The sequence below is a fragment of the Anomaloglossus baeobatrachus genome, chromosome 4, assembly GCF_048569485.1.
Source record: "Anomaloglossus baeobatrachus isolate aAnoBae1 chromosome 4, aAnoBae1.hap1, whole genome shotgun sequence".
In the NCBI taxonomy this organism is placed as follows: Eukaryota; Metazoa; Chordata; class Amphibia; order Anura; family Aromobatidae; genus Anomaloglossus; species Anomaloglossus baeobatrachus.
The window spans coordinates 93812667-94101024 of record NC_134356.1 but is presented as its reverse complement, the minus strand read 5'-3'; the positions used below and the strand labels follow the sequence as shown (position 1 = coordinate 94101024).

Below are 288358 nucleotides of genomic sequence, written 5' to 3'. Positions count from 1 at the left end.
TGTTAACCAATGTATACTGTTTTTTGACGTACATGCTGATTATTACCGTTCTGACCGGTCAAAGGTGTTATGTATCATCATGTTATTAACCTCACGAGCACTGGCTTGGGCTAATCCTATGATAGAGAATCGGGATATCCGTTTAAATCACCTGGATAACTTTCTGACCGCAATGGCGCAAATGTTTGATGATCCGAATCGCCGTGCTACCGCTGAATCGGCTCTCCTTTCCTTACGTCAGGGAAAGCGTTCTGTCGTTGAATACGCCACTGAGTTCCAGAGGTTAGTGGTAGACACCGACTGGGGAAACAATGCATTATTGTCTGTTTTCAGAAAAGGTTTGTCCGGTACCATCAAGGACGAGTTAGCTCGTTCCGAATCTCCAGGGGATTTTGAACTGTTTCTCCAGCACTGTGTGCGCATTGATACCCGCTTGACGGAACGTAGACAGGAAAAATGGGCAGCTGTAAACCGTATAAACAATTTTGCGTTTCCTTCCAGAGAACCCGCTCTCAGGACGCCACGGGAGGCCGAGGACGTTCCTATGCAAGTGGACTCTCTGCAAAAACGAGAGACCAACGAACGTCGTGAACACCGGCTCCGTGAGCGTTTGTGTTTCTATTGCGGTCAATCGGACCATTTCTTGATCGACTGCCCAAAACGTCCAAATCGCCCAAATAAGGTATTGGCAGCCATGGCAGAGTGTGACCACACGGACGCAGAGTCCGATATCTCCGAGGCAAGTGGACACTTGGATGCGGTATTTCCCTTGACTGTAATGTCAACCTCACCGAAGGACTCAGAAGGGAAATATACCCATTGCTCACTTCCTATTCAGATCCGGTGGCAGGGACAGCTAATACCTACCTCTGCAATGATAGACTCTGGGGCAGGGGGAAATTTCATGGACTCTTCTTTTGCCAGGAAACACGGTATCCGGACTCAGCAAAGATCCTCACCGGTTACCATGGAGACGGTAGACGAGTCTCCGTTAATCTCTGGACCAGTTGATCGGGAAACAGTTCCACTAGAATGCGTGATGAAGCCAGGTCAGCAGGAGACCCTTGTTTTCATGATAATTTATTCTCCTCATTTTCCGATTATTTTAGGTATTCCGTGGCTACGGTCTACTAATCCTGTCATCGATTGGGAGACTAAGGAAATATCCTTCCCACCGCAGAGTGGTCCGACCATTAGTCCAACTGTTCCGGTTCCAGTAACACCAAATGCGGAGGACACTGTACAGGTACCTGTTTTACCCCCGGTTTATCGTGACTTCGCTGATATATGCGACAAGAGAAAAGCCGATCGGCTTCCCCCGCATAGACCGTATGATTGCCCCATAGACTTACTCCCAGGGGCGGAGATTCCGTTTGGTCATGTCTACCCGTTGGCGGCACCTGAGCTGGAAGCACTAAAAGAGTACATTGATGAAAGTCTAGCCAAGGGATTTATTCGCCCGTCTACCTCACCAGCAGGGGCACCCATCTTTTTCGTGAAAAAGAAAGAGGGGACTCTGAGACCCTGTATTGACTACCGGGAACTGAATAAAATAACCATCCGAAACCGGTATCCGTTACCGTTGATTCCTGAGCTATTGGAGAGGGTCCAACAAGCAAAAATATTCACCAAATTGGATCTCCGTGGGGCATATAATCTACTTCGTATACGTCCCGGAGACGAGTGGAAGACCGCGTTCCGATGTCGGTATGGACATTTTGAGTACCTAGTGATGCCTTTTGGACTTTGTAACGCTCCCGCGGCTTTCCAACATCTAGTTAATGACATTTTTAGGGATATCATGGACCAATTCATGGTGATTTATCTGGACGATATCCTAATCTTTTCTGATTCCCTACAGGAACACCAGGAGCACGTCAAGACCGTACTTACCCGGCTGAGGGAAAACCACCTGTACATCAAACTGGAGAAATGCGAATTCCATTCCTCACAAATACAATTCTTAGGTTATGTCATCTCTCCCCAGGGATTGAACATGGAGTCTGGCAAGATACAAGCCATTCTAGACTGGCCAGAACCGGGAAACATCAAAGAGGTACAACGCTTTGTCGGTTTTGCCAACTTTTACCGACGCTTTATCCGTAATTTTTCAGAGATCGTTCGTCCCATCACTCTGTTAACCAAGAAAGGACAGAAGTTTGTGTGGTCCGCCCAGGCCCAGGAAGCATTCCATCGTCTCAAGGTTTGTTTTACCTCAGCGCCAATATTGGTACATCCGAATCCCGCACTTCCCTTTATCGTGGAAGTCGACGCTTCCGACTACGCATTAGGGGCCATCCTTTCTCAAAGGACTGGGGACAAGAGTCTCTTGCATCCGTGTGCTTTCTTTTCCCGCCGGTTGTCCCCTGCAGAAAGGAACTATGACATTGCGGACAAGGAATTGTTGGCGATTATTTCCGCTTTCAAGGAATGGAGACACCACTTACAGGGAGCCGCACAGCAAGTGATAGTACTCACAGATCATCGTAACCTGGAATTTCTTAAGTCTGCCAGGTGCCTGTCTCCACGGCAAGCCTGTTGGAGCCTATACCTTAACCAATTCAATTTTATTGTTACATACCGTCCAGGTTCACGTAATGGGAAAGCCGATGCCTTGTCCCGAATCCACGCCGTGGACTCCGTGCCTGGAACCCCGTCTCAGACCGTGTTATCGGATGCCAATTTCATTGGAGTAATCCAGGACCAGGACTTGTGGAAGGACATCAAGCTGGCCTATGATGGTGACGTATTCCTTGCTGCCCCCCCGAATGATGTAACTCTTGTTCTTCGGAATGGTGTGTGGTTGAGAGAGCGACGCATTTATGTCCCGGAGGCCGTAAGACTTCGGGTTCTCAAGTTGGTCCATGACTCCGTGTTGGCTGGTCATAGGGGGGTACAGAAGACACAGGAATTTCTGAGCCGTTTTTTCTGGTGGCCTACCTGCTTAAAGGATGTAAAGGACTATGTCCACTCATGTGTGGTTTGTGCCCGGTGCAAGGTCCCTCGTGTGGCTCCTACGGGACTCCTTCAACCGTTACCCGTGCCATCTCGCCCTTGGGGGTCTATATCAATGGATTTTATTGTGGAGTTGCCGGTCTCAGGCGGTCACAATACCATTTTAGTGGTGGTGGATCGGTTGACCAAAGCTGCTCACTTTATTCCGTGTACCGGTCTTCCCTCAGCCGCAGAGACAGTGAATTTGGTTATCCAGAATGTATTTCGATTGCATGGGGTACCAGACGAGATCATCTCTGACCGGGGCGTGCAGTTCACGTCTAGGTTCTGGAAGGGGTTTTGTACGGCACTCCAGATTGATGTCTGTTTGTCTTCTGCATACCATCCTTAGACAAATGGGCAAACCGAACGGACTAATCAAACCCTGGAACAATACCTTCGATGTTATGTCAGCCATCTGCAGGATGATTGGTTGAAGATGCTTCCGTTGGCGGAGTTCTCGTATAACAACACTCAGAGCAGCTCCACTAAGGTAACGCCCTTTTTCGCTAACTTGGGTTACCATCCGAATGTCTTGCCTAGGTCACCGGTTGCGGTTTCAGTGCCAGCGGTGGAGGACAGAGTGACAGAGCTACGACAAAATCTGGAGGTTCTAAAGGACACTGTGGCTACGGCTCAGGAGCGTTACAAGAGGTCGGCAGACACTCACAGGAAACCGGCCCCCATGTATAAGGTAGGGGACTCTGTATGGTTATCCACCAAAAACCTGAGATTGGGTGTTCCTTCGCAGAAGCTGGGACAAAAATTCATCGGTCCGTTTAAGATCACCGGGATCGTGAGCCCTGTGGCCTGTCGGCTGCGGTTACCGCACCATCTAAAGGTACACCCGGTTTTTCATGTTTCTCTCCTCAAACCCGTTTCTCCCAATACATTTCATGGTCGTGTCGTGCCTCCTCCTCCGCCTGTGATGGTCGACGGCGAGGAGCAGTTCGTGGTTGAGGACATTATTGACTCCCGGCTCCATCGTCGTCGGCTTCAGTATCTGGTACGTTGGCAGGGGTACGCCCCCGAGGACGATTCCTGGGAACCGGTAGGTAACATTCGGGCACCCCGGAAGATTGCTCAGTTTCATCGACGGTACCCGGACAAGCCAGGCCCTGATCCGTCCTGAGGCCGTCTCTGGGGGGGGGGAGTAATGTCAGGTTTCCGGGTTTTCCAGTTCTCTTTTGAATGAGCTTGCCCTCAGTTAACATGGAGTTTACTGTTCTGTTGCCCTACTTCCTGTCCAGCTGCTTAAAAGGCCGCCTCTAAGCTTAGTCCAGTGCCTGAGTATACTGCTTGCTGTGTGCTCCTGCTTTGCTGCTTCCAAATCCTGATTGCCTTTGGATCCTCCTGAAAGACTACCGACCGACTTTGGACCATACCCGGTTTCTTCAAGCTGTGCCCGGATTCCGTCTGCCATCTTCGGTCAGCACTCTGCCCGGTTTCCCTCCGGTTCGTAACCACTCTGGACTATCATCCCGTACGGACACTTCTGGACTTTACCACTTGCCCCTTGTGTCCCGGCTGCTGCGCATTTAGGCCTTCCGGGGTGATTGCTGGACAGTCCCTGTATAGGGGTTCGCTCTGGTGGTCTCCCTGGGGGAGTCCGGTGCGTGGCCCCGGGAATTCCCTTCGCTCCGTTTCGGGAAGGTATTTTGTGTGTTTGTTCTACTGTGTTTGTTCCGTTGTGTATCTACCGTGGTTACATATTATAAACATCTTGTACCCAGAACTCGTCTCTGGTTGTCATTGCCCTAACGCTATCGAAATCCTCAGAACATACAATAAGTATTACACATATGATCTAAAGTGTATATTTGTAATTTTCCCCCTTTTTTCTTATTTCTTATATATATATGGCATATGTTATTTCTTATGGTTTTCTGTTATGTGTGGTGGATTTGGATGTGCGCATGCTCAGTCGCGTCACCCCCTCCTGCCCCCTCGCGGCGTCTATACGATTTCTGTGTGCGTTGTGGTTCCCATGGTTACCTGTGGGCATCCGGGGCACACGTGGTCTCTGACGCCGCTCGGGGTGTATGTGATGTGGTGACGCGCCTGCACATGCGCCGCGGTTGTCCAATTCCATTGGATATGGTGACGGTCATGTGACCGTCACCATAGATACAAAAAGGTCCTGCAAACACATGTGAACTTACCCATGAATAAGCGACCATAATCCTTTGCGAAACGTACGTCGGGTCCTCCACGTGGAGCACTTCCATCTGCAGGCTGTGTGTACTGGCACCCCAGGTATTACCGCTGATTCCTTGTTAGCCGCTCACCCGGCGATTACTCTCAGGCTAGGTACAGGGCGTATCTCCGGTCACTACCGCTTGCTTTTCCATCGCTCCCACCCGCGGGCTTCTGTACACCAGGCGTCCTATGTACTATTTTTGACTTTCATTGGTAGCCGTACATTCGGCGATTACTAATAGATTATCTGACATTGGGCGCAATTTAGGTTACTTTTGCCCTGCTTACCCACTGTACTTCCTCTTTGTATTGCTTTCATTTTTATAACTATATATTGTTGTGTCACATGGAAATGTAAAAATTCCCTTTTTAACATTTTGTCTCAAGAAAACATACTTTTTAACTTTTTCACCTTTAAAACTCCTTTGTCCTCCATTTTTTCCATGATTATTGGAGTGGTATGGGTTCAACACCTTTCATTGTACTGAGGTTGACCCTTTTTTTGCTATTTAATGTGCCGCAGGTTTCTTTGCTTAATGCAAATATATACATGGCCCGATGGGAAGAAATATTCCTGTACTCAGATGACAATATATTTGCCAGTAGCATTTGTTGGATGGGGAGGTACATAGACGATTTGCTATTTATATGGAAAGGAACAGAAGAAAATGTGTGAATTCATTAAGACCTTAAATAATAATAACTATAATTTGAAATTCCCAAGTTATACAAGTCAATATGAGGTAAACTTCGTAGATATTACATTGACAGCAAATAATGAAGGAGGAAAAGTGAATATCCATCCATACAAAAAACAAAGCAGTATGAACAGTATCCTAGCTGCAATCTCATGTCATCCAAAACATGTTACTAAATATATACCAGTTGGAGAATTGATGAGTAAAAAGGAATAGTTCAAAAATAGAAACTTATACAGAAGAAAAATTGAAAACGTGATAGATTACACTGGGGAACGCAATTTTTTAGGAGTTAGGTCAGACAACTGTTCTTAATTAATTTTTGGATGCTGAATCCAGAAATTATCTCAGTTTTTCTCTATCACATCAAGTTTTTGAACTATAGGATTTTTGTCTTCTCAAAAATATGTAAACTACTGTACCTAAAAAGTGTTGTTTTTTTTTTTAAATAGTACAAATATGAACAAAAAATGAAATATATAAGAAATAGGCATGACAAATATGTTTTTTAACACTATCATGTTTTTTACAAAGGATATATATATATATAGTGTTTAACTTGAGGACAATCACGTTTGATGCTCCAGCAATAGTCAGCCATCATATGTACATCCCATCTACCCTGGTAACGGTCTTCCATAACCTGAAAATCTTGGTGAAATCGTTCACCTTGCTCATCGCTAACAGCACCAAGATTTTCCGGAAAGTTGGCAAGATGGCAATGTAGAAAATGTAGTTTAATACTCATGTTGCAACCAAGCGCTTTGTAGCTCTCCAATAGTTTCTGAACAATTTCTTTGTAATTACTTGCACGTGTATTTCCAAGAAAGTTCTTGACGATGTCTTTGAATGATAACCAAGCATTCTTCTCAAGATCTGACATAGTCCCGGTGAAATGTTCATCTTTGATGAGCTGTCGAATTTGTGGACCATCAAACACACCAGCCTTGATTTTTTCAATGGACAGTCCAGGAAGTGCCAACATGATGTACTTAAAACTGTCGCCGTCAGTTGTCAATGTTTTTACAAATTGCTTCATGAGACCTTATGTTTTATGTGCAGAGGTGGGAATAGTATATTCTTCCTGTCAACAAGTGGCTGATGCAGAATGTTAGGATCGCCAGGTTTAAGACCAGATCTTGGAGGCCAATTCGACTCAACCCAATGCTTTTCTCGAGCTTTGCTATCCCACATACAGAGAAAGCAGGGATACTTTGTGTACCCACGTTGCTGACCAAGAAGGAAGCAAACCATTTTAAAGTCAACACAGATGATCCAATTGTGTGTGTTATATTTCAATAACTCAATAACTCTCTTTACATCTCCATGTTCTTCACGAAGAGACAGAATGCCCAATAGGGACTGCACCAAATAAATTGCCATTGTGTAGAAAGACACACTTAAGACTCCGCTTTGAGCTATCAATAAACAGTCGCCATTCATTTGGATTGTACATTGAAAGCCCTAATTCTTGTAGTAAACCAGGAATATTATGGCAAAACACAAAACCGCTGTCACACCGAAAGTACTGCAAAAATGTACTTTCTCTAGTACGAAAGTATGATACCTTCGCTCCTTGTTCAAGTAACTGTTTCTCATTCAGCCTTGATGCTAGTAATTCTGAAGCTTTTGTTGATAAGCCCAATTCACGTGCTAAATCATTTAACTCGTGCTGATCAAATCCCTTACGAACTGATTCCTTGTGAATTTCAAATTCTGCATCATTGCTGTCACTGTGTTCGTCAACATCACTCAGAACTTCTAGAGATGGGTAGCTGTTCGAAAACTGCCACTGGAATTTCAGCTGAATGAGGCATTGGTCTGATAGCTGACGGTAGATTTGGATATTCTATTTTACTTTTATTTTTCCTGTTAAATCCTGATGTTTTCACTAAACAGAAGTAACAGTCTGTGGAATTACTTTTTTGCTCTCTCCACACCATGGGGATACCAAATGCCAACTTTTCACGTGTTCCTTTGGTCCACATCCGTAAACTCTCGACACACTGCTTGCACACTATGTGAGGGGCCCATGGCTTATCTTGATCACCGAGTTTTACTTTAAAATATGCAAAATATGCTTGTTTGACAAATGCATTGATGTTTGCCCTTTGAACTGGAATGGTGAAAACACCACAAATATAGCAGAAGGAGTCAGGGTTGTTTAGGCATTTACGACGAGAGGAAGAAGGAGCAGACATGATCTGAAACAAAGGAAATATGTACATAAGTAAATAAAACACTGAGATGGAAAGTTACAAGCTTTGAAAACTAACAAAGAAAAAAATCATAAAAGATATATAAATTACAACTAAGCGCCCAATGTAAAGAGAAAAGCTATCACAAATCCTATTTATTCCTACTGTGATACATTTTTTGTGTAAAGATATTGATAATTATGACGTATTGGGAGCTGCACACACCTCTCACCACACTGTCTCAGTTGTGACTACTCTTACAAGTTGCCACGTAGCTCTATATGAGTCGAATTGTACTCAGATAACAAGTCTTATTACAGAAATCAGTGCAATTGTGCTTCTATGGCAGGTAAGTTGAGGAAGAAAAACTTGACGTGATAGAAAAAAACTGACTACATTTTTGGAATCAGCATGCCAATTTTAGTATAAATCAGCTCAAAAACCTAACTCAACAGAAATTTTTTTTTTGTTCCCCAATGTTATCGGAAAGAGGATACTCAAACTGGAAACTTGAATGTGCTAAAAAATATTGTGAACGAAATAAATAGAGCAGAATTGCTTAAAGACAAGAACAAAAAAGGAATGAAAAATTCTGAACGACAAAAAATAGAATTTTCAACGGACTATAGTTTACAGTACAAGGAAATAATAATTTACCAGTCTTTAATGAGGATCCAAATCTGAAAAAAAATAATATAAGAAAATGAAATTCAATTTGTAGAAAAAGGTCTCCCACACTTCAAATTATGCTAGCTCCAAGTCTATTTAAGGAAAAAAAGAGCAGAAAAATCTAGAACGTGGCTAGACCTGAAAGGCTTTTTCAAGTGTGGAGCAAACAAGTGCAAAAGCGGCGGTTTTGCTGAAAAATTCGGGTACTTTTTTTTCTAGCCACAACAAAAATGAATATAAGATACAAGAAATAATAAACTGTAATATGACATATCCGTGCCGCCGGTACGTGTTTCGTACGTTTTTGGTACGTACCAGCGGCACGGAGACACGTACACCAATGTTATCCTATGGTAACAGGCACACACACGTAAAACCACACGGAACATGTGACCGTGTCGTTTGTACGTGTGTGCGTTTTTCCACACGCTCAACATGTCCGTTTTTCTCTGGCATCACGCCTGCACGGACCCGCTAAAGTCAATGGGTCCGTGTCTGCATGTATGTGACATGTAGCATGTCCGTCTTCTACCCGTACCGTCCGTGTGCGTATTTTTGGTGAATTCTGGATGCGATGTCGGTCAATCTCCCTCTGTCGGTCGGTCAGTATCATTCTCTGTCAGATGGTCGCTCTGTCTGTCTGTCTCTCTCTCTGCCTGTCCCTCTCTCTGTCCGTTTGTCAGTCTCTCCCCCTCTCGCATACTCACCGATCCCGATCACCGGCGCGGTGCTGCATAGCTGTCAAAAACCTCCGGCGCTTTTACTTTTTTGAAAATGACGGCCGCTCATTATTCAATCTCGTATTCACTGCTTCCTCCACCCACCGGTGCCTATGATTGGTTGTAGTCAGACACGCCCCCACGCTGAGTGACAGCTGTCTCACTGCAACCAATCACAGCCGCCGGCGGGCGGGTCTATATCATGCAGTAAAATAAATAAATAAATAAACAAAAACGACGTGCGGCCCCCCAAATTTGATACCAGCCAGGGTAAAGCCACACGGCTGAAGGCTGGTATTCTCAGGATGGGGGGTGCCACGTTATGGGGAGCCACCCAGCCTAACAATATCAGCCAACAGCCACCCATAATTGCCGCATCCATTAGATGCAACATTTCTGGGACTCTACCCAGCTCATCCCCAATTGCCCTGGTGCGGTGGCAATCAAGGTAATAAGGGGTTAATCATGACAGGCGTCTCCCCGAGATACCTTCCATGATTAACCTTTAAGTTAAAGAAAATAAACACACACAACGAAAAATCCTTTATTTGGCATAATACACAAAAACAAACACCCTCTTTCACCACTTTATTAAGCCACAAATAACCATCCAGGTCTGGCGTAAACCACGGAGGTCCCACGACGCACTCAGCTCTGCTACATGAAGGTGACAGGAGCGGCCACATACCATGACCGCTCTCTGTCAGCTCCACGCAGCAACTGAGGTGAGCCGCGCAATCAGCGATGACATCACTTAGGTTACTCGCAACCACCGCTGGATCCTCCAACTGTAACAGCAAGTCACCCAAATGACTGAAGTGAGCTGCGCGATCTGCAAAAAAGTCACAGGTGTGTTGTGGTCTCAGGTGGAGGACTCCAGCTAGCCACGGGTAGCCTGAGTGACGGCAGCGATAATCACGCCGCTAACTTCAGTTACTCAGGGGATTATCGGTCACCGGTGAGTCCTTCACGGGTGACCGCTAATCAGGACGCCACACACAGACAGAGCTGTGGTATGACAATGAAGTCGGGTGAAGTTCATTCGAGTTCATTCTCATCGCGCGTATCTGTCTGTGTCTGCTGTCAGCGGGTATGTAGCAATGACATTTTGCCACACACACGGATCATTTCAAACGGACACCACACGGACATTACACGTACGTATCTCATGCATACACAGACATTCCACACGCACACACAGCAAGCATACGCCATCACACGAATGTCACACGTACCGGAGAAATGCCCATAAAAAACGGAACACGGACCCGAAAAACGGAACGTGAGACACGTACATGTTTTTTGCGGAAGTGTGGTAGAGGCCTTATAAACTGCTCTATAAGTCAACTCCAATATGTGGGCTGTACCACAGGCCCCCTGAAGAGAAGAATCTACCAGCACCTCTCTGATGTCCAGACTCCAGCAGTGGGACAAGTCTCAGTGGCATTTAGACACTTTATAAATAAACACAAAGGAGATGTCTCTGGATTCAAATTTAAGAGAATAGAAAAAGTCGAGCAGCAACACAGAGGAGGTGATCACTGGAGCAAGTTTTTAAATCGTGAAAGCAAATGGATATTTACTTTGGAGAGTCGGATCCCAACAGGTGTGAATCAAAGAAAAGATCTGATAATGTGCTATAGGTGAAATTTTGGCATGAACTGTACTGTTTAACTGTGGAGATTCCCATACATTTATTATTATTAAGATTTTTTTTCCTCTCTTTTTTCTCTTGTATTGGTAAATTTTAGAGATGAGCGATGTTCGAGTCAAACGGTTCGCCAATTTCATGTTTGCGTGATTTTGGGGGGTGTTCAAGTCGTTCAACGAACTCGAACGATTTGCTAAAAATTCGGTAGTTCGAGTTACGTTCGAGAACGGTTCGATCACCAAAAAGTGTAGCTAGTTACTAGCTGGCTTTTCACTGTAATAGTGTGAGTTACTGTGAATCATGATATTATCAAAATTCAGCATATAGTGTGCGGGGGAGGACGGGGTTTAGATCAATGCTGCTGCTGAGCGCTGAAAGAATGGCGATCGCTCTATATTTTTTTTTTCCTAACTGCACGTACAGTGGGGCAGGCCAGGCTGTCAGCAAATCACAGACACACACAGCAAAGTGGATTTTTGTCAGACAAGAAAGGGCATGTGTCATAGGCTGTGCATGTCACATGTCCTTGCCTTATAAGACACGGCCATTTTCCCCATCACCGCCATTATCTGTCTGCTGCGGGTGGGTGACAGTCACCACTCCCGCTGCTGCTGCTCCTGTGCGCTAAATACATACAGTGCAATCTACACAGCGCTTTAGGGATTAGGGATTACTTGTAATTTCAGCCTTTTTCAGGGCTGCATTACAGCCGTTCATAGCCATTGTTGCTAGGCAGGTCTGTGCCAACGCTGTGCAGGGGTTTATATCTAGAGATGAACCACCACCCACAGCGTCTGGCTGCATCAGCTCAGGCAATTCTTTGGTGCATTGTTTCATTGGCAGGGATAGAAAGTGAGGCTTTTTTTGTGACCAGCTAGCTACAGCACCTGTGCATTCTACACACCTGCCCATTTTTGCTACGCAATTTTAATTGCCAAAAGTGCTGACACTTTTAGGGGCATACTTTCATTGTCTGGGATACTACATTAGGGTTCCCCTGCTGACAATTTAGCTATACAACCTCTGCATTGTACAGCTCCTGTCCATTTGTGCTACTCCATTTTAATTGCCAAAAGTGCTGCCATTTTTAGGGGCATACTTTCATTGTCTGGGATACTACATTAGGGTTCCTCTGCTGACAATTTAGCTATACCACCTCTGCATTGTACAGCACCTGTCCATTTGTGCTACGCAATTTTAATTGCCAAAAGTGCTGCCAGTTTTAGGGCCAAAGTTTCATTGTCAGGGATAGTCAGTGTTGGTTCTTCAGCTGTCAATAAAACTAGAAAACCTCTGCATTATACACCACCTGTCCATCTTTGCTACAAGATTTTAAGTATCCAATCTGGTCACAAACAAAATGAGTGGCAAAAGGACAGATGCTGGTGGAAAGGGGAACAGGCGTGTTGGAAAGGGGAAAAAAGTTTGTGTACGTGGGGTAAGTGGTAAAGCTACAGTAACATCTGCTGAAGAAAGGCCATCTTCCAGGAAAAGTAAGATGTCTACTACTTTCCGTGGACAATCTGATGTGCTCCCTTTTTTCCTTTTTTAAAGAACTGAACAACTCTAACAAAGGTAGATGATGCACAAAAAAGAACATGCTTGAATGGATCTCAAGTGCTCCAACAAGTGGCCTCTCCTCCACCTCAACTTCAACATCCAAAAAACAACAGTCCTCTGAGTTGTCACCCCAATCGCACTTGCTTTCTACCAGCTCTCAAGTCTCCACCCGCCCTGCAGAGTATGTTGTAACAGAGATGGGTGAGTCTGCAGAGCTGTTCAGTCACACTATAGCCTGGGAATCAGAGGTCTGCTCCCAAGCTACAGTGAGTACAGACCAGGAAATGACCTGCAGTGATGCCCAGAAGCTTTGTGAGTCAGATTCAGGCCCTGATGACCAAGTTTCTGAGCATAATGTAGACCCTCATTCCCAAACTGTAACACCTCTTGGTGGAGACAATGAGGAACATTATGATGATGATGAGACTAAGATACCTGATTGGAATGACAACTTAACTATTCAGTCAGGGCAGGAAGAGGGCGAGGGGAGTGCAAACACACAGGTTGATGATGAGGTTGTAGATCCCACTTACTGTCAACCCACAGTCAGGCACTCGAGGAGGTCAGCAGAGGCGGTGGAGGATGCGACTGATGATGAGGTTAGCTTGCGCCTTCCTGGACAAAGACGGAGTACTGGAAGCACGTCAACAACTGCATCCTCAGCCACAACTCTGCCTCTGAGCACAAGTCAGGGTGGTTCTGCAGGTCGCATTGGCTCTAATAGTTGCCTAGCCTGGTCCTTTTTGGACATCGCAAAGGATCACCCAACTCATGTGATCTGTAAGATTTGTCCCCAATCTGTAAGTAGAGGCCAAAAACTCACTAGTTTGACTACTTCGTCCATGAACAGTCACATGAATAACAAGCATAAGTCCCAGTGGGAAGCTCACTGTGCTACAATGCGGTCTAGCGGAGCGGGCCAACCACATCTGCCCCTTCAAGTGCATCCGCTCTTCATCCTCTATGACTGTGGGGACAGCTGTCACACGTTTTTCGAAGCAGACCTTCCACCTCTTTAACTTCAACAGGCATTGATTGGCAGGTCGTCAGTTGTTTTGGAAGGGGAAACAGGTGCTGGTGTAGAGCTCTCTCAGACATCGAGAGCACCAACTTTGGATGAAGGCAACATCATGTCTCCGCCTGCACTTTCCTCACAGACCAGCAGTTTTCCAGGGACACCATACTCAACGCCATCTCTGCACAGCAGCCAGCTCTCGGTCCCTCAGATGTGGACAATTAAAAGACCATTTACTCCTAGCCATGACAAAGCTAAGAGGTTGACTTTCACCCTCTGCAAGCTGTTGGCTACAGAAATGCTGCCTTTCCGCTTGGTGGACACAGAGGATTTTCAAGACCTTATGTCCGTCGCTGTGCCCCAGTACCAGATGCCCAGTCACCACTACTTCTCCAAGAAAGGCGTACCTGCGCTACACCATCATGTCGCACACAACATCACCGCTTCCTTGAGAAACTCTGTGTGTAACAGGGTGCATTTCACCACCGATACTTAAACCAGTAAGCATGGACAGGGGCGTTACATGTCGCTGACTGGGCACTGGGTAACTATAGTGAGAGATGGAGAAGGGTCTGCTGTACAAGTCTTGCCGTCCCCACGAGTTGTGCGTCAGTCCTCTGTATGTCAAAGTTCCTCCACTGCTTCTGCCTCCTCAACCTCGTCTGGGTCCTCAACCTCCGCCCAAAGCCTGTCTGGTCAGGCCACTCGCGTTGTAACTGCGCACAAGGAATCCCGCACACCTCCTTACTATGCTGGCAGCAGAGCTCAATGGCATCAGATAGTCTTTACGTTGAAATGTCTGGGAAATAAGAGTCACACAGCTGAGGAGTTGTGCTCAGCTCTGGAGGGCGAGTTTAGTAAATGGTTGTCTCCACTCAACCTGCAGCCAAGGAAGGCCGTGTGCGACAATGCTGCAAACCTGGGTGCGGTCCTTCGCCGGGCAAGGTGACACACGTGCCTTGTATGGCTCCCGTGTTGAACCTTGTTAAACAGCAATTTTTAACCCACTATCCCGGCCTAGATGGGCTTCTGCACAGGGCACGGTCACTCTCTGCTCACTTCCGCTGTTCAACCGGCGCAGCTGACCGAATTGCATTGCTCCAGAAGTCTTTTGGCCTGCCGGTTCACCGCCTGAAATGCGTTGTGGCGACACGCTGGAATTCAACTCTCCACATGTTGCAGCGACTGTGGCAGCACCGCCGAGCCCTGGTGCAATACGTTATGACGTATAGCCTGTGCGAACGAGATGCAGAGGTAGGGCAGATCACACTGCTGGAATGGTCTCAGATCAAGGACCTATGCACCCTTCTGCACAGTTTCGACATGGCGACGAATATGTTTAGCGCTGACAATGCCATTATCAGCATGACAACTCCAATCATTTACATGCTGGAGCACACTCTAAACGCTATTCGGAGTCAGGGGGTGGGACAAGAGGAAGGGGAGGAAGTACAGGAGGATTCATATGCGGAAGGGATACCAAGATCTACAGGCTCTAGACGTTCAGCATCACCAAGGCAGCAGGCATGGGACGGTGGGGGAGAGGGATTAACAAGGGCGCATGGTAGCAGCCAAACTGTTGAGGAAGGTGCAGGAGCCCAGGAAGAAATGAAGGACGAACTGGTGATGGGCATGGAAGACTCAGCAGATGAGGGAGACCTTGGTCAAATTTAGGTTGTTCGAGGTTGGGGGGAGATGTCAGAGGAAGGAGGCACGGTTATCACCTCGCCGCCACAAACACAGCAAGGACTTGGTCCGCATGGATGTGCAAGACACATGAGCGCCCTTCTTGCTGCACTACCTAAAACATGACCCTCAGATTGTCCGAATTAGAAGTAATGATGACTACTGGGTTGCCACACTCTTAGATCCCTGGTACAAGTCCAAATTTGTCGAAATAATTCCAGCCATAGAAAGGGACGCACGTATGCAGGAGTATCAGCAGAAGCTGTTATGCAATCTTAGCTCGGCTTTTCCACCAAACACCAGTGGTGCACAGAGTGAATCTCCCTGTTGTAACTTGCCAAGCATGGGACTGTCTCGTCATCATCAGTCAAACCGTACCAGCAACACCGTATCTGGTGGTAACAGCAATTTTATGGAATCGTTTCATAATTTTTTTAGACCATCCTTTGCAAGGCCACAAGAGACAAGAAGTCTGACACATAGTCAACGGCTGGAGAGGATGATACAGGAGTATCTCCAAATGAACATCGATGCTATGACTGTCCAACTGGAGCCTTGCTCATTTTGGGCTTCTAATCTTGAAAAATGGCCTGAGCTTGCCACTTACGCCTTGGAGATCTTGTCGTGTCCCGCAGCCAGCGTTGTCTCTGAACGTGTCTTCAGTGCTGCTGGGTGTGTGCTGACAGCGCACGCGTCTGTACAGTGACAATGCGGACAGACTAACATTCATCAAGAGGAACAAGTCATGGATCAGCAAGGACTTTGCTACCTCGGTGTCATCCTAGGGAGAGTAAAGGCTGGCGTATTTTTGAATGTGCTTGATGCAAATCAACATGTCAAGTTTGCAACTGGGGCACAAGTGATGCCACTGAAGTGGTGTGTGTGGCCCAATTTTTGGAAAAAAAGGGAGACTGCTTGGAGTCCCCTTGCTGTGTTTTTAGAAATGATCCAAGATGAACAAGTCATGGTTCAGCAAAGACTTTGCTACCCCGGTGTCATCCTGGGGACAGTTAAGGCTGGCATATTTTTGAATGGGCTTGATGCAAATCAACATGTCAAGTTTGCAACTGGGGCACAAGTGATGCCACTGAAGTGATGTGTGTGGCCCAATTTTTGGAAAAAAAGGGAGACTGCTTGGAGTCCCCTTGCTGTGTTTTTAGAAATGATCCAAGATGAACAAGTCATGGTTCAGCAAAGACTTTGCTACCCCGGTGTCATCCTGGGGACAGTTAAGGCTGGCATATTTTTGAATGGGCTTGATGCAAATCAACATGTCAAGTTTGCAACTGGGGCACAAGTGATGCCACTGAAGTGATGTGTGTGGCCCAATTTTTGGAAAAAAGGGAGACTGCTTTGAGTCCCCTTGCTGTGTTTTTAAAAATGATCCAAGATGAACAAGTCTTGGTTTAGCAAGGACATTGCTACCCCGGTGTCATCCTGGGGACAGTTAAGGCTGCCGTATTTTTGAATGGGCTTGATGCAAATATACATGTCAAGTTTGCAACTGGGGCACAAGTGATGCCACTGAAGTGGTGTGTGTGGCCCAATTTTTGGAAAAAAGGGAGACTCTGCTTGGAGTCCCCTTGCTGTGTATTACATGATTTTAGAAGGGCATGACATGCCTATATCTGTGTCTCCTCCTCTTTTTACTCATCCAGCACTTTTGTTTTCGCATGAGTATATGTCCTTGTCCCTTTCCCATGTGTTTGTGGTGTCTTGTGAGTTGTTTGTCACCTTTTGGACACCTTAGGCCGGCTTCTCACTTGCGATTTTCTCGCAGTAGTGCACTCGGACACATGTTAATCAATGAGGCAGCTCCCATCTGCTATTTTTTTCTCAGTCCAAATCGGACTGAGAAAAAAATCGCAGCATGCTGCGTTTTGGAGAGTTTCTCGCTCAAGTCTCTCCAATGCAACTCTATGGGAGCGAGTAAATAAACGGATGTCACACGGACCGGCACTCACACCATCCTAGTGATATTCGTTTTTCTAAATACATTTATCGCATTTTTCACAAAACACTGGAAATGAGTGAGGTCTCACAATGTCGGTCAATCTCTATCTCTGTCAGTCGGTGTCTCCCTCTCAGTCTCTATTCTCTCTCTGTCGGTCTCTCTCTCTGTCGGTCTCTCTCTGTCAATGTCGGTCTATTCCTTTCCATCCCTTTCTCATACTCACCGATCACCAGCGCGGCGCTGCACGGCGTTCACACTGCTCCGACGGTTTCTCCTCTTTAGAAAAAGCCGGCAGCTCATTATTCAATCTCATATTCCCTGCTTTACCCACCCACCGGTGCCTATGATTGGTTGCAGTAAGACACGCCCCCACGATGAGTGACAGCTGTCTCACTGCAACCAATCACAGCTGCCGGTGGGCGGGTCTATATCCTGCAGTAAAATAAATAATTAAAAAAAAACGGCGTGCAGTTCCCCCCAATTTTAATACCAGCCAGTGTAAAGCCACACGGCTGAAGGCTAGTATTGTCAGAATGGGGAGTCCCACGTTATGGGGAGCCAACCACCCTAACAATATCAGCCAGCAGCCGCCCGGAATAGCCGCATCCATTAGATGCGACAGTCCCGGGACTGTACCCGGCCATCCCGAATTGCCCTGGTGCGGTGGCAATCGAGGTAATAAGGAGTTAATGGCAGCAGCCCATAGCTGACACCAAGTCCTAGATTAATCATGGCAGGTGTCTCCCCGAGATACCTTCCATGATTAACCTGTAAGTTTAAGAAAATGAAGACATACACCAAAAAATCCTTTATTTTTGTTATAAATAACAAAAAAAACCAACCCTCTTTCACCACTTTATTCAAGTCCCCAAATACCCTTCGATGACCGACGTAATCCACAGAGGTACCTCGACGCTGTCAGCTCTGCTACATCGGAAGCTAACAGAGAGCGGTCACAGACCACAACCGCTCTCTGGGAGCTCCTCGCAGCGACTGAACTGAGTCGCGCTATCAGCGATGACGTCACTCAGGTTACCCGCGGCCACAGATCTCAGTGGGAGGACTTCAGCTGTGGCCGTGGGTAGCCTCAGTGACGGCACCGCTGATCGTGCGGCTCACTGCGGTCACTCAGGGGATTTGCGGTCACCGACGAGACCTTCACCGGTGACCGAAAATCAGGGGCCATGTCACACAGACAGAGCCGCAGGATGACAATGAAGTCGGGTGACATTCATCCGACTTCATTCTGATTGTGCGGCTCTATCTGTGTCTGCTGTCAGCGGCCATTCAGCTCTGTTACATGGCTCTGTCTGTGTCTGCTGTCAGCGGCCATGTAGTAGAGCTGAATGGCAGATGACATAGTAAAAACGGATCCCATACGCATCAAACACGCATTGCACACGCACTGCAATCATGAGAAAAATCCCAGGATCGCAGTGCAGTTGCATAGCTCACTGATCATAAAGTGAACTGAAATCGTCCGACTTTTTATCATGCAACTCGGACCGATTTTACACGCATAAGTGTGTTTCCAGTCTTAGAAGGTGTTTTCTTATGTGTTTGCATGTGTTTGTGTTTGCCTGCCATTGTTTTCAATGGGGTTCGAGTTGGTTCGTCGAACGTTCGACGAACTTGTCCTCCGTTCGACAAAACGAACTGAACTCGAACTCTAGGGGGGTGGCTCATCTCTAGTAAACTTATGTAATAGAGAAAACCAAACAACAGGCAAAAAGGTTGCATCTTTTGGGAATAATGTCCTTAATATGAGCTATAATTCAACAGCATGTGCAACCATTATTGACCACGTCTATGTTAATTACTGGACAAGTTGCAAAGAGGACAATCATTATTACAAAAAAAACCACTATGAGTAAGGCTGCTTTCACATTACGTTTTTTTAACATCCGTCATGAACGTTTTTTTAACGCAAAAACGGATCCAGTGCAAATGCGCTTTCATTTCAATGCATTTGCAATGGACTCGTGTCAAAATGCGTTCACCTGCGTTTGCGTGCGTTATAGTGAGGATCCAGCGAGTTGCAGTTTTTTAACATTTTTCAAAAACGCTACTTGTAGCGTTTTTGAGCTGCGTCCAAATACTGCAAATTGCTGGATCCTGACTATACTGCATGCAAACGCATGTGAACGCTGGCATGCTGATAGACAGGATCCTGCTTGCTCTACTGAGCATGCCCAGAAACCAGCCTCGGGTGATCAGTCCCTCTCTCCCCATCCCTCTCTGTCTCTCTACGCCTCCCAATCGCCCCCTCCCTCTCTGTCTCTCGCCCCCTCATCCAGGAATCCAGCATCCAAGTTCCAATTGAATTAAAAAAATTTCTTAGATAAAAGGGTTTTTCCATGATAATAAAATCCAGTTTACATGGCAGGGTAGAAAAAAACGTAAGAAAAATGCTTGAGTTTCCCACTGACATCCATTATGCTTGTTACTAGAGATGAGCACTCGTGCATTAGAAATTGCTTGACTCGAGTAGCGAGCACTCAGGCCCTGTGCCCACGTTGCGTTTTTTCATGCGTTTCTGCAGCGTTTTGAACTGCACCTTTTTAGTGCCAAAATGCATGCGTTTTGATTTCCCAGCAAAGTCAATGAGAAATAGTGAATTCCTGTGCCCACGATGCAGTTTAAAACGCTGCAGAAAATTTGCATATTTTGTGGCAAAAACCATGCGTTTAGAAAAGCAGCATGTCAATTGTTTTTGCCATTTGAGGTGCGTTTCGATAACATAGAAGTCAATGAGAAACAGGGAGTGCCCAGTCTTTTCAGAATTTCTGCGTTTTGCTTGCCTTTCATGTGCGTTCAAAACGCGTTTTGAAACGCAAAACGCAGTAATTTAAACATGGAAGTGACATCAATAGGCATTACCAATGATATCACATCCTTTTAAAAAAACAGGGAAAGCATGTGTTTTGGATTTCTTGTGATTTTCAGACAGAAGATCCTTTCCCCAATTTTGCAATTTCCCAGGAATCTACACAATGGCTTGGTAAAAAAGACTGAAACTGGATGGTACAAAACTGATACATCTGGTATGTATAATCATGTTTGTATTTTAAACCTCCATAAAAAAAATCTTTAATTCACGGTAGCCTTTCTGATCAAAATTTAAAAATGCTTGCCATGTATATATATGGGAATATAGCAATTACCTTCAAAAAGTCCCCCTAAATGGAGAGCAGTAAATAGCAACTGGGGGCAAATAGCAAGAGAACAAAAAACTCCTAAAACATAACCTTTAATAGGTATACATTAAAAGTGGACTGCCACTATAAAAGAATAAAAAGTGTTCATTTGGGCTACACAAAGGATGACAACAGCCTCAAAAATGAACACCAGGCACAAAATGCAGAAAGTATGAAACCAAGTCACACAGAGTAACTGCATTAAGAAACACAGCAAAAACAATGGTTGCCACGTCGGACCTGCTGCAACAGTAAATCCCTCAGATCGACTGCAACCATGAATAAGGAAAAGGAAAACGGTCTTACCGTGCTTCCAAGGGCATGTCAATATAGAGCTCAACCTGAGGTGACCCTACACAGGTCCTACATAAATACCATTCGTTGGTTCAAGTGGAAAAGCGGTAGTATGTACCTCCCGACGCGTTTCATATAATAATCTTCAGGGGAGTCTTCATAGGGTACTTAGCATCATATCAGTAATCACATCAGGACTGACAGACAACAGAATTGCCCCAAGGACGGACTGTAAAACAAAAGTCATAGATTACAGCCCATACACGTGAAAATGAATAAACAGCATCCAAAGACAAGTCTGCTTACCCGATAACGTCCAGCATGGATGAACGCCAAGCTGTGTGTGCCGCGCCGGCTAATTGAAAAATGCGCTTCTTTATAGAGACCGTGCGTGCGCAGTGAGTCCACCACACGTCATGACGTGTTGGCCCAGCATGCACCATGCCGGAAACTACAACGTCACGACGGTAACATCGGCCGCATCAACAAGGATGCGCCGCCGACGTCATCAACAAAAGCCTGGAACGCAAGCTAGTGTACAACATACAGAACCGGAAATGCCCGGTAATGAACAGCTTTAACCAGGCTATAACCGCGTCTGATGGCAGCCTCAAGGTACAGAACCCTTGACGCCAGTATAGGTAAAATAGGCCTACACTATCGCAGGAACATCCCAAATAATTAGATACTAATCTAACAGTCCAGCCAGGCATCATCTTGAACCGGACTCAAACCTAAAAAGTAGAAAAAACACCCAAAAACAATAATGCGGCATGAGCGAAAGGGCAAACAACACCAAAGGAGGGGGACATTGGGAGAAAAATGCCCAACTGAGCCTCGGACTACAGAGTAAGTCCCACCAAAGAGGACAACAAAAACAGAAACAGAGCCTCACTGTAGCTTAACAGCCATAAAAACAGATGGACAGAAAGAATAAGAAGACTAAGTGCACACTACAAACAACCCTAGTCTAGCAGGCTGACCCTACCTAGCCTGTGGAGGTCGGCACCCTAAACAGCCCACGCCAGTGGCGCCCCCACTCAACGTAGTCTATCCCTCCTAGGATGCACCTAAGGTACATCTAAGAAAGGAAGGAAGGACAGTTGTTCATTAAGCCCGTTTGGCACTGCAGTATTCAATATATAAATCCAAAAACACTCTTTCTGCAGCAGTAGTTTATCCCAGTTTCCTCCTCTGACTGGGGGCCTGATATGGTCGATGCCCATAACCCTGATGGCATCCTCCCTACTGCCATGATAGCTGTTAACATGTCTAGCTATGGGTGTGTCGTTTTTCCTCCTTATATCATTTTTGTGTTCACCCACCCTTCTGCGTAACTCACGGATTGTTTTGCCTATATATTCCTTGCCGCAACAGCACAAGATCCTGTAGATTACCCCCTTGGTTTTGCAGGTTATAAAGGACCTAATTTCAAAGGTCCTTTCGTTCCCCACACTGCTAAAAACCTTTCCTTCCTCAATAACCTTACAATTAACACAGTTCTGACATTTAAAGCATCCCTTGACATTACTGTTGAGCCAAGCAGATTGATTATCACAGAAATGACTGTGCACCAGTCTGTCTTTAAGTGATCTCGCTTTTCGGAAGGTAACAGATGGATAGTCAGAAAGCTGCTTATCAAGCACAGGATCCATTTTCAAAATAGGCCAAAACTTAGTCAAGGTCTGCCTCAGCTCAGTTGCACCGTTAGAAAAAGTCGTAATAAACCTCAGGGTGCCTGTTTTGTCCTCCCGCTCATGCCTGGGGTTCAGCACAGTAGCACGATCAATCTTCACCACAGAGTCATAAGCGTTCTTAATCACCTTCTTGGGGTAGCCTCTCTCATTCAGTCTTTCCATGAGGTCAAGGGACTGTGTTACAGTTGCTGCGAGCACTGGAGTCTATGTCCAGATTTCTTGCTACTGCACATGTGCGAGCGCTGGAGACTAAGTCCAGATTTCTTTCTACTGCACATGTGCGAGCGCTGGAGACTAAGTCCAGATTTCTTGCTACTGCACATGTGCGAGCGCTGGAGACTAAGTCCTATCTTGGAGCCATTGCACATGTGCGGGTGACATCATCGCTGACACGAGGTCACATGTCTCTGACACCTTCTATGCCGATTGGTCGCTGGTCATGTGCTTGTGACGCCTTGCTCGGTGATAGGCCAGCATGATGTCACTCTTGTCGTTCTGGCAGCGGATTGGCTCTGGTGTCCTCCATCTTGGATGAGGCACAGAGTCTATATAAGACCCTGACACACGCCGCATGGCGCTCAGTCCTCTTGGTTCATGCATGAGGGTAGACGCCCTGTGCACGTTCCTCTAGGCATCTCTCTGTCTATGCTAGGTGAGCGCTACCGGCAGGGTAGCGTTCTTATACCTTACAGCTTCGGCTGCTGTCCGTATCCTTACCTCTTAGTGGAGTGGACATAGGCAGGTGCCTGAGGCACATGGTCTGGCTGGGCCTTGTGATTCGACTCGTAGGTGGACGTTGCCGCTAGGGTAACGTTCCTTATACTGCGTCTGGCAGTTGTTCGTATCCTCGCACACTAGGGGAGCGAACAGAGGTAGGAGCTTTGTGCGGCTTACGCTGCTGTTCATCTCTTTTGCACCACTAGAAGAGCGGACCTAGGTAGGTGCCATTTCGCACACATTGCCTTTGTCTCTGTGATTATTAACAGAGATCATTCCACACACCCTCCAAGTAAGGGAGGAATTGCTTTTTCTTACTTATTATATCCTTCTGTGAGTTAACAGAGGTATTGCACTCTGCCATAGTCTGCAGCAAAGTCTTTGCACGGTGGACCCTGACTGTCTGATACTCCTTTAGGTCATTATCAGACAGCCCCCCGTAACATTAGGACTGAGCCAAGGGTCTGGCAGTTATGGCAGAATATCAGCAGTTACACCATTACATACAAGTACTTGAGTCACGGCTCAAGAGTATAGAGGATAAACCTCAGACCATGGTGACAGCTGCACATGATCCTCGACTTGCTCTGCCAAACAGATATTCTGGCGATGCCAGATCATGTCGTGGTTTCATTAGTCAGTGTCAGATACACCTAGAGGTCAACTCTTCTCGCTTCTCTACGGAGAGGTCCAGAGTAGGCTTTATCATCTCCTTACTTCAGGACAAAGCCTTAGAATGGGCGACTCCCCTATGGGAGCGCTCTGATGTGGTTACTCTGAGACATCAAGACTTTCTTGATGCTCTTAAGGCGGTATTCATGGGTCCGCAGGTTACCCATGATGCGGCCCTGAGACTGTTAGATCTATCTCAGGGTTCGTTATCCACTAGTTCTTATGCCATTGCTTTTAGAACTCTGGTGGCAGAACTAGATTGGCCAGAGAAGGTGTTGATTCCTATCTTCTGGAGAGGGTTGGCAGGCTATGTCAAGGATGCTCTTGCTACTCGTGAGGTTCCTGCTTCTCTGGAGGACTTGATCACAGTAGCAACGAGGATCGATGTACGCCATAAGGAACGTAGACTCGAGGTCTCTTCCTCACGCCCTAAGCCTCAGGCTATTCCAGTTGTTGAGGGTCCACTACCATCTTCCTCAGCATCTGAAACATCTCCCACTCCTATGGAGTTAGGTCATACGTCCTCCAGACTACGCAAGTCTGGTCCTCCTATATGTTACGTATGTCGTCAGGCTGGGCACTATGCCAACAAGTGTCCTAGTCGTCAGGGAAACTCCCTGGCCTAGTAACCATTAGAGGGGGGTTACTAGAGACGTCTTCTGCACCCTCTAAGTGTTGTATCCCAGGTCAGCTCTCGTTATCTGAGAATACATGGCCTATTATGGCTTTTGTGGATTCCGGAGCTGACGGGACTTTTGTGTCCTCAGGATTTGTAAAGGGACACAATATTCCCTCTATCATGTTAGAGGCGCCTATTCCTGTCCGTGTTGTTAATGGAACTATGTTGTCTGACTCCATTACATTGAGGACAGTTCCCTTGCGTCTTTCCCTGTCTCAGGGTCACATAGAGGAGATTTCTTTTCTTGTTTTGCCTGAGGGTATAGACGACGTCCTTCTGGGTCTTCCATGGCTTCGGACTCATGCTCCTCACATTGACTGGGAGTCTGACAGCATTATTAGTTGGGGTTCGAAATGTCAGTCCCGATGTCTTCCCTTACCACCTAAGGTCATTGCGGTTGCATCTACTGATCTCTCTCCCATACCTACACCCTATCTGGATTTCGCTGACGTGTTCTCCAAACAGGGTGCTGAGGTTCTTCCACCCCATAGGCCGTATGACTGTGCCATAGACCTTATCCCAGGTTCGGTTCCACCTAAAGGCAGGGTTTACCCCCTGTCGATACCTGAGTCGGAGGCCATGTCAACCTATATAAGAGAGAGTTTAGAGAAGGGGTTCATTCGTAAGTCTGTCTCTCCCGCGGGAGCTGGGTTTTTCTTTGTTCGGAAGAAAGAGGGTGATTTGTGTCCCTGCATAGATTACAGGGGTCTCAACGCAATCACAATAAAGAACAAATACCCATTACCTTTAATTTCGGAGCTCTTTGACAGACTGAGAGGAGCTCAAGTTTTTACGAAGTTGGATCTGCGGGGTGCGTATAACTTGGTACGAATTCGAAAGGGTGACGAATGGAAGACCGCTTTTAACACCCGAGACGGTCACTATGAATACCTCGTCATGCCTTTTGGGTTATGTAATGCACCCGCAGTATTTCAGGACTTCGTAAACGATGTGTTCAGGGATTTACTGTTATCCTCAGTAGTGGTGTATCTGGACGACATCCTGATTTTTTCTCCTGATCTGGAGACTCATCGTCAGGATGTCGTTCGTGTCCTTTCCCGTTTAAGGGAGCACTCATTGTTTGCTAAACTCGAGAAATGTGTATTCGAGCAGTCCTCATTGCCTTTTTTGGGTTACATTATCTCACAAGAGGGCCTGGCTATGGATCCTGCGAAGCTCTCTGCTGTTCTGCAATGGTCCGAACCTCATTCCTTGAAGGCGGTGCAACGCTTCTTAGGATTCATAAATTATTACAGGCAGTTCATACCCCATTTTTCTACTTTGGTGGCCCCTTTGGTGGCCTTGACTAAGAAAGGTGCTAATCCCAAAGCCTGGTCTACTGAGACATCTCAGGCTTTTGAGGCAGTAAAAAGACACTTTTCAACTGCTCCCGTTCTTCAAAGACCCGATGAGAGTAAGCCCTTCCTTTTAGAGGTTGATGCCTCTTCAGTGGGTGCTGGTGCGGTCTTGTATCAAAAGAACGGTGCAGGTAGAAAAAGGCCGTGTTTCTTCTTTGCTAAAACCTTTTCACCGGCAGAGAGAAACTATACCATTGGGGATAGGGAACTGCTCGCCTTGAGATTAGCCTTGGAGGAGTGGAGTCACTTGCTGGAAGGAGCGAAACATCCTTTCCAGGTCTATACAGACCATAAGAATCTGACGTACTTACAAACCGCTCAGCGTCTGAATCCTCGCCAAGCCCGCTGGTCCTTGTTTTTCTCCCGCTTTCACTTCTCCATCAACTATCTGTCTGGGAGTAAGAATAACAAGGCAGACGCCCTGTCTCGCTCTATGCTTTCTACCCAGGAAGAGATTGACGAACCTCGTCTTATCCTTCCCTCCAGGGTTTTTCATACGCTCTCCCCTGTGACGTTAGACCAAATCCCACCAGGCAAGACCTTTGTTCCGCCTGATCGACAGAATGATATACTGTCATGGGCCCACACCTCAAAGGTGGGTGGGCATTTTGGTATTAGGCGGACACGAGAGTTACTGGAGAGGTGGTATTGGTGGCCACACTTAGCCAGCCACGTCAAGAGATATGTCGGTTCCTGCTACTCGTGTGCTCGCAACCGTCCATTACGGCAGAGACCGGCTGGGCTCTTGCATCCTTTACCAGTCCCAGATAGACCATGGGAGGTGGTAGGCATGGACTTTGTGGGTGATCTTCCATGTTCACAGGGACATAGATTTGTGTGGGTCATTACGGACCATTTCTCCCGGATGGTTCATCTCGTACCGTTATCGAGAATCCCATCTTCCAGGGTACTAGCCAAACTATTCCTCAAGCATGTCTTTAGGCTTCACGGGATGCCAGATCGTATCATTTGTGATAGAGGCCCGCAATTTGCTTCCCGTTTCTGGCGAGATCTTTGTAGCCTTCTGCAAATTGAGTTGAATCTATCTTCGGCATACCATCCGGAGACCAATGGTTTGGTTGAGCGTACCAATCAATCCATGATTATATACCTTCGACACTTTGTTGCTGAGAACCACGATAACTGGTCCTCCCTCCTACCCTGGGCAGAATTTGCCCTTAACAATTCGCTGGCTGAGGCCACTGGGCAGACACCGTTCGTACTCAATAATGGGCAACACCCTAGGGTACCGGTACCGTTTCCCGCTGCTGCACCTCCTCCTCTTGTGGCCGACTGGGCAACTAATGCCAGAGAGGTTTGGGATCGGACTCAAGAGTCAATCCAAGCAGCTAAGGACCGTATGAAGACGGTGTCCGATCGGTTTCGTCGCCCGGCTCCTGTCTTTTCTCCAGGGGACTTTGTGTGGCTCTCTGCAAAAAACGTGAAACTTAGAGTGAGCTCTGTCAAATTTGCTCCTCGCTTCCTGGGTCCTTATGAGGTTCTTCGACAGGTAAATCCTGTAGTCTACCAATTGAAGTTACCCGTCCATCTTAGGATCCATGACAAATTCCATGTTTCACTGCTAAAGCCGGCAATTTTACCTCACGCTCGTGAAGTACACTCTCCTGCTTCTGATTCCTCTCGCTCTAGCTATGAGGTACGAGCCATAGTTGGTTCTAAGATGGTTAGAGGGCGCAGGTTCTTCTTGATAGATTGGGAGGGTTACGGCCCGGAACATCGCTCTTGGGAGCCTGAGGAGGCTGTCCATGCTCCCGACTTAGTTGCCGATTACCTGCGTCGCCGGGAGGGGGGCCCTTGAGGGGGAGGTACTGTTACAGTTGCTGCGAGCACTGGAGTCTATGTCCAGATTTCTTGCTACTGCACATGTGCGAGCGCTGGAGACTAAGTCCAGATTTCTTTCTACTGCACATGTGCGAGCGCTGGAGACTAAGTCCAGATTTCTTGCTACTGCACATGTGCGAGCGCTGGAGACTAAGTCCTATCTTGGAGCCATTGCACATGTGCGGGTGACATCATCGCTGACACGAGGTCACATGTCTCTGACACCTTCTATGCCGATTGGTCGCTGGTCATGTGCTTGTGACGCCTTGCTCGGTGATAGGCCAGCATGATGTCACTCTTGTCGTTCTGGCAGCGGATTGGCTCTGGTGTCCTCCATCTTGGATGAGGCACAGAGTCTATATAAGACCCTGACACACGCCGCATGGCGCTCAGTCCTCTTGGTTCATGCATGAGGGTAGACGCCCTGTGCACGTTCCTCTAGGCATCTCTCTGTCTATGCTAGGTGAGCGCTACCGGCAGGGTAGCGTTCTTATACCTTACAGCTTCGGCTGCTGTCCGTATCCTTACCTCTTAGTGGAGTGGACATAGGCAGGTGCCTGAGGCACATGGTCTGGCTGGGCCTTGTGATTCGACTCGTAGGTGGACGTTGCCGCTAGGGTAACGTTCCTTATACTGCGTCTGGCAGTTGTTCGTATCCTCGCACACTAGGGGAGCGAACAGAGGTAGGAGCTTTGTACGGCTTACGCTGCTGTTCGTCTCTTTTGCACCACTAGAAGAGCGGACCTAGGCAGGTGCCATATCTAGTGGTTCGTGTCCTCGCACACTAGTGGAGCGAACGCAGGTAGGAGCTTTGTGCGGCTTACGCTGCTGTTCGTCTCTTTTGCACCACTAGAAGAGCGGACCTAGGTAGGTGCCATTTCGCACACATTGCCTTTGTCTCTGTGATTATTAACAGAGATCATTCCACACACCCTCCAAGTAAGGGAGGAATTGCTTTTTCTTACTTATTATATCCTTCTGTGAGTTAACAGAGGTATTGCACTCTGCCATAGTCTGCAGCAAAGTCTTTGCACGGTGGACCCTGACTGTCTGATACTCCTTTAGGTCATTATCAGACAGCCCCCCGTAACAGACTGTGTCCTAAAGCCAGATTCCTCCGAACAATTGCGTCGCATTCTAACAAACTGACTCTTGGGAATACCCCTTTTCTGAGATTTGGGATGGGCACTTTTCCACCTCAAAAGAGAATTTGAGGCAGTTTGCTTTCTAAAAGTGCTTGTCATAAGACGACCATCATCACCCTTCTCGACCATGATATCCAAAAAGGCCAATCTCTCACTACTAGTCTCATAGGTGAAATGAAGGCCGATCTCATTGTGGTTGAGGACATCGATGAATTCCAGGAAGCCAGCCTCAGGTCCCTTCCAGATGACAAAAATAGCTCTGAATAATGGTACTATTGATAAAAACGAGTATGATTATCTTTTTCCCTCTTTTCCTGTAATGGCGACGTTTTATACTTTGCCCAAAATACACAAGGGGCTGTCCCCTTTGAAGGGTCCCCCATTGTGTCAGGGGTGGGTAGCCTTACCGAGAAATTAAGTATTTATGTGGATAAGATCTTACGTCCGTTTGTCATCTCTTTGAATTCATATCTGGGTGACACAACGGATTTTCTGAAAAAAATTGTCATTTTTTTGGAGGAGGGTATGCTTTTGTGCAGTGTGGATGTCGAGGCCCTTTATTCATCAATCCCACATGCTGCTTGCCTAGAGGCTACCAAATATTATCTTAACTCTAGGGGCAGCCACCTTTCTGGACATAGCGATTTTGTACTCAGGGCATTACGTTTTTGTCTTACAAAAAATGTTTTTGTATTCGACGGTAAGTACTTCCACCAGCGCAGGGGCACTGCGATGGGGAGTTGCTGTGCCCCATTGTACGCTAATTTGCTCCTGGGCTGGTGGGAGGAAACCGTCGTTTTTGGAGGTAATCTGGATACTGAGGATGTTGTGGTTGAGGTACATCGATGATATTTTTGTCATCTGGAAGGGACCCGAGTCTGGCTTCCTGGAATTCATCGATGTCCTCAACCACAATGAGATCGGCCTTCATTTCACCTATGAGACTAGTAGTGAGAGATTGGCCTTTTTGGATATCATGGTCGAGAAGGGTGATGATGGTCGTCTTATGACAAGCACTTTTAGAAAGCAAACTGCCTCAAATTCTCTTTTGAGGTGGGAAAGTGCTCATCCCAAATCTCAGAAAAGGGGTATTCCCAAGAGTCAGTTTGTTAGAATGCGACGCAATTGTTCGGAGGAATCTGGCTTTAGGACACAGTCCCTTGACCTCATGGATAGACTGAATGAGAGAGGCTACCCCAAGAAGGTGATTAAGAACGCTTATGACTCTGTGGTGAAGATTGATCGTGCTACTGTGCTGAACCCCAGGCATGAGCGGGAGGACAAAACAGGCACCCTGAGGTTTATTACGACTTTTTCTAACGGTGCAACTGAGCTGAGGCAGACCTTGACTAAGTTTTGGCCTATTTTGAAAATGGATCCTGTGCTTGATAAGCAGCTTTCTGACTATCCATCTGTTACCTTCCGAAAAGCGAGATCACTTAAAGACAGACTGGTGCACAGTCATTTCTGTGATAATCAATCTGCTTGGCTGAACAGTAATGTCAAGGGATGCTTTAAATGTCAGAACTGTGTTAATTGTAAGGTTATTGAGGAAGGAAAGGTTTTTAGCAGTGTGGGGAACGAAAGGACCTTTGAAATTAGGTCCTTTATAACCTGCAAAACCAAGGGGGTAATCTACAGGATCTTGTGCTGTTGCGGCAAGGAATATATAGGCAAAACAATCCGTGAGTTACGCAGAAGGGTGGGTGAACACAAAAATGATATAAGGAGGAAAAACGACACACCCATAGCTAGACATGTTAACAGCTATCATGGCGGTAGGGAGGATGCCATCAGGGTTATGGGCATCGACCATATCAGGCCCCCAGTCAGAGGAGGAAACTGGGATAAACTACTGCTGCAGAAAGAGTGTTTTTGGATTTATATATTGAATAGTGCAGTGCCGAATGGGCTTAATGAACAACTGTCCTTCCTTCCTTTCTTAGATGCACCTTAGTGTAGGGTGCATCCTAGGAGGGATAGACTACGTTGAGTGGGGGCGCCACTGGCGTGGGCTGTTTAGGGTGCCGACCTCCACAGGCTAGGTAGGGTCAGCCTGCTAGACTAGGGTTGTTTGTAGTGTGTACTTAGTCGTCTTATTCTTTCTGTCCATCTGTTTTTATGGCTGTTAAGCTACAGTGAGGCTCTGTTTCTGTTTTTGTTGTCCTCTTTGGTGGGACTTACTCTGTAGTCCGAGGCTCAGTTGGGCATTTTTTCTCCCAATGTCCCCCTCCTTTGGTGTTGTTTGCCCTTTCGCTCATGCCGCATTATTGTTTTTGGGTGTTTTTTTCTACTTTTTAGGTTTGAGTCCGGTTCAAGATGATGCCTGGCTGGACTGTTAGATTAGTATCTAATTATTTGGGATGTTCCTGCGATAGTGTAGGCCTATTTTACCTATACTGGCGTCAAGGGTTCTGTACCTTGAGGCTGCCATCAGACGCGGTTATAGCCTGGTTAAAGCTGTTCATTACCGGGCATTTCCGGTTCTGTATGTTGTACACTAGCTTGCATTCCAGGCTTTTGTTGATGACGTCGGCGGCGCATCCTTGTTGATGCGGCCGATGTTACCGTCGTGACGTTGTAGTTTCCGGCATGGTGCATGCTGGGCCAACACGTCATGACGTGTGGTGGACTCACTGCGCACGCGCGGTCTCTATAAAGAAGCGCGTTTTTTCAATTAGCCGGCGCGGCACACACAGCTTGGCGTTCATCCATGCTGGACGTTATCGGGTAAGCAGACTGGTCTTTGGATGCGGTTTATTCATTTTCACGTGTATGGGCTGTAATCTATGACTTTTGTTTTACAGTCCGTCCTTGGGGCAATTCTGTTGTCTGTCAGTCCTGATGTGATTACTGATATGATGCTAAGTACCCTATGAAAACTCCCCTGAAGATTATTATATGAAACGCGTCGGGAGGTACATACTACCGCTTTTCCACTTGAGCCAACGAATGGTATTTATGTAGGACCTGTGTAGGGTCACCTCAGGTTGAGCTCTATATTGACATGCCCTTGGAAGCACGGTAAGACCGTTTTCCTTTTCCTTATTCATGGTTGCAGTCGATCTGAGGGATTTACTGTTGCAGCAGGTCCGACGTGGCAACCATTGTTTTTGCTGTGTTTCTTAATGCAGTTACTCTGTGTGACTTGGTTTCATACTTTCTGCATTTTGTGCCTGGTGTTCATTTTTGAGGCTGTTGTCATCCTTTGTGTAGCCCAAATGAACACTTTTTATTCTTTTATAGTGGCAGTCCACTTTTAATGTATACCTATTAAAGGTTATGTTTTAGGAGTTTTTTGTTCTCTGGCTATTTGCCCCCAGTTACCATGTATATATATATTACAGCAACCTCGCTAAAATAATCTATTGCTATATCTGACATCCAAAAAAACATATTAAGTTATTTGCCTAAAGAAAATATTAATATTAGAACTTAAACGTTAGTTATGGAGTTGTCACTGCCGAAAATGTTTGAAAAAAGTAAAAATACATTATTTATATGATATAATAAAGTTAACGATCACATACAAAAATCATAAAATATTTGAAATGCCACGGATCTTTAAAATTGGCATTGTGATAATTTCACATCTATATAGGTGGAATCAATGCCCTGTATTTGGGACCCCACATGCCCCGAATATAAGGAGAAAATTCGTCGGTCAGATAGTTGGTTAACTATTTTTAGAGAGCTATATCCTCAGTGGGACGAGGCAGATAAAGCTCTACAGAATCGGATTGGTAATGTATTTTTTTTGGTTATTATAAATTAGTTTAAATGTTACGTTTAATTTATCTATAAAGTACAAATTTAAACAAATAAAAAACATTTTTATAGACCAAGATGTCCGTAAAAGGTGGCGGTCGGTAAAAGACCGATATAATAAAATTTGCATAAAGGCCACCAAAAGTGGCATGTCTCCGGAACGCCCCAATTTCGTGTATTATGACGATTTGAAATTTCTGACCACTGGACGTTATTTGAGACCGTAAGTTCTTTAATATTTGTAAAGATAGAAATTTTTGTAACAGCCATCAACGCATAATATTTTAAATAATCTAAAAATATACTAAAAGATAAATCATCATGTAATTTCAGATAAGCAAAATGACTTTGATTGTGTAAATAAATTAACTAAAATATATTTATAATAACACGGCATACACATAAACATTACATTAAATGATTCTAGGACACAGGGGAATCTCTCAGGTGAAACTGAACAAAATCAAGACCAACCAGGTGAAACTTCAGAACCAACAGCGATCGAAAATGAAGAAGATTCTTCTCTGCAAACACAACTGTATGATGAACACAATGATGTAGAAATTCAAAACACCAGTGAGGCTACAGCAGCACCAAGTATCAATGATTTGCCAAAAAAAACAACCTATCAAAAGCCAAAAAATTTAAAAAAAATCCAAGTAATAAAAATAATTATGATTCTGATGAATTAACCTCCAAACATTAAAATTAATACAAACATCATCAACCGCTGATGAATATGATAGTTTTGGAACGAGCATAGCATTAAGGATCAGAAGACTGAAGGATGGAAAAGCAAAATCAACATGCATGACTGTAATGTGTGCGTTGCTAGGATGCTTTGAAAATCAGGATACCGGTCCATCCTCTGGTGATTTAGTGAAACTTATAGAAACATCTTTTAATACAGTTAACAAACACAATGAGCAAATAACCCAGCCACCATCCATATCACAAAATAATAACAGAGAACAAACCCAATCACAAAATCCAACATCATATGCACCACCAGCAATGAAACATGTATATATGCCCCAAATTAGACAACATTATGACACACATAGTAATGTGCACATCCAACCTCATGGTAATATTCCTACACGCACAAATGAACAAATTAAGGGATACTATACACAAGAATTGTATTCTCAGCCATGATGTTGTGATGGATTGTATTATCATTACTGAAGGATTTATTTTTTCTGATTTTTTTTTTTTTGTGAGATATTTATGTTTTATGTTTTGGTTCTTTGGATATGCATGGTTTCTTTGTAGACGCAACTGTATTTGATAATTAAATATTGTTGTTTGTTATTAGCGTTTATTTAATAAGTTCTTTTTACAAATACAAACTTTACAAATATTGTATGCAGAATATAGTATGACTAGAATCAGAATTTATGATCTTGTCATGTGCCTTTTTTCGGTAATATTAAATAAATGTTAATTAAAAAATATACTATGGAGTTTATGATAAAAATGCATATTTGATAGTAAGAAATTGTGACATTCGAACAAATTTCTTTGTAACGTTCTGAATAAATTTCATTTAAAATATTATCAAAATAAAATATGACTCAAAATGGAAGAGGGTGGATTATAATGTTTATTGTGTAAAATGTCAGAAAAAATTATTTGTGCTGTGTGCTAAACATGTTTCGTTAAAAAAGACAAGTCTTTACATGAAAAAGGATATGACATCAGCAGAAACCATCACTTTTTTATTTAAATAACCACGGACATTGAATATCTTTATTTACCACACACAAGCTGTGGAAACATACAACCAAATGATGCCAACGAAACGCAACGTTTCGACATAGATTCCGCTATTGAAACGCTATGGAAACGCAGCTAATACGCACATAAAATTGATGCGTTTCGAAGATTTAAGAAAGAAAGTGCACATTCTTGGCTACAACCAATTATGCAAATGGGTGCGTTTTGAACTGCAAGAGGCTCGACGCTACGTGGACACATAGCCTCAAGCATATTAGTGCTCCCCCAACACAAGTCTAAACAATTAGGCTATGTGCACACGGTGCGTTTTTCTCGGCGTTTTTGCGCGTTTTTCGGGTACGTTTTTGGCCTCAAAACTGCATGACTTTGCTTCCCCAGCAAAGTCTATGAGTTTTCATTTTTGCTGTCCCCACACAGCGTTTTTTTTTCAGCTGCGTTTTTGTGGTGACCACAAAAACGCAGCATGTCAATTATTCCCGCGTTTTTCACTGCGCTTTTCATCCATTGAGTTCAATGGGATGTTGAAAGACGCAATGAGAAACGCAAATAGCTGCGTTTTGGTGCGTTTCTAAGACCAAAAACGCAGCTATAAGCGCAGGAGGTGGGTAGTAAAGTGACGTGTACAGGAAGAGGATTCCTTCTGTCAGTATAGACAGAAGCGTGAATCCTCCCGGTACCGTCACCGCCGCTTCCACCTCCCGTCCTGTGCATGTATGCTGCCGTGCGGCGCCATGTACAGGCAGGAGGTGGAAGCGGCTGCGAAAACAAAAGTTAACAGTAGAATAAAAAAAAAAAAAGTTATACTCACCTGTCTGCAGCCTCGCGGTGTCATGCCCGCTCCCAGCTCCTGTCACGGTATCGCCGCTCCCGCTCCGGCTGTGCGCAGTCTCCCCGGGGCAGGACCTTGCTTGCAGGACCTGGCGATGGATCACCTGATGCAGTCACCTGACGCATCAGCTGATCGAGTCTCGGGCTGACGCGGGCGCCCGGCCGGTATCAGCGGATGCGTCAGGAGACTTCATCCCTGATTACCGGCAGCTGCTGCAGCGATCGGACAGGATCAGACTCCCGCCCCATCGCTCCGGGAGCTGCCGGTAATTCAGCACATAAGTGAGTATTATTTTTTTTTTTTCTACTGATGCATCTGCTGATTGTATAATCGGCTTTTATACAATCAGCTGATGTGTGATGGGATTCACATCCTTTAACCTGACACATCATCTGATCGCTCTGCCTTCCAGCAAACCGATCAGATGATATTGGATCCTGATTGGACGGCGCGGGACCCTGACCCAGGATTACTGCGGAGGGGGGTTTATTTCAATAAAGATGGAGTCACTAATTGTGTTGTGTTTTATTTCTAATAAAAATATTTTTCTGTGTTGTGTTTTTTTTTTATCTTTACTAGAAATTCATGGTGGCCATGTCTAATATTGGCGTGACACCATGAATTTCGGGCTTAGGGCTAGCTGATAATATACAGCTAGCCCTAACTCCATTATTACCTGGCTAGCCACCCGGCATCAGGGCAGCCGGAAGAGTTGGATACAGCGCCAGAAGATGGCGCTTCTATGAAAGCGCCATTTTCTGGGGTGGCTGCGGGACTGCAATTCACAGCGGGGGTGCCCAGAAAGCATGGGCACCCTGCACTGTGGATTCCAATCCCCAGCTGCCTAGTTGTACCCGGCTGGACTCAAAAATGGGGCGAAGCTCACGTCATTTTTTTTTTTAAATTATTTCATGAAATTCATGAAATAATTTAAAAAAAAAGGGCTTCCCTATATTTTTGGTTCCCATCCGGGTACAAATAGGCAGCTGGGGGTTGGGGGCAGCCCGTACCTGCCTGCTGTACCCGGCTAGCATACAAAAATATGGCGAAGCCCACGTCATTTTTTTTTTTTGGGGGGGGCAAAGAAATCCTGCATACAGTCCTGGAAGGAGGATGCTGAGCCTTGTAGTTCGACAGCTGCTGTCTGCTCTCCTGCATACACTATTGGATGGAGGATGCTGAGCCTTGTAGTTCGACAGCTGCTGTCTGCTGTCCTGCATACACTATTGGATCGAGGATGCTGAGCCTTGTAGTTCTGCAGCTGTCTGCTCTTCTGCATACACTAGTGGAGAATGAAGAACACATTGAAGAAGGAAATGACATCAGACCTTTTTTTTTTTGTTCACTGATAAAAAACGCATAAGGACGCAGTGAGCAAAAACGCAGCAAAACGCAGCAAAAAAACGCACCAAATCGCGGCAAAACGCGTGCGTTTTTTGCCGCGTTTTTTCGACGCAGGTGCGTTTTTGTGCGTTTTTAGCGGCCAAAAACGCACAAAAACGCAGCGTCAAAAAAACGCAGCGTGTGCACATAGCCTAAAATGTACTATCCTTTGGTGAAAATTTTGTTCCTGATAAAAACTTTGACCTGTTTTATGCACGTTATCAGATAACAGATTTAGCAGAAATCTTACCATCAAATGCCATTTTCCGACACTGGAACGATCTGATGGTTTTGCCCATGTGAACTGTGCAGTTGAGAATTAATATAGAAATATGGATTTTCAAGAACAACAATCAACAATCTGGTTGCAGGAACTCTATGGTGCTACATATCCAACAAATCATTTCACTACCAAGCTTTGAATATTAAAACAAAAAACTATTTTTTCTAACCCCATACAGTCTAGGGTGGATTGCATGGGCCGACATCAAGAAGTAATTGAAAGAGTACTAAAGGTGCTTTATGGACAAACAAAATTAAAGACATGGCAATTTTTCTCACTCAGAATATATAGCGCTACAAAAACTGAGAAATATGAAAAATATTACTATAAAAATGTCTTATAAAGGGTGAGTGGTGGTTAATGATTCTGAAACTTAAAAATCACAAATATTGGAATTGTTAGGATACCTCTATTTACACTACATTATGGGGTAATCCTACTTTATCATTTCCAACCAACTTATAAAAGATGGTTTTACTTTAGGGCTTCTCACTAAAAATCAAGTTGATTGTCTTTCTGTAGTAAATCCCACTTTGCCCACTTTACAAGCGTTAACTAAAATCCTCAAAGCCATTAATCCACCCCCCATGAGACCGATTATCTCAGGAATCGTCTCCATTACAGAACACTTAAGTGAATAGTTAGATTCACTTTTGCAATCACTTGCACAACAAACTCCAGGCTTCCTTAAAGAACTTACAGACATTTTAGTATGTTTTTTAAAAACTTTGGTCCAAACATTATAACTAGTTAAGTTGCAATGGATGTTCAGTATGTAAGTCGATACCGCACCATGTTCCTGTGATGAAGGTATCCCTTTTGGAATAAGACATCTGCATCCATTTTGTCTTCTGCATGCTGTTTTCAAACACACAATAGGTTTCTGTTGGTGATTTAAGCGCAATGGGTCTATGTTCAAATTTTTAAGAAAATACATTTTTTACAGGCACTGACCTTCGAGATAACACACGATCCAAATTTTCCCTTGAGAAGGAATGCAATGCTCATTATTTTTTATTTATATATAGATAACAGATGTGCACACATAAACCCCCCTGCTATGGTAGTATGCCCACACTATTTTAATCAAAGGTATAAAAATACCTATAAGAACGTTAGTTGAAATTAATATCCAATGATATAGCAAATTGAAATACAACCAATCAGTGGTAAAATGGTAATGCAACCAATAAGATGCTTATATTTTGTATATTATCTTTTTGTTACATCCGAAATTGGAACTGTATAAAAATGCAATAAGTTCCTGTAATAAATGGGAAATTTTGTTATACTTAAACTGCCAGTGTGTGTCATTCCTGTGTTGTCTTTTTTCCATGCAACATGCTCGGCCGCCTTTGAGACCCTCTAATCTTCCGGAGCTGCCGTCTGCCTACTGGGCCTATGTGGACATCATCAAAAAGAAGGCTGTATGACTGCCTTATCGACCTCCTTCCCGGTTCTACTTCTCCCCAAAGTCGTATTTACCCTCTGCCTCAGGCCAAGACCCAAGCTACAGTACAGACCAAAAGTTTGGACACACCTTCTCATTCAAAGAGTTTTCTTTATTTTCATGACTCTGAAAATTGTAGATTCACATTGAAGGCATCAAAACTATGAATTAACACATGTGGAATGAAATACTTAACAAAAAAGTGTGAAACAACTGAAAATATGTCTTATATTCTAGGTTCTTCAAAGTAGCCACATTTTGCTTTGATAACTACTTTGCACACTCTTGGCATTCTCTTGATGAGCTTCAAGAGGTAGTCACCGGAAATGGTTTTCACTTCACAGGTGTGCCCTGTCAGGTTTAATAAGTGGGATTTCTTGCCTTATAAATGGGGTTGGGACCATCAGTTGTGTTGTGCAGAAGTCTGGTGGATACACAGGTTATAGTCCTACTGAATAGCCTGTTAAGAATTTGTATTATGGCAAGAAAAAAGCAGCTAAGTAAAGAAAAACGATTGGCCATCATCATTTTTCCTGCCAAGAGATGCAGTTGTAGGTGCAGAAAATCTGCACCTAAATCTGCACATACCGTAAAAATGGGTTTTTTTTTTTACAAAAGAAAGGTTTTTGCATCACCATATTTTGAAGGCTATAGTTTTTTTATTGATCTGCCAACAGAGTGTGAGGACTTGTTTTTTTGCAGGATGAGTTGGGAGTTTTTATTAGTACCATTTTAGGCACCATAATATTTTGTTTATCGCTTCCTAGTTTGCTTTTTGTGAGGCAGAATCAATACGAAACAGCTATTCAGGATTTTTTTGACGGTATTCACCGTGTGATCAAAGTGATAAGACAGCTTTATTCTTTGGGTAAGTATGATTATAGTGATACCACCGTTATATAGTTTGGTTTTTTTAAGTTTTGCTGCTGTTACACCATAAAAACTATTTTATAGAAAAAAAAAAATGTTTTTGCATTGCTGTATTCAGAAAGCTATAGCTTTTTTATTTTTTCACTGACGGAGCTGTAAGGCGGCTTGTTTTTTTGCGGGACAAGATGACGTTTTCAGCAGTACCATTTTTATTTATATATGACTTTTTTATTTCTTTTTATTCCACTTTTCTGTCAGCTGAACGTTTTTTATTTTTTACAGTGTTCACTGAAGGGGTTAACTAGCATGACAGTTCTATAGAGCTGGTTGTTACGGACGCGACACCAAATATGTGCACTTTTTTACATAAACATATATTCTTATTGAAATATTTTTTTTTATTCTTTTGTTCTTTATTTTCAATTTTCTTTTTACAATTTTTTTTTACTTATTCCTTACATGGGACATTACTTTTTATTCCCCTGATCACTGGTATAGTGTATTGCAATACTCCAATACTCCAGCATTGCAATACACTATACTATCAGTTTCACATGCTCCAGGCATATTCCTCGGCGCTTTCCGTAGCTTGGTGACCTTCAGGTCATCATGACACTTTTGAGTGACCATGGCAACCATCGGTCCCTCACAATCACATTGCAGGGGCACCGACTGACACAATTGATCATGGCATTTAGGGGGTTAAACAGCCACGGCTGGCGCAGTAACTGTGAGAGCTAAGCGTCGGCTATCAAAAAAGCAGAGTTCTTTGCTCCTGTGTCCGCACGATTGCCAGGTACGTCCAAGGCTGGGAAGTCTCTGACATGCAACATATATCAGTACGTCCAGGGTCGTGAAGGGGTTAACCTCTGCAGCAATGCTGGCAGCACTCATACATCAATTTTGAAAAGACAACCTCTGGATAGGACGCTGAGAATGTGAACTCAATTTCTTTGGTCGATGACAGTGAGGCCTGTTCTGAGTGGAACCTGTCATGTTAAACCACTGTATGGTCTTGGCCACCGTGCTGCAGTTCAGTTTCAGAGTGTTGGCAATCTTCCTATTACCTAGGCCAGGGGTGGGGAACCTCCGGCCCGTGGGCCGTATGCGGCCTGTGACGACTTTTTATGCGGCCCCTGGGCACATTTCTGGGGACTGCAGTGCTCTGGCGGCAGCTGCGCTTTTCCCGGCTGCCAGCCCTTTAAATCCCACTGCCTGATGCCCTGTGGGTAGATGCTAGAATGTATGGGCTCCATCCAGATCCTGACTTCAGCCCGTACATTCTAAACAGACTCACTGCTAAACGCTAGAATGTATAGGCTCCTTCCAGGACTTGACTGAAGCCCATACATTCTAGGCTTAACCCAGGCCTGACCAAGCATGCGCTGGTGGGCATGGTAAGCAGCATGCTGCGATAGTCACAGAAGAGCTGCAGCAGATTTACTGGCCTCCCGGACCTGTGCTGTGTGTGACTCCTTCTCCCCCACCCCAGTACTGTAAGTACTCAATTCATCGCTGCCCCCCCTCTCAGTGCTGTGTACCCCCTAGTACTGTGTGTACCCCCCTCGTGCTGTGTGTACCCCTTGTACTGTGTACCCCTCAGTGCCGTGTACCCCCTAATGCTGTGTATACCTCTAGTATTGGGTACTCACCAGTGCTGTGTACCCCAAGTACTGGGTACCCCCCAGTGCTGTGTACCCCCCTAGTACAGTGTGTACTCCTAATGCTGTATGTACCCCCCAGTGCTGTGTACCCCCTAATGCTGTGTAACCCTAGTACTGTGTACTCCCCAGTGCTGTGTGTACCCCCTCAGCACTGTGTAACCTCCCACTACTGTCCGTGCCCCCCAGTGCTGTCTGTACCCCCCTGGGTGATATCTATGCTCCCCCAGTGCTGTCCGCACCACCTAATGCTGTCCATGCTGCCACCAGTGCTGTCCATGCCATGGTCAGTGCTGTCCGTGCCCTCCTTATGCTGTCTGTGCTCCCCAGTTCTGTGTACCCCCCAGTGCTCTGTACTCTCAACTGCTGTCTGTACCCTCCCACTGCTGTCTATGCCCCCAGTGCAGTCTGTGCCATCCTGATGATGTCTATGCACCCCCAGTCCTGTCTGTGCCTCCCTAGTGCTGCCATCTAATGCTGTCTGTGCTGCCTCCTAGTGCTGTCCATGCTGCCTCCTAGTGCTGTCCGTGCTGCCACCTAGTGCTATCCGTGCCTCCGCCAGTGCTGTCCTTGTCCCCAGTCATGTCTGTGCCACTGCCAGGGCTGTCCATGCATTCCTAGTGATATGCCCCAGCATCTCCTGTGATGTATACGCCCCCAGCCCCTCCTGTGATGTACATGCCTCAGCCCCTCCTGTGATGTGTACTCCCAGTGTCTCCTGTAATTTATGCACCCCAGTGTCTCCTGTGATGTGAATGCCCCCAGCATCTCCAGACCGAGACAAACCTGGAAAAGCAGTTGTGAGAAACAAGATGATCAATATCACCGAACATCACAGCCGCACCAAAGAGAAGCTCCAGCCACCACAGTAGGAGTGAGTTAATTAATTGTTTGACCAAATGTAGCCGTGTAATTTTCAAGTTGATAATTTGGTGCGGCCCCCGATGGTAGATAGAAAATTCCAAATGGCCCACAGCAGTAAAAAGGTTCTCCACCCCTGGCCCAGGCCATATTTATCTAAAGAAACATTTTTTTCAGATCCTCAGAGAATTATTTGCCAAGAGAAGCCTTGGTGAACTTCCAGTGACCAGTATAAGAGTGTGTGAGCAATAACACAAAATTTAACACACCTGTTTTATATTTACACTATTTGGCCATTTTTACTTAGTTGTGTACTCACTATTGTTGCCAGCGGTTTAAACATTAATGGCTGTGTTTTGAGTTAGAGTACACACGAAATGTACATTGTAAAGGCCACTTTACACACAGCGACATCGCTAGCGATGTCGCTGGTGAAAGCACCCGCCCCCGTCGGTTGTGCGTCAAGGGCAAATCGCTGCCCGTACAGCACAACATCGCTAGGACCCATCACATGTACTTACCTGCCTTGCGACGTCGCTGTGGCCGGCAAACCGCCTCCTTTCTAAGGGGGAGGTTTGTTCGGCGTCACAGCGGTGTCACTAAGCGGCCGCCCAATAGAAGCGGAGGGGCGGAGATGAGCGGCCGGAACATCCCGTCCACCTCCTTTCTTCCTCATTGCCGGCGGCAGCAGGTACGATGTTGTTCCTCGTTCCTGCGGTATCACACATAGCGATGTGTGCTGCTGCAGGTACGACGAACAACCTGCGTCCTGCAACAACAACGATATTTGAGATTAGAACGACCGGACAACGATCAACGATTTGGTGAGTATTTTTGATCGTTAGCGGTCGTTCGTACGTTTCACACGCAACGACATCGCTAACGAGGCCGGATGTGCGTCATGAATTCCGTGACCCCCAACGACATCTTGTTAGCGATGTCGTTGCGTGTAAAGCGGCCCTTATACAAGCTGTACACTGACTGCTTTACATTATAGCAAAGTCTCCTATCTTCAGTGATGTCCCATAAAAAAATTTAAAAATATTTACAAAAATGTGAGGCGTGTATTCACTTTTGTTATATACGGTATGCTAATGTAAACCTGTCCAATTACATTGTGCCCCAAAAATGAGAAGGCTTTGTAGAAAAAATGTTGCAATTCCTAAACATTTCACATTATATTTTTGTTCAACACTTTAAATTGGATCTAAAAGTCTACACTTCAATTTCCTCTCAGTTGTTTCAGTTTAAATACAAAAATAGTGGCATGCAGAGGCCAAATCAGGATGATTCAATCACGGTCCACATATTTCTGGACTAAACTGTAATATATTTACCGTGTTTCCCCGAAAATAAGCCCTACCATGATTCTACAGGATTTTTGGAGTATGCTTGAATATAAGCCCGATTCCAAAAATAAGCCCTAGTTACAGTCATTGATGGTGTTAGGGGGGAGTCAAACTTCACAATCTCTTAAGGGCCACAGCAGTTGTATCCCAAAGTTCAGATTGTTCAAGGACCTTTAACTTCACAGTCATGTGACCATAGGTCTCTTAATTGCAGGAGTCTAAAAGAACTGAACAGAAGACAGGCTGGTATGCAGGACTAGCATTAGGGGAATGGAAGAGAAAAGGGGGGAATTCACCGGGCCCCCATTCTCCTGGGGGCCCCAGGCTTTATATCCTGATGATAACACTGCAAGAGGACCCGTGTGACATCGTATCATGTGACCAAAGGTCATTGCAGGAAACTAAAGCTGAAGAGGAGACAGGCTGGTGAGTGTGTGTGTAGATGGATGGATGGCTGAATAAGAGATAGATACATAATAGATGGATAGATACAGTTGAAACCAAAAGTTTACATACACTATCTAAAAAGACACATCTGCATGTTTTTCTCACTATCTGACATGAAATCAGAATAAAACTTTCCCGTTTTAGGTCAATTAAGAACCAAAATTATTTCTATTTGCCAAATGCCAGAAAAATGAGAGAGAAAATGTATTTGGTACCATTGCTCTTAATCTGTATGACTTGGGTCAAACGTTTTAGCTATCCTTCCACAAGCTTCTCACAATAGTTGGAAGGAATTTGGGCCGATTCCTCCCGACAGAACTAGTGTAACTGAGCCATGTTTGTAGGTCGCCTTGCTCCCACATGCCTTTTCAGCTTTGCCCTACATTTTTAACAGTATTGATATCAGGGCTTTGTGATGACCACTCCAAAACATTGACTTTGTTATCCTTAGCCCCTCAACGACCGCAGGCAGTAATATTACGTCCTAGCGGTCATAGTGTTACTGCCTGTAGTCTGCTGCCGGCAGCTTGCTGCGATCGGCGCACATCTCAGCTGATTTTCACAGCTGAGATGAATCGTTATCTGCTCGTGCCGTTTAACCTCTTAAATGGCACTGTCAGTATGTGACAGCGCCATTATAACGGCATCGGCGGTAAACATTTACTTACCGGCCGATACAGGACGTCACGTAACGTGATCACGTGACTTCCGCTGGTTGTCATGGTAGCACAGGGTCATGTGATGACTCCTGCAGCTGACATGAATTACTTTCGGTTTCACTCGGCCCGGAGCCGAGTGAAGCAGAAAATTAGCATATCTGCTGTTTACAGCTGTATAGCTGTGGTCAGCAGATGTGGCAGAGTGATCGGATTGTTGATCCAAATAGCGCCCTAGGGGGACTAGTAAAATAAAAAAAAAAGTAAAAAAAAAAAGTTTTAAAAAATTAAAAAAAAAAACCTAAAATTTCAAATCACCCCCCTTTCGCCCCATTGAAAATTAAAGGTTTAAAAAAATAAAAAATATACATACATTTGGTATCGCCGCGTTCAGAAATGCCCGATCTATCAAAATATAAAATCATTTAATCTGATCAGTAAACGGCGTAGCGGCAAAAAAATTCCAAAAGACAAAATTAAGTTTTTTGGTCACCACAAATTTTGCGCAAAATGCAATAACAGGCGATCAAAACGTAGCATCTGCGCAAAAATGGTACTGTTAAAAACGTCAGCTCGAGACACAAAAAATAAGCAGTCCCTGAGCCAGAGATCCCAAAAAATGAGAACGCTACGGGTCACGGAATATGGCGTAAAACAGGCGCCACTTTTTTCGGACAAACTTCCGATTTTTTTTAGCCCCTTATATAAAAGTAAACCTATACATGTTTGGTGTCTACGAACCCACACTGACCTGAGGCATCACACCCACACATTAGTTTTACCATATAGTGAACACAGTGAATAAAATATCTCAAAAACAATAGTGCTATCGCACTTTTTTTGCAATTTTTCTGCATTTGGAATTTTTTTGCCGTTTTCCAGTACATTATATGGTAAAACGTATGTTTTGTTATGTATGTTAAAAGTACAGCTCGTTCCACAAAAATTGAGCCCTCACATGACCATATTGACTGAAAAATAAAAAAGTTACATCTCTCAGAAAAAGAATGGCAAAAAAAAACGGAAAGCGAAAAAATCGGCCGGTTGTGAAGGAGTTAAGCCACTTTGTAACCAGTTTAGCAGTATCCTTCTGGTCACTAACTATTTGGAAGACCCATTTCCGCCCTAGCTTTAAGTTTCTGCTGGCTGATGTCTTGAGATGTTGCTCCAGTTTTGTCACATAATCTTCTTTCCATGTATTTGTAAAGTGCATAAGTCCCTCCTGCAGCAAAACAACCCCCCAACATGAAGTTTCCACCTCGTGTCACTGTTGGGATGTTGTTCTTAGGCTTCAAAGCTTCTCCTTTTTTCCTCCAACATAACGATGGTCATTTTGGCCAAACTGTTACATTTTAGTTTCGTCAGACCACAAGACATTCCTCGAAAAATTAAGGTCTTTGTTTTTGTGTGCATTTGCTAATATTAATGTGGCTTTTTTATGTTTCTTTTGGAGTAATAGCTTTTTCCTGGCAGAGTGGCCTTTCAGTCCATGTTGATACAGTACTCGTTTCACTGTAGAAAATGACAATCTTACCAGCTTCCGCCAGCATCTTCACAAGATCTTTTGCTCTTGGGTTGATATGCATGTCTGACGAAAGAACGTTCATCTCCGTTACACAGCACCCGTCTCCTTACTGAGCGGGTGTGATGGCTGGACATTCCCATCTTGTTTGTACTTGCATATAATTCTTTGTACAGATGAATGAGGCACCCTCAGGTATTTGGAAATTTCACCCAAGGATGAACCAGACTTTTGTAAGTCCACAATTCTCTTCCTGAGATCTTGGCTGATTTCTTTTGATATTCATACATCGCTAAACAAAGAAGCAGTGTGTTTCAGGTGTGCATTAAAATACGTCCACAGGTGTGTCTCTAATTAACTCAGATATTGCCAATAACCTATCAGTACCTTCCAAAAACATAACATCATCATATGGGCTGTCCCATATTGTTTAAAGGCATAGTACTCTTAGTGCATGTAAACGATTGACTTTGCAGAAAGGAATAAAAATTGCCTTAACCCATTCACGACTGAGGTCGTACCAGTACGTCCCAAATCATGAAGGGGTAATCACCGCTGCTTCTGCAGTGAGTCGATGGCAATCCCTGCAGGGATTGCCTGCACATGTCTGTTGACATGTTAGACATGTGCGTCTAACAGGTGCGGGAGGATCCGCCTTCCACCCGTGCCTGTTAGCCCTTTAGATCACGCTGTCAAAATTTGACAGCGTGATTTAAATAGCCGCAGTGGAAAAATTGTCTCTCTTAGCTGCCATCGGACGCCCAGTCATGTGATTACTCCTGACGCTATCATGACGTAGTTCCTGTTACAGCCGACAGCGGCTCTAACAGGAGCGCTGCATTTCTGCTGATCAGAGCTTTGCAACTCTGATCAACAGAAATGAATGAGCGATCAGAGTGCTGATCCTGATAGCCTCCAAGGTGGACTAGTAAAATAAAAAAAAAGTAAAAAAAACCCCTAAAAGTTCAAATCACCCCCCATTTGCCCCATTGAAAATTAAATGGTTAAAAAAAATAAAAAAATATACATGTTGTCACAATTCCTTTGTGCAGAGCATTTTGCCTTTGGAGAGGCTATGCTGCACTTTCCTGAGTTACTGAGCTAGCAGCTTGATTGACAGATTCCATGTTGGTGCTGATTTCTTAGGTGTTCCACCTTCCTGATAAAGAAGCGCAGGCTTCTTTGCTGAGCATGCTCGCCCAGAACCTTACCAGTTGTATTCTCAGGTTCTACAGGTGTGCTGTTGGCTTGGGTCTCTGTTAGTGTTCTGATCTTGGTTTTCTGACCCCCGACTGTTATTTAACTTCTCTCTGCCCGTTCCCTGTTCCTGTCATGACTTCCTGCCTTCTGACCTAGGACCATTACCTGATTTTGTGTCTGTTTTCTCCCTGAACCTATTACGTGCACTCCCAGATTTCTGACCCCCAGATTGTGACCTGACTACGCCTTTGCTTACTACTTGTGTTCACACGTGTTCTCCTGTTACCAGACCCCGGCTTTCCTGACTACTCTTCCTTTCATACTAACCGTAAGTAATGACTAACATCACACACATATTTCGTATTTCAGAAATGACAGATCAAAATATAAAATCAAGTAATCTGATCGGTAAACGGCGTAGCGGCAAAAAAATGCCAAATGCCAAAATTATGTTTTATGGCCGTTGCAATTTTGCGCAAAATGCAATAACAGGCGATCAAAACGTAGCATGTGCACAAAACTGCTACCATTAAAAATGTCAGCTCGAGACATAAGAATAAAGCCGTCACTGAGCCCCATATACCGAAAAATGTGAACACTTGGGGTCAAAGAAAATGGCGCAAAAAGTGCACCACTTTTTTGGACAACTGTCTGATTTTTTTTTAACCCCTTTAGATAAAAGTAAACCTATACATGTTTGGGATCTACGAACTTGTACCAAACTGAGTAATCACACGGACACATCAGTTTTACCATATAGTGAACACAATCAATAAAATACTCCCAAAACAATCGTGGAATTGCACTTTCTTTTGCAATTTTTCTACACTTCCAATTTTTTTGCCGATTTCCAGTACACTATTTGGTAAAACGCATAACTCATAGTTTCATCTAAAAGTACAACTCGTCCCGCAAAAAACAAGCCCTCATATGGCAAGATTGACAGAAAAATAAAAAAGTTATGGCTCGCGGAAGAAGGGGAGCAAAAAACAAAAATGAAAAATAGAAAATCGTCCGGGTTGAAGGGGTTAAACATTCAATTATTCTGGCATGTGGCAAATGGACGCGACAATCCTGGGCGGCTGCAAGCTGCTGTTTTTAGTCTGGGGGTGACCAATAGACTAATAAGCATGGATTTCCCCAGCCTGAGAATATCAGCCTCCAGCTGTCGAGAGTTATCTTGGGTGGGTGTCAAAATTGAGGGGACCGCACGTTTTTTTTTTTAATTCAAATAATTTTAAAAAAGGCTGCATGCGGTTCCTCTTATATTAATACACAGCCAAGATAAGCGCACGGCTGGGGGCTGCAGCCCGTAGCTGAATGCTTTATATGTGCTAGATATCATAATATGGGGGGACTTTACACCAACTTATTATTTATTTATTTTTGCACCACGATAGACCTGCAGACAGGGTCTGTGATTGGAAGCAGTCAGACACGCTGACCCTCAGGGTGGGGGCACAGTCTGACAGCAACCAATCACAGATGCCGGTGGGCGGAAGTAGAATGAGCTGCCTGAGTGCAGTTACAGCTGTGCTTGAGACTCGGTAAGTATAAGGCTATGTGCCCACGCTAGAATGTCCCTGCGGATTTTTTTGCCTGAAAATCCGCGACTTTCGCGGCAAATCCGCACCCGCGGATTTACCGCGGATTTTGATGCGGATTTTTTTTTTTTTTTTCCCCATTCAAAGCCAAAAATCCGCACCAAATCTGCACCAAACAATTGACATGCTGCAGATTTTTCCTGATCAAAATCCGCGGCAAATCCGCCGCGGAAAAATCCGCAGCATGGGCACAGCATTTCCAAAATGCCATTGAAATGGCTTGGAAGTGCTGCTGCTGCAGATTTTCGGCAAATCCGCGGTAAATCCGCGGTAAATCCTGTAGCGTGGGCACATAGCCTTACGCGCTCGCTCCTTCTACCACTATTTTTAAGCACCAGATTCTGGTCGGGTGAACTGATTTTCATCAATTGTTAATAAAAAAAAAAAAATGCATCAAAAACACATGGAACACATATTTTTGGGACACAGAGTGCAGTTTTGTGATGAACACAAAACTGCAGCATGCAGACGTACCCTTATAGACATTTATACACAAGTATGTGTTTGGGCACTGTCTTATAGCAATTTAAACATTAATATAGTGCTATACACATTAGTATGTGACCAGGCACTGTCTTATAGACATTTATACATTAATATAGTGTTATATACATTAGTATGTGACTAGGCACTGTCTTATAGACATTTATACATTAATATAGTGTTATATACATTAGTATGTGACTAGGCACTGTCTTATAGACATTTATACATTAATATAGTGTTATACACATTAGTATGTGACCGGGCACTGTCTAAAGGCCGCTTTACACGCTGCGACATCGCTCAAGCGATCTCGTTGGGGGTCACGGATTTTGTGACGCACATCCGGCCGCTTTAGCGACGTCGTTGCGTGTGACACCTATGAGCGAATTTGCATCGTTGCAAAAACGTGCAAAATCGCTCATCGGTGACATGGGGGTCCATTCTCTAATATCGTTGCTGCAGCAGTAACGAAGTTGTTCCTCGTTCCTGCGGCAGCACATATCGCTCCGTGTGACACCGCAGGAACCTCTCCTTACCTGCCTCCCGCCCGCAATGCGGAAGGAAGGAGGTGGGCGGGATGTTCGTCCCGCTCATCTCCGCCCCTCCGCTTCTATTGGGCGGCGGTTCAGTGACGCAGTTGTGACGCTGAACGAACAGCCCCCTTAGAAAGGAGGCGTTTCGCCGGTACAGCGACGTCGCAGGGCAGGTAAGTAGTGTGACGGGTTTGGGCGATGTTGTGCGCCACGGGCAGCGATTTGCCCATGTCGCACAACCAATGGGGGCGGGTACCCACGCTAGCGATATCGGTACCGATATCGCAGCGTGTGAAGTGGCCTTTAGGCTATGTGCCCACGTTGCGTTGTGTCCCTGCAGAAATTTCTGCAGCGATTTGAACAGCACATGTGCGCTTCAAATCGCCGCAGAAACAGTCCGTAATGAATGCAGTGGAAAGCCGATTTCATACGCTCTGAATGCAGCCCGCACCATAGACAGAACGGGACCTGCATCCAAAGCGCACGGAATAAGTGACGTGTTGCTTTTTAGAACGCAGCGATTTGGCAGCATGCAAATCGCTGCGCTCTAAAACGCAACGTGCGCATGGATTATGCACAATCTTCATAGATTGTGCAGGGGACGCAGGCAGATACGCTGCGGTGCAGAACGCAGCATAACTGCATGCAATACGCGCACGTGGGCACAGAGCCTTATAGACATTTATACATTAATACAGTGTTATATACATTAGTATGTGACCAGGCAATGTCTTATAGACATTAATACAGTACATTAGTATGTGACTGGGCATTGTCCTATAGACATTTAGGCCTAAGCCGCACGGCGAGAAAATCGGTGCGAGTGGAGTGCGATAAAACACTGCATTCCACTCGGACCAATATTATCCTATGTGTCAGCACACATGAGCGATTATTTTCTCAGCCCTAATCGGACCGAGAAAACAATCGCAGCATGCTGCTACTGTAATGCGAGACTCTTTCTCTCGCACCCATTCAAGTGAATGGGGCGAGAGAAAAATCGCACTGCACTCGCGGTACACCAGTGTACTGTGCGTGCAGAGCGAGAATCGCAATAGCCGGCTATGGAGGAGAGAGGGAGAGAAATCCCTCCTTCCCCTCCTCAGTGCCAACCCGCCCCTCTGCACAGCCAGCCCGCCCCCCGCAGCTGAGGTCCGCACGCACAGTCGGACCTCAGTCGCAAGGATACTAGCATGACACTCGGCTCCAGTAGTGCCCCGTGTGGCCCCGGCCTTATACATTAACTAGCTGTACTACCCGGCTTCGCCCGGGTTAATAGCTGTTAACAAAATAGAATGTATTAACAAAAATGTATTCTGCACACAAAAATCACAAAACAAATAGATAGAAATGTAATTATTAAAAGGCAAAAACTAAGCTAATAGAAGCATTTCACAACATATATTTCAACACCTCAGATATTCCACACAGATTTAACTAACTTGGCCAAGTAATGTGCTCCGTCTGTCTCTTTCCCCATCTGTCTCTTTCTTTGTCTGTCTCTCTCTGTTTCTTTCCCCATCTGTCTCTTTCTAGGTCTGTCTCCCCGTCTCTTTGTCTGCGTCCTTTCCTGTCTGTCTCTTTCCCTGTCTGCCTGTCTCAGTCTGTCTCTTTCCTTGTCTGTCTCTATTTCTCTGTCTCTTTCCAGGTCTGTCTCTTTCACCGTCTGTCTCTATCCGTCTCCCCACTGACATCTTATTACCCCACATATAAGCTTCTTATACTATGAATGTCCTTTGTTCCTATAGCAACCACTCACAGCTCCTACTAATAAGCTGTAGTTCCAGGCTCCATTTACTTTAAGGGAGGCATGTTTTTTGGAGAGTAACTGTAAAGTGCGGGGTTAAATTTTCCTGTTAAAACATAGTCTACGACGTTCCCTGGGTCACATGAGGCGTCTGTGCAAAATTTCGTGATTGTAAATGTGACTGTTCCGATACACTTTTCATTTCACTTTTTCCCCATTATGTAGATAGGGGCAAAATTGATTGGTAAATTGGAACTCGCGGGGTTAAAATTTCGCCTCACAACATAGCCTATGACGCTCTCGGGGTTCAGATGTCTGAGTGTGCAAAATTTTGTGGCTGTAGCTGCGACGGTGCAGATGCCAATCCCGGACACACACACATTCAGCTTTATATATTAGTTAAAGGAGTTGTCCGACATTAGCTTAACAAAAATGTTGATCTGTGCTGTATTGTCATATTAATCACACCTACATTGTTATTTTCTGTTTTCTAACTTTTGTTCCTCTTGAATTATCCCTTTATTCTCTGCAGCTTCTTGTTTACATTCAGATCCAGCAAACTGACCACTTCCTGTGCTGAACCTCCCAGTCACAGCTGGCACCGCCCCAGTGTCCAGCCTCACCCCAGTGTCCAGCCCCACCCCAGTGTCCAGCCTCACCCCAGTGTCCAGCCCCACCCCAGTGTCCAGCCTCACCCCAGTGTCCAGCCCCACCCCAGTGTCCAGCCTCACCCCAGTGTCCAGCCCCACCCCAGTGTCCAGCCCCACCCCAGTGTCCAGCCCCACCCTCTGCCCGCCCCCTGCACACACAGTCCCTGTCAGTATATTCTTCCCCAGCACCTGAGCTGGTATCACTACAGCATTGCAAATAACAGCCCCACATCGGGCTCTGTACCGCACACGCACACATATGGCTCTGCACACGCACACACATGGCTCTGCACCGTACACGCACACACATGGCTCTGCACCGTACACGCACACACATGGCTCTGCACCGTAAACGCACACACATGGCTCTGCACACGCACACATATGGCTCTGTACTGCACACGCACACATATGGCTCTGCACCGTACACGCACACACATGGCTCTGCACCGTACACGCACACACATGGCTCTGCACCGTAAACGCACACACATGGCTCTGCACACGCACACATATGGCTCTGTACTGCACACGCACACATATGGCTCTGCACCGTACACGCACACACATGGCTCTGCACCGTACACGCACACACATGGCTCTGCACCGTACACGCACACACATGGCTGTGCACCGTAAACGCACACACATGGCTCTGCACACGCACACATATGGCTCTGTACCGCACACGCACACATATGGCTCTGCACACGCACACATATGGCTCTGTACCGCACACGCACACATATGGCTCTGCACCGTAAACGCACACACATGGCTCTGCACACGCACACATATGGCTCTGTACCGCACACGCACACATATGGCTCTGCACCGTACACATATGGCTCTGTACCGCACACGCACACATATGGCTCTGCACACGCACACACATGGCTCTGCACCGTACACGCACACACATGGCTCTGCACACGCACATATATGGCTCTGTACCGCACACGTACACATATGGCTCTGCACCGTACACGCACACACATGGCTCTGCACACGCACACATATGGCTCTGTACCGCACACGCACACATATGGCTCTGCACCGTACACGCACACACATGGCTCTGCACACGCACACATATGGCTCTGTACCGTACACGCACACACATGGCTCTGCACCGTACACATATGGCTCTGTACCGCACACGCACACATATGGCTCTGCACACACATGGCTCTGCACCGTACACGCACACACATGGCTCTGCACACGCACACATATGGCTCTGTACCGCACACGCACACATATGGCTCTGCACACGCACACACATGGCTCTGCACCGTAAACGCAAACACATGGCTCTGCACACGCACACATATGGCTCTGCCAGCCCCCCCATCCCCATCCCCATAGGGAACACATGTGGAGTACATACTCACCTGTCCTCGGTCCCCGCCGCTCCTGCACGTTCGCGCGCTGTCTGTGCTCTGACGTCATCTTTGTGCTGAAGAGAGCTCAGACAGCGGGAGGGACAGTGATGAGAAGCTGCGCTGCTTCTCATCAGCACTTTCAAATGTACCGGCATCGGTGATCTGTGATGCCGGTACATTTGAATGTGCGATCCTGGGCAGGGGGCCTGGTGCTGGAGCTGACACCACGGCAGCTGCCGCCAGGCCCCGCCCCCAGGTCACGGACCCCACAGCAGTGCAGGGGGAGGTTACTGGAGGTGCGGGGGAATGTGTGGGAGGGTGCAGGGAAGGGGGCGGTGACTCCTCGCACTGTAGACACCCAGCAGGGAGGTGACATGCTGCTCCACATTTGCATGTCAACATGGCCCTGCCCATGTAGACGTGCAAAGACCGGAAGCAGCAAAATCGCGGCAGGAGCGGTCACATGACCGCTCTGAGCCGGGGGAGAGGGGCTGACAGCAGGGCAGGTAAGTGGTCTCTATCTACTTACCTGCCCCTATGTAGCCCAATAGGGAAATGAAAAAAAAAAGTCAAAGAAGCCGGATAACCCCTTTAAGTGTTATATACATTAGTAAGTGACCAGGCACTGTCCTACAGATATGTATACATAATTATAGTGCCATATACATTAGTATGTGACCGGGAACTGTCCTACAGATATGTATACATAATTATAGTGCCATATACATTAGTATGTGACCGGGCACTGTGCTACAGATATGTATACATAATTATAGTGCCATATACATTAGTATGTGACAGGGCACTGTGCTACAGATATGTATACATAATTATAGTGCCATATACATTAGTATGTGACCGGGCACTGTGCTACAGATATGTATACATAATTATAGTGCCATATACATTAGTATGTGAGCGGGCACTGTGCTACAGATATGTATACATAATTATAGTGCCATCTACATTAGTATGTGACCGGGCACTGTGCTACAGATATGTATACATAATTATAGTGCCATATACATTAGTATGTGACCGGGCACTGTGCTACAGATATGTATACATAATTATAGTGCCATATACATTAGTATGTGACCGGGCACTGTGCTACAGATATGTATACATAATGATAGTGCCATATACATTGGTATGTGACCGGGCACTGTCTTATAGACGCTTACACATAAGCACAGCACCATAATGGTCACCACAGTGCCATATACTGCATATCAGACGATGCTGAAGTTGGTTTCTTATTCGTCCAGTTTCTTATTCGGGGCTGAAGTTGGTTTCTTATTCGTCAGTTTCTTATTCGGCAATTTAGTTTTTTCAGTTTTTTATGCATTTATCAACAAAAATGACACATGACAATAATAAAATACAATGCACTGATGAGCCCTAATATACATACACTCAAAACCAGCTGCAAAAATTAAAAAACTGGCAAAAAAATGGGCATCAAAGTGGGCACCGAAGTATGTTAGTGAAAGGGTTAAATGGCTTTGGGCCACTGATCTAACACCAAAATTGCATATCTAGTGATGCCTCTAATCAAACTCAAGTGTCTTCAGCCTGGCCCAAAGGGGTTCTGGGCATCAAAACTGGCATCAAAGTGGGCACACGGCCAATTTTCACAGATTTGAATAAGTAACTGGTGTTTTTGAGGGGTTAAATGGCTTTGGGCCACTGATCTCACACCACATTTACATATCTAGTGATGCCACACATCAAATTCAGATCACTACAGCCTGGCCCAAACAGGTTCTGGGCATCAGAACTGGCATCAAAGTGGGCAAAACCCCAGTTTTCACAGATTTGAATAAGTAACCAGTGTTTTTGAGGGGTTAAATGGCTTTGGGCCACTGATCTCACACCACATTTACATACCTAGTGATGCCACACATCAAATTCAGATCACTACAGCCTGGCCCAAACAGGTTCTGGGCATCAGAACTGGCATCAAAGTGGGCAAAACCCCAGTTTTCACAGATTTGAATAAGTAACCAGTGTTTTTGAGGGGTTAAATGGCTTTGGGCCACTGATCTCACACCACATTTACATACCTAGTGATGCCACACATCAAACTCAGATCACTTCAGCCTGGCCCAAACAGGTTCTGGGCATCAGAACTGGCATCAAAGTGGTAAAAATCCCAGTTTTCACAGATTTGAATAAGTAACTGGTGTTTTTGAAGGGTTAAATGGCTTTGGGCCACTGATCTCACACCACATTTACATACCTAGTGATGCCACACATCAAATTCAGATCACTCCAGCCTGGCCCAAACAGGTTCTGGGCATCAGAACTGGCATCAAAGTGGGCAAAAACCCAGTTTTCACAGATTTGAATAAGTAACCAGTGTTTTTGAGGGGTTAAATGGCTTTGGGCCACTGATCTCACACCACATTTACATACCTAGTGATGCCACACATCAAATTCAGATCACTTTAGCCTGGCCCAAACAGGTTCTGGGCATCAGAACTGGCATCAAAGTGGGCAAAACCCCAGTTTTCACAGATTTGAATAAGTAACTGGAGTTTTTGGGGGGTTAAATGGCTTTGGGCCACTAATCTCACACCACATTTACATACCTAGTGATGCCACACATCAAATTCAGATCACTTTAGCCTGGCCCAAACAGGTTCTGGGTATCAGAACTGGCATCAAAGTGGGCAAAACCCCAGTTTTCACAGATTTGAATAAGTAACCAGTGTTTTTGAGGGGTTAAATGGCTTTGGGCCACTGATCTGACACCACATTTACATACCTAGTGATGCTACACATCAAATTCAGATCTCTCCAGCCTGGCCCAAACAGGTTCTGGGCATCAGAACTGGCATCAAAGTGGTAAAAATCCCAGTTTTCACAGATTTGAATAAGTAACCAGTGTTTTTGAGGGGTTAAATGGCTTTGGGCCACTGATCTCACACCACATTTACATATCTAGTGATGCCACACATCAAATTCAGATCACTACAGCCTGGCCCAAACAGGTTCTGGGCATCAGAACTGGCATCAAAGTGGGCAAAACCCCAGTTTTCACAGATTTGAATAAGTAACCAGTGTTTTTGAGGGGTTAAATGGCTTTGGGCCACTGATCTCACACCACATTTACATACCTAGTGATGCCACACATCAAATTCAGATCACTACAGCCTGGCCCAAACAGGTTCTGGGCATCAGAACTGGCATCAAAGTGGGCAAAACCCCAGTTTTCACAGATTTGAATAAGTAACCAGTGTTTTTGAGGGGTTAAATGGCTTTGGGCCACTGATCTCACACCACATTTACATACCTAGTGATGCCACACATCAAATTCAGATCACTTCAGCCTGGCCCAAACAGGTTCTGGGCATCAGAACTGGCATCAAAGTGGTAAAAATCCCAGTTTTCACAGATTTGAATAAGTAACTGGTGTTTTTGAAGGGTTAAATGGCTTTGGGCCACTGATCTCACACCACATTTACATACCTAGTGATGCCACACATCAAATTCAGATCACTCCAGCCTGGCCCAAACAGGTTCTGGGCATCAGAACTGGCATCAAAGTGGGCAAAAACCCAGTTTTCACAGATTTGAATAAGTAACCAGTGTTTTTGAGGGGTTAAATGGCTTTGGGCCACTGATCTCACACCACATTTACATACCTAGTGATGCCACACATCAAATTCAGATCACTACAGCCTGGCCCAAACAGGTTCTGGGCATCAGAACTGGCATCAAAGTGGGCAAAACCCCAGTTTTCACAGATTTGAATAAGTAACTGGAGTTTTTGGGGGGTTAAATGGCTTTGGGCCACTAATCTCACACCACATTTACATACCTAGTGATACCACACATCAAATTCAGATCACTTTAGCCTGGCCCAAACAGGTTCTGGGTATCAGAACTGGCATCAAAGTGGGCAAAACCCCAGTTTTCACAGATTTGAATAAGTAACCAGTGTTTTTGAGGGGTTAAATGGCTTTGGGCCACTGATCTGACACCACATTTACATACCTAGTGATGCCACACATCAAATTCAGATCACTCCAGCCTGGCCCAAACAGGTTCTGGGCATCAGAACTGGCATCAAAGTGGGCAAAACCCACTTTTCACAGATTTGAATAAGTAACCAGTGTTTTTGAGGGGTTAAATGGCTTTGGGCCACTGATCTCACACCACATTTACATACCTAGTGATGCCACACATCAAATTCAGATCACTCCAGCCTGGCCCAAACAGGCTCTGGGCATCAGAACTGGCATCAAAGTGGGCAAAACCCCAGTTTTCACAGATTTGAATAAGTAACCAGTGTTTTTGAGGGGTTAAATGGCTTTGGGCCACTGATCTCACACCACATTTACATATCTAGTGATGCCACACATCAAATTCAGATCACTACAGCCTGGCCCAAACAGGTTCTGGGCATCAGAACTGGCATCAAAGTGGGCAAAACCCCAGTTTTCACAGATTTGAATAAGTAACCAGTGTTTTTGAGGGGTTAAATGGCTTTGGGCCACTGATCTCACACCACATTTACATACCTAGTGATGCCACACATCAAATTCAGATCACTACAGCCTGGCCCAAACAGGTTCTGGGCATCAGAACTGGCATCAAAGTGGGCAAAACCCCAGTTTTCACAGATTTAAATAAGTAACCAGTGTTTTTGAGGGGTTAAATGGCTTTGGGCCACTGATCTCACACCACATTTACATACCTAGTGATGCCACACATCAAATTCAGATCACTTCAGCCTGGCCCAAACAGGTTCTGGGCATCAGAACTGGCATCAAAGTGGTAAAAATCCCAGTTTTCACAGATTTGAATAAGTAACTGGTGTTTTTGAAGGGTTAAATGGCTTTGGGCCACTGATCTCACACCACATTTACATACCTAGTGATGCAACACATCAAATTCAGATCACTCCAGCCTGGCCCAAACAGGTTCTGGGCATCAGAACTGGCATCAAAGTGGGCAAAAACCCAGTTTTCACAGATTTGAATAAGTAACCAGTGTTTTTGAGGGGTTAAATGGCTTTGGGCCACTGATCTCACACCACATTTACATACCTAGTGATGCCACACATCAAATTCAGATCACTTTAGCCTGGCCCAAACAGGTTCTGGGCATCAGAACTGGCATCAAAGTGGGCAAAACCCCAGTTTTCACAGATTTGAATAAGTAACTGGAGTTTTTGGGGGGTTAAATGGCTTTGGGCCACTAATCTCACACCACATTTACATACCTAGTGATGCCACACATCAAATTCAGATCACTTTAGCCTGGCCCAAACAGGTTCTGGGTATCAGAACTGGCATCAATGTGGGCAAAACCCCAGTTTTCACAGATTTGAATAAGTAACCAGTGTTTTTGAGGGGTTAAATGGCTTTGGGCCACTGATCTGACACCACATTTACATACCTAGTGATGCCACACATCAAATTCAGATCACTCCAGCCTGGCCCAAACAGGTTCTGGGCATCAGAACTGGCATCAAAGTGGGCAAAACCCACTTTTCACAGATTTGAATAAGTAACCAGTGTTTTTGAGGGGTTAAATGGCTTTGGGCCACTGATCTGACACCACATTTACATACCTAGTGATGACACACATCAAATTCAGATCACTCCAGCCTGGCCCAAACAGGTTCAGGGCATCAGAACTGGCATCAAAGTGGTAAAAATCCCAGTTTTCACAGATTTGAATAAGTAACCAGTGTTTTTGAGGGGTTAAATGGCTTTGGGCCACTGATCTCACACCACATTTACATACCTAGTGATGCCACACATCAAATTCAGATCACTCCAGCCTGGCCCAAACAGGTTCTGGGCATCAGAACTGGCATCAAAGTGGGCAAAACCCACTTTTCACAGATTTGAATAAGTAACCAGTGTTTTTGAGGGGTTAAATGGCTTTGGGCCACTGATCTCACACCACATTTACATACCTAGTGATGCCACACATCAAATTCAGATCACTTCAGCCTGGCCCAAACAGGTTCTGGGCATCAGAACTGGCATCAAAGTGGGCAAAACCCACTTTTCACAGATTTGAATAAGTAACCAGTGTTTTTGAGGGGTTAAATGGCTTTGGGCCACTGATCTCACACCACATTTACATACCTAGGGATGCCACACATCAAATTCAGATCACTCCAGCCTGGCCCAAACAGGTTCTGGGCATCAGAACTGGCATCAAAGTGGGCAAAACCCACTTTTCACAGATTTGAATAAGTAACCAGTGTTTTTGAGGGGTTAAATGGCTTTGGGCCACTGATCTCACACCACATTTACATACCTAGTGATGCCACACATCAAATTCAGATCACTCCAGCCTGGCCCAAACAGGCTCTGGGCATCAGAACTGGCATCAAAGTGGGCAAAACCCCAGTTTTCACAGATTTGAATAAGTAACCAGTGTTTTTGAGGGGTTAAATGGCTTTGGGCCACTGACCTCACACCACATTTACATACCTAGTGATGACACACATCAAATTCAGATCACTCCAGCCTGGCCCAAACAGGTTCTGGGCACCAGAACTGGCATCAAAGTGGGCAAAACCCACTTTTCACAGATTTGAATAAGTAACCAGTGTTTTTGAGGGGTTAAATGGCTTTGGGCCACTGACCTCACACCACATTTACATACCTAGTGATGCCACACATCAAATTCAGATCACTCCAGCCTGGCTCAAACAGGTTCTGGGCATCAGAACTGGCATCAAAGTGGTAAAAATCCCAGTTTTCACAGATTTGAATAAGTAACCAGTGTTTTTGAGGGGTTAAATGGCTTTGGGCCACTGATCTCACACCACATTTACATACCTAGTGATGCCACACATCAAATTCAGATCACTCCAGCCTGGCCCAAACAGGTTCTGGGCATCAGAACTGGCATCAAAGTGGGCAAAACCCACTTTTCACAGATTTGAATAAGTAACCAGTGTTTTTGAGGGGTTAAATGGCTTTGGGCCACTGATCTCACACCACATTTACATACCTAGTGATGCCACACATCAAATTCAGATCACTCCAGCCTGTTTGGGCCAGGCTGAAGTGATCTGAATTTGATGTGTGGCATCACTAGGTATGTATATGTGGTGTCAGATCAGTGGCCCAAAGCCATTTAACCCCTCAAAAACACTGGTTACTTATTCAAATCTGTGAAAATTGGCTGTGTGCCCACTTTGATGCCAGTTCTGATGCCCAGAACCTGTTTGGGCCAGGCTGGAGTGATCTGAATTTGATGTGTGGCATCACTAGGTATGTAAATGTGGTGTGAGATCAGTGGCCCAAAGCCATTTAACCCCTCAAAAACACTGGTTACTTATTCAAATCTGTGAAAATTGGCTGTGTGCCCACTTTGATGCCAGTTCTGATGCCCAGAACCTGTTTGGGCCAGGCTGGAGTGATCTGAATTTGATGTGTGGCATCACTAGGTATGTAAATGTGGTGTGAGATCAGTGGCCCAAAGCCATTTAACCCCTCAAAAACACTGGTTACTTATTCAAATCTGTGAAAAGTGGGTTTTGCCCACTTTGATGCCAGTTCTGATGCCCAGAACCTGTTTGGGCCAGGCTAAAGTGATCTGAATTTGATGTGTGGCATCACTAGGTATGTAAATGTGGTGTCAGATCAGTGACCCAAAGCCATTTAACCCTTCAAAAACACCAGTTACTTATTCAAATCTGTGAAACCTGGGATTTTTACCACGTTGATGCCAGTTCTGATGCCCAGAACCTGTTTGGGCCAGGCTGGAGTGATCTGAATTTGATGTGTGGCATCACTAGGTATGTAAATGTGGTGTGAGATCAGTGGCCCAAAGCCATTTAACCCCTCAAAAACACTGGTTACTTATTCAAATCTGTGAAAACTGGCCATTTGCCCACTTTGATGCCAGTTCTGATGCCCAGAACCTGTTTGGGCCAGGCTGGAGTGATCTGATTTTGATGTGGGACATCCCTAGGTATGTAAATGTGGTGTGAAATCAGTGGCCCAAAGCCATTTAACCCCTCAAAAACACTGGTTACTTATTCAAATCTGTGAAAACTGGGGTTTTGCCCACTTTGATGCCAGTTCTGATGCCCAGAACCTGTTTGGGCCAGGCTGGAGTGATCTGAATTTGATGTGTGGCATCACTAGGTATGTAAATGTGGTGTCAGATCAGTGGCCCAAAGCCATTTAACCCCTCAAAAACACTGGTTACTTATTCAAATCTGTGAAAAGTGGGTTTTGCCCACTTTGATGCCAGTTCTGATGCCCAGAACCTGTTTGGGCCAGGCTGGAGTGATCTGAATTTGATGTGTGGCATCACTAGGTATGTAAATGTGGTGTGAGATCAGTGGCCCAAAGCCATTTAACCCCTCAAAAACACTGGTTACTTTTTCAAATCTGTGAAAACTGGGGTTTTGCCCACTTTGATGCCAGTTCTGATGCCCAGAACCTGTTTGGGCCAGGCTGGAGTGATCTGAATTTGATGTGGGGCATCCCTAGGTATGTAAATGTGGTGTGAGATCAGTGGCCCAAAGCCATTTAACCCCTTAAAAACACTGGTTACTTATTCAAATCTGTGAAAATTGGCTGTGTGCCCACTTTGATGCCAGTTCTGATGCCCAGAACCTGTTTGGGCCAGGCTGGAGTGATCTGAATTTGATGTGTGGCATCACTAGGTATGTAAATGTGGTGTGAGGTCAGTGGCCCAAAGCCATTTAACCCCTCAAAAACACTGGTTACTTATTGAAATCTGTGAAAAGTGGGTTTTTCCCACTTTGATGCCAGTTCTGATGCCCAGAACCTGTTTGGGCCAGGCTAAAGTGATCTGAATTTGATGTGTGGCATCACTAGGTATGTAAATGTGGTGTCAGATCAGTGGCCCAAAGCTATTTAACCCCTCAAAAACACTGGTTACTTATTCAAATCTGTGAAAAGTGAGTTTTGCCCACTTTGATGCCAGTTCTGATGCCCAGAACCTGTTTGGGCCAGGCTGGAGTGATCTGAATTTGATGTGTGGCATCACTAGGTATGTAAATGTGGTGTGAGATCAGTGGCCCAAAGCCATTTAACCCCTCAAAAACACTGGTTACTTATTCAAATCTGTGAAAACTGGCTGTGTGCCCACTTTGATGCCAGTTCTGATGCCCAGAACCTGTTTGGGCCAGGCTGGAGTGATCTGAGTTTGATGTGGGGCTTCCCTAGGTATGTAAATGTGGTGTGAGATCAGTGGCCCAAAGCCATTTAACCCCTCAAAAACACTGGTTACTTATTCAAATCTGTGAAAATTGGCTGTGTGCCCACTTTGATGCCAGTTCTGATGCCCAGAACCCCTTTGGGCCAGGCTGGAGACACTTGAGTTTGATTAGGGGCATCACTAGATAGGTAATTGTGGTGTTAGATCAGTGGCCCAAAGCCATTTAACCCTTTCACTAACATACTTTGGTGCCCACTTTGATGCCCATTTTTTTGCCAGTTTTATAATTTTCGCAGCTGGTTTTGAGTGTATGTATATTAGGGCTCATCAGTGCATTGTATTTTATTATTGTCATGTGTCATTTTTGTTGATAAATGCATAAAAAACTGAAAAAACGAAATTGCCGAATAAGAAACTGACGAATAAGAAACCAACTTCAGCCCCGAATAAGAAACTGGACGAATAAGAAACCAACTTCAGCATCGTGCATATCAGACCATGACTGGGCACCGTGCTATAAACGTCTGTACATTAGCACAGTATCACACACCCGCCCAGTCATTGCATAGCCCTCCACTCATTAGCATATTGTCCCTGTCGCCACCTCAGCGCATGGAAGCCTACAGAGAAGCGCCCGGACGTGGACATTGCGCCGCCTACGTCACTACACCGCTGGCACCGAAGTGTCCTGTGCACGGCAAGAGCAACACGTACAGGAAGTGCCACGTGTACTAAGCGCGCATGCGCGGGGCCGCCCCGGGGCTGGGACTGTGCACTTCCTGCTACCTAATACCCAGTGCTAAATTCTTCTATTATCGCCAATAGTCTCGGGCCTGCTTCATCCGGACCCCGGCACGGAGGGAGCGCCGCGATGAGCGGATAAGTTGTGTGCCCGGCCGTCACCTCACCAGTATCTCGGGTGTATTCCTTCTACCCTCCCTCCCACCTTCACAGGACTCCGCCACCATGTCCAACGCCGGGTACAACTCCCAAAATGGGGGATCAGGGCCGCCCTACTCCAACGGTAAGCACGGACATGTTGTGTGTGGTCACTGGCCCGGTGTGTGGCTCCTGGAGGTCACAGTCACACGAGTCGTGATGCCCTGTGTTGTGTAAGAGGTGACCCTAGGAATCCAGGAGGGGGGAGAATGGCAGACGGCAGGGAAGGGGTTACTATAGCTACAATATACGAGATACAACCAGATATATATATGACGGCGCTGGCAGGGGTCACTTATAGATACAGTATATAGTGTATAGAGCTGGGCTGGCAGGGGTCACTTATATAGGTACAGTATATAGTGTATAGAGCTGGGCTGGCAGGGGTCACTTATATAGGTACAGTATATAGTGTATAGAGCTGGGCTGGCAGGGGTCACTTATATAGGTACAGTATATAGTGTATAGAGCTGGGCTGGCAGGGGTCACTTATATAGGTACAGTATATAGTGTATAGAGCTGGGCTGGCAGGGGTCACTTATATAGGTACAGTATATAGTGTATAGAGCTGGGCTGGCAGGGGTCACTTATATAGGTACAGTATATAGTGTATAGAGCTGGGCTGGCAGGGGTCACTTATAGGTACAGTATATAGTGTATAGAACTGGGCTGGCAGGGGTCACTTATAGGTACAGTATATAGTGTATAGAGCTGGGCTGGCAGGGGTCACTTATAGGTACAGTATATAGTGTATAGAGCTGGGCTGGCAGGGGTCACTTATAGGTACAGTATATAGTGTATAGAGCTGGGCTGGCAGGGGTCACTTATAGGTACAGTATATAGTGTATAGAGCTGGGCTGGCAGGGGTCACTTATAGGTACAGTATATAGTGTATAGAGCTGGGCTGGCAGGGGTCACTTATAGGTACAGTATATAGTGTATAGAGCTGGGCTGGCAGGGGTCACTTATAGGTACAGTATATAGTGTATGGAGCTGGGCTGGCAGGGGTCACTTATAGGTACAGTATATAGTGTATGGAGCTGGGCTGGCACGGGTCACTTTTATAGGTACAGTATATAGTGTATGGAGCTGGGCTGGCAGGGGTCACTTATAGGTACAGTATATAGTGTATAGAGCTGGGCTGACAGGGGTCCCTTGTAGCGACACTATATGATACATATTTGGGCTGGTAGTGCTCTCCCACAGATATAGTATATGGTATGTGTATATATAAATATATATGTCTGTGCTGACTTGCATTAGTTGCTCTGATCAAAGGTCACCGTGCGTCTTGTGCAGCAGCTGTCACCTTTGAGCTCTGCTCACTGAGCTGCCCCCCCCCTCCCACCAGTGTACATAGCGGTGATCTGACCCCCGTGTGCCCCCAGGACTTGTCACCTGGCCAGTTTATAGCCCCTGGTAATGGTTGTGGAGCTCGGTGTTGTTTTGGATACACATATGGTGTATGGGGAGCGGTGATCTGTAGAGTAACACTGCCCGTGTCTTGTGATGTGATAGTATCAGTCTTGTGTGGAGCCGCTGTCAGTCTCTTAGCCTCTGACTGTGATGACACGTGGTGGGTGTCCGGGGGGGGGGGGCTGCTTAGGATTGAGGGGCTCGTTACGAGTTACCACTGCCATTGACACGTGTTTGGCAGGTTGAGGTTTCTGTATTTGTGGATTATTATGACGGATACTGTAGCTATGGCATGGAATACCTGCGGAGGCTGGAGACATGGCGCTCACGGTCAGGTAGCTGCTTAGTCATTGACATTACTAACATTTCTGTGTGTCAGAGCAGTGCTGTCTGATTTTTGTTTCCCAGAATGAAATGTCTTGTATGTGGCGGTGCAGCAACACGGTTCTGACAATGTCGGGGCCTTTAGCTTCTTCAGGTTCTCTCTCTGGATAAATACCCTATGACAACTCTGCTGTGTACGTGCCGTAGGTACAGTCAGGAGCCAAGTGTTTGCGTTCTGTCACGTTTTGGCTGGGACTACATGGAGTTAGGCTATGTGCGGGTACATGTCTCAGGGCACATGCACACGGGACTATCTTCATTCTAGAATGCTACAGCAAAATCTACAGTGGTAAATATCCAACATGGTGAAGTTAAAGGGAACCTGTCAGGTGCGATGTGCACCTAGAACCACGAGCAGTTCTGAGTGTATATTGCTAATCCCTGCCTAACCGTCCCTGTATACACTAGCGTAGATAAAGAGATCTTTAGAAAAAGCATTTCTAAAGATCTTTCTTGATATGCTAATGAGGCCAGGGTCACATGGGTGTTACTTCCCTTGACTAGTCGGCCCCCTGAGCATTTAAGCACGCCAACAAGGGGCATGCTAATGAATGTGCAGCGTCAGAGGCATGGTCATTCTCACCTCTGCTGCCTTTTGGCTCAATACGCATGATCAGAACATCCCTGGCACTTCCGGTCATGCGCACTACACCAGTTTGAACCTGGGACGTTTACATTAGGCTTCATAGTATGCATGAATGGAAGTCCGGGACTTGTGATTATGCGTATTGAGCCGAAATCCAGCTTCTGATACACTGGCAGCAGTGAGTGGTGAGAGCAACCATGACTCTGATGCTGTGCATTCATTAGCATGTCTCTGTGGTCGTGCTGACATGCTAAGGGGGCCGACTAGCCAAGGAAACTAACGCCTTTGCGACTAGTCGCTAGCCTCATTAGCATATCATAAAAGATCTTTAGAAATACTTTTTCTAAAGATCCCTATATGTTTGCTACTAGATGCAGGGATTAGTAATATGCACCTAGAACTGTTCCTGGTTTTGGGTGCATATTGCACCTGACCGGTTCCCTTTAAGGCTGCTTTCACACATCCGGTTTGTGCTGAGCGGCACAATCCGGCTCAAAAACCTCTGCAACGGATGCGGCGAAAAAAACGGATCCATTGCATAAGTTTTTCCCATGCGGCCCGTCCGGTTTTTGACGGCTGCGGCTTGATACTGAGCATGCGCAGTACAAAAAAACGCATCCGGCGTCCATAGGCTTGCATTGTGAATTGCGCCAGATCCGGCGCGATAAGTTTTTTTCGCCCCCCGCTATACACAAACCACCTGCCCCTCTGACACCAGCTGACAATGTTGATTGGCTCTAATTTCCAGTTTTCATACAGTAGCACCGAGCTTGGTTTGTATGGACTCTAAGGGTACCGTCACACTTTAGCGACACAGTAGCGATCCCACCAGCGATCTGACCTGGTCAGGATCGCTGCTGCGTCGCTACATGGTCGCTGGTGAGCTGTCAAACAGGCAGATCTCACCAGTGACCAGCCCCCAGCCAGCAGCGACGTGCAAGCGACGCTGCGCTTGCACGGAGTCGTCGTCTGGAGGCTGCGGACACTGGTAACTAAGGTAAACATCGGCTATGGTTACCCGATGTTTACCTTAGTTACCAGCGCACACCGCTTAGCTTAGCGTGTGCAGGGAGCAGGAGCCGGCACTGGCAGCGTGAGAGCTGCGGAGGCTGGTAATGAAGGTAAATATCGGGTAACCACCTTGGACACACCTTCTCATTCAATGAGTTTTCTTTATTTTCATGACTCTGAAAATTGTAGATTCACATCGAAGGCATCAAAACTATGAATTAAAACTTGTGGAATGAAATATTTAAAGTGTGAAACAACTGAAAATATGTCTTATATTCTAGGTTCTTCAAAGTAGCCACCTTTTGCTTTCATTACTGCTTTGCACACTCTTGGCATTCTCTTGATGAGCTTCAAGAGGTAGTCACCGGAAAAGGTCTTCTAACAGTCTTGAAGGAGTTCCCAGAGATGCTTAGCACTTGTTGGCGCTTTTGCCTGCACTCTGCGGTCCAGCTCACCTCAAACCATCTCGATTGGGTTCAGGTCTGGTGACTGTGGAGACGAGGCCATCTGGCGTAGCACCCAATCACTCTCCTCCTTGGTCAAATAGCCCTTACACAGCCTGGAGGTGTGTTTGGGGTCATTGTCCTGTTGAAAAATAAATGATGGTCCAATTAAATGCAGACCGGATGGAATAGCACACCGCTGCAAGATGCTGTGATAGCCATGCTGGTTCTGTATGCCTTCAATTTTGAATAAATCCCCAACAGTGTCACCAGCAAGGCACTCCCACACCATCACACCTCCTCCTCCATGCTTCACGGTGGGAACCGGGCATGTAGAGTCCATCCGTTCACCTTTTCTACAAAGACACGGTGGTTGGATCCAAAGATCTCAAATTTGGACTCATCAGACCAAAACACAGATTTCCACTGGTCCAATGTCCATTCCCTGTGTTCTTTAGCCCAAAAAAAGGTCTCTTCTGCTTGTTGTCTGTCCTTAGCAGTGGTTTCCTAGCAGCTATTTTACCATGAAGGCCTGCTGCACAAAGTCTCCTCTTAACAGCTGTTCTAGAGATGAGGTGTGTCCAAACATTTGGTGTATGTATGTATGTATGTATGTATGTGTAAGTTCATGGTTCTATACTTGAAAACATCAATTCACCTTTTAAGAAGGAAAAAAGTAAAAGGCACATTGATAGTCTAGCAAGACAACTTTCCGTAAATTAACGGTGCTGATATCATTATATCTCTGAAAGCAACATGACTATATAAACAGTTTGAGGGGGTGTATTAATTTCCCCTTAAAGGGACTCTGTCAGCTCAAGATGACTATACAAACCAATCACAGGTGCTCTGGCATCATGGCGGGGCTAATCATTCAAATGCATTTTGCCACTTGCTTGTTTTCCATCTATGACTGCTCTTCTGTGGATCAGAGCTGTCAATCAAGGAAGAGAGGGTGGCGACAAGGGGATATATAATAGGTGGGAAGGTGCACTTAAGTGTTTGGTCGCACCACAGTGCACTGAGCAACTTTAGTTAGGGTGAATAGTCCTTTTAACCCCTTAACGACACATGACGTACTAATTAAGGAGAAGAGTGTGCTCAATACTTGAATGACCATCAGAGTGCTTGGGTATGCTCGGTACTTGGCTGAGAATCACAGGAGCTCAGATTTTATCTGACACAGCCAGCTTCATTGAGTGAATGCTCTTATTTATGGCTGGCTGTATGTATGTGGACGGAGACCTGAACTGCCCACCAATAATTTACTTCTGTTATACTCGCTACTTGAGTTGAGCCCATCAGAGCGTTAGACCTGCTCTTATTGAGTAAAGCGCACTTTAGTGCTCACTCATCATTAGTACTGATTTATCATATGCACACGCCATGATTTTGTTGTGGGCTCCTAAATTGTGCTCACATATCTATCAGATGATGGCTGTGTTAGTTAGCCATCATCTGTCTCTAATAGGCACGTGTACAGGTGAGCTCGCCTGTGACTATAAGGCTATGTGCGCACGTTGCGCAAATACATGCAGTTATGCTGCGCTTTGTAGCGCAGCGTAACTGCATGCGTCCTGCGTCCCCTGCACAGTCTATGGAGATTGTGCAGGGGCCGTGCGCACGTGGCGTTTTAGAGCGCAGCGCTTCGGCTACTGCCGAAGCGCTGCGTAAAAAGAAGTGACATGTCACTTCTTTCCTGCGCTTTGCCGGCAGCCCCTGCTCTGTCTATGGCAGGAGCTGCAGGCAGAGCGCATGGAATCGGCGCTCACTATGGACATTTCTGCAGCGATTTAAAGCGCACATGTGCTCTTCAGATCGCTGCAGAAATTTCTGCAGTGAACTGTACACAACGTGCGCACATAGCCTAAACCTTTAAAGCGCACCAATCACCAGGATTTTCCTTTATAACCTAAAGCCAGTGCTATACTGGCACTATCAGGCTGATTCTCTACATACCTGTAGTGGTCAGCTCGGATGTTTACGTTTTGAAATCCAAGAAAGTAAAGTTTATAAAATCGGCTGTTACTTTAGTGACAGTAGCTGAGGATCAGACATATCTGGGGGAGAATTCATAGTTATCCCCTCCCCCTGTTAGAATTAGCATAAGTATTATACTATTGATTTAACGTTTCACTACTAGGACCTGTGTGAGGTCATACCCATGTGACCTGAAGGGGCGGGGCCTCAGCCAACAAAGCTGGATACCAAATCACATGGGTATGACCTCACACAGGTCCTGGTAGTGAAAAGTTAAATCAATAGTATAATACTTATGCTAATTCTAGCAGGGGGAGGGGATAACTATGAATACGCCTTCAGATATCTGATCCTCAGCTGCTGTCACTCAACAAGCTGATGATTTTATAAACTTTACTTTTTTGGATTTCAAAACCTATACATTCGAGCTGACCACTACAGGTATGAATAGAATCAGCCTGATAGCGCCAGTATAGCACTGGCTGGTGATTGGTGCGCTTTTAATGGCACTGTCAAATTATAACAGCGGCATTACCAGCATGGCGAGGGTGAGGGTGTGTCATTTTATGTACTCATCCACGTTCCCATAACGCGATCGTAAGGCACCAATGGGTACTATGACAGCTGGGGGGGTCTGCTGAAGACCTCCATGCTTGTCATTACAGGGCTGTTTGGAAACCCTGCCTGTGGCCAGGCTTCAAAGGAGTTTGTTCTTTTTACTATATGCAGCAATATATAGATATTGCTTTATATAGCAAAGTGATCAAACAAAACCCTAATCCATAAGTTCATATGATCCCCCTTTTCTCCCATTAAAAGTATGGATAATTTAAAAAAAAAACAAAAAAAAACTTCACATATGTGACATCGCAAAAGTCTGATCTATCAAAAAATACCCATATCAGTAAACAAAAAAAAATTCTGTAAGAAGTGATTAAAATGTCAACTCCATCCCAAAATAATATCAATAAAATGTCAAATCCGATGTTTCAGGATTTCAGATGAAAGCTATTTATATGTGACACAAACACAAAATGAACCCAGCCTAATGAGACTTAAACAAGTGCGTAAATTAAAGGAAAATTTTAAGTTGCCAAAGAATATTTGAGACTGAATATTGTGCGACACTTCATGAATGCTGATGACTGCGCTCTCATCAGTGTCCGCCTGTGACATTCCTATGCATTGCCTCCAGCATCCTACTCATGTATCCTGGCCATTACAGGCTAGAAATACTCAATGAGTCGCATTGTTATTAATGGGCCATAAATTGCAAACTGTTTCAACTATATTCCAGTTCCAGGGAGTTGCCAAGACGTGTATCCTAAAAGTCTAATGTATAGAAACTTCTAAACTGTAATAAATGCACATACTTCATTCAACCAAATTCACTGTTACGTGGACGTTTGCATGTGGTTTAAAGGTTCACATGCTTTTTGACATGCAATCACGTATTAGATCATTTTAGACCTTTAAAAAAGTGTAGGATCTAAGCGTTGGTAAGTGACATGCTACCTTACCCCTTAAGGGGGCTTTACACACTACGATATCGTTAATGTTTTATCGTCGGGGTCACGTTGTTAGTGATGCACATCCGGCGTCATTAACGATATCGCAGCGTGTGACACGTACCAGCGACCTTAAACAACCTCAAAAATGGTGAAAATCGTTCACCATGGAGAGGTCATCCCAAACCCAAAAATCGGTAATGGCTGATTATCGATGTGGTTCGTCGCTCCTGGGGCAGCACACATCGCTGTGTGTGACACAGCAGGAGCGACGAACGTCTCCTTACTTGCCGCCGGCCGCAATGAAGAAGGAAGGAGGTGAGCGGGATGTTACATCCTGCTCATCTCCGCCCCTACGTTTTGAATGGCCGGCCTCTTAGTGACGTCGCCGTGATGCAGAACGTCCCTCCCCCTTGAGGGAGGGATTGTTCGACAGTCACAGCGACGACGACGACCAGGTAAGTGCGTGTGACGCTGCCGTAGCGATAATGTTCGCTGTGGCAGCGATCACACGAAATCGCATGCACGACGGGGGTGGGTGCTTTTGCATACGATATCGCTTGCAATTGCTAGCAATATCGTAGGGTGTAAAGCCCGCTTTAGGCCAGAGTCGCGCTTGCGAGTCTCACATCAGCATCACCCGGCACGGCCTGCTGCTCACCAGACAGGGCTATCTCGGCTGCTTAGAAATACATGCAGCCGATGCACTCCTGTCAGGAGAGTGTACGGCCGCACTGGGTAATGAGATGTGTGACTCCGGCCTAAGATTTAGCCTCTCATCTAGCCAAATCAGATTTAATTCTTTGCAATGATGAGGGGCAATACCCCAAAACAACATGCAAATTGAGGTTCTGGTTTGGCTTATATCCTAAGTAGTGTTGCGCGAGTACTACCGTGATCTGTACTCGTTAAGAGCAGTTGGATGCTCAGATGGGCAAGACTTGAGCACCCAAGTATAATGGAAGTGAATGGAGGACTCGAGCATCTTTCCGGAAGATTGCTTGGAAAATGCTTGAGTCCCCCATTGACTTCCATAATACTTGGGTACTCATGTTGTGCCAATCCGAGCATGGTAGTGCTTGCTCATCACTAATCCCAAGTCATATGGCAAGGCTTGTTAAAGGGCCGTATTGACTTTTAGGATTACTACTTCCAATAGTTGGCACTAGAGTTCAGGTCTCATCCTCTCAAGAGGCAATTTGTATATTAAGAAAGTGTAATATTTTTGACTCCTGTTTTTATGTGGTCAAATTTATGCAAAAACAAATTCTAAAGGGATCACAAACTTTCCACCGCCACTGCATATAGTAACATACCATGTGTTATACCAAAAATAAAAAAGAGCGGTCTCTCAATCCACCATCCACATTATTTGGCTCTGCTATATGTGCCGTTCGTTACCCTTTACAACTATATGATCTTGTTGTACATCCTGTTCCGAACCTAAAAACTTTACAGAGGATCTTTTCATCAATTTTTTTCATGCTGAATTGGACACACAAAGTAATTGTAGCTGCAGAGCAGAATAATTTTTTTTTTTTTCCCCCCTTCATTGTTGCCTAATATTGCTGAGATATTAGCAATCAAAGTATTCCGCATCTGGGGTGTTAATTCTTAAGTCCTAGTTATAGTTGAGCGAGTACCTAACTATTTGTACTCGCTATACTCATAACGAGTACTGTCTAATACTCGCGTATTCATTCCGAATAGCATGTGCAATGCAAGTCAATTGGGAGTAACGAGTAACCCGAATGCCGTTACATTGCGAGTTTTCCCCATTGACTTGCATTGCACATGCTTTTTGGAATGAAGTAGTGAGTATTAGACAGTACACGTTATGAGTATAGAGAGTACGAATAGTTAGGTACTCACTCAGCTCTAGTCCTAGTGGGTGTTATCTAAGTGTTTTCAATGGGGGCATGTACGCCTTTTCTATATATGGTGCTGACAAATGGTAAACAGGCAGCAATACACTGGAGAAAGAAGAACACCCAGAGTCAGTGTGAGATGTACGCTGCTGTGCTAAAAGTGTAATAACTCTGCAGTGAGCGCACAGCAGGGTGTCCTTACATCTCACATTGAAGTCCAGGGCAATAGCATAGAGCAGGTTTCTGAGTGGGTTAGGATACCGCTCTGATCTCCTGGTCTAACCTCCTGCATGATTAGTAAGTGCTGGGAGTAAAGCACCTGTCACATTTAACAACTTTCCAGCAATCACGACAACAATACAACCTGATAAGGATCGCTGGTAAGTCGCTATGTGGTCGCTGATGAGATGTCAAACTGTCATATCTTCCCAACGATACAGCGACTGTAGCGACCTGTATAATGATCTCGGTGGTCGTTGGGACCCTGAGCTCTGAGTCGTCAACAAGGTCATTGGTAAGGCGTCAAACACACCGATGCATCCTGCCCAGCAGGACCTCGACGATCAAAAAATGGTCCAGGCTATTCCGACACGACCAGCGATCTCACAGCAGGGGCCTGGTCGCTGCTATGTGTCAAACGTAGCCAGATCGCTGGCAAGGTCGTTGTTGCGTCACAGAATCTCTGACTTGGCAGCGATCTTGCTATGTGTGAAGGTACCTTGCAGCACAGATGACTAGCACCTTTCAGATAAGATTGTTGGGGGAGGGGAGAGCTTAACTGTGTCACCTAAGTTTAGCGGTGTCCTTTCTATCAGCTCCCCGCATCTCATACCACTGTCACCTCTGCCATATTGCCTGCTTAGACAGGGAGTAATCACACTTATGTCTGCTCAGCAGTGAGAGCACAGCAGGCTGCTATTTCATCTCACACAGGTCTGCCTGTTCTGAGGAAGCTAAGCTATGGGGGGCGTGTTCTTTCTCCAGTGTGTTGCTGTCTGGTTATTATTGGTCAGCGTCCTACAGGAGGAAGAAGTACACTCCCCCAGAGAAAACGCTTGGATAAATTTTGTTTAGTTCTAGTGGGTATTAACTCACTAGGTATCAAATTCCTTGTTTGCTGAGATCTCCACAACAGTGAGGCAAAATAAATATAAATATTCAGCAGAGCCACTAACATCTTGTTTAGAGTTCAACATGAAAACTTTGATGAAAGGTCTTCTCTGTCAGCACAGAGTAAGCATACGTGACTCTTGGTTGGCTTGTTTGGTGCATTTTTCCAGTGTCTCGAGTTTATGCCTTTCTCTGTCTCTTGTAAAGCATCAAGAAAGAGCATGGATGAAATCATAGCAAAAAGAATACAAAACATAATACCTGATCTTATAAACCTAGAACAAGTGGGATTTACAAAAGAGAGAGAAGCAAAAGATAATGTAATTAAAACCCTAAATGCCATTCAATATGCAAAACATAACAATATTGAAACTGCAATCATCACCTCAGATGCAGAAAAAGCTTTCGACCGCGTCAATTGGCTATTTATCGAACAAACTTTAAAAAAATTTGGCTTCCCACCCTTATTCATTGACAAAATCCTGGCACTTTTTTTATACCACCCCAACTGCAAAGCTAAAAATAATGAACTCTCCTCTAGTTTTAACATAAAAAATGGAACCAGACAGGGCTGTCCCCTTTCACCACTTCTATTTATTCTAACAATAGAAACCTTTCTCCAGAAAATAAGACAAAATCCCAAGATCTCAGGCCTGAAATGCAACCAAATAGAATACAAATCCGCGGCATTTGCAGATGACATACTTTTCATTTTAACGAACCCTTCAAATTCAATTAAGGCCCTTACCGCAGATTTCAAGTTATATAGTGAAGTCTCCAACTTCAAAATAAATTTTTCAAAATCCCATTTATTAAACATTAACATTCCCCCCCAAAATATGGAAAGATGTATCAGAATCATCCCCTTTCAGTATTAGCAATTCCATCACCCACCTAGGCGTAAGAATTAGCAACTTCCTGTCTCAACTATACGATCTGAATCTCAAGCCACTTTTTCACAAAATAGAAGCCGACATTTCCGCTTGGAGCAGTTTACCAATCTCGTGGTTTGGGAGAACCAATTTAATCAAGATGATCATTCTGCCAAAAATCTTATATCTTCTACAAGTAATCCCTACAGATATCCCACAACATTTCTTCAGCAAATTGAAAAACATGATCTCAAATTTTATATGGCTTAAAAAGAGCCATAGACTAAAGTACACTATACTGACTGCTCCTAAATCTAAAGGAGGAACAGGACTCCCAGATTTTGAACGCTATTGGCTAGCCACACACATAGCCAGACTCATGGAGATGAGGACAAACCCCCCTAGAAAACTGTGGACTACCTTGGAAATCAGCAACTTAAAAGGAGACCTATCACATTTTCTATGGCCAACCCCTCACAACAGATTCAAATATAAAGACATACTGAACCCTTTTACCAAAGTAACACTTAAGCTTTGGCACAAATTTTAATAAAAAACTAGATCTAATTCCGAACATTTGCAGAGCCACCCCCATTTCTCTAGTCCCTTCCACGACAGCATAGGAGGTTGTCTCTCCACGCCCTAATTGGGACAGGAAGTTCAAGAGGTTTAAAAGGACCCTCCCACCTCCCACAGCCAGTGTCTTTCCTGTCCCCATGGGGCATGGAGAGGTTTTTAATTTCTCCTATGCTGTGGTGGCCGGCGAACTACAGTATAATATTTTTTTTTTTTTTCTTCCCCTGTTACCTTAAGCCGGACAGCATCGGTCGGGCCTTCACCGCTCCTCCCTTGCTGTTCCCTCACGCTGTGGGGGACCGCTGCTCCAGCCTTCCGGAACCTCCGCTGGGGTGATGCAGGCTGTCGAGCTCCCCGGCCGGCGTCCTCCCTGAGCCGCCGGCCGCTTCCTGCATGCACGCTGCCGGAGCGATCCGGAAGTGCTCCCGGGGGCGGGACTTCCGGTCTTGCGAACTTCCGGTTGAGCGCTTCCGGTTTGCGGAGGCAGCGTGGAGGACACGCCGACGCTGACACGGCCTGTCGGGGACCTGCTGCAGGAGGCGGGGAACATCACCAGTCGCTGGGGGGGGCAGGCCTTTCCACAGGAAGGCTGCCCGGAAGGCATCAGAACCACGGTAAGGATTCTTCTGTGTGCTCTGTCAGGTCTTCCTCTGCTGCTGCAGAGCCCAGCGTTTCCCCCTGCTTCAGTAAGAGGCTGAGGGACGGTCCCTGATGCCTGGTATCAGGCTGACATGGTGAGTGGTTTCCAGGAGGATGTGCCTGCTGGTATTTGTGTCAAGTCTGACCAGTGTGCAAGGCTACGGAAACTTTGCCAGCAGTGTACGTCTGTCCCTTCCATGGGCTACTGGTGGCTGATGGCCTTGGGTCCCAGTGGACACTCCTGGATATTGCTGTATCAGGACATGGGCTGGCTGCCTGGTCTGATGACGCCTCTCTGTTCCGTTGAGTGGAGAGGGCAGGCATCGTGTGTATAGCTGCTTAGGGCTACACATCGTCCCTTGTGCCAAGCTGAGGTCCATGTTGCTACAGGAGCTTCAGGCCTCGCTAGCCTCCCTCCCTGCTGCTGACCCTTCTGCCACAAAACAGTTACCTCCAGTCGTCTGATCCTGCGGCTGATTCCGCCTCGGTGGGTCCCGATAAAGGTTTTCCTCCGGGGGGCCTGACCGGTCTTTTCTTTTTCCCTGAGATGATTGGGGGATCTTAATGGAGCAGTTGGGTGCACTATGGGGTTGGAGGATGAGTAGGTCCTCCCCTCCGTTCAGGGCGAAATGTTCGCGGACCTGAAAACCACTGGGCAAGGGGGTTTCTTGTCCATGCTACTGTCCTGGATCTTCTCTCTAGTATGGGATTTCCTTGAGGAGCTTTCTGGAGTGTCCTCTGAAACAGTTTCCCCTGGAGAGTTCTGGGTTGCTTTGGGAGATTCCCATGCAGGTAGCCAAGGTCGCTCTACAAACAGCGCTCCCCCTTGCGGCCAATTACCAGCTTGGGAATCTGATAGTTAGGTCAGGAGTCTCATGAAGAAGTCCTGGGAGGCTTCGTCGTCTCCCATCGGGCCCGTACTGCCTCCTCTTAGGTCCCCCTGTCCCTCCTTCGGAGGCTCGACCAGTGGAGGCTCAATTCCTGGGGTGCTCCTAGGGATGAGTACTGGAATCCCTTCCCTTACTTAGGAAGGCAACTAGTTTGACAGGTACCTCTGTGTAGTCGGTCCGCCTGGCTGCCAGGACCTCAGTTTTGTCTAACTCGGACAGACGAGCTCTAGGCTAAGGCTTGGAGTAGGGACTCTACTTCCACACTGCGGCTTGCTCCCGTCTGTTTAAGGGTTGGGCCTGCCCTGGATGATATTCTGGACAGGGCGACTGATCGTCAGGCCTGCCGGATACACCCTCCAGGCAACGGTCCTTTCGTCCCTCGATACCTCGGGCCTCCCAGCCCAAGGGGTGAGGTGAGTCTGACCGTGGGAACTACCCTTAGGGTGAGGGGAGTACTTTCTCATCCCTTCCCATCCACTAAGTCCTCAGCATGACGAACAGTGTGTCGGCTCGGGTGGGGGGACGGCTCTCTGCCTTCTTTCCCAGTGGCGGGCCTTCTCCACCTGGCCAGGGGTCCTACAAGCTCATCTCAGAGGGTCTATTGGTAGACCCCTCCCCCCGGCCTCCGCGTCACGGCCCTGTCGTCACAGGGTTCTCAGGATCTCCTGTGCTCGATGATTCGGGAGTTAATCCTTTCGGGGGTCGTTTCTGTCCAGAGTCGGGAAGTAGGGGTAGGTCGCTTCTCCGTCTCTTCCTTGTCAACACTCCATCTGGAGACGTCCGGTTTTTCATCTATCGGAGGCGTCTCAATCCAGCGGATCAGATACCGATGTTTCATGGATGGAGTCTGGGAACTCTGTTGTTCCCCTGCTCGGTCTCCGCCACCTGTTGGCCTCGATTGCCCTGAGGGACGCCTAGTTCCATGTGCCCTTCCATCCTTGTCTCCGGCAGTACCTCAAACTTGCGGTTCTGCACGGAGGGACCATGCTTCTTTTCCACTTACAGATCCTTCCCTTCGGGTTCTTCTCGGCTCCAAGGCTCTTTTCAAAGATCAGGGTTGAGGTGGTCACCTTCCTCCGTTGCAGAGTTAGCCTCAACCTGACAGGCATCCTTCCCCCAGAGGATCACAGATTGACGCTGCTGGCCTCACTCTCGATGTTCATAGCCAAGCGCGCCCGACCCTTCAAGGCGCTATATCGGCCCTGGGTTTTATGACGTCCTGCATTCCCTCAGTCTTGTGGGCTCCGGCCCACTCTCGTGGTCTATGGGGTCATATCCTGGTTCATTGGGTTGGACTCCCTTCCTCCCTGAACACCGGTTTCGCCTGTCGGCACCCGTCTTCTCGTCCCTTCTCTGGTGTGTCCCTACAACCTGATGGTTGGGGTTGCCTGGACCCGGTCACCCCTGGTTACACTGGCAGCCGATGCCAGCCAGAGGGGCTGGGGGGCTATGGTGGAAAACTCTCAGTTCAGGGGGGCTGGAGCCCTTAGGTCGGCACCCAGTCCTCCAACTACCGGGAACTCGGGGTGGTCGGAGAAGCCCTCCTCGCTGCCCAGGATCCCATCCGGGTCACTCACGTCCAGGTCTACTGGGACAATGGCTCCACAGTGGCACATCTCCGCCATCAGGGCAGTTCTGGGTCGGCGCCCTGAAGTCTGTATCCTCCCGGATCTTCCACTGGGCAGGACAGTCCCTGCTGCAGTCCATCTACAGGGATCCCTACACCTTCAAGCAGACTTCCTGAGTCGTCAGGTTGTTCACCCAGGGGAGTGGAGTCTGGCCCAAGCGGTGTTCTGCTCTCTGGTGGCAAGGTGGGGTGCTCCAGAGGTAGACCTCTTTGCTTCAGCAGGAAATTGCCTGGTCGCTACATTTGTCTCCCTGAACCCTCGGGGCAACGCATTGGGGGTGAACGCCTTCTGCCACAATTGGTCCTTTTTGCCTCGATACGCCTTCCCGCCTACTCCTCTTCTCGCACGAAGCCTGAGGACGATCAGGGACGACGGAGCCACGACCATCCTGGTAGCTCCTCTGTGGCCGCGGCTGAGTTGGTACTGCCTGACCCTGACTCTCAGACTCGACGGACCGGTCCTCCTGGGTGCAGACCCCAGTTTCCTGTCTCAGGATCCGATATTCCATCCGGTCCCCCAGGAGCTCCAGTTGGCTGCCTGGCTTCTGAGGCCCGAGCACTGAAGGCCCAAGGACTTTCTGACTAGGTCGTGGCTGCTCTACAAAAGGACCGTACACCAGTGGCTAATAGTATTTCCACTGAACTCTGGATGAGATTTCCTCCTGGTGTGGTTCTCGGCCTCCTGACCCGCTCCGGCCTACCATTGCGCAGATTCTCGAGGTCATCCAGAGTGGATTGGACTTAGGCCTTCGGCCCAGCACCCTGAAGGTGCAGATCTCGGCGCTTAGTACAGTGTTGTCCCGGCTCTGGCAGATCGTCGCTGGATCCGCCGTTTCAGGGTATCCGCTAGTAGGCTCTGTCCGCGGCGGCGGATCCTGACACCTTGCTGAGATCTCAATGTGGTCCTTACCGGATTTTCTCAGTCACCCTTTGGGCCACTGTCCTCTTGTACCATTCGTTCTCTTTCTCACAAGACTGTCTTTCTTGTGGCTATTACGTCTGCTCGTAGAGTCGGGGAACTTCAGGCTTTGTCTATTCGGGAGCCTTCCTGACCGTCAGAGATGACAGCATTGTTTTCAGTTGGACCCTTCCTTCCTTCCCAAGGTGGTTTCGGATTTTACCGTTCTCAGTCAATCATCCTGCCTTCCTTCTGTCAGAATCCTCCGGGTGAGGAAGGGTTTCATTCTTTGGTTGTTCGTCGGACAGTGTTGCACTACCTGGAGGTTACTGCTTCTTGGCGCCTTGATTATATCCTGTTCATCCAGCCCTTTGGCCGACATAAGGGCAGGAAGGTGGCTAAGAGTGCCGTCGCCAACTGGATTGTGCGGGCAATTTGAGACGCCTACCTCGCTCAGCATCTCTCTCCTCCTACCGGATTCTCGGCGCACTCCACCGGGGCTAACTCTGTCTCCTGGGCTGCACGGGCAGGGGCTTCTCCTGAGCAGATCTGCAAGGCGGCTACGTGGTCTTCCCTCCATACTTTCACGAAGCATTATTGTCTGGATCCGGATTCCAGCAGGGATTGGCTTTTGGCAGGAAGGTCCTGCAGGCTGTGGTCCCCCCCCTAGGTATCAATTCTTTGGTATTCCTCCTATGCTGTCGTGGAAGGGACTAGAGAAATAAGAATTATTCTTACCGTTAATTCGATTTCTAGGACCTTCCACGACAGCAGGTAATTCCCTCCCCTTTTGTATTCATATATTCCTGAATATGTGGTACTTCTCATATGCTATGGGTTCTTTGTAAGACACTGGCTGTGGGAGGTGGGAGGGTCCTTTTAAACCTCTTGAACTTCCTGTCCCAATTAGGGCGTGGAGAGACAACCTCCTATGCTGTCGTGGAAGGTCCTAGAAATCGAATTAACGGTAAGAATAATTCTTATTTTACATGTAATCCCGCAAAAATTTAGACTCCTAAAAAAACAAAATTAGGACATCAAAAAATCTCTGCAACATAACACTGTCAGAGATAATCCATAACCATGAACCATTAACTATACAAGAGCTAAAATCCATCTTTAATCCAATAGATTTAAAAGATAAAGACCTAGCCATCATTAGAGACCTAGCTTCATATCACATCCCAGATATTTCCCCTTCAAACCCGTCCCCCCAACAAGTATTTCTACTACATGCTCAAGGGAAGAATAGGCTAATCTCAAAAATATACAAGCTACTATATAACACTTCGGAAAAACCTTCTTACATTAAGGCTATGTTCGCACGCTGCGTTTTTTTGACGCTGCGTTTTTGTGCGTTTTTGGCCGCTAAAAACGCACAAACGCACCTGCGTCGAAAAAACGCATCAAAAAACGCATGCGTTTTTACCGCGATTTGGTGCGTTTTTGGTTGCGTTTTGCTGCGTTTTTGATCTCTGCGTTTTGCTGCGTTTTTCCAATGCATTGCATGGGCGGAAAACGCAGAAAAACGCAGGAAAGAATTGACATGTCCATTTTTTTTTCAAGCTCAAAAACGCAGCTTAAAAAACAGTTGTGTGCGGACAGCAAAAATGAAAACTCAGACTTTGCTGGGGAAGCAAAGTCATCCAGTTTTGAGGCCAAAAATGCACCCGAAAAACGCGTAAAAACGCCGTGAAAAACGCACTATATGCACATAGCCTAACAGATGGGAAATGGAACTAAACACCACCTTCAACCCTAGTGAAATTCAAATGATCTTCAACAACGCCCACAACCTATCAACCGCATCTAGATATCAAGAACTCAACTATAAAATTATCTCCCGGTGGTATAAAACCCCAGACATTCTCTACAAAATTGACAACTCCTTGTCGCCACACTGCTGGAGATGTAATCAAATGACTGGCACCCCTTCACACATTTGGTATCATTGCCCAGAAATGGCAAAATATTGGGATTCCATTAAAATTCACATAGAAAATGCTCTCAAGACCAAACTCCCTTTCAACCCAAACTTTATTATCCTCAATCTAGATCCACAAAAGGAACACCTAAACAAACTCTCAATAATACCTCATCTCATAAATGCAGCAAAACTTCTAATAGCCAGACACTGGAAAGAAGGTGATGCACCGAGTCTAACTGAGTGGTTCAATGAATCAAATCTTATAAGCATACATGAAAAAGCCCGATTGCATTACACTAGGAAAAATGCGAAGCTTTTAGAATCTTGGGACAAATGGGACAGATACCAAAAGCTAACTAAAATCTCTTGACAAATTTGCTCATCCAAAGATAACACATTAGCTCAGAAACCGAATAGACAGTTAAGCAAAACAAACACGTTGTTCATACACACCTCTGAAAACAAAACCTTTTCATACTTTCATATATATAAATCCTAGTAACCAGACACCTTCTTAGAAATAGGTGGGAATCTCACCTTTTCCCCCTTCCCCTACCCCCTCTACATTCCCAACCCCTTGTCCTCTCTGTACTTTATACCAACCTCACGTCCCCATCTCTCCCTCTTTCCTTTCCTTTTCTCTTTCCTTTCATCTGAAAAATACATGTTTATGCTTATTTGTTGTTGCAATTTCATTTCTGTAATATTAAGAAACATCTTAAATAAAGAATTTACAAAAAAAAAAAAAAGAGAGAGAGCATGGATGATCTAGATAGAAAACAAAGGTGGGAAGGTGCACTAAACGGTCCACCACTGAGCTTGGTTTGAAATGTCATTTTTTTATTTATTTTTTTTTTTTTTTGTGCTGTCTCCCCTTTTAATACTAAATCACCTTGTGCACCAGAAATAGCCTTGATTGTCAATAAATGATTTTCACAAGATATTAGGATGTCCAGTGTGTTGCTGTATGTGGCTTTCCCCGACAGTCACACGGGCAATGAATGGAGCAGAGATTGCCCCATTACCAGGATTACTTGAGGTCAATAGGTCATCCAGTATCCTATGAATACTTGTATTTGTGAGAATACTCGTTTAGTTATATCCTTGGCGTCAGACGTTTGTTGTGCTGACTGTAGTTACCTGCAACGTCATATGATAAACTCATGAGAAATGCATGTGATCTTCCAGCAATGCTCGTGCAGTCATCACTTGGCTGGTGCAGATTCCTTTGCCATGAATGTCTTCTGTACGGTGATCTCGCGCTGATCGGTTTAGTAATGATGTAGTCTTCTAAACGTGTTTTTTGGCCTCCTTCAGATATGTTCTCGCATGCCGCTGTGGATTTGCCGCTGATCTGCATATGTCGTCAGAATGCCTGTGCATTGCATTGTGATGACACGGGCAGCAGAAATTCACATGCTGCGGATATCCAATCCATTTACACTACAGATATTCAGCGTATGAATGAAAAATGTCATTCACATCATATACAGCAGATTATCTGCAGTGGAAAACTGGCTTTATAATTGTGGCATGGGAATATATTCCCAGAATTATCAGTGGGAAAGAGAGAATGCATTAATGGGAATCTGTCACCAGGATCTTGCCACCTAATCTGAGAGCAGCATAACAGGGGCAGAGATCCTGATTCCAGCAATATCACTCACTGAGCTGCTTAGTGTAATTTTGATAAAATCACTGTTTAATCAGCAGGAGATCATCATTAGAGGACTACTTGGTGTGCTGCCAAACAGATCAGTAAGTGACACATCACTGGAATCAGGGTCTCTGTACATTAAACTGTTGTTCAGATGGGGGAGCAAAAACCTGGTGACTGAGTCCCTTTAAGGCCCCGATGACATGTTTCTCTCTATTCTTTATTCAGTCTGTGGCTTCCCTCTGAAACCAGGTAAAACTGGCTGATCTACTACATTAAAGGGCTTTCCGTGACTTTACCAACTGTATAGTGGCCGCGGTCGGGTACTGCATATCCGCCCCCTATTCAGATCAATAGGCAGTACCCAGCCGTGGCCCCTATTCCAGTGATGAGCCGGGCTGCGCAGCTCCACTGTGAGTAGTTTCATCCCTAACAATGAGACATTGATGACCCATTTCAAGGATTGGTCATCAGTGTTAAGGCCGCTTTACACGCTACGATTTATCTGACGATCTCATTAGCGATGTGACCCGCCCAGATCGTAGTTACGATTTGCCGAGATCGCACATAGGTTGTTTATTAGCGGTCACACGTAACGATCGCACAAGCGACGCAAAATCGTTCAGCGATTTATATTGCTTTACCAAGGAGGTCGTGTGGATCCTTATTTTGAAAAGGAACGACGTGTTAGCGATCAGCGGTTTTCAACCTATTTGCGATCGTTCGGAGTCACACGTAGGTGTCACACGCAACGACGTCGCTAACTATGCCGGATGTGAGTTACGGAAACCATGACCCCCCGACAACATATCGTCAGATAAATCGTAGCGCCGGCTTTAGAGTTGTGAACAACCCCTTTAACGGAAACTGTTGGCCCAAACAAACTCCAAAGTTGCACGTTTTGGACTCTACCCCTTTGAACTCAATGACTTGAAGTCTCAACCTTCCCCATCCCATGCCCCTCATACCTTGATGTCTGTTCGCGTACACGTTATAAAATTGGAAAATTCCCGATCAGGTTTGACCAATTTATGGATGGCCATCTTGAAATCCCATGGTACCGTTTTAAAGAGGTTTTCCTGAAATCCAGGCGCTTGACTCATCGAAGGGTCATTAACAGCTGAGAAACTTACCCTTATTTGTTAGTTTGGGTAACATCACTTTTCACTGCAGTTTTGATACAATATTCTCCTATGCTACAGTATATTGTTAGTTCTCATACATATTCTTCAGCATGAAAGTTTAGTAGAGGCAGCCATAGAGTTGGCATATTGATGCAATATTCTGTTATTGGAGGTGTTTTGAATGACCTGCATAGATACATTACTAATGGCATATATACATTTATGTCTATATTCTCTTTCTAAGGTCCCCTTCAGAACCCCATGATGTATTCACCGCAGCAACCATTTGGACAGGGCTATGGTTCAGCACTTCCAGGCTCATACCCACAACAGATGCCAGCTAAAGCTCCTCCACAAGCAGGACCTGGAGTGTATACCTATGGTGGATCTCAGCAAATTGTTCCCCAACCCGGAATTAATCAGGGATCTGGGCAACCTTTCAATAGACCTCCTACAGGATCCTCACCAGCACCACCCCTTACAAATGCAGCATCTTCTTCACCAAGGATGCCCCCTCCCCCTCAGAACTCGGTTGGACCACCAGCACCTGTCGGCAGCAATCATCCTCATGGGAGTCAGCCATCTCAGTTAAGCTGGCAGTATTTTCCTACGCCTTTAAGTCATGGACAGCCTCATCCTATGAGCAATCATGTGTCGTCCACTGCCGGAGTCGTCCCTGCCCCACCACCAACGCTCGGCAATTCCCAGCCACCCACTACTCAGCACTATGGACCTTCTTTTGGAGTTCATTCTCACCAGAACAGTTTTATGAGTCCAGGTATTGTATGAACTCTACATTGGATTGCTTACTATTGCCTACATGCGGTTTGTGTGACGGCAAAGCCATGAATGAGAGCCGTATATTGTTCGGAGAGCAGCTTGTCCCTTTGTGTAAAGGCCTAAGCCACACTCCATGAAAATTGGTGCGAGTGGAGTGCGATAAAAAAATCTCATTCCACTCGGGCCAATATTAGCCTATGTGCCAGCACACATGAGCGATTATTTTGTCAGCCCTAATCGGACCGAGAAAACATTCGCAGCATGCTGCGACTGTAATGCGATCCTATTTTCTCTCGCACCCATTCAAGTGTATGGGGCGAGAGAAAAATCGCAGTGCACTCGCGGGAATGGTAATAGCCGGCTACGGAGGAGAAAAGGAGATAAATCCCTCCCGCCCCTTCTTAGAGCCAGCTCGGCCCCCCGCAGTTGAGGTCTGCTCGCATAATCGGACCTCCGTCGCAGGGATACTCGCATGACACTCGGCTCCCGCTGTGCTGGCAGCGTGAGCCGAGTGTCATGCAAGGGGATCGCAGTAATCCTAAGGCTGAGATCAGACGTGGATATTTCACAATGCTGATATCACTATGAATCAGACTTTGTAGCACATTTCATGATTTGCCTTGCAAAGGTGACAGTGGCTGATCTGCAGCATGACGCGTATACTGTAGATTTCAGATACCGGGTTCTGCGCTGCTGAGGATCCGCACGAGAATTGGACCCTCTCATTCGGGTAGTAGTACGCTGCCTATTCTCACCGATCTGTTCTCCCACATAGGAATTTTCTGCTGCATGGAAAAGTGGTGATGGAAACCCCTCACATGCATGGAAAGGAGTTTCTTGGCATGGAATACTTTCCAAATGTCTCGTAAAACAATTTTGTTGTGAACATACCATAAGTTTTCCAACAAAGTTTAAGTAGATCCCCAAGATTTGTTTTTTATTTTTAATTAGAAGAAATACTAGTATTAGCAGATTATTTCCATCTTCCTGCACCTCGACCATTTTCATAGAGCGCCAACGTGCAAAAAAAAAGTATAATGGGGCTGAAATACTATGCAGCACGCCATCCTTAGACCTGATTGGGGGTCTGATTCTAGTAATGTCATCACTTCATCAGATGGGGAAACCCTTTACATAAATCTGGCCATATATTGGTGGTCGTAATTAACTAAGGGCTAGCACACACGGCAAGTAAAACGGAGCGAGTGGAATGCAATGAAAAAAAATCGCATTCCACTTGGACCAATGTTACTCTGAGCGTTTTTTGTTTTTTTTTGTTTTTTTTTCCCTCAGCCCTAATTGGACTGAGAAAAGAATCGCAGCATGCTGCGGGAGGAATGCAATCCTGTTTCACTCCCACCCATTCAAGTCTATGGGGTGAGAGAAAACTCGCATTGCTCTCGCACTACAGCGGAGTGCAATGCGATTCTCTCATCAGCTGGCAACGGAGGAGATGGGGAGATAAATCCCTCTCCTCTGCAGCGTCGGCCCTCTCCTCCGCAGCTGTGGTCTGATCTCACGATCGGACCACAGTTGCATGACACTCTGATCCCGCTGTGCGCCAAATGTCATGCGAGCACTCGCACTAATCCCAGTGTGGCCCCAGCCTAAATGAGCAGCTATCGCTGAACACTCATCCACTATACACATGGAACGGTTTATAAAGTTTCAATGGAGAAAACCACACTGGATCCTTTTGTTCTGGAAGATGGTGTCTCACTGAGTGTTCTCAAGTGGCACGGGGGAGTAGACCCACACAAACTAAGCAAGAATGTAATGGAGAGAGAGAATGATCAGCTAGAATGGCATTCGGATGACCATTACAAGATCAAAAAAAATGAGCTGGATCACAAGTTATAAGTGCAATGTGTAGGTGCACATTCACACTATGGCAATTTAAGGCAAAACCTAAGAAACAAAACAAATGCGTAATTACCCTACAGTAACTGAATAAATAGTAATAGAAGTACTTGGTTAACACTATTTTGATTTAAAAAAAAAAAGAAGCCTTACTACCACGACAAGGTGTACCCAAACATGTCAGCACAGTAGAGCGGGGCCGGGACCCGACCGTTCAGGCACCTTCCTGTGGAAAGCTAGAGGAACAGCTCAAAAAGGGAGCAATGCCACTGTTTATATATAATATATATATAGATATAGATTATATATATATAGATATAGTGCAGTGTGTAGATACCATTGAACAGACAAAGCCGAAGATAAAAACTAGTGAGCAAATACCCTATTATAAGTAAATAAATGGTAAAACTAGGTACTTTAGCTAATAGCACTATTTTCATCATTTTGTCTGATGTCTCAAATGTATGGGCACCTTAACATTCTAGCAGCTTTGTATGATAATGGTGGGAAGATAACACTGAAGATGAATAGGTAGGGCTATTGATTCGAAGCATGCCACCTGAAATGCCATGGAGGCGTTATCGGTCCACGAAGCAGAAGAGGAGGTTTACAATGGCACGCTGCTGCCAGAGAAACAATGTTGTCTCCTGAAGAAGGAGCATGTTAGCTCCGAAACACGTAGAACTATGAACAATAAAATCTGCTGATAATACTGATAATTCTCCTGAGTTTGTCCGGCAGCGCGTCATTGTAACCCTCCCCTTCTGCTTCATTGATCGACACTTTACCTTGTGGGTCTGCAACAGCTGGATTTACGCTAATAAAGCACACTATAGTAGTTGTGATAAGCACAGCTTAGGGTACCGTCACACTTAAGCGACGCTCCAGCGATCCCACCAGCGATCTGACCTGGTCAGGATCGCTGGTGCGTCGCTACATGGTTGCTGATGAGCTGTCAATCGGGCAGATCTCGCCAGTGACCAGCCCCCAGCCAGCAGGGACGCGTGGAAGCGATGCTGCGCTTGGTAACTAAGGTAAATATCGGGTAACCAAGCAAAGCACTTCGCTTGGTTACCCGATATTTACCTTGGTTACCAGCGCACACCGCTTAGCGCTGGCTCACTGCACTCCTAGCCAGAGTACCCATCAGGTTAATAAGCAAACCGCTTTGCTTATTTACCCGATGTGTACTCTAGTTACATGTGCAGTGTGAGAGCGGCGGACACTAGTAACCAAGCTAAATATTGGGTAACCAAGCAAAGGGCTTCGCTTGGTTACCCGATATTTACCTTGGTTACAGCTTACCGCAGGCTGCTAGACGCCGGCTCCCTGCACATTCAGATCGTTGCTCACTCGCTGTCACACACACCGATGTGTGCTTCACAGTGGGAGAGCAACGTCCAAAAAATGAACCAGCACTGTGTGTAATGATCAGTGATTTCACAGCAGAGACCAGATCGCTGCTCGGTGTCACACACCGCGAGATCGCTAATGAGGTCACTGGTGCGTCACAAAAACCGTGACTCAGCCGCGATCTCGCTAGCGATCTTGCTATGTGAGAATAAGTAAGGATAAGACACCAGGTTTGCGCCTTTTTGTCTGTTCAGTCTCCTCCTCATGGAGGCATTATGGCATGGACATGTATGACTGCCAAAAAACTAGATCAGTGTTGCTACCTAATAATGTAACTGCAGGTGGAAATGGGATAAATTAATGAATTTTTCTATTGAGAGTTAATCAAAGGTGGCTAAACCTCTAGGAAAGTGTTTCACAGTACAGAGAATGACCAAAAAAACAGTAAAAACAACCAAACGGCGTTATGTAAAGTGATGGAATATTCTTTAGTGGGATACATACATGTGCGCACAGACACATGGCCGAAAATGTTGGTACCCTTAAAATTGTTCTAGAAAATTAAATATTCCTCCCAGAAAACTACAAGAATTACCCGTTTTGTTATGCATGTTTATTTCCTTTGTGTGTTTTGAAACAACTCAAAAAATAACAGGGGAAAAAAGGCAAATTGGACATAATGTCACACAAAACTCCAAAAATGGGCAATTATTGACACCCTTAACTTAATATTTAATTGTGCACCCTTGGAATAAATAATTGCACTCTGTCGCTTGCTATAACGATCAACAAGCTTCTTAGACCTCTCACCTGGAATTATGGACTCTTGTAAACTGCTCCAGATCTCTCATATTTGAAGGAGGTCTTCTCCCAACAGTTGGGCCGGTTTCACACATCCGGCATTTCTCCACTTTGCCGGATCCATCATACTCCAGTACAATGGCATTGCGGCAAGGTCCTGTCACATGACAGCATGTGACCGCAGCTTGCCGCGATGCCATTGCACTGTATTGCACTGTACTGGAGTGTGACGGATCCAGCAAAGTGGAGAAATGCCGGATGTGTGAAACCTGCCTGATTTTAAGATCTCTCCACAGGTGTGCAATGGGATTTGGATTTGGGTCCATTACTGCCACTTAAGAACTCTCCACAGCTTTGTTTCCATCCATTTCTGGGGGCTTCTTGAAGTGTGTTTGGGGTCATTGTCCTGCTTAAAGGATCATGGCCTAGGACAGGGGTGGGGAACCTTTTTACTGCCGAGGGCCATTTGGAATTTTCTACCAACCTTCGGGGGCCGCACCAAATTATCAACTTGAAAACGACCAGGCTATATTTGATCAAACAATTGATTAACTCACCCCTAATGTGGTGGCTGGAGCGGCTGTGATGTTCTGTGATATTGATCATTTTGTTTCTCACAACTGCTTTTCCAGGTTTGTCTTGGTCTGGAGAGGCTGGGGGCATACACATCACAGGAGAAGCTGGGGCATATACATCATAGGAGAAACTGAGGCATATACATCCCAGAAGAGGCTGGGGCATATACATCACAGGAGGAGCGTATACATCACAGGAGGGACTGGGGCGTATATATCACAGGAGGGGTGTATACATCACAGGAGATGCTGAGCATGGACAGCACTGGTGGCGGGCACAGACAGCACTAGGCGGCAGCACGGAGAAAGCACTAGGCGGCAGCACGGAGATCGCCAGGTGGCAGCACGGAGAGCGCCAGATGGCGGTACTAACAGCATTGATAGCACTAGGAGGCAGCACGGAGAGCATTAGGTGACAGCACTAGGAGGCAGCACAGATTATACAGAACTGAGCGGTTACACACTGTACTAGGGGGTACATAGCACTTGGGGCTACACACAGTACTAGGGGGTACACAGCACTGAGGGGGTACACCTCACTTGGGGCAACACACAGTACTGGGGGGTACACAGCACTGGATGGAGGGGCAGTGATGGGTTGCATACTCACAGTATTAGGGGAGGAGGAGTCACACAGCACAGGTCCGGGTGGCATGTACAGCAGGGAGGCATCTGCTGCACCTGTTCTTCTGTGACAGGAGCACAGCGCGCCGCCCACAAGGTAAAGCCTGAGCACAGTCCCGGGTTCAGTCTAGAATGTACGAACTCTGTAGTCAGGTCCCGAAAAGAGCCTGTACATTCTAGCATCTACCCAGAACGCACTGGGATTTTAAAGGGCTGGCGGCCGGCAAAAGCGCGAGTGCCACTCGAGCACTGGGGTTGCCTGGAATGTGCCCGAGGCCGCAGAAAATGTCATCCCCACCCCTGGCCTAGGACATAAACCCAGCTGTCTGACACTGGGAACTACATTGTGACCCCCAAATCCTTGGTAATCCTCAGATTTCATGATGCCTGGCATACAGACTAGTCACCTAGTGCTAGAGGCAGCAAAACAACCCCAAAACATCTCTGAACCTCCACCATATTTGACTGTAGGTACTGCATTCTTTTCTTTGTAGGCCTCATTTCATTTTCGGAGAACAGTAGAATGATGTGCTTTTCCAAAAGCTCTATCTTGGTATCATCTGTTTACAAGACGCTTCCCAGAAGGATTTTGGCTTGCTCATGTTCATTTTAGAGAAACTGCAGTCTAGCTTTTTTGCGTCTCTGCATCAGCAGTGGGGTCGTCCATCAAATAATGATGGATAGTTTGCGCTGACACTAATGCACCCTGAGCCTGCAGGACAGCTTGAATTTCTTTGGAACTTGATTGGGGCTGCTTATCCACGATCTGCACTATCCTGCATGGCAACTTTCATCAATTTTTTTCTCTTACGTCCACGTCCAGGGAGATTAGCTACAGTGCTATTGGTTGTAAATGTCCTGACTATGTTGCACACTGTGGACAAAGAAACATCAAGATCTCTGGAGATGGACTTGTAACCCTCATATTGTTGATACCGTATATTTGAACAATTTTTTGCTTCTTGAGTCCTCAGACATTTATTAGTTCTTTTCCCTTTTTTTTTTTTTGTGTTCTCCACGCGTGACACACACACACACACACACACACACACACACACACACACACACACACACACACACACACACACACACACACACACACACACACACACACACACAGATTGAGTCAACTTCTTCCCTTTTTTATTTGGTTTCAGGTATGATTTTCATATTGCCCACGCCTGTTACTTGCCACTGGTGAGTTTAAACAAGCATCACCTGCTTGAAACAAAGTTGTTTACTCACAATTGTGGAAGGGTGCCAACAATCTTCTCCAACCTTTTTTGGGGTTTTGCATGAAATTATCTCCAATTTGCCTTTTTTTTTTTTTTTTTTTTTTGTACAATGCATACAATGGAAATAAACATGTACAACCAAACGTGTAATCGCAATAATTTTCTGAGGGAAATATTTAATTTTCTGGAACAATTCCAAGGGTGCCAACACTTTTAAACCATGATTGTGTATTGATGTTACTGACAGATTTCCTTAAGAAAATAAACGACGTTCCTAGGAGGGTTGATCCTACTGACAGATGCCGTTTTAAGCATGGAAAAAATTGTCATTGATTCCTAAATGAATAAAATTAATATTTCTGAAAACCCCTTTAAACTAACGGGTATTTTAACCCTGTAATGACAACTGCTCTCTGGTTGTTAAATAAATTCTCACTGTCAAATATATCTGGACCTGACAGTCGAGCCATATTAGTCTTAACTCTTTCTTTTTCTCTTATCTGCCCATTTTTTTTATTTTTTTTTCCTGTTGGTTTCATTTGACTGTTCTATTTTCATAAGCTCTGTAGTGATTTCTACTCATTTCACGAGGGAAACAGTGGTTTGCATTAACCTAGTTTGCATTGTAAATGCTTGTTGTCTAGCTGATGTTTTTTTTCTGCTGTAAAATTTTCAGGTGCTGCTCCGCCACCGATGGGCCAGCCTCAGCCAGTGCGGCAACCTATGGGGCCGCCCTTAGCCAGACCCACTGCTCCTCCATGTGGGCCACCGGTCAGCACTGCACCCGTGCCACCTTCAGCCGGTGCTCCTCCTCGTCCAGTTGGTAAGGCAGGTCTTAATTCCATCAATTTCTAAAATGTGAGCATCTGTAACCAGAATGTGATCTGTTTTCTATTAAAATAAATGAAGCCTAATGCAGATGGTTTCATGTGATCAGTGACGTTCCTGGAAGCTGAACTTGGAGACTTCCTTACAATATGAGGACATTGCAATGTTAATGTGTAGGCAGCACTTTTCCAAAAAGAGCTGTGCGGCTGCTGGGTGCAGGTCTTTGGATCAGCTTACCATCCAGTCCCTACCCTAAAATGTGCCGCGCAGGACAGCAATCCAGTGCATATAGCACTCAGATCCAGAATCACCCTCCGAGGATTGTTAGTAGTCATGTTTTGCAACAGCAATAGTTAATTATCAGGTATGATCGAATACCTCAAATATTCAGCTTCGCGAAAATCCGACGAATAGGTCGCCACAATGTGAATATTCGATGCACAATGTAAGTCTATGGGAAGCCCGACTAGTTCAAAATAGTTATTCGGGTTTTCCATAGACTTACATTGCACGTTGAATATTCGCGAATAGCGGTGACCTATTCGGCAAATATTCGGGAAGCCAAATATTTGAGGTATTCGATCATCCCTATTAATTATCATTTTTTTTTTTTTTTTTATTTTATAGCCCCCAACATTTTCTGCAGCATTTTGCTATTGGGGTATTTAAGGTATCCTGTCACATGGTACATGCAGCCCCATCTGTGAACAGCATGGTATGGAGCTGGGGAAGCAGAGCAGATATACATGTTTGTGGGAACGGATTCAGTATAACTCATTTTATTCATTGAGATCCTGGTGTTTTTATACATGAGTCCATTGGGCGGTCCTCATCAGTGATTGACAGGTATCTGCAGGCACATCATAGGGAAAGACTGTCAGTTACTGATAGGACCGCCCACTGGACTCATAACCAGGGATTTTAGTGTATAAAATGTAGGTTTTACTGAAACTTTTCCCCCATAAATGTTCATCAATTTGATCGGCTCTTCCGGCTGTAAATTCCTGCTTGCAGATCAGACGCCATCTTCAACAGGACAGATTCTCTTTACCATTAGTGGTCTACAAAGAAGGAGACAGAAGCGTCTGGATCCCTGTCCGTTCCGCTTACAATCACGAGCAAGGTTTAGGCCAAATCTAGCTACTATTGCTGCAAGGTTAACCCCTTCCTGGAAATGGAGGTTTCTGGATGTCAAGATCAGTTTATTTCTCGCAGTTAGGTATACATGTATATCTGATGTATGGCATAGGAGTTGTGCCTGTGCCATCCGCAGCATGGCCGGCTGTTAGTCAGGCTACTGCTACAAGTTTCAGGACCGGGACATAGGGCCCAACTCAGAACATTAACCCCTCCTATGTGAGAAATCTGACAAAGGGAGATTTCTACCTTCATCAACACATCAGTACCCCGCAGTGAGATCAAGGGGTGCCAATGGTTGCTATAGTAACAGGGAGGCCTAACTGACACGCCCGCCCCAAGGCCTTAGGCAATACTTGGAACCGGGCCGGACTAGTTCTGGGACGTCAGCGGTGGCGGGGGTCCGGATCCGTGACCCTGGTGATGTCTTATGAATGAAGGGGGATGATGATTATATTATAGTGGAATAAAGTTGGTGACGCCACCTGTGGTTCTGCGGCTATGTGAGCTGCCGCTGCGCTGTGGGTTCCCGGGGCAGGTGATGAGGGCACAGCTGAGGTGTTCTTACTCCCCACAGGTAGTGAAGCCCCGAGATAATCGTTGATAATATGAAAGTCTATGATGGCAGGTTGTCAAAAGGATAAGGCTCCGCTTCACCATAAATAATAGGTGCTCAGAAAAAATTAGACAATATAATAGAGGAAAGTTCTGGCACACAAAGAGTGGTGAAAAATGATTTTTTTAATTTACAGTGATTTCTGCAAAAAGTCACACAAAAACGCCTAATGCCAATGTTTCGGCTCTTGTAGGCAGAGCCTTTTTCAAGGCAAAGGATCCTGGGGTGGACGAAAGCAGGGTCTGCAGAAATGGGTTGCAGAGAAAATGATGGCATCATAGGTGATAGCACTTGCCAGTGCTGCAGGGAGACAGGGGGTGACTGTGAGTGGATGTGCTGGTGCCTTTGGAAGCAGCTGGGAGTCTTGGACGGCGTCCTGTGTGCCGGCTCTGCTGTGCGGAGGTCAAATCACTGTAAAATTAAAAACATCATTTTTCACCACTCTGTGTGCCAGAAATGTCCTCTATTATGATGGCAGGTTGTGACACAGGAGGAATGGAGACGACACCAGGGCTTTGCAGCAAGTCTTTTACTCACTGTATTGGTTCAAGCTTGACAGCCATTTTAGTCCATCCACAATATGGTGGGATCCCCAGTGATGGGCAACCACCGGTCCCGAATAAGTCTAAGGCCAGTACCGGTGCACTCTTTGTTTGCCTTTCCTGGCAGTCTCTCTGCGCTGACTTTTTCCCTCCTGTCCTGCGCCTCCACAGACAGTGCCCTGAGCCAGGGGCCGCGGACCAAAGGGACTTCTGCCTGGCTCCCTCCAGGGACCTTCAAAGAGATTTCTGCCTGCCTGGCTCCCTGGTCCTCTGTGGCCCCCTTCCAGTGGATTCGTGTGCTGCTTGTGGCCCAAAGGTGTGTACAGCCACCCTGACCTCCGGTGTTACTAAGAAGTCCTGAAGTATCGTCCTAGCCTAGGGACCGGTACCCGATTTGCGACCAATCCCTCCACCTTGAGCTGTTGCCTGTGAAACGTGACTATAGGGGTGTCTGACACACTTCCCCTAAGTCACTGGGATTCTTTCTTTCATCTTCTCAGAGTTTAACAGGACCCCCTAGGGTCCTCACCCCCAGTCGGTCTCCTCCCTCCTCCTGACTGACTCTCCTAACCGCCAAGTTTCAAACTTAACTCCGCCACTCACCTCAGACACCACAGCCACTAAGCTCCTCCCCCCAAGCTGATATCAGACCAGTGCACGGGGCTTTAGTGCCATAGCCAGATTACTGGTCGACGAGCATTAATGGTCCTGCCCCGGCCCTGATCTAATGTGTGAGCTAACAATTGGGTGCCTGCAGGTTTTTGCTATGTGAACTGGCAGATGGCCCCTTTCTTACCCAGGTTGGGCACCACACCTCTGACTGAGGTGCAGTACCTCTGTGGCGATGGCAGCCTCAGCGGCACCACATAACAATGATCTCCCTGTCTGCCATATACTTCAGCCAATCAGATTCAGATGGGGACAAGGCCTAATTGGCTAATTGTCAAAGACTGACCGTGGAGATGGCGCACTGTACTACAAAGTATTAGCAATGTGACCAAAGGATCACAAAGTCTGTCCCTTTATGGGAGCAGGGAGTATTGTAAGGGTATGTGCCCACGATCAGGACATGCATCTTGGATGCGGCGGGTCCTGACCTGCAGGGCCACGATTCTCCTCCACATGAGACCGTAGCGGCCTGTGCCCACGATCCGGGCTCTAACAGTTGCAGTCTGTCTCTTCTGTTCTCCCCGCGGAGGACGCTTGCGACTCCGCAACAAACAATTGACATGCTGCGGCTCAGGAAGCCACACCGCAGGTCTGTATACGCTGCGGGCCGTCCTCGCACAGTGGGCCAGAGATTTCTAGAGAAGTGTACTTGTACTGTACATCGCAGTGTTATGGACACAGCTGAAGCATGCTGTATCCGAAACGCTGTGAGCACTGATCGTGGGCACGCAGCCTAACAGTTTCAGTTGATTTTGCTGTGTGATGGCTTATTTTTTTGTGGGGCTAGACGACTGTTTGATACCATTTTGAGCTAGATATGATGATCAGATCACTTGTTAGAACATTTTTTGGTATTGGAGCGATCAAAAAACACCATAATTTTGGCATTCTTGAATATATTTAGTTTTACTTTATTTTACACCAATCATATTCACTACTTTTTATATTTTGATCACTTTTCTGAACACTGCTATACCACATGTGTATTTATTTTTATTTTTAATGGCTCCAAAGTGGGGGGTGATTTGAACTTGCAGTACATTTTTTTAATAACTTTTTTTTTCCTCACGGTTTTTAATAGTCCCCTTAGAGGAGTTCAGGCTGCGATGGTCTGCTGTATATAGCAGAAGCGATTAATGCCACAGCCATTACCTGCCAAATATGGGGTACACTGCTCCATACACCCGCTTCTGACTTGTGCCATAGATTAACCCCTTTATGCTGGTTTCACATGTCATGGTCAGAGGACAGTGTGTGGACGATCTGTGGCTCTCCTGATCCGATGGCTGTGGCCTTGTGAGGCTGAGCGTTCAGGTCAGGAGAGCCGCTGCCAGTTTGTGCTCAGCTCGCGATCCACAAATGTGGTGGGCAGCCGGCGTAGACTTCACTTATGTTGGCCGAGGGACTCTTCATTAAATTGCCCCAGAAAATGCATCATGCTAATACTTTTGAGGTTGTAGAAATGTTGTTTTCTCTAATACTCAGAGAAATAATATGGGAAGTTCCCTTATGTATTTTATAACGTAATTTTGTGTTTTGTTACTTTTATAATTCAAAGAACAAAAACAAATTCTGTGATTACTTCTATCAATTCCACCCTGTATGGACTCGCACTAACTTGATGTGCTTTGTGGTCATGCATATGTCATGCTTGTCTGGACAATGAAAAGCGAGTGTTGGTACCCATGATGGTGACATCCTTGTGTTTAAAGGGAACTCATTAATAAGCTTTCCCAATATAAAGTAAAGACATCACCTTTTTAATGCCTCTTTTAGAACTCTGTGCCATCCTGTTTACAAGTCCCCAACCCCCCTGCAAGTCCCCCAAATATACATTTTATAATCCCCCCCCCCCCCCACCCTTCCTTCTGGCCCCCCAAAAAAAGGGGCCTGTCTAGTCTGATGGGTGGCTCTGCTCTGTCCACCGTCCACTTGCTTTGCTTTATATGGATGATGAGTCCTACTTCATCCTCACAGCGCCCCAGTCTTGCTCCAGGATACGAAGTGTACTTCGCTGTATCCTGCTGAGGGCAGAGCCGAGCCTTGTAGTGCGCATGGGTAGGCTTTACTTCCAGGTCATCGCCACTCTTTAGCCTCTCTCAGTGCATGCACATTACACTACTTTGCTCTGTCCTCAGCAGGACAGAGAGCAGCGCACCTGTGCAGGAGCGAGATTGTGGGTGCTATGCTGTTGAAATAGGACGCTAGACCAAAAGACTGACTGCACTCCCAAACGTACAGTATGAACAGGTGCATAACTGAACATGACACAAAATGACAAAAGAGACAGTTACACTCTGAAATGCTAAAACATGAAAACTATGAATGTAAGAATATAGACATGCATTACTGCTAAAGGAAATCTAGGAAAAACAGAGATATATTTAGCATACAAAAATGGCCATTTCTAGATCTGCCCAGTAGCCACATCACAGCATATCTCGTTACTGGGCACCTACTCTGAACTGAAGCCTCTCTCTGGGTTTAAAAATATAAAAGTGGCTGTCTTTGGATCCTCGAGTATGAACGGTGTGTTCTTCACCTGTGGGGGACACCTCCTCGATGACATGTAGGGCCTGTGACAGCTGATTTGCTGTAAGTCAGCCATACACGAGCTGACATGTGAAATCCCCAGCTCCCTTCCTTAGAAGTTCAGCGCTAAGTGTTCCCTGAAGACTCGCCGGGCCTCTGAGCTGCACAATGCTGCTTTTATATCTCCACTCTACGCTTTCCCTCCCATAATGTGTAAAGCAGCGTGTCTGCGAGCTGTCTATAGCCTGTCACCAGCAATCTGCAAACTGTGCTTCGCTGTGCGGGACCCTCCGGTGATAGGTGAGAAGTGACCTGCATGAGGATGCGGATGCTTGTTTAGACTGTTTTATTGTGTGTTCAACTGGTTGCACATCGCCTGCGCCTTAGTTTTATGTTCTCTTTATACGGGCACATTTTTCTTATTGTTACTGGCACATTAGATGCTATTGGGTTTCGCTCTGCAGAGGTCCTGCAGCTTTCAGGTACTCTAGAGTTCCAAGACCAAACTATTGGACTATATAGAATTCATAAACCACCTGATGCCTTTATCTGTGTATATTGGGTGTTTTTGTTTTTTTGTTGTTTTTTTTTCTTCTCCCCTTTCCCCTCACCCTGCCATATTAGACTGGATGTACACTTTTTGGTCATTATTTATTTTTGTTTTATTTGTTTTGGTTATTTACTTTTTTTTTTTTTTTTTTTTTTTTATTCTAAACTTTGGATTTTTGTGTATTCGCTGACAACAATTTTTACAATTGTCTTTCATTGACACATTTTTGCACTGTTTTTTTCCTTCTATCACTTGTGTTTGTACTGTATCAGTCGCTTCAGAATGAATTACCTGAGAATCTGTCAGTTAGTTCACTATTAGGCTATGTGCCCATGGATTTTTGGCGTGGAAAACCTGCGGATTTATCTGGATTTTCCAGATAAATACGCAGATTTACACAAGTCCAGACACTCCCCATGTTATCCTATGGGATTTGGGGAGTGCTGTATCAATGCTGCGGTATTTGCGGCTGCAGAAAATGCTGTGGATTTCCCGCAGCCGCATGTAACTGCATGTCAATTATTTATGCGGAATTATCTGCGAAATTCTTGCCTTTCCACTATGGAGATACAGGGTGGGAAATCCGCATTGTTTCCGCAGGTTTACTGCAACAATTCCGCAGATATACCGCAGCAATGGATAGCTGCGGATTCCGGGGAGTTGCCGTGTGAACCTGCGGAAACACCTGCAGAAAAACCCACAGGTACCATCTCCCGTGGGCATATAGCCTAATAGTCTGACGAGGGGTTTGTATCTTTTCTCTGAGCTCCTTTTTTTAAATTTATTTTGACTATGCAGTGTCTTCAAATGTCAGAGGCCCCATCCCCACGTTGCACCTGCAGTGTTTTGTTTTCCCTTTTCCGGTGTTTTCAAAAGCCAGTGTCATCACAATGTGTGAATGTAGCCTTAAGCCGGTGTCACACGGTACGATATATCAGACGATATGTCGGCGGGGTCACGCCGTAAGTGACGCACATCCGGCATTGTTTGATATATCGCAGCGTGTGACCGCTACGAGCGACGGTGAACGAGCAAAAATGCTCACCTTATCGTTGTTCGTTGACACGTCGCTCATTTTCAAAAAGTCGTTTCTTCTTCTCTGCGCCGGTTGTTCATCGTTCCCGAGGCAGCACACATCGCTGTGTGACATCCCGGGAACGATGAACACCGCTTACCTGTGGTAATCAGCAATGCGGAAGGAAGGAGGTGGGCGGGATGTTTACATCCCGCTCATCTCCGCCCCTCCGCTTCTATTGGCCACCGCTGTGTGACGCCGAACGTCCCTCCCCCTTCAGGAAGTGGATGTTCGCCGCCCACAGCGAGGTCGTCCGGGAGGTAAGTATGTGTGACAGGGTGTTAACAACTTTGTTAACGACAAACGGCGGGTACGATCGCTCGTGCGATCGCACGATAGATCGTCTTGTGTGACGCCGGCTTTAGGCTATGCTCACACTCAGCATGTTTGCTTGGGGTTTTTCTACAACCAAAATTTGCTCTCTTGGTAGTAAAAACCACTCTCAGAATAGAACGCCTGTATTCGCCATCCTCTCTGCATTTTTTTTTGGTATTGATTACATGTGTGCTTTGTCTACAAGGATGTTTTTTAAGTTTAGTTACTTATTCACCAAAAATGCTTAAATACCGCACTAAGGCTATGTGCGCACACAGTGTTTCTTTGACGCTGCGTTTTTGGCCACAAAAACGCACCGGTAAAAAAAGCATACGTTTTTACCACGTTTCGGTGCGTTTTTGGCTGCGTTTTGCTGCGTTTTTGATCACATCACTGCATTTTTCACAGTAAAACGCAGGAATGAATTAACATGTCCATTTTTTTTTTTAGCTCAAAAATGCAGCTAAAAAAAAGCTGTGTGGACAGCAAAAATGAAACGTCAGACTTTGCTGAGGAAGCAGTCATGCACTTTTGAGCCCAAAAACGCACCCGAAAAACGCTCAGTAGCCTTAATGTTTTTTTTTTTTTTTTTGTTTTTTGCAGTGATTTTTTTTTGTTTTTTTTTCAGCGTTTGCTTTTTGCGGCTTTTTTTTTCCACTGATAAAAATCAGTAGTGACGTGCTGCATATTTCAAGAGTCAGAAAAAAGTGAGGTTTCTGAAATCTCATTTTTTGCCATTATTTTTCACAAAATGCTGCGTGGGAACATAGTTTTCTAGTTTGCCCACAGTAAGGAAATGAAACGAAACGTTGCTTGTAGGAGACGGCTGTTAACATTGATTATTTTGTAGTTTTTGAAAGCCGTGTAACCGCACATGTTCAGGTATAAGACCTCATTCACACCTCTCGATCGCAGTATGTCCAGAAAGCTCAGACCACAGAAGTCCTAGAACCCCAGGCCCTGAATGTGTGCTGCATAGTGAGGAGCGAGCACTACCCATACACGGGTGTGCAGTGCTCGAATCGACCAGTTGGACGCTGTAACCGGCTCTACTCCTGTACCGAGTATAATGGAACTCAAGCATTTTTTTCTGGAAGATCTGACGTCCATTATACTCTGGACTTAAGTTGCACCTCTCCGTGTGAGTACAGAGCACCCCAGCATGGTAGTTCACGCTCCTCACTAGTGCTGAGACTATCCACTTGGCATGTGCTGGGCCACAATGGGTGTATATCAATAAATAGACCCCTATGGCAGTTGCATACGATGTCTGTATGTGATTATATTTCCATCCTTGGTGTGGGAGTATAAGGCTACTTTCACACCTCCGGTTTTTGCAATGCGGCACACTCCGGCACTTTGCAGGAAAATCGCAACCGTTTTTTTTTTGCTGCCGGTTGCGTTTTTTCTGCATAGACTTTAATTAGTGCCGCATTGTGCCGCAAGGCCTTGCGTTCCATCCGTTTTTTGCCGCATGCGGCAGATTTAGCCGATGCGGCGGCCGGATGGAACGTTGCCTAGCACGTTTTTTCGTGCGGCAAAAAAAATTGCATCGCGCCGCATTCGGCCGATGCGGCGTATTTTTCAATACATGCCTATGGCGGCCGGATGCAGCGCGATGCGGCAAAAACCGCATCCGGCCGCCGCATGCGGTTTTTGCCACTGCGCATGCTCAGTAGCATGCCGCAAGCGGCAAAAACCGGACGGGCCGCATGGGAAAAACTTATGCAAAGGATGCGGTGTTTTCACCGCATCCGTTGCATAGCTTGCACAGCCGGATTGAGCCGCAGAGCTCAAGCCGGATGTGTGAAAGCAGCCTTTAGATTCCCTTCCTTGGGCGCAGCTTTATGGTTACTGTAGCCTACATTCACTGCTGCACAGAGCGCGGTCACTCAGGGCTCCTAATCTATTGCCTTTTGTATTGCGCTCCTGGTGTGTAGCTAATTTTTCACCCCTTCTCTCCACTTGTCCGGATGCCTCGGGGAATTACAGGCCGCTGCGGCACTACTTGCTGGTTCTAATCCATGCAAGATTAATCTGTGATTGAGTAATGCATTCACCCCCTAGGCACCTGGGAAATCCATAATACACACATTTAAGGAGGCAGATCTTATGCAATCTTTCCACAAGCTTTAAATCATATACAAGTATTTAAGAGTTTTCAACATGAAAAAAGGCAGCAGGAATAACCTGTTCAGACATGTGGCCTAAAATGGCTACAGATTTCTACAAAAACACACTGGAGAAATACTGCGTGTAGAAATGAAGGGAGGGTTTTCTCCATTGAGGTTGTGTCTGGTTATTTTCTATGAGCCCGAAGAAGGCGGCATCAGTGGTTCCTGTTCTGGAACTTCCGGGGCCCGCTTCTGGCCTCTGGACTCCTTGTGATTGCTGCAGCCAATCACTCGCTGTACCAGTTACGTTTTGGGCACTGCCATAGCCATCGATTAACTTCAGCCATTACATGTCTAAGTATAGAACCTTCAGGGGACCCTGTTAGCATCGAAACATAAGCTGCCGGGGGTCATATAGGAGCTTTATTATTATTCTTACTCTTATTATTATAACAACAATAATAATAAATTATTTATTATTTTAATTAAAATATTACAGTAATTAAATTATATTATTTCATAATTAAATTATTTTATAAATTACATTATTAGATATAGAAATGTGTGTGTATGTATGTATGTATGTATGTATGTGTATATGTATGTATGTATGTATGTATGTATGTATATATATATATATATATATATGTGTATGTATGTGTATATATATGTATATATGTATGTATGTGTAATAAATATATATATATATATATAATATATATATTTTTACACATACATATATACATACATATATATATATATATATATATATGTGTTGTTGTTTTTTTTTACACTATTAGATATAGGTATATATCTATAGAAAATATATATATATTTGCTATAGATATATACCTATATCTAATAGTGTAAAAAAACAAAAAAATTTTTGTGTGTATGTATATAATATAATTTATTGAAGGTGTTATTTGTTTTTTTTTTCCACTGAGGGTTTGGTTTCCTAATAGGGATTTATAAATTGTCATTTACTAACATATGGAACCAAGTATTTATCTGAAGCAAGCCCATTGTCTGTATTTTAGGTGCTTTTTCCATTTGGGGGCGGATTGATTTAGTTTTTGAGGTAGTATTCCCTCCCACGATTGTGTTTTACCACTAGTGGATCTTATAAGCGCAGGTTCCAAAATTGGTACCTATAAAGGGCAAGGACTGATGGGCTGTAAAATGTCTCTTGTAGACCATCGTAGTGGACTGCACGACACCTCTGATACTAGAGCACAGTTTGATTACCAGGGTACACGGTGGATGCGGCTGACGGCAGTCCGCTGCGAGACGCCATGTGTGCCCTGCTAATAGCCTTCTAATTACTTCACACCAGAACGAAGCCGCACCGCTCCCAGGAGACACTCTGTAAATCTATTACTATTCATTTAGATTATAACGGTTTTGTGTGTACATGGATCAATCTAAGAGATCATAGCCAGCTACAAAATGTGGTATCCAGCAACAACACGCCGGATGGAGAAGAAATACTGCAAAGTAAGAACGCTTTTAGACATAGAAGTGTTAATAGTGTATTTTTATCAGTTAACAAGATGCAAAGTGACTCTAAGGCTATGTGCCCACGCTACAGGATTTACTGCGGATTTTGCCGCGGATTTGCCGAAAATCTGCAGCAGCAGCACTTCCAAGCCATTTCAATGGCATTTTGGAAATGCTGTGCCCATGCTGCGGATTTTTCCGCTGCGGATTTGCCGCGGATTTTGATCCGGAAAAATCTGCAGCATGTCAATTGTTTGGTGCAGATTTGGTGCGGATTTTTGGCTTTGAATGGGGAAAAAAAAAAAAAAAAAAAATCCGCATCAAAATCCGCGGTAAATCCGCGGGTGCGGATTTGCCGCGAAAGTCGCGGATTTTCAGGCAAAAAAATCCGCAGGGACATTCTAGCGTGGGCACATAGCCTAAGAGGAATCTAAATCCCATCACTGTTAGGCTATGTGCGCACGTTGCGTAAATTCATGCAGTTACGCTGCGCTTTGTAGCGCAGCGTAACTGCATGCGTCCTGCGTCCCCTGCACAGTCTATGGAGATTGTGCAGGGGCCGTGCGCACGTGGCGTCTCAGAGCGCAGCGCTTCGGCTACTGCCGAAGCGCTGCGCAAAAAGAAGTGACATGTCACTTCTTCCGTGCGCTTTGCCGGCAGCTCCTGCTCTGTCTATGGCAGGAGCTGCAGGCAGAGCGCACGTTCTCGCCGGCACCATGCGCCTCAGAACGGAGCTTTTCAGCTGCGCTCTGAAGCGCACCTTTTAGGTGCTGGGCTAGTACGCAACGTGCGCACATACCCTTAGGCGTGACCGCACTCGTCTTCAAAACTGCATCCATGCTTCTAGGTTCAGTTGCATGTAGTAATGGAAGCATCTTGCTCTGGATGACATTGGCTCCATGTTTATTTTGTAATAGGACATAAACCCCAATTATAATGCCAATCATACATCTCACTGATGATGCTGCATGATGGATAAGAGCGTGTATATTTCAACATTAAAGGGGTTGACCACAACTTTTACATTGATAGCCTATCCTTAGGATAGATCATCAATGTCTGATCGGCCAGGGTCCGACACTTGGAACCCCCACTGATCTGCTGTTTTCAGCACCGGCAACGGCAGTAAGTGGCCAGAAATAAGCAATTCTGTAGCTGCCCAGTCTTCTGATAGCGACCGCAGCCAAGTGCTACACATCTGCCTTCCATTCACGTCAAAAGGAGATAGATGTGCAGTGCCCGGCAGCTGCCACTATCAGAAGACAGGGCAGCTCCGGAACTGAGCATTTCTGGCTGCCGGCACCGAGCAGCTGATGGGCAGGATCATCAGATATTGATGATAGACCATTATTGTAAAGGTCCAGTCACACACAACGACTTTCCAGCGATCCCGACAATGATATGACCTGATAAGGATTGCTGTGAGATGTCACACAGTCAGACCTTACCAACGACGCAGTAACGATCAGCGACCTGTATAACGATCTCTGTGGGCGTTGGGACCCTGTTAGGTGGTCATTGGTAGGTGTCAAACACAGCGATGCGTCCTGCCCAGCAGGAAATCGCCTTTGAAGAAAATGGTCCGGACTATTCGGCAACGACTAGCGATCTCACAGCAGGGGCCTGATCACTGGTAGGTGTCACACATAACGAGATCGCTGGCGAGATCGTTGCGTGTGACTGGGCCTTGGAAGTAGTGGACAACCTCTTTAAGGACACTATTAATCCATTTGCTGAAATGAATCCCCAAACTTACAAGACACTTTCAAAATTCTTCATTGTTGTCTGTAGACACTCCTCATTATTGTACGGCTCCCCAGCTCTTGGGCGAACAAGCTGTGATCTGTTCCTCCCTCCCCCAGATCCAATATTTTTGTGCATAATTCAATCACTTGACATTGTTTCCCATGTCGAAGATATGGCTTCTTTGACCACAATTCTTCAATAATGACCATTTCTGACCAGACTTCTCTCAGCAATATATGTGTATACAATACATAGGTCTCACTGATTTGCTGTCAGTTTTAAGCTGATGGCACGGCTGTTATCTGACAATGTCATGGGGAAGTAAACATGATGTGTCTCATCTGCTGTGCAAAGTTTTCTTGATTTACTGTCCTCATTGTTCGCTATTTCTTGGTGCTTCTTCAATAGAGCTTGAACGGCACCTCTTGAAATCTTTGCCTGGGAGAGACCTTGCTGGTGCAGTATGAGGCTATGTGCGCACGTTGCGTACTTCACTGCAGAAATTTCTGCAGCGATCTGAAGAGCACATGTGCTCTTTAAATCGCTGCAGAAATGTCCGTAGTGAAAAAAAAAAAAAAGCAGATTCCATGCGCTCTGCCTGCAGCTCCTCCCATAGACAGAGCAGGACGCAGGACGCATGCAGTTACGCTGCGCTACAAAGCGCAGCGTAACTGCATGTATTTACGCAACGTGCGCACATAGCCTAAGGCTATGTGCCCACAGGAGCCTGTTTGTGCGGATTTTGCCGCGGAAAACCTGCGGATTTTTCTGGATCTTCCAGATAAATACGCAGGTTTTAGCATGTACAGGCACTCCCCATGTTATCCTATGGGATATGGGGAGTGCTGTGTCCACGCTGCGGAAAGTGCGGCTGCCGAACATGCTGCGGATGTAGGCATCCGCATGTATAATTGCATGTCAATTATTCATGCGGATTACCTGCGGATGTCCCTGCCCTCCGCTATGGAGATAAGAGGCCGGGATGTCCGCAGGTAAGCCGCATGAATGTCTGCATGGTTCCCACAGCTATTCCACTGTAATCTTGCAGCTAAAAATAGCTGCGGACGCCGGCGGGTAGCTGCAGGAAACATGCGCTCGTACCTGCGGATACATCCGCAGGTACGAGCGCCCGTGGGCACATAGCCTTACTTCCTTGTGCTCAGTCTGGTGTCTAATGTATGACCTGTCACAGGATCAGATTGGGGTCGTAATGCTCCTGGAAACTGGAAAAGACAGCGATTGACTATTTTAATACAGTTACACATCCTTACATAAGTAATATGGATGAATTATAAAATATAATTTTTGATGGGACGTCTTTAATCAATAGAAATAAACATTTTAAGAATTTATTTTTTTAAAACCTTCTCACTTTGCAGCACTTTCCCCACACCTGCCTAAAACTTTTGCACAGACCTGTATATTGGGCTCTTATAACCTATCCACAGGAAATTCCTTCCGTTTGATACTGTGCCAAATCTGTCACTTGATGGATAAAATGAATGGACTTTGTTGGGTTACATCAGGGGTGGGGAACCTTTTTACTGCCGGGGGCCATTTGGAATTTCCTACTAACCTTTGGGGGCCGCACAACATTATCAACCTGAAAAATAACCCTGCTATATTTGGTCAAACGATTAATTAACTCACCCCTATTGTGGTGGCCGGAGCTGCTTCTCTTTGTTGCGATTGTGATGTTCGGTGATATTGATCATCTTGTTTCTCACAGCTGCTTTTCCAGGTTTGTCTCTGTCTGGAGATGCTGGGGGCATACACATCACAGGAGGGGCCAGGGCGCATAAATTACAGGAGACACTGGGAGTACACATCACAGGAGGGGCTGGGGCATATACATCACAGGAGGGGCTGGGGCATATACATCACAGGAGGGGCTGGGGCATATACATCACAGGAGGGGCTGGGGCATATACATCACAGGAGGGGCTGGGGCATATACATCACAGGAGGGGCTGGGGCATATACATCACAGGAGGGGCTGGGGCATATACATCACAGGAGGGGCTGGGGCATATACATCACAGGAGGGGCTGGGGCATATACATCACAGGAGGGGCTGGGGCATATACATCACAGGAGGGGCTGGGGCATATACATCACAGGAGGGGCTGGGGCATATACATCACAGGAGGGGCTGGGGCATATACATCACAGGAGGGGCTGGGGCATATACATCACAGGAGGGGCTGGGGCATATACATCACAGGAGGGGCTGGGGCATATACATCACAGGAGGGGCTGGGGCATATACATCACAGGAGGGGCTGGGGCATATACATCACAGGAGGGGCTGGGGCATATACATCACAGGAGGGGCTGGGGCATATACATCACAGGAGGGGCTGGGGCATATACATCACAGGAGGGGCTGGGGCATATACATCACAGGAGGGGCTGGGGCATATACATCACAGGAGGGGCTGGGGCATATACATCACAGGAGGGGCTGGGGCATATACATCACAGGAGGGGCTGGGGCATATACATCACAGGAGGGGCTGGGGCATATACATCACAGGAGGGGCTGGGGCATATACATCACAGGAGGGGCTGGGGCATATACATCAGTAGGGGGCATGGACAGCCCTGGCGGTGGCACAGACATGACTGGGGACACGCACAGCACTGGGTGGCAGCAAGCACTGCACTGGGTGGCAGCACGCACTGCACTGGGTGGCAGCACGCACTGCACTGGGTGGCAGCACGCACTGCACTGGGTGGCAGCACGCACTGCACTGGGTGGCAGCACGCACTGCACTGGGTGGCAGCACTAGGGAGACAGACAGGTCTGGGGGAACATAGACATCAACAGGAGAGCACGGACTGGGGAGCATAGAAAGCAGTGGGAGGGTACAGACAAGTAGCGAGTTAAGAGCACTGAGGGGTGGCACACAGCACTGGGGAGCATGGACAACATAAGGGGGGCACAGGCAGCACTCGCCGTGGCATGGACAGCACTGGTGGCAGCATGGACAGCATTAGGTGGTGCGGACAGCACTGGTGGGGGGGCATAGACATCACCCAGGGGGTACAGACAGCACTAGGGGGGGCACGGACAGCAGTGAGGGGTTACACCGCGCTGAGGGGGTACACAGCACTGGGGTGTACACAGCATTAGGGGGTACACACAGCACTAGGGGGTACACACAGCACCTGGGGGTACACAGCACTGGGGGGTACACACTGTACTAGGAGGTACACAGCACGAGGGGGTACACACAGCACGAGGGGGTGCACACAGCACGAGGGGGTGCACACAGCACGAGGGGGTGCACACAGCACGAGGGGGTGCACACAGCACGAGGGGGTGCACACAGCACGAGGGGGTGCACACAGCACGAGGGGGTGCACACAGCACGAGGGGGTGCACACAGCACGAGGGGGTGCACACAGCACGAGGGGGTGCACACAGCACGAGGGGGTGCACACAGCACGAGGGGGTGCACACAGCACGAGGGGGTGCACACAGCACGAGGGGGTGCACACAGCACGAGGGGGTGCACACAGCACGAGGGGGTGCACACAGCACGAGGGGGTTCACACAGCACGAGGGGGTTCACACAGCACGAGGGGGTTCACACAGCACGAGGGGGTTCACACAGCACGAGGGGGTTCACACAGCACGAGGGGGTTCACACAGCACGAGGGGGTACACACTGCACGAGGGGGTACACACTGCACGAGGGGGTACACACTGCACGAGGGGGTACACACTGCACGAGGGGGTACACACTGCACGAGGGGGTACACACTGCACGAGGGGGTACACACTGCACGAGGGGGTACACACTGCACGAGGGGGTACACACTGCACGAGGGGGTACACAGCACTGAGCGGGGGGGGCAGCGATGGGTTGAGTACTCGCAGTGAGGGGGAGGGAGAGTCACACACACACAGCAGGTCCGGGAGGCTGGTAAACCTGCTGCAGCTCTTCTGTGTGACTTTATCGCAGCGTGCTGCTTACCCGCCCACCAGAGCACACAGGCCGGGGATAAGCCTAGAATGTATGGGCTGCAGTCAGGTCCTGGAAGTCAGGATCTGGAGAGAGCCCGTACATTCTAGCATCTACCCACAGGGCATAAGGCAGTGGGATTTAAAGGGCCAGCAGCCGGGAAAAGCGCTGCTGCCACCAAAGCACAATGGTCCCCGGGAATGTGCCCGGGGGCCGCATAAAAAGTCGTCACGGGCCGTATACGGCCCGCGGGCCGGAGGTTCCCCACCCCTGGGTTACATGTAAGTGTTTGACCAGAAAAGTAGCTCTCCTAACAAGCCACATACACCCACATAACAGTAGTCTGGCAGTGCCACCAAAACCACCTAGATCATGTCCCTCTTATCAAAGATACAAGAAAACCTCAAAGGCTAAGTTCACACACTGCGTTTTTTTTAGCGCTGCGTTTTTGTGCGTTTTTGCCGCAAAAAACGCACCTGCGGCAAAAACGCATGCGTGTTTACCATGTTTTGGTGCGTTTTTGCTCACTGCGTTTTTATGCGTTTTTTATCAATGAACATTGCCATTAAAGATTGTTAAAAAAAAAAGGTCTGATGTCATTTCCTTCTTCAATATGGTCTTCATTCTCCACTAGTGTATGCAGGAGAGCAGACAGCTGCAGAACTACAAGGCTCAGCATACTCCATCCAGGACTGTATGCTGGAGGGAGAGTCAGGGGGAGCAGAACTACAAAGCTCAGCATACTCCATCCACTAGTGGATGCAGGAGAGCAGACGGCAGCTGCCGAAGTACAAGGCTCAGCATCCTCCTTCCAGGACTGTATGCAGGATTTCTTTGCCCCCCAAAAAAATTGTGGGCTTCGCCATATTTTTGTATGCTAGCCGGGTACAGCAGGCAGGTACGGGCTGCCCCCATCCCCCAGCTGCCTATTTGTACCCGGCTGGGAACCAAAAATATAGGCTAGCCCCCTTTTTTTTTTTTTTTTTTTTTTTTTTTTTTTTTATAATTATTTCATGAATTTCATGAAATAATTAAAAAAAAAAAAAATTGACGTGGGCTTCGTCCAATTTTTGTGTCCAGCCAGGTACAACTAGGCAGCTGAGGATTGGAATTCACAATGCAGGGTGCCCAAGCTTTCTGGGCACCCCCACTGCAAATTGCAGTCCGCAGCCACCCCAGAAAATGGCGCTTTCATAGAAGCGCCATCTTCTGGCGCTGTATCAACTCTTCCAGCTGCCCTGATGACGGGTGGCTCGCTGGGTAATAATGGGGTTAGGGCTAGCTGTGTATTATCAGCTGGCCCTAAGCCCGAAATTCATGGTGTCACGCCAATATTAGACATGGCCACCATGAATTTCTAGTAAAGATAAAAAAAAAACACAACACACAGAAAAATACTTTTATTAGAAATAAAACACTACACAATTAGTGACTCCATCTTTATTGAAATAAAGAACCCCCCTCCGCAGTAATCCTGGGTCAAGGGTCCCGCGCCGTCCAATCCGGATCCAATATCATCTGATCGGATTGCTGGAAGGCAAAGCGATCAGATGTCGTCAGGTTCAAGGCCTGAATCACATGACACAGCAGCTGATTGTATCAACGGCTTTTATACAATCAGCTGATGCATCAGTGCAAAAAAAAAACACACAGCGTTGGACTGGCTACTGGAGGAATCTCCAGTAATTCCAGTCCTGGATTCAGGTACCTCACTGCACTCCGGAGCTCTCACCTGATTTCCAGAGTGCAGCCTAGACTATACCGCGAGTGAGTGCCGAGTGACTGATTCCTCGGCACTTGCGGTTCAGTTCATGACAGCTGCAGACATCCCGGGCTAATCTCCGGTGCTCTCACCTGAACTCCGGAGATCACCCCGGCCTGTCTGCAGCTGTCATGAACTGACTGCAAGCGCCGGGGAATCAGTCACTCGGCGCTCGCTCGCTGTACAGTCTAGGCTGATGCATCAGTGCAAAACAACCAAAAAACTACACACGTCCGTCCTGACTCCCGTTTGACCGCTGCAGGAGCTGCCGGTAATCAGCTGATGAAGTCTCCTGACTGCATCAGCTGATGGCCAGCCGGGCGGTAAAAAGCCGGCGTCACCGCGAGACTAACGATCAGCTGATGCGTCAGGTGACCACAGGTGATCACTGCCAGGTCCTGCAGCCATCGTACGTGCATGGGAGCCGGCACACCGTCAGAGCGGGGGCGGCGGTACCGGAAAGAGGAGCTGGGAGCGGACATGGCTCTGGGAGTCTGCAGACAGGTGAGTATGACATTTTTCTACTGTTCACTTTTGATTTAGCAGTCGCTTCCACCTCCCGCACGGGAGCCGACATGGCACCGGGCGGGAAATGGAAGCAGCGGTGACGGTACCGGGAGGATTCACGCTTCTGTGTTTACTGACAGAAGGAATCCTCTTCCTGTACATGTCCCTTTACTACCCACCCCTTGCGTTTATAGCTGCGTTTTTAGTCATAAAAATGCACTAAAACGCAGCTATATTTGCAATTTGCGGTTTTCATTGCGTTTTTGAACATCTCATTGAACTTAATGGGTGGAAAACGCAAAAATAATTGACATGCTGCATTTTTGTGGGGACCACAAAAACGCAGCTAAAAAAAACCTGCTGTGTGCAGACAGCAAAAATGAAAACTCATAGACTTTGCTGGGGAAACAAATTCATGCAGTTTTCTGAGCAAAAACGCACTGTGTGAACTTACCCTAACAGGTCCAAGTGAGCACGGTGGCTCAGTGGTTAGCACGGCAGTTTTGTGGCACTGCGGTCCTGGGTTCAAATCCCACTAACTCCACTGATGGGGAATTTAGGTTGTGAGCCCCAATCGGGGCAGTGATGATAATGTCCGTAAAGCGCTGTGGAATTAATAGCGCCATATAAGTGAGTAAATAAATAATATAACTTTTGAAGCTGATGTGTGGTTTTCCTTCTTGAGGAGCAGTTAGTGACCAATTTGGTTGTATGGGATTGAGCTTAAACTGCTTGACTATAGTTACATGTTTTATTTATTGTTTGTTGAAATGATATTGCGGCTTAAAATTTTTACCTTCAGATTGCTAAATCCTGACAGTGTGACCGAAATTACACGATTTGCATAGTTGCATCCACATGTCTAAATTAGCTTCTCATCCGCTTTTCTTATACCACGTTAATGGAGGGGGGAGTAGTTGGTAGCTGGCACATGACACATACGATCTGGTTATAGAGGAGAATTCTGACAGTTTGCACATTGCACAATGTCAGGATTCAGCAAACTATAGTAACAGAGCGACTGCAGAAATTTAGCAGGTAACTGGAAAAAGCTGAGAATCCGAAGACCGTGAAAACTTCCTTTTTGGACTTAACAAGGTGGTATATTATTACCTTTTTGTTTTTTGGTAGTTTATGGGATCTCAAGACGGAGCTATAACTGCGTACAGAAGTCTTTTTCCATCCTTGCGCGCTGTCAGTTTAGTGTGTGATTCTGTAGGTGAAGGGTGTGATCTGCGGCAGGTTTCTTCTGTATTTTGCTGTGCTGATATTTACTTCAGGTTGTCCCCTGGGAAGGTCACGCCTCAGGAGAACATAAATATACTCCAGAAACTCAATGCTGGGGCTATAATTAGGCTTGTACACAGGAGTGCCTGTAATTATGTGCGCTGAGCCCCTGAAGACCCTGGTGCGGGTGCAGCTTCTGCTGGCTATTGCCATACTGTTTAGGTTATTGTCATATACGGAAAAAAGTGGATGAAATATCTTCTAGTTTGTTTTTTGTAATACATATTTGTTTTGCTGGTGTTTACACTCGTATGTACATAGTCGTTATGACCCGTTAGGTATGTGCACTCTGTAACACCTACGCCATGGAACGCTCCAAAAAGCCGCAACAAATTCACAAGAAAATGTGCATGTTACAGTTAATTTCTGTTTTATTCGCTGTGGGATTTAGTGGTGGATTTTTCTTGTCGCATTACAATGAAATCCACAGTGAAAATCCGCTGTATTTCGCCAATGCGTATGGCATGCTGTGGATTGAAAAATTAGCGGCGTGCCTACCAACCTTGACTCGCGTAACAGCTGCAGCAGTCCATAAAATTACAGGGGTACTCCCATCTCAGTAACTTTAGGCATATCGCTGGGATGTGCTGTCCCATAAAGTGAATGTCAGTACGACCATCCTCCTAAGCTGCCTATATGGGCATGTAGGTCATTGGAGGCTGAATAATAGTATGCTTTGAGGTCCAAAGTCTTATTCCAGAGAAACCCACATTTTTCCAACTATATAAATAAGCTCCTAAGATCTATGGGCCGGACACTGATCTCCCTGAGTATTGGCCTCCAGGGCTCATTTTAAATGAAAGGGGCATTAACCGTGTGAGACATGTAATGACTGACAGTCTGCTGTTAGGCTATGTGCCCACAAGAACTTGCTTTTGCGGATTTTGCCACGGAAAACCTGTGGATTTATCTGAATTTTCCAAATAAATCCACAGGTTTCAGCAAGTATAGACACTCCCCATGTTATCCTATGGGACATGGGGAGTGTCTGTGTCCACGCTGCGGAATATGCTGCGAATGTCCCGCAGCCGCACATAACTGCATGTCAATTACTCCTGCAGAAATATCTGCAGATGTCCCACCTCTCCACTCTGGAGATAGAGGCCGGGACATCCGCAGGTAAGTCGCATGAAAGTCTGCAGGTTTTCCGCAGCTATTCCGCTGTACTACCGCAGCTAAAAATAGCTGTGAATGCCGGCGGCCGTACCTGCAGATATATCCGCAGAAGCAAGCTCCCGGGGGCACATAGCCTTAAAATCATACACTGCTCTGCAGTGAGATCATAAATAACACTGTATAGCAAGGTAGTTCTTGGAGGCAGATTCATGCTGATCTATGTCCGGCCCATAGATCTTAACAGCTCATATAAGAAAATATAAGACCGATGATATCAAGATATCATTTTACTCCGCTTCCTATGACTTACATGCCCATATACATGGCTTAGGAGGCTTGATCCTACTGACAGATTCTGTTTAACGATTGGACTCTTATCTGGAATGAAGAATTCTGGTGATGAAGGGAGTACTGTGCTACGTCCCCTCATTGCTGCTTCTCTGCACAAGGGTGTAACTGGCAACCCACTCCAGCTTGTCTCTACTCAGATTCCCCGCATAGCCAGGGGCGGGGAGCAATGCTCTGCAGGAAAACTAGCAGAGTGCAGCCTCTTCATTCTCATTGCACTAGTGGTCCCAGAGGTCGCACTATTGGCAGATCATTAAAGGGAGCGTATCAACACAAATGACTATTCAAGCCAAGCACGAGTTTTGTTTGTTTTTGTTTTTTTTTAATCCAGATCTGCCCCCTCTTCCTTGACTGACAGTAGGAGGGCGGAGAAAGATAGAAAACCAGTAGGTAGGAAGGGGCAGTGAAGCCCCCGCCATGCTGAGCGTGTACTATGTGCCTTTGCATTTTCTTCAGACAGACCCCTTTTAAGTGAAGGCATACGCCATTAGAGATGACTATACCAATTCAATGTATTCTTTTTTTATTGCAACGGTTACTTTTATAGTCAATCAGTATTGCTAAAAAAACCCCCCCCACAAAAACACGTCCAATATTCATCCAAGTGTCACCTCAAGAATAGGAATCTGGAGAAAATCAGAATTTACTCTGATGCTGTTGTGAAGTTCAACGAAATTTATTGCTTATTTTAAACTTTTATAAAAAGTAATAAACTGAAAATTGGGGCGTGCAATATTATTTGTCCCCTTTCAGTTAATACTTTGTAGCTCCACCTTTTTGCTGCGATTACAGCTGCAAGTCTCTTGGGGTATGTGTCTATCAGTTTTGCACATCGAGAGACTGAAATTCTTATCCATTCTTCCTTTGCAAATAGTTCGAACTGAGTGAGGTTGGATGCAGAGCGTTTGTGAACTGCAGTTTTCAGCTCTTTCCACATATTCTCGATTGGATCCAGGTCTGGACTGTGACTTGGCCACTCTAACACCTGGATACGTTTTTGTGAACCATTCCATTATAGATTTTGCTTTATGTTCAGGATCATTGTCTTTTTGGAAGACTCAGGTCTTTTGCAGACTCCAACAGGTTTTCTTCAAGAATGGTCCTGTATTTGGCTCCATCCATCTTCTCATCAATTATAACCATCTTCCCTGTCCCTGCTGAAGAAAAGCAGGCCCAAACCATGATGCTGCCACCACCATGTTTGACAGTGGGGATGATATGTTCAGGGTGATGAGCTGTGTTGCTTTTACGCCAAACATATCGTTTGGCATTGTGCCCAAAAAGTTTGATTTTGGTTTTATCTGACCAGAGCACCTTCTTCCACATGTTTGGTGTGTCTCCCAGGTGGCTTGTGGTAAACTTTAAATGACACTTTTTATGGATATATTTGAGAAATGGCTTTCTTCTTGCCACTATTCCATAAAGGCCAGATTTGTGCAGTGTATAACTGATTGTTGTCCTATGGACAGACTCTCCCACCTCAGCTGTAGATCTCTGCAGTTCATCCAGAGCAGACCTGGGCAAGGGGCGGCCCGCGGGCCACATCCGGCCCGCCTACTCTCTGTGACCGGCCCGCCTGGCTCAGGGCGTCCTTGCTGGCCGGTCACTGATGAGGGCAATCTGACCTGTTGTCCGGAGCACCAGACTCCGGGGGGCCCGTAGTCAGATTGCCCTCATCACACGCTGCGTGCCGGGCAGGGAACAGAGGACAGATCCTGCAGCGCCGCACAGTGTAGGCAGCGGAACGCAGGAATCTCTCCTCTGTTCCCTGCCCGGCAACTTTTCTCTGTGACACACGCGCGCCCTGATATCGTCACGATTCGTCAGTATGGCGCGCGTGTGTCATTTGAAAAGTTCCCGCCCGGCAGGAGAAGAAGCTGCAGAAGCCGGAGCCCATACAGAGAGAAGCAGCGGCGGGGGCTCCTAGGAATACAGCATCGGCGCAGCCTGGGCATGTAAAAGAGAAGCCGCTCAGCGGGGAGCCCGTACGGAGGTGCCTGAGGAGGGGACAATAAGAAGAGACAGGTGAGTGGATATTAGTAACCTGCGGGGACAATGGGGGGGCGGGTGGGGGAGGGGGGTAACTGTTGACAAATATTTGGGGTGTAGTGGTGTAGTATATGGGAATGTAGTTTTACAGGTGTGGTATATGGGGGGGTGTAGTATATAGTGGTGTACTTTTATAGGGGTGTAGTAAAATACAGGTGTATATAGGGGTGTAGTATAATACTACACCCCTATATACACCTGTATTATACTACACCCCTATATACACCTGTATTATACTACACCACTATATACACCTGTATTATACTACACCACTACACCCCTATATACACCTGTATTATACTACACCCCTATATACACCTGTATAATACAGGTGTGTATATAGAGGTGTAGTATAATACAGGTGTATATAGGGGTGTAGTATAATACAGGTGTGTATATAGGGGTGTAGTATAATACAGGTGTAGTATATAGGAGTGTAGTATAATACAGGTGTGTATATAGGGGTGTAGTATAATACAGGTGTAGTATATAGTAGTGTAGTATAATACAGGTGTATATAGGTAGTGTAGTATAATACAGGCGTATAGTATAATACAGGTGTATATAGGGGTGTAGTATAATACAGATGTAGCATATAGGAGTGTAGTATAATACAGGTGTATATAGGAGTGTAGAATAATACAAGTGTAATATATAGGGGTGTAGTGCTGCAGTTTTACAGGTGTAGTATATAGTCATGTAGTATATTACAGGTGTATATAGGAGTGTAGTGATGTAGTATATAGTGGTTTAGTATATAGAGGTGTAGTTTATTACAGGTGTAGTGTATAGGGATGTATATTACAGGTGTAGTATGTGGCGGGTGTAGTGATGTAGTATATGGGGATTGTGTGTATGTATGTATACATTGTGTGTGTATGTATGTATGTATGTATGTATGTGTAGAACAGAGTTAATTATATTAGACCGGCCCTCTAAAACCATCCCAATTTCTCATGTGGCCCCATGGGAAAATTAATTGCCCACCCCTGATCCAGAGTGATCATGGGCCTCTTGGCTGCCTCTCTGATCAGTCTTCTCCTTGTTTGAGATGAAAGTTTGGATGGACGGCCGGGTCTTGGTAGATTTGCAGTGGTATGATACTCCTTCCATTTCAATATGATCGCTTGCACAGTGCTTCTTGGGATGTTTACAGTTGTGGAAATCTTTTTGTAATCAAATCCAGCTTTAAACTTCTCCACAACAGTATCACGGACGTGCCTGTTGTGTTCCTTGGTCTTCATGATGCTCTCTGTGCTTTACACAGAACACTGAGACTGTCACACAGCAGGTGCTTTTATACGGAAACTAGATCACACACAGGAGGCTTATATTTATCATCATCAGTCATTTAGGACAACATTGGATGATTCAGAGATCCTCAATGAACTTCTGGAGTGAGTTCCACTTGTTGTTGATTCTTCACCATAACATTAAAATTTTTATCTTTATATTTGAAGCCTGAAATGTGGGAAAAGGTGGGCAAATTCAAGGGGGGCAAATACTTTCGCAAGGCACTGTATGTATGTATGTATAGATATTATATGAAATTGGCTGATTACTTCATCACAAAACGGTAAGAAATGACAACTCGTGGCCACAGACATTATTTTATCTATTTTCATGTGGTTTAGGTGCAGTTTTTAGCTACACTTTAACCCCTAACTATGAATACAGCCATTGTAAAGAGAACACACTTGACAGCAGATGCATTTCTTACTTTATACCACGTTTCATAAAATAAATTTTAAAAATGTTTCCTCTTGTATTTGTCAGGTGTTGCTCCACATCCACCCAGCGAAGGCTCTTCTGTTCAGAATAGTTACGACACTATAGAAGGCGGTGGATTCATGGGTACGTGGCTGCCATTCTAATATCACAAAGTTTAATGTCTAAAGTCCTTCTCTCCTTACAGCTTGTTTAGAAACTAGTTAACATTGCGACAGTAAGATTAACCCCTTACGAATTGTGGTGATGAGGGGGTAACACTGGTGCAAAAAATGGTAAAATTCTCTTCTTTTTTTTTTTTTTTTTTATACAGCTTATTACCTTTGGTGTAAAGGACACATTGACTTTGCAATAACTTCAATTGCTGCTACCTTTTTTATATAGTTTTTTTTTTTTTTTTAGGTGTTACTAATTTTAATAACACATGTGTTGTAACACGGAGGTGTACTTTTCATGGTACCATTTGGCGGCACATGGGGAAGATCGGGGTGGGTAAGGGACCAGTTACCCAAAGTCAACTTTTAGAATAATTAATGTGTAATGTAATTTGCATTCTTTTTTTTATGTCGTAACTGGGGGACACTCAAGGGGTAGTCCAGTACTGAAAGACCCCTTTTTAAAAGGTCTTGTTGCATTCAAGACATAGATGGAAAATTGTCAACTACAAAAGACATGTAGAAGCCACCTCTAGTGAACGCTCGTGGCACGTCTTCTCATGTCCCAAGGAGGAGCACCACTTTAAGGAGGCATGGACTCTAATGTTAGGAGAATTGTTCTACAGTCTTTCATTATTTATCAGAATTCTAAAATGTATTCACTTTCCAATGTGTTTTTTCCAATATTCTTCAAAATCAATGATCACAATGCTTCGAGTATAACATGACCACGTAGTGTGTATCTCTTGGGCTGCTTTAAGCAATGTGTCATCATAAAAAGATCTATTGTTTAAATCCGGTTTTGTTGTCAAAGGGATTGTCCAATGACAACATATTGACCTATCGCGTGATAAGTCCTCAATGTCAGATTGGTGGTGGTCCAACAGTGCCCCCGAACTGCTGGCTGAAATCTGCTCCACTGGCCACTGGTGTAACAAATTGACCAGAGCTGCAAAGTGAAGCTCCGCTCAGTGGACATTGGCTGCTATAGACTTGACTCGTTGCTCTGTTGGCATGATTTATTCTAGGCAAAGGTTAGAGAGGGGGAGGAGGTGAGCTGTAACGCTCATCTATTTAAAGTGACAAACATTTAAATGAAATATATGAAAATATTTAAATCACCACTTCAGGGTTTTGGTTTGATTTTTATTTCACCGCTGGAGTAATGCTAAGTGCTTTGCACTAAGACAGGAGGCTTAGATTTAAAGTGAATAGGATAACTGAAGTGAGCACTAATATATATATATATATATATGAGTGCAAGCCAAAAATACATACTATATATAAGAATAAGGCTGCACATCAAACTTAGATAATGGTATAATGCCTCAAGCATATGGAAAAATATTGGAATATACAATGAAAAATGCTACTTGCTAATTTGAACATGTGAATAATGAATTGCATACCTGCTATGAATATTAGGAAAAAGGAGATATTTAGCAATCGCATTGATCAATGTAACTGAGCCCCAAGGCCTCGTCAAGGCATATCTCTATATTGGGGTCCCTAGCTCTGTGACCCTAACTGTGTGTCATCTCATTGCAATTAAAAACTGCTATGGGTGGAGAGGGGTAACTAAGGACTTTCTTATATAGGAGATGGAAAAAACATGGCCGAAAGGGGCGGAGCTGTGTTCACATTCAGAAAAAAAACTACATATAACTGACTTCAGTTATATGTAGTTTTTTTTCTGAATGTGAACACAGCTCCGCCCCTTTCGGCCATGTTTTTTCCATCTCCTATATAAGAAAGTCCTTAGTTACCCCTCTCCACCCATAGCAGTTTTTAATTGCAATGAGATGACACACAGTTAGGGTCACAGAGCTAGGGACCCCAATATAGAGATATGCCTTGACGAGGCCTTGGGGCTCAGTTACATTGATCAATGCGATTGCTAAATATCTCCTTTTTCCTAATATTCATGGCAGGTATGCAATTCATTATTCACATGTTCAAATTAGCAAGTAGCATTTTTCATTGTATATTCCAATATTTTTCCATATGCTTGAGGCATTATACCATTATCTAAGTTTGATGTGCAGCCTTATTCTTATATATAGATTTAAAGTGAAGCATTCCAGCGTTGAAAATAAATGCTGCAGTGGTGCTTTTAATTTTTTTTGCTAAATGTGTTTAAGCAATAATTTTATATATTTTTTTTTTTTTTCCCCCCCTTTCTGAGGACACATTCCTTTTTAACCCCTTAACGACCCATGGCATACTGGGTATGTCATGGATCGTGTGTGGTTAATTCCCACCCCCTGCCGTGGGCAGGTTGCGGCGATCCGCTCACATATCACCTGATTTTAACAGCTGACATGTGTGCCTGCTAGTCGCGAGTGGAATCGCTTCCACCCGCGACTATTAACCCCTTACATCTCACTGCCAAAATCTGGCAGAGAGATGTATATGCGTGCCGCCATTATGCTGACTTACCTAGCCCCCATTGGAAGTCCCGTGACTTTCGGTGGTTGCCATGGTAGCACAGGGTCATGTGATGATGCCTGTAGCTAACATGAGTCACTTCGTCTCAATGTCGGAATACTGCCGGCCTTGAAAGTAAAGCAGCATATCTGCAGTTCTCAGCTCTGTAGCTGTGATTTGGAGATATGGCAGAGCGATCAGATTGCTGATCGCTATAGCCCCCTACAGGGACTAGTAAAATAAAAAAGTTAAAAAAAAGTTTTAAAACATTTAAAAAAAAATAAAAAAAATTAAAGTTCAAAATCACCCTCCTTTCACCCCATTAAAAATTAAAGGGTTAAAAATTAAAAAATATTTGGTATCACTGCTTTCACATGCCCAATCTATTAAAATATAAAATCAATTAATCTGATTGGAATTTTTTTGCTGCTACGCCATTTGCCAAACGCCAAAATTGCTTTTTGGTCGCCGCAAATTGTGCGTAAAATGCAATAACAGGCGATCAAAATGTAGCATCTGCGCAAAAATGATACAGTTAAGGGTGCTTTACACGCTGCGATCTCGATAGCGATGTGGCACGCCAGATCGCAGATGACATTTGTCGAGATCGCACATAGGTCTTTTTTGTAGCGCCGGTCACATGTGCAATCTCTGCAAACCGTATGTGCGATGTCGCAGCGTGTAAAGCACCCTTTAAAAACGTCAGCTCGAGACGCAAAAAATAAGTTGTCACTGAGCCATAGATCCAGAAAAATGAGAACGCTACGGGTTTCAGAAAATAGCGCAAAACATGTGCCACTTTTTTTGGACAAGCTTGTGAATTTTTTTTTTTAACCCCTTTAGATAAAAGTTAACCTATTAATGTTTGGTGTCTATAAACTCGCACTGACCTCAGGCATCACAGTGACACATCAGTTCTACCATATAGTGAACACAGTGAACAAAATATCTTAATGCAGTTTTTTCCGCATTTGGAATTTTTTTTGCCGTTTTCCAGTACACTATATGGTAAAACTTATGGTTTCATTTAAAAGTACAGCTCGTTTCGCAAAAAACGAGCCCTCGCATGACCATGTTGACCGAAAAATAAAAAGTTACGTGCCTTGGAAGAAGAATGGCGAAAAAAAAGCGGAAAGTGAAAAATTGGCCAGTCGTGAAGGGGTTAAGCAATATTTTTTCCCTTTCTGATGACACATTCCTTTTTAAGACGCTAAACTCTGAGGAAGATCATTTCGTAAGCTAAGATCTGGTAATATCCCTACTTCCCATTTTGGCTCGGTAGAACTATCCATGTTGTGTGGACACGCTTATTAGATCTATATGGAGAACACTGAAGGAAAAGAATTCATGTTGTAGAAAATGTTTTATAATATGTCACGGTTTCTTTTATACCATAGGGATGGTTCAACCTGTTCAACCTACTCCACCGCAGAACCCTAAAATTACAAGGAATGCATACCCATCATTACCACCTGGCTACCAGAATGTTTTTCCATCAAGTGGCCAAGGATTAACACCCACCAGCCAGCAGTATCCCAACCGACCACAGCCGCTATCACAGGTAGTGTGTGTGGGTGTTCTCTACCGGACTGTCATGAGTTTTGACGTTAGAGTGTCTATGAAATAGAAGGCCATCACAATCAGCCACTACATTATGCTACTGGCATAAATTCACTCATAAAGGCATGTGGTGCCTTATATAGTCTACAATTTGGTAGAAATGAGGGGTAATCCAATACTTGAAAGGGTTGATGACCTAATCGACAGGTGATCAATATCAGATTTTTGGGGGACCAACACCAGGTACCACACTGATCTAGTTTGTTTTGATCTCCAGCTGGATGTAGACCGTGAACGGAGCCAGAAGAGCATGGTTCTCTTCACTTTGTAGTGGCCATTGTCAAAAACCTTCTATAAACACGAGTGTACGTGTAGACATCGCCCGACAGCTGTGTACCAGTTAATCACCCAGGTTCCGTATTTTGCATCTGTAAGAGTTATTAGAACGGGAGCGTTTGTTATACGTATACTTTCCCAAGGCGCCATCTGCCATAGCTGAGATGGGGTCATGTCCTCTACTCCACGGCCATGCTTCCTGCTTCCTAGATCGAGCACGGTTAGTGTTTCCCTAATTAGTTTCTTCCGGTTCCGCTTCCAAAACTTACAAATTCATTGTTTTTCTGTAGTTTATTACCTATTTAGATGTGTTTACAGGTTGATCCCGTTGGTGATGGACTTCTGCCGTTTCCTGAATACCTAATCTGTAGAACTGTCTTTTCTCCCTTGTAGCCGAACATCGGAGTGAACAATTTGGTGTCGTCAGTAGGAGGATTGAGTATTCATCAAGCTCAGCAGCTGGATGAACTTCGAGCTGTAAATCTTCTCCAAGAGAGGAATATACTACCACCAACGTCCCTAAAGCCCCCCACACCGTGTCTGCAGGAAGATATCCAGAAACTGAACTGCAACCCAGAGTATGTGTCTTACATTTCTTCTGTGTGGGGATGACGCAGGACCAGTTGTTACTCCTAACATATCAGTATAAGGCAGGGCTTGTGTTCCCTATAAGGCCTGCTTTTCACTGACGTGTAAAAAATGCATATGTCCCTTCGTGTGCCGTGATTCACGAGACACGTGGGTTGTCCAGCTGCGTTCTCCTGCAGAGGAGACTTGCGGCCCTGCAGGTCAGGACCTGCCGCGTCCAGAACCTAGCGGGTCCTGATCATGGGCACGCACCCTAAGGGCGCTAAATTTAGTGAGCAGTATGAAATAGCATACAAAAAAAGGAAAAAAAAAAGGCTCAACAATAATAAGCGCAACTATGTATAAAGGTAACCCATTTTATAAAATATAAAATACCATATTAAAAACCGTTAACCCAAAAAGCCGTCAACATCTGCATGCAAAAATAACCATCTGAAAGCCCACATAACTGGATCCCAAATCTGGTCCTCCAAGGTTGGCAAGTAAAGCTAACATAATGCCAGGATCTGAAGTAGCATGAATTGAGAATAACCCGAGGTGTAGATAGCTAGTGACTGGACAAACCATATAAAGTATGAATGTATCTAAAATAGATAAAAATAACACAGATAATGGGAAGAAAATTAATCTAGACTAGTATCTAACCAATATAGCATGATATATTGATAATATATACAGCTAACCAGTATAACCTGATACTTACAGTAAGTCCATAGAATTGGATCCAAATACCGGTGTGTAGCCAGACCATGTGTATCTCTGCTAGGCCGCGTCCTCTGGTACAGTATTTGGATCCCATACTGTGCACTTTAAGTATCAGGTTACACTGGTTAGCTGTATGTTATCAAATTTCCTGCTATATTGGTTAATTCTCTGATTAATTTTCGTCCCAATATTTGTGGTCTTGTTGTTTTTATTAACATTTTGATACATTTATGCTTTGTATAGTTTTGTCCAGTCACTAGCTATCTGCACCACTTTTGGTTATTTTTAATTTCTGCCAAAAATGAGAAAAATCTGACACCTGGATCAGGCTGCAACTGGATACCACAGGCTCTGAAAATGAATGAAAACTGTAGGATGAGACTTAGACCCCGACTAGTCAAGACCAGTGATTTACTCCCCAGTCTTGGGACGATGACGTGGTGGAGTCAGACGCTCCTGATTTCTTTGTCGCTCTATTGGGAGACCCAGACAATTGGGTGTATAGCTACTGCCTCCGGAGGCCACACAAAGTATTACACTTAAAAGTGTAAGGCCCCTCCCCTACTGCCTATACACCCCCCGTGGGATCACGGGCTCCTCAGTTTTCATGCTTTGTGCGAAGGAGGCACACATACACGCATAGCTCCACTGTTTAGTCAGCAGCAGCTGCTGACTATGTCGGATGGAAGAAAAGAGGGCCCATATAGGGCCCCCAGCATGCTCCCTTCTCACCCCACTTTTGTCGGCGGTGTTTAAGGTTGAGGTACCCATTGCGGGTACAGAGGCTGGAGCCCACATGCTGCATCCTTCCCCATCCCCCTTAGGGCTCTGGGTGAAGTGGGATTTCCCTGTCTCCAGGCACAGAGACCGTGCGCCGTCCACAGCCCCTGGGGAATCTGCTGGATATGGAGCGGAGTATCGTCAGGGACAGGGCCCTGCTACACCAAGGTACTCTGTGTCCCCGTACAGACCGCGCGCACACTGCAGCATTGCTGGGTGTGTTAGTGCGCCGGGGACAACAGCGCTGTGCGCTGGTGCCATTCCTATCTACAGCTTTGCTGAGAGGGGACATGTATTTGAAACTGCCGCGCGGCCGCTGTTGTCAGTGTTTTCGCTGCGGCGCGGCTGGGACTTGTGGTGCGCCGGGGACTTCCGCGCTGGCCGTGCATATATCACGGCCGCGCTTATTACTCGAGTCCCCGGCTTTTGCGGCCTAGTTTCGCTTCGTTCCCGCCCCCAGGCCTGCCAGTCAGGGGAAGGGCGGGACGCTGTGCAGAATGTCAGCACAGAGGGCTGGAGTCTGCTTTGCATACTCCAGCCCTCACACTGGGCACAGTGGGACGCCAGTTTCCCGCACTTTTGTTTGAGGCACGCCCACGATACCTCTCTTCACAGGACGCCGGCAGCCATTCCTGTGTGCAGTCTGAGCTGGAGAGAGGAGGCTGGGAGACCCAGACACGGGATTCTGGTGCTCACACACCCGCTTTTCAGCGGGCGGTAAGCTGCCCTCAAGGGCTGACCCCCACTGGTGCCGAAGTGTATATTGTATTTTATGCTTGCAGCTTTACATTCCACTGTACGGTCGCTGGGGATCCTCTGCTATATACCCTCCTAGATTCTCAGAGGACACAACAGCATGTCGACCGCAAAAAGCGAAGGTGCTAAGGCACAGGCTTTCTATGCTGCTTGTACCGCTTGTGGGGCTGTTCTACCGGCAGGTTCCACTGACCCCCACTGTGTGCAGTGCTCGGCCCCTGTGGCGCTTGCCCGGCCGGGGCCTCTGCTGGAGGTAACCCAGGCAGAACCTCCTGTAAATACTGTCCAGGTGACAGGGACGGAGTTTGCAGTCTTTGCTGACAGATTGTCTGTGACTATGACTAAAATTCTAGAAACTTTGCAGTCTAGACCAGTACCTCAGGCCATGGGCACTGTTAACTCATTGCTCCCTGGTCCCCCTCAGTCGGAACAGCTCCGGGATCCGGGGGTGTCTCTTGCATCCCAGGGTGATGGCTCTGACACGGACGACAGTCCCAGACAGCCTAAACGAGCTCGCTATGAGCGGCCCTCGACTTCATCACACTGGTCAGGGTCCCAGCAAGACTCTCTGTATGATGAGGCGGAGATAGCTGATCAGGATTCTGATCCTGAGACCGCTCTCAATTTGGATACACCAGATGGTGACGCCATAGTGAATGATCTGATAGCGTCCATCAATAAAATGTTGGACATTTCTCCCCCTGCTCCTCCTGTGGAGGAGACGGCTTCACAGCAGGAGAAATTCCATTTCAGGTATCCTAAGCGTAAATTGAGTACTTTTCTGGACCACTCTGACTTTAGAGAGTCAGTCCAGAAACACCACGCTTATCCAGATAAGCGTTTCTCCAAACGTCTTAAGGATACACGTTATCCCTTTCCCCCTGACGTGGTCAAAGGCTGGACCCAGTGTCCAAAGGTGGATCCCCCAATCTCCAGGCTTGCGGCTAGATCCATAGTTGCAGTGGAAGATGGGGCTTCACTTAAAGATGCCACTGACAGACAGATGGAGCTCTGGTTGAAATCCATCTATGAAGCTATCGGCGCGTCGTTTGCTCCAGCATTCGCAGCCGTATGGGCACTCCAAGCTATTTCAGCTGGTTTGGCGCAGATTGACACTGTCACACGTACATCTGTTCCGCAAGTAGCGTCCTTAACCTCTCAAATGTCTGCATTTGCGTCTTACGCTATTAATGCTGTCCTAGACTCTACAAGCCGTACGGCAGTGGCGTCCGCCAACTCCGTGGTTTTACGCAGAGCATTGTGGTTAAGGGAATGGAAGGCAGATTCTGCTTCCAAGAAGTGCTTAACCAGTTTGCCTTTTTCTGGTGACAGACTGTTTGGTGAGAGATTGGATGAAATCATTAAACAGTCCAAGGGTAAGGATTCATCCTTACCTCAGCCCAGACCAAATAAACCCCAACAGAGGAAGGGACAGTTGAGGTTTCGGTCCTTTCGAGGCTCGGGCAGGTCCCAATTCTCCTCGTCCAAAAGGACTCAAAAGGATCAGAGGAGCTCAGATTCTTGGCGGGCCCAGTCACGCCCAAAGAAAGCAGCCAGAGGTACCGCTACCAAAGCGGCTTCCTCATGACTTTCAGCCTCCTCTCTCCGCATCCTCGGTCGGTGGCAGGCTCTCCCGCTTTGGCGACATTTGGCTGCCACATGTCAAGGACCGTTGGGTGAGAGACATTCTGTCTCACGGGTACAGGATAGAGTTCAGTTCTCGTCCTCCAACTCGATTCTTCAGAACTTCTCCGCCTCCCGGCCGAGCCAATGCTCTTCTGCAGGCGGTGTGCTCTTTAAAGGCAGAAGGATGGTGATCCCTGTTCCTCTTCAGGAGCAAGGTCACGTTTTTTACTCCAACTTGTTTGTGGTGCCAAAGAAGGACGGGTCTTTCCGTCCTGTTCTGGACCTAAAACTGCTCAACAAGCATGTGAAAACCAGGCGGTTCCGGATGGAATCCCTCCGCTCCGTCATCGCCTCAATGTCTCAAGGAGATTTCCTAGCATCAATAGACATCAAAGATGCTTATCTCCACGTGCCGATTGCTCCAGAACACCAGCGTTTTCTACGCTTCGTTATAGGAGACGAACACCTTCAGTTCGTAGCCCTGCCTTTCGGTCTGGCGACAGCCCCAAGGGTCTTCACCAAGGTCATGGCAGCAGTAGTAGCAGTCCTGCACTCTCAGGGTCACTCTGTGATCCCTTACTTGGACGATCTACTTGTCAAGGCACCCTCTCAAGAGGCATGCCAACACAGCCTGAACGTTGCGCTGGAGACTCTCCAGAGTTTCGGGTGGATCATCAACTTTTCAAAGTCAAATCTGACCCCAACCCAATCGATAACATACCTTGGCATGGAGTTTCATACTCTATCAGCGATAGTGATGCTTCCGCTGGACAAACAGCGTTCACTACAGACAGGGGTGCAATCTCTCCTTCAGGGCCAGTCGCATCCATTGAGACGCCTCATGCACTTCCTGGGGAAGATGGTAGCAGCAATGGAGGCAGTCCCTTTCGCGCAGTTTCATCTGCGTCCATTACAATGGGACATTCTCCGCCAATGGGACGGGAAGTCGAAGTCCCTGGACAGGAACGTCTCCCTTTCTCAGGCGGCCAAGGATTCTCTTCAGTGGTGGCTTCTTCCCACCTCATTGTCAATAGGAAAGTCTTTCCTACCCCCATCCTGGGCGGTGGTCACAACAGACGCGAGTCTATCAGGGTGGGGAGCAGTTTTTCTCCACCACAGGGCTCAAGGTACGTGGACTCGGCAAGAGTCCACCCTTCAGATCAATGTTCTGGAAATCAGAGCAGTGTATCTTGCCCTACAAGCCTTCCAGCAGTGGCTAGAAGGCAAGCAGATCCGAATTCAGTCGGACAACTCCACAGCGGTGGCATACATCAACCACCAAGGAGGGACACGCAGTCGGCAAGCCTTCCAGGAAGTCCGGCGGATTCTGACGTGGGTGGAAGACACGGCATCCACCATATCCGCAGTCCACATCCCGGGCGTAGAAAACTGGGAAGCGGACTTCCTCAGTCGCCAGGGTATGGACGCAGGGGAATGGTCTCTTCACCCGGACGTGTTTCAGGAAATTTGTCGCCGCTGGGGGAGGCCGGACGTCGACCTAATGGCGTCCCGGCACAACAACAAGGTCCCGGCCTTCATGGCACGGTCTCACGATCTCAGAGCTCTGGCGGCGGACGCCTTAGTTCAAGATTGGTCGCAGTTCCGGCTGCCTTATGTGTTCCCACCTCTGGCGCTGTTGCCCAGAGTGCTACGCAAGATCAGGTCCGACTGCCGCCGCGCCATCCTCGTCGCTCCAGACTGGCCAAGGAGGTCGTGGTACCCAGATCTGTGGCATCTCACGGTAGGACAACCGTGGGCAATACCAGATCGGCCAGACTTGCTGTCTCAAGGGCCGTTTTTCCATCAGAATTCTGCGGCCCTGAGCCTGACTGTGTGGCTATTGAGTCCTGGATCCTAGCGTCTTCAGGACTATCTCGAGAGGTCATTGCCACCATGAGACAGGCTAGGAAACTATCCTCTGCCAAAATCTACCACAGGACGTGGAAGATATTCTTCTCTTGGTGCTCTGCTCAGGAAGTTTCTCCCTGGCCATTTGCTTTGCCTACCTTTCTTTCCTTCCGGCAATCCGGGTTGGAAAAAGGTCTGTCGCTCGGCTCCCTTAAGGGACAAGCCTCTGCGCTATCTGTATTTTTTCAGAAGCGCCTAGCACGACTTCCTCAGGTACGCACGTTCCTGCAAGGGGTTTGTCATATCGTCCCTCCTTACAAGCGGCCGTTAGAGCCCTGGGATCTGAACAGGGTTCTAATTGCTCTCCAGAAACCGCCTTTCGAGCCTTCGAGGGATGTTTCCCTGTCTCGCCTTTCACAGAAAGTGGCCTTTCTAGTAGCGGTCACGTCTCTTCGGAGAGTGTCCGAGCTAGCAGCGCTGTCATGCAAATCTCCCTTCCTGGTGTTTCACCAGGACAAGGTGGTTCTGCGCCCGATTCCGGAGTTTCTCCCTAAGGTGGTATCCCCCTTTCATCTCAATCAGGATATCTCCTTACCTTCTTTGTGTCCTCGTCCAGTTCATCCATGTGAAAAGGATTTGCATTTGTTGGATCTGGTGAGAGCACTCAGAATCTACATTTCCCGCACGGCACCTCTGCGCCGCTCGGATGCACTCTTTGTCCTTGTCGCTGGCCAGCGTAAAGGGTTGCAGGCTTCTAAATCCACCCTGGCTCGGTGGATCAAAGAACCAATTCTTGAAAGCTACCGTTCTGCGGGGCTTCCGGTTCCATCAGGGCTGAAGGCCCATTCTACCAGAGCCGTGGGTGCGTCCTGGGCATTACGGCACCAGGCTACGGCTCAGCAAGTGTGCCAGGCGGCTACCTGGTCGAGTCTGCACACTTTTACCAAGCATTATCAGGTGCATACCTATGCTTCGGTGGACGCCAGCCTAGGTAGACAAGTCCTTCAGGCGGCGATTGCTCACCTGTAGGAAAGGGCCGTTTTTATGGCCCTATCACGAGGTATTATTTTACCCACCCAGGGATTGCTTTTGGACATCCCAATTGTCTGGGTCTCCCAATAGAGCGACAAAGAAGAAGGGAATTTTGTTTACTTACCGTAAATTCCTTTTCTTCTAGCTCTAATTGGGAGACCCAGCACCCGCCCCTGTTTTTTTGTATACACATGTTGTTCATGTTGAATGGTTTCAGTTCTCCGATATTCCTTCGGATTGAATGTGCTTAAACCAGTTTATTGGCTTTCCTCCTTCTTGCTTTTGCACTAAAACTGAGGAGCCCGTGATCCCACGGGGGGTGTATAGGCAGTAGGGGAGGGGCCTTACACTTTTAAGTGTAATACTTTGTGTGGCCTCCGGAGGCAGTAGCTATACACCCAATTGTCTGGGTCTCCCAATTAGAGCTAGAAGAAAAGGAATTTACGGTAAGTAAACAAAATTCCCTTCTTTATGAAGACGTGCACAACCCTTCATGAATCAGGAGTGTTGGATGAGCAGCACCTCCAGTAATATTGCACCAGTCTCTGACTAAGCTTGTCACTAGACGCAGGAACCTTAGTTCCCCTGACTAGTCGGCCCTCTTTCCATGTTATCACACCCTTGTGGACGTGATATCCTGATTTCCATGAGCCGGCATCACCGTCAGTTAATGGAAATCTCACGCATGTGTGTGGCTCATTGCGGCTACATCAATGCTCCTCAGCGTTAGGGTGGACACTTCCAGGCTTCATTAGGCGCACTGCGCATGATCAGAAGGTCAGAAGACTGCTCAGTACACATCTTCTGAACTTCCGGTCATGCACAGTGCACCTAATGAAGTCGGGAAGCATAGACCTGGCATCAAAGGCACACTGACGTGGCCGAGACTTCTATTAGCTGGCAGTGATGACTGCTCGTAGAATCATGTGATCACGCCTACAGTGCTCCAGTGTCCTTTTTAATACTGTTATTCAGTGTATATTTTCTATTAATTTAAAGGATTACCAAATTCTAGATTTTGAATGTCATTTCATATTAACTCTTGCTCTTCTGCCTGTAAATGCCTTATAATAACCTGCTGCTGGTTTACTTTTTCCATGTTACTTCTCATAGGCTTTTCCGCTGTACTTTAACCAACATCCCTCAAACACAGGCTCTACTGAATAAAGCCAAGCTTCCTCTTGGGCTCCTGCTACATCCATTCAAAGATTTGTCGGTAAGAGAATAAATATCAGGGAATCTGGCTTTATTATGCCAAGGAGAGGACATCTTCCAAAGAGCAGTACTCTGATTGGGTTCAATACCTTATGAGCTTAAAGGCTACATACGTCTTTTACAATCAAACCTGCAACTTTTTAGTAGATCTTAATTGATGGGGATTATCCAGCTGTGGATCAGTGATAAATGTATGATTGGTGGTGGTCCAGCCACTGGGACCACCTCTGATGATATGCCCTCTACATAAATACAGCAAAATTTTGCATACGCCACCACTGCTCCATTCACTTTCTATAGAAGTGAAGGTCATGAATGTCCCCTATTATTCCTGTAGACCAAGAAGAGTGACCAGAGCGATGAGCATGCATGTACTCGGGGCTTTGGGATACTCTATACTCGTCTGAGTATTGAGCAGTGGTGAGCACGGTTGCTCATCATTACTAACATGTGAATGTGTTTAACATGAAGATAGATCAAATGTACTTTGAGATATTGACTCTGGAGGCAGCAGCTTGATTTTTCCTCCCGGTTGTGTCAGTGGCATTGCTGGTTGCCATGTTCATTTCTCTTATCTATTGTTTTGGCATCAGATATACCCCACAGCTAAGACCTCCTCTATCCAAGGGAATGGGGATTCCTCTACCAGCTTTTCTTACTGCACGGCCGCAGGAAGGTATTTTGCATAGAGCAGTGGTCGCTGTAATAATATATATGGGGTGCTGGAAAAAGCGGAGTACTGTATTAAATGAAATGTATTGTTGATTGGAGAGGGGACACAGAGGACCACCATCCCAGCTCCTCCCCACTGTAGTAAGGAGAAACGGCATGCTTCCAACCAATCGCTCAGAGGAGGAGTTAATATGGTGCCTGGGTCATATTGTCCTAGTCGCGAGACCCTAGTGATTATACATTTATCAACTATCCTGCTTCTTTGTGGGATTAATCCTCCCCTTTACAACTTTCCATAAATTTTGTCTTTACAGCAACTGCCCGTTGTCACATCCAGTACGATCGTCCGATGTCGCTCTTGTCGGACATACATCAATCCCTTTGTCAGTTTTCTGGACCAGAGGAGATGGAAATGCAATTTGTGCTACAGAGTAAATGATGGTAAAAGAGGATATACATTTTATTGGATATTATTGTTGATATCTCCTGAATCTGTAGTTGTTGAGTTTTTATTTTTCTAAACCTATATTCCCAGTGCCTGAAGAGTTTATGTACAACCCTGTAACGAGAGTCTATGGTGAGCCCCACAAAAGACCGGAAGTTCAGAATGCCACTATTGAGTTTATGGCCCCATCTGAATACATGGTAATGTAAAGTTACTGAATTGCTACAGTGCTAATATCACTCATGTAGTTTGATTATCTCATACATTGACGTGTCTGCAAGGTATGCCATAGATGTGAGGCCACATCTACAAAGATCTCAAAGAAGTGGCTTTGTTGAGTGCTGTTGTGAGTGCAGAAGTGGCCTGAATTCCCCTAAAAATGATTGTGAATTCTGGCCACAACTCTTATTAACGTTAGGCCCCAGTGCTCAAGACATAATCATCAACATTAACAGAAATTAACACTTGAAATGGATCACTCTGTTTGTAATGACTCTATATAATGTGTTTCCCTTTTTGTTTTGACTTACTGAAATTACTTTGATATTCAATTTATTGAGCGGCACTTGTATATTACATCAGAAGGGAAAGTTTCGAAAGGCTTCAATATAATGGTCGCAGACCAATAGACATGTACGAAGGCAGAGGCAGTTTTCATATAAGAATCTATATCCCATATAAAGTACATGTGCTTTAAATCATAGGGGCCCCTTTATGCCAATGCCCAATATTAAACACTATTCCCAAGATAAAGACCCCGACGTACTTTTCGCTTTTTTTAACGATATACTATTACCTCAGGGATCTTTATCTTGAGAATAGTGTTGTTTTAATATTGGGGATTGGCATAAGGGGGTCCCTGTGATTTAAAGCACATGCACTTTATATGGGATATAAATTCTTATATGAAAACTTTGCACATGTCTATTGGTCTATGATCATTAAATTGAAGTATCACTTTCCCTTGTGATGTAATATACAACATCCTTTGTCCTATCATGAATAGTATTATAATGTTTACATGATTTTTTGATAAATGTAATATTTTTTTTGATAAATGAATAAACAGTCTTTCATAATATACTCCTGGTTCTCCAGTTTTGTGATAGTCATGGAGTTAATGTGCTTCCGTTGGCATATTTAGTTATGTGGCCATCGGTAAAAGTATAATGGTGTCGTTGAAATTATATTTTTTACTTTCCAGTTGCGACCCCCTCAGCCTCCGGTGTACCTGTTCATGTTTGATGTGTCCCACAATGCCATAGAGACGGGTTATCTGAGCACTGTGTGCCAGACCTTACTTGACAATCTGGAATGGTGAGTACACAGCACTATAAATGTGAAGGTATAATATGTCCGTAATTTTCTACATCTTAAAGGGAACTTGTCCCTGGATGTTTATAATATTTAACTAACGGTCGGTGCAGAGCAGACTGGATGGATGGGCGTCTCCGTTCTCTTGGTCCTGCACCTCCTCTTTCGGCCATCTTTGTCATATTTCTGAAGCTAGTGTGGATGACTCGTTCTATGGCGTCTACACTAGCCGACAGTGAGGTCCTGTGCAGGCGCACTTTGATCTGCCCTGAGCTCAAGAGCAGATCAAAGTATTGTAGTGCACCTGCGCGGGACCTCAATGTCGGCTAGTGTAGATGACGTAGAACGTGTCATCCACACTAGCTTCAGAAGGAGGACAAAGATGGCCGAAAGAGGAGGAGAACAGAAATGTCCATCCGACCAGTCTGCTCTGCTTCGACAGTTAGGCAAGTATTATAAACATCCAGTGACCGGATCCCTTTTAAAAAAGGTCTCTGACATGCAGCAGAATTTACTGGCTCAGCATCTCCTTGGTTTGCTGGATCCGTGGCACTGCTAGTCCATTCCCCCCTCTCTAAGGAAGTGTTGCTCCCACTATATCCCCCATGATCGGCACATGAGGTGGTGCAGTTACTGCAGGATCTTCTAAGTGCTGACATCTCCTGAGGCGATTGTGTGCTGTTATCTTAGTACAAAGGGTGAGGAACACTAAATGTGTCCTTCACAAGCTCTATGCAATCTGTGACAAAACTAGTTAGTCAGCAGAAAGTGGGTCATTTTCAAAAACAAAAAGGCAGCAGCCTGGTAAGGGTCCTCTTGGAAGTTTTGTAATGGGACTGCTCAGTTAAAAGTATCTTTCTTTTTCGCTCCTAATTGGGAGACCCAGACAGTGGGTGTATAGCTACTGCCTCTGGAGGCCGCACAAAGAACTACACTTAAAAGTGTAAGGCCCCTCCCCTTCTGGCTATACACCCTCCCGTAGGAGTACGGATTCCTCAGTTTTAGCTTTGTGCGAAGGAGGTCAGACACGCACGCATAGCTCCATTGTTTTTAGTCAGCAGCAGCTGCTGACTATGTCGGATGGAAGAAAAGAGGGCCCATACAGGGCTCCCAGCATGCTCCCTTCTCACCCCACTGTATGTCGGAGGTGTTTGTAAGGTTGAGGTACCCATTGCGGGTACGGCGGCAGGAGCCCACATGCTGATTCCTTCCCCATCCCTTTTTACAGGGCTCTGGGTGAAGTGGGATTTGCTGGTCTCCAGGCACTGAGACCATGCTCCATCTACAGCCCCTGGAGAAGATGCTGGATGGAGCGGAGTACATCAGGGACATGGCCCTGCTTCCTCAAGGTACTCTGTGTCCCCGTGCATTTGGCGCTCACACCGCAGCATGCTGGGTGTTGTAGTGCGCCGGGGGACATCAGCGCTGCGGCGCTTGTGCCATGGCCTCATTCAGCTTCGCTGAAGCAGGCACACTTTTGGGAATCGGTCGCGCCGGCCGCTGGGACTGCGGCGCGGCTGGCACTTGTGGTGCGCCGGGGACTTCAGCGCGGGCCGCGCTTTTACGGCGGCCGCGCTGATAACTCGAGTCCCCGGCTTTTGCGGCCTGCTTCCGTTCGTTCCCGCCCCCAGACCTGCCAGTCAGGAGAGGGGCGGGACGCTGGTCAGTGCATCAGCGCCGAGGGCTGGAGTCGTTTTTACATACTCCAGCCCTCACAATAGGCACAGAGGGGACACTGTTTCCCGCACTTTTGTTTGGGAACTCCCACGGACCGCCCCTCTCCACAGACGCCGGCAGCCATTCCTGCTGACACGCTGAGCTGCAGAGGGGAGCCGGGGAGACCCAGACAAGGAATTCTGCGCCTCTTACCCGCTATTCAGCGGGCGGTAAGCAGCCCTCAGGGCTCACCCCCTCTTGTGCCAGTAGTATTCTTAGTATTTTGTTTTCTACAAATACTTTGTATTGCATAGCGCTGGTCGCCCTTTGGCTATAGACTCTCTCACATTGCAGAGAGCCAGCAGCATGTCGTCCGTAAAACGCAAGGGTGCCAAGGCACAGACATTATATGCTTCCTGCACCGCATGTGGGACTTTTCTACCGGCAGGCTCCACGGACCCCCATTGTGTGCAGTGCTCGGCCCCTGCGGCGCTTGCACAGTCGGGACCTCTGCTGGACGTGACCCAGGGTGTACCACCTGTGAATGCTGTCCAGGTGACAGGAACTGAGTTTGCAGCTTTTGCTGACAGAATGTCTCTCACTATGTCACAAATTCTTGACACATTGCGAGCTAGGCCTGTACTTCAGGCCACGGACACTGTGCAATCATTGCCCCCTGGTCCCCCTCAGCTGAATTACCTCCAAGCTCCGGGTCGGGCACATACACCTCAGGGTGAAGACTCTGACTCGGACGATGGCCCCGGGCAGCCTAAGCGGGCTCGCTATGACGGGCCTTCACATTCCTCTCAATGGTCAGGATCCCAGCGAGATGAATCTATGGGTGATGAGGCGGACGTAACTGATCAGGATTCTGATCCTGGGACCGCTCTCAATCTAGATACACCAGATGGTGACGCCATAGTTAATGATCTTATATTTAACATCAATAAGATGTTAAATATTTCCCCACCAGCTCCTCTTGTAGAGGAGTCAGCTTCGCAGCACGAGAGAATCCATTTCAGATACCCTAAGCGTACATTAAGCACTTTTCTGGACCACGCTGACTTTAGAGACGCAATCCAGAAACCCCACGCTTATCCGGAAAGGCGTTTTTCTAAACGGCTTAAAGATACACGCTATCCTTTTCCCCCTGAGGTGGTCAAGGGTTGGACCCAGTGTCCAAAAGTGGATCCTCCAATTTCCAGGCTTGCAGCTAGATCCTTGGTTGCAGTTGAAGATGGAGCGGCACTTAAAGATGCCACTGACAGGCAGATGGAGCTCTGGCTGAAATCCATCTATGAAGCGATTGGAGCGTCGTTAGCGCCATCTTTTGCGGCCGTATGGGCACTCCAAGCTATCTCAGCCCGGCTTGCGCAAGTCGACTCAGTCACACGTGCATTTGCCCCGCAGGTAGCACCATTGACCTCGCAAATGGCGGCATTCGCGTCGTACGCGATTAATGCTGTTCTTGACGCTACAAGCCGCACGGCAGTGGCGTCAGCCAACTCCGTTGTTTTGCGTAGGGCCCTGTGGTTGAGACATTGGAAAGCAGATTCTCATTCCAAGAAGTGCTTAACCAATTTGCCTTTTTCTCGTGACCGATTGTTTGGAGAGCGTTTGGATGAAATCATCAAACACTCCAAGGGTAAGGACTCATCCTTACCGCAACACAGACAAAACAAACCCCAACAGAGGAGGGGTCAGTCTGGTTATCGGTCCTTTCGAGGACCGGGCAGGTCCCAATTCGCCTCGTCAAAAAAGACTCAAAAAGACCAGAGACGCTCAGATTCTTGGAGGTCTCAGTCACGCCCAAAAAGGACAGCCGGAGGAACCGTTGCCAAGACGGCGTCCTCCTGACTTGCAGTCTCCGATTCCCACACCCGCGGTCGGTGGGAGGCTTTCCCACTTTGGCGACATTTGGCTGTCACGCGTCAAAGACCGTTGGGTGAGGGATATTCTGTCTCACGGGTACAGGATAGAGTTCAGTTCTCGTCCGCCAACTCGTTTCTTCAGAACTTCTCCACCACCAGACCGAGCCGATGCTCTGTTGCAGGCGGTGGCCGCTCTAAAGGCGGAAGGAGTGGTGACCTCCGTCCCTCTTCAGGAACAAGGTCACGGTTTTTACTCCAATCTGTTTGTGGTCCCAAAAAAGGACGGATCGTATCGGCCCGTCCTGGATCTAAAGTTGCTCAACAGACACGTAAAAGTCAGGAGGTTCCGGATGGAATCCCTACGCTCCGTCATAGCCTCAATGTCTCAAGGAGATTTTCTAGCATCAATAGATATCAAAGATGCGTATCTCCACGTGCCGATTGCACCAGAGCATCAGCGTTTCCTACGCTTCGTCATACACGACGAACACCTGCAGTTCGTAGCGTTGCCTTTCGGTCTGGCAACAGCCCCCCGGGTCTTCACCAAAGTCATGGCAGCAGTAGTAGCTGTTCTGCACTCGCAGGGTCACTCGGTCATCCCGTATCTAGACGACCTGCTTATAAAGGCACCCTCTCAAGAGGCATGCCAGCACAGTCTGAAGGTGGCACTAGACACTCTCCAGAGTTTCGGGTGGATTATCAACTTTCCAAAGTCTCATCTAACCCCGACCCAATCTCTGACTTATCTTGGCATGGAGTTTCATACTCTCTCAGCGATAGTGAAGCTTCCACTGGACAAGCAGTGTTCGCTACGGACTGGAGTGCAATCTCTCCTTCAGAGCCAGTCGCACTCACTGAGGCGCCTCATGCATTTCCTAGGAAAGATGGTAGCAGCAATGGAGGCAGTCCCGTTCGCGCAGTTTCATCTGCGCCCTCTACAATGGGACATTCTACGCCAATGGGATGGGAAATCGACGTCCCTCGACAGGACTGTCTCCCTCTCTCAGACTGCCAAGGACTCTCTGCGTTGGTGGCTTCTCCCCACCTCATTGTCACAGGGAAAGTCGTTCCTTCCTCCGTCCTGGGCAGTGGTCACGACGGATGCGAGCCTATCAGGGTGGGGAGCGGTTTTTCTCCACCACAGGGCTCAGGGGACGTGGACTCAGGAAGAGTCCACCCTGCAGATCAATGTTCTGGAAATCAGAGCAATCTATCTTGCCCTGCGAGCCTTCCAACAATGGCTGGAAGGCAAGCAGATTCGGATTCAGTCGGACAATTCCACGGCGGTGGCGTACATCAACCACCAAGGGGGAACACGCAGTCGCCAAGCTTTTCAAGAAGTCCAGCGGATTTTGACGTGGGTGGAAAGCAGAGCGTCCACCATATCCGCAGTTCACATCCCAGGCGTGGAAAACTGGGAAGCAGACTTTCTCAGTCGCCAGGGCATGGACGCAGGAGAATGGTCCCTTCACCCGGACGTGTTTCAGCAGATCTGTTGCCGCTGGGGGACGCCGGACGTCGATCTGATGGCGTCACGGCACAACAACAAGGTCCCAGTTTTCATGGCACGGTCTCACGATCACCGAGCACTGGCGGCAGACGCCTTGGTTCAGGATTGGTCGCAATTCCGACTCCCCTATGTGTTCCCACCTCTAGCATTGTTACCCAGAGTTCTCCGGAAAATCAGGTCCGACTGCCATCGAGCCATACTCGTCGCTCCAGACTGGCCAAGAAGGTCGTGGTACCCGGATCTGTGGCATCTCACGGTAGGCCAACCGTGGACACTACCAGACCGTCCAGATTTGCTGTCTCAAGGGCCGTTTTTCCATCTGAATTCTGCGGCCCTGAACCTGACTGTGTGGCCATTGAGTCCTGGATCCTAGCGGCCTCAGGTTTATCTCATGAAGTTGTTGCCACAATGAGACAGGCTAGAAAACCATCCTCAGCTAAGATCTATCACAGGACGTGGAAGATATTCTTAGCGTGGTGCTCGGCTCAAGGGTTTTCTCCCTGGCCATTTGCATTGCCAATTTTTCTTTCCTTCCTGCAGTCTGGGTTGGAAAAAGGTTTGTCGCTTAGCTCTCTTAAGGGTCAAGTCTCCGCGCTATCCGTATTCTTTCAGAAGCGCTTGGCACGGCTTTCTAAAGTACGCACGTTTCTCCAAGGAGTTTGTCATATCGTTCCTCCTTACAGACGGCCATTGGAACCCTGGGATCTGAACAAGGTTCTCATTGCTCTCCAGAAGCCGCCTTTCGAGCCTTTGAAAGAGGTTTCCCTTTCTCGGCTTTCACAAAAAGTAGTTTTTCTTGTGGCGGTCACGTCTCTTCGAAGAGTGTCCGAGCTAGCGGTGTTATCTTGCAAATCTCCCTTCCTGGTGTTTCACCAAGACAAGGTAGTACTACGTCCAATTCCAGAGTTTTCTCCCAAGGTGGTTTCTTCCTTTCATCTCAATCAGGATATCACTTTGCCATCTTTGTGTCCGCATCCAGTTCACCAATTTGAAAAGGGTTTACATCTGTTGGACCTGGTGAGAGCACTCAGGATTTACATTTCTCGCACGGCGTCTCTACGCCGTTCTGATGCGCTCTTTGTCCTAGTCGCTGGTCAGCATAAGGGATCGCAAGCTTCCAAGTCCACCCTGGCGCGGTGGATCAAGGAACCAATTCTTCACACATACCGTTCTGCTGGGCTTCCGATTCCATCTGGACTGAAGGCCCATTCTACCAGAGCCGTGGGTGCGTCCTGGGCATTGCGGCATCAGGCTACGGCTCAGCAAGTGTGCCAGGCGGCTACCTGGTCGAGTCTGCACACGTTTACCAAACACTATCAAGTGCATACCTACGCTTCGGCAGATGCCAGCCTAGGTAGACAGGTCCTTCAGGCGGCGGTGGCCCACCTGTAGGAAGAGGCTGTCTGACAGCCCGTTCATGTGGTATCTTTTTACCCACCCAGGGACTGCTTTTGGACGTCCCACTGTCTGGGTCTCCCAATTAGGAGCGAAAAAGAAGAAGGGAATTTTGTTTACTTACCGTAAATTCCTTTTCTTCTAGCTCCAATTGGGAGACCCAGCACCCGCCCTATTTGTTCTTAGGGTTTCGTTTTTCGGGTGCACATGTTGTTCATGTTGTTTCTTAAGTTCTCCGATCTTGTTATCGGATTGAATTTGTTTTTGAAACTGTTATTGGCTTTCCTCCTTCTTGCTTTGGTACTAAAACTGAGGAATCCGTACTCCTACGGGAGGGTGTATAGCCAGAAGGGGAGGGGCCTTACACTTTTAAGTGTAGTTCTTTGTGCGGCCTCCAGAGGCAGTAGCTATACACCCACTGTCTGGGTCTCCCAATTGGAGCTAGAAGAAAAGGAATTTACGGTAAGTAAACAAAATTCCCTTCTTATGGCCAGGCAGAGCCTCGTGAATGTGACCAAAAGCCGACTCTGCCTTAAATAACACATCAGGCTTTTACTGAAATAACTTGTTATGCAACTAACAATCACTGTTTTTCGCAAATCCCCTTTTCTTTCCAAACAGGCTTCCCGGCAACACAAGGACAAAGATTGGTTTCATCACATTTGACAGCACGATACATTTTTACAGTTTACAGGAGGGATTGTCTCAGCCCCAAATGTTAGTGGTGTCAGATATAGATGGTAAGTAACTTATGCGAGTCACACTATCCAATTTATTTTCAGAAATGCGTTTTGCACACACTACACATATAGATAAAGGTATATAGATGTTTGTGTATAAAATATATATTTTTGTTTGGTTCATGACCACCAGAGAGAAATGCTTTACAAGTGACCATCAAGAACCGAAGACTTTACATCTACCTTCAATGCTTATTTTCTCTGAAAATTTTAATTGTGGAATGTCAGACTTAAAGGGAGTCTGTCAGGTGATTTTGTAGTGCAATACTAATATCTTTAAATAGGGCTTAAGGAGTCAATAAGTTTTATTGTTCTACCTTATCCTGTTATCCTGCTAAGCTCTGTAGAATTCAGTGTCTAGTGCAGGCTAGTCAAGTGTATGTAAATACAGTTTACCTATTCACTGCTTCCAGTACATTCACTATCACTGCTGAAAGGTGAGAGGGGTATGGGTGGACTCGGCAGTGCAAATTCAGTTCAGATTTACCATCACTAGCCATCACTGAGAGGTGGGAAGAAGGAGCAGTGCATATGCAGTTTGGATTTACATATACTTGACTAGTTAGTACATCACACTGAATTCAACAGAGCTTACAACAAGAGAACAAGATAACAGGATACAGCAATAAAACTAAGGGTACCGTCACACTTTAGCGACGCAGCAGCAATCCCACCAGCTATCTGACCTGGTCAAGATCGCTGCTGCGTCGCTACATGGTCACTGGTGAGCTGTCAAACAGGCAGATCTCACCAGCGACCAGTGACCAGCCCCCAGCCACCAGTGACGTGCAAGCGACGCTGCGCTTGCAGGGAGTCGACGTCTGGAAGCTGCGGACACTGGTAACTAAGGTAAACATCGGGTATGGTTACCCGATGTTTACCTTAGTTACCAGCGCACACCGCTTAGCGCTGGCTCCCTGCACTCGTAGCCACAGCACACATCGGGTTAATAAGCAAACCTTTGCTTATTTACCCGATGTGTCCTCCGGCTACGTGTGCAGGGAGCCGGCACTGGCAGCGTGAGAGCTGCGGAGGCTGGTAATGAAGGTAAATATCGGGTAACCACCTTGGTTACCCGATGTTTACCTTGGTTACAGCTTACCGTAGGCTGTCAGACGCCGGCTCCTGCTCCCTGCACATTCAGGATTGTTGCTCTCTCGCTGTCACACACAGCGATGTGTGCATAACAGCGGGAGAGCAACAATAAAAAAATGAACCAGGGCTGTGTGTAACGAGCAGCGATCTCACAGCAGGGGCCAGATCGCTGCTCAGTGTCACACACAGCGAGATCGCTAATGAGGTCACTGCTGCGTCACAAAAAACGTGCCTCAGCAGCGATCTTGCTGTGTGTGAAGTACCCCTTACTGATCCTGAAAGGTCTTCTTAAGCCCTATTTAAAGATAACATTAGTATTGAACTAGAAAATCACTTGACAGATTCTCTTTAAAGGGAATGTATCATCACAACATTTCCTATGGTTTAAAACCAGTTATGTTAAATTTTAATTTTTTTTGATATTTATTAAAAGTAATGTTGGTGATTAAAGACACAAATCTAGATGCTTATGACAGGATTACAGTTGAAGGTAACCCCTCTACATTATACAGATAATACAGGATCCACCATTCACAATAGGTGATGTTAGAGCTTTCTCTCCCTTTGCAATGACTTGGCTCAGATTAGAAACACAAAAGACTTTTGTACAAGAGATTGGGTCTGAGCCTGTGGTTGATAAAGGAGGTGCCAACAACTTTTACATTGATGGCCTATCCTTTGGTCATTAATGTCTGATTAGCCGGGGTCTGACAACCCGCATCCCCACCGATCAGCTGTTCTCTGAGCTGGCGGTGACTGGAAATGCTCAGTTCTGTAGCTGCTCAGTGTTCTGATACCTGCCGCAGCGGGTTCTGCACATCTGCCTCCTATTGCTGTGAATAAGAGGCAGATGTGCAGTACCCTGCTGCTATCAGTTGACGAGGCAGCTCCAGAACGAAGCATTTGCGGCCACACATGCTGCCACTGCCTCGTTTCCCGGCTGAGAAATCGGCAAATCCCCACAGCACACAGTGAGTGCGCAGAGAAGATTCATAACTCTGCAGTCCCACAGAGCAACATATAGTGATTTCAGACTTGTCATGTTACAACGGACAACCCAAGAGGACCTTTCACAAGTTTGAGCATGTTAAACTGGTCACGTTACGTTATGGAATTGTGGCTGCAGAGCTGACTAAAACGTAGTTCTGGTGCGTGGGTTTTTTTTTTTCTAATTTCTTTTTTCCATTGTGGCCATATTGGTTTGTAAAATTTAGGTTTATAGTTTATGATAAGCCTAAAGGCCATGTCACACGCAGAGATAAATCTTTGGCAGATCTGTGGTTGCAGTGAAATCATGGACATATTGTTCCATTTGTACACAGCCACAAACCTGGAACTGATTATCCACAATTTCACTGCAACCACAGATCTGCCACAGATTTATCTCTGTGTGACAGGGCGTTACCACAGATTTTTCTCTGGGGATGTGTACTTTCTTCATCGTTCCTATGGGAGACCCAGACCATGGGTGTATAGCTTCTGCCTCCGGAGGACACACAAAGTACTACACTAAAAAGTGTAGCCCCTCCCTCCGAGCATATACACCCCCTGGTTAACCAAATATAGCCAGTTCAATGCTTTGTGTTCAGGAGGCATACATCCACACATGCATTCTCATCTGATTTTGATTTTTGGAAAGAGTTTGAAGAAAAGCAGGTCCAAGCCTGGGCTCCCGGCATGTCCCTTCTCACCCCACTGTGTCGGCGGTGCTGTTAAGGTTGATTTCAGGGCTGGAGCCTTACATGCCGCGCTCCTTCACCATCCCTTCGGGGCTCTGGCTTGAAGTGGGAGCCAGCACGGTTCTTCCTGCCTTGCAGGAGACCGGTCTCCATCCGCAGCCCTTTCAGGATCCTGCCGGACGGAGCACTCATCCCTCAGGGACCTGGCCCTGCGTCTCACAAGCTAAGTATCTGAGACGTTATTATCGGGGGGTCCCTTGTACTTTATTGTTGGGGAGAGTGTGCTGTGTATCTATTGTGACATTTCCGGACGGTTCTCTGGTTTTTACCTGAGAACCGCGCCGATGGTGCCTGCTCGCCGGCCGCATCGTTAAATTTAGGCCCCGGCTTCGCCTGAGGACTAGTTTCGTTTTCACTGCCCCATGCATGCCAATCATGCAGAGGGACAAAGCGGCTCCGCCCAGCAACTGTTCAGCACTGGGGAGGGACACTCCTCTCTGAGGAAATATTCCCTCCCCTGTATATCTCCTTGGCCCTCTGATCCCGCTCTTAGAGTTGGCCCCGCCCCCTCTCCTCGCTCCGGCGCCATTTTATCAGCGTTCTCATGCATGTCTGCATAACCACATTGTGACAGCGATCGGTGCTGGCCATCTCACTGGGGGTCCGGGCTGTGGGATCTGGAGGGCACAGAGATGTCTCTATGTCAAACGGTCTGGCAAGCCACAACCTCCGGTTGTGGACCTGCTTATATACACTGTTTATATACTCTGCTGGGGGTCATTCTGGCCAGAGCCCCCACTTCAGCAGCATGTCTCACATCAGAGCAAGGCTGCAAGGCTGTACTTAATATGCACTGCTGTAGGCTCGTACTGCCTGTACCGAGCACATAACCACATTGTGATGCCTGCTCTAACATAGTGGTGCCTCAGCCTGGAGGCTCATCCCCAGTGGTCCCTCCGGCTGCTCCGGCTCCGGTGGCTGAACCCCCGGCTTGGGTAGAATCCCTCTCTCCGGGGGACAGCTGTCCCGGACACTGCTGAGCATGCATCAGCCCCCTTCTCAGGGCGCTTCTGCTGCTACGGCTCGCTCAGCAAAGCTGACAGAGGATTCTTCATCTGGTCTCAGACCCCGTCCTCCTAAAATGGAGATGCAGGGTCCCCTTTCCTTCCTCGTCCCGCGGCTCTGGTTCACGAGCTGACTCTAAGGACAAGGAGGATGCCTTTACTGGGGGCTCGGACGCTACTCCATGTACCCCATTGATCTGTCCGAAAGTGACGCAGATGCTAATGATTTGATTGCATCCATTATATTTGTACTGGACCTCAATCCGCCTGTATCAGGGGAGCACCCCTCTCTGGCAGAAAAGCATCAGTATACCTTGCCTAAGAGAACAAGGAGTGTGTTCCTTATCCACTCCAGTTTTTCAGGCCACTGTGACCAAGCCCAGAGCCTGTCCTGACAGACGCTTCCCAAAGCGTGGTTCTGATGACCGTTTTCCGTTTCCACCAGAGGTGGTCAAGGAGTGGGCTCATTCACCAAAGGTAGACCCTCCGGTGTCTAGACTCTCAGCCCGGAAAGTTGTATCAGTGGCTGATGGCAACTCCCTTAAGGATTCCACTGTCCGCCATCTGTATATGAGGCGGCAGGGGCCTCGTTCTCCCCACCTTTTGCAGCAGTGTGGGCTTCAGAGCCATCTCTGCTTCTCTAGAGGAGATGCATTCCCTCACCAGGGACTCTATGCCCGAGATGGTTGCCTTAACTTCCAGGTCTTCAGCCTTTTCATCCTATGCCATGTCTGCCATGCTGGAGGCTCCGCACTGCGGTGGCTTCGGCCAATTCTCTCGCTATCCACAGGATCCTGTGGCTTCGAGAGTGGAAGGCAGACGCTTCTTCAAAGAAGTCCCTTGCTGGGCTCCCATTTGCTGGGCCCAGGCTGTTCTGTGAACAACTGGATGAAATTATTCAGGAAGCTACTGGCGGGAAGAGTACTTCCATGCCACAAGCAAAAACAGGGCAGGAACCAGTCGAGGTTTCGTTCCTTTCGTTCCTCCAACTGGTCGTCCTCTAAGCCCTCGGCCTCGTCCACTAACTCAGCCAAGGACCAAAAACCCAACTGGCGCACGAAGCCGCGTCCTCAGAAGACCGCAGGAGCTGCTGCCACTGACGCAGCCTCCTCTTGACTATCTGGCCGCGCCAGCAACGTCCTTGGTCGGTGGTAGGCTCTCCCGCTTGGCGACATGTGGTTTCAACACGTCTCCGATCAGTGGGTGCGGGACATCATCTCCCACGGCTACAGGATAGAATTCTATCCAGCCCGCCAAACAGATTTTTTTTCTGTCAACTCCCCCCTGCTCCAAGTCCGCCGCCTTCTCTCAGGCCGTGGCATCCTTGCAGGCCAACGGAGTAATTGTACCGGTTCCCGCCTGGGAACGGTTCAGAGGTTTCTACTCAAATCTCTACCTAGTCCCCTAAAGGGACGGTTCCTTCCGGCCCATCCTGGATCTCAGGCTTCTCAACAAGCATGTTCAGGTGCGGCTTTTTCGCATGGAGTCTCTCCGATCAGTCATTGCCTCAATGACCCAAGGAGATTCTTTGCATCCTCGACATCAGAGATGTCTATCTGCATGTGCCAATTGCAGTTTCGCACCAGCGTTGGCAACGTTTTGCAATCAGAGAGGAACATTTCCGATTCGTGGCTCTTCCCTTCGGGTTAGCCACGGCCCCTCGAGTATTCATCAGGGTCATGGCAGCAGTGGTTGCGGTTCTGCACCTCCAAGGGTTGGCATCCCTTTTCCTTGACGGCCTTCTAGTCAAGGCGTCATCCTGTGCAGACCGTCAGCGGAGTGCCTCGCTTACTCTCGCCACTCTAGTCCAATTCGGGTGGCTTGTCATTCTGCCCAAGTCCACTCTGACTCCGACCCAGAAGCTCACGTACCTAGGGATGCAATTCGAGACTCTGCCGGCACTTGTGAAGCTGCCTTTAGTCGAACAGCAGTCCCTCCACTAGCGGTGCGCTCTTTGCTGAGGCCCCGCCGTCATTCCATCAGGCACCTAATGCAGGTGCTGGGTCAGATGGTGGCGTCAATGGAAGCGGTTCCCTTGCCCAGTTCCATCTGCGTCCTGCAGCTGGACATTCTCCGCTGTTGGGACAAGCGGACTTCCTTCTTGCACAGGTTAGTGGCTCTGTCGCCACATACCAGGGACTTCCTTCAGTGGTGGCTTCGGCCCCTCTCTCTTCAGGGACGCTCCTTCCTGGCCCCGTCCTGGGTGATCTGCACCACGGATGCCAGTCTATCCGGCTGGGGAGCGGTATATCGCTACCACAGAGCGCAGGGCACTTGGACTCCGTCCGAATCAGCCCTCTCGATCACTGTGCTGGAAATCAGAGCTGTGCTTCTAGCTCTCTTGGCCTTTCACCACCTATTGGCGGGCAAGAACATTCGAGTCCAGTCAGACAACGCCACAGCGGTTGCCTACATTAACACCAGGGCGTGACACTCAGCCGCCTGGCACTGTTGGTATCCTTCAGTGGACGGAGGATTCCAGGTCCACCACATCCGCAGTCCACAACACAGGCGTGGAAAACTGGGAGGCAGATTGTCTCAGCCGTCAAACCGTGGACAGCGGCGAGTGGGCTCTGCATCCGGCAGTGTTTCGGTTAATCTGCCGCAAGTGGGGCACTCCGGAAGTTTCCAGCGGCGTATCGCCCGGCTGGCTCAGGTGCACTCCTTCATACAGGGCGCATCTCACATCATTCCGCCTTACCGGCGGCCTTTGGATCCCTGGGGCCTTAATCTGGTCCTCACGGCTTCCAGAAACCCCCCTTTGAGCCTCTTAGGGAGGTTTCTTTGTCTCGTCTTTCACAGAAGGTGGTCTTTCTAGTGGCCATAACTTCCCTCGGGAGAGTCTCTGATTTGGCTGCACTCTCCTCGGAGTCACCTCTTTTGGTTTTTCATCAAAACAAGGTGGTTCTCCGTCCGACTCCGGACTTCCTCCCTAAGGTGGTTTCTCCTCCACCTTAACCAGGACATTTCCCTGCCTTCCTTTTGTCCGGCTCCTGTTCATCGCTTTGAAAAAGCGTTGCATATCCTGGATCTGGTGCGGGCGCTCCGGATCTATGTGTCTCGCACCGCTGTTCTTAGGCGGTGCACCTCTCTTTTTGTGCTGACCACAGGTCGGCGTATCTAAGCCGACCCTAGCTCGTTGGATTATGTCAGCCATTTCCGATGCCTACCAGTGTACTCAAGTGCCTCCCCCGCCGGGGGATCAAGGCACACTCGACCAGAGCTGTCGGTGCCTCTTGGGTTTCAGGCACCAGGCTACGGCTCAGCAGGTCTGTCAGACTGCCACTTGGACTAGTCTGCATGCCTTTTCGAAGCACTACAAGGGCATGCTCATGCTTCGGCAGATGCGAGCTTGGGCAGACGCACCCTTCTGGCGGCTGTCGCCCATTTGCGAAGTTAGGTTTCGCCTACTTCTCAGTTTTCTGTTTATTCCCACCCATGGACTGCTTTGAGACGTCCCATGGTCTGGGTCTCCCATAGGAACGATGAAGAAAAAGAGAATTTTGTTTACTTACCGTAAATTCTTTTTCTTATAGTTCCGTAATGGGAGACCCAGCACCCTCCCTGTTGCCTGTTGGCAGTTTCTTGTTCCGCGTGTTATCACCGGCTGTTGTTGTAGACAGAGGCTCCGGTTGTTCCGGTTCTTGCTCTATCTCTACTTGTGGGTGGCTACTCTCCTTCAGCTTTTGCACTAAACTGGCTATATTTGGTTAACCAGGGGGTGTATATGCTCGGAGGGAGGGGCTACACTTTTTAGTGTAGTACTTTGTGTGTCCTCCGGAGGCAGAAGCTATACACCCATGGTCTGGGTCTCCCATTACGGAACTATAAGAAAAAGAATTTACGGTAAGTAAACAAAATTCTCTTTTTTTTCCGTGAAAAGGTTAATAATGCTTTTTATAAGGTGCATATGATAGTTGTGACTTGGTGAATTAAACTAAATCAGAATAGTTTTTTTATGCGTATTGTCTGAATTACATGATGAGACGTTTATTCATTAAAGCATCCTTTTGAGAAATAAGTATAATTGTAATTTATAATTGTAATTTATACATATAGCTATAATATATTCTTTTGATGTATATTAATTTATTAATTTTCTATATGTATACTTTATGTGTATATTTTAGTACTAATTTGCACATTTACTATTTGATATCCAGATTTGCACACGTCCATCTAAACAGTTTTGTATTTCCTAGAATGGTTTAGGCTCTGTTCACTAGAAAGGATTTTTCTTTGTCGCTCCATTGGGAGACCCAGACAATTGGGTGTATAGCTTCTGCCTCCGGAGGCCACACAAAGTATTACACTTTAAAAAGTGTAACCCCTCCCCTCTGCCTATACACCCTCCCGTGCATCACTGGCTCCTCAGTTTTATGCTTTGTGTGGAAGGAGGCACACATCCACTCATGCATTCTCATACTTAGTTATGTCGGATGGAAGAAAAGAGGACCCCCACGGGGTCCCCGGCATGTTCCCTTCTCACCCCACTAAAGTCGGCGGTGCTGTTAAGGTTGAGGTACCCATTGCGGGTACAAAGGCCGGAGCCTCATGCCGTTTTCCTTTACCATCCCTTAGTGGCTCTGGGAGAAGTGGGATCCTGACCGGTCGTCCATTCACTGGGACCGGGCTCCCTCCGCAGCCCCTGTGGGAATCTGCTGGACAGGAGTATATTCTTCCTCAGGGATCGGGCCCTGCATCTATAAGGTACTCTGTGTCCCCATGGGGACTGTGCATGGAGCGCCTTATTCCCGGATGCTGCAGCAGCTGCTGATTTCGGAAGACCGGCGGACTTCCGCGCCGACCGAGCCTGCTTGTCGGCCGCGGTCTTAAATTTAGTCCCCGGCTTCTCAGGGATCGGGCCCTGCATCTATAAGGTACTCTGTGTCCCCATGGGGACTGTGCATGGAGCGCCTTATTCCCGGATGCTGCAGCAGCTGCTGATTTCGGAAGACCGGCGGACTTCCGCGCCGACCGAGCCTGCTTGTCGGCCGCGGTCTTAAATTTAGTCCCCGGCTTCATCGCGGCCTAGTAGCTAAAATCCCGCCCCCGGGCCTGCCTGTCAGGGGTAAGGGCGGGACGGCCGGCCTGACGTCGGCTGTGAGGGCCGGAGCATCCTGTATGTTTCCTCCCCCCTCACTGATCACTGTGGGGACCCCAGATTCCCGCACTTTTCTAGCACCACCCACGGCTCCACTCCTCCCCTGAGAGCTCTGGCAGCCATGTTTTTTGGCATTCTGCCGGTGGAGGATTATCAGAGAAGAGCTCTGCAGCTCTGGGAGACCTAAGGCAGGGAATCTGGAGGCACACACTCGCTTTTTAGCGGTCGGTAAGCCACACCGGTCACCCGCTGCTGGTCCCCCCCCAGGGTGCCGGAATAGATACGTATTTAGATACGTATTTATATACATATTTCTGTTCGGTCGGGCTGTATACCCCTTCCCATATACCCTCAGTGATCACTCTCCTAGGAGACAACAGCATGTAGTCCACAAGGAGCAAAGGTGCTAAGGCACAGGGTTTTTTTGCGACCTGTACCTCTTGTGCGGCTATGTTGCCTGCGGGTTCCACCTACCCTCACTGTGAGCAATGCTCAACCCCTGTTTCGCTTGCTCAGCCGGAGCCTCGGTCACTAGTGGGCCCCTCGGCTCATGTAGACCCCCCTGCTCCCCCTGTCCAGGCGGCAGGGACAGAGTTTGCTGCGTTTGCTGAGAAACTCTGAGTCACTTTCACAATCCATGGCTCAGTCTATGGACAAATGGTCTGCCAAGCTGCTAGAAGCTTTGCAGTCCAGACCGGTCCTTACACAGGCCCCGGTCCCCGTTAGCTCGTCGCCTCCAGGCCCCTCTCGGTCCGCGCCGCAGCGCGCTCCCAGGTTGGGCCCTAGGTCCCACGCGTAGGACTCCTGCCCGGATCTCAGTCCCAGACCGACTAAGCGGGCTCGCTGGGAATCTTCCCCGACTTCTTCACGCTGTTCGGGTTCCCAGCCCGAGGACTCTCTGGAGGACGAGGCGAACGTCGCAGCTTAGGGCTCTGAACCTGACGTTGCTCTCAATCTTGATACACCTGAAGGGGACGCCTTAGTTAATGATCTTATCTCGTCCATTAACCAGGTGTTAGATCTGTCTCCCCCGCCTCCACCTGTAGAGGAGTCGGCTTCTCAGCAGGAGAAACACCAGTTTCGGTTCCCCAAACGTACACGGAGTGCTTTTTTTCGATCACTCTAACTTCAGAGATGCTGTCCAGAAGCCCAGAGCGGTTACGGACAAGCGCTTTACTAAGCGCCTTACTGACACACGTTACCCCTTCCCCTCTGACGTAGTTAAGGGTTGGGCTCAGTGTCCCAAGGTGGATCCTCCAGTCTCTAGATTGGCGGCTAGATCTGTGGTATCGGTGGCAGATGGCTCATCGCTGAAGGATGCCACTGACAGGCAGATAGAGCTCCTGGTGAAATCCATCTATGAAGCCACGGGCGCGTCTTTTGCCCCGGCCTTTGCAGCCGTGTGGGCACTACAAGCTATCTCAGCTTGTCTGGCTGAGATTAATGCAGTCACACGTAATTCTGCTCCGCAGGTTGCGTCTCTGACTTCTCAAGCGACAGCTTTTTCTTCCTACGCCATGAACGCAGTCCTAGACTCGGCTAGCCGTACAGCTGTGGCATCCGCTAACTCTGTGGCAGTCTGCAGGGCCATGTGGCTGCGCGAATGGAAGGCAGACTCGGCCTCCAAGAGGTTCTTAACCGGTTTGCCGTTTTCTGGCGACCGATTGTTTGGCGAACGATTGGATGAGATTATTAATGAATCCAAGGGAAAGGACTCCTCCTTACCTCAGTCCAAACCTAAGAGACCTCAGCAACGGAAAATTCAATCGAGGTTTCGGTCCTTTCGTCCCTCCGCCAAGCCCCAGTCCTCTTCGTCCAACAGGCCGGAGAAAGGCCAGAGGAACTCCTATGCGTGGCGGTCTAAGTCACGCCTCTAAAGGCCGCCGGAGGCACTGCCTCCAAGGCGGCCTCCTCATGACTCTCGGCATCCCCGAACCGCATCCTCGGTCGGTGGCAGGCTCTCCCGCTTTTGCGACACCTGGTGGCCACATGTTCAAGACCGATGGGTGAGAGACATTCTGTCTCACGGTTACAGGATAGAGTTCAGCTCTCGTCCTCAGACTCGTTTCTTCAGAACCTCTCCGCCCCCCGCTCGGGCCGACGCACTTTTTCAGGCAGTGGCCACTCTGAAAACACAGGGAGTTGTGATCCCGGTTCCCCCTCAGGAACATGGTCGCGGCTTTTACTCCAACTTGTTCGTGGTGCCAAAGAAGGACGGATCATTCCGTCCCGTTCTGGACCTCAAACTGCTCAACAGACATGTGAGCACCAGACGGTTTTGGATGGAATCTCTCCGCTCGGTCATCGCCTCGATGTCACAAGGAGACTTCCTAGCATCGATCGACATCAAGGATGCTTATCTCCATGTGCCAATCGCACCCGAACATCAACGCTTCTTGCGTTTCGCCATCGGGAACGAGCACCTTCAGTTCGTGGCATTGCCTTTCGGCCTGGCAACAGCCCCACGGGTGTTCACCAAGGTCATGGCATCCGTAGTGGCGGTCCTACACTCTCAGGGCCACTCGGTGATTCCCTACTTAGACGATCTCCTAGTCAGGGCACCTTCTCGGGCGGCGTGTCAACACAGCCTTACAGTCGCTCTGGCGACTCTCCAGCAGTTCGGGTGGATAATCAACTTCCCAAAATCCCAGTTGACACTGACCCAATCACTGACTTACCTCGGCATGGAATTTCATACACAGTCAGCGGTAGTCAAGCTACCGCTGGACAAACAGCTGTCCCTGCAGGCAGGGATACAATCTCTTCTTCGGGGTCAGTCATACCCCTTGAGGCGCCTCATGCACTTCCTGGGGAAGATGGTGGCAGCGATGGAGGCAGTGCCGTTCGCGCAATTCCATCTGCGGCCACTCCAATGGGACATTCTCCGCAAATGGGACAGGAGGTCGACTTCCCTCGACATGAACGTCTCTCTGTCCCTTGCAACCAAGACGTCTCTTCAGTGGTGGCTCCGTCCCAATTCTCTATCGCAAGGAAGATCCTTCCTACCCCCAACCTGGGCTGTGGTCACCACGGACGCAAGCCTGTCAGGGTGGGGAGCGGTTTTCCGCCACCACAGGGCTCAGGGAACCTGGACTCCGGTAGAGTCCTCCCTTCAGATCAATGTTCTGGAAATAAGGGCGGTGTATCTAGCCTTATTGGCCTTCCATCGGTGGCTGGAGGGCAGACGGATCCGTATACAGTCGGACAACGCCACGGCCGTCGCATACATCAACCACCAAGGCGGCACGCGCAGTCGTCAAGCCTTCCAGGAAGTCAGGCGGATTCTGCAGTGGGTGGGAGCCACAGCCTCCACGATCTCCGCAGTGTACATCCCGGGCGTAGAAAACTGGGAAGCAAATTTTCTCAGTCGTCAGGGCATGGACGCGGGGGAATGGTCTCTTCACCCAGACGTGTTTCGAGAGATCTGTCGCCGCTGGGGAACGCCGGACGTCGATCTCATGGCGTCACGACACAACAACAAGGTCCCGGCCTTCATGGCACGGTCTCAGGATCACAGAGCTCTGGCGGCGGACGCATTAGTTCAGGATTGGTCGCAGTTTCGACTGCCTTATGTGTTTCCCCCTCTGGCGATGCTGCCCAGAGTGTTACGCAAGATCAGGTCCGACTGTCGTCGCGCCATTCTCGTCGCTCCAGATTGGCCGAGGCGATCGTGGTACCCGGATCTGTGGCATCTCACGGTGGGTCAACCGTGGGCGCTTCCAGACCGCCCAGACTTGCTGTCACAAGGGCCGTTTTTCCATCTGAATTCTGCGGCCCTCAACCTGACTGTGTGGCCATTGAGTCCTGGCTTCTAGCGTCTTCAGGATTATCTCAGGATGTCATTGCCACTATGAGACAGGCCAGGAAACCAACGTCCGCCAAGATCTATTACAGATCTTGGCGGATCTTCTTATCCTGGTGCTCTGATAATGGTTTTTCTCCCTGGCCATTTGCCTTACCCACTTTTCTTTCATTCCTTCAATCCGGAATGGACAAGGGTTTGTCACTCGGCTCTCTCAAAGGACAAGTATCGGCGCTCTCCGTATTTTTTCAAAAGCGCCTGGCCAGGCTTCCGCAGGTCCGCACGTTCCTGCAGGGAGTTTGCCACATAGTCCCACCATACAAGCGTCCGCTGGAACCCTGGGACCTTAACAGGGTGCTAACGGCTCTTCAGAAACCACCTTTCGAGCCGCTGCGGGATGTTTCTTTATCACGTCTTTCGCAGAAGGTGGCATTTCTAGTGGCAGTTACATCACTCCGAAGAGTGTCGGAGCTTGCAGCGCTGTCATGCAAAGCCCCCTTCCTGGTTTTTCACCAGGATAAGGTGGTTCTGCGTCCTGTCCCGGAATTTCTCCCTAAGGTGGTATCCCCTTTTCATCTCAATCAGGATATCTCCTTACCTTCATTTTGCCCTAATCCAATTCACAAATGTGAAAAGGATTTGCACTCTTTGGATCTGGTGAGAGCACTCCGGTTCTACGTGTCTCGCACGGCACCCCTGCGCCGTTCAGATGCGCTCTTTGTCCTTGTCGCTGGCCAGCGTAAGGGTTCGCAGGCTTCCAAGTCAACCTTGGCTCGGTGGATCAAGGAACCGATTCTTGAAGCCTACCGTTCTTCTGGGCTTCCGATTCCTTCAGGGCTGAAAGCCCATTCTACCAGAGCCGTGGGTGCGTCCTGGGCATTGCGGCACCAGGCTACGGCTCAGCAGGTGTGTCAGGCAGCTACGTGGTCTAGTCTGCACACTTTCACGAAACACTATCAGGTGCATACCTATGCTTCGGCAGACGCCAGTCTAGGTAGGAGAGTCCTTCAGGCGGCGGTTGCCCACCTGTAAAAGGGGGCCGTTTTCGGCTCTTTTTATCGAGGTATTCTTTTACCCACCCAGGGACTGCTTTTGGACGTCCCAATTGTCTGGGTCTCCCAATGGAGCGACAAAGAAGGGAATTTTGTTTACTTACCGTAAATTCCTTTTCTTCTAGCTCCTATTGGGAGACCCAGCACCCGCCCCTGTTACCTTCGGGCTGGTTGTTCTTTTGTGTACACATGTTGTTCATGTTGAATTGTTCTTTTGGTTCATGGTTTTCAGTTCTCCGAACATCCTTCGGATTGAATTTACCTTAGACCAATTTATAAGTTTCCTCCTTCCTGCTTTTGCACCAAAACTGAGGAGCCCGTGATGCACGGGAGGGTGTATAGGCAGAGGGGAGGGGTTACACTTTTTAAAGTGTAATACTTTGTGTGGCCGCCAGAAGCTATACACCCAATTGTCTGGGTCTCCCAATAGGAGCTAGAAGAAAAGGAATTTACGGTAAGTAAACAAAATTCCCTTCTTTTTCAAGAAATTTCTTGAGTCTGAAAGATTAGTGCACTTGTGGTAAAAAAACGCACCGAAAACCGCACGCATTTTTACCGCGGTTTTGGTGCGTTTTTTTTTTTTACCATTTATCTATGGCAAAAAAAACGCAGGTACCTACAGAAAAGAAGTGACATGCCCATTTTCTCAAGAAATTCTGCAGAAAGAACGTTCTTGAGAAAAAAAAAAACGCAGTGTGCGCACAGCTATTTTTGTTTGCCATAGGTTTTGCTGGGAAATGTCTGCAGAAAGATAACCATTTTTTTCAAGAAATTTCTGCAGCAAAAACGCAAAAAAAAGTGGGTAAAAATGCAGTGTGCGCACAGGGCCTTATTTTTAACAATATTATTTGATATGCTATTTTTTAATATATTCTAATAAGATTCCTATAGTTTATTTTTTAGATGTGACATAATACTTTGTAGGGATAGATATATACTTAGGGATTAGATTAGATGTTAGTGCCTTTTTAGACTACACTATCTACATAGAGACTGAGACTATTTGCAACATTCCACCAACATTGTGTTTTGTTTCTCTATGAATTTGGTTTTATACATTTTATTTCTCAATCTGTAATTTTTTTTCTGTCTGATATTAACACTCAAATTATGTGTCCATTTACAGATGTGTTTATCCCAATGCCTGAGAACCTGTTGGTTAATTTAAATGAATGCAAAGAGGTATGGAATATCCTACAAATGATCACAATATTAAATGCCTAGTAGTTGTTTAGGAATAGGCTCACTTCAGTTTGTAGCAGTGTAATTGATGTCTTAATTTGTGTATATTCAGTGAAGCCAATAAAATATGTAAAGGGTTTACCATAAAACGGCCGTGAACCAGGTTACCAGATTTTCTGTTCTACAGGATTGCTGAAAATGTTTTGATGAAAAACGCAACACAGTGTGCGTTTATGTATCGGGATGAATTAACCTGAACGGCAAAGTTGGAGGTTCGTACCGGACACCTAGTTTCCGGTGCCCGAACACCAACTTATAATAATAATTAATTGTATTCATTAATATAGCGCTATTAATTCCACAGCGCTTTACATACATTGGCAACACTGTCCCCATTGGGGCTCACAATCTAGAGTCCCTATCTGTATGTCTTTCTCATGGAAGTCCAAGTTCGTATGCTGAATAAAGATTTTTAAAAGACTGCAGTGTAGCCAATCAATTAGCTTTCCGCATGGGGAAGATGCTTGGATGCTGCTGGGAACAAAAAAAAAAGTGGGGTCTCTCCCTTTTTTTTTTTTTTTAATAATCTGTGTAGTTAAAGCAGACAGCTACGGGCTGTAGCCGTCAGCTATCTGCTTTATCTTGGCTGCTTATCTCATGCAGTTTTTTAAAAAATATTTTATAAATAAATTTTAAAAAAGGTGTGGGGTTCCCCCTATTTTTTTTTTTTTTTTTTTTTTGTATGTATAACAAGCCAATGTAAAGCAGATAGCTCAGGGCTGGAATTACCAGGGTGGAAAAGCCCATATTATTTAGCTCTTCCCAGACCAAAAGTAGCAGCTTGCAGATGATTGAGGAGTGGCACATCCATGAGATGCGCAAATTCTGGTGCTTTGCCTGGCTGTTCACAATTACCCTTGTATGGTGGCAAACTGGGTAATATTGTCTGTGTTGATGTCAGATCTGAATTGACAGCTGGCAATCAAGCCCAGGGGATAGAAATGGAGGGGCGTCCATCATATACCACCATTACGAAGCTGGCAACTGTACAGTTCAAAAACACATACAATAATATAGTATTAATAAAATAGTATTAATAAAATAGTTTATATGAATAAAAACGTCCCCACACTGCGTAGTTCATTTATTAACAAAAATCCTCGAAGTTATGACATAATCCATGGATGTAATGTCCCACAACGTCTATTGAATCCTATGGAGCCTCGTTCTGAGAATGTTCAGCCTGTCCCCACTGTTCTTACTGCTCAGATCACAGCTGCAGTGGTAGAACAACTCTGGAGCCTGGTGCTCTTCTAACTGCCGGTGCCCTGGACCTACTCTTAACGCTTGTCGCTGCTGGAACGGTGACAGAGAAATTATAGTTATGTGCATAGCGCAGGGCTGCAGCAAAATGGTACATGGCTCCATGGTGGCAACAGCTGTGGGCTGGACTTCCCGAGGCCGTGGAATGGCGGTGCCATGCTCAGTCACTTAAACGTCGGCAAATACAAATGGCAGGCCCCCCCCCCCCCTTCCCAGCAGCTGCAGAAAGAAAAATAAAAATGTTAAAACTGTACATTTGATTTTTGTTTTAAAAATAAATGATTATATCATCAATAATTATTAATAAGAGAAAAAGTTGCGACGCATTCCCTTTTTAAGTATAGGTTTAATACACCAGATAGAGTAATAAGAATGAAAAGCTGCACTTTCTTTGTCGCTCCATTGGGAGACCCAGACAATTGGGTGTATAGCTATGCCTCCGGAGGCCACACAAAGTATTACACTAAAAGTGTAAAGCCCCTCCCCTTCTGCCTATACACCCCCCGTGCTCACGGGCTCCTCAGTTTTTATGCTTTGTGCGAAGGAGGCAGACATCCACGCATAGCTCCACAGCTTGGTCAGCAGCAGCTGCTGACTAGGTCGGATGGAAGAAAAGAGGGCCCATAATAGGGCCCCCAGCATGCTCCCTTCTCACCCCACTTTGTCGGCGGTGTTGTTAAGGTTGAGGTGCCCATTGCGGGTACACAGGCAGGAGCCACATGCTGTTTTCCTTCCCCATCCCTTAATGGGCTCTGGGTGAAGTGGGTTCCGGATCGGTCTCCAGGCACTGGGACCGTGCTCCCTCCGCAGCCCCTGGGAATCTGCAGGATAGGAGCTGGATATCGTCAGGGACAAAGCCCTGCTACTATGAGGTACTCTGTGTCTCCGTGGGGACCGCGCATGGAGCGCTGGTCCCATACACATTACAGCACTGCTGGGTGTGTTAGTGCGCCGGGCATGGAGCGCTTGTGCCAGACACTTTCCATCTCTGCTGGGTGTGTTAGTGCGCCGGACATGGAGCGTTTGTGCCAGACACTTTCCATCTCTGCTGGGTGTGTTAGTGCGCCGGACATGGAGCGTTAATGCCAGACACTTTCCAGCATTGCTGGAGGTGTTAGTGCGCCGGGGGACTCCGCGCGGCCGCGCTTATTGCCGGCCGCGCTTATAACTTTAGTCCCCGGCTTCTGCGGCCTAGTGTCGTTCTTTCCCGCCCACAGGCCTGCCAGTCAGGGGAGGGGCGGGACGCTGCACGGATCGTCAGCGGAGGGCTGGAGCATACATTAGTATCCTCCTCCCTCCTCACTCAGTACAGTGGGGCACTGGATTCCCGCACTTTTCTTGGGCACGCCCACGGTCTCCTCCTCCCCACAGAACGCCGGCAGCCATTCCTGTCAGCGATTCAGACGCTGGAGAGGAGAGGCAACACAGGGAGACCCAGGCAGGGAATCTGGTGACCACACAACCGCTCTGAGCGGTCGGTAAGCAGCACCTGTGGTGCTGGCCCCACTGAGTACCGAAGTGTGTATATATATATATAGGCTTATAGGCTATACATTTGCACTGTACGGTCGCTCTGTTGATTTTTGGCTATATACCCTCCTGGTTGTTCTCAGAGGAGACAACATGTCATCTGCAAAAAGCAAGGGTGCCAAAGCACAGGCGTACTTTGCAACCTGTACCTCATGTACAGCTGTACTACCGGCAGGGTCCACTGACCCTCATTGTGTGCAATGCTCGGCCCCTGTGGCACTTACTCAGCCGGAGCCTCTGCTACAGGTGGCCCAGGTGGATCCACCTGCTACCACTGTCCAGGTGACAGGGACGGAGTTTGCAGCCTTTGCTGACAAACTGTCTGAGACTATGGATAAATGGTCTGCTAAAATACTGGAAGCTTTGCAGTCCAGACCGGTGATTCAGGCCCCGGGCTCTATCCAATCCTTGACCCCTGGTCCCCCTCAATTGGAACAGCAATGTGCCCCGGGGGTAACCCACAGGTCCCAGGGTGAGGTCTCTGACACGGACCGCAGTCCCAGGCCGCCCAAGCGGGGTCGCTGGGAAATTCCCTCCACTTCATCACACTGTTCAGGGTCCCAGCAGGGGGACTCTCTGGAGGATGAAGCGGAGGTCTCAGATCAGGATTCTGATACTGAAGCCGCTCTCAACCTAGATACACCTGAAGGTGACGCAGTAGTGAATGACCTTATAGCGACCATCAATCAGGTGTTGGATATTTCTCCCCCAGCTCCTCCAATTGAGGAGTCTGCTTCTCAGGAGAAATTCCGTTTCAGGTTTCCAAAGCGTACATTAAATATGTTTCTGGATCACTCTGACTTCAGAGAGGCAATCCAAAAAAACCGAGACTGTCCAGACAAGCGTTTTTCCAAGCGCCTTAAGGACACACGTTATCCCTTCCCCCCCGAGGTTGTCAAGGGCTGGACTCAGTGTCCTAAGGTGGATCCTCCAATCTCCAGACTGGCGGCTAGATCCATAGTTGCAGTGGAAGACGGGGCTTCACTCAAAGATGCCACTGACAGACAGATGGAACTATGGTTAAAATCCATCCATGAAGCTATAGGCGCGTCTTTTGCTCCAGCATTCGCTGCCGTATGGGCACTCCAAGCTATCTCAGCTTGTCAGGCGCAGATTCATGCGGTAACACGTACATCTGCCCCACAAGTGGTGTCCTTAACCAATCAGGCGTCGGCGTTTGCGTCCTACGCCATTAATGCTATCCTGGACTCTGCGAGCCGTACGGCGGTGGCATCCGCCAACTCGGTGGTACTCCGCAGGGCCATGTGGCTACGTGAATGGAAGGCAGACTCTGCTTCCAAAAAGTTCTTAACCGGTTTGCCATTGGCTGACGACCGCTTGTTTGGTGAGCGATTGGATGAAATCATTAAACAATCCAAGGGAAAGGATTCTTCCTTACCCCAGTCCAAACCAAACAGACCTCAACCACGGAAGGTACAATCGAGGTTTCGGTCCTTTCGGACCGCGGGCAGATCTCAATTTTCCTCGTCCAAAAGGCCTCAGAAAGATCAGAGGAACTCAGATGCATGGCGGTCTAAGTCACGTCCTAAAAAGACCGCCGGAGGCACCGCTCCCAAAGCGGCCTCCTCATGACTTTCGGCCTCTTCAAACCGCATCCTCGGTCGGTGGCAGGCTCTCCCGCTTTTGCGACACCTGGCTGCCACAAGTAAAAGACCGATGGGTGAGAGACATTCTATCTCACGGTTACAGGATAGAGTTCAACTCTCGTCCTCCGACTCGTTTCTTCAGAACATCTCCACCCCCCGACAGAGCCGAGGCTCTTATGCAGGCGGTGGGCACCCTGAAGGCGGAAGGAGTGGTGATCCCGGTTCCTCTTCAGCAACGGGGTCACGGTTTTTACTCCAACTTGTTCGTGGTGCCAAAAAAGGACGGATCCTTCCGTCCCGTTCTGGACCTAAAGCTGCTCAACAAGCATGTGAAAACCAGGCGGTTCCGGATGGAATCGCTCCGCTCCGTCATCGCCTCCATGTCCCAAGGAGATTTCCTGGCATCAATAGACATCAAAGATGCTTATCTCCACGTACCGATTGCGCCAGAGCATCAGCGCTTCCTGCGCTTCGCCATAGGGGACGAACACCTTCAGTTCGTGGCACTACCTTTTGGCCTGGCAACAGCCCCACGGGTCTTCACCAAGGTCATGGCAACAGTGGTGGCAATCCTACACTCTCAGGGACACTCGGTGATCCCTTACTTAGACGATCTACTTGTCAAGGCACCCTCTCAAGGGGCATGCCAACACAGCCTGAACATTGCTCTGGAAACTCTCCAGAGTTTCGGGTGGATCATCAATTTTCCAAAGTCAAATCTGACACCGGCCCAATCACTAACATATCTTGGCATGGAGTTTCATACTCTCTCAGCGATAGTGAAGCTTCCGCTGACCAAACAGCGTTCACTACAGACAGGGGTGCAATCTCTCCTTCATGGTCAGTCACACCCCCTGAGGCGCCTCATGCACTTCCTAGGGAAGATGGTGGCAGCAATGGAGGCAGTTCCTTTTGCGCAGTTTCATCTGCGCCCACTTCAATGGGACATTCTCCGCAAATGGGACAGGAAGTCGACGTCCCTCGACAGGAACGTCTCCCTTTCTCGGGCAGCCAAAGCTTCCCTTCAGTGGTGGCTTCTTCCCACTTCTCTGTCAAAGGGGAAATCCTTCCTGCCCCCATCCTGGGCTGTGGTCACGACGGACGCGAGCCTGTCAGGGTGGGGAGCGGTCTTTCTCCACCACAGGGCTCAGGGGACTTGGACTCAGACAGAGTCCTCCCTTCAGATCAATGTTCTGGAGATAAGGGCAGTGTATCTTGCCCTAAAGGCGTTCCAGCCGTGGCTGGAAGGCAAACAGATCCGAATTCAGTCGGACAACTCCACAGCGGTGGCATACATCAACCACCAAGGCGGGACACGCAGTCGGCAAGCCTTCCAGGAGGTCCGGCGGATTCTGCTATGGGTGGAAGCCACAGCCTCCACCATATCCGCAGTTCACATCCCGGGCGTAGAAAACTGGGAAGCAGATTTTCTCAGTCGCCAGGGCATGGACGCAGGGGAATGGTCCCTTCACCCGGACGTGTTTCAGGAGATCTGTTGCCGCTGGGGCATGCCGGACGTCGACCTAATGGCGTCCCGGCACAACAACAAGGTCCCGACGTTCATGGCACGGTCTCAAGATCACAGAGCTCTGGCGGCAGACGCCTTAGTTCAGGATTGGTCGCAGTTTCAACTCCCTTATGTGTTTCCTCCTCTGGCACTGTTGCCCAGAGTGTTACGCAAGATCAGGGCCGACTGCCGTCGCGCCATCCTCGTCGCTCCAGACTGGCCGAGGAGGTCGTGGTACCCGGATCTGTGGCATCTCACGGTCGGCCAACCGTGGGCACTCCCAGACCGACCAGACTTGCTCTCTCAAGGGCCGTTTTTCCATCTGAATTCTGCGGCCCTGAACCTGACTGTGTGGCCATTGAGTCCTGGATCCTAGCGTCTTCAGGATTATCTCAAGAGGTCATTGCCACCATGAGACAGGCTAGGAAACCAACGTCCGCCAAGATCTACCACAGGACGTGGAAAATTTTCCTGTCGTGGTGCTCTGCTCAGGGCGTTTCTCCCTGGCCGTTTACCTTGCCCACTTTTCTGTCCTTTCTTCAATCCGGATTAGAAAAGGGTTTGTCACTAGGCTCCCTTAAGGGACAAGTCTCTGCGCTCTCTGTCTTTTTTCAGAAGCGCCTAGCCAGACTTCCACAGGTACGCACGTTCCTGCAGGGGGTTTGTCACATCGTACCTCCTTACAGGCGTCCGTTAGAACCCTGGGATCTGAACAGGGTGCTGATGGTTCTTCAGAAACCACCGTTCGAGCCAATGAGGGATATCTCTCTCTCGCGCCTTTCACAGAAGGTGGTCTTCCTAGTGGCAGTCACATCACTTCGGAGAGTGTCTGAGCTAGCAGCGCTGTCATGCAAAGCCCCCTTCCTGGTGTTTCACCAGGACAAGGTGGTTCTGCGTCCGGTTCCGGAATTTCTCCCTAAGGTGGTATCCCCCTTTCATCTCAATCAGGATATCTCCTTACCCTCTTTTTGTCCTCATCCAGTTCACCAATGTGAAAAGGATTTGCACTTGTTAGATCTGGTGAGAGCACTCAGATTCTACATTTCTCGTACGGCGCCCCTGCGCCGCTTGGATGCACTCTTTGTCCTTGTCGCTGGCCAGCGTAAAGGGACACAAGCTTCCAAATCAACCCTGGCTCGGTGGATCAAGGAACCAATTCTCGAGGCTTATCGTTCCTCCGGGCTTCCGGTTCCCTCAGGGCTGAAGGCCCATTCTACCAGGGCCGTGGGAGCGTCCTGGGCTTTGCGGCACCAGGCTACGGCTCAGCAGGTGTGTCAGGCGGCTACCTGGTCGAGCCTGCACACTTTCACGAAACACTATCAGGTGCATACCTATGCTTCGGCAGATGCCAGCCTAGGTAGGCGAGTCCTTCAGGCGGCGGTTGCCCACCTGTAGGACGGAGCCGGTTGCGGCTCTATTATGAGGTATTATTTACCCACCCAGGGACTGCTTTTGGACGTCCCAATTGTCTGGGTCTCCCAATGGAGCGACAAAGAAGAAGGGAATTTTGTTTACTTACCGTAAATTCCTTTTCTTCTAGCTCCAATTGGGAGACCCAGCACCCGCCCCTGTTTTTTGTGTACACATGTTGTTCATGTTGAATGGTTTCAGTTCTCCGATATTCCTTCGGATTGAATTTACTTTAAACCAATTATAATTTTTTCCTCCTTCTTGCTTTTGCACCAAAACTGAGGAGCCCGTGAGCACGGGGGGTGTATAGGCAGAAGGGGAGGGGCTTTACACTTTTAGTGTAATACTTTGTGTGGCCTCCGGAGGCATAGCTATACACCCAATTGTCTGGGTCTCCCAATTGGAGCTAGAAGAAAAGGAATTTACCGTAAGTAAACAAAATTCCCTTCTTTGCTAAAATGATTGAGAAAATAGAACTGTTTATGTACATTAAAACATTGACTAGAAGCTTTTTGCCACTGGAGACCTAAATGATGGTGTTTTATTTAGAATTTACACATGATTATATGTAGGAACGTCCAGTAGTTAATTTTCACTTAGGGAAACTGCATACTGTCACATCTATCTGTGAAGATAAACATTTGGAATTGTACTTTGGAATCAACAAAAAATAAGCCCAGGTTGGGGGGAATTGATAAGACGCATTATTGTAGATACTCGTGTATAAGCCAACCTTTTCAGAACATTTTTTTATGCTGAAAAAGCCCCCTCGGCTTATACTTGTGCGAGGGTTCCATTTCTGGATTATAAGACACACTCCCCCCGCACCCCAAAAAAAACTGTGGGGAAAATGCGGCTATGTCTTATAATCCTGATAAAGGGTACCAGGTCGGTGTGGCGGGGTCACAAGACGGATGGTCGGCGATAACTTGGCTCAAGGGTGTCACGGCTCAGGAGTGTCGGCAATACTGGGGGTCAGGGGTGTCGCGGTGGGTGCCATTGAGCCGGGCTGTGGGCTACGTTGAGGCTTTCGGCGGCTGACGTGATAGACCAACAAAATGGCCGCGGATATCAATCTGCAGACGCACCACTTCCACTGCCATTTTCCTGAGCTACAACATCCCTGAGCCCGAAGTATTGCTGTCCTTCCGCCGTGTGACTCTTCTGAGCCGCGAACACCCCTGTCCTTCAAGACCACAACATCGTCAACCCAGCCTCCTGAGCCACTGCTGTGCCGCCCTGGTGAGCTAATATAACACACCCACTAGGATTAGAAGACTGACCCCCATTTTAACATGGAAAAAATAATTTTTAAACTTTCCTTCTCTAAATTATCGTAGGCTTATACTCGAGTCAATAGGGTTTCCCAGTTTTTGGTGGTAAAATTAAGCACCTCGGCTTATAACAGAATATATACGGTACTTATTTTTTAATCCCTCCCTGCTTTGCTGCTCCCCATGCGTCCGTGTGTATTGTGCTATATCATTGACGTCACTGGACACACCGATTTAGGCTAACAATTGTTTGCACAATCGCTGACCTCACGCTTGATCTGCGACCGCTGCAAACAATCACTGAATTCAGTTGTGCGTCACCTGTATAGCACAGTAAACAAATATTGGCAGTCATCAGTGGAGCAGCAGGAGATTTCAGGTCAGTAATGCTTGTCGTTATTTTATGGAGTCCCAACCTACACTTTCCCACCCGTTTTATGTCGATTCCCGACAATTACCAGAACGGAGTTAATGTTTAATATTTCTATACTTAGTTGGTCCAGGACTTACTGAAGAACCTGCCAGAAATGTTCACAAAGTCATCAGAGACTCAGAGTGCTCTGGGGCCAGCACTCCAGGCTGCCTACAAGCTGATATCACCCACTGGAGGAAGAATATCTGTTTTCCAAACCCAATTGCCAACATTGGGTGCCGGAGCCTTGAAACCCCGTGAGGAGCCTAACCAAAAGTCCTCTGCAAAGGTGAGCCTCCAGTGAACGAAGTGCTTCGGGCGGGGCAGAGATTTTGCCTAATATTATTTTTTTTTTTTTTTTTTTTTTACATAGTTACTTAGGTTGAAAAAAGACTTAGGTCCAACTTTCCTCCACCAGTTCTACATTTAGTCACTAAGTCATTTATAACCAAAAATGTTGTATGTACTGAGGAAATCATCCAGCCCTTTTTTAAAAGCTGTTATAGTATCGGCCATTACTACCTCTGGTGGTAGAGCATTCCACAGTCTGACTGCTCTAACTGTAAAGAACCCTTTCCTATTTAGCTGCCGGAATCGCTTTTCGCTGTGTATGCCCCTTGGTCCTTAGTATTGTCTTTGGAAGAAATAAGTGATGTGCCAGTCCTATTCTCGTGTACAAATAATATGCCCATTTTATAATACATTTTATGGTGAATTAAAGGGTACTATTGAGGAAAAAAAAAAATCTAGAACACCTACCACCAGAAACTAGCTGCCATACAGGTGTGTCAGCAATGAAAATTAAAAAATTATTACCCTTAGGTGGAAAACAAAGATGATAAATAATTGCATTGTCCTGAACTGGTTAATGGTTTAAATTGTGGACATGTATAGAAGCTATTCTAGAGATCACTTCTGTCATACCTGGTTACTGTAGTCACTGTCCCTACAGCCTTACTTAAAGGGGCTTTCCACTACTTGAACAGCCCCCTCTCAATATCAATTGTGACAGCCTATATTCACCTTAAGTGTTAGCGCCATTCCAGCTAGAACAGCTCCTGGTCTCCTGGGGCTTGCGTGACTTTATGTTAAGTGAGCCCTGCAGTCATTCAGCGGCCACTTCCCTTACACTTCCTTCAGATGTAACTGACAGTCGGCGGAGATGAGGGAGCAGCAGCCCTTGTTTCTTCCAGATGTAAGTTTTATGTAAAGGAAGTTAGAGTGAAGCTGTCCATTTAACAGGGAAATATAGCACTTGAAGGGTGTTGTCAGAGTAGTGGACAGCCCCTTTAAATTGTTTTTTTTCTTCTCTGGTAAAAAGTACTTAAGAGAGCCTGTCACCGAATGTTCATAATACTTACCTAACGGTTGGTGCGGAGCAGACTGGTCGGATGGGCGTCTCCGGTTCCGGCTCCTCCTCTTTCGGCTATCTTTGTCCTCCTTCTGAAGCCTGTGTGCATGATGCATTCTACGTCATCTACACTAGTCAACAGCGAGGTCCTGCGCAGGCGCACTTTGATCTGCCCTGCTCAGGGCAGATCAACCAGCAAGAGACTGCGGCTTGTGATTGGCTGCAGTGGTCCCATGCGATAAATGGGCTGTGATGTCTGCAGCCAATGTAGACCGTATAACCAGTCTCTGAAATCAAGAATAAGTAAGGTAAAATCTTTTTACCTAACTGGGACATCCCCTTTAATAAGCTGCTATTTTTGTTGGCCGTCTCTGCAGATGGAATGTAATCGCCTTTTTTCTATTTTTACAGGAAATTCATAACTTGACCCCAGCGACTGACTTCTACAAGAAGCTTGCCTTGGATTGCTCAGGACAGCAAGTAGCAGTGGATCTGTTTCTCCTGAGTGGCAGATACTCAGATTTGGCTTCTTTGGGTGCGGTGCAGAATTGCTTTTTTTAATTTATGTAATATTCTGCATATCAGACCGCTTCATGTACTAAGATGTCTGCTTATATTTCACTGTTTGCTTCAGGCTGCATTTCCAGATATTCAGCCGGTAGTGTCTACTATTACCGTTCTTACCATCACCAGCATAATCCAGTGCAAGTGGAGAAACTGCAGAAAGAATTAAAGCGATACCTTATCCGGAAGATTGGGTTTGAGGCTGTAATGAGGATAAGGTGCACGAAAGGTTCGTATAAAGTCAGATTGATCACTTTACCTGCCATAATGGAACTTTTTTTTTTTTGTGTAGTCAGAGTGGCCATTATAGACCATGTTTTTAATGATCAAAAGTGAGTACACCCCCTCACATTATTGTAAATATCTTATTACATTCTCTCATGGGACAACACTGAAGTTATGAAACTTTGATACAATATAAAGTAGTCAGTGTACAGCTTGTATAACAGTGTAAGTTTGGGGTGCCCTCTAAATCACTTAAAACACACCCATTAATATCAAAACCACTGCCAACAAAAGTGAGTACAACCCTAAATGAAAATGACCAAAGTGTTACCGTGTTTCCCCGAAAGTAAGGCCCTGTCTTACATTAATTTTACCCCCAAAAGTCCCACCCTGCCTTACTTTCGGGGGAGGCCTTACATTGGAAAAAAATGACAATCCTCCCCCCTGCAGCCTCCCCATTGTTTGAGATCCGGCATCCACCCCTTCCTCCCCCCTGCAGCCTCCCCATTGTTTGAGATCCGGCATCCACCCCTTCCTCCCCCCTGCAGCCTCCCCATTGTTTGAGATCCGGCATCCACCCCTTCCTCCCCCCTGCAGCCTCCCCATTGTTTGAGATCCGGCATCCACCCCTTCCTCCCCCCTGCAGCCTCCCCATTGTTTGAGATCCGGCATCCACCCCTTCCTCCCCCCTGCAGCCTCCCCATTGTTTGAGATCCGGCATCCACCCCATCCTCCCCCCTGCAGCCTCCCCATACAGTGGTTCTGCCCCCCACTCTGCCACCACACACACTGACACATACGGTACCGGTACAGCCCCACACGGCACCCACACACATACAGCCCCATACGGCACCCATACACATACCGTACACACACACACACAGTTTCGGAACTTACCGAAATCGGAGCGAGCCTGCAGGCGGTGACGTCGCGGCTGATTTCGGCCAATCAGCTGCGAGCTGGCTGACTGGCCAATCGCAGCTCGAGCTGAGGGCCAATCAGCTGCGAGCCAGCTGACTGGCCAATCGCAGCTCGAGCTGAGGGCCAATCAGCTGCGAGCCGGCTGACTGGCCAATCACAGCTCGAGCTGATGGCCAGCAGGGAGCCTTGCGGGGGCCATTCACCGGAGGCGGACCACGGGTGGCACGAGACTGGAGAAGGCCTGGATGGAGCGAGGGAACAGCGGCAGCGGTAAGTTCCTGTACTTTCCCCAGGGACCCCCACCCATATGCGGCCTTACATTACGCCGCGACCACCACCCATAGGCGGCCTTACATTCCCCGGCCCCCCCGCTACCCTGCCTTACAATCGGGGGGTGCCCTACATTGGCGGACCCCCCCCGAAACCCCCACCCTGCCTTACTTTCGGGGGGGTCCTACTTTCGGGGAAACACGGTAGTTTTTTGTGTGGCCACTGCCTTAACTCTCTTGAACATGGAGTTCACTAGAGCTTTACAGGAGCCACTGAAATCCTCCACGATGACATCACGGAGGTGGATGTTAGAAATCTTGTGCTCCTCCACCTTCCGTTTGAGGAAGCCCCACAGATGCTCAATAGGGTTTAGGTCTGAAGACGTTTGGCCAGTCCAGCACCTTTACAGTTTCTTTTAGCAAGTCTGTAGTCACATTGAAGGTGTGATTGGGGTTGTTATGTTGGAATACGAAGGAAGGTGAATCATTCTTTGCTTCAGTATGTCACAGTACATGTTGGTGTTCATGGTTCCCTCAATGCACTCATACAGCCCCAAACCATGATACTTCACCACCATGTTTGACTAGGTATGACACACTTATCTTTGTACTCCTCACCTGGTTGCTGCTATACACGCTTGACACCATCTGAACCAAGTAAGTTAATCTTGGTCTAATCCTTAGCTGTCTTGTCTTCAGCAAACTGTTTGTAGGCTTTTTTGTGCATGATCTTTAGAAGAGGCTTCCTTCTAGGCCCACAGCCATGCAGACCAAATTGATGTAGTATGTGCGCATGGTCTGAGCACTGACAGCCTAACCACCCCTTTAACTTCGGCAGCAATGCTGGCAGCATTCAGATATCTATTTTGAGAAGACAACCTTTGGATATTTTTTCCAGATCCTCAGAGAATTGTTTGCCATGAGGAGCCATGTTGAACTTCCAGTGACCAGTATGAGCGTGTGTGTGAGGGATAACACCAAATGTAACACACCTGTTCCCCAGTCACACCTGAGACCTTGTAACACTAATGAGTCACATGACACTGGGGAGGGAAAATGACTAGTTGAGCACAATTTGGACATTTTCACTTAGGGGTGTACTCACTTCTGTTGCCAGTGGTTTAGACATTAATGGCTGTGTTGTCATGTATAGAGAGCACCAAATTTACACTTTACATTGTATCAAAGTGTCATATCTTCAGTGTTGTCCCATGAAAACAGCCTGGAAGACCTCGTTTACATAGAGGGACAAAAGATTTTTGGACAAGAAGCCATCTGCACATCTGAAATAATATGGAAAAGTTCACAGGGCATCAATACTTTTTCAAAACACTGTATGTACAGCTTTGTTTAGGTTGTAGATATTGGCAAGATTTCACATTGCATTATTTGCCCCCTTCTCTAGGCCTTTCTATCCATACGTTTCACGGAAACTTCTTTGTTCGGTCTACGGATCTACTGTCCCTTCCCAATGTAAATCCTGACGCTGGGTATGCAGTGCAGATGTCTGTGGAGGAGAATCTGACCGATACCCCTGTGGTCTCCTTCCAGTCTGCTCTCTTATACACTTCCAGTAAAGGTAAGTCTTTCACATGTAATTGGGTCTTTTGCCACAGAAGTATTTATCATTGAATTTATACATTGTATTGAGTTTTCTTGCCTTATACATTTGTATAAGGAGTCAGCAGGAAACCAGTTATGTATTACACCTTTTGCATCTTCTAATCAGAAAATGACCTATAGATTTAATAGGGTGTAAATATATTTTAAAAATTTGGGGGAGTATTTTTTTTTTCATATCACAATGTGTATTTAAAAAAAAAAAAATTTAAAATAAAATGGAAATCTTGCAATTTTTTACATTGGCCCCTAGGGTGATTTGGGATTTCCTGTTCTTAACAAAAGATTTTTCAGCAGTCTCATCATCACATTTAGGGTTACAATGGCAGGTAACACCCTTAGGCCTATTTCACACGTCAGTGATTCTGGTACGTATGTAACAGTTTTTATACGGACATACGCAAACCCAATCAACGGTTCTGTGCCCTCATCAGTGATTTTTTTCACTAACAGTGTCTCCGTGCGGCGTACACGCGTGTCCGTGTACTCTGCACGGAGACATGTTCGTTTTTTTTTCTTGCATCACTGATGTCCCATGGACCACACAGTGGTGTGATTCGTGAAACGCGTACCATAAAAACACGGACCTTGAAAATAAAAAGTATGTTTAACTCCGCTTCTCCAGTAATGCTGTCTACGGCCCCTGCTGGCTGCTGCTTCTGAGCCGGCTCATTATTCTCATGCATATTCAGTTACATACGACACCGCGACCTTGAAGTAGCTGCAGCGGGGACGGAAACACAGCAGAGCCGAAGAGTTCAGGAGCGGGGACAGGCGAGTATACGTCCATGTGCAATCACGGATAGCACATGGACAACCCACGTGTGCCACGAATCACAGCACACGGAGGGATATATGCGTTTTGAATGCGTCAGTGAAAAACGTCTGTGTTTTTTCACTGACTCATGAAACTGGCCTCAGATGCTAGAATACAATACCTTGGGTTACTCTTGCACTGGGGCTATTCTTTCAGGAAATCGCCATGTACAGTGGAAGCTGTTTCTGACTGCACATTCCTCTTTAATATGTATATGGGTTAATTTGTGCTAGCAGTGTTATAACGGGCTTTTTGTTAATTTTCACCAGTCAAAATATGGCAATTCCAGGGCCTCATCCTTTGCCATTGTTCATGCTAGAGTATTTTAATGTCTTTTTAACATTTTTCTCTAATATTATTTTGTGGCTTTCAATGAGATTCCCAATATTTCTGTACTCTCCAACAGGTGAGCGAAGGATTCGTGTGCACACCATGTGCCTTCCTGTTGTTTCAGCGTTATCAGATGTGTATGCGGGTGCAGATGTGCAAGCAGTGATTGGACTGCTGGCAAATATGGGTAAGTATACAAAGTCTATTATTATAGGATTATATATTCTTATTCATTCATATAGCTGTAGAAGGTTTTTTTTTTGGTTTGTTTTTTTTTTTGGTGGGTCGGTTGTAATTTTGGATGACAATACAGACTTCCACAAAATTTATGTCCTTTTGGTAAAGTAAGAAAAAAACACCGTAGTCACTTAAATAATTTCAAACTAGCAAAAGTAATTTTTGATTTTAAATGTATAAAATATAACTAATGGAAATTCTAGATTGCAATTGATTTGTGGTTCAACAGAAACATTTTAATAAACAACAATGCCCTGGACAAAAATGAAGGTTCCCCTAGACAACATAGTTTAACCCCTTCAGCCCCGGGGCACTTTCCGTTTTTGCGTTTTTGTTTTTTTGCTCCCCTTCTTCCGAGAGCCGTAACTTTTTTATTTTTCCGTCAATCTTGCCATATGAGGGCTTGTTTTTTGCGGGACAAGTTGTACTTTTAAATGAAACCATAAGTTTTACCATATGGTGTACTGGAAAACAGCAAAAAAAAATTCCAAATTCGGAAAAATTGCAAAAAAACTGATGGCACAATAGTTTTTGGGATGTTTTATTCATGGTGTTCACTATATGGTAAAACTGATGTGTGTGTGTGTGTGTGTGTGTGTGTGTGTGTGTGTGTGTGTGTGTGTGTATGATGCCTGAGGTCGGTGCGAGTTTGTAGACACCAAACATGTATAGGTTTACTTGTATCTAAGGGGTTAAAAAAATTCATAAGTTTGTCCAATAAAAATGGCGCACGTTTTGCGCCATTTTCCGAAACATGTAGCGTTCTTATTTTTTGGGATCTATGGCTCAGTGATGGCTTATTTTTTGCGTCTCGAGCTGTCGTGTCTAATTTTTGCGCAGATGCCACGTTTTGATCGCCTGTTGTTGCATTTTGCGTAAAACTTGCGGCGACCAAAAAACGTAATTTTGGCGTTTGGAATTTTTTTGCCACTACGCCGTTTACCAATCAAATTAATTGATTTTATATTTTGATCGGGCATTTCTGAACGCGGCGATACCAAATATGTGTATTTTTTAACCCTTTAATTTTCAATGGGGGGGAAGGGGGGCGATTTGAACTTTTTTAGGTTTTGTTTTTTTTTTTATTTTTCTTTATCGTTCATATGGGAGACCCAGACCATGGGTGTATAGCTTCTGCCTCCGGAGGACACACAAAGTACTACACTAAAAAGTGTAGCTCCTCCCTCCGAGCATATACACCCCCTGGATGACAAATCTAACCAGTTCAATGATTTGTGTTCAGGAGGTCACACACACACATGCATTCTCTGAATTTTGATTTTTGATTTCAAAGATTTGGAAGAAAAGCAGGTCCAGTCTGGACTCCCGGCATGTCCCTTCTGACCCCACTGTGTCGGCTTTAGGTTAAGGTTGATTTTACAAGGCTGGAGCCTTCACATGCCGCGCTCCTTCACCATCCCCTGAGGCTCTGGCTTGAAGTGGGAGCCATCACGGTTCTCACTGCTTTGCAGGAGACCGGTCTCCATCAGCAGCCCTTTCAGGATCCTGCCGGACGGAGCGCTCACCCCCCAGGGACCTGGCACCTGCGTCTCACAAGCTAAGTACTGAGACGTTATTACCACAGAAAGTGGTCTTTCCAGGGGTCCTTTGTACTTTATATATTGGGGAGAGTGTGTTATATGACTGTGTTAACATTTCCGGCCGGTTCTCCAGTTTTCACTGGAGAACCGCGCCGATGGTGCCTGCACGCTGGCCGCATGTTTAAATCTAGGCCCCGGCTTCGCCTGAGGCCTAGTTTCATTTTTACTGCCCCTGCATGTCAGTCATGGAGAGGGATAGTGCGGCTCCGCCCAGCGGCTGTTCAGCACAGGGAACGGACACTCCTCACTGAGGAAAGATTCCCTCCCCTGTATACCTCATTTGCCCGCTCTCAGAGTAGGCCCCGCCCCCTCTCCTCGCTCCGGCGCCATTTTATCAGCGTTCTCAATGTCTGCATAACCACATTGTGACAAATGGGGGCCTGGGCTGGGGGATCTGGAGGGCACAGAGATGTCTCTATGTTAAACGATCTGGCAAGCCACAACCTCCGGTTGTGCAGCTGCTTATATACTCTGTTTATATACTCTGCTGGGGGTCATTCTGGACAGAGCCCCCACTTCTGCAGCATGTCTCACATCAGAGCAAGGCTGCAAGGCTGTTCTTAATATGCACTGCATGTAGACTCGTACTGCCTGTACCGAGCACAGAAACACAGTGGTCCCTCAGCCTGGAAGCTCATCAGTGGTCCCTCCAGCTGCTCCGGCTCCGGTGGCTGAACCCCCGGTTTCGGTAGAATCCGCTCTCTCCAGGGGACAGCTGTCCCGGACTCTGCTGAGCATGCATCAGCCCCCTTCTCAGGGCGCTTCTGCTGCTACGGCTCGCTCAGCAAAGCTCACAGAGGATTCTTCATCTGGTCTCAGACCCCGTCCTCCTAAAATGGAGACGCAGGGTCCCCTGTCCTTCCTCGTCCCGCAGCTCTGATTCACGAGCTGACTCGCAGGACGAGGAGGATGTCTTTACTAGGGGCTCGGACGTTACTTCATGTACCATTGATCTGTCCGAAGGTGACGCAGATGCTAATGATTTGATTGCGTCCATTTATATTTGTACTGGACCTCAATCCGCCTGTATCAGGGGAGCATCCCCCTCTGGCAGAAAGGCATCAGTTTACCTTAAGAGAACAAGGAGTGTGTTCCTTAACCACTCCAGTTTTCAGCCCACAGTGACCAAGCCCAGAGCCTGTCCTGACAGACGCTCCCAAAGCATGGTTCTGATGACTGTTTCCCCCTTCCACCAGAGGTGGTCAAGGAGTGGGCTCATTCACCAAGGCTGGACCCTCCGGTGTCTAGACTTTCAGCCCGGATAGTTGTATCAGTGGCTGACGGCACCTCTCTAAGGATCCCACTGTCCGCCAGGTTGACCTTCTGGCCAAATCTATATATGAGGCGGCAGGGGTCTCGTTCTCCCCATCTTTTGCAGCAGTGCGGGCTCTCAAAGCCATCTCTGCTTCTCTGGAGGAGATGCATTCCCTCACCAGGGACATTATGCCCGAAATGGTTGCCTTAACTTCCAGGCTTCAGTCTTTTCATCCTATGCCATGTCTGCCATGCTGGAGACTGCCACCGCACTGCAGTGGCCTCGGCTACTTCCCTCGCTATCCGCAGGCTCCTGTGGCTTAGAGTGGAAGGCAGATGCTTCTTCTAAGAAGTACCTTGCTGGGCTCCCTTTTGCTGGGACCAGTCTATTCGGTGAACAACTGGATGAAATTATTAAGGAAGCTTTTGGCAGGAAGAGTACTTCCATGCCACAAACCCAGGAAACCTGTCCAGGGCAGGAACCAGTCGAGGTTTCGTTCCTTTCGTTCCTCTAACCGGTCGTCCTCTAAGTCCTCGGCCTCGTCCACTAACTCAGCCAAGGTCCGTAAACCAGCTGGCGCATGAAGCTGCGTCCTCAGAAGTCCGCAGGAGCTGCTGCCACCAAGGCAGCCTCCTCTTGATTATCTGGCCGCGCCAGCAACGTCCTTGGTCGGTGGCAGGCTCTCCCACTTTGGCGACGTGTGGTTTCAACACGTCTTCGATCAGTGGGGGTGGGTTACCATCTCCCACGGCTGCAGAATAGAATTCTATCCAGCCCGCCAAACAGAAGGTCCTGGCATTCTTGCAGGCCTGCGGAGTAATTGTACCAGTTCCCGACTGGAAACTGTCCTGAGATTTCTACTCAAATCTCTTCCTAGTCCCCGAAGAGGACGGTGCCTTCCGACCTGGATCTCAAGCTTCTCAACAAGCATGTTCAGGTGCGGCATTTTTGCATGGAATCTCTGCGATCAGTCAATGACCCAAGGAGATTTCTCAGCATCCATTGACATCAGAGATGTCTATCTGCATGTGCCAATCGCAGTTTCACACCAGCGTTGGCTACGTTTTGTAATCGGAGAGGAGCATTTCCAATTCGTGGCTCTCCCCTTCGGGTTAGCCACGGCCCTTTGTGTATTCGCCAAGGTCATGGCAGCAGTGGTTGCGGTTCTGCACCTCCAGGGGTTGGCGGTGATTCCTTACCTGGATGACCTTCTAGTCAAGGCTTCATCCAGTGCAGACTGTCAGCGGAGTGTCTCGCTCACTCTCGCCACGCTTGCAAGTCCACTCTGACCCCGACCCAGGAACTTACGTACCTAGGGATGCAATTCAAGACTTTGCTGGCACTTGTGAAGCTGCCCTTAGTCAAACAGCAGTCCCTTCATCTGGCGGTTCGCTCTCTGCTGAGGCTCCGCCGTCATTCCATCAGACACCTCATGCAGGTGCTGAGTCAGATGGTGGCGTCAATGGAAGCGGTTCCCTTTGCCAGTTCCATCTGCGTCCCCTGCAGCTGGACATTCTCCGCTGTTGGGACAAGCGGACCTCTTCCTTGCACAGGCTGGTGGCTCTGTCGCCACAGACCAGGAGCTCTCTTTAGTGGTGGCTTCGGCTCCTCTCTCTGTCCCAGGGACGCTCTTTTCTGACCCCGTCATGGGTGATTCTCACCACGGATGCCAGTCTATCCGGCTGGGGAGCAGTGTTTCTCCACCACCGAGCACAGGGCACTTGGACTCCGTCCGAATCAGCCCTCTCGATCAATGTGCTGGAAATCAGAGCTGTGCTCCTAGCTCTCGTAGCTTTTCACCACCTGTCGGCGGGCACGCACATTCGAGTCCAGTCAGACAACGCGACAGCAGTTGCCTACATCAATCACCAGGGCGGGACCCGCAGCGCCTAGCCCTGTTGAAAATTCAACGCATCAGTGGACGGAAGACTCCAAGTCCACCATATCCGCACCCAGGCGTAGAAAACTGGGAGGCAGATTATCTCAGCCGTCAAACCGTGGACAGCGGCGAGTGGGCCCTGCATCCGGCAGTGTTCCGGTCAATCTGCCGCAGGTGGGGCACGCCGGAAGTGGATCTAATGGCATCCCGGCACAACAACAAGGTCCCGGTTTACGTGGCTCGCTCCCACAATCCTCAGGCCTTGGCGGCGGACGTGCTGGTTCAGGATTGGTCCCAGTTCCGTCTGGCCTACGTGTTTCCCCCACTAGCTCTCTTGCCCAGAGTCCTGCGCAAGATCAGAATGGAGGGCCGTCGGGTCGTACTCATCGCCCCAGACTGGCCCAGGCGAGCTTGGTTCCCAAACCTGCTCCGTCTGTCCGTAGAGGTGCCGTGGCATCTCCCGGACCGCCCAGACCTTCTCTCACAGGGTCCGTTTTCCGCCAGAATTCTGCGGCTCTCAGATTGATGGCGTGGCTCTTGAGCCTTTGATCCTTACGGCTTCAGGCATTCCTTCCGAGGTCATCTCCACTATGACTCGGGCTCGGAAGTCTTCCTCGGCCAGGATTTACCACAGGACTTGGAGAATTTTCCTGTCCTGGTGTCGCTCTTCCGGCCATGCTCCTTGGCCGTTTTCCTTGCCATCCATCCTGTCCTTTCTACAGTCCGGTCTGCAGCTAGGACTGTCCCTCAATTCCTCAAGGGACAGGTCTCGGCTCTATCAATGTTATTTCAGCGGCGTATCGCCCGACTGGCCCAGGTGCGCACCTTCATGCAGGGCGTATCTCACATCGTTCCGCCTTACCGGCGGCCTCTGGATCCCTGGGACCTTAATCTGGTCCTCACGGCCTTACGGAAACCCCCCTTTGAGCCTCTTAGGGAGGTTTCGTTGTTTTGTCTTTCACAGAAGGTGGTCTTTCTGGTGGCCATAACTTCTCTCAGGAGAGTCTCTGATTTGACTGTGCTCTCTTCGGAGTCACTCTTTTTGGTTTTTTCACCAAGACAAGGTGGTTTTCCGTCCGACTCCGGGCTTTCTCCCTAAGGTGGTGTCTCCTTTCCACCTTAACCAGGACATTTCATTGCCTTCCCTTTGTCCGGCCCCTGTGCATCGCTTTGAGAAAGCGTTGCATACTTTGGATTTGGTGCGGGCGCTCCGGATCTATGTGTCACGCACCGCCGCTCTTAAGCGGTGCACCTCTCTTTTTGTGCTAACCACGGGTCAGCGCAAGGGTCTCTCGGCTTCTAAACCGACCTTAGCTCGTTGGATTAGGTCGGCCAAATCTGATGCCTACCAATGTTCTCAGGTGCTCCCACCGCCAGGGATTAAGGCGCATTCGACCAGAGCTGTCGGTGCCTCCTGGGCTTTCAGGCACCAGACTACGGCTCAGCAGGTTTGTCAGGCTGCCACTTGGTCTAGTCTGCACGCCTTTTCGAAGCACTACCAAGTGCATGCTCATACTTCGGCAGATGCGAGCTTGGGCAGACGCATCCTTCGGACGGCTGTCGCCCATTTGTGAAGTTAGGTTTTGCCTACTTCTCAGTTCTGTTTATTTCCCACCCATGGACTGCTTTGAGACGTCCCATGGTCTGGGTCTCCCATAGGAACGATGAAGAAAAAGAGAATTTTGTTACTTACCGTAAATTCTTTTTCTTATAGTTCCGACATGGGAGACCCAGCACCCTCCCTGTTGCCTGTTGGCAGTTTCTTGTTCCGTGTGTTTTCACCGGCTGTTGTTGTAGACAGAGGTTCCGGTTATTCCGGGTTTTACTATATCTCTACTTATGGGTGGATGTCCTCCTTCAGCTTTTGCACTAAACTGGTTAGATTTGTCATCCAGGGGGTGTATATGCTCGGAGGGAGGAGCTACACTTTTAGTGTAGTACTTTGTGTGTCCTCCGGAGGCAGAAGCTATACACCCATGGTCTGGGTCTCCCATGTCAGAACTATAAGAAAAAGAATTTACGGTAAGTAACAAAATTCTCTTTTTTTCATTTTTTGGAAAGAGTTTGAAGAAAAGCGGGTTCAAGCCTGGACCCCCGGCATGTCCCTTCTCACCCCACTGTGTCGGCGGTGCTGTTAAGGTTGATTCCCAGGCTGGAGCCTTGCATGCCGTGCTCCTTCACCATCTCTCCGGGGCTCTGGCTTGAAGTGGGAGCCAGCACGGTTCTCCATGCTTGGCATGAGACCGGTCTCCATCCGCAGCCCTTCAGGATCCTGCTGGACCGGAGCACTCATCCCCAGGGACTGGCTACCCTGCGTCTCAGCAAGCTAAGTACCTGAGACGTTTATATATGGGGGTCCCTTGTACTTTATTGTTGTGGGAGAGTGTGCTGAGTGATTTTTATGACATTTCCGGCGGGTTCTCTGGCTGTCGCCTGAGGACCGCGCCAATGGTGCCTGCGCGCCGGCCGCACCGCTCAAATTTAGGCCCCGGCTTCGCCGGAGGCCTACTTTCGGTTTCACTACCCTCGCATGTCATTCATGCAGAGGGACAGCGCAGCTCCGCCCAGCGGCCGTTCTACAAAGGGGACAGACACTCCTCACTGAGTAGATGTCTCCTCCCCTGTGAATCTCTTTGGCCCTCCAGATCCCGCTCTCAGTGAGTCCCGCCCCCTCTCTTCACTCCGGTGGCCATTTTCTCAGCGTTTTTCCCTGTGATCACCACTGGTCTGCAGCATCCCTGCTGAGGTGCTTGGGAGTCCGGGCTTCGGGATCTGGAGGGCACACAAACTGCTCCAGCGGTCTGGTAAGCCACAACCTCTGGTTGTGGACCTTCTGTATATACTCTCTGGGGGTCATTCTGGCAGAGCCCTCACTCCAGCAGCATGTCTCACACGAGGAGCAAGGCTCCAAAGCTGTTTTCAGTATGCACTGCATGTAAGCTCCTGCTGCCGGAACCGAGCACCTATCCGCATTGTGATGCCTGATCTAACCTGACGATGCCTCAGCCTGAAATCGCACCCCCAGGGGTCTCTCGGGCTGCTCCGGCTCCTGTGGCTGAACCCCCGGCTTGGGTAGAATCCTTAACCAGGTCTATCTCCCAGTCTTTTGCTGACTCCATGGGACATCTGTCCAGGACTCTGCTGAGCATGCATCAGCCCCCGTCGCAGGGTGCCTCTGCTGCTAGGTCTCGCTCAGGACCGGAGCTCCCAGAGGATTCATCATCTGGTCCCAGGCCCTGTCCTTCTAATAAGAGACGCAGGGCCCCCTCTCTTTCGTCCCGCGGCTCGGTCTCAGAAGCTGACTCGCAGGATGAGGAGGATGCCTTTACTGGGGGCTCGGAGACTACCTCCATTTGTCCCATTGGTCTGTCCGACAGTGACTCGGATGTTAGTGATTTGATTGCGTCCATTAATTCTGTACTGGATCTCAATCCGCCAGTATCAGAGGAACAACACTCTCTGGCAGAAAAGCACCAGTTTACCTCGCCTAAGAGGACGAAGAGTGTGTTCTTTAACCACTCCATTTTTCAGGCCGCTGTGACCAAGCCCAGGGCCTGCCCTGACAAACTCTTCCCAAAGCGTGGTTCTGATGACAGTTTTCCCTTTCCACCTGAGGTGGTCAAGGAGTGGGCTCATTCACCAAAGGTAGACCCCCCGGTGTCTAGACTCTCAGCCCGGACCGTTGTATCAGTGGCTGATGGCACCTCGCTTAAGGATTCCACAGACCGCCAGGTTGACCTTCTGGCCAAATCTGTATGAGGCGGCAGGGGCCTCGTTCTCCCCGACTTTTGCAGCAGTGTGGGCTCTCAAAGCCATCTCTGCTTCTCTGGAGGAGATGCATTCCCTCACTAAGGAATCTATGCCTGAGATGGTTGCCTTAACTTCCCAAGCTTCGGCTTTTTCATCCTATGCCATGTCTGCCATACTGGAGGCTTCTCACCGCACTGCAGTGGCTTCGGCTAATTCCCTCGCTATCCGCAGGACCTTGTGGCTTCGAGAGTGGAAGGCAGATGCTTCTTCTAAGAAGTACCTTGCGGGGCTCCCTTTTGCTGGGTCCCGGCTGTTCGGTGAACAGCTGGATGAATTTATTAAGGAAGCTTCTTGCGGGAAGAGTACTTCCATGCCACAAACCAAAACCAGGAAACCTGTCCAGGGTAGGAATCAGTCGAGGTTTCATTCCTTTCGTTCCTCCAACTGGTCGTCCTCTAAGCCCTCGGCCTCGTCCACTAACACTGCCAAGGACCAAAAATCCAGCTGGCGCACAAAAGCGCGTCCACAGAAGACCGCAGGTGCTGCTGCCACTAAGGCAGCCTCCTCTTGACTATCTGTCCGCGCCAGCAACGTCCTTAGTCGGTGGCAGGCTCTCCCACTTTGGCGACGTGTGGTTTCAACACGTCTCCGATCAGTGGGTGCGGGATATAATCTCCCACGGCTACAGGATAGAATTCTCTTCCAGCCCGCCAAACAGATTTTTTCTGTCAACTCCCCCCTGCTCCAAGGCCGCCGCCTTCTCTCAGGCCGTGGCATCCCTGCAGGCCAACGGAGTAATTGTACCGGTTCCCGCCCGGGAACGGTTCAGAGGTTTCTACTCAAATCTCTTCCTAGTCCCCAATAAGGACGGTTCCTTCCGGCCCATCCTGGATCTCAAGCTTCTCAACAAGCATGTTCAGGTGTGGCATTTTCGCATGGAGTCTCTGCGGTCAGTCATTGCATCAATGACCCAAGGGGATTTCCTGGCATCCATCAACATCAGAGATGCCTATCTGCATGTGCCAATTGCAGTTTCTCACCAGCGTTGGCTACGTTTTGCAATCGGAGAGGAACATTTCCAATTCGTGGCTGTCCCCTTCGGGTTAGCCACGGCCCCTCACCAAGGTCATGGCAGCGGTGGTTGCGGTTCTGCACCTACAGGGGTTGGCAGTGATTCCTTACCTGGACGACCTTCTAGTCAAGGCTTCATCCAGCGCAGACTGTCAGCGGAGTGTCTCGCTCACTCTTGCCACTCTAGCCCAATTCGGGTGGATTGTCAATCTTCCCAAATCCACTTTGACTCCGACCCAGAGTCTCACGTACCTAGGGATGCAGTTCGAGACTCTGCCGGCACTTGTGAAGTTGCCCTCAGTCAAACAGCAGTCCCTCCAACTGGCGGTCCGCGCTCTGCTGAGGCCCCGTCGTTATTCCATCAGGCACCTGATGCAGGTGCTGGGTCGGATGGTGGCGTCAATGGAGGCGGTTCCCTTTGCCCAGTTCCATCTGCGTTCACTGCAGCTGGACATTCTCTGCTGTTGGGACAAGCGGCCTTCCTCCTTGCACAGGTTAGTGGCTCTGTCGCCACAGACCAGGAGCTCTCTTCAGTGGTGGCTTCGGCCCCTCTCTCTGTCTCAGGGGCGCTCCTTCCTGACCCCGTCCTTGGTGATTCTCACCACGGATGCCAGTCTGTCCGGCTGGGCAGCGGTATATCTCCACCACCGAGCGCAGGGCACTTGGACTCCGTCCGAGTCAGTCCTCTCGATCAATGTGCTAGAAACCAGAGCTGTGCTTCTAGCTCTCCTAGCCTTTCACCACCTGTTGGCGGGCAAGCACATCCGAGTCCAGTCAGACACCGCGACAGCAGTTGCCTACATCAATCACCAAGGCGGGACACGCAGCCGCCTGGCAATGTTGGAGGTACAACGCATCCTTCAATGGGCGGAGGACTCAAAGTCCACCATATCCGCAGTCCACATCCCAGGCGTGGAAAACTGGGAGGCAGATTATCTCAGCCGCCAATCCGTGGACAGTGGCGAGTGGTCCCTGCATCCGGCAGTGTTTCAGTCAATCTGCCGCAAGTGGGGCACTCCGGACGTGGACCTAATGGCATCCCGTCACAACAACAAGGTTCCGGTTTACGTGGCTCGCTCCCACGATCCTCAGGCCTTCGCCGCGGACGCTCTGGTTCAAGACTGGTCCCAGTTTCGTCTGCCCTACGTGTTTCCCCCTCTAGCGCTCTTGCCCAGAGTTCTGTGCAAGATCAGACTGGAGGGCCGTCGAGTCATTCTCATTGCTCCGGACTGGCCCAGGCGAGCTTGGTACCCAGACCTGCTCCTTCTGTCCGTAGAGGTGCCGTGGCATCTTCCGGACCGTCCAGACCTTCTCTCACAAGGTCCGTTTTTCCGCCAGAATTCTGCGGCTCTCAGATTGACGGCGTGGCTCTTGAGTCCTGGATCTTGACGACTTCTGGTATCCCTCCTGAAGTCATCTCCACTATGACTCGGGCCCGTAAGTTTTCCTCCGCCAAGATCTATCACAGGACTTGGAAAATTTTCCTGTCCTGGTGTCGCTCTTCCGGCCATCCTCCTTGGCCATTTTCCTTGCCGACCCTTTTGTCCTTTCTACAGTCCGGTCTGCAGCTGGGACTGTCCCTCAACTCTCTTAAGGGACAAGTCTCAGCTCTGTCAGTGCTGTTCCAGCGGCGTCTCGCCCGGCTGGCTCAGGTCCGCACCTTCATGCAGGGCGCGTCTCACATCATTCCGCCTTACCGGCGGCCCTTGGATCCCTGGGACCTTAACTTGGTCCTCACGGTTTTGCAGAAACCCCCTTTTGAGCCTCTTAGGGAGGTTTCTTTGTTTCGTCTTTCACAGAAAGTGGTCTTTCTAGTGGCCATAACTTCCCTCAGGAGAGTCTCTGATTTGGCTGCGCTCTCTTCGGAATCACCTTTTTTGGTTTTTCATCAAGACAAGGTGGTTCTCCGTCCGACTCCGGACTTTCTTCCTAAGGTGGTCTCTCCTTTCCACCTTAACCAGGACATTACCCTACCTTCCTTTTGTCCGGCTCCTGTTCATCACTTTGAAACAGTGTTGCATACTTTGGATCTGGTGCGTGCGCTCCGGATCTATGTGTCTCGCACCGCTGTTCTTAGGCGGTGCACCTCTCTTTTTGTGCTAACCACAGGTCGGCGCAAGGGCCTCTCTGCTTCTAAGCCGACCTTAGCCCGTTGGATTAGGTCGACCATTTCGGACGCCTACCAGTGTTCTCAGGTGCCTCCCCCGCCGGGGATTAAGGCACACTCGACCAGAGCTGTCGGTGCCTCTTGGGCTTTCAGGCACCAGGCTACTGCTCAACAAGTCTGTCAGGCTGCCACTTGGACTAGCCTGCATACCTTTTCAAAGCACTACCAAGTGCATGCTCATGCTTCGGCAGATGCGAGCTTGGGCAGACGCATCCTTCAGGTGGCTGTCGCCCACTTGTGAAGTTAGGTTCTGCCTACTTCTTAGTTTTTCTGTTTATTTCCCACCCATGGACTGCTTTGAGACGTCCCATGGTCTGGGTCTCCCATAGGAACGATAAAGAAAGAATTTTGTTTACTTACCGTAAATTCTTTTTCTTATAGTTCCGTATTGGGAGACCCAGCACCCTCCCTGTTGCCTGTTGGCACTTTCTTGTTCCGTGTGTTATCACCGGCTGTTGTCGTAGACAGAGACTCCGGTTGTTCCGGTTCTTGCTCTGTTTTTACTTGTGGGTGGCTATTCTCCTTCAGCTTTTGCACTAAACTGGCTAGATCTGGATCTCCAGGGGGTGTATAAGCTCAGAGGGAGGAGCTACACTTTTGAGTGTAGTACTTTGTGTGTCCTCCGGAGGCAGAAGCTATACACCCATGGTCTGGGTCTCCCAATACGGAACTATAAGAAAAAGAATTTACGGTAAGTAAACAAAATTCTCTTTTTTTTTTTTTTTTTTTTATTTTACTAGTCCCCCTAGGGGACTATAGCGATCAGCAATCCGATCACTCTTATCTATCTGCTGATCACAGCTATACAGCTGTAAACAGCAGATTCAGTCACTTTCTTTTTCTCTCTGCTCGCGGCCGAGGGAAAACGAAAGTGAAACTTCATAGCTGCAGGCGTCATCACATGACCCTGTGCTACGATGGCAACCACCGATAGTCACGTGATCACGCATGTGACTTCCGGTGGGGGCGGCGGTAAGTAAAAAACATGGCTGCGCGCATTTAGATCTTGCTGCCAGACGTTGGCAGCAAGATTTAAGGGGTTAATGGCCGCGGGTGGAAGCGATTCCACCCGCGGCTAGCAGGCACACGTCAACTGTTGAAAACAGCTGTGTGCCGACCGCCGCCTTCTGCCCGTGGCAGGGGGCGGGGCTTAACGGGACACGCTCCATGACTGATATATCAGTCCATGGTCGTGAAGTGGTTAAACATGTCCCTATGTTCAAATTATATACTAAGGTGAGATCTGTAAAAAGGTGTCTGCAAATTAGTAATCAGTCAGTCTGCCTACTTAAAGGGTGAAAAGTAGTCACTGTGCTGTTTGGTATCATGATGTTTACTATGCTGAATATGGACCAAAGAAAGCTAAGGAGAGTTATCTCAGGGGATTAGAAAGAAACTTATAGACACACATGTTAGGTCTTTATGACCTCTCCAAACAGCTTGATGTTCCTGTTACTACAGTTGCACATATTCTTCTGAAGTTTTAGGTCAATGGGACCGTAGCTAATTTTTCTTGACGTGCCTGCAAGAGGAAAATTGATGTTAAATTGAAGAGATAGATAATACGAACAGTAACCAAAGAGCCTTGAACAACTTCCAAATAGGTTAGAAGTGAACTCTATGGTAAAGGTACATTGGTGTCGGATTACACCATCTGTTGAGGTCTTGTCCAAAGTTGACTTCGTAGAAGACGACTGAGGAGGAAACCATTTGTTGCCAGAAAATTAGAAAAGGCAAGACTGGAATTTATCAAAATGCATATTGAGTAGCCACAAAGGTTCTGGGAGAATGGCCTGTGGACAGAGATCAAAACAGTATATGGAGAGAAGGTATGCACACCAGTGACTATGCAAGGGCAATACATGTAATAGCAGAAACTGCTGTGTGAATACTGGCCTGAAAAATACAATAGCTACATGAAAAAATGAATGGAATCTGCATTACTGCCATGAAATATGAATAAAGAGAAATTTAGCTATTGAATTGATCAATGCAACAGAGCCCCAAACCTCTTCACGGTATTCTCTTATTTTTGGGGTCCCTAGCTAATGTGTGTCCTCTCATGCAGTTAAAAAAACTTGCCAACTATGGGAAGCTGAGAACCAGGCTATATATGTATAATGTGGACCGGCAAGGTACGGGTGGGGATCGGGTTCACAAACTAAAGACTACTAACAAAATAACGTTTGGAACACCATTCTAAGTCTGAACTGGGTGCAAAAACCTCAAAACAGGACCTTTTTGGCAAGTCACATTGGCTATATGTTCAGATGCAAAATTAAAGCATACAAAGGAAAAAACATTGTGCCTACAGTGAAACATGGAGGAATCTTGATAATGTTTTGGGGTTGCATCTGGCACAGGGTGGGCAAAATACAATAATGTCTCAAGGCTATAGAGGCACTGTGGAGCAAAATGGACTACCCAGCGTCAAAAGGGTTGGTCAGAGTCACAGGTCATGGTGTCCTCTGAAAGGAAAATTTATTTAAAACATATAGTTAAAAACATCCAAAAATGGCTAAGAGCAAGGCATTGGACTGTTCTGAAGTAGCTTCTATGAGTCATGATCTACGCCCTATTGAACATCTGTAAACAAAGCTGAAACGTGTAGTCTGGGGAAAGCAACCTTCACATTGGAGACGGCTGGCGCAAAATAGCTGTGGACTGGTGCAGAAGTCTAATTGGGATTAACAGAAGCCATTTATTAGCAGTGATTTCCTCAAAAGGTTGTGCAAGAAAATGGTACGTTAAGCGTACCATCAGTTTTGTCTCGGCCATTTTCTTTTGTTTTGTTGTTTTTTTTGTTCTTTTGAGCCACAATTCAAAAGCAATGTCTAATTTTCATTGCTCGATACTCCGTAAATTTGAAATTGAAAATTACTTTGGTCCAATTTTAAGTTATTTCAATGGCCAAAGTGGGGTTTTCTTACTTCAACAGAAGGGTACCAACAATTCTACACAGGTCTGTATGAACAGAAAGAAATGGTGAAATGGTATGGGGTTTTTTTTTTGTTTTTTTTTTTTTTTAGTTCTGAGACCTATAATCTTTTATGTTTCAGTCAATGGAGCTTTGTGAGGGTTTGGGGTTTTTTGGGTGGCAAATTGTAGTTTTATTTGTACTATTTTGGAGTTCTTGCTATATTTTAATCACTTTTTATTTTATTTATGTGAGGGAAATGCTAAATTAAAAACTGAAATTCAGGCATTTCATCCCATTTGGTTATTTTTTAGTTTTTCATAGCTTAAACTTTTATCGACACTGCAATACAAATATTTATTTTTGGACTGTGAGAATTGGAGTGATTTTTAAGTTTGTTTTTTTTTTGTGTGTTTATTTTAATCACTATTACATAGTAAACATGATTTTCTTCCATGAAGACCATCCGTATATAAATGAGCCCGCTCCGCACCAGATGTCAGACCTATATGAAAATCGTACATCTGGAAAAGGATAGGAGATTTGTGCACAGAATATATTTGTATAAATGTAGTCATGAAATCTGATTTTGTTCCATTCTTTCAGCCGTTGACCGATCCATTTCATCAAGTCTGAGTGATGCTCGGGATGCCCTAGTGAATGCAGCCATCGACTCCCTATCAGCGTACCGTTCTTCGGTGCTAACTGTACAGCAGCCAGGTCTTCTAGCACCAAGCTCGTTACGTCTTTTCCCGATGTTTGTACTGGCTCTTTTGAAGCAGGTTAGTTCTTTTTCTGAGTCTGTATACCTATCTTAATTTATACATAATACATATAGTATAGGTTGAACATAAATACAGTGGAACCTTGGAGTACGAGCATGATTGGTTCTGGGAGTGTGCTCTTAAACAAAGTTACTCTTATATCAAAGCGAATTTTCCCATAGGAAATAATTGAAACGCACACAATTCGTTCCACAACTCAAATATTTATTGTATTTATACAAACTTATTACAGTAATACAAAATAATGTCCTGTATTCATATAAAATTATTACAGTACACTAATACAGAATACTGTACAGTACAGTAAAAACATATAAAGCTAATTAAACTGCACGTTGGCTCACAATAAAATTGTTGGTGTGCAAGAGGTACAATACAAGCAATGTGCTATACTGGTTAGCCGAAAGTACACTACTGTATCAACAAATGCAAATTGATAGACATGTTATATAGTATATACTGTACTGTACAATGGTATACAGTATATATGTACAGAAAGTTACCTCCAGAGCGGGTCAGAGTGCAGTGAAAGGACAGAACCAGTAGTATGCACGGTGAGTATTTGGTCTTATTGCAAAGCATTGCTCATAAACCAAGTTACACATTTTTAAAACGCTTTGCTTGTCCTACAAAACGCTCTCAAACCAAGTTTACTCTTAAACCAAGGATCCACTGTATTGTAATCAGTACATAAACTACAACATACAAATTGTAATAACATGTTTTGGCATTTTGAGGCTGCGTTTACATCACTTTCCAGCCTTGTGTCAATGGCTCTATGGGAGCTTTTTTCTGAAGCCCTGAAAAAATGGGATTTAGATGTATCTGCCAAGGGGGCCAATGACTAGTGAAGTAGAAGGAATCACTTAGCTTTCTGTGGGATCTCCTTTTTGGCAGAATCCGCCTTATCACAGGGATCGTGCTTTGTGCCCTACTGAAAAATGCTGTTGACGGATCTCCCATTTTTTATACTCTGATTTTTCAAGCTGTGGTGGAGCCACTTACGTGTGGCTGAAACATGACGTGGACCTGGCCTTAAGGCCCTGTCACACAAAGATAAATCTTTGGCAGATCTGTGGTTGCAGTGAAATTGTGGACAATCAGTGCCAGGTTTGTGGCTGTGTACAAATGGAACAATATGTCCATGATTTCACTGCAACCACAGATCTGCCAAAGATTTATCTGTGTGTGTGTGACGGGGCCTTTACTGTATTTTTTTTTTCCCTGTGATTTATTGATGGACAATTTTTGTCGCTCCATTGGGAGACCCAGACAATTGGGTGTATAGCTTCTGCCTCCGGAGGCCACACAAAGTATTACACTTTAAAAGTGTAACCCCTCCCCTCTGCCTATACACCCTCCCGTGCATCACGGGCTCCTCAGTTTTATGCTTTGTGTGGAAGGAGGCACACATCCACTCATGCATTCACAGATTAGTTATATCGGTTGGAAGAAAAGAGGACCCCCACGGGGTCCCCGGCATGTTCCCTTCTCACCCCACTATGTCGGCGGTGCTGTTAAGGTTGAGGTACCCATTGCGGGTACAAAGGCAGGAGCCTCATGCCGTTTTCCTTCACCATCCCTTAGTGGCTCTGGGAGAAGTGGGATCCTGACCGGTCATCCATTCACTGGGACCGGGCTCCCTCCGCAGCCCCTGTGGGAATCTGCTGGACAGGAGTCTATTCATCCTCAGGGATCGGGCCCTGCATCTATAAGGTACTCTGTGTCCCCATGGGGACTGTGCATGGAGCGCCTTATTCCCGGACGCTGCAGCAGCTGCTGATTTGTGAAGACCGGCGGACTTCCGCGCCGACCGCGCCTGCTTGTCGGCCGCGGTCTTAAATTTAGTCCCCGGCTTCATCGCGGCCTAGTAGCAAAAATCCCGCCCCCGGGCCTGCCTGTCAGGGGTAAGGGCGGGACGGCCGGCCTGACGTCGGCTGTGAGGGCCGGAGCATCCTGTATGTTTCCTCCCCCCTCACTGATCACTGTGGGGACCCCAGATTCCCGCACTTTTTCTAACACGCCAACGGCTCCACTCCTCCCCTGAGAGCTCCGGCAGCCATGTTTTTGGCATTCTGCCGGTGGAGGATTATCCGAGAAGAGCTCTGCAGCTCTGGGAGACCTAAGGCAGGGAATCTGGAGGACAGGGAATCTGGAGGACAGACCGCTTTTTAGCGGTCGGTAAGCCACACCGGTCACCCGCTGCTGGTCCCCCCCCCAGGGTGCCGGAATAGATACGTATTTATTTACATATTTCTGTTCTGTCGGGCTGTATACCCCTTCCCATATACCCTCAGTGATCACTCTCCTAGGAGGCAACAGCATGTCGTCCACAAGGAGCAAGGGTGCTAAGGCACAGGGTTTTTTTGCGACCTGTACCTCTTGTGCGGCTATGTTGCCTGCGGGTTCCACCTACCCTCACTGTGAGCAATGCTCGACCCCTGTTTCGCTTGCTCAGCCGGAGCCTCGGTCACTAGTGGGCCCCTCGGCTCATGTAGACCCCCCTGCTCCCCCTGTCCAGGCGCCAGGGACAGAGTTCTCCTCTTTTGCTGAGAAACTCTGAGTCACTTTCACAATCCATGGCTCAGTCTATGGACAAATGGTCTGCCAAGCTGCTAGAAGCTTTGCAGTCCAGACCGGTCCTTACACAGGCCCCGGTCCCCGTTAGCTCGTCGCCTCCAGGCCCCTCTTGGTCCGCGCCGCAGCGCGCTCCCAGGTTGGGCCCTAGGTCCCACGCGGAGGACTCCTGCCCGGATCTCAGTCCCAGACCGACTAAGCGGGCTCGCTGGGAATCTTCCCCGACTTCTTCACGCTGTTCGGGTTCCCAGCCCGAGGACTCTCTGGAGGACGAGGCGGACGTCGCAGCTCAGGGCTCTGAACCTGACGTTGCCCTCAATCTTGATACACCTGAAGGGGACGCCTTAGTTAATGATCTTATCTCGTCCATTAACCAGGTGTTAGATCTGTCTCCCCCGCCTCCACCTGTAGAGGAGTCGGCTTCTCAGCAGGAGAAACACTAGTTTCGGTTCCCCAAACGTACACGGAGTGCTTTTTTCGATCACTCTAACTTCAGAGATGCTGTCCAGAAGCCCAGAGCGGTTCCGGACAAGCGCTTTACTAAGCGCCTTACTGACACACGTTACCCCTTCCCCTCTGACGTAGTTAAGGGTTGGGCTCCGTGTCCCAAGGTGGATCCTCCAGTCTCTAGATTGGCGGCTAGATCTGTGGTATCGGTGGCAGATGGCTCATCGCTAAAGGATGCCACTGACAGGCAGATAGAGCTCCTGGTGAAATCCATCTTTGAAGCCACGGGCGCGTCTTTTGCCCCGGCCTTTGCAGCCGTGTGGGCACTACAAGCTATCTCAGCTTGTCTGGCTGAGATTAATGCAGTCACACGTAATTCTGCTCCGCAGGTTGCGTCTCTGACTTCTCAAGCGACAGCTTTTTCTTCCTACGCCATGAACGCAGTCCTAGACTCTGCTAGCCGTACAGCTGTAGCATCCGCTAACTCTGTGGCAGTCCGCAGGGCCATGTGGCTGCGCGAATGGAAGGCAGACTCGGCCTCCAAGAGGTTCTTAACCGGTTTTCTGGTGACCGATTGTTTGGCGAACGATTGGATGAGATTATTAAGGAATCCAAGGGAAAGGACTCCTCCTTACCCCAGTCCAAACCTAAGAGACCTCAGCAACGGAAAATTCAATCGAGGTTTCGGTCCTTTCGTCCCTCCGCCAAGCCCCAGTCCTCTTCGTCCAACAGGCCGGAGAAAGGCCAGAGGAACTCCTATGCGTGGCGGTCTAAGTCGCGCCGCCGGAGGCGCTGCCTCCAAGGCGGCCTCCTCATGACTCTCTGCATCCCCGAACCGCATCCTCGGTCGGTGGCAGGCTCTCCCGCTTTTGCGACGCCTGGTGGCCACATGTTCAAGACCGATTGGTGAGAGACATTCTGTCTCACGGTTACAGGATAGAGTTCAGCTCTCGTCCTCAGACTCGTTTCTTCAGAACCTCTCCGCCCCCCGCTCGGGCCGACGCACTTTTTCAGGCAGTGGCCACTCTGAAAACACAGGGAGTTGTGATCCCTGTTCCCCCTCAGGAACATGGTCGCGGCTTTTACTCCAACTTGTTCGTGGTGCCAAAGAAGGACGGATCATTCCGTCCCGTTCTGGACCTCAAACTGCTCAACAGACATGTGAGCACCAGACGGTTTCGGATGGAATCTCTCCGCTCGGTCATCGCCTCGATGTCACAAGGAGACTTCCTAGCTTCGATCGACATCAAGGATGCTTATCTCCATGTGCCGATCGCACACGAACATCAACGCTTCTTGCGTTTCGCCATCGGGAACGAGCACCTTCAGTTCGTGGCATTGCCTTTCGGCCTGGCGACAGCCCCACGGGTGTTCACCAAGGTCATGGCATCCGTAGTGGCGGTCCTACACTCTTAGGGCCACTCGGTGATTCCCTACTTAGACGATCTCCTAGTCAGGGCACCTTCTCGGGTGGCGTGTCAACACAGCCTTACAGTCGCTCTGGCGACTCTCCAGCAGTTCGGGTGGATAATCAACTTCCCAAAATCCCAGTTGACACTGACCCAATCACTGACTTACCTCGGGATGGAGTTTCATACACAGTCAGCGGTAGTCAAGCTACCGCTGGACAAACAGCTGTCCCTGCAGGCAGGGGTACAATCTCTTCTTCGGGGTCAGTCATACCCCTTGAGGCGCCTCATGCACTTCCTGGGGAAGATGGTGGCAGCGATGGAGGCAGTGCCGTTCGCGCAATTCCATCTGCGGCCACTCCAATGGGACATTCTCCGCAAATGGGACAGGAGGTCGACTTCCCTCGACAGGAACGTCTCTCTGTCCCTTGCAACCAAGACGTCTCTTCAGTGGTGGCTCCGTCCCAATTCTCTATCGCAAGGAAGATCCTTCCTACCCCCAACCTGGACTGTGGTCACCACGGACGCGAGCCTGTCAGGGTGGGGAGCGGTTTTCCTCCACCACAGGGCTCAGGGAACCTGGACTTCGGTAGAGTCCTCCCTTCAGATCAATGTTCTGGAGATAAGGGCGGTGTATCTAGCCTTATTGGCCTTCCATCGGTGGCTGGAGGGCAGACAGATCCGTATACAGTCGGACAACGCCACTGCCGTCGCATACATCAACCATCAGGGAGGCACGCGCAGTCGTCAGGCCTTCCAGGAAGTCAGGCGGATTCTGCAGTGGGTGGAAGCCACAGCCTCCACGATCTCCGCAGTTTACATCCCGGGCGTAGAAAACTGGGAAGCAGATTTCCTCAGTCGTCAGGGCATGGATGAGGGGGAATGGTCTCTTCACCCAGACGTGTTTCGAGAGATCTGTCGCCGCTGGGGAACGCCGGACGTCGACCTCATGGCGTCACGACACAACAACAAGGTCCCGGCCTTCATGGCACTGTCTCAGGATCATAGAGCTCTGGCGGCGGACGCATTAGTTCAGGATTGGTCGCAGTTTCGACTGCCTTATGTATTTCCTCCTCTGGCGATGCTGCCCAGAGTGTTACGCAAGATCAGGTCCGACTGTCGTTGCGCCATTCTCGTCGCTCCAGATTGGCCGAGGCGATCGTGGTACCCGGATCTGTGGCATCTCACGGTGGGTCAACCGTGGGCGCTTCCAGACCGCCCAGACTTGCTGTCACAAGGGCCGTTTTTCCATCTGAATTCTGTGGCCCTCAACCTGACTGTGTGGCCATTGAGTCCTGGCTCCTAGCGTCTTCAGGATTATCTCAGGATGTCATTGCCACTATGAGACAGGCCAGGAAACCAACGTCCGCCAAGATCTATTACAGATCTTGGCGGATCTTCTTATCCTGGTGCTCTGATAATGGGTTTACTCCCTGGCCGTTTGCCTTACCCACTTTTCTTTCATTCCTCCAATCCGGAATGGACAAGGGTTTGTCACTCGGCTCTCTCAAGGTACAAGTATCGGCGCTCTCCGTATTTTTTCAAAAGCGCCTGGCCAGGCTTCCGCAGGTCCGCACGTTCCTGCAGGGAGTTTGCCACATAGTCCCACCTTACAAGCGTCCGCTGGAACCCTGGGACCTTAACAGGGTGCTAACGGCTCTTCAGAAACCACCTTTCGAGCCGCTGCGGGATGTTTCTTTATCACGTCTTTCGCAGAAGGTGGCATTTCTAGTGGCAGTTACATCACTCCGAAGAGTGTCGGAACTTGCAGCGCTGTCATGCAAAGCCCCCTTCCTGGTTTTTCACCAGGATAAGGTGGTTCTGCGTCCTGTCCCGGAATTTCTCCCTAAGGTGGTATCCCCCTTTCATCTCAATCAGGATATCTCCTTACCTTCATTTTGCCCTAATCCAATTCACAAATGTGAAAAGGATTTGCACTCATTAGATCTAGTGAGGGCACTCCGGTTCTACGTGTCTCGCACGGCACCCCTGCGCCGTTCAGATGCGCTCTTTGTCCTTGTCGCTGGCCAGCGTAAGGGTTCACAGGCTTCCAAGTCACCCTTGGCTCGGTGGATCAAGGAACCGATTCTTGAAGCCTACCGTTCTTCTGGGCTTCCGATTCCTTCAGGGCTGAAAGTCCATTCTACCAGAGCCGTGGGTGCGTCCTGGGCATTGCGGCACCGGGCTACGGCTCAGCAGGTGTGTCAGGCAGCTACCTGGTCTAGTCTGCACACTTTCACGAAATACTATCAGGTGCATACCTATGCTTCGGCAGACGCCAGTCTAGGTAGGCGAGTCCTTCAGGCGGCGGTTGCCCACCTGTAAGAGGGGGCCGTTTTTCGGCTCTTTTTATCGAGGTATTCTTTTACCCACCCAGGGACTGCTTTTGGACGTCCCAATTGTCTGGGTCTCCCAATGGAGCGACAAAGAAGGGAATTTTGTTTACTTACCGTAAATTCCTTTTCTTCTAGCTCCTATTGGGAGACCCATCACCCGCCCCTGTTCCCTTCGGGCTGGTTGTTCTTTTGTGTACACATTTTGTTGATGTTGAATTGTTCTTTTGGTTCATGGTTTTCAGTTCTCCGAACATCCTTCGGATGGAATTTATCTTAGACCAATTTATAAGTTTCCTCCTTCCTGCTTTTGCACCAAAACTGAGGAGCCCGTGATGCACGGGAGGGTGTATAGGCAGAGGGGAGGGGTTACACTTTTAAAGTGTAATACTTTGTGTGGCCTCCGGAGGCAGAAGCTATACACCCAATTGTCTGGGTCTCCCAATAGGAGCTAGAAGAAAAGGAATTTACGGTAAGTAAACAAAATTCCCTTCTTTTCTATCCTCAAGCCATGATTATTACATATTAGAAAATGGATTCCAAATGTTGGATTGTAGAACTAAATTCCTCCTTCCATGGGGGTGTGGTCTGGACCTCATGTAGAGAGGAAGCAGTGTGGGTGAGCTCCTGCCTGGATCCTGAATTATCCTGCACACCAGCCTTGCTGACAGGCACTACCGACCCTGGAGGGCTGCAACACAACTTATAACACCCAGGGAAGCGAGCACAGCCAGGATATGCCGACCCGCAGTAGCAATAAAAGGGACAGAGACGCGCAGGAGCGTGCCTCTGAAGAATCCAATATGGCGCCGCCGGCATCCACACCATCCCGAGCTGGAGCAGTGGGAGTAGCAAGCAGGTTGGAGCGGTTTGCCAGAGTGGCCCCTGGCACAGAGCCTACCTGCAACGAGACACCCGATGGCAGCGCTGAACGGGCCCTGGAGCAGGAAGAAAACATACCCGACAGTGAGACTGTGAGTACCCTGGGCCCTGCATGTTCAGCAGCACAAGGTATGCAGACACACAGGCCTGTGCTGGCAGAGGGAGGAGGGGGAGATGTGGAGCAAACAACACCTGTTTTCACTGAGGCCATACTGAGAGACATTCTGGCAGCAATTAACTCTTGCAATACCACATTGGCCACTCTAAGCAGCCAGATGGGAACTGTCACCTCAGATATGGCCTGTATTAAACGTGAGCTGCAAGGGGTGACTGTCAGAATGGGGGAGTTGGAGGAAAGAGTGAGTACAACAGAGGATAAATTACCAGCAATGTCACGAGAGCTGGGAAAGGCCACGCAAAATATCTCCACACTGCTAAACAAGGTGGATGATTTGGAAAATCGCTCCCGCAGAAGTAATTTGCGACTGGTGGGGGTCCCAGAGAGGATGGAGGGCAATGACCCACTGAATTTCTTTGAAAAATGGCTTAAAGACACCATGGGAAAAGACATACTGTCCCCTTTCTTCACCATTGAAAGGGCGCACAGGGTCCCTGCGCGTGCCCCACAGCCGGGAGCACCCCCACGTCCTATTCTGATTAAACTACTGCACTATAAAGATAGGGACACTATCCTGCGCAGAGCCAGAGATATCAAAGAACTTGCAATTGATGGGAGGAAGATATCAATATTTCCTGATTTCTCCATGGAAGTGCAACGTAAAAGAGCGCAATTTATTGAGATCAAAAAACGACTGCGCAACCTGCAAGTGCCATACTCCATGATGTACCCTGCTAAGCTGCGGATTGCTGCGAACGGAGAGACTCATTTTTTTGATACGGCTGGGGCGGCATTGTCTTGGGTGGATATCAATGAGAGATCCCTGAGGAGGAAGAATACCTGAGATTTCCCTTTCTGCCGCCAGGCGTTGTTTTTGTTTGGGACGCTATGCTGGTGAGCTCATTACAGTTAAATTCATCTAGGATCCAGGTTGGGAGACGGCCGGTTCATTGTGGACACCCGCTGCACTAGCGAGTTGTGGACCCCCTCCCTGCATGGACTTGGGGCGTGTTTTTAGCCCTGATTCTCTCTATTTGGGAGAAATGTGTAAGATACACTTGATTTTGAGGGCAGGGGCACTGCGCACTGGTGTGCGGAGCCCTATCTCTCTCCTTGTTTTTCTTGTTTATTGTTGTATGATGCAATCTGTTTGGGAAGTGTGGTGTGCCTCAGTCGTGTCGCTCAACCTAATGTTTTTGAGAATCGGTGGAGAACGCCTCTCTCCTCCAGGTATGAAGTATCCGTCCGGATCATATCTTAGTCTACGCTTATGGCGACATCTTTAAATATTGTAGCGTGGAATGTTAGAGGGCTCGGAGATGCGAACAAAAGATGTGCTATATTTACTCACCTACAGAAACTTTTACCGGCTATTTTATGTCTCTCCGAGACCCACATGGTCAGGGATAATGTTCATTGGCTGAGGAAGGGATGGATCGCGCATGAATATCATTCCACATACTCGACCCATGCACGGGGTGTGAGTGTGTTGGTGCACAAATCCATCCCGTTCTCATGTACCAAATCAGTGATTGACCCGGGGGGCAGATTTGTATGTTTGCTTTGCACGCTGTATGGTATACAATTTTTATTCTGGTTGCGATATATATCCCTCCACCATATTCAGTCGAACCGGTAAAAAGGATATTGTCTATTTTAGATTCCCTTCCATCTGTGCCGACGCTTTTGATAGGGATGTAAGTAATTATTAAAATCCCCTATCTAGATAAGTTACACTCGGGAAACATATCGGAGAACGCCGCCCCGACTTCATTTGCTAGAATGCTAACGGAGCTGGGTTTTGTAGATCTTTGGCGTGCCCAACACCCCACAACCAAACAATTCTCCTGTTACTCTAGCTCCCACCACACCATGTCACGGATAGACCTGGCTATTGGAAACGCACTTATGGCCTCATATACACAAAAGGTGGCCTACCTACCTAGAAGCGTATCTGATCACTCACCATTACATGTTACGCTTGCATGGGGAAACCCCGTCACTCTGCCCAGGCCTATCTGGAAACTTAATCCCTTCTGGATCCAGCTTATTGGGGGATCTTTACATGATAACATTCTGGAATACTTTCATCTTAATGAGTGCTCTGCACCGCCACACATAGTTTGGGACTCTATGAAAGCTGTGGTAAGGGGCATATATATTAGAGAAATATGCATACGCAAAAATCAAACCAAATGTTACACCCAGAGTCTGATTCAGGAGGTATCTGATGCGGAGGCTGCGGTGGTGCTCAACCCAACAGTAGAAACTAAAAACACTAGAGAAGGCACAGATGTCACTCAAAGAAAATCTCATGTCGGTGGCAGAAAATAAACGCTATTTCCTTAAACAAAATTATTTTATGGCGGGGGAGGGCGTGGGGCACCTACTGGCCACAGTCATTAGAGCACAGGAAGGATCTTCTTATATAAATAGGTTAAAGACGGAATCAGGTGACTTTATAACAGAAAGCGAGGATATAATAAGAGAAATAAAGAGGTATTATATGCGGCTATACACATCAGACTGTGACCTCACGGAGACTGAGATTGAGCAGTATTTGGATGCTCTCTCTCTTCCTTCACGGAGTGATGTAAACAGGGAATTGCTGGACCGGGACATCTCATTGCAAGAACTGGAGGAAGCGCTCGGCCAGACACAAAATGAAAAAGCTCCGGGAACGGATGGCCTGCCTGGAGAGTTTTATAAAACGTATGCACCCTTACTGCTACCCAAACTACTTAAGGTATTTGAAGAGGCTGAAAGGCAGAGGGTCCTCCCGCCCTCTATGAGGGAAGCCTTAATAGTCTTAATATTAAAACCTGGAAAAGATCCAGAGATCCCGGATTCGTATCGCCCAATCTCTCTCCTACAAACAGACATTAAATTGCTGGCCAAGGTGCTCGCCAATAGGATGTCCCGAGTCATCTCATCTATAGTGCAGAGTGATCAGACGGGGTTCATTCCATGCAGAGCCACATCTATGAATCTCAGGAAATTATATTTGGGAATTCAACATAGTTCTGAGGAACCGGGGGAAAGGGCAATTTTGTCATTAGACGCCGCTAAGGCGTTCGATAGCCTTGAATGGGAATATATGTGGGCTGTACTTCGGAAAATGGGCTTTGGACATAGATTCATAAATTGGGTAAAACTGCTATATGACTCACCGGTGGCAAAGGTTAGAGTTAATGGCAGGGTCTCCGAGTCTTTTCCTCTTGGAAGAGGTACTAGACAGGGGTGCCCGCTTTCACCCTTGCTATTCGCGACTGCAGTGGAGCCGTTGGCAGTGGCAATACGGAAATCCAGGGAGGTAGAGGGATTTCGGTGTGGAGCCGTGGAACAAAAGATATCATTATACGCAGACGATCTACTCTTATATTTAGACAGGGTACGTTCCTCGATTTTGCCGGCAATGAATATCATTCGGGAATTTGGACAGAGGTCTGGTCTACTAATCAACTGGTCCAAGTCGGCTTTAATGCCGTTGGACCCCCTTCCCCCGGACTTTTCGGACTTACAGATTCCAGTTCCTGTGGTCCGGGAGTTTAAATATCTGGGAGTAATTGTCAGCCCAATCCCGAAGGATTTCCAGGCCCTAAATCTGGAACCCCTGTTACAGCGATTCAGAGCAAAAGTGCATACCTGGTGCCGTTTGCCGCTATCAAATGTCGGCAGATCCAATTTAATTAAAATGGTAATGATGCCACAATTACTATACCTTATATATAATTCTCCAGTGTGGATATGTAGGGAATTTTTTGTAAAAATTAATACAATATTCCGGGAACTTATTTGGAAGAAAAAGCAAGCTAGGATTCGACTGGAAGTGCTACAGCGGGGAAAGGAGGAGGGAGGACTGGCGGTACCAAACCCATATATATACTATATAGCCTCCCAGATGCAACATCTGAGGGGTTGGGGCAAAGAAGGAGGGTATGATACCAGTGGTGATATAGTGAGAGAGGGATCAGTATGGAAGTACCCAGGTTGCCGGTTGGATGTGGGACAAAGACAGATAAATGGGGCACGATATCCCACACTGGCTATGATATTCCGGGTGTGGGACAGGGGTAAGTCTCTTTTGGGGATAAGCGGACCTACAGAGCTCTGGCCACTGTGGCAGAACCCCGACTTGCCAGAAATTAAAAAATTAGTAGGGTTCAGAGGATGGGAGGATAAAGGGATCCATTTAGTGTCACAAGTACTACAAAATAATACTCTTAAAAGCTTTGAACAACTGAGAACGGAGTTTCACCTTCCGCATGTCTTCTTTTATCAGTATTTGCAGCTGAGACACGCACTGGAAAGACAGGGGAGGACAAACCCGGTCACAGTGACACATAATCAAACATTACATAGGCTGCTTACATCTGAGTCCTCTAAGGGTCTTATTTCGGAACTATATAAAAAATTACTACCTGCCCATCTGGAAACACATCCATTGCTTGTTAAAAGTAAATGGGAACGAGACGTCGGTCCCCTGACGGAAGGTCAGTGGTCTGATATATTGGAACAAGTTCCTAAACTGGCGGTATCGGAGTGCCAAAAGCTGTCTCAAATATATCTCATCCACAGGGTATATAAAACTCCCAGTCTACTATTTAAGATGGGACTCAGACCAAACACACAGTGTGTTAGATGTGGACAGGATGATGCCCATTTGATGCATGTTATGTGGGAGTGTGGACACATTGGTGATTTCTGGAACCAAACCCTGGGACTTATAGGTCAAATATATCATATCACAATACAACCGTCGCCCCGCCTGTGCCTGTTGAGTCTATGGGAAGGAGAAGTGGATCCGGATTCTCCAACAGCCCTGGGAATAGCACGTATCTTGTACCAAGCAAGAAAGCTACTTGCATATCACTGGTTAGACCCTCTACCACCAACATTACCAGAGCTCAAAAACAAATTAAATAACGTCATAAGATTGGAAAGGGGAGTTTATTTAAAAAGAAAAACATTGAAAAAGTTTTACAACATTTGGCGGCCATGGATGGAGTTGCCGGGCCTACCCTCTAGTGCACTGGTTCGGGATGCAATGCTGGACCGGTTACTGTTGTGCCTGTAGTGATGGCATGTGTGAGGAAGGGAATTAAAACTAGTTTTTCCTGTGGCGAAATGGACTTTGAATGAAGAGGTGAGAGAGGACTGGAATGGTTTCATGGATGACTGCACTGAGAGGGAGGAGCAGGAGAGTATAGCAATATGATGAGGAGCGACACGGCTGATGGAGGAGGTGTTCCTGTTAGTCTGAGGCATTATTGCATAATTTAAGTTTTGTTTATTTGTAGAGCCACGAGGTTTGTAGGCTCAAGTTATATAATATAATTATGATTTGAGAACTCTATTAATATATTTACATATATGCAGAGAAAGAACCTGATTTATAAATCATATGTGTTTATCTGTTTATTGTTATCAGTTATATGAAAAGTGAAATACTCTCTGTATTGATCCCTAATGATTTAATAAAAAAAGATCTGATTTAAAAAAATTCCTCCTTCCATTGTTTTCTGGGAAATTTTTATGTACATGCCTACACTCTAAAAGAATTCTCTTAATATTTTCTGAGAGGTAGGAGCGGTGAAAGCCTTTAATAAGCATGCATAAGAGGTCTTTTTAAATTAAATCTATTAAAATCAGATTGTTAAATGACATATGTAATTGATGATTAATAAATGATCACTGCAGAAGTAGAATGCTTGTAATCTGTAAAGTAAGGATTGAATGTTTATTTTTTTGGGGAAATTCTGCATATGCGACATGACGTCATTACACATTAGACTTTTTAGACCGATGTTGGTTTTGGGTTGGCGTTACTTTCATTACATTTGTGATTTCTGACTAGGGAAAAGTGGTGTTAATTTTTTTTTTTATTATGTTCTCCTAACGGCAAAGTAGTAATCTTGTTTTTTTTTTTTTTTGTTTTTTTTTTACAAGTCAGTGGACTTTTTTGTTGACAGGATACAATTTGACATTTAGAAGTCTATTCTTTTCCTTACAGAAAGCTTTCCAAACGGGGACTAATGCAAGTTTGGATGAGAGAATCTACTCCATGTGTCAGATTAAGAATCAGCCGCTGGTGTACCTGATGCTTATGACGCACCCGAATCTGTACCGAGTAGACAATCTGGCAGATGAGGTTTGTCTTAAAGTTTTAATATTAACAGATTTTCTTCAGAACTTGATACATAATATAAGTAGTCTTTTGTTCACCGGGCCAGAAGTTTGGTTTCCATCACTATTAAATAGTGTATTAATATAGAAAATGTATAGAGGTTATTGTCGTCTTCACTTTATAACACTGTACTTCTCACACAGGGAGCCCTTAACATCAATGACAAAACAATACCTCAGCCACCTGTTCTTCAGCTGTCTGTAGAAAAGCTGAGCAGAGATGGAGCCTACCTAATGGATGCTGGCACGGTATGTTTCATGGAGCAATCACTGCAGTTGTACTCTGTACTTGGTCGGCTACGATTCATGTGTTTGCTACAATCGAACACATCTCTTTGTGGAATCCTTATTTACTCATGCGGAGCATATGTGACTCCTGGTAACCAAAAGGCCTTATGAAATATTTTTGATACCTATAAAAGTCCTTAGGCACCCTGCAGTGGCGCTTTAATATTTAATTGGCCTGTTGGAAACTATAAGGGTACGTGCCCACGATCAGGACCTGCTGCCTTCTGGATGCGACGGGTCCTGACTTGTGGAGCTGGGGGTCTCCTCCACCGGGGACCGCAGCTTCGTGCCCACAATCAAGGTTCAGGGCGCTGTGGTCTCTCGTTGTGTTCTCCATGTGGAGGATGCTTGCGACTCCGCAGCAAAGAATTAACATGCTGTGCTCGGAAAGCCGCACCGAAAGTCAGTTTTCGCTGCAGGCCGTACGCGCACAGTGGGCATGGGATTTCTAGAAATCCAATGCAAGTTGCGTGTACTATACAACGCGTTTGGCCACAGCTGAAATGCTGCATCAAAAACGCTACTAACACTGATCATTGGCACATACCCTAAAGTGTAACGGGGTATCTTATGATCTTGCGATGGCATGTCTGTGTCTCCTTCTGCATTTACCTACCATTCTCTTCTCCATAAACCTTTATGAGCAGCGACTGTTACCTGATCCCTCAGTGAAACTTTATGGATGAATGATTAATCCTGCAGGATGGGGGGGGTTAGAGGGAAAGTTCAGTGTAAATTGGGCAGAGATTTGCCTTTTCAATATATCTCTGCAGTTTGGAAATGTAGAGACAATATGGCTATACCAAAATACAATGTAAAATGCATTGTTTTCTAATGTATTAAAATTGACGCATAAAATATAGCATAGTCTTCATATAATTGTATTTGCATTTCTCCATGTATTCAGGTTATGTTGCTGTGGGTGGGCCGCAGTTGTGGACAGAACTTCTTCAGCCAAGTTCTTGGAGTTGGTAACTACTCCGCATTATCTCAAGACATGGTGAGTAGCTTTCAGTTGTTTACATTCATAATGGGTCGGGGTAATTTCTAGTGCTGCCTTTTTGAGGATCCTAGAACATGGCTAATCATGTGTATTTCTTTATCGTTCCTATGGGAGACCCAGACATTGGGTGTATAGCTTCTGCCTCCGGAGGACACACAAAGTACTACACTAAAAAGTGTAGCTCCTCCCCCTGGAGAACCAGATCTAGCCAGTTTATCGCTTTGTGTTCAGGAGGTCATACATCCACACATGCATTCTCATTGGATTTTTCATTTTTGGAAAGAGTTTGAAGAAAAGCGGGTCCAAGCCTGGACCCCCGGCATGTCCCTTCTCACCCCACTGTGTCGGCGGTGCTGTTAAGGTTGATTCCCAGGATGGAGCCTTACATGCCGTGCTCCTTCACCATCCCTCCGGGGCTCTGGCTTGAAGTGGGAGCCAGCACGGTTCTCCATGCTTGGCATGAGACCGGTCTCCATCCGCAGCCCTTCAGGATCCTGCTGGACCGGAGCACTCATCCCCAGAGACTTGGAACCCTGCGTCTCAGCAAGCTAAGTACCTGAGACGTTTATATGTGGGGGTCCCTTGTACTTTATTGTTGTGGGAGAGTGTGCTGAGTGATTTTTATGACATTTCCGGCGGGTTCTCTGGCTGTCGCCTGAGAACCACGCCGATGGTGCCTGCGCGCCGGCCGCACCGCTCAAATTTAGGCCCCGGCTTCGCCGGAGGCCTACTTTCGGTTTCACTGCCCTCGCATGTCATTCATGCAGAGGGACAGCGCGGCTCCGCCCAGCGGCCGTTCTACAAAGGGGAGAGACACTCCTCACTGAGTACATGTCTCCTCCCCTGTGAATCTCTTTGGCCCTCCAGATCCCGCTCTCAGAGATGAGCCCCACCCCCTCTCTTCACTCCGGTGGCCATTTTCTCAGCGTTTTTCCCTGCGATCACCACTGGTCTGCAGCATCCCTGCTGAGGTGCTTGGGAGTCCGGGCTTCGGGATCTGGAGGGCACACAAACCGCTCCAGCGATCTGGTAATCCACAACCTCCGGTTGTGGACCTTCTGTATGTACTCTCTGGGGGTCATTCTGGCAGAGCCCTCACTCCAGCAGCATGTCTCACACGAGGAGCAAGGCTCCAAAGCTGTCAGTATGCACTGCATGTAGGCTCCTACTGCCGGAACCGAGCACCTATCCACATTGTGATGCCTGCTCTAACCTGACGATGCCTTAGCCTGAAATCGCACCCCCAGGGGTCTCTCAGGCTGCTCCGGCTCCTGTGGCTGAACCCCCGGCTTGGGTAGAATCCTTAACCAGGTCTATCTCCCAGTCTTTTGCTGACTCCATGGGACATCTGTCCAGGACTTTGCTGAGCATGCATCAGCCCCCTTCACAGGGTGCCTCTGCTGCTAGGTCTCTCTCAGGACCGGAGCTCACAGAGGATTCATCATCTGGTCCCAGGCCCCGTCCTTCTAAAAAGAGACGCAGGGCTCCCTCTCCTTCGTCCCGCGGCTCGGTTTCCGAAGCGGACTCGCAGGATGAGGAGGATGCCTTTACTGGGGGCTCGGAGACTACCTCCATGTGCCCCATTGGTCTGTCCGAAAGTGACTCAGATGTTAGTGATTTGATTGCGTCCAATAATTCTGTACTGGATCTCAATCCACCAGTATCAGAGAAACAACCTTCTCTGGCAGAAAAGCACCAGTTTACCTCGCCTAAGAGGACAAAGAGTGTGTTCTTTAACCACTCCAGTTTTCAGGCCGCTGTGGCCAAGCCCAGGGCCTGCCCTGACAAACGCTTCCCAAAGCGTGGTTCTGATGACAGTTTTCCCTTTCCACCTGAGGTGGTCAAGGAGTGGGCTCATTCACCAAAGGTAGACCCCCCGGTGTCTAGACTCTCAGCCCGGACCGTTGTATCAGTGGCTGATGGCACCTCGCTTAAGGATTCCACAGACCGCCAGGTTGACCTTCTGGCCAAATCTGTATGAGGCGGCAGGGGCCTCGTTCTCCCCGACTTTTGCAGCAGTGTGGGCTCTCAAAGCCATCTCTGCTTCTCTGGAGGAGATGCATTCCCTCACTAAGGAATCTATGCCTGAGATGGTTGCCTTAACTTCCCAAGCTTCGGCTTTTTCATCCTATGCCATGTCTGCCATGCTGGAGGCTTCTCACCGCACTGCGGTGGCTTCGGCTAATTCCCTCGCTATCCGCAGGATCTTGTGGCTTCGAGAGTGGAAGGCAGATGCTTCTTCTAAGAAGTACCTTGCGGGGCTCCCTTTTGCTGGGTCCCGGCTGTTCGGAGAACAGCTGGATGAAATTATTAAGGAAGCTACTGGCGGGAAGAGTACTTCCATGCCACAAACCAAAACCAGGAAACCTGTCCAGAGTAGGAATCAGTCGAGGTTTCGTTCCTTTCGTTCCTCCAACTGGTCGTCCTCTAAGCCCTCGGCCTCGTCCACTAACACTGCCAAGGACCAAAAATCCAGCTGGCGCACAAAAGCGCGTCCACAGAAGACCGCAGGTGCTGCTGCCACTAAGGCAGCCTCCTCTTGACTATCTGTCCGCGCCAGCAATGTCCTTAGTCGGTGGCAGGCACTCCCACTTTGGCGACGTGTGGTTTCAACACGTCTCCGATCAGTGGGTGCGGGATATAATCTCCCACGGCTACAGGATAGAATTCTCTTCCAGCCCGCCAAACAGATTTTTTCTGTCAACTCCCCCCTGCTCCAAGGCCGCCGCCTTCTCTCAGGCCGTGGCATCCCTGCAGGCCAACGGAGTAATTGTACTGGTTCCCGCCCGGGAACGGTTCAGAGGTTTCTACTCAAATCTCTTCCTAGTCCCCAAAAAGGACGGTTCCTTACGGCCCATCCTGGATCTCAAGCTTCTCAACAAGCATGTTCAGGTGTGGCATTTTCGCATGGAGTCTCTGCGGTCAGTCATTGCATCAATGACCCAAGCGGATTTCCTGGCATCCATCGACATCAGAGATGCCTATCTGCATGTGCCAATTGCAGTTTCACACCAGCGTTAGCTACGTTTTGCAATCGGAGAGGAACATTTCCAATTCGTGGCTCTCCCCTTCGGGTTAGCCACGGCCCCTCGAGTATTCACCAAGGTCATGGCAGCAGTGGTTGCGGTTCTGCACCTACAGGGGTTGGCAGTGATTCCTTACCTGGACGACCTTCTAGTCAAGGCTTCATCCAGCGCAGACTGTCAGCGGAGTGTCTCGCTCACTCTTGCCACTCTAGCCCAATTCGGGTGGATAGTCAACCTTCCCAAATCCACTCTGACTCCGACCCAGAGTCTCACGTACCTAGGAATGCAGTTCGAGACTCTGCCGGCACTTGTGAAGTTGCCCTTAGTCAAACAGCAGTCCCTCCAACTGGCGGTCCGCGCTCTGCTGAAGTCCCGCCGTTATTCCATCAGGCACCTGATGCAGGTGCTGGGTCAGATGGTGGCGTCAATGGAGGCTGTTCCCTATGCCCAGTTCCATCTGCGTTCACTGCAGCTGGACATTCTCAGCTGTTGGGACAAGCGACCTTCCTCCTTGCACAGGTTAGTGGCTCTGTCGCCACAGACCAGGAGCTCTCTTCAGTGGTGGCTTCGGCCCCTCTCTCTGTCTCAGGGGCGCTCCTTCCTGACCCCGTCCTGGGTGATTCTCACCACGGATGCCAGTCTGTCTGGCTGGGGAGCGGTATGTCTCCACCACCGAGCGCAGGGCACTTGGACTCCGTCCGAGTCAGTCCTCTCGATCAATGTGCTGGAAACCAGAGCTGTGCTTCTAGCTCTCTTAGCCTTTCACCACCTGTTGGCGGGCAAGCACATCCGAGTCCAGTCAGACAACGCGACAGCAGTTGCCTACATCAATCACCAAGGCGGGACACGCAGCCGCCTGGCAATGTTGGAGGTACAACGCATCCTTCAATGGACGGAGGACTCCAAGTCCACCATCCATGTCCACATCCCAGGCGTGGAAAACTGGGAAGCAGATTATCTCAGCCGTCAAACCGTGGACAGTGGCGAGTGGTCCCTGCATCCGGCAGTGTTTCAGTCAATCTGCCGCAAGTGGGGCACTCCGGATGTGGACCTAATGGCGTCCCGTCAGAACAACAAGGTTCCGGTTTACGTGACTCGCTCCCACGATCCTCAGGCCTTTGCCGCGGACGCTCTGGTTCAAGACTGGTCCCAGTTTCGTCTGTCCTACGTGTTTCCCCCTCTAGCTCTCTTGCCTAGAGTTCTGCGCAAGATCAGAATGGAGGGCCGTCGAGTCATTCTCATTGCTCCAGACTGGCCCAGGCGAGCTTGGTACCCAGACCTGCTCAATCTGTCCGTAGAGGTGCCGTGGCATCTTCCGGACCGTCCAGACCTTCTCTTACAAGGTCCGTTTTTCCGCCAGAATTCTGCGGCTCTCAGATTGACGGCGGGGTCTTGATTCCTGGATCTGACGGCTTGACGGCTTCTGGTATCCCCCCTGAAGTCATCTCCACTATGACTCTGGCCCGTAAGTCTTCCTCTGCCAAGATCTATCACAGGACTTGGAAGATTTTCCTGTCCTGGTGTCGCTCTTCCGGCCATTCTCCTTGGCCTTTTTCCTTGCCGACCCTTCTGTCTTTTCTACTGTCCGGTCTGGAGCTGGGATTGTCCCTCAACCCTCTCAAGGGACAAGTCTCGGCTCTGTCAGTGCTGTTCCAGCGACGTATCGCCCGGCTGGCTTAGTTCCGCACCTTCATGCAAGGTTCGTCTCACATCATTCCGCCTTACCGGCGGCCCTTGGATCCCTGGGACCTCAATTTGGTTCTCACGGCTTTGCAGAAACCCCCCTTTGAACCTCTTAGGGAGGTTTCTTTGTTTCGTCTTTCACAGAAAGTGGTCTTTCTAGTGGCCATAACTTCCCTCAGGAGAGTCTCTGATTTGGCTGCGCTCTGTTCGGAGTCACCTTTTTTGGTTTTTCATCAAGACAAGGTGGTTCTCCGTCCGACTCCGGACTTTCTTCCTAAGGTGGTCTCTCCTTTCCACCTTAACCAGGACATTACCCTACCTTCCTTTTGTCCGGCTCCTGTTCATCGCTTTGAAAAAGCGTTGCATACTCTGGATCTGGTGCGTGCTCTCCGGATCTATGTGTCTCACACCACTTCTCTTTTTGTGCTAACCACAGGTCGGCGTAAGGGCCTCTCTGCTTCTAAGCCGACCTTAGCCCGTTGGATTAGGTCGACCATTTCGGATGCCTACCAGTGTTCTCAGGTGCCTTCCCCGCCGGGGATCAAGGCACACTCGACCAGAGCTGTCGGTGCCTCTTGGGCTTTCAGGCACCAGGCTATGGCTCAGCAAGTCTGTCAGGCTGCCACTTGGACTAGCCTGCATACCTTTTCAAAGCACTACCAAGTGCATGCTCATGCTTCGGCAGATGCGAGCTTGGGCAGACACATCCTTCAGGCGGCTGTCGCCCACTTGTGAAGTTAGGCTCCGCCTACTTCTCAGTTTTTCTGTTTATTCCCACCCATGGACTGCTTTGAGACGTCCCAATGTCTGGGTCTCCCATAGGAACGATAAAGAAAAAGAGAATTTTGTTTACTTACCGTAAATTCTTTTTCTTATAGTTCCGTATTGGGAGACCCAGCTCCCTCCCTGTTGCCTGTTGGCAGTTTCTTGTTCCGCGTGTTATCACCGGCTGTTGTCGTAGACAGAGACTCCGGTTGTTCCGGTTCTTGCTCTGTTTTTACTTGTGGGTGGCTATTCTCCTTCAGCTTGTGCACTAAACTGGCTAGATCTGGTTCTCCAGGGGTGTATAAGCTCAGAGGGAGGAGCTACACTTTTGAGTGTAGTACTTTGTGTGTCCTCCGGAGGCAGAAGCTATACACCCAATTGTCTGGGTCTCCCAATACGGAACTATAAGAAAAAGAATTTACGGTAAGTAAACAAAATTCTCTTTATTTGGTTGTATGTGTGTGCTATTATGCAGTCTACTTATTCATCAGCTTGACATATGGATAATCTGTATCAGAAAAGCATGTAAAACCAAGAATAAAGAACAGTTAGGAATGAAATCCAAATTAAAACCTGTTCAGTGACACAGACATATCTGCTTTCTTCTGTAAATAAGTGATCTGCATTTTCACTTGAGCAGCAAACATTAGATTAGTTTAGGTTCTTCAGGACTGGGCAGTTTTACAGCCCTGATGATACCATGTTATTTTTTTCAATTTTATTATATATATATATATATATATATATATATATATATATATATATATATATATATTTGTTTTTTTTTTTTTTCCTTTGTCGCTCCATTGGGAGACCCAGACAATTGGGTGTATAAGCTATGCCTCCGGAGGCCACACAAAGTATTACACTAAAAGTGTAAAGCCCCTCCCCTTCTGCCTATACACCCCCCGTGCTCTCACGGGCTCCTCAGTTTTCATGCTTTGTGCGAAGGAGGCAGACATCCACGCATAGCTCCACAGCTTAGTCAGCAGCAGCTGCTGACTATGTCGGATGGAAGAAAAGAGGGCCCATAACAGGGCCCCCAGCATGCTCCCTTCTCACCCCACTCTTGTCGGCGGTGTTGTTAAGGTTGAGGTATCCATTGCGGGTACGGAGGCTGGAGCCCACATGCTGTTTTCCTTCCCCATCCCCTTTAGGGCTCTGGGTGAAGTGGGATCCTAATCGGTCTCCAGGCACTGAGACCGTGCTCCATCCACAGCTCCTGGGGACTCTGCTGGACAAGGAGCCGAGTATCGTCAGGGACAAGGCCCTGCTACTTTGAGGTACTCTGTGTCCCCGTGGGGACCGCGCACAGAACACTCCAGCTTTGCTGGGTGTGTTAGTGCGCCGGGGACCGCAGCGCTGACCGCGCTTGTGCCATCACACACTGCAGCGTGGCTGGGTGTTAGGTTACTGGGGACTACCGCGCTGACCGCGCGCTGCCATTTCACACTGCAGCGCGGCTGGGAATGTTAGTACGCCGGGGACTACAGCGCCGACCGCGCTTATACGCCGGCCGCGCTTATAACTTTAGTCCCCGGCCTTTGCGGCCTAGTCTCACTCTTTTCCTGCCCCCAGGCCTGCCAGTCAGGGGAAGGGCGGGACGCTGTACAGGACGTCAGCACTGAGGGCTGGAACATGCTTTGCATACTCCACCCCCCTCACTGTGCACAGTGGGGCACCAGATTCCCGCACTTTCTAGGGCACGCCCACGGCCCCCTCCTCTCCTCAGGACGCCGGCAGCCATTCCTGTCAGCTCTTCTGACGCTGGAGAGGGGAGACAAGCTCGGGGAGACCCAGGCAGGGATTCTGGTGACCACACAACCGCTTTGAGCGGGCGGTAAGCAGCACCTGAGGTGCTGGCCCCACTAGTGCAGAAGTGTACTTATAGATTATATGATTATAGGCTATACTTTACACTGTATGGTGCACGGTTGATTTTTGGCTATATACCCTCCTGGATTGCTCAGAGGAGACAACAGCATGTCGTCCGCAAAAAGCAAGGGTGCCAAAGCACAGGCTTACTATGCTGCCTGCGCCGCATGTACGGCTATACTACCGGCAGGTTCCACTGACCCTCATTGTGTGCAATGCTCGGCCCCTGTGGCACTTACTCAGCCGGAGCCTCTGCTAAGGGTGGCCCAGGGGGAACCACCTGCTAACACTGTCCAGGTGACAGGGACGGAGTTTGCAGTTTTTACTGATAGACTTTCTGAGACTATGGCTAAGATACTAGAAGCCTTGCAGTCCAGACCGGTATCTCAGACCATGGGCACTGTGGAATCATTGCTCCCTGGTCCCCCTCAATTGGAACAACAATGTCCTCCCGGGGTGTCTCATAGATCCCAGGGTGAGGTCTCTGACACGGACCGCAGCCCCAGACCGCCTAAGCGAGCTCGCTGGGAAATTCCCTCGACATCATCACATTGTTCAGGGTCTCAGCGGGAGGACTCTCTGTATGATGAAGCGGAGGTAGCTGATCAGGATTCTGATCCTGAGGCCGCTCTCAACCTTGATACTCCTGATGGGGACGCCATAGTGAATGATCTTATCGTGTCCATCAATCAAATGTTGGATATTTCTCCCTCAGCTCCTCCAGTAGAGGAGTCAGCTTCTCAGCAGGAGAAATTCCGTTTCAGGTTTCCCAAGCGTACAAAGAGTATGTTTCTGGACCACTCTGACTTCCGAGAGGCAGTCCAGAAACACCGAGCTTGTCCAGATAAGCGTTTTTCCAAGCGCCTTAAGGATACACGTTATCCCTTCCCCCCTGACGTGGTCAAGGGCTGGACTCAGTGTCCCAAGGTGGATCCTCCAATCTCCAGACTGGCGGCTAGATCCATAGTTGCAGTTGAAGATGGGGCTTCACTCAAGGATGCCACTGACAGACAGATGGAGCTCTGGTTGAAATGCCACTGACAGACAGATGGAGCTCTGGTTGAAATCCATCTATGAAGCTATCGGCGCGTCTTTTGCTCCAGCATTCGCAGCCGTATGGGCACTCCAAGCTATCTCAGCGGGTCAAGCGCAAATTGACGCACTCACACGTACGTCTGCGCCGCAAGTGGCGTCCATAACCTCTCAAACGTCGGCATTTGCGTCCTACGCTATTAATGCTGTCCTGGACTCTGCGAGCCGTACGGCGGTTGCAGCCGACAATTCGGTGGCAATACGCAGGGCCTTGTGGCTACGGGAATGGAAGGCAGATTCGGCTTCCAAAAAGTGCTTAACCAGTTTGCCATTTTCTGGCGACCGTTTGTTTGGTGAGAGATTGGATGAAATCATCAAACAATCCAAGGGAAAGGAAACATCCTTACCCCAGGCCAAACCAAACATACCCCAACAGAGGAGGGGACAGTCGAGGTTTCGGTCCTTTCGGGGTGCGGGCAGGTCCCAATTCTCCTCGTCCAAAAGGCCTCAGAAGGATCAGAGGAACTCCGATTCATGGCGGTCTAAGTCACGCCCTAAAAAGACCGCCGGAGGTGCCGCTACCAAGGCGGCTTCCTCATGACTTACGGCCTCCTCACACCGCATCCTCGGTCGGTGGCAGGCTCTCCCGCTTTTGCGACACCTGGCTGCCACAGGTAAAAGACCGTTGGGTGAGAGACATTCTGTCTCACGGTTACAGGATAGAGTTCAGCTCTCGTCCTCCGACTCGATTCTTCAGAACATCTCCGCCTCCCGAGCGAGCCGATGCTCTTCTGCAGGCGGTGGGCACTCTGAAGGCAGAAGGAGTGGTGGTCCCGGTTCCTCTTCAGCAACAGGGTCACGGTTTTTACTCCAACCTGTTTGTGGTTCCAAAGAAGGACGGGTCTTTCCGTCCTGTCCTGGACCTAAAACTGCTCAACAAACACGTAAAGACCAGGCGGTTCCGGATGGAATCCCTCCGCTCCGTCATCGCCTCAATGTCCCAAGGAGATTTCCTTGCATCGATCGATATCAAAGATGCTTATCTCCACGTACCGATTGCTCCAGAGCATCAGCGCTTCCTGCGCTTCGCCATAGGAGACGAACACCTTCAGTTCGCGGCACTGCCGTTCGGCCTGGCGACAGCCCCACGGGTTTTCACCAAGGTCATGGCTACAGTAGTTGCGGTCCTCCACTCTCAGCGTCACTCGGTGATCCCTTACTTAGACGATCTGCTGGTCAAGGCACCCTCTCAAGAGGCATGCCAACACAGCCTCAACGCTACTCTGGAGACTCTCCAGAGTTTCGGGTGGATCATCAATTTTCCAAAGTCAAATCTGACACCGGCCCAATCGCTGACATATCTTGGCATGGAGTTTCATACCCTCTCAGCGATGGTGATGCTCCCGCTGAACAAACAGCGGTCACTGCAGACAGGGTTGCAATCTCCCCTTCAAGGTCAGTCACACCCCTTGAGGCGCCTCATGCACTTCCTGGGGAAGATGGTGGCAGCAATGGAGGCAGTCCCTTTCGCGCAGTTTCACCTGCGTCCTCTTCAATGGGACATCCTACGCAAATGGGACAGGAAGTCGACGTCCCTCGACAGGAACGTCTCCCTCTCTCAGGCAACCAAAGCTTCCCTTCGGTGGTGGCTTCTTCCCACTTCATTATCGAAGGGGAAGTCCTTCCTACCCCCATCCTGGGCGGTGGTCACGACGGACGCGAGTCTGTCAGGGTGGGGAGCAGTCTTTCTCCACCACAGGGCTCAGGGTACGTGGACTCAGCAAGAGTCCTCCCTTCAGATCAATGTTCTGGATATCAGGGCAGTGTATCTTGCCCTAAAAGCGTTCCAGCAGTGGCTGGAAGGCAAGCAGATCCGAATTCAGTCGGACAACTCCACAGCGGTGGCTTACATCAACCACCAAGGCGGAACACGCAGTCGGCAGGCCTTCCAGGAAGTCAGGCGGATTTTGATGTGGGTGGAAGCCACGGCCTCCACCATCTCCGCAGTTCACATCCCGGGCGTAGAAAACTGGGAAGCAGACTTTCTCAGTCGCCAGGGCATGGACGCAGGGGAATGGTCCCTTCACCCGGACGTGTTTCAGGAGATCTGTTGCCGCTGGGGGATGCCGGACGTCGACCTAATGGCGTCCCGGCACAACAACAAGATCACGGCATTCATGGCACGATCTCACGATCACAGAGCTCTGGCGGCAGACGCCTTAGTTCAGGATTGGTCGCAGTTTCAACTCCCTTATGTGTTTCCTCCTCTGGCACTGTTGCCCAGAGTGTTACGCAAGATCAGGGCCGACTGCCGCCGCGCCATCCTCGTCGCTCCAGACTGGCCAAGGAGGTCGTGGTACCCGGATCTTTGGCATCTCACGGTCGGCCAACCGTGGGCACTACCAGACCGACCAGACTTGCTGTCTCAAGGGCCGTTTTTCCATCTGAATTCTGCGGCCCTCAACCTGACTGTGTGGCCATTGAGTCCTGGATCTTAGCGTCTTCAGGATTATCTCAAGAGGTCATTGCCACTATGAGACAAGCTAGGAAACCAACGTCCGCCAAGATCTACCACAGGACGTGGAAAATATTCCTGTCATGGTGCTCTGCTCAGGGTTTTTCTCCCTGGCCATTTGCCTTGCCCACTTTTCTGTCCTTCCTTCAATCCGGATTGGAAAAGGGTTTGTCGCTCGGCTCCCTTAAGGGACAAGTCTCTGCGCTCTCTGTGTTTTTTCAGAAGCGCCTAGCCAGACTTCCACAGGTACGCACGTTCCTGCAGGGGGTTTGTCACATCGTCCCTCCTTACAAGCGTCCGTTAGAACCCTGGGATCTGAACAGGGTGCTGATGGTTCTTCAGAAACCACCGTTCGAGCCAATGAGGGATATTTCTCTCGCACGCCTTTCGCAGAAAGTGGTTTTCCTAGTAGCAGTCACTTCACTTCGGAGAGTGTCTGAGCTAGCAGCGTTGTCATGCAAAGCCCCTTTCCTGGTGTTTCACCAGGACAAGGTGGTTCTGCGTCCGGTTCCGGAATTTCTCCCTAAGGTGGTATCCCCCTTTCATCTCAATCAGGATATCTCCTTACCCTCTTTTTGTCCTCATCCAGTTCACCAATGTGAAAAGGATTTGCACTTGTTAGATCTGGTGAGAGCACTCAGATTCTACATTTCTCGTACGGCGCCCCTGCGCCGCTCGGATGCACTCTTTGTCCTTGTCGCTGGCCAGCGTAAAGGGACACAAGCTTCCAAATCAACCCTGGCTCGGTGGATCAAGGAACCAATTCTCGAAGCTTATCGTTCCTCGGGGCTTCCGGTTCCCTCAGGGCTGAAGGCCCATTCTACCAGGGCCGTGGGAGCGTCCTGGGCCTTGCGGCACCAGGCTACGGCTCAGCAGGTGTGTCAGGCAGCTACCTGGTCGAGCCTGCACACTTTCACGAAACACTATCAGGTGCATACCTATGCTTCGGCAGATGCCAGCCTAGGTAGGCGAGTCCTTCAGGCGGCGGTTGCCCACCTGTAGGACGGAGCCGTTACGGCTCTATTATGAGGTATTATTTACCCACCCAGGGACTGCTTTTGGACGTCCCAATTGTCTGGGTCTCCCAATGGAGCGACAAAGAAGAAGGGAATTTTGTTTACTTACCGTAAATTCCTTTTCTTCTAGCTCTAATTGGGAGACCCAGCACCCGCCCCTGTTTTTTTGTGTACACATGTTGTTCATGTTGAATGGTTTCAGTTCTCCGATATTCCTTCGGATTGAATTTACTTTAAACCAGTTTATAATTTTTTCCTCCTTCTTGCTTTTGCACCAAAACTGAGGAGCCCGTGAGAGCACGGGGGGGTGTATAGGCAGAAGGGGAGGGGCTGTACACTTTTAGTGTAATACTTTGTGTGGGCTCCGGAGGCATAGCTTATACACCCAATTGTCTGGGTCTCCCAATTGGAGCTAGAAGAAAAGGAATTTACGGTAAGTAAACAAAATTCCCTTCTTTACTTAGTCTATTGGCCCCTTTGGAGGACTTACATCTGTGATTATCTGGTCATTTACACTTTATACTACAAAACTATAGTATATACAGTGGAACCCTGGTTTCCGAGAACAATCCGTTCTGGGACTGTGCTTGTAAACCAAGTTACTCGTCTAGCAAAGCAAGATTTCCCATAGGAAATAATGCAAGCTCAGACAATTCATTCCACAACTTGTTCAATGTCCCCTATTGTGCCATTTCACACATGCACAAACACACTTATATTATGCTCCCCTTACTTTCCGTTCCATCGCCGGCCTCCTGGTTCTTGTAGTTCTTGTAGTTCGCGACAATGGAGGAACTTCCGCTGCCAGAGCGCTGACGTCAAAGGCAGGAGCCGCTTGCCTCTGATTGGTCAGCGCACTGCGTTTGAGAAGCGGCTGACAGCGGAAGTTCCTCTATCGTCGCAATGGTTACCTGATACACATCCTGGAGCAGCGGACTACAAGACCCATGAAGCCGGTGATGGAATGGAAGGTAAGGGGAGCATAATATGTGTGTTTGTGTAGACTGTAAGTGTGTGCGGTGAGTATTTGCTCGTACAGCAAAGCTTGCTTGTAAATTGAGTTACAAATTTACAGCAAGCTTTGCTCATATAGCGAAATACTCGCACACCAAGTTACTCGTAAACTGAGGTTCCACTATACAGTATAAATCGCGGTCTCATTTTGAAATGTAGTCTATAACTGGGCTTCAGAGGAGAACCCAACATGGCAGTGACAGGGACCTTTAACTGCTGCTATAGATAGCATCACTGACTCGCAGTTCCATCGCAGGGGACAAAGGAGATGGTGCGCATACACACTAGCAATTATGTCCGCGCAGGATGAATGGGTTAGGTTTTAGTGAAAATACAAATTCTGTAGCTGGGGAAAGCACGGTTGTTAATTGTAATGCATGATTTCTGTTCTAATACAGACTCAGCTTCCTGACCTGGACACAGCTGAATCTAATAGACTAATGGCTTTTATCATTTGGCTTCGGGAGCAAAGACCTTTCTTTCCAACATTACATGTAATCCGGTAAGTAGAAAGTACATTATAGTGGTGTTTTAAGTAACAAGTTCAAGAACATTTTTTTTTTTTCCTTATCTATTCATATTATAGAATCCAGTCCTATTTTAGCAATAAAAAGCCAAATGGCTCTCACAGTAATCATAAAGGGGGAAGATTAATCACATGAATTTCTGCATTGATTACAAATAAATGTTTAGTTGTTACCTGATACTTAGAAATCTGCCCAATAGGGAAAATTTGTCAAGCTGAATGTCAGAATTCTCAGAATTTTCACCAAAAAACGGTCTTACATTACTTGCTTTATATTTAATTCATGCATGTTTTTGACAAAAAGGCCTTGTTTACTAGAAGGGGTCAAGGCCTAATAAATGAAACTTGCCACCAAAAAAGGCACTTAAATTTTAGTTGCAGTTCTTTGTCAAGAACAGTGTATACTAATAGGTGGAATAAACTTAAATCTTACACATCTTTTTACTGTTTAGTCTATCAAACCCATCCTGATTAACAATAAATCTGATAAATCTGGCCCAAGAGATTTATATTGTCCAAGAATTAGTTTGATAAATATGCCACACTAAAATTAAAGGGAATGTCAGCAGGTTTTGCTACTTCATCTGAGAGCAGCATGATGTATGCAAGAAGACCCCAAATTAAACGATGTATCACTTAGTCCCGTTTCACACATCTGGCATTTTGCCGGATCTGGCACGCATGCAGTACAGTACTTTCATTTACAGTGAAAGTGCGACATCATGCGCACAAATGCGGTTGTGCATGAAGCACACAACTGCATGGTGTCGCGCTTACACTGTAAATGAATCTACTGTACTGGATGAATGCCGGATCCGGCATTCAGCGAAATGCTGGATGTGTGAGTGAAACAAGCCTTCGTTTACTGGGTGCAGCCGTTGTGATGCAATGAGAGTTTTTAGATTTAGCATGCAGCAGAGCTGTGGAAGCTGACCACACCCACGCTAGGCTCTCTGTACACAATGTCTTTAGACTGTGAGCTGCTATCACAGCATGGGGCGAGCTGGACTACCCAGCAGTAGGTAATGTAGTCTGAGCAATGCTAAGATCCTGGTGCAGAACAATCATTGCCATTAAACAGCACATAAGAGAGGCATCCCTAAAAATCTGTTTAACACCAACAGCATTATTATTATTATTATTATTATTATTATTATTATTATTATTATTATTATTTATTGAGCACCATTGATGCCATGGTGCTGTACATGAGAAGGGGGTTACATACAGAATACATACACAAGTTACAATAGACAGACTGGTACAGACTGAAGAGGACCCTGCCCTTGCGGGCTTACATTCTATAGGATATTGGGGGCAGATAGTAGGTGGGGTGTTGGTCGGGCAGCAGTTCCGGCACGGTGGTGAGGCAGTTGCTGTGGTGGTGGTGATGCAGTGGGGTCATTGGAGATTATAGCCATTTCTGAACAGATGAGTTTTCAAGTTCCGTTTGAAGCTTTGAAGTGTAGCAGATAATCTGACGTGTTGAGGCAGCGAATTCCAGAAGACAGAAGATGCTCGGGAGAAGTCGTGGAGGCGGTTGCATGAAAAGCGAATGATAGAAGAGGCGAGAAGGAGATCTTGGGAGGACCGGAGGTTACGTGTTGGAGTGTAGCGGGAGATTAGGTCAGAGATATACGGAGGAGACAGATTGTGGACGGCTTTTTAGGTCCGTGTTAGTAGTTTGAATTGGTTACGGTGGAGGATTGGGAGCCAATGGACAGCATGCTGTCTTCAGATTACATCACAAAAACCTGCTGACGGGTTCTCTTTAAAATGAATCTATCACTAAAAATTACTCCTGCCTTTTTTGTTTAATATATTACTAGTAAAAAAAAAACCTAAAATTTTAAATACAAGTAACTAAGGAAAGAACTTTTATTTTGAGAAATATATGTAAATGATATGCTAATCTGATCGGTAAGAAGAAACTTTAATTTCCTGCCTAGCGCTGGTACGTCACTCCACAGAATGGATGTGACGTGTCTGTTCTGAGCAACATGGCCACCATGCTCAGGCGAATACCATCTTCAGAGCTGTGGCGTGAGGAGAGTGCTTCTCCCGGAGTCATACTGCTTCTTTATTAGAAGACTTTTCCCTGACTGTCTGCAGCTCCACCAGCAACCATTGTCACACTTGTCTGTGCTTGACTGGAGTGAAAATGCCCTGATTAGATCATAACCAGTGTAAAAGGTGCTAGACACTGAAACTGCTGACGGGCAGGGACAACTGCAATAAAATACTTATCGCTGCTGGAGTGGCGGTGATCAGTTTTCTTGGAAAGTGCAGCCATGTCCTCGGGAGCCGCACTTATGGGAACACTTTTTTGGTCTGTTATCACTAAACGGTGAGATCTCATTGCCTAATGAGCAGAGACCAGCAAGTGTTCCTAAAAACGCAGCTCCCGAGGACAATGCTGCACTTTCTGAGAAAACGGACCACCGCCACTCCAGCAGCGATAAGTATTTTACTACAGTTATCTCTGCCTTTCCTCAGCCTCTGTCTATCACTTTTAACTTTGATCTTTGCTCTGATTGGGGCGTATTCACTCCGATCAGAGCACAAAACAGTGTGACAATGGTAGATAGTGAAGCTGCAGACAGGCAGGGAAAAGGCGTGTGTGTGTGTGTCCGTCCGTCCGTCCCACTGGAGACACTGGCGTATATACATTGCATAGGAGACGCCGTGACTGCTGCTTTCATTAGGAACATAATGGGACAGCAGCACAGAGCGTGCTAACTGAGCCCACAGAGCACATCCTGATACTGGCACTGGACATAATCCCTTTTGTTGAATGCACCGCAACGTTCAGTAGTGAACGCTGTGCGCACATGTATTCGTTAGCAGTCTAAGTAATAAAGGGCTTGTGGCCCAAGCACTGCAGGGGCCAGAAGAAATCAAATTGCGGGCCATAAAAAGCTTCAGGCTGGAGGTTCCCCCACCTTTGCGATAGAAACTAATAACTACCACTTATGTTTTATGTGACTTGTCACAAGTATGTGTTGTTGAATGACACAACCAGATTGGAAGATCTGTTGATAATGCTGGACATTAAAAGTAGAGATGAGCGGACCTAAAAAGTAAAGTTTGGTGTTTGTACCTATCACAGACTTTAAAAAAGAAAATATCAGAGTTCTGAGTTCGGGTGCTGTACATATGCAAACCACTTGAGCAAGCATTGCTGCGATCTGGTACACTAGGTGCTCAGCCCAGTGCGAGCCGCCTGCAGTAGCCGAATGGCTTGTACTGGGGGTAAAATCAGCACACAAAAAACAAAGATAAAACACTGCCCTTCCTACCCCGGAAATGCTCTGTTTATGTGGGTTGAGACCCGAAGCACCCAGTCAGTTACCCATTGGGGGTCAAGTCAAGTCCGGGTCCCGAAACGAACTTTAAAGTGCGTCTGAACTAGGAGAACCGGAACGTCAATAGATCCACTCTTCTCTAAGAGTTCTCTGTACACTGTAGAATATGTTGGCACTAGACATAAGCGGACCCATGGAAGTTCGAGATCTGGAGGTTCAGCCGGACTTTAGATAAATTTCGGTTCTGAAGCCGAGTTTGACCTGAATCTCATTGGAAGTCACTGATTGGGCAGTTCAGGTCTCAGCCCACATAAAGCCAACCATAAACGGAGCACTTCCGGGGAAGGATGGACGGTGTATTTTCTTTCTTTCTTTTTTTTTGTTTATTGTACACCGCAACCGATCATTCGCCATACAAATTTTAGAAAAAACATGAAACCTATGTTAAACCATGCTGCCACTCAAGATAGTTTTAAACGGTTGAGTTTGATGCAGCAACCAAAAAATGTGTACACAGTTGTATGCATCTAACAGAGATCAGAAAAAGACCAAAAAAGACCTATTGTGTAGTACAAAATAGTCGTTTTTATTATAGTCACAAAGAAGATCCCAAACAAATTGGCTTACAAAAAAGGTACACACAGTAATGTATACAGAAAAGGTCAATGGGAAGAGGAAGGTAGTGGCATGAATGGTCCTGCAAACAATAGCGGACAGATAAATAACTGGGACATGGGTACGAAGGGGTGGCAGTAAGATATACCACAGTGCATAGAGAACAGAGAAACACCTATAAGCATAATAATGCGTAAATATACAATTTCAAGAATCGCTGAAATAGTTAGGTGAACAAATGTGCACAAACATACATGCACTGTGGAAAATCACCAAACCTTATCCATAGTAATGCTCCAAGACACATACGTCCACCAAGAGAAGCAGGACCACCCCTACATGTTTCATGCCATTGCTGGCACTTCCTCAGGGGGTGTATGCAACAATTGGATGCATACAACTGTCTACACATTTTTTGGTAGCTGCCATTTAAAATCTCACCCCTGCTTGGTTTAAAACATCCGATCATTCTGTTGTTACCCCCAGTGCGAGCCGATCACACACTGCAAGCGGCTCGCACTGGGCCAAGCACCAAGCATACCGGAGCACAGCGATGCTCGCACAAGTGGTTAGCGCCCCAACTCGAGCACTGATTGGTTTTTTTTTGGTATTTTTAAACAATTTGAGATTTATTTATCTGGTTAATTGTTTGTTTTTTCTTTTAAGGGAAGAGAGTCCTCTAAAATCTACTTTCCTTCAAAACTTGATTGAAGACAGAACAGAGTCAGCCTTATCATACTATGAGTTTCTCCTCCATCTCCAGCAACAAGTGAACAAGTAAAAACAAACAACAAAGTTTGCACAAAGAAAAGTGTACATGAAATGAACTCTATCCCAACAGTATCACATACATGGTCCGGAGCTTCACCTGCATCGCGAAGGCTTGGGCCTTATAAATAAGATACACTGTGATTTCAGCAAAAATTAATCTCGTGACTATATATTGGTACAGATATGTGCAAGCACACAAGCGATTTTCAGCGGTGCATAAGGGAAGATTTCAACCTTTGTACCTGGAGTCTTCAAGGACTGCTGAAAATATGTTCACTGCTTTTCAGATACGTGATTACTGCCCTTCTGCAGAAGCCCATATTGGATCCACAGTTTCTGCAATAGTCTGGAGGTGAAAAGACATTTAAGAAAATAAAGTCGAATCTTACTACGGAAAACAGTTTTTATTTTTCCTATTTTATTTTTATTTTTTTTTTGTTTTTTTGCTTTATTATTTTGCTGCTAGATTTTGAAATTTAACTAGCTGAAATACAAGTTGCTGCTATGACAGAAACTGCTTTCTACTCACATGTATATGTGTATATGTTTTCATAAATTGGCAGAACTTTACCTGTGTAGAAGATGATGTAATTACGGCGGGCCATAAAAGTTTGGTTTTTTTTTTGTCTGCAGTCTTTTTCCTGTACTTTGTTGCCATTATTTTGGCATTGAGACATACAGGGATTATATTGTAGTTGGGTAGCAAGCCTCCATGTGATGTATAGGATCTAAAACATCTTAAATGAGAGCACATTCCACTGCTGAAAATCTAGAATTTCAGCCCTAAAATTCTATCCAGCCTTTTACTTAGTGTTTTTTATTTTTTATTTTTTTTCCTCTTGGCTCTCATGTTGTCTTGAAGGAAGTGGCAAGGTTCGTTATTTCAGATCTCAACCAACTTAAAATCTGCAGATGGCTCGAAGAAAAGAGGGAAGAAGATAGGTGAGGTTCTCTGGAAGGGTCACCAGAAGACCTTTTAGGTTCTACTTCAACTTCTGGTGAAGTTTGGTATCAGAACATATGCTGTGAATATTAAATGAAGTTATTTGACAGAGAAGCCATTTGTATTTTAGCAATAGTAATCACCTACGTTTTGCAAGGTAGGCAATGATCTGTTAAGCAATGGCCAAATTTAGTGCTAACAATCACTAATATATATGCAAGCGCATGTCCATTGCTACGATTTTGTTCCTCTAGGACCAAAGTAAGACATTTTTGTGCATTCTGTGTAATGACTGGTTGTCATGGTTCATAACATTGTGGAAAACCATTTAAAATACATATATTTCTATATTTTTGAACAACTGCTAAAGATGAAAAATAGATTTGCTTGATAAAAATGAGCTAAACGTAATCCCTGTATTTAGTGCAAAGGGGAAAACTAAGTGCTTTAAAGGGGCTTTTTTGGCCATTCAGGGTTCTGGACACAATCAGTTTGCCTGTTTTATAGGAACATTTGGTACTTGCCCTTTGTTTAGCTTCCCGCTAGTTATTGGCTACAGCGCTGCTGTCGAGACGTCAGCGCTGCAGCTGGTAAGCGCTTGTCTTAGCGGCTCTGCTGATGTGATGTCACCGCTGCAGCCAGTAATCACTTGTCTTAGCGGCTCTGCTGATGTGATGTCACCGCTGCAGCCAGTAATCACTTGTCTTAGCGGCTCTGCTGATGTGATGTCACCGCTGTAGCCAGTAATCACTTGTCTTAGCGGCTCTGAAGTGATGTCAGCGCTGCAGCCAGTAATCACTTGTCTTAGCGGCTCTGCCAATGTGAAGACACCGCTGCAGCTGGTAAGCGCTTGTCTTAGCGGCTCTGCTGATGTGATGTCACCGCTGTAGCCAGTAATCACTTGTCTTAGCGGCTCTGCTGATGTGATGTCATCGCTGTAGCCGGTAATCACTTGTCTTAGCGGTTCTGCCGATGTGATCTCACCGCTGCAGCCAGTAATCCCTTGTCTTAGCGGCTCTGCTGAAGTGATGTCATCGCTGCAGCCGGTAGGCACAGTGCTAGACTCTAGGTGGTGAGTGCTAGCTGTCTTTTTTTTTTTTTTTTTTTTTTTTAACACCGGCATACAGAATTCTGAATGGGGTTAACCCCTTTAACATATGGCGTTAAGCAATATATCTGAAATTTTGAACCACACACACGCATTAATATTTTTAACTTTGATAATTTACACTAATGGCACTCATAGCCAAATATTATCCATTATTTCTACTATTGCATAATACGTTCTGAAGATCGTCAAACTATCTTTTTCTATATTCGTTTATTTGGGATTCTATCAACATGTTAAGGAATGCTAAGCCATTTTGTTGCCCCGACCATCACCCATGTTGTACTTTGGGATCATGGTACTAAATTCAGTAAAACACAATGCTGGAAAATGAACTATAAATGTTATTCAAGTGCTCATTTTCACTTGATAAAGTGACATTTACACAGAATTGCAACCACTTTGGGAATAGGGGATTCGACTTCAAACTGCAAATTGTGAGAACAAATTAGACGACTTTGTTTAACAAGGAGTCTTTCTGCCGTCCTTGTCATTTTTCTTAATGATTTGGCACAACTTTCTATATTATTGGTTAATTTATTGTTATGTGAAAAGTTAGGAACAGATTTTGATTTTCAGCGTTTTAATAAAATGCACCTTTTATTCTGAATTTAATGTTAATAAAGTTTTTAAAGATCAAGTAAGTATTTTATAGTTGTATGCATATTTAGAAGTTATTTAATAGACCATTAATAAAACCCCAGCAGGTTGTGTGCCATGACAAAAAGAAATAACTAATCAGATACATCAGGAATTTTTACATCTGTTTAGTGATCAAGTAGTAATATATATCATAATAATATTTATTCATTTATATAGTGCTGTTTAATTCCACAGCACTTTACATACATTGGCAACACTGTCCATATTGGGGCTCACAATGTAAATTCCCTATCCGTATGTTTTTGGAGTGTGGGAGGAAACCCACGCAAACACGGGGAGAACATACAAACTCCTTGCAGATGGTGTCCTTGGTGGGAATTGAACCCAGGACCCCAGCGCTGCAAGACTACAGTGCTAACCACTGAGCAATAATGATTATCCTTTAAATGATGATTTCTTCTGGATCGCATTATTTTGAACACTTATACAAGTCTCCTCCTCAATTTCCCCATTGCTCCTCAGTCTTCCAGCTTTAGAAAAGAGAGAGGGCTGATGCTAGTGACTTGTCAGCTGTGCCCATCTCTTTATATATTTAAAGAGGACCAACCACCAGAATTCTCTGATATAAACTAAAGCCAGTGCTATACTGGCACTATCAGGCTGATTCTATACATACCTTTAGTTGTGAGATCGGATGTATACTTTCTGAAATATAAGCAAGTAAAGTTTGTGAAATGCACGTTATTTGAGGAGAATGCAAAGGAATATCTAATAGGTGCGTCGGGTTTTGCTAGTTCTTCCCACCCCTGTCTGCATGCCTGTCCTTCCTCCTCCTATCCTTCCTCCCCCTTTAGTATAGGAGACAGAGGAAGGACAGGCAGGCAGGCAGACAAGGGCGGGAATAACTAATAACCCCTACCCACTTATTAGCTATTACGTTGCACCTCTCATCAAATAATGGTAATAATGGAGTGTTTCTTTGTCGCTCCATTGGGAGACCCAGACAATTGGGTGTATAGCTTCTGCCTCTGGAGGCCACACAAAGTATTACACTTTTAAAAAAGTGTAACCCCTCCCCTCTGCCTATACACCCTCCCGTGGACCACGGGCTCCTCAGTTTTATGCTTTGTGTGGAAGGAGGCACACATCCACTCATGCATTCTCATACTTGATTATGTCGGATGGAAGAAAAGAGGTCCCCGATGGGGTCGCCGGCATGTTCCCTTCTCACCCCACTAAGTCGGCGGTGTTGTTAAGGTTGAGGTACCCATTGCGGGTACAAAGGCTGGAGCCACATGCCGTCTCCTTCACCATCCCTTATGCGGCTCTGGGAGAAGTGGGATCCTATGCGGTCATCCATGTGCTGGGACCGTGCTCCATCCGCAGCCCCTGGTGGAACCTGCCGGACCGGAGCTTCTTCACCCCCAGGGACCGGGCCCTGCAACTTGAAGGTACTCTGTATCCTCATGTGGGGACTGTACAGGGGTCGCACCTTCTCCCCGGAAGCCGCGGTAGTTACGTCTGTTGTTTTTTCGGCGGACTTCCGCGCCGACCGTGCCTGGTTGTCGGGCGCGGCCTTAAATTTAGTCCCCGGCTTCGCCGCGGCCTAGTCCGAAAAATCCCGCCCCCGAGCCTGCCTGTCAGGGGTAAGGGCGGGATTACCGACATGACGTCGGCCTTGAGGGCTGGAGCATCCTGCATGTCTCCCTCCCCCTTCATTGACCACTTTGGGGACTCCAGATTCCCGCTCTCTGCTAGCGCCGCCCCCGGCTCCACTTCCCCCCTGAGAGCTCCGGCGGCCATTTTTACAATTCTGCCAGTGGATGCTACTCAGCAGCAAGGCTCGGCAGCTCCGGGGGATCCACGACAGGGAATCTGGATGACACACTCCGCTCGTTAGCGGTTGGTAAGCCACACCGGTCACCCGGTGCTGGTCCCCCTAGGGTGCCGGGACATACATATATATATATATATATATATATATATATATATATATATATATATATATATATAATATATATATATATATATAATATATATATGTTCGGAAAGGCTGTATACCATTTTCCCATATACCCTCAGTGGTCACTCTCCTAAGAGACAACAGCATGTCGTCCACAAGGAGCAAAGCTACTAAGGCACAGGTTTTTTTTCGCGGCCTGTACCTCTTGTGGGGCTATGTTGCCTGCGGGATCCACCTACCCTCACTGTGATCAATGCTCGACTCCTGCCACGCATGCTCAGCCGGAGCCTCGGGCACTTGTGGGCCGCTCGGCTCATGTAGATCCCCCGGCTCCCCCTGAGCAGTCTGCAGGGACAGAGTCACCGTCGTTGGCCTCTTTCGCTGAGAAACTCTCTGTCACTTTCTCAATCCATTGCACAGTCTATGGACAAATGGTCATCTAAGCTCCTTGAGGCATTGCAGTCCAGACCGGGCCCTTCACAGGCCCCTGCCCCTGTTAGTTTGTCTCCTCCAGGCCCTTCTCGGTCCCTAGCGCGCTCCCAGGATAGCCCCTAGGTCCCAGGCGGAGGACTCCTGCCCGGATCGCAGCCCCAGACCTGCTAAGCGGCCTCGCTGGGATTCTTCCCCGGCCTCCTCACGCTGCTCTGGATCCCAGTTTGAGGACTCTCAGGAAGACGAGGCGGACGTGGGAGCTCAGGGCTCTGACCCTGACTTCGCCCTTAACCTGGATACCCCTGAGGGGGACGCCTTAGTAAATGATCTTATCTCGTCCATCAACCAGGTGTTGGATCTCTCACCACCACCTCCTCCTGCAGAGGAGTCGGCTTCTCAGCAGGAGAAACACCAATTTCGATTCCCCAAACGTACGCGTAATACGTTTTTTGATCACTCTAACTTCAGGGACGCTGTCCAGAAGCCCAGAGCGGTCCCGGACAAGCGCTTTGCTAAACGGCACACTGACACGCGTTATCCCTTTCCACCTGAAGTCGTTAAGGGCTGGGCACACTCTCCCAAGGTGGATCCTCCAGTCTCTAGATTGGCGGCTAGGTCCGTTGTGTCTGTTGCCGATGGCTCATCCATGAAGGATGCCACTGACAGACAGATAGAGCTCTTGGTGAAGTCTATTTATCAGGCCACGGGCGCGTCTTTCGCCCCAGCCTTTGCGGCAGTGTGGGCTCTACAAGCAATCTTGGCATGTCTGACTGAGATTAATGCTGTCACGCGGAATTCTGCTCCGCATGTTTTTTCTTTGACCTCTCAGGCATCAGCATTTTCGTCCTACGCCATGAACGCCGTCCTGGACTCCGCTAGCCGTACGGCTGTAGCATCCGCTAACTCCGTGGCAGTCCGCAGGGCCATGTGGCTGCGCGAATGGAAAGCAGACTCTGCTTCCAAAAGGTTCTTAACTGGTTTGCCTTTTTCTGGCGAACGTTTGTTTGGCGAACGGTTGGATGAGATTATTAAGGAACCCTCGGGAAAGGACTCCTCCTTACCCCAGTCCAAACCTAAGAGACCTCAGCAGAGAAAATTCCAATCGAGGTTTCGGTCCTTTCGTCCCTCCGCCCAGCCCCAATCCTCTTCGTCCAACCGGCCGGAGAAAGGCCAGAGGAACTCCTATGCGTGGCGGTCCAAGTCACGCCCCCAAAAGGCCGCAGGAGGCACTGCCTCCAATACGGCCTCCTCATGACTCTCGGACTCATCTAGCCACATCCTCGGTCGGTGGCAGGCTCTCCCGCTTTGGCGACGCCTGGTGGCCACACGTCCAAGACCGATGGGTGAGAGACATTCTGTCTCATGGTTACAGGATAGAGTTCAGCTCGCGACCTACGGCTCGTTTTTTCAGAACCTCCCCAACCCCCGCACAGGCCGACGCACTTTTTCAGGCAGTGGACGCTCTAAATATAGAAGGAGTGGTGATTCCCATTCCCCTTCAGGAACGTGGTCGCGGATTTTACTCCAACTTGTTCGTGGTGCCAAAAAAGGACGGGTCATTCCGTCCCGTTCTGGACCTCAAGCTGCTCAACAGACATGTGAGAACCAGACTGTTTCGGATGGAATCTCTCCGCTCGGTCATCGCCTCGATGTCACAAGGAGATTTCCTAGCATCGATCGACATCAAGGATGCGTATCTCCATGTGCCGATCGCACCCGAACATCGTTTCCTGCGTTTCGCCATCGGGGACGAACACCTCCAGTTCGTCGCATTGCCCTTCGGCCTGGCGACAGCCCCACGGGTTTTCACCAAAGTCATGGCATCCGTCGTGGCGGTCCTGCACTCTCAGGGCCACTCGGTGATCCCCTACTTGGACGATCTCCTAGTCAGGGCCCCTTCTCGGGTGGCGTGTCAACAAAGTCTTACCATCACTCTGGCGACTCTCCAGCAGTTTGGGTGGATCATCAATTTCCCGAAATCCAAGTTGACGCCGACCCAATCACTGACTTACCTCGGGATGGAGTTTCATACCCAACCAGCGTTAGTCAAGCTACCGCGGGACAAACAGCTTTCTCTGCAGGCGGGGGTGCAGTCACTTCTTCGGAGTCAGTCACACCCCTTAAGGCGCCTCATGCACTTCCTGGGGAAGATGGTTGCAGCTATGGAGGCAGTGCCGTTCGCGCAATTCCATCTATGGCCACTCCAATGGGACATTCTTCGCAAATGGGACAAGAGTGCGGCTTCCCTCGACAAGAACATCTCTCTTTCCCTTGCAACCAAAACATCACTTCAGTGGTGGCTCCTACCCACATCTGTCTCGGGAAAAATCCTTCCTACCCCCAACCTGGGCCGTGGTCACCACTTTGCCTGTCAGGTTGGGGAGCGGTTTTTCTCCACCACAGGGCTCAAGGAACCTGGACTCCAATAGAATCGTCCCTTCAGATCAATATCCTGGAGATAAGGGCAGTATATCTAGCCCTATTGGCTTTCCATCGGTGGCTGGAGGGCAGGCAGATCCGAATCCAGTCGGACAACGCCACTGCCGTCGCCTACATCAACCACCAAGGCGGCACTCGCAGTCGTCAGGCCTTCCAGGAAGTCCGGCGGATTCTGCAGTGGGTGGAAGTCACAGGCTCCACCATCTCCGCAGTTCACATCCCGGGCGTAGAAAACTGGGAAGCAGATTTTCTCAGTCGTCAGGGCATGGACGCGGGGGAATGGTTTCTTCACCCAGATGTGTTTCGAGAGATCTGTCGCCGCTGGGGAACGCCGGACGTCGATCTCATGGCGTCACGACACAACAACAAGGTCCCGGCCTTCATGGCACGGTCTCAGGATCACAGACCTCTGGCAGCGGACGCTCTGGTCCAGGATTGGTCGCAATTTCGACTGCCATATGTGTTTCCCCCTCTGGCGATGCTGCCCAGGGTACTACGCAAGATCCGGTCCGACTGCCGTCGCGCCATTCTCGTCGCTCCAGACTGGCCGAGGCGGTCGTGGTATCCGGATCTGTGGCATCTCACGGTGGGTCAACCGTGGGCACTTCCAGACCGCCCAGACTTGCTGTCACAAGGCCCATTTTTCCATCTGAATTCTGTGGCCCTCAACCTGACTGTGTGGCCATTGAGTCCTGGCTCCTAGCATCTTCAGGGTTATCTCAGGATGTCATTGCCACCATGAGACAAGCCAGGAAGCCAACGTCCGCCAAGATCTATTACAGGTCTTGGCAAATCTTCTTATCCTGGTGCTCTGATAACTGTTTTTCTCCATGGCCGTTTGCCTTACCCACATTCCTTTCATTCCTACAATCTGGAATAGACAAGGGTTTGTCCCTCGGCTCTCTCAAGGGCCAAGTGTCGGCCCTCTCCGTGTTTTTTCAAAAGCGTCTAGCCAGGCTTCCGCAGGTCCGCACGTTCCTGCAGGGGGTTTGCCACATGGTTCCACCTTACAAGCGTCCGTTGGAGCCTTGGGATCTTAACAGGGTTCTGACGGCTCTTCAAAAGCCGCCTTTTGAGCCGCTGCGGGATGTCTCTCTCTCCCGTCTTTCTCAGAAGGTGGCCTTCCTGGTGGCAGTCACATCACTTCGGAGAGTGTCTGAGCTTGCAGCGCTGTCATGCAAAGCCCCCTTCCTGGTTTTCCACCAGGATAAGGTGGTTCTGCGTCCTGTCCCGGAATTTCTCCCTAAGGTGGTATCCCCTTTTCATCTAAATCAGGATATCTCCTTGCCTTCCTTTTGCCCTAATCCAATCCACCAGTGTGAAAAGGATTTGCACTCTTTGGATCTAGTGAGAGCACTCCGGTTCTACGTGTCTCGCACGGCGCCCCTGCGCCGTTCAGACGCGCTCTTTGTCCTTGTCGCTGGCCAGCGTAAGGGCTCTCAGGCCTCCAAGTCAACCTTGGCTCGGTGGATCAAGGAACCGATTCTCGAGGCCTACCGTACTTCTGGGCTTCCACTTCCTTCAGGGTTGAAAGCACATTCTACCAGAGCCGTAGGTGCGTCCTGGGCGTTGCGGCACCGGGCGACGGCTCAGCAGGTGTGTCAGGCAGCTACGTGGTCTAGTTTGCACACTTTCACGAAGCACTATCAAGTGCATACCTATGCTTCGGCAGACGCCAGTCTAGGTAGGCGAGTCCTCCAGGTGGCGGTTGCCCACCTGTAAGAGGGGGCCGTTTTCGGCTCTTTTTATTGAGGTATTGTTTTACCCACCCAGGGACTGCTCTTGGACGTCCCAATTGTCTGGGTCTCCCAATGGAGCGACAAAAAAAAAGGGAATTTTGTTTACTTACCGTAAATTCCTTTTCTTCTAGCTCCTATTGGGAGACCCAGCACCCACCCCTGTGCCCTTCGGGCTGGTTGTTCTTTTGTGTACACATGTTGTTGATGTTGATTTGTTGTTATGGTTCATAGTCTTCAGTTCTCCGAACATCCTTCGGATTGAATTTACTCTAGACCAATTTATAAGTTTTCTCCTTCCTGCTTTTGCACCAAAACTGAGGAGCCCGTGATGCACGGGTGGGTGTATAGGCAGAGGGGAGGGGTTACACTTTTTTAAAAGTGTAATACTTTGTGTGGCCTCCAGAGGCAGAAGCTATACACCCAATTGTCTGGGTCTCCCAATAGGAGCTAGAAGAAAAGGAATTTACGGTAAGTAAACAAAATTCCCTTTTTTACAAACTTGCCTATATTTCAGAAACTATACATCTGATCTAACAACTAAAGGTATGTTTAGAATCTGCATGACAGCGCCAGTATAGCACTGGCTTTAGTTTATATATGAAAGTCCTGGTGGGTGGTCTAAGCTGTGCAGAGTACTATTAGTGACTGTATCATATAAGTATCCTAAGTATGAGTAAGTATAGGACTTACTGTTTGCCCTGTGCTATAGTGGTAGCAAAGCATCCCTGACTACATTTAGAGGATTTAACTAGCAGCTTAATGAGGACTTATCACTTTTGACATAACCTAAGGAGTGGTAATGCAGTTACCAGTTGCCTGTATGGGAGTTACATGTACATGAGATATGCGGAGAAACTATATAATACTGGCTCAGGAGTTGAGCTTGCTCTATAACAAAGCATTCTGGCTGTGTTTTACCAGCTTACCCTTACTTGTTCATAAATGACTGCAATCCTGATCTTTTACTCCATCGATGCCATGCTCAAATGAATCTGTAGCCTTTAAGTGGCCAAACATTGGGGGTCCCAAACAACAAGATTGTGAGGTCCTGATTGTTTCCCATGGCAGTTGGGAGCCTGATGAAGATCGTCTTGGCTACCATGTTGGTAATCGTATATAAGCCTATGTTCCGGAATGGGCTTTTGATAACTTTTTGACTCTGCTTGTTTTCGCTTTGTAAAAACACAGCGTCTTACAACTTCAGCAAAGTGGATAGGATTTATAGAAATCTCACTCACACAGTGATTGTTTTTTACACTATGTAAACAGATCTTGCAACATGTCAGTTTCTTTTGCGAGTTCATTGAGTTTTCTCTACAGATTTTTTACATAGACTGACATTAGATGCGGAAAGTCTGCAGGTAAAAAACACTTTTTTTTTCAGAGTTTCTGCGGCAGATACGCATTAAAAATGTGTGTAATTCTAAGAATGTTTTTAAAGCCTAATTCCAGAAAGTTTAAAAATTAAGCAGCCTAATTTAAAGTATGACACCACAGAGACAAAAACCCACAGAGTTAAAAACGCACACAATAACGCAATGAAATAAACACAACCCAATAGGTGCAGAAATTCTGCAACATCAAAAATGCACGAAAACTCATCGTAGTAATGTAGCCTAACACTCCTTGACCCTTTATAGGAGGCTTATCTCTCATAATATTATTACTGTATGATTTTTGTGTATGGGCTGTTTTCTTTAAAATTTGAGTATAAAATTTGAAGGTTACCTGTCCCCCCAACCCCCCTCTCTTCTAATGCAGAAATGCTAAAGCATTGACATGTTTGTTCTTTCCATTTAAGGAGAACCTGTCATGTCCTCATGCCCCCTCACTCACAAGAATTTATATACAGTCATGGCCGAAAATGTTCATACCATTTAAATTGATCCAGAAAGTGAAGTGTGTCTCCCAGAAAATGATTGCAATTACACATGTTTATTTCCTGTGTGTGTCTTGGAACAATATACCCCCCCCTCCCCCCAATAAAAAGAAAAAGATAAATTTGATATTTCACAAAAATATTAAAAATAAATGAGTCTTAAATTATTGGCACCTCTCCAAAATTGTGCGGAAGTAACTTTTGTTTCAAGCATGTGATGCCCTTGGGGGGGATAGGGGTGGCTTAGGGTCTACTGCTTCTTCTCCGCCTGCTTTCTCTGTTTCTGCTATAGATCACTGATTATGCAGCAAGTAACCTGGCTCAACTGTGTATTTTGATGCTCAAGAGTAAACGAGTCCAATAGAAAAGTAGCAAATTTCGGCACTCATACCAAGTTGAAAAAATGAAACTTATCACTGATTTTGCTTTTTCTTTTTTGTTTGTATATACAAAGAAATATTTTGTCTGATGCTTGGCTTCAGATAAGAGCCTTTTATTAAAGATATTTGATCTGTAGAATCACAAAAGTAATAACCAAAGCTTTACAAAAATTATACAATGTATTAAAAAAAAAATATATAAAATTATACAAAAAAAAGGAGAAGAACAAAACAATGCATATATACTTTCAAGGGATTCTGACAACATTATGATTGTGGTGCTATCCACAGTGCAGTATAGCAAAGGTGAACATTTGAGTGAGATGTATGGTATAATATACAAACAGGTGGGTCTAGTAGTGACATAAATGTATTCATGAATGAAGAAAATATTGAACACGTACCTATATGAACAAAGAGGATGCCTAGTCTTTTTTAATGCAATAATATCAGATACATCAGAGAATCTATATAGTGACCTACCCAAAGAAACAGGATTGAGGTAAGGTTATATGCGCTGAACCAGGGGAAGAAAGAGCACAAGGTGCCCAAATATGTGCCTATAGGAACGTAATAAATGTCAGAGCCTGGTGTCTATAACAGTCATAGAGGTGAAAGCCTAAGGGATTGGTATCATACCTGCAGTGGTGGCTCACATGGTGGAGGTCGTGGGGATGTGCCGTTGTGAAGCATGGTGTTATACATATGCTTCCCTTCTGTGGAACTTTTACTCACTCATCTTTAACTTATTGGTTACCTCCAAATAATACTCCTATCCTATTGCTTATTTCTCTCAGCCTCATCCTAGGACTGCATGTGTACATTGAACATCAGGGCTGTGGAGTCTGTAAGCCAAACTTCCGACTCCAACTCTGACTCAGACGCCTCAATTTCCCTATTCCGACTCCACAACTCTGACTACCTCATACAGTTAAAACAAGACGTTTACATCTACTATCTACAGTGTGTCCATCCATATTCTGTCCACCACCATTAACTTGAGAACGGCGGCAGCTATAGGCATGGAAGTGGTGTCTAGGTATGGTAAAGTAGCCATATGCGGGGCTGTGGCCTGCATGCTGAAGGCAATGGCTGCTTAAGAGTGAAGCTCTGTGCTGTGGCTGTACAAACTGGCTCAAACCTGCTTCAAATTGCTGAGAACTCTCCTCTGAAACAGTGAGTATTCCCCCCTGCACAGTATGCCAAAGGGTAGACCCCGGAAATCTGGCCCCCCGGCAAAGCTTACTGACTTTTATCCCAGGGATAGGGGATCCCCCTCTCCTCAGAAGATGTCTGCTGCTGCAGTGTCTCCCTTACACCAGGAAGAGACAGGGTTGGGAAGCAGTGTCACAGGCACTCCTCTCACAGACGAAAGGCTGCAAGCCATGTTCAGTTCTCTGAGGTCATCACTGCAGGAGGATTTCAGGGATCTTAAGAACATGATTAAAGAAGTTAAAGAGGAAATCAAATCACTGGGGGACCGTACAGACCATGTGGAGTCTAAAATGGCCGAACTTGCTCAGTCACACAATGATCTGATTGATGCTAAGGCTAGCGTCACACATCCGTGCCTCCGGTACGTGTTTGGCATTTTTTACACGTACCGGCGGCACGGAGACATGTTCAGCAATGCTACCCTATGGTAGCAGGCACACACACGTAAAACCACACGGAACGTGTGTCCGTGTGCGTTTGTACGTGTGTGCGATTTTCAAAGCGCTGACATGTCAGTGTTTTCTCCGGCAGCACGGGTGTCTCACGGCCTGCACCCGTACCACACGGGTGTAGTGTGGATGCGGTCCCGTGTGACACGCGCCGGAGAAAACACACGTCAGTGAAAAAAAAACAAAACATTAACTCACCTTCTCCAGCCCTCCTGTCTCTGCCGCTGCTGCCTCTTGCTGCCGACCGCCGCTCATTATTCTCATTGAATATTCACTTCACTGCCTGGCAGCAGCAGCAGCGGGGAGACGGGAGGGCTGGAGACCGAGGATCAGCACCATGGACAGCAGCGCGGACATCAGGAAGGACCAGGTGAGTATAATAATTACCGATTCTACGTGTGCTATCGCGGATAGCACACGTAGAACACACGTGTCACGCACGTACCAGAGACACGTACTTACCTGCACGCAACACGCAGGGAAAATACGTGTCTCTCGGCACGTGCGTGAATTTCACGTGAGTGTGGCAGAAGCCTAACACAGCACTAGAGGAGGAGGTGGGAATACTGAAAAACAAGCTTGGGGATCTGGAAGATAGCTCCAGAAGGAACAATCTTAAAATTAGGGGCATTCCTGTGTCAGTAGCTGATAAAGAGCTGCCAGATTTCTTTCACAAGTTTCTCCAACTACTGCTCCCAGAACACGCAGAAAGAGATCTCATAGTGGATAGAATTCATAGAATCCCTAAACCTAAAGGTATCGACCCCACTCTGCCCAGGGACACGCTGGCACGACTGTATTTTTATAAAACAAAGGAAGCAGTGCTCCAGATACTGAGGGATAACCCTATCCTCCCAGATGAATTTAATGATTTAAAGGTGTTCCCGGACCTGTCTGCTACAACTCTGGCAAAAAGAAGAGAATTTTCCCAGTTCTCCAGAATCCTGAGGGAGCATGACATACGCTATAAATGGGGATTCCCGGTGAAATTGATTATCTTCAGGGATTCTAAAACACATGTATGCCAGTCCCCTCCTCAACTGAGCAAACTACTTGAGTCCTGGGGATTACCCCTTACAATGCACTCAGACTCGCGCCGGGATCAGGGGGATGCTCAGAAGAAAAAAATCAATCCTGAGTGGGAACCAGCTTGAGGGAGTCTCGCCAGCCGCAGGCATGTGTAGCTCTCATGTGACCTGTGATGTCACTTAAGCCCTCTGTTGTTCTCGCCTATGGCGAGCAAGTACTTCCCAGCTGTCCAGTAAGGATGAAGCTGAAGTATTTTTTTTTTTTGTTGTTGTTTTTTCCCTCCACCTGTGCACCGTCCCTAACTGGTCCTCCTTGCCTGCCTCTGCCAGCCCTATGCCTCTCAGTCGGCCTGCCTGAAAACATCGTCCTTTCTGGGATCCGCCATGAGTATTAAGTTTCTGTCAATGTGAAGGGTCTCAATTCTCCTGCAAAAAGATCCATGCTGTGGAGAGAAGTTATAGCATCCAAATGTGATATAGCATGTATTCAAGAAACTCACCTTCTTACTGATGACAATAAAAGGCTACTACATCCAAGATTTCCACATATGTTCTTTGCAAATGACTCTAAAAAAAAAAAAAAAAAAAAAGGAGAAGTGGCTATCCTGATTAAAAACTCTGTGGCTTTCAAAATGATTGATGTAACCTATGGTGCAGACGGGAGATATATTATTCTAAAGTGCCTCCTGAATGGGCTTTTGTATACCTTGGCATCGATTTACGCTCCAAACTCATCTCAACTAACTTTTGCCCGGAAATTTTTCCAGATGTTTAGGAGCACCGCACAGGGGTCAGAGATAATCTGCGGGGACTTTAACACTCCAGTTCTTCGATCTATGGACTGCTCGGCGAGGTCCGCTAAGTCAGGAAAGGAACTGAAACAGTTAGTCGCGGAGTTTCATCTACCTGACATATGGAGATACCTTCATGCATCGGAAAGGGACTATACTTTCTTTTCCCCAAGGCATCGGTCGTACAGCAGGATCGACTTCTTCCTGACGGATAGTAAGACTGTTCACAAGTGTACGGGTGCTGAAGTGGGTCTGATAACATGGTCGGATCATGCTCCGATAACTTTGGTTGTACAGGACTCTACTAGTGGATTTATGGTGCCTCAGTGGAGACTTAATACTAGTTTACTGAACCAAAAGAATGTTCAGGAGGTGGTTGTGGCAGGCCTGTTGGAATACTTTGGGCATAATGACAATGGGGAGGTCTCTGACGAGACCTTATGGGCTGCACACAAATCAGTTATTAGAGGGCAGTTTTTAAAAACTGCATCATTCTTGAAAAAGCAAAGAGAAGCCGAAATTAAAGAAATTATAGCCCATATTGAACACTTAGAAACTATTAACAAGGCCTCCCCGTCGTCTACACTGTCCAGGGAAATTCTTACTTGCAGGTTTCAACTGCGATCCCTCCTGTTGTATAGATATGAACATAATCTTAAAAAGAGTAAATCAACTTTTTATGCAATGGGGGATAGAGCCAGCACCTTACTAGCTAGAAGAACAAAAAAACGGGAAATTAAATCTAGAACTGAATTTTTGAAGGGCCCAGACGGTTCACTTATAAGGCACCCTAATGGGATAGCAGACGCCTTTGCCAAGTATTATGCTGCCCTGTACAATTTAAGGGATGACCTGCAAACCCCTCAGCCAACACCGGAAAAAATTCAGCAGTTTTTGGACGGTCTGGAATTGCCTCGGGTCTCAGACCGGCAATTGGAATCTTTAAATCTTCCCTTCACTATACAGGAAATTTTGGACACCATTAGAGCTTCTAAACGAAACTCAGCCCCAGGCCCGGATGGGCTTCCCTATGAATATTATCAGCAATTTGCCGCTATTCTAGCCCCTTTTTTTACTAAAGACCTTTAATTTGTGGCAAACGACCGGGACTATTTCCTCAGAGAGCCTAGAAGCAGTCATCACTACACTACCCAAACCGGGGAAAACGGCGGATACCCCTGGGAATTTCAGACCAATTTCATTGCTCAACTGTGATTTAAAAATTTACTCAAAAAATGGTAGCCACCAGACTCCATAAAATAATCCCCTCCTTGGTAGCCCCGGATCAGGTGGGTTTTGTGGAGGGCAGGCAATCCAAAGATGGCACCAGGCGGATGCTGGATTTAATTGGGGTGATGGAGCAGTCGGGTGTCCCTGGTGTATTCTTGTCACTCGACGCCGAAAAGGCCTTTGATAGGGTGCACTGGGGATATCTGGAAAGAGTGCTCACGAAATTTGGTTTTGAAGGAAGAATTAAGTCATCTGTTTTGGCCTTGTACTCTCACCCAAATGCTTCAGTTCTAGCCTCGGGTTTTCGCTCATTAAAATTTTCTATAACCAATGGCACCCGCCAGGGGTGCCCGCTGTCCCCTATCGTTTTTGCTCTGGTGGTGGAACCTCTGGCGGAGGCGATTAGGGTGAACCCAAACATAACTGGTATAAGGGTAGGGGAGCATGAACATAAATTGGGTCTATATGTGGATGATGTAATAATATCATGCACTAACCTTGAATATTCCTTTCCAGCAGTGATGTCCACCCTGTCGACCTTTGCTGAGGTGTCGTATTACAAATTGAATGCCACTAAGTCCTTAGTACTACCATTTAATGTACCTGCAAGGTCCAGAAGGATTCGCCCCCCCCCCCCCAGCACCGCAGCAACCGCTCCCAACCCAGAGCCTACGGCTCCCAGTCCCCCAGAATGGGCACAGTTCCCAGAACCTGGTGCTGGCTATGCAACATCGTCCTACACCCCTCGGGGCCCCTGGACAGAACGCAGCCTGATGACACCTCTATAGAGGGTCCTTCTGATAAGAATCAGCCCTCTGCTTCACCTGTTGCAGATCAGAAAAAGGGCATGACCCCTATAGGTCTCCCTCTGGGGTTCACAGATGGGGTTCTCCCACATGTTCCGCGGTCTCTGAGGAGCCGGAGGAAGGTGAATGATGTTTGTACCGGGATGATTCCTTGGTTTCAACCTCCCCGAGCGATCAAGCTGCGATGGACTCCCTTATTGCAGCAATCTACCAAAACTCTGCATGTGGAAGATCTCCCATCCACTACTACTGACCCTGCGGTCTCCTTTAAAAGGGTGAAGAAACCTCAAAAAAAAAAAAAAAAAGCTTTTTGACGCCGCTTTGGTATCCGTAAACTCATGGAGTCCTGGTACCCCTTTGGCTTAGCTGTCTCTAGGAGGTGGGCCGATCCGGCCTCGGTGGACCCACACCCGGCTTCCGCCTGCCTGAAAGACCCTCCTGTCTTTTACTTGATGGATCCTCCTTCAAGGACCTGACAGACAGACAAGTGGAGCAGCTCGATCGCTCTCCCTCGAGGCCGCGGGTCCCTCTCCCCTTCCGTGTGGGTCGCACAGGCACCAGGACTACCAGTTTCCCTCAGACCCTCACAGATGTAACTGTTCACATTGCTGCGGCGGCAGAGTACCTCATGCAGGCCTCCCTCGGCGCTGCTACCTGCGCAGTTATTGCCGCCTCAAATACCATAGCCATCCATAAGGCCCTCTGGTTCCGATAATGGAGAGTGGACTCGGTCTCTAAGAAGCCTCTCACAGTACTCCTTTCCAGACCGATGGTTTGCCGATCGTCTGGACAGGCTCTTTTTTTGTCTGACGCCACGGGAGGAAAAGAGTACCTCCCTCCCCCAACTCTAGCCCAGAATGTTTTTTTTTTTTTTTTTTTTTTTTTTTACTACACACGCAGGGCCTGACCTTCTCAGCCCTCCCCGAGTCCACCTCGTCATGGCAGTCTAGACAAAGACCGAGAAGTCTCGTCCCTCTCCATCTGGGCCGCCTCCTCAGACCACAAATGGGTGTGATACCTTGTGTCTTCCGGTTACCACATTGAATTCTGGACCCGATCCCCTGGTCAGTCTTTTCTCTCAAACCCTCCCAAATTCTCCAACACACCACGAGGCCTTCTCCTCAGCAATCCACTCCCTCCAAACGGTGGGGGTGATGGTACCTGTTCCGGACGGCGAGAGGTTCAAGGCTATTCCAACCTATCGTGGTCGCCAAAAAAAAAAAAAAAAAAAAGACGGGTCAGTTCGTCCCATCCTGGACCTCTAACACCTGAGCAAACATGTACACGTAAGGAGATTCAGAATGGACTTCCTTCATTATTACCTTTATGGTCGAAGGAGAATTCCTTCCCTCCCTAGCAATCAGGGACGCGTACCTGCACATACCCATCGCTCCAGCTCACCAAAGTTCCTCCGCTTCGCGGTTCAGGACTTCTTTTTTTAATTTGTGGCCCTACCCTCGGCTCTGCCACAGCACCAAGGGTCTTAACTAAGGTCATGGCGGCCACCATGAGTGCCCTTCACGCCAGGAGAGTGGCTGTTCTGCCTTGCTTGGATGACCTCCTCATCAAGGGCTCAACCAGCGTGCAGATCTCTGTGGGCACCCTATCCCGCTTAGGGCGGCTTCTGACTCCAGTCAAATCATCCCCGGTCGCGTCAAAATCCGTCACCTCCCTGGGCATGTCCCTGGACACTCTTCGGGGCTTGATATTTCTCCCTCAAGTCAAGGCGACCGCTCTACAACAAGCGGTACACTGCCCTCTACGTACTCCTGTCACTTCATACGATTCAGTATGAGAGTGCTAGGTAGGATAGCGGCGGCTATAGAGGCAGTGCTGCTCACTTAGCCACACCACCGCCCACTGCAGCTTGCGCTTCTATCTGCCTGGGACAAGAGCCCCTTTTCCTTGGACGAACTTTTCACCTGACACCTTCAGTCCTCTTCCATATCGAGAAGGAGTTTTTCTCCCCCAAGTGGACTGGCTACTCCTGACCACGGACGCCAGCCTCTTAGTGTGGGCAGCAGCGTACTTGCTCCACACTGCTTCGGGACGTTGGACGCCCCAGGAGTCTTCCCTTCCCAGAAATCATCCTGAAAATCAGCGCGATCTCGCGCTCAGGTCATTCTCCCCTTCTGTTAGCAGGTCGTTTGATTCGGGTCCAATTGGACAATGCAACAGCTGTGGCCTATGTCAATCGGCAGGGAGGTACCAGCAGCAAGACAGCTTATCTCGAGGTCCTCAGGATCCTCACCTGGACCGAATCGACGGGGGTCTGTGTTTTCAGCATTACACATACCGGGAGTAGAGAACTGGGTGGCGGACCTTCTAAGTCGCCAAGGCCTGGCTGCCGGAGAGTGGTTTCTCCACCCAGAAGTGTTCCCACACATCTGCACTCACTGGAGTACACCAGACGTGGAATTAATGGTGCTCTATAAATAAATAATAATAAATAATAATAAATAATAATAATCTAATGGCCTCAAGGTTGAACGCAAAAGGTACCCGCGTTCTTAGCCAGGTCACGTGACCCACAGTCCATTGGCGCGGATGCTCTAGTCTCCTGAAGTCGTTTCCGTCCAACTTACATGTTTTTCGCCTCTGCCCCTGCTGCTGCAAGTAATCAGGAAGATCAAGGCAGAAGGAGTCCCGGTGATACTAATAGCACCGGACTAGCCCAGGTGCGCCTGGTATGCTGAATTAGTACAATTGCTCATGGCGCCTCGTAAGCATCCCAGACTTGCTGACCCAAGGGCCCATTTCCCATCAGAACTCAAGAGCCCTGAAGCTGACGGCCTGGCCATTGAGACCTACAATTTAACAAGAGCGATATTCTCTCCTGCGGTCATCTCCACCATGTACAGTGCCCGAAAGCCGGCCTTCATCCCATATTTACCACCGTACGTGGAAAACTTTCCTTTCCCAGTGCAGGGAATCTAAATGTCCAACCTATGCCTCTGGCGATCCCCAGAATTCTTGATTTTTATTTTTTTTTGCAGTCAGGTTGCAAAAGGGGTTGACCCTCAGCTCCCTTAAGGGGCAGGTTTCATCTCTCTCAATATTCTATCAATACCGCCTAGCAATCCGCAAGTCAAGACTTTCCTCAAAGGTGTTTCCCATCTAGTTTCCCTGTATAAACGGTCGCTGGACCCATGGGACCTCAATCTCGTTTTGGACGGTATCCAGAGGTCCCCTTTTGAACCTCTTAAGGAATCTTCTCTTGCTCTTCTCTCCTGGAAGGTAACATTCTTAGTGGCGATTACGTCCATCAGACAAGTTTCGGAACTGGCATCACTCTCTTGCCGCAAACCCTTTCTGATCTTTCATCAGGACAAGGTGGTTCTACGCCCCCTTCCGGATTTTCTTCCGATAGTTATTTCCACGTTTCTGCCTTCCTTTTTGTCCACACCCAGTCCATAGGGTGGAAAGGTTTCTACATTCGCTAGATCTTGTGAGGGCTCTCAGATATTACGTACCCAGGACAGCCCCTTTAGGAACATAGACTCCTTGTTCGTCATTCCTGAAAGGCCTAAGAAAGGACAGGCAGCTTCATAGGCAACGCTGGCTCATTGGATTCGCTCTGCGATCCACGAAGTCTACCGCTTGCAACTTAAGCCCATTCCTGGTTGGCTGCGGACTCATTCCACACGAGCAGTTGGCGCCTCTTGGGCCATTAGGCATCAGCCTTCAGTGGAACAGAGGTGTAAGGCTGTGACCTGGTCTTGCCTACATACTGTTTCAAAGCATTACTGAATCCAAACCAAGGCTTCGGCTGAGGCGAACCTAGGTAGGAAAATTCTGCAAACGATAGTGGAGTACCTATCTCAATAGGTGCTCCTGGCTATCTGGGACTGGTTCCTAGTCCTTGGGTTGCGTTGTTTATTGTTTACCCACCCATGGACTGCTTTAGGACGTCCCATGGTCCTGTGTCCCCCAATGAGGCGTCAGAGAAAAATGGATTTTTGTGTACTCACCGTAAAATCGTTTTCTCTTAGCCATCATTGGGGGACACAGCACCCACCCTGTTGCCCTGTTGGGCCTTGGTTCTCTCAGTACCTTATTTGGTTATGACTCTTTTTTTCTCATGTTCCTCTGTTGAGAAGTTTTTACTGTTTTTTTCTCCTACTGCTTGTGTACTAAAACTGAGGTTGCCTGGCCCGGCCAGGGGGTGTATACTGCAGAGGAGGAGCTATGTTTTTGCATCTACTTAGTGTCCTCCTATGGATAGGCAGCATAACACCCATGGTCCTGTGTCCCCCAATGATGGCTAAGAGAAAACGATTTTACGGTGAGTACACAAAAATCTGTTTATTTGTCACATGTTGTCCATTTTCTTAAGATCCTCCTTGAGATGGTTTTACTTCTTCATTGGAGTCTAGCTGTGTTTAATTAAACTGATAGGACTTGATTTGGAAAGGCACACACCTGTCTGTATAAGACCTCACAGTGCGTGTCAGACCAAATGAGAATCATGAAGTCAAAGGAACTGCCCAAGGAGCTCAGAGACAGAATTGAGGCAAGGCACAGATCTGACAAAGGTTACAAAAGAATTTCTGCAGTAGTCAAGGTTCCTAAGAGCACAGTGGCCTCCATAATTCTTAAATGAAAGAAGTTTGGGACCACCAAGACCTGGCTGTCCAGCCAAAATGAGCAATCGTGGGAGAAGAGCCTTGTGAGAGAGGTAAAAAAGAACCCCAAGATCACTGTGGCTGAGCTTCAGAGATGCAGTAGGGTGATGACAGAAAGTTCCACAAAGTCAACTATCACTGCAACCCTCCACCATTCGGGCCTTTATGGCAGAGTGGCCCGGTGAAAGCCTTTCCTCAGTGCAAGACATATGAAAGCTCTCATAGATTTTGCAAAAAAACACATGAAGGACTCCCAGACTATGAGAAATAAGATTCTTTGGTCTGATGGGACAAAGATACAACTTTTTGGTGATAATTCTAAGCGGTATGTGTGGCGAAAACCAGGCACTGGGCATCACCTGCCCAATACAATCCCAACAGTGAAATATGAGGGTGGCAGCATCATGCTATGGGGGTGTTATTCAGCTGCAGGGACAGGACGATTAGTTGCTATTGAAGGAAAGATGAATGTGGCCAAGTAAAGAGATATTCTGGAAGAAAACCTCTTCCAGAGTGCTCTGGACCTCCGACTTGGTCAAATCTTCACCTTCCAACAAGACAATGACCCTAAGCACACAGCTAAAATAACAAAGGAGTGGCTTCAGAACAACTTTGTGACCATTCTTGACTGGCCAGCCAGAGCTAAACCCAATTGAGCATCTCTGGAGAGACCTGATAATGGCTGTCCACAAACGTTCACCACCCAACCTGATGAAACTGGAGAGGATCCCTAAATCCAGGGGTGAAAAACTTGTTGCATCATTCCCATTAAGACTCATGGCTGCACTAGCTCAAAAGGGGGCTTCGACTCAATACTGCGCAAAGGGTCTGAATACTTATGATCATGTGATATTTCAGTTTTTTCTTGTGTAATAAATTTACAACAATTTCTGGGTTTTTTTTTCTGTCAAAATGGGGTGCAGAGTGTACATTACTGAGAAAAAAAAATGACCTTTTTTGAATTTACCAAATGGCTGCAATGAAACAGAGTGAAAAATATAAAGGGGTCTGAATACTTTCCGTACCGACTTTATCCACCTAATACCTATGAATTGTTTGTCTATCTCTTATCTATACACACACACACACACACACACACACACACACGTGCATTCTAATTTTCTGAGATAATGACTTTTGGGTTTTCATTAGCTGTAAGCCATAATTATGAACATTAACAGAAATAAACACTTGAAATAGATCACTTGTAACCTTGAGATTGTTGATATTATTCAACAGCTTTGGTTCTCCAGTCCTCAGACAGTTCTCTTTTCCTCTTTCTGTTCTGCAAAGACTGAGTCAAATGCTGGGGTTTTTTGTATGCAGGTGTCCGCACCACACAACACAATAACAATATTCTCTGATTATTCCGTGTTTGCTGCGTTTTCCCAGATATTTGATCCATGTTTGTTGCCAATGTGAATCCAGGTTTTAAATGCATTTTACTACAGAAAACCTTTGATTCTGCATTTAAAAATAAAACGGCAGGTTTTTGGGGTTTTTTTCTTGCGTTTTTTTCTAGGCTCTACAAAGAAGCCTATAGAGAAAAAAAAACAACAAAAAAACCACCAAAACCGCACAGTTCAGCAGTGTCTTTAGACACTCCGCGGGTGGGGAAATAATAACGTCTCATCCACTTTGCTTGGACATTTAGTCCGTGTTAACATGTACCGGGTTTTTCTATTGCTTTTTTCGCACATAAATTCTGCTGTGTTTATATATCCAAGCAAAGAGGATGTGGTTTCCTGAAAAGACGCTGCTGAACTCTGCTGTTTTGCTGCCTTTTTTTCCTCTAGTGGATTCTATGTGGAGCTTAAAAAACCTTGTACCTTCAGGTGACTAGGATTACAGCCATGACAAATTTCAATGTGTTTAGGAATCGTTTTTAATGCAGAGATATCCTCCACCGTCAGAATATCCGTGACATGCTCACTGGTGTGTAACACCCAAGAAGTATCTTTTTACAAGTACACGTGGCATAGTAAATGCCAAATGTACTGCTTCATAAGATAAGGTTTGTAATCCTAATTTGTTTCATGGCATTTGCTGACTTAAAATATGTGGCCCCTGATATTTTTGCAAAGAATTCATGTAGAGGTGCTGTAAGCATATTGGCAGCACAGGTGTTTCGCTGAGTTTCATACCATAGACCGTGAAGAAAAAAAATTAATTTTTACCACCAAAATTTAGTTTTAGCCCCAGATTTTACATTTTCACAAGGGAAAATGAGTAAAAATGTCAGCAAGATTTTTAACACGATTTCTGCTAACATAGCCCTAGATTAATTAATTAATATTAATTAATTAAGCCCTAACTTGTCCCTATATTAATGTTTGGCCACACAACAGGAATTGGGAGTGAAGGAGCGCTGTTTGACTCTTCTAGGCTGCATTTTCCTAGAATAGTTTGCAGACTCCATAAACAAAGCCCCTAAGTGCCAAAACCCCTTTCAAGTGACCCCATTTTAGAAATTATACCTCTCTGGGAATTGATCTACAGGTGTTGGAACAATTTGCCTCAATAGGTAAGTTCCAGAAACAACTTGTGGATATGGAAGAGTGAAAATGCAATTATGCAATTGTAGTGGCCGATACAATGTGCTTTTGGAGAAACAAACGATGTAACTTAAAGGGAACCTGTCACCAGATTTTTACCTATTAAACTAAAATAATCCCCTTCTGCAGCTCCTGGGCTGCATTCTATGAAGGAGCACCTTGGCACTGACTCCCCTTCCAGACCCCAAAAATAACTTTATAAAACATGGCCGTTAGGTATGCTAATTACCTTGGTTGGCCAGATGGGTGGGCTCATTTTCTGCTCCTTTATCCCCCTCTTGCTGCTGATCGCCGTCCTCCTTCCTTGATTGACGGGATGACGCCCTCAGTCATCCTCCTCGTCGCATTTTCAAATCCCATGCCTGTGCAGTTATGTTGTGGGCAGAGCAGAAAACAGCTACCCTCGCTCGCGCCGGTGAGCTAAATGTGCAGGCGCGAGATTATAGGCAGGTATGAGCATGGCGCTGGTGAGGTCATGCACAGTGCCGACCTTTAAGTTACATTGTGCTTCTGTAGAAACAGACGATGTATCGGCCACTACAATTGCATAATTGCATTTTCACTCTTCCATATCCACAATGGCCAAGTTTTATAAAGTTATTTTTGGGGTTTGGAGGGTGAGTCATTGCCAAGGTGCATCTTCATAGAATGCAGGCCAGGATCTGTAGAAGGTGATTCTTTTAGTTTAATAGGTAAAAATCTGGTGACAGGTTCCCTTTAAGTGGGCTCTCCTCACTACAGTACTGACAAACATGTGGACGCTAACTGTGGTTTAAGCACACTGTGGGGCTCAGAAGGGATTTGGGAGTGCAGGTTTCGATGGATTTCATTTTGGGGGTGGGTGGAAGAAGAGCCATGGCACCTTTCCAGAGCCCTTGTGCTATCAGTATTCTGGAAGCCCCTTATTTCCGCTAACAGATGATGGAGCAGTGGGGGCATGTTTTTTTTTGGTAGATTGAGTTCAATCTTTGATTGGGGACATGTTACATAAATTTTGACTCATGATGTTTTCTACGCTGAGCACTTACATCGGGATTTCTGGCTAAATATCCGAATTACACAATTCAAATAAAACCCAGTTGGATCCATTCATTATGAGTTACTTGGGACTCTGTCTGACCTCTGTTCAGGAGTGTCCTTTTCAGAAGTTCATAAAACTGTGGTTGACCGCACTTTTATGAACGCTTTAAAAGACAGATACTGCTGGATCATAGGACAGACCAAGTCCAAAGGGATTCCCTCTGCTTCATAGTGAACTTATGGTCAGAGATGTTGTGTCTGTCACATATTTTAGAGATTTACACTGGAAGCCTGATGTAAATAGTCATCATAGACAGCATCAAAATTGAGAACCGAGCCTTACTGCAATCTTTGGGAGTCAGAATAAACAAAGCAAGAGTAAGAGGACAGTTTTACTATTCAGGTCGTTAGGACTACAGGAATACCAGATGTATATCAGATTTTTATATTTGACTACTATGACACACACACACGTGAGTTCCTGAAGTGCCAAAACAGAAGAAACCCCCACAATTGCCCCTTTTGTAAACTACAGTCCTCAAAGAATTAATCTATAGGTGTAGTAAGCATATAGAACCCACAGATGCTTCACAAAAATTTATAACATTGGGACATGAAAAATTTTATTTTTCCCACAAAAATATTGCTTTAGCCCCAAATATTTAATTTTCACAAGAGTATGAGAACATGGACCACACAATTTGTTGTGCAAATTTAACTGAATGCACTAATACCCCATTTCTGGATGGATACTACTGTTCTGGCACATGGAAGGGCTCTGAGGGAAAGGATTGCTATTAGAATTTTAGAGCACCATTTTGGCTGGAATAGATTTCAAATGCAACATGGCATCTGCTGAGATCCTGATATGCCAAAACAGGAGAAACACCAACAAGTCAACCAATTCTGAGAACTGCACCTCTCAAGGAATTAATCGAAGGGTATGGTAAGCATTCACGGAATTGGATAATATTGGCCTGTGAAAAGGAAAAATTATCATTTTTTTTCCCTCTACAATGTTGCTTTAACCCCAAAGTTGTAACTTTCAAAAGGGTTAAAAGGAGAAAATGGTTGGTACAATTTGTTACATAAGGTTTTGTCACACGGAGTTTGCACAAAACTTGCTGTCTGTCATAACGGCATCAGGCTCTGTTCACATTGCAGAGTCTGACACTCCGTCCGATGGTTTCTCGGGTGTTTCTCAGGCAGAACTGGGCGTCGACCTGTTGTTTGCTCATTCATAGATAGGCTAGCAATAGTAATTTCTGCCAGCCTACTCATTAGGCTATGTGCTTACACTGCAGAAAATGTGCCGCGATTTTTTCAAAAATACACAGTACAGCGAGTCCACAGCCATTTCTATGGCATTTGGGGACTGCTGTGCCCATGTTGCATTTTTTTCCACAGCGGAAATAATGCGGTATTTTCCTGCGGAAAAATCTGCAGCATGTCAATTATTCATGCGGATTTCTCCGCAGCGTCCCATACTTACCTGTTTTGATAGAAGACAACGGAGTCACTTTCTCCGTCCGGTGTACAGCAACGCGGTGGATCCAGGTACAGGAAGGAACAGGTGGGTGGGGCCTGCACGAGCTCCGGTCATGTGACAGCTGGAGCTAATTCAGGCCCGCCCACCTTCTCCTGCACAGTGCAGACACGGCCGGAGAGAAGTGCTGCGTGATGAAGGTAAGTATGAACTCCCGATCACTCAGCACTTGTTCTGTATTGAGGATGCAGTGCCGAAGCCATGGTACTGTATCCTCAATGCAGAATGCCCGCAGGATATCCGCAGGACATTCCGCTGTGCATCCGCAGCATGTAAACAGACAAAAGTTGTGCTGTGGTTTTCTGGGAGCTTCTGCGGAATGTCCTGCGGATATAACCGCAGGACACTGTCCCCATGGGCACATAACCTTAGACTTCCTTGATCACATGTTGTAAGGAACCCAATCACATCTGCTCCTCTCATATTTAAGCTGGAGGAAATCTACCAATGCCAACTATAGTTAATGCTTTTTTTATTCTGTGAGTTGTAGTGTCCGAGACTAGCTGGAGAAGGAGTTGCTTTGTGCTTGGTGTTACCCATCATCTTGTTGTTTCCACCCTGCTCTTGTTTTCTTCCTAATCTCTTATTGTCTTATACCTCTGTGTGTGCTGTGTGACATATTTTTGGTTTCCACTGTTTGTCTATTTCTGTGGGTTAAATTACACTCCTGTCTTGCCCCCGGGGATAGAAACTAAATCTCTCTCCTCCACTCTCTCTCTCTCTCTCTCTCTACTTCTCACCACTGAAATCATTAACTGACACATAATCTTCTTATACTAGAAATGTCCTTCATTGCCTATAGCAACCAATCAGAGCTCCTTGACCTGTAACAAAATAGAAGCAGACCTGTGAGTGGTTGCTATAGGCCACCTGATAAATATCCAGACTCACTATCAAAACAGCCAATACATTGTCTCATAAAACCCCACAAAATTAGTATACAGGTAAGATCATGTGACTTAAATCAGCCTCTACAACAGCATTGACTAAACATCACCACCAAAATAAAATTAACTTACACAAAAGCTTCTTATACTAAGAATGTTCCTCATTGTCTATAGCAACCAATCTGAGCTCCTTGTCCTGTAATAAAATAGAAGCAGAGATGTGATTGGTTGCTATAGGCCACCTGATAAATATCCAGGGTAACGGTCAAAAAAGCCAATATATTACCTCAAACATCCATACAGTGTGTGTGTGTGTGTGTGTGTCTCCTTCTTTTTGTCCGTGTGTCTCTGTGTGTGTCTCTCTTTCTCTGTGTGTCTTTTTGTGTAGGTGTCTCTTTCTGAGTAGGTGTATCTGTGTGTGCCTCTTTCTATGTCCATAATAGGAGTCTATAATGACAGATCTGTACACAGATCCATTGACTTTAATGTAAACAGTTTTTTTGTGAAATGACTGTAAAGCGCGGGGTTAATGTTTCCCCTCAAAAAATAGTCCATGACGTTCCTTGAATCAAATGAGGTGGCTGTGCAAAATTTTGTGATTGTAAATGAGGCGGTGTGGATTCCTTTAGCGGACACACACACACACACATACATACATTCAGCTTTAGATATTAGATATACAGTACAGACCAAAATTTTGGACACACCTTCTCATCTCTAGAACAACTGTTAAGAGGAGACTTTGTGCAGCAGGCCTTCATGGTAAAATAGCTGCTAGGAAACCACTGCTAAGGACAGGCAACAAGCAGAAGAGACTTGTTTGGGCTAAAGAACACAAGGAATGGACATTAGACCAGTGAAAATCTGTGCTTTGGTCTGATGAGTCCAAATTTGAGATCTTTAAATCCAACCACCGTGTCTTTGTCGAAAAGGTGACCGGATGGACTCTACATGGCTGGTTCCCACCGTGAAGCATGGAGGAGGAGGTGTGATGGTGTGGGGGTGCTTTGCTAGTGACACTGTTGGGGATATATTTAAAATTGAAGGCATACAGAACCAGCATGGCTACCACAGCATCTTGCAGCGGCGTGCTATGCCATCCGGTTTGCGTTTAGTTGGACCATCATTTATTTTTCAACAGGACAATGACCCCAAACACACCTCCAGGCTGTGTAAGGGCTATTTGACTAAGGGTATGTGCGCACGTTGCTTTTTACCTGCTTTTTACCTGCTTTTTTGCTGCTTTTTCTTCTGCGCTGTTTAATGCCAAAATAGATGTGTTCTTCTATTCAAGCAAAGTCTATGGGAATTTGGGTTTCTTGTTCACACTATGTTGTTCAAAATGCTGCCTTTTTGTGGCAGAACTTTGGTCAAAAACTCAGCTTTGCAGTGCAAAACCCAAATGGCAAAAACAATTGACATGTTGCTTCTTTGAAAAGCTGAGTTTTTGACCAAAGTTCTGCCTCAAAAAGGCAGCATTTTGAACAACATAGTGTGAACAAGAAACCCAAATTCCCATAGACTTTGCTTGAATAGAAGAACACATCCATTTTGGCATTAAACAGCGCAGAAGAAAAAGCAGCAAAAAAGCAGGTAAAAATCAGGTAAAAAGCAACGTGCGCACATACCCTAAGAAGGAGAGTGATGGGGTGCTACACCAGATGACCTGGTCTCCACAGTCACCAGACCTGAACCCAATCGAGATGGTTTGGGGAGAGCTGGACCGCAGAATGAAGGCAAAAGGGCCAAAAATGGCTAAGCATCTCTGTGAACTCCTTCAAGACTGTTGGAAAACCATTTCCGGTGACTACTTCTTGAAACTCATCAAGAGAATGCCAAGAGTGTGCAAAGTAGTAATGAAAGCAACAGGTGGCTACTGTGAAGAACCTAGAATATAAGACATATTTTCAGTTGTTTCACACTAGAGTCCTGAAAATAAAGAAAACTCATTGAATGAGAAGGTGTGTCCAAACTTTTGGTTCTGTTATATATATATATATATATATATATATATATATATATATATATATATATATATATATATATATATATATATATATATATATATATATACACACACACACTGTATATACAGTGGCACCTTGGTTTAAGAGTAACTTGGTTTGAGAGCGTTTTGCAAGACAAGCAAAGCTTTTTTAAAAATTTGTAACTTGGTTTAAGAGCAGTGCTTTGTGATTACACTTCCGATTCTGTCCTTTCACTGCGTTCTGACCCGCTCTGGAGGTAACTTTCTGTCCATATGTACTGTTTACTGTATACAGTATACCATTGCACAGTACAGTATATACTATATAGCATATCTATCAGTTTGCATTTATGCATACAGTACTGTACTCTTTGGCTAACCAGTACAGCACATTGCTTATACTGTACTTCCCGGACACACCAACAATTCTATTGTAAGCTAATGTAAAGTTTAATTTGTTTGACATGGTTTTTATTGTATTGCACAGTATTTTGTATTAGTGTACTGTAATAATTGTATATGAACACATTATTATGTATTACTGTAATATGTTTGTATACATACAGTAAATATTTTTGGGTTGTAGAACGAATTTTCTTTGTTTCAATTATTTCTTATGGGGAAATTTGCTTTGATTTAAGAGTAACTTGGTTTAAGAGCGCACGCCCGGAACCAATTATGCTCATAATCCGAGGTTCCACTGAAATATATATATATATATGTATGTATATGTATGTATATGTATATATACACACATATACACACATTTTATATATATATATATATATATATATATATATATATATATATATATATATATATATATATATATATATATATATATATATATATGTGTGTATGTATATGTCCAAGGTCATGAAGGGGTTAAATGGGTTGCCCACTACTTTAACATTGCTGGCCTATCCCTGGAGGCAACTGCTATCAGACAGGGCAGCTTTGGACCTGAGCATTTCTGGCCGCCTGCATATCCCAGCCACTAAACACAGCTGATTGGCAGGGGATCAATGTCATCAATGTTAGGCTATGTCCGCACGTTGCGTCGGTGTACCTGCAGTTTATTCTGCACGTTTTCCTTCCCTTGGTTTTTGACCAAATGGCTTTTGACAATTTTTTAGCGCTAAAAACGCATGCGTTTTTACCGCGTTTTTAGTGGGTTTTTAGCGCTTTTTACCTGCGTTTTCACCTGCGTTTCTGCAGATGCGTTTTTGAGATCAAGACACTGAGAAATAAAGTTGAATTAGTCAAAAAGAATGAAAAAAGAGAAAGAAAGTATAAAATGAACTTTTAATAAAATTATATGGGAAATTATCATTTTTAATGTAATAATAGTGGTTATGCACATTTTAACAGAAAAATAGCTAAAGTTTATTATTTTTTAACATTTAAATTTTCGGTTATTGTGTGTGTGTAAAGGAACATTAGAACCCATTAATTTTTGCCCAGAAAAGCATGCGTTTTTGGAGCCAAAAACGCAGGTGAAAAGCAGGTAAAAAGCATGAAAAACGCAGGAATTGTGATTTTGGTTGCTTTTTGCCATTTCTCATTGACTCCAATGTTAAGGAAACGCTGCAGAAATGGCAAAAACAACTGACATGCTGCTTCTTTTTCAGCATGGTTTTTGACCACAAATATGCAAATTAAACGCTGCAGAAAAAAAAGCAAAGTGAAGACAGGATTTCTGCTTTTCCCATAGACTTTGCTGGAAATCAAAAACGCATGCATTTTTGCCCAAAAACGCTGCTGCCAAAAACGCTGCAGAAACGCGGTAAAAAACGCAACGTGCGAACATAGCCTTAAAGTAGTGGACAAGCCCTCTTTAAGATTATCATTTTGAGCAGGAATAAGATGTGCAAAATTAATTTAAAAAACGCATGCCACTTAGTGAATCTGGGGAATCTTCTCAGATGCCTGTGCCTCTGTGCGCATCTCCAGAAATGTTACTCCAGCTGCCAATGTAATTAATTGTGAGCTTTTTCTCAAGATGGAATGATATAAGTAGAACGGTGGCTCAGTGGTTAGCACTGTTGCTTTGCAGTGATGGGGTCCTGGGCTCAAATCTCACCAAGGAGAACATCTGCAAGGAGTTTATATGTTCTCCCCGTGTTTGCGTGGGTTTCCTTTGGGTTCTCCGGTTTCCTCACACAGTTCAGAGACATACAGATAGGGAATTTAGATTGTGAGTCCCAATGGGGACAGTGACGATCACATCAGTAAAGAGCTGTGGAATTAAAAGTGCAATATATGTGAGTAAATATAAAAATGTCCTCTTGACACACAAAAGACAAGCTGTCACTCAGCTCCATCAATGGAAAAATTTAAAAAAAAAAAAGCTGGTCTGAGCAACAGGAGCCTGACCCAAATTTTCTTTTTTTTTTTTTTTTAAACAAATGTCAGAGTTTTTAATAACCGCTAAAATATAAAAATCCCATAGCGTTGGCAATGGCGCAACCATACTGACAGGAAGAATCATCTTGTCAAGAAATGTCCCTGCAAAATGGAAGAGTGAAAGCTAAAAAACAATGACGGAAAGCTCTGGGAAGAAAGGGAGGAATAATGACAGCACAAAAACACTGAACAATGGCCCAGGTCAAGAAAATGGTTAAAATATGGCGTTTTGTTTATCAATGTGAAAGTACTGAGAGAAGATGAACGATGTCCTGGGTGCAAATAGGGAGAACTCACAGTGTGAGCAGCAAAAGAACATACTCTGTGATTGACAGCAGCTTCTCCAACCAAACACCCAGAAAGAGGTGCGAGGCGGCTGCGGGATGGGAGGCTGCAGGGACACACTACAAACCTGCGTAATCCACTACCAACCACAAGATGGCGCCGCTTCGGGGCTGTGTCATTTACGTCATCAGAAGGCGCCGCTACCGACAGCGATGTGAGCAGCTTATTGTGTGTTCCGTACTGAGCAAGGTGGCGAGAGACTACACACTGACCCAGGATGGCGACAAATGGAGACTTCGGCACCGACCTGACAATGACCGCGTCACAAAGGAGAGCGGAGATCCGGCGGAGGAAGCTGATGAATAATTCCGAGGAGAGGATGAACAGGATAATGGGCATCCACAAGCCGGCAAGCAGCGGTGCGAGCCTGTACTGGGGTGCATGGCACAGAGAGAGGGCAGGCAGGAAGGGAGGCAAAGCAGGCAGGGCTGGTCCTCACTGCGTGAGAGCCTGTACTGGGGTGCATGGCACTGTGAGGGAGCCGGGCAGGCAGGGCTGGTCCTCACTGCAGTGCGAAGCCGGGTGCATATGAGGAAGCCAGGCAGGCAGGGCTGGACATCACTGCGGTGCGAGCCTTGTAGTTGTATATGTATGTATGTATATGGCGCAGTGAAGGAGCCAGGCAGGCAAGGTTGGCCTTCCCTGCAGTGCGAGCCTTTTAGCCAGGTGTATAGCACAGTGAGGGAGCAGGGCCGGCAGGCAAGGCAGGTCCTCATGGTGGTGCAAGCCTTCTATTTGTGTGTATGGCACAGTGAGGGAGCCGAGTAGGCAGGCAGGGCTGGTCCTCACAGTGGTGCAGACCTTTTAGCTGGATGTATAGCACAGTAAGGCTGCTTTCACACATCAGTTTTTTGCAATCAGGCACAATCCAGCGCTTTGCAGAAAAAACACATCCGTTTTTTTTTTCCGCCGGGTGCGTTTTTTCCTCAGACTTTTATTAGTGCCGGATTGTGCCGTATGTACTCCTGTTTGATCCGGTTTTTGCCGGTTGCGGCAAAAATCGTCACGCCGGTGGCCGCACAGGACGCAGAGAGGAACGTTTTTTGCCAGCGGCAAAAAACTGCATAGCGCCGCATGGTGCATAATGAAAGTCAATGCACGCCGAATCCGGTGGCATGCATCAAACGCCGGAAGCATGTACCGGATTCGGTTTTTACTTCTGAGCATGCCCAGAAGTGATATAAATTCATTGCTTGTAAGAAAATCACTCACTCTCTCTCAAACTTTCTCACTCACTGACTCATTCACTCACTCTGACTCACCGATCATCATCTCGGCGCTGCACGGCTGTCACACTGCTGGCGGCTTCTCCTGATTTGAAAATGCCGGCCGCCCATTATTCAATCTTGTATTCACTGCTTTCCCCGCCCACTGGCGCCTATGATTAGTTGCAGTCAGACACGCCCCCACGCTGAGTGACAGCTGTCTCACTGCAGCCAATCACAGCCGCCGGTGGGCGGGTCTATATCTTGCAGTAAAATAAATAAAAAAAAACAATGTGCAGTTCCCCCAATTTTGATACCAGCCAAGATAAAGCCACATGGGTGAAGGCTGGTATTTTCAGGATGGGGAGCCCCACGTTATGGGGAACCCCCCAGCCTAACAATATCAGTCAGCAGCCACCCGGAATTGCCGCATCCATTATATGCGACAGTCCCGGGACTCTACCCGGCTCATCCCGAATTGCCCTGGTGCGGTGACAATCAGGGTAATAACAGGGTAATCATGGCAGGCGTCTATGAGACACCCCCAATGATTAACCTGTAAGTGGAAGTAAATAAACACACCCAAAAAAATACTTTATTTGGAATAAAAAACACCCTCTTTCACCATTTTATTAAAATCCCAAACACCCCTCCAGGTCCGGCGTAATCCACAGAGGTCCCGCGACGCTATCAGCTCTGCTACATGAAGCTGACAGGAGCAGTAGTAGAACACTGCCGCTCTCTATCAGCTCCACGCAGCAACTGAAGTGAATCGCGCTGTCAGCGGGGACGTCACTGAGGTAATGCCTGTGTGTGTGTGTGTGGTGATGATGGGGGCTGTAGTGCCTGTGTGTGCGGTGATGATGCGTGCGGGAGTGTCTGCGTGTGCAGTGATGATGCGTGTGGCAGTGCCTGCGTGTGCGGTGATGATGCGTGTGGGAGTGCCTGCGTGTGCGGTGATGATGCGTGCGGGAGTGCCTGCGTGTGCGGTGATGATGCGTGCGGGAGTGCCTGCGTGTGCGGTGATGATGCGTGCGGGAGTGCCTGCGTGTGCGGTGATGATGCGTGCGGGAGTGCCTGCATGTGCGGTGATGCGTGTGTGTGTGTGATGATGATGCGTGCGGGAGTGCCTACGTGTGCGGTGATGCCTCTGTGTGTGTGATGATGCGTGCGGGAATGCCTGCGTGTGCGGTGATGCCTGCGTGTGCGGTGATGATGCGTGCGGGAGTGCCTGCGTGTGCGGTGATGATGCGTGCGGGAGTGCCTGCGTGTGCGGTGATGATGCGTGCGGGAGTGCCTGCGTGTGCGGTGATGATGCGTGCGGGAGTGCCTGCGTGTGCGGTGATGATGCGTGCGGGAGTGCCTGCGTGTGCGGTGATGATGCGTGCGGGAGTGCCTGCGTGTGCGGTGATGATGCGTGCGGGAGTGCCTGCGTGTGCGGTGATGATGCGTGCGGGAGTGCCTGCGTGTGCGGTGATGATGCGTGCGGGAGTGCCTGCGTGTGCGGTGATGATGCGTGCGGGAGTGCCTGCGTGTGCGGTGATGATGCGTGCGGGAGTGCCTGCGTGTGCGGTGATGATGCGTGCGGGAGTGCCTGCGTGTGCGGTGATGATGCGTGCGGGAGTGCCTGCGTGTGCGGTGATGATGCATGCGGGAGTGCCTGCGTGTGCGGTGATGATGCGTGCGGGAGTGCCTGTGTGTGTGGTGATGCCTGTGTGTGTGATGATGATGCGTGCGGGAGTGCCTGCGTGTACGGTGATGCCTGTGTGTGTGTGTGTGATGATGATGCGTGCGGGAGTGCCTACGTGTGCGGTGATGCCTGTGTGTGTGTGATGATGCATGCGGGAATGCCTGCATGTGCGATGATGCCTGTGTGTGCGGTGATGATGCGTGCAGGAGTGCCTGCGTGTGCGGTGATGCCTGTGTGTGCGGTGATGTGTGCAGGAGTGCCGGCGTGTGCGGTGATGCCTGTGTGTGTGTGATGATGATGATGCGTGCGGGAGTGCCTGTGTGTGCGGTGATGATGCGTGCGGGAGTGCCTGCATCTGCTGTGATGATGCGTGCGGGAGTGCCTGCGTGTGCGGTGATACCTGTGTGTGTGATGATGATGCGTGCGGGAGTGCCTGCATGTGCGGTGATGCCTGTGTGTGATGATGCGTGCGGGAGTGCCTACGTGTGCGGTGATGCCTGTGTGTGCGGTGATGATGCGTGCGGGAGTGCCTGCGTGTGCGGTGATGATGCGTGCGGGAGTGCCTGCGTGTGCGGTGATGATGCGTGCGGGAGTGCCTGCGTGTGCGGTGATGATGCGTGCGGGAGTGCCTGCGTGTGCGGTGATGATGCGTGCGGGAGTGCCTGCGTGTGCGGTGATGATGCGTGCGGGAGTGCCTGCGTGTGCGGTGATGATGCGTGCGGGAGTGCCTGCGTCTGCGGTGATGATGCGTGCGGGAGTGCCTGCATGTGCGGTGATGCCTGTGTGTGTGTGATGATGATGCGTGCGGGAGTGCCTGCGTGTACGGTGATGCCTGTGTGTGTGTGATGATGATGCGTGCGGGAGTGCCTGCGTGTGCGGTGATGCCTGCGTGTGCGGTGATGCCTGTGTGTGCGGTGATGATGCGTGCGGGAGTGCCTGCGTGTGCGGTGATGCCTGTGTGTGCGGTGATGATGTGTGCGGGAGTGCCTGCGTGTGCGGTGATGCCTGTGTGTGTGTGATGATGATGCGTGCGGGAGTGCCTGTGTGTGCGGTGATGATGCGTGCGGGAGTGCCTGCATGTGCGGTGATGCCTGTGTGTGTGTGTGATGATGATGCATGCGGGAGTGCCTACGTGTGCGGTGATGCCTGTGTGTGCGGTGATGATGCGTGCGGGAATGCCTGTGTGTGCGGTGAAGATGTGTGCGGGAGTGCCTGCGTGTGCGGTGATGCCTGTGTGTGATGATGCGTGCGGGAGTGCCTGTGTGTGCGGTGATGATGCGTGCAGGAGTGCCTGCGTGTGCGGTGATGCCTGTGTGTGTGTGTGTGTGTGATGATGCGTGCGGGAGTGCCTGTGTGTGCGGTGATGATGCGTGCGGGAGTGCCTGCGTGTGCGGTGATGCCTGTGTGTGTGTGTTATGATGCGTGCGGGAGTGCCTGTGTGTGCGGTGATGATGCGTGCGGGAGTGCCTGTGTGTGCGGTGATGTTGGGGTCTCTCCCTCAGCTTAAAAAAATAAATAAATAAATCCGTTTTTTTACCCGATCGTCGCATCAGTTTTTATACAATCTGAGACGGATCCATTGCATCAGGCCCAAACTGGATTGTGCCTGATTGCAAAAAACTGATGTGTGAAAGTAGCCTTAGGGAGCAGGGCCGGCAGGCAAGGCTGGTCCTCATGGGGGAGCAAGCCTTCTATTTGTGTGTATGGCACAGAGAGGGAGCTGAGTAGGCAGGCAGGGCTGGTCCTCACAGCGGTGCAGACCTTGTAGCCTGGTGTATGGCACAGTAAGGGGGCAGGGGCTGGTCATCACTGCGGTGCGAACCTTGTAGTTGTGTGTGTGTGTGTGTGTGTATGGCACTGTGAGGGAGCTAGGCAGGCAAGCTTGGTCCTCCCTGCAGTGTGAGCCTTTTAGCCAGGTGTATGGCACAGTAAGGGAGTAGAGCTGGCAGGCAAGGCTGGTCCTCATGGTGGTGCAAGCCTTCTATTCGTGTGTATGGCAGTGAGGGAGTCAGGTAGGCAGGCAGGGCTGATCCTCACTGTGGTGCAGACCTTGTAGCCTGGTGTATGGCCAGTAAGGGGGCAGGGGCTGGTCCTCGCTGAGGTGCGAGCCTTATAGACGGGAATATGGCACAGTGAGGGAGCTAGGCAGGCAGCCTCACTGTGGTGCGGTCCGCACTTGCCCAGACATGGATGGCAGACTGACCTTCTAGAGGTGCAGTGTTTAGTATTAAAACTGGAGGCTTTTGAAATGATGATGGTGTGAATTGTCGATCTGCGCTGGGAACCAGAATCAGAACTCATTTGGTATAAGTGGATCCCAGCCATCACAATATTTGCACCCTGTTTGCCCCATCTGGATAGAGCGGTGGTCGCTGACACAGGCGCGTGCTGTACTGGAGATCTCGGTCCTGTATACTTTGAGTGGCAGTAATCTGCTTGCATTCGTGGTTGGGGGGGAACCATGCCCTTGCAGTCGATAGGCCCCTACTAATCTAGCACTTATCTGTTATACTGTTGGTAGGTGATCACTTTTACTCACCCACCCTTAGGTCAGTTTTCCCTCGTCTGCAGCTCGTGGACCCTGTGATTTGTGGCTTATTATATGCCAGGTTGATGCATAGTGAGGGGGGGGTACAAATTATGTGGCAATCCCTTTAGAAATAGACTTTTATTAATAATCCCTTAAAAGCAACCCAAAAAACAATGTCACCAAAAAGTAAAGAAATTATTAAAAAGGGTAGAATAACAAAAAGTACACCTACATCACATTACCCCAATAGGGAATTATACCCATGTAACCTCTCTAATAAGGTGCAGATTTAGATCACTCAGTGGTGTACTCCCTGTTATGGGATTAGGAAAGAATACATATCCCCAAAAAATCCCATAATCTGAAAACAGATAAAAGGGCACATCCCTACTAAGTAGGGTTTAAATTGCCAACTCCCAAAATACGGACATAAATAGGTCAGGAGGACTTGATGCAGAATGACAGACATTGCAGTAACACAATTAGTGCATTATATATAAGTGATGAGAATCACACTTCCCTGTAGTTGGTGCTCGCTAGCACGGACTCAACGCGTTTCCCCGCCTGTACTCGGTTCACCAGGAGGCTAGGGGGAGAAAGATAATTACAGGGTTCAGGAGAAAGAATCAACCATGGTAAGAAACTTACAGCTTGATGCATAATCAACAAGTCTAGCAAACTGCTATGAAGAGAAGGTTTCCAGATGGTGATTTTTAGGCTGGAATCACACTTGCAAGTGTAAAATCGGTCCGATTCTCATGCTAGAAAGTCGGACAATTTCTGTTCACATTTCATCAGTGTGCTGTCAGTGTGCAATCAGTTTTTACCCTCAGCATCTGCTATTCATGTACTGTTATGTACAGGAGCATTTACAGTGTTCTCTGCCACATGCGTGAAATGTATTGAGAAAAACTGATGTCACTAGGATGGTGTATATGCCGTCCGTGTGACATCATTGCCTCATTGATTAACATGGGTCCGAGTGCAATGCGAGATTTTCTCGCATTGCACTCGTGCGAGTTAATCGCAAGTGTTAAGCCGGCCTCAGAAGTAGCCCCACATAAGAGAAAAGTTTGAAGAAGAGATAAATATGGTAAATTGGGGATAATATGCAACTGCCAGTTAGAGGGAAGCTTGACGCCGGATGTGGTAGTGGAGGCTGTGCTTGACGCCGGATGTGGTAGTGGAGGCTGTGCTTGACGCCGGATGTGGTAGTGGAGGCTGTGCTTGACGCCGGATGTGGTTGTGGAGGCTGTGCTTGACGCCGGATGTGGTTGTGGAGGCTGTGCTTGACGCCGGATGTGGTTGTGGAGGCTGTGCTTGACGCCGGATGTGGTTGTGGAGGCTGTGCTTGACGCCGGATGTGGTTGTGGAGGCTGTGCTTGACGCCGGATGTGGTTGTGGAGGCTGTGCTTGACGCCGGATGTGGTTGTGGAGGCTGTGCTTGACGCCGGATGTGGTTGTGGAGGCTGTGCTTGACGCCGGATGTGGTTGTGGAGGCTGTGCTTGACGCCGGATGTGGTTGTGGAGGCTGTGCTTGACGCCGGATGTGGTTGTGGAGGCTGTGCTTGACGCCGGATGTGGTTGTGGAGGCTGTGCTTGACGCCGGATGTGGTTGTGGAGGCTGTGCTTGACGCCGGATGTGGTTGTGGAGGCTGTGCTTGACGCCGGATGTGGTTGTGGAGGCTGTGCTTGACGCCGGATGTGGTTGTGGAGGCTGTGCTTGACGCCGGATGTGGTTGTGGAGGCTGTGCTTGACGCCGGATGTGGTTGTGGAGGCTGTGCTTGACGCCGGATGTGGTTGTGGAGGCTGTGCTTGACGCCGGATGTGGTTGTGGAGGCTGTGCTTGACGCCGGATGTGGTTGTGGAGGCTGTGCTTGACGCCGGATGTGGTTGTGGAGGCTGTGCTTGACGCCGGATGTGGTTGTGGAGGCTGTGCTTGACGCCGGATGTGGTTGTGGAGGCTGTGCTTGACGCCGGATGTGGTTGTGGAGGCTGTGCTTGACGCCGGATGTGGTTGTGGAGGCTGTGCTTGACGCCGGATGTGGTAGTGGAGGCTGTGCTTGCTTGATACGAAAATACCGAATTGGGGTAGAGTAGGAACCTTTGTATGTCAGTATATTGCCTATAAGGCACACAGTTTTGGTGTGCTTTCTACGGGGAAGTTTTGTCTGTCATCATACCAATAATGTGCGGCTCTGGGTGTCATTACTGTCGGGGAGAAGTGCGCTGGATGTGGTCCCAACCATCTCTCAGAGCTGAATATGGCTCTCAAGGCAAGAAAGGTTGGGGACCATTGCTTTAGGCTATGCTCAGATTGGCTTTTTTCCGTCAGTGAAAAAACATGCGTTTTAAATAAAATGTTAATTTTTGAAACTCTGTAGAGAATTCTCTGCAGGCATTGACTGCCTGAGGTCTGGAAGCCATGGATGTCACCTAATGCTGGGTATACTCCTTTGTGATGTATTGACACCTTTACTGTAGCTGACTTCAGTTGTTGCTTGTTTGTTGGTCTTTCTGCCTATAGAGAACCAGCCATCAGGATTTTCATATAGTAAAGCCAGTGCTATACTGTTCCTAGGATGCTGAATGTAAGCATAGCTTCAATTCTGAGATTGGACGTTTTATTTTAGAAATATGTGGAAGTAAACTTAGAGCCATGCATTGCTACTTGATTGACAGGTGCAACAGGGGTGGGAATATGTGGGTTGGGTTTTGCAAATTAATCCCACCTCTGTCTGTTGCCTGGCCCTGGTAGATACTAGACTGTATGGGCTCCTTCCAGGTATGAGTCGTTTCTGTCATGTGATAGGGGAGTGTTCGAAATGCAGCCCATACAGTCCAACACCTACAGAGGCCAGGCAAGTGGCAGGAAAAGACAGCAAATCCCGACCCACATATTCCCGTCCTGTTGCACCTGTCAATCAAATAACCGTGCATTGCTGGAACTTTACTTGCACATATTTGTGAAATAAAACCTCCAATCTCAGAACTGAAGGCATGGTTACATTCAGCATCTCAGCGCCAGTATAGCACTGGCTTTACTTTTATAGGTGGAAATTCTGATTGTTGGTTCTCTTTAAGTTATGTCTTAAGCGTGTGAATTGAAACCTGATGGAGTTGAGATCTGGTGATTGGCTTAGCCGTTGCAGAAGATTCCACTTCTTTGTCTTTAAAAAAAACCTCATGGTGCGCTTTTACAGTATGTTTTAGGTCATTATCCATCTGTATTGTGAAGCGCTGTCCAATCTACCTTGCTGCATTTGGTTAACGTTTAGCAGAAAATATCGCCCTGTACACTTTTCATCCGGTTGCTTCTGTCCTCAGGTTTTTCCCATATAAAATATGGCCAGCAGCTGTAAGCCCTCTGGATTGCTGTATATATGTCCCCAATCCACTCTGCAGGGCAAAAATAAAAAACTTTTGTTATACTCTCTAACAGAACTGAACGGTCCGATGGGCGTCTCTAGTCTTGATCCGTCGCTACCTCTCTTCTTGCGATTGCCGTCCTCCTTCCCTGCTTCTTGTGGCTGACGCATCCCATGTCATCACACAGTATCTTCCATCATCCTTCTGCACAGGTGAACTTTTTTGCCCTGCTAAGGACAGAACGAAGTATGGTAATGTGCTTGAAAGGCGAAAGGGCGCTAGCACATAAGCACTACAATACTTTGCTCTACCCTCAGCAGGGCAGAGAGAAGGGCACCTTCCCAGGAGCCTAATGGAGGACACTGTGTGGAGGACACAGGACACGTCATCCACACAAAGTAGGGAAGGAGGATGGCAATCATAAAGGAGGAGGAGGCGCCGGAACAAGACTACAGATGCCCATTGGACTGCACCGCCTCGGAGGTGAGTACAATAACATTTAAATTGTTTTGCCCTACAAAGCATATTGGGGACATATATGCAGCATTCTAGCATGCTGTAACACAGGGCTTACAGGTGCTGGCATTACTTTATATGGGGAAAACCTGGTGACAGGTGCTCGTTAAGGACAGGAATTTAAAGGGCTTGTCCACAAGCAAAGTACATTTTAATTAATAGCTCTTATAATAATAAGTTCCACAATTGAACATGTTACAAATATATTCCTGGGTTTAGTTAATCATATAATAATATAATAATAAAAATTTATTCATTTATATAGCGCTATTAATTCCATAGCACTTTACATACATTGGCAACACTGTCCCCATTGGAGCTCACAATCTAAGGTCCCTATAACTGTGTTTTTGGAGCATATAAATGTTAGCGTGCTATATACCGTTATTTGCCATGTTTGACCATGGGCAGCTCCTGTTTTCTGAGGTAACACATTTCCCTGCTTGTTTTATCACAGCAGTTATTGTTTCTGCTGCGTTTTCAACCCTATGTACTCATCATAAATCACTGTCTTGCTTATGTCCCTGACTGACTTATGATGAGCTCACATGACTAGTGACACAGCAGAGACACTCCTGTGATAAAACGGGCAGGGAAATGTGCTACAACAAAAAGCAGCAACCGTGAGCCCCTAATGTTTCATCTCTATACTCACTTATCAAAAGTGATCACCTGGCCAGGAATCATTGTGCCGTATGTGCCGACCATAAATTGGAGCAGCTCTACATGGTTGGACATATCTATTACACAGTACATACAGTGCCTTGCGAAAGTATTTGGCTCACTTGAATTTTTCAACCTTTTCCCACATTTCAGGCTTCAAATGTAAAGATAAAAATGTTAATGTTATGGTGAAGAATCATCAACAAGTGGGACATAATTGTGAAGTTGAATAAAATGTATTGCTGATTTTAAACTTCTTTATAAAATAAATAACTGAAAATTGGGGCGTGCAATATTATTCGTTCCCTTTAAGGTAATACTTTGTAGCGCCACCTTTTGCTGCGATTACAGCTGCAAGTCACTTGGGGTATGTCTCTTATCAGTTTTGCACATCAAGAGACTGAAATTATTGCCCATTCTTCCTTTCAAAATAGTTCCAGCTGAGTAAGGTTGGATGGAAAGCGTTTGAGAACAGCAGTTTTCAGCTCTTTCCACAGATTCTTGATTGGATTCAGGTTTGGACTTTGACTTGGCCATTCTAACACCTGGATACGTTTATTTGTGAACCATTCCATTGTAGATTTTGCTTTGTTTGGGATCATTGTCTTGGTGGAAGACAAATCTCCGTCCCAGTCTCTGGTCTTTTGCAGACAATGGTCCTTTATTTGGCTCCATCCATCTTCCCATCAATTTTAACCATCTTCCATGTCCCTGCTGAAGAAAAGCAGGCCCAAACCATGATACTGCTACCACCATGTTTGACAGTGGGGATGGTGTGTTCAGGGTGATGAGCTGTGTTGCTTTTACGACAAACATATCATTTGGCATTGTGCCCAAATAGTTCGATTTTGGTTTCATCTGACCAGAGCACCTTCTTCCACATGTTTGGTGTGTCTCCCAGGTGGCTTGTGGTAAATGTTAAACAACACTTTTTATGGATATCTTTGAGAAATGGCTTACTTCTTGCCACTCTTGCATAAAGGCCAGATTTGTGCAGTGTACGACTGATTGTTGTCCTATGGACAGACTCTAACACCTCAGCTGTAGATCTCTGCAGTTCATCCAGAGTGATCATGGGCCTCTTGGCTGCCTCTCTGGTCAGTCTTCTCCTTATTTGAGATGAGTTTAGATGGACGGCTGGGTCTTGGTAGATTTGCAGTGGTATGATACTCCTTTCATTTCAATATGATCGCTTGCACTGTGCTCCTTGGGATGTTTAAAGTTTTGGAAATCTTTTTGTAACCAAATCCGGCTTTAAACGTCTCCACAACAGTATCACAGACCTGCCTGTTGTGTTCCTTGGTCTTCATGATGTTCTCTGCACTTTAAACAGAACACGGAGACTATCACAGAGCAGGTGCATTTATACGGAGACTTGATTACACACAGGTGGATTATATTTATCATCATCAGTCATTTAGGACAACATTGGATCATTCAGAGATCCTCAATGAACTTCTGGAGTGAGTTTGCTGCACTGAAAGTAAAGGGGATGAATAATATTGCACGCCCCAATATTCAGTTATTTATTTTTTATAAAAGTTTAAAATAAGCAATAAATTTCGTTCAACTTCACAATTGTGTCCCACTTGTTGTTGATTCTTCACCATAACATTACAATGTTTATCTTTCTGTTTGAAGCCTGAAATGTGGGAAAAGGTTGACCAATTCAAGGGGGCCGAATACTTTTGCAAGGCAGTATAGCAAGCACACATTCATAAGATTCTCAGGAACTTTTTTTTTTATAACCTATCCAATTGTTGAACTAATTATTACAATATCTATATATTAAATGTACTTTGTACATGGGCAGCATCTTCAAGAAGCAGGGCATACCTGACATGGGCTCTGGGAATTTTTTGTGTGTAAAATAACTCTTTATTAAAGCATTTACTTTTTTTTTTCTCAGTTGAAGATCTCCGAATGGAACAATGTGATAAACCAAACTCTCCTCCAGTGCATCCATCGTTAACAAAGATGGGGGCCAGTCTCGTTGGAGGCAATTGCACATCAAGTGATCACCCATGTGGCAGTGGCGATGGAATGGAGTCGGACACATTGGAAAGAACAGACTTGACCAAAAATGCTGAGTTCAAGAAAGACAGCAATGGCCTGAGAAACAGAACGGAAGAGACCTTTGAATCCACACCTCGAGGCTTGAATCAATACATAACTAGATTTGATGAGGCCATGAAGCTTAGGAACCAGCTCGGTAGCGAAAAGTCAACTCCTGAAAATGGTAGTGCGGTGGAAGAATTGGACTCCTTCCGCATTTTTAGGCTTGTTGGAAGTGCTCTTCTGGCCTTGACTGTTAGGCTGTTTGTCTGCAAGTATCTGGTAAGATTATATCACTGAAATATTCTGTATTCATAATCCATTACTACTATTTGTCATATTTAGTATGAAATTCTATGGTATGGTAAAAAAAAAAAATGTACGTTTCTGCCAAAATAAATGACTGAAGCGGGCCAAATGAGTGACATCTGACACCAACCTCACTGGAATGGCCATCGCATCGGAGGTCAGTTTAGGCTGTCATTGTTTTGCATGAGGGAATATAGTAATTGCGAAGGCGTTATAAGTTTAGTGGACAACCCCTTTAAGGCTTACCATGGAAAGGGAGAGGATGTGAAAAAGTTGAAGGGGTAATGGTAGTTTTAGATCTTTGTTGTACATCATTGACGTCCCAATATTACATCAGTCAATCCGCCCTTCTTCGTTTTACTTGAAGAAAAAGGGAGAGATTAAAGGGGTTGTTCACTACTTTGACACTGATGGCCTATCTTTAGGATAGGTCATGAATGTCTGATCGTCCAGGGTCCGACATGCTGCACCCCCACCGATCAGCTGTTTTCGGTCCTGGCGGCAGCAGCAGGTGGCCGGAAATGCTCAGTTCTGGAAATGCTCTATCTTCTGAAAGTGGACGCGGCTGGGTACTGCACATCCAGCTCTTTTTAATTATAATGGGAGGCAAAAGTGCAGTACCGGGCGGCCGCCGCCGCTATCAGAATACAGAGCAGCGCCGGAACTGAGCATTTCCTGCTGTTGCCGCTAGGACCGAGGACAGCTGATCGGCGGGGGTGCGGAGTGTCTGACCCCGGCAGATAAGACAATGATGACCTATCCTAATGATACCATCAATGTGAAAGTAGTGGACAACTCCTTTAACGTTTCATAGGCGTTATTGTCTACAGTAACAGTGGTATTTATAATGACGCCTTGTTGTCAGTGCACTCGCCTTTCTAGTGTTGATCTGACCCTTATCAGTGTCCTGAACAGGAAAGGTGGATCTTTTCATAGTGTTGCTTCTTAAATGTTGTTTCAAAACTCTATTTCTAGCAAAAAGTAATTTTGCATTACCAGGGTTTTAACCCTTCACAACCGATTTTCCGTTCTTTAGTTTTTTTTTCCTCCCCTTCTTACAGGAGCCATAACTTTGTTTTAAGTTTCTGTTTTTGTAGGCATATTATGGTTTGCTTTTTGCGGGACGAATTGTACTTTTGAATGACACCTTTCATTCTACCACATAGTGGTCTGGAAAATGGGAAAAATATTCGTAGTGTGTTGAAATTGCAAAAAGAGTGCAATTCCACAATGGTTTTTATTTCTTATTTTTACTTCTTTCTCTATTTACCATGTTCATAATACAATTAAATTTATTTAACAATATGGTTATTCAGATAAATAATATTATGCAGACACCAAGCGTAGTTTTTCTTTTTTATTTGAATAGTGGAAAAAAAGCAGACGTTTGTTAAAAAAAAATAAAAATAATTAAACAATAGAATAAAATTTTTGTTGCCATATTCCAAAACCCATAGCTTTTTTTTCACTTTTTAGTTTTGGGGTAGATACAATGTTTGGATTGCCTCTTAATGCACTTTATTGCAGAGTTGAATCCACGCCCTACACCCACAAAAATTCTGGCATTTTGAGGTTTTTTTTTCTTTCTACTTATGCCATTTACTGATTGGAGTGTTATTTTACATTTTGATACATCAGCCTTTTAAAAATATAGCAATACCAAATGTTTTTTCTTTTTTGTTTTGTTTTTTTCTGGGGCAAAAGAGGGTTGAATTTATTTATTTATTTTTTTAACATATTCGTACTTTTTTTTCTTTCTATTTTTAGTGTATTTAATCATTCCCTTAGGGGACTTAAAGCCACGATCATTTGTTTGCTCTTGCTACACATACCAGTGCATTGGCACTGCTATGTATAGCTAAAATCACAATCTCCTATGAATGCCAGCTATGATAATCAGCAGGCTCCCGATTGTCATAACCCATTGGCGCCCTGCAATCATATTGCAGGTGCGTTGAACACCTAGAATGACATCCAAAGATTGACAGCAGCATTTAACAGGTTAACCGCTTCGACCTGATTGCAGATCCACCAGGCAGCTGGTAAAGGTACATGATGGCTTATTAAATCAGACGTCATCTGACGAAAAAGATGGAGGCTTGGTGTGCGAGCCTGAAAGAAAGGCACTGACACCACATATGACGTACAGTGCCTACAAGTAGTATTCAACCCCCTGCAGATTTAGCAGGTTTACACATTCGGAATTAACTTGGCATTGTGACATTTGGACTGTAGATCAGCCTGGATGTGTGAAATGCACTGCAGCAAAAAAGAATGTTATTTCTTTTTTTTTTTTTTTAATTGTGAAAAGTTTATTCAGAGGGTCATTTATTATTCAACACCTCAATCCACCAGAATTCTGTTTGGTTCCCCTAAAGTATTAAGAAGTATTTCAGGCACAAAGAACAATGAGCTTCACATGTTTGGATTAATTATCTTTTTCCAGCCTTTTCTGACTAAGACCCTCCCCCAAACTTGTGAACAGCACTCATACTTGGTCAACATGGGAAAGACAAAGGAGCATTCCAAGGCCATCAGAGACAAGATCGTGGAGGGTCACAAGGCTGGCAAGGGGTACAAAACCCTTTCCAAGGAGTTGGGCCTACCTGTCTCCACTGTTGGGAGCATCATCCGGAAGTGGAAGGCTTATGGAACTACTGTTAGCCTTCCACGGCCTGGACAGCCTTTGAAAGTTTCCACCCATGCCGAGGCCAGGCTTGTCCGAAGAGTCAAGGCTAACCCAAGGACAACAAGGAAGGCGCTCCGGGAAGATCTCATGGCAGTGGGGACATTGGTTTCAGTCAATACCATAAGTAACGTACTCCACTGCAATGGTCTCTGTTCCAGACGAGCCCGTAAGGTACCTTTTACTTTCAAAGCGTCATGTCAAGGCTCGTCTACAGTTTGCTCATGATCACTTGGAGGACTCTGAGACAGACTGGTTCAAGGTTCTCTGGTCTGATGAGACCAAGATCGAGATCTTTGGTGCCAACCACACACGTGATGTTTGGGGACTGGATGGCACTGCACACGACCCCAAGAATACCATCCCTACAGTCAAGCATGGTGGTGACAGCATCATGCTGTGGGGCTGTTTCTCAGCCAAGGGGCCTGGCCATCTGGTCTGCATCCATGGGAAGATGGATAGCACGGCCTACCTGGAGATTTTGGCCAAGAACCTCCGCTCCTCCATCAAGGATCTTAAGATGGGTCGTCATTTCATCTTCCAACAAGACAACGACCCAAAGCACACAGCCAAGAAAACCAAGGCCTGGTTCAAGAGGGAAAAAATCAAGGTGTTGCAGTGGCCTAGTCAGTCTCCTGACCTTAACCCAATTGAAAACTTGTGGAAGGAGCTCAAGATTAAAGTCCACATGAGACACCCAAAGAACCTAGATAACTTGGAGAAGATCTGCATGGAGGAGTGGGCCAAGATAACTCCAGAGACCTGTTCCGGCCTGATCAGGTCTTATAAAAGACGATTATTAGTTTGTAATTGCAAACAAGGGTTATTCCACAAAATATTAAACCTAGGGGTTGAATAATAATTGACCCACACTTTTATGTTGAAAATTTATTAAAATTTAACTGAGCAACATAACTTGTTGGTTTGTAAGATTTATGCATCTGTTAATAAATCCTGCTCTTGTTTGAAGTTTGCAGGCTCTAACTTATTTGCATCTTATCAAACCTGCTAAATCTGCAGGGGGTTGAATACTACTTGTAGGCACTGTACATGTACTTCATATGTCATAAAGGGATTAAGACAAGTAGTTTCAAGCTCACTTCATCAACATAAATACTATTTCCCCATCTCAGATCAGGTGTGGGGAACTGCTGGCCCGCAGGCCCCTTTTGGCTCGTAATGACCTTTTTTTTTCGGCGCCCGGGCAGATTCCCGGAGACTGCAGTGCAATAGCTGACTGCTACGTTTTGATATTCACCTTCCCTTTTTATTTCTTTTTGCTTTGCAAACTCACGCCCACACCATTCACTACTGAACACTGTGACGCATACAGTGGGGAAATGGTGGTGTACTTTATAATCCAGATATAGCTCACCGAGGGGGCGTGGCAGTGGTGGAGCGGGGTCACAGGAGGCAGGGTCATACATGCAGGCCTGGGGCTGGGAGGAGGGGGTGTCGCAGTGGTGCAATACGCGTGCCATTGATCTCCACACAGTTCACGTTATAGGCTTCCGGAAAATGGCTGCGGAGAGCCGAGATCTCAGTGTGCGCTTTTGCCCCTGCAGCCATTATCCTGTAGTCCATCACATTGAAAGTGGCGCACAGACAGATTGAGATCTCTGAGATCTGTCTGTGTGTTCACTGCCTCCACAGCCGTTTTCCTGAAGACTATCGCGTACACTGCCTGAAGATCAATGGCGCCCTCATCATGCTGCTGAGACACTCCTCAGGGCCCATGCATCTTTTACGGTCAGACACAGTGGAGGAAGTGTAAATCGGAGTTTAGCTGTGTCGCTCTACAGACCTCTCTATCAGCTCTCCTGATTACTGAGAGTGTCAGTATCTCATTCATGTCTGTTGTGCACAAGCATCTTAGGAGCGAGATTGGACCTCAGTGTGCGTGGCAGCTTAATTTATTTCTATGCAGCTGTCATGCTGTCACTCATGGCCTGGGAGATCCGCCTGCCATTCCAAGTACAGCGTTCTGCTCTCTCTCTAATTTATACGGCCAAATTACTGCCCTTCAATACTTCATCATATGGACTTGGTTTCTATCTTGAAGAAAAAAAGGAGTAATTTTGTCTAAATTCTTAGAATACACCTTGTGTTCTGGTGCCAGCTTCTGGACAAATTTGGGACTATATCTTCCATATTAAGGCTTTTCCAGAAGGGCCCAAGCTAATTCTGCATCCCCTTATTTTAACTGATATACTTTTTTCCTATTAGAGGGAGAATTTCTACTTTCTTAATTAAATAACACTTAAGACACCTCCAATAGAACTCTGGTTTGTATAGAACAACAACTCCCTGTTTCTGCAAGATGGTTACAATTGAAGGAACTCCTATTAGCGAATTCAACAGTACTTCCAAGGTACTTAGCAATAAAATAGAAATGGAAAAATATATGAAACACCTTCAAACAAACCTTCTCCCCTGCTAAAGACTCCACTGTGTACTTTAGAGGCAACACTTGTGAGGAGGTAAATGGTGAACATGAAAATCTATCATCTGATGCCTTACCTCTCATTCCTTCATACAGAATCATAGACTGGTAGAGTTGGAAGGGACCTCAAGGGCCATCGGGTACAACCCCTTGCGAGTGCAGGCTTTCCTAAATCATCCCAGTTATATGTTTCTCCTGCTTCCTCTTGAAGATTTCCATTGATTGAGAGATCACCACCTCCCGCGGTAGCCTGTTCCACTCCCTGACTGCCCTCACTGTCAAAACGTTTTTCCTAATGTCTAATCTGTATCTATTTCCTTTTAGTTTCCTATCATTGCTTCTTGTAGTTCCTTGTGCTAATAAGAATAGGGTAGTTCCCTCTGCACTGTGACTCCCTTTCAGATATTTGTAGACCACTATTAAGTCTCCTCTCAGCCTTCTCTTTTTTTTTCAAACTAAACACTCCTAGTTCTTTTAGCCGGTCTTCATAGGACATGGTTTGCAGACCTTCTACCATCTTGATTGCTCTTCTCTGGACTTGCTTCAATATATCAATGTCTTTCTTGAATTGGGGCACCCAGAAGTGTAGATAGTTTTCCAGGTGGGGTGTGACCAGGGCAGAGTATAGGGGAATAGTTAACTCCTGATCTAGATTCAATGCTTGTCTTGATACATCCCAGAATTTTGTTGGCCTTTTTAGCTGCAGCTCTGCACTGTTAGCTTATGTTGAATCTGTGATTCATCATTATGCCCAAGTCCTTTTCTCTGGTGCTATCACCAATTGTAGTGCTCCCAATGCTTTTTACATATCTTTTACCCAGATGTAGGACTTTGCATTTGTCCCTGTTAAATAAAATTCTGTTTGTCTTGGCCAATTGTTTGAGTATGTCTAGATCTGTAATTCCCTGGATTCTCCTTTCTTCCATTTTTTTCGTAGCTAGGGACCACATTTACCCTTTCTTTATCGTTCCTTTGGGAGACCCAGACCATGGGTGTTTAGCTTCTGCCTCCGGAGGACACAAAAGGACTACACTAAAAAGTGTAGCTCCTCCCTCTGAGCTTATACACCCCCTGCTGAGCCAGTCCCAGCCAGTTTATCGCTTTGCGTTCAGGAGGCATACATCCACACATGCATTCTCATGATTTTTTTTTTTCTTTGGAAGAGATTGAAGAAATGCGGGTCCACGTCTGGACCCCCGGCATGTCCCTTCTCACCCCACTGTGTCGGCGGTGTTGTAAGGTTGATTTCCAAGGCTGGAGTCTTACATGCCGTTCTCCTTCACCATCCCTCCTGGGCTCTGGCTTGAAGTGGGAGCCAGCACGGTCTCCATGCCTGGCAGGAGACCGGTCTCCATCCACAGCCCCTTGAGGATCCTGCTGGACCGGAGCACTCATCCCCAGGGACCTGGCCCTGCGTCTCAGCAGCTAAGTACCTGAGACGTTTATGTGTTGGGGGGTCCCTGTTCTTTATTGTATGGGGAGAGTATGCTGAATGTATTTATTTTGGCATTTCCGGCGGGTTCTCTAGCTTTCGCCCGAGAACCGCGCCGATGGTGCCTGCGCGTCGGCCTCGCCGCTCAAATTTAGGCCCCGGCTTCGCCGGAGGCCTAGTTTCTGTTTCCTGCCCTCGCATGTCACTCATGCAAGAGGGACAGGCACGGCTCCTCCCGGCGGCCGTTCTGCACAGGGGAGGGACACTCCCCACTGCTGGGGCGTGTCTCCTCCCCTGCATGTCTCTATGGCCTTCCAGTTCCCGCTCTCCTACAGGAACGCCCCCAAGTCCCGCCCCCTCTCTTCGCTCCGGCGGCCATTTCTCAGGCAGAGTTCACTCTGCGCTGGGCCTTTCTGCACTCTGCATCCCTGCTGAGGTGCTGTGCATTGGGGGTCCGGGCTTCGGGATCTGGAGGGCACACAACACCGCTTTCAGCGGTCTGGTAAGCCACAGCCGGTCTCTGGTTGTGGACCTCTGTATATTCTCCCTGGGGTTCATTCTCTTGCAAAGCCCCCACTCCAGCAGCATGTCTCACACGAGGAGCAAGGCTCCAAAGCTTTATACTGTATGCGCTGCATGTAAGCTCCTGCTGCCTGAGCCGAGCACCTATCCACATTGTGATGTCTGCTCTAACTTGGCGGTGCCACAACCTGGAGTCTCATCCCCAGTGGTCTCTCCAGCTGCCTCTGCACCTGTGGCTGAACCCCCGGCCTGGGTAGAGTCCTTTTCTAGGTCTATATCCCAGTCATTTGCTGAGTCCATGGGACTTTTGTCCAGGACTTTGATGAATATGCATCAGCCCTCCTCACAGGGTGCCTCTCTCTGTCCATCGGAGCTGACAGCAGACCCCATCCTCCTAAGAGAAGGCGCAGGGTTTCCTCCCCCTCCTCATCCCGCGGCTCTGCCTACTTCTTAGTTTTTCTGTTTATTTCCCACCCAGGGACTGCTTTGGAACGTCCCATGGTCTGGGTCTCCCAAAGGAACGATAAAGAAAAAGAGAATTTTGTTTACTTACCGTAAATTCTTTTTCTTATAGTTCCGTATTGGGAGACCCAGCACCCTCCCTGTTCCCTGTTGGCAATTTCTTGTTCCGCGTGTTATCACCGGCTGTTGTCGTGGACAGAGTCTCCGGTTTTTCCGGCTCTTGCTCTGTTCTACTTGTGGGTGGCTATTCTCCTTCAGCTTTTGCACTAAACTGGCTGGGACTGGCTCACCAGGGGGTGTATAAGCTCAGAGGGAGGAGCTACACTTTTAAGTGTAGTACTTTAGCTTCTGCCTCCGGACGAAACACAAACACCCATGGTCTGGGTCTCCCAATACGGAACTATAAAATTCTTTTTTCCAATCTAGAGGGACTGCTTCTGTTTCCCATGACTTATTAAAGATTATGGCAAGCGGTACTATTATTTCCTCAGCTACGTCTTTCAGGACCTTAGGGTGTAAATCATCTGGACCTGAGGACTTGGTTTCCTTTAACTTGGCTAAGTGTTCTAATTAGTAGAGTAATGTCTGCTCACTCGAAAAATTGGCTGCTCGAAAAAAGGAAGTCAAATAAAGGTAGATTATTTTCGGCATACCACGGGTGAAATAGGAGTCCAAAGAATAATGTTTGCAATATAAGTCCACTTTTTATTTTTCAAGCAGAAAAAATGTAAAAAAGAATAATACAGATGTCCAGAGACCAACGTTTCAGCCTTTTTGGGCCTTTATCAAGGTGCTTATCTGGAGAGTCTGTGTGCAGTGTCTTATAAAATCAGAGAATGGCACTCGGGTAGATTCTGTAGTTAGAAGCTTGTGGAAGATGTAGAGAAATATGATGCAAAAGTATGGTCAGGACACATGTAATGTTTACGGTCTCATGCGTTCACAGGAACTGACAAGTTTTTCCTGCATCTATGTTGTAGCGAATACTGTTATATACAAGGACATGTATTGGTCACCAGTCCTATATCTGGACCTGTTTCTTATACTTCAGCAAAATATAGGGAAATCCCCCTATAGGTATTGTGTGCACAGATGTCCTATTTGCTTCCAATATCTGTGTGGGTATGCAAATCATGAGATCCACCTTGCTTGAGAAGAAAGAAGACACATCTCAAGGGGCTGTATTCATACATGCAAGGTGCTGTTGTCCTCAGTGTTCTGAGCTGGTATCATCGGTGTTACCAAAGGGTAAATCAGCCCTCAAAGGGTCATAGGGAACCTGTGTCCTGGACGAGAGGGCAGTGCTACCATGCTCATAGGGCGGACTAGTCGGGGAAAGTAACACCCTTGCGACTAGTCCCTGGCCTCATTAGCATATTATAAAGAATCTTTGGAAATACTTTTTCTTAAGATCCCTTTATCTATGCTAGTGTGTACAGGGATGGTTAGGCAGGGATTAGCAATATACACCCAGAACTGCTCATGGTTCTGGGTGCATATTGGACCTGACAGGTTCCCTTTAAGAAATTAAGGTGTTTAATAGATGGCTTTCCCTCATCCTCTCCCACCATTTAACCTGTTATTTTTGTTGGTATTTTACTATATTACTTATTCAATTTCTTTGTTTTGTTTTTCTTTTTTGTTCTACAGTCAATATTTGCTCCATTCCTTACATTGCAACTTGGATTTATGGGACTGTCGAAGTATTTTCCAAAGGTAAAAAAAAGCTATCCTTTTCTATTTTGATTCTTCACTTATTAGTTCTAAAATATTTTTAATGTATTCTTGAACATTCTTGTTTGCTTCTCCAGTATACTGTATTGTTTGATGAATTGGTTGTAGGTTTGCAGCACCTTAGAAAAGCATTCGACACCGTAGCACTTTATTTTACAGTGTATGTTGGATGCCTTCACCAGCAACCCTCTCCTGATCTTTCAAGCCTAGGTGGAAGCCTTGGTCCTTCAGTGTATGCTAGTTGCAGCATAACTGTTCTAATAGCATCTACATACTTTAAATTTTACTTGGGTGTGTGAGAAGGATGGAGCCATTCTAGCTGAGATATCGGTTTCCAACTCCCATTAGATTCCCACTTTCTTTCTGTCCAGTGTAGCAGCTACATCTATCAAATGTAATAAAGGTTAAAGGGGTTTTCCCACAAGCAAAGTTAATTTTAATGTTTATGTCAATCAGAAAAATGGAAATGGAGGAGTGAAGGAATGGCGTCTTCCAAGGAGTGATGAGTAAAATCAAATCTTCAAAGCATTTTAAAAACGCTAAAAAAAACCTGCAGCATGTTAACACCTGACGCGTTTCTGGCTCACAAAAATACCCTTAGACGCCCCATGACTAAGGGCATCTTTTTGTGTGCCAGAAACGTGTCAGGTGTTAACATGCTGCAGTTTTTTTAGTGTTTTTAAAATGTTTTGAATAAAGATTTTTTGATTTTACTCATCGCTCCTTGGAAACTGCTTTTCCTTCACTCCTCCATTTCCATTTTTCTGGTCGACTCCTTACCAGAGGATCTGGCGCCCATTTCATGGATAGAAACTGCTACATGTAGCGTGGGGAGCTTCACCTATTTTTCTTTTGATTTCAATCAATAGATCTTGGAATAATAATAATTTCCACAATTGGATGTGTTTACATAAAATGTTCCTGTGCTGAAATAATCTTATATAGGGTCCTTGCTATGTACTGTGTAATGGCCGTGTCTGACTATACAGGGACATGGTCTGATCATGCCACATCTCCTGGGTCAGGGAAGAGGCAAAAGATTTGAAAGACATTACAGGAGAGGATCACAGCTGATTCTTTTTGTGAAGTAAACCATTTACCTACCTGATTTTTTTTTTTTTAGAAGCTGTTTTGCCTCAAATAATTATTTGCAATCCCGTGCAGTAATGTCTGTATACTTTTCTACTTCCTCCCCTGCCCAGGAGCTGTAGTATGATCAGACTGTCAATGTACGGTCAGACACGGCCATTACACAGTACATAGCAGGTATAGGGAAGAAAAAAGAAAGGGATCGCTGCGAAGGAACGTATTAGACTGGACCCTAGCTGGAGTGTGTCTAGGGCGCTCACCTGGGGAGATTGTACACCCTTGTACAACACTGGTGAACACAGAGGCAGGGAAGCTGAAGGGCTAACCCAGACAAGACGCTGCAATGCTCCTTCCGTTTTCCTGTGGTCGTCAGGAGATCATGTGGACTGGTCACATGGGATCGCGTCACCGAAGGTCCTTGCAGATCACAGTTAGTACCGTGCCAGCCGGTGTGGAGGAAAATAAACCATAGCTGCTCCTGCCGTTGATCCCTCAAGGGGGAGTAAATGTGAGGAAAACTGGATAGTAGTAAACCGGTCCAACGGAGCGCTTGGAATGAGGAATTCTTCTATCTTTAAAAACCTTTATTGTTCATGGAAAACCACAACGCGTTTCAATAGGCTAGCTATTTTCATCAGGTGAATAAGTTTATCCACGTGATGACGATAGCTTTCCTATTGAAATGTGTTGTAATTTTCCATGAACAATAAAGGTTTTTAAAGATAGAAGAAATTCTCATTCCTAGCATTTCGTTGGACTGGTTTACTACTATCCAGTTTTCCTCACACAGGAACATTTTATGCAAATTGTGGAAATTTATTTTTATTCCAAGATTTATTGACTAACATGGGCATTGTCTGTGGGGAAACCCCTTTTAAGTTATTTAGTGGCCAGAATCATTATTCCTAATGCACGCACACACTCAAAGTTTCGTCAAACTAAAATTAAGCTTCAGTATTCTGTCATGCAATAAGATCAATCATGAGAACAGGAGTCCCTTTCCTCTGTTTTTCTTTTTCTCACTGTTTCAGGATTGAACGGAGCACCGTGAACCAGTAGAGCTTTTTCCAATTTCTGAGTGAAGGGTTGTGATTGAACTTTGCCATCTCCCTCAGTCCCATAGAAATGGAATAGATCAATTAGTGCATGACCTTCCATTCTGTCACGATGCAGTGGGGAAGAACAGAGGATCAGAGAAAATCCCTCTAAACTTATAGGTTTTGAGTTCATTGCATAGTACCATAATTCCTGTCGAAGTGGCAACCACGCCAGTGACCACACCAGTTGGAATAATCTGGCCACTGAAAGAGAAACTTGGATCAATTTTGCGTAACTGTTTTAAAAATACCAATAAATCACCACTAATTTCCTTATTTTTTAGGGTGAGAAGAAGACTAAAACAACTGTCCTCACTGCAGCTCTTCTTTTGTCTGGAATACCTTCAGAAGTGATAAGTCGTTCATTGAATACATATGGCAAGATGGTGGATGTTTTTACCGACCTCTGCGTTTACTTTTTCACCTTTATATTCTGTCACAAAGTGCTTTTATTGTTTGGGACAGAAGATCTGTGATTGTTCATACTTTTAAGAGAGACTGTGAATTGCAGTCCGGGATGATTTATTCTTGTATGAAATTTAAATAAATTATTGTCAACATCATAGTTGGAAAATTAACAGTCTCCTTCATATTATTTTTTTTTTTTCCCATTGTAAGTTGGCATCTTGGAATTGTAAGTATCAATTTGTATAACAGCTAGAATGTGTCTATGAAATGAATATATTCACCTGAATATTATCATAAAAAATATATCAATTTTTCCCTGCAAAACAATACTACACATCAATGTCAATATGTAGAATTCCTGTAGCTTGTATACAGCGCTGTAAAAATAGATTCTATATTTGCCTCAAATGTTAGTTGTCCGGTACTTTGTATTGATGTCCTATTCTTAGGATAGGTTATCAATATCAGATCCTTGGGAGTGCGACACCTGGCACCCCGCCAATCCGCTGTTACTGGTGTTGGCAACTGTCGGATATGGTTAGTTGCAGAACTGATCTATACAGCTACATCATTTACTGTATATAGCAGCTGAAGCAGGGTATACTACAGATCCACCCATGTTCAAATTAATAGGCATGGATCCGTAGTATCACACTGCCGCCATTATATGGTTGACATAGCTGTGTAGTTCTGTGCAACAAACATGTAAGATTAGGTCATGGGTTGAACTCAATGGATTTAAGTCTACCGTCTACCTTAAAAACCATGAAACTGAGCAAAGCCTTGCCGCATTAGGGAACAGCTGGTCAACCTTGGTGCTGGATGTCTCCCCCCTGCCCCCAATTTGATATTGATGACCTACACTAAGAATAGGCCATTAATCTAAAGTAATAGACAACTGCTTTAAAATAATCGCAAACTATTTTCATTTATACTATCAAAGCCTTGAAACTTTGAACAGTTTACAAGAAGCTTTGGATATGGAAATTTCAATTTCCCTCAATTTTATTCCTAAACATTTACAGAGGTATTCAAAATAATAGCAGTGTGTTCAAAAACATGAGTTAAGCCCAAAATCTTTGTAACTGTTTTTTTATTTCCGTCCATTGGGAACATTGCACATTGTAAGAAATTTATATAATTTTTAACTACTTTACAGAAAATATCAAAAAATGAATATTGGGCTGTTCCAAAAAATAGCAGTATCAGCATTTGTTTTTACATACTCGAAATCTGCCCTTCTTTTTTTATTTAGGATTTGGCATTCCTGTGAATCACTAATCTAATATTTAGTTGACCAACTACAGTTTTTTTTAGAAGTGCTTCACATCTATGTTGCATAGAGTCAGCCAACTTCTGGCACCTGTTATTCCAGCCCAGGATGCTTTGACTACATCCCTTGTGAGGCATTTTTGATGTTGCCTCACAAGTGTTCTATTGGATTAAGGTCCAGGGATTGTGCTGACCACTCCATAACCTCAATTTTGTTGCACTAGAATCACAATTTTGCGTGTTTATTGGTCTCTTTAGTGTCGTCGTCTTGTTGAAACACCCATTTCAAGGGCATTTCCTCTTCACCATAAGGCCATGTGCGCATGTTGCATTTTTTTCATGCGTTTCCTCAGCGTTTTGAACTGCAGCGTTTTAATGCAAAAAATGTATGCGTTTTGATTTCCAGGCAAAGTCTATGGGAAATAGGGCTTTCTTGTGCCCATTATGCATAAAAAAATGCTGCGTTTTTGGTGTCAATAATTTGTCAAAATCTCTGCATTTTGAAGAAGCAACATGTCAATTGTTTTTGACATTTTGGCTGCGTTTTGCTAACATTAAAGTCAATGAGAATTATCAAAACGCATCCTTAATCAAATTCCTAGCGTTTTTCATGCATTTATGATGCAAAACGCATGCTTTTCTGTCAAACCTCAAAGCATGCGTTTTTGGCATGATGGTGAGGTCATGGCATTTCTTTTTGCCCTCACATCCAGCCCTACTTTAAAAAGAGTCCAACAATAAAATAATTATATTTTATTTATAAATATGTAATCTCAATCTTTTTCTTAAAATTAACATTTTTGTGTATGATTTATAGCAGGTTTTTTATTTTATTTTTTTCTAAGGTTTGAATGGGCAAACTTTATTTAGTAGTGTCTTTGTATTGAAAATGCATCCCATTTTATGCACCGAAGAAGCATGTAAAACGCGGTAAAAACTCGGCAAAAACGCATGCGTATTTTCTGCGTTTTAGTAGCCAAAACCAAATTTGACTGACAAATTCTGCCAGAGGATGCGTTCATTTTTGCAAGGTACTGGACGCAACGTGCGCACATGGCCAAAGGCAACATGACCTCTTAAAGTATTTTGATATATACAAACTGGTCCATGATCCCTGGTATGCAGTAAATAGGGCTGGCACCATAGTAAGGGAAACATGCCCATATCATTATGCATGCACCACCATTCGTCAAGGTCTTCAGACTGCACTGTAGCTTGAATTCAGAATTTGGGGGTCTTCTGACGAACTGTCTGCGGCCCTTGGACCCAAAAAGAATAATTTTACTTTAATCAGTCCACAAAATGTTTCTCCATTTCTCTTTGGCAAATTGTATCCACTTCAGTATGTGCCTTCTTTTTAAGGGCTCTTTTCCACTTGCGTACCGCTTCCGATGCTCCCGCATTGGAAGCAATATGCTATTGATCCTCTGCTGCGAATGACAGCCAAGGATCATGCGACAGTGATCGATCTTGCGATCGCATCACAGGAGCGGAGAAGATGGAGGGAGCACTTTCTCCCCATCTCCTCCTCTGTCTGTCTCTGTATGCACTGCATTGCAGTCACATAACATGCGAGTGCAGTGCGATTTTACACACGCGCGAGCCGAGAATCGGTGCAAAACGCAGCATGCGGAGATTTCACCAAGAGCATGATTCGTGTGGAGAAAAATCAGGACAGAGGAAACTGCCTCATTGATTAACACTGGTGCGACTGCAATCTGATTTTTTTTTTTTTTTTATCGGATTGCACTTGCACATGAAAATCGCAGGGGTCTTCTTGCTAATAGACGCCTGTGTGAAGCTAATTTAACTGTCACAGTCCTCACAGGTAATTTGAGACAGTTTTTGATCATGCTGGAGCTGATCGTTGGCTGAGCCTTTGCCATTCTGTCTATTCTTCCATCCATATGAATGGTCGTCTTCCATGTCTCTGTTTTTGTTTTCCATTGTAAAGCATTGGAGATCATTGTAGCTGAACAGCCATCATTGTCTGCACTTCTTTATAAGTTTTACCCTTTCCAATCAACTTTTTAATCAGAGTACGCTGTTCTTATGAACAATGTCTCAAACAACCCATATTTCTCAGGCTTTTTCAAGGAGAAACGCATGCACAACATGTGCTGACTTCACCCTTAAATAAGGGCCACCTGATTCACACCGGTTTCTTCGCAGGATGATTCACCTCACTAATTTAACTCCACACTGCTATTATTTTGAACACATCACTTTCAATTATTCAGATATACAGACCCAAAAACCTGCAGATCATGAATGTGGAGTCTGTTGTTTTGTTTTTTTTTATTTAAGAATCTACTGCACCAACTGGTAAATTGTTTGACAAGTGGTAATATAATTTACACCAAAGACCGTGAATAATCTGGTTAGTTATATTGGACTGCTGTTATTTTGAATACTTCTGTATACCATAAGCTTTCATTTTCCGGAGTATAACATTATTGTATTGAAACCATTTTCATGTATATTTCGGTTTTGTATTCCTGTGAAATATTTATTTTTTCCAGAATATAGCAAATTGTCCTTCAGGATTGTCCTATTTGTACTTAGGCTGGTTTCACCTCAGCGGTATTCTGCCGGATTCGGCACAAATGCGGTACAGTTCAATACAGTTCACTGGCATCGCGGCAAGCTCCAATCACAAGCTGTCACATGTTCCGGTCACATGACCGCATGTGACCCGAGCTTGCCGCGATGCCTGTGAACTGTATTGAACTGTACGGCATTTGTGCCGAATCTGGCAGTGCGGCAGAATACCGCTGATGTGAAACAAACCTTAGTCTGTCAGATCTCAGCCAAGGACATTTCACTCTGTTTTGAGGATTTTTCTGCTTGATTATGCAGTTGATATATTGTACCCATTTTTATTTTATAAAAAAAGAATCTGAAAAATAATTCTGCCATAAACAGTGCCTGAATTGCTGTTTTTTGTGGTTTATCATGCTATCCAAAAAGAGTAACTTGTTGTATGTACCCCCAAAAATGTTATATGCAACAAGTAGACTTCACAGCAAAAAAGTCTGGCAGAGGTTGAAAAAACCTTTTCTTAGGATATGGTAATACAAAAACAAATTTTGTTTAAGGTATGACGCTTGTCGGTGAAAGTTGTGCAGCTGTTGCATTTATCTGAAACATCCCATAAAGTTTCATAAATCTCTTCAACATAATCTGTAGTCTGTGAATTGGGTATTTTCACTTTGCCTGGGTAGTAAAACAAAACAAAAAATGTACATATAGTGGGCGTAAGAAGTATTGAACACGTCACCAATTTTCTAAGTGTGTATGTACAGTGTATATATATATGTAAATACACATACATATTCATATGTGTGTGCTATCGATCTGAACTTCTCACCAGATGTTGTTAACAACTCATCCAATCCACACACACAAAAAAAAAATCAAACCATAGATGTCCATAAATTAAGTTATGTAGTAATGGGAAACGACACAGGGAAAAGTATTGAACACATGAAGACAGAGAGGAGCAAAAAGCCTTGAAAAGTTATGACACCAGCTGATTTGATCAGCAGTAACTAGAAAGCAATCCTGCCACTTAGTGAAAAATATCATCTAGTTCAACTGATGGCCTACAAAAAGGTGTCTTGTGCCTAAGGATTCACACAAGAAACATCTTATGATGGGTAAAACCAGCAATCTGTATCAACCTTTGTAACCTTTTAACATATTGTTAAAAACATACTTATGGTTTACAGAGGAATTTCTAAACTAATGAATCCAGAAGTGTAAAGAACTTCATTTCACCATTAACTGGCCATGACCAGGTGGTTTGTGCAACATAGACAGAGGAGTGAAGCATTATTAAAATAGTTGTCAAAGAGCCAAAACCACTTGTGGAGAGCTACAGAAAGACCTGAAATCTGCAGCTACAATTGTTTAAAAAAAAAAAAAATCAAACAAAAAAACATTAAGTTATGCACTTAATCTCCATGGTCCTCTCATGGTGTCATCACGCAAGACTCCATTACTGAACAAAAAGCATGTTCAAGTGCGTTTAAAGTTTGCTCTACAACATTTAAACAAGCTTATTATATACTAGGAAAATATAATCTGGTCAGATGAGAACAAAATTTAACCCTTTTGGAGGTGATAATATACACCATATGTGGTGACCAAAAGTCAATGCATATCACCCCATATACACCATACCAGAAGTGAAGTTTGGAGGTGGGAACATCATGGTGTGGGGCTCTTTTTCAGGTTACGGCCCTTGGCAAACCATTTAGTTTGAAAGAAGGCTGAATAGACAAATCTGCTGCAATCTACCAGGATGATGAAGATGAAACAAGGGTGGGGATTTTAGCAAGACAATGATCCTAAACACATAGCCAATGAAAGTTTGCTATTACACAAAGAAAACAAAGCTGTTAGAATTGTGTAGCCAATCATCTTACCTGAATCCAATAGAAACTTTATGGAAGGAAGTAGAGCGGAGCATTCATATTAGCCCACTGAACCTTCAGGACTTGTAGAGTGTGTGAAAAAATGGGCCAAAATCACACTTGAGCAATGCATGTGAGTAGTTTCTCCATACAGGAGGCGTCTTAACGCTGTCATCACCAACAGAGGCTTTTGTACAAACTATTAAATGTTTCAGTAAGCATGTTCAATACATTTTCCCTATGTTATTTCTCAGTATTAAACATCACTAACTATATGGACATCTATGATTTGATTTCTTTGCCTGTGTGGATTCGATGGGTTGTTATCGACATCTGGTGAGACATTCATATCAATAGCACCTTTATAAATATATTTACTTAGAAAATTGGTATTGTTTCACCCACTGCTTATTTGGTATTGTCATAAATGTATTGACCTGCAGAATAAAGTTAACAATGTATACTTTACAAGGAATGCTATAACGTCAGAACTTAAGAAATCAGTAGTGAAATTGTTGATTTACAACCCCTTCATTTAATGCAGAGGAAGAAAAGCTACAGTAATACAAGTTTACTAATACACTACCTACACGCCCTAACTTTAATTTCTTTTGCAATTACTTAGTTAGCTATTACAGTAGGTTAACAATTTGGAAGCAGTTGTGGCATCGATGTGCTTATACAGCCGGGCTTCCCTGTCCTCCACTAGCCTACACTGCAGTGTGATCACTGGGTGGAAATGGATTACACAAGCTAGTCTACTGAAAACTCCTATATCTTCCTACAGCACTCATATCCGAGACCACTGACAATATGCTGCAATAAAGAAGTATTGAAACCTATTGCATCAGTGAACGAACATTTGTATGTTCATGATTTTGTTTATATTTTAGTATTTTTAAACAGCCACAATATGTTAAACCTTACCTGACGTTAAAACGACAGGCTGACGTGTGTACATTAAGAATAACGCTGTTTCTGGTTATCATACGACTTATATCATGAAGTTTCACCAATATTACTCTGCACGTTTCAGTTTTCTCTGAGCTGGTGAGTGGATATTAGCTGTTATGTCTACTATAAATTGCACAAAGAGAAAGAGATGGATTTCTGCTTTTCTTTCTTTGTGGCACAAAATTGAAGCAGCAGCAATACTGAGCTGTGTGTCTGTGAATCCAGAACTGAAGTAATTGAAAACAGGTGCCCTTAGCTGGAATATCCATCTGAGATCCTGTAGCCTCACCGAGCAGCTGTTAGACCTGGTAGTGAGTAGCCTGCAGCAGCCATTGCATATTGAATATAGCTGTACTGTTCAACTTAATTCAGTCTTCCTATCTGACCACTGAAGGTAATAGCAGCTGATCGATGGGGCGATGGGTGGTAGATGGCAACTGATCTGATATTAGTGACCTATCCTGTGTATCTTTTCACATTTTTTTGTTGTTTTGCAGTCTAATAGGCACAAAAAGGGCCATGTCTTAGTATAGTCATATTTGAAGACTAAATTACTTTTTTTAATTAGTTTAATAAACTTTGTAATTAAACTTTCTGAATGAAACCTGAATTTGTGAATACGGCCTTACAGATTCCTTGTAAAATAATTCAATATTTTCATGAAGTATGTTTCTAGATTTGTCTGTAAAGCTGAAGGACTTTCTTAGATATTCCACACTTGAATTGATTGTTAGAATTGTCTTAATGTAGGAACTATGTACAAGGTGGCCATAAAATAACCTAAGGTGTTTGGAGCCGTGTGCAGACTGACCCAGTGGACAGAATTGGCTGAAAATTGGTATGTATGCTATTCAAGGCATAAGGAAATGGAAGGCATCTTAAAAAAAAATATATCAAAACTCCACACCAGGGGAAAAAGTGGCACTGTACAGTGAGTGCGCCTTGCAAGTCAGTCTGCAAGATGCCTGTCTCTTTGCCGGACTGTGCACTCTTAGGCTATGTGCCCACAGGACAATGTACCCCCAGATTTTGCCTCGGAAAACCTGCAGATTTGTCTGGATTTTCTAGATAAATCCGCAGGTTTTAGCAAGTACAGACTCTCCCCATGTTATCCTATGGGACATGGGGAGTGCTGTGTCCATGCTGCAGTATGTGCGGCTGCGGAATATGCTGCGGATGTCCCGCAGCCACACGTAACTGCATGTCATTCATGCGGAAATACATGCGGGAATCCTGCCTCTCCACTATGGAGATAGAGGCCGGGACTTCCGCAGCTAAGTCGTATGAAAGTCCGCAGGTTTTCCGCAGATATTTCACTGGAATCTCGCAACTATGGATGCGGGAAACCTGCGGACATACCTGCGGATATATCCGCAGGTACACAGTGCCGTGGGCACATGGCCTTAGTGCGGTTGTTTTATGAGAATGCCAGGAATGCTGCAACTGCACTTAAAGCCTTTTGTCGTTTGAAAGACCTTCACACACGTAGCCGTCCAATGGCTGTCAATTCACTGAGACAGATGATGACACGTTTTGAAGCAACATGGTTACTGAGTGATCAGCCAGGGCGTGGGCGACAATCTGTAAGCAGAGAGGTTGTAGAGGACATTGCCAATGCCATCGTGAAACAGGGAACGAACAACCCTGCTGGAAACAGCAGTGCACGCAGTGTTTCCATGCAATTGGGGCTTCGTACAGCACAGTGTGGAAGGTTCTGTTTCCCCATACCTTGAACAGCATACATACCAATTTTCAGCCAATTCTGTCCACTGGGTCAGTCTGCACACTGCTCCAAACACCGTAGATTATTTTAAGGTCGCCTTGTACTTGATATGGAATTGGATCCTAATGGGTCGAACAGATATATATTTCCCAATCAAAACACTTTTTAAAATATTTATTTGTTGATGAATTAAAATTCCATGGTTGTCTCTATAGTCACAGCTCGTGCATTGAACTATATTATTTCATTCTGAAAACTGCTTTGGAGTTTTTAGTCCAAAAAACATTTTGCTGCAAAATAAGTTTCTTCATGTAAAGTTTTTAGACCGAAAAGTATAGCCCAGGGGAGAACTAACTCTTGTTCCTGTAGTCTCCCTTCTGAATATTGCTAATAAATATATAATTGCCATATAAGCATTGTTCTAGAGAATAGGTATTAATCCTAGAATTTTAATGGCTTGTATATACTTTCCATATAAATTCCTGTGAGTGCATATTTCAGGGTTCAAAGCATATCTGGGATTTAATATTCTGCTTATTGTTTCCCCCTTTTTAAATACTTGAAATATGCTTATCCTCATCTTACCATTTTTGTTCATGTCTTTAGTACCCTATACCTTTATGAATAATAAAAATAAAATTTTAACTGCACTGCATTCTTGTGCTTAGTTGTTGTCTCATTTAAAGGGAATGTATGACCCTATATTTCCTTTACAAAGTAAAAATACGCTGTTAACCCCTTCACCCCCTGGCGATTTTTTTATGTTTGTTTTTTGCTCCCCTTCTTCGAGAGACGTAACTTTTTTTTTTTTTTTTTTCCGTCAATCTTGCCATATGAGGACTTATTTTTCGCAGGATGAGTTGTGCTTTTGAATGAAACAATTAGTTTTACCATGTAGTGCACTGGAAAACGGGAAAAAATTCCAAGTGCGGTGAAATTGCAAAAAAAAGTGCAATTACACGATTGTTTTTGGGATATTTTATTTAACATGTACAGTATATGGTAAAAATAACATGTCAGTATGATGCCTCAGGTCGGTACAAGTTCTTAGATTCCACACGTAGTTTTACTTATATCTAAGATTCAAAAAAATTCCAAAATTTGTTAAAGAAAAAGAGTAACGCTTTTGGCTCCATTTTCTGTGACCCGTAGCTTTCTCATTTTTGGGAACTGGGGCTCAGTGGAGGCTTATTGATTGCGTCTTGAGCTGGCGATTTTAATACCATTTTTGTTTTGATGCTACATTTTGATCGCCTGTCAAATTTTAAAAAAAATTGAGGAGACCAAAAAAACCCTTAATTTTGTCGTTTGGAATTTTTTTTCTCACCATGCCGTGTACCGATCAGATTAATTGATTTTATATTTCGATAAATATATATATATATATAATATATATATATATATATATATATATATATATATATATATATATATATATATATATATATATATATATATATATATATATATATATATAAATATAATAATAATAATTTTTTTAAGTTTTATTTTCAATGTGACGATGGGGGGTGATTTGAACTTTTGGATTTTTCATATTTTTTTTTTTTTTACATTTTTCATTTATTTTACTAGTGCCCTTAGGGGACTTTATGAATCCACCGTCTGATTGCTTGTTCATTTTTGTTGATCAGAGCTGCACAGCTCTGATCAGATGAAATGCAGCGTTCCTGTAAGAGCCACCACTCTGTCGGCTCTCATAGGAAATACTTCATGGTTGCGTCAGAGGTCATCACATGACCCCGAGCTACCATAACGACCATTGGCTTCCCGTGATCACGTCATGGGGTCTCCAATGGAGGCGGGGAATGGTGAAATCCCTGCTACGGCCATTTAAATCGTGCTGTCGCATTTTGACATCATGATCTAAGTGGCAAGCGGGTGCCTGTTAGCATCACGTCTGCTGTTCAAATCAGCAGACATGTGCAAGGATCACCACAGCAGCTGGCGGTGATTACTGCGACATGACCAATGACATGCCAGTAGGTCGTGAAGGGGTAAAAAAAAATGAAGGGAACACTTAAAGGGGTTTTGCCATGAACAAAGTTTATTTTAACCAATATATCTTGGAATAATAAGTTCCACAACTGGATGTCTTTAACCGCCCAAGCCTGTTTTCGCTTTCATGACCAGGCCAATTTTTTTCAATTCTGAACTTTTTTTTCGTGATGTACCTCATGTTAGTGATAAAATCAGGACAATATTTTTGCGTTTACTTGTGAAAATATAAAACATTTTGACAAAATGTTTGAAGAATTTGCAATTTCAAGCTTAATTTTTATGCTCTTAAACTAGTTATGTCACACAAAATAGTAAATAAAAGACATTTGCCAGATGTCAGCTTTACATCAGCACAATTATTTAAACACTTTTTTATTGTGAGCAAGTTAGAAGGGTTAAAAGTATATCAGATACAGATCAGTCACTTATTACCACGTGTTACACTGCATATAACATTCGATGTCCGTGCACATAGTCTACAGCAGGGGTCTCAAACTCGGCTGGGTGTATGGGCCGCACACAGGAAAAAAATAATTTGAGGGGCCGCATTCTTTTCAGGACAAAGTGACATTGGTAGTGGTACCATTTTTTCTTTCTATACACCCTTGGATCACTGTTTTTGAACATTTTTCATTTGTCCATTATAACAAATGTGTACTGTGTGTGTGTACATATACATATATATGTACACACACTTTTTTTTTTTTTTACACTTTTTCCCCTTTTTGTAAGTAATACAGTTTTACAATAACCACCGCATAGTAATTTTGGCCAACATCTTGTAGTAATGTGCCCCATTCCGTTTCCCATTCTGTAAAAATGTGTGCATCCTTGTCCCCTTGTAGCAATGTGCCCCAGCCTCAGCTAGGAAAACACCCCCCCCACCCTGTGCAGCCTCAGCTAACACCCCCCCCACCCTGTGCAGCCTCAGCTAACACACACACCCCCCCCACCCTGTGCAGCCTCAGCTAACACACCCACCCACCCTGTGCAGCCTCAGCTAACACACACACCCACCCACCCTGTGCAGCCTCAGCTAACACACACACCCACCCACCCTGTGCAGCCTCAGCTAACACACACACCCACCCACCCTGTGCAGCCTCAGCTAACACACACCCACCCACCCTGTGCAGCCTCAGCTAACACACACACCCACCCACCCTGTGCAGCCTCAGCTAACACACACACCCACCCACCCTGTGCAGCCTCAGCTAACACACACACCCACCCACCCAGTGCAGCCTCAGCTAACACACACACCCACCCACCCAGTGCAGCCTCAGCTAACACACACCCACACCCACCCAGTGCAGCCTCAGCTAACACAAACCCACACCCACCCAGTGCAGCCTCAGCTAACACACACCCACACCCACCCAGTGCAGCCTCAGCTAACACACACCCACACCCACCCAGTGCAGCCTCAGCTAACACACACCCACCCAGTGCAGCCTCAGCTAACACACACCCACCCAGTGCAGCCTCAGCTAACACCCCCCCCACCCTGTGCAGCCTCAGCTAACACACACCCCCCCACCCTGTGCAGCCTCAGCTAACACACCCCCTTCCCACCCTGTGCAGCCTCAGCTAACACACACACCCCCACCCTGTGCAGCCTCAGCTAACACACACACCCCCACCCTGTGCAGCCTCAGCTAACACACACCCCCCACCCTGTGCAGCCTCAGCTAACACACACCCCCCCCACCCTGTGCAGCCTCAGCTAACACACACCCCCCCACCCTGTGCAGCCTCAGCTAACACACACCCCCCCACCCTGTGCAGCCTCAGCTAACACACACACCCCACCCTGTGCAGCCTCAGCTAGCAACAGAAAAACACACCACACACACAAAAGCATTCTTCTCACCTGCCGTCAGCGGCACGCAGGCACGTGGACCCGGTGCAGCCTCAGATAACACACACACACACACACACACACACAAGC

At 46.9% G+C, this 288358-nt stretch overlaps 2 protein-coding genes across 2 annotated transcripts; both read left to right on the top strand.

The window, feature by feature from the left end:
• The first annotated feature begins 63302 nt into the window (after window positions 1-63302).
• SEC24A (SEC24 homolog A, COPII component) lies at window positions 63303-222129 on the top strand. The gene is made up of 23 exons (XM_075344468.1): window positions 63303-63566; window positions 84242-84775; window positions 91902-92048; window positions 117666-117743; window positions 121597-121760; window positions 122489-122673; window positions 130544-130646; window positions 131632-131758; window positions 131853-131962; window positions 132967-133079; window positions 140130-140248; window positions 155171-155226; window positions 164372-164578; window positions 166052-166175; window positions 166275-166433; window positions 169025-169198; window positions 170463-170573; window positions 185870-186045; window positions 199828-199965; window positions 200145-200249; window positions 201196-201288; window positions 214616-214719; window positions 219330-222129. Exons 1-23 carry the CDS (start codon window positions 63509-63511, stop codon window positions 219442-219444), a joined length of 3300 nt encoding a protein of 1099 aa, XP_075200583.1. The 5' UTR covers window positions 63303-63508; the 3' UTR covers window positions 219445-222129.
• A 29790-nt stretch (window positions 222130-251919) lies between these two features.
• Window positions 251920-285043, top strand: CAMLG (calcium modulating ligand). Its single transcript, XM_075344467.1, has 4 exons — window positions 251920-252169; window positions 263694-264121; window positions 273344-273409; window positions 275898-285043. Exons 1-4 carry the CDS (start codon window positions 252028-252030, stop codon window positions 276087-276089), a joined length of 828 nt encoding a protein of 275 aa, XP_075200582.1. The 5' UTR covers window positions 251920-252027; the 3' UTR covers window positions 276090-285043.
• The last annotated feature ends 3315 nt before the right edge of the window (window positions 285044-288358 follow it).

Bases quoted from the DNA above. Each gene is read 5' to 3' on its own strand.
- SEC24A (XM_075344468.1), top strand. From the start codon at position 63,509: ATGTCCAACGCCGGGTACAACTCCCAAAATGGGGGATCAGGGCCGCCC. The intron at 155,227-164,371 runs GTATGGAATATC...TTCTATACTTAG, and splicing joins ATTTAAATGAATGCAAAGAG to TTGGTCCAGGACTTACTGAA. The intron at 169,199-170,462 runs GTAAGTCTTTCA...ACTCTCCAACAG, and splicing joins CTTATACACTTCCAGTAAAG to GTGAGCGAAGGATTCGTGTG.
- CAMLG (XM_075344467.1), top strand. From the start codon at position 252,028: ATGGCGACAAATGGAGACTTCGGCACCGACCTGACAATGACCGCGTCA. The intron at 252,170-263,693 runs GTGCGAGCCTGT...TTTTTTTCTCAG, and splicing joins CCACAAGCCGGCAAGCAGCG to TTGAAGATCTCCGAATGGAA. The intron at 264,122-273,343 runs GTAAGATTATAT...TTTGTTCTACAG, and splicing joins TGTTTGTCTGCAAGTATCTG to TCAATATTTGCTCCATTCCT.